This window comes from Ptychodera flava, chromosome 19 (genome assembly GCF_041260155.1).
Source record: "Ptychodera flava strain L36383 chromosome 19, AS_Pfla_20210202, whole genome shotgun sequence".
Taxonomy (NCBI): domain Eukaryota; kingdom Metazoa; phylum Hemichordata; class Enteropneusta; family Ptychoderidae; genus Ptychodera; species Ptychodera flava.
This window is the reverse complement of record NC_091946.1, coordinates 14,663,378-14,951,735: the sequence shown is the minus strand read 5'-3', so window position 1 is coordinate 14,951,735 and position 288,358 is coordinate 14,663,378. Positions and strand designations below refer to the sequence as shown.

Here is a 288,358-nt window from a genome sequence, read left to right as displayed (position 1 = left end):
TTAACATAACCTGGCTATTGAGGTGTCGTTGGAAAGGTAATTTTTCTTCTCTGATATGACATATTGTAATATACAATATCTTCTTGAGTATTCAGGAAATAAGACCAAAACTTACCCACTCCCCTAAGTTTACACCCGTGGCCACTTTAGTGTTGATTAAGCCTGTCTGGTACAAGCAGAAATTCTGTTTGTATAAACGAAACAAAGTGGTGATCGGTGTAATAAATGTAAGGTTCACTATCGGCACCCCACTGTTAGGATTGAGATAACGTTCTACTAAAATGTCTCGCCTGCCCAATTCAAATCGATCACAACACTGCACTGTAGACAAGCTGTAAGTCTGCACTCCGACAATGAACATCAATAACAACGGTCGCGAATATCATAGGGGCAAAACCTTCAGTGAGGACGTAGCAAGCTTGATTGTTCAAAATATAAGAGATTGTGGTGGCAAGCCGGCACCTAGCGAGGTACCATTAGGAGCTTAAAAAGAAACAAGCAAGCGTTTTAAGATAAGCGTGGGGGAGCCAGAAAAGTTTGGAAGAGATGTATATGTATCAGGACAAGTTCCCTTCAACCGGGATGAGAAAAGTGTCGTTCATGGTTACACACATGAGAATACATGTACATGTAAAATGCTACCCCGACTGTACTTTACTCTTACCTTTTCTCTCGTACCAAGTGAAATTGGAGTTTTATTCACGGTTTTTAGGAAAGAAACATGGCTTAGTACAAGTGAATGTTAATTCGAAAGTGTTGCATTCAAGACGGGCGATGTCTGTAATTTAATCGCTAACATTTTCAAAGTGGCATTTTCTCAATTCCCGCGTCTGAACAAAGTCTGAACACGACACTTGCGATGCACGCTATAATATCGTTGGTATTCATTCAATGCAATATTGAAATCGACACAAAATGTGTGATGGTCTCAAACACTGACTACATTTTAAACACATTAATTTTAGTAGATACTGAGTACTGATAGGGCAATTGCTGTTGTCAACATCATTTGTATACAGTGTATTTTACAATCACTCCCTAATTTCAGGCTAATCGGCGTGTCCATGGGGTACTGATAGAAGGATCATTATCACCACTGATACAGGGTAAAGTAACCGTTTTATCACCCTTCTTCAGACAGAATTTCTGCTTGTACCAGACAGGATTGATCAACACTAAAGTGGCCACGGGTGTATTTTGCAAATTACTATCACTGCTAATCTCAAATTCTACAAAACTTTTACCTAGACATACTACAAAAGGCAATGACTTGTATGAAATCTGTTTTATTTGCTACAGAGACATGTTACAAATATTAGATAGACTTTTAACAGACAAAATATTGGGAATGAATGGTTGTTGCTGACATGTTTTGAAGGGTACTGTAAAGTCTCAGTCTTGCCCGCTCGTATGTGTTTTTGTTAAATACGTCATCTTGTAAGTCATCTGCTGAGCTTACTTTTTACACTAACCTATCTTATAGGCTATCATTGGAAAGAAAATTTATTTTGCCTTAAAGTGACATATTGTAATATGAAATATCGTTAATAGTTTTCATGAAATAGGACCAGACTTACCCCATATCCCAAATTCGCAAACTGCAAAGTTTTCGAACAGATGTAGTTTGCAAATAAAACTAAGGGCTGGGGTAAGTTTTTTGCCATTTCATTACAACTTCAGATAATAATGCACTTTATCATATGCTAAAATAAAGAGTGATAAAAGCTTTGTAATGATACCCTACAATCTACGTTACGGATAAAATAAAGGTTGGCAGATAAATTTCATGGAAACTTGTCTAATAAAATTTCACGGGTTTCAGCAACATATATCCTGCTATCCTTCAAACTATGATGCTAACAGCTATTAAATCACAATAATTATCCTGTTATTGGTATCTTTCATAGTTGGAAATGTCTCTGTAACAAATAAAAAGGTTTCATACAAAGTTTGTCTTTTTTATAGAATTTATCGAAATTAAATGCTAGGTTTGACAGTAATTTGTGACAGAAAAATTTGGGATATGGGGTAGGTTCGGTCCTATTTCATGAAAACTATAGAAGATATTGTATATTACAATATGTCATTTTAAAGCCAAATCAATTGTTTTTCCGATGGCAGCCCATTATATATGCTATGGTAAAAAGTAAGCTCAGCAGAAAACTTAAAAGACGACACATTTAACAAAAACATATGCGAGTCGGTAATACTCTGACTTCACGGTACCCTTCAAAACATGCCAGTAACAGTCATTCAATACCAATATTTTGTCTCTTAAAAGTCTAACTCATATTTTTGAAATGTCCCTGTACCAAATAAAATATATTTTATACAAAGAATTGCCTTTTGTAATGTGTCTAGGTAAATAATTGGTAGAATTTGAGATGAGTTTTGATGGTAATTTGCGACATAAAACGTTGGAGTATGGGGTAAGTTTTGATCTTATTTCATGAAAACTATAGAAGATATTGTATGTTGCTACATATTATTTTAAAGAAGAGTAAATTAACTTTCTAATGGTACCCCGTTGGCCTCGTTATGTTCAAAATAAGCTCAGCAGAAGACTTACAAGAAGACAGGTTTAACAAAAACGAATGCGAGTAAGTAATACTGTTATTTTTTGGTACCCTTCAGAATATGACTGTAACAGCTACAGGATCCCAATATTGTTTCTGTTAAAAGTTTATTCCAAGTTTCTAACATGTACCTGTAGCAAATAACACAAAGTTAATACACAGTATTGCCTTTTGTATTATGTAGAGGTAAATAATTTGTGGAATTTAGATTAGTTTTGACAGTAATTTGTGACATAAAACTTTGGGGTATGGGATAAATTATGGCCCTATTTCATGAAAACTATAGAAGATATTGCATATTGCTATATATCATTTTCAAGAAGAATAAATTATCTTTCTAATGATACCCCATTATCTAGGTCATGTTAAACAGTAAGCTCAGCAGATGACGTACAAGAAGACAGGTTTGACAAAAATCCACGTGGGTCACAAAATCGTGATTTTGTGGTACCCTTCAAACATGACCGTAACAGCTATTGAGTCCCTATATTTTGTCTGTTAAAATTCCATTTCTTATTCTAGGGATCCCAAGGCTTCTGAAAATTACAGGTTTGTTATCCTGTTGGGTGAGGGGTGAGGTGCACGTAGACGGCCCCTCTAGCCTCGGCCTAATAGATTGTTAGTAATGCTTGCTGTATATAAAGTAAGACAAGGAGGCATAGACAATTTTCTAAGTAGGCCTTAACAAATTATTTTATAGAAAAATATTTGAAAATTAAATTATAACAATAGACAGTCGTCAATAATCTATTTACTTGAAGAAGAAAATGGCAATATGACTATGTGTGCACGTTTTCGAGTATTCTTTTTAAGGCTGTGCATTAGTTCATTGCATAACAATAAAATGCCCATTCACGATATACAAATGTAGCAAAACTTGCTATTTAAGTGACTAGAGACAATAATGCATGGTAAATACCCAATTTTGACATTTATTTTCTTCTTCAGCACATTGCAATTAGTAAATAACATCCATAAATGTGTTTGATGTGCTTCATAAAGGAGGAAACAATAGTTATTGTATTTTCTTCCGGTTAAAAATACTTAATTACCAGAAAAAAAAAACGATTTAAAGTTATCCAATTCTATGACGTCATATTTTTTCACTAAAACTTTATGCATTTTAGAAAGACCAGTATCTAAGCTTTCTTAAACTATAAGGTATATGGCATTTCAAGCCAGTTTACTTCATCAAGGAAAGAATGTTATACCCCTACCCCTAGCTTTTGCACACCCCATACAGATACACGCAATTCAAAATTGACTCAAGAGAAGTAGTTTATAGTTAAATATCTAATGTTAACACTTTTTTCCTTGTTTAATATGTGGGAATAACTTATTCAAACACAAAAAGCTGTCAAAATTTTGCTTAATAACAAGTAAATCACAATTGTTACATGGTATTTTAGGTAAAAAATTTCAAAATTGTCAAAAAAATTCATTTTAAAGTCGTCCTATTCTATGTACACAAATTAATTTTGCTAAAGTTGGTGTTTCTCATAAAGAGCAGAATCTCAGCTTTCCAAAAATGTATGATTTGTGCTATTTCATGCTAGTTTACTCAATGTAGGGGAGGATATAGTGCTCCCTACCCCTACCCATTTCTCGCCATTTTTTGCGGTACATGCAAATCAAAAACCAGCCCAGATAGGTAGTGCTTCCCAAAATATCCAATGTTAACATTTTTTTTCTTGTTCAGCAGGTCCTAAAAAACAAAAAAAAGTACCCAAGTAGCAGGGATGTGGGGGGGGGGGGGTGCACGGAGGGCCCCTCCAGCCCACGACTACTACATCATTGAGTTCCTGAAGAAACTGGTCCGAAAACAACCAAAATTTTTATACAAAACATTCCGGAACTTCCTTTTTCACGTACACAAATACACTATCAGTATATTGGCCATTATTATATACACATATCCATATCGCTTCATGCTAGTGACGTCTATCATGCATATCTTGACGTTTACCGTGAAATATCTTGGTGGTATTTCACGTTAAGGCCAGGAAGAAAAAATAAATTGTTCATCGGAATCGCCGCTTCTACTTTGGCGTATTTGGAAATTTTTTTTTTTTTGATCGCGGCAAATTCTTACTTCCGCATTACAAATGTTTTTAGTACTGCCGCTGGTGGCGCCCTACACTTTGTCGGGTTTTCGCAGGCATGGGATTTTGAATGAGACTTCCAACGTAGTTGACCGCCAACACGTTGTTGTGACGTCTGAATTTAGCGAATCACGACGCAAAGTGGGTCGATTTGGCCAGAAATTTCCTCATTTTGTAAAGGTTAGTACATGTCACATCGTGAGTATTAATTTGATCGCCAACATTCGACGTGATGGCCAACAGTTAGTTCCAAAGACGCTATTCAGTGTTTGTCCTGATATTACGTTTGGCGATTTATTCAACAAGATCGTGACAGCAGATGGACGGTGCGTCCGATTGAATGAAAATTGCATCGAAAGTATAAAAATTTACGGCAATGACAAAACACATGGTTGCGTCGATGTTAAAGTACGATCTGAAAGATGACTATATAACTTCACTCCGATCACAGTACAGTGTTGTTAGACCATAGTGCAAAATGTGTAGAGACAGTGGTAAAGAGGCCAAAACATGGGGCCAAAGTAAAATGAAAAAACTCAGATGCTAGGTCCCACCAGGACAATATTAAAGGACAATACTGAATTGTTGGATTTCAGTAATTTGCTGTACATTTCAGTTTTATTCTGAGAGAATGTTGAAATTCTTGACCGCGGAGTGACGTCACTTTCACCTACCGGTATTGCTAGCGAGTGAGGTGAATTGGGATTTGACTATACAGGACAGTGAACAATGCAGAAATTATGTGACAAAGGACAGAACTTAGTGTTTATCATTGACATAATGTTGAAACTTTGAATACTGGTGTAAAGGTTGAAAAATTCACACTTCAATATTTTGTTCTCACGGCAGTGCGACGCAAAAATGACGTAAAAAACCGCAAGTTCCCGGATGTCCGCGGTCAAGAATACTCAGAATATGTTGTGCAAACACAAACTGTGAATGTAATGGCCTATGTTATTGTTGGGAAATATAGTATTGAATTCAGTTACCAGTATCAGTGTTTCTTGTCTGAGATATTTCTGGTAAAAAGGGAAACAATTATCTTGCCTTGTCTGCATCTGTGCAAAAATGCCAGAGGACCGCGTTTACCTTCGGCCTAAAAAAAAAAAAAAAAAAAATTCGCTCGCCGCTCCAGGGACTTGGTCCAAAATATCCGATGAACAAGATTTTTTTTTTTCTCTGGCCTAAATGTCACTTGTATGAAGTGCTAGGGGCATTGGTATATGATAATGGCCAAGCATATTATAATGATTAAATATAAAAGAATGACAGCCGGTTTTGATATCAAGACAGCTCTATATCGACAATCTACATTTTAAAACATTTATTTACGACTGACACTTTACAAATTCACCATGTGATATTCTCATATCCATTCGTTGAGTTGTAAATTAAATATAAAGTCTCAGCAGTAGTAATAGGTGGCACCGTAACGGGCGGATTTTGGCAGGAGGTTCAGTGAGGTTTCAGTGAGGCAAAGTGAGGTTTCAGTGAGGCAAAGTGAGGTTTCAGTGAGGCAAAGTGAGGTTTCAGTGAGGAACAGTGAGGTTTCAGTGAGGCACCAATGTTATAGACACCCCCTTGCTTGTTGGGACCCCCTAGCCCAGTCAAAATTAACAGTTCTCGAATTTTGGCAGGAGGTTCAGTGAGGTTGAGGGGGGGGGGGCTTTTGCAGGAGATGTATTGGAGAGTCGTAGGTGCCGATGTTTACCCTCCCCCCCCACAAATCTGTTGTGTTGGACCCCCTAGCCCAGTCAAAATTAATAGTTAACGATTGTTTGGCAGGAGGTTCAGTGAGGTTCGCGGGGCTTTGGCAGGAGGTGTATTGAAGAACCACAGGTGTCGGCGTTTTGCCCCCCCCCCCCCACACACACACACACACAACTATTTATTTTGGACCCCTTTGCCCAGTCAAAATTTGTAGTTTGTGAATTTTGGCAGGAGGTTCAGTGAGGTTCTGTGAGGTTCTGTGGATTTCGGCCGATATCACCTGCAGTGAGGAGCTGCAGGCTCTAATATTTTGACCCCTAACTCATTTGAAATCAGTGGTATGGCTCCAATTTTTTAGATTCATCTCTTTTGTCCCTTACTTGGTGACTTGGAGTGGTGAGGTAGATATTGACACGCTAAGTCTGCGAAAATTTTTCATATGGCTGAGATATTGAAGGACACATTGATTGGCTGGTTTAAATATTGCAAAGCATCATGGGATGATTAACAGTCTTCCTCTGATTGGCGTATTTAAATCTAAGATATTTGATTGGTCCATTTGAAGTTATGCAAATGAGGAAACTCTTTAAAAGAGATCAGGGCCACTCAGGGCCTCATTCGAGCTCTGACCTTTTGCAAGTGCAGACGCATACAGCTATGGCAACCTGTGACCTTACACCGAGCCAGTGTCAGCAAGGATGGCGCAAATGTTATTCAGCGAGGGTCGAGAAGCCCTATTACTTCAATATCAAAACCAATGAAAGCCGATGGTCAATGCCTGGTGTCCCAGAAGGTTTTGATGGGCCTGCAGTCAGTTCCCCTGGCAACCACAGTCCCACTCTTCCTGAGCCTGCCCAAGAACCACCATCAACACCCCTTCTGTTCGATTCTTAAAGTACAGATGTGACAGATAGCCAGCCGCAACTGTACTCCCAAGTGCACTCCAGACCCATCACCAGCGATGTCAACACTTAAACAGGTGAGAAGGAGTTTCGATTTCAACTTTCTTCAATGGACACACCTGCTAGGCTTGTTAGTGTAAAGATGTACAAGGGAAGTGCCGATGTTGGAATTCGTGAGTTCTTTAAGCAGGAGAAGACTGGACAGTTAATACCAACCAAGAAAGGTATTACATTAAGACTGGATGAATGGTGTCAGTTAAAGTGTATCATAGGGAGAGTTGATGATGCTGTCCAGATGCTGACCTGTAGTTAATTCATTCTATTCCAGAGTTCACTCCACCCCCATCCCCAACGACCTGGATAGGAAAGTGGCACGCAAGTTGGTGAAATACATCTATGCGAAATTTATCTCACAGGAAGTTGATAAACTTGTGAGTGAAAACTGTGAGGGATGTCAACATGACTATCTGTCCCAGAGGGAACACGAGTGTCTACATTATGGTTGCACACCCACTGGACAGAGGGAAGTGATTTCCAAATACTGTGGAGCTGCTGCTGAATGGATCGACATGGCTGCAGTGGAAAGATCTGTCCAGGAAGTTGTAGAGATCTGTAACCTCCAAATGGACTTTGGATTGATTGACCTTGACGAATTCTTCTTGTATGAACCATTGAAGGCATTGTTGTCCACCAGACCCAAGACCACGCGTTCTGGTAGCTGTCCCAGAAAGATGTGATCTTTGTTGAAGGCCATTGTACCTCCAGAAATGGACAGAACTTTCATCACACAAAGATGTATTGGATACTTGGATGGCCCCTGCTTTAAAGCTTCTGCATGGCCCAGCTGTACCGATGGACTGAGTTTTATTTTTCTGACCAGTAATGTAGCTTCAGTGACCACTGCTTTGAAGTTTGGATTTTCTGCAGAGCTCACAAGAGAGAAGGCATTCTTGCTTCTGTTGAGTTTGAGACATAATTCAACACCATTCATTAGATACTTGGGCTGAAAAAAGAGATCCGAATGGATGGGTCCAACCATATCGACAACTTGACTGCCAGATGTGAAGGCATATCTGCTTTTCAGTCCCTTGTTCGCTTCTCCACCTTCTTTAGTGGGTCCACTTCGTCCATTTGCAAGAGATAGTCCTTGAAGAATAGGGCAGCACCAATATGTGTGTCTTTGGCCTCCTTCCCATAATTTAACAACGTCTCCATCATTGCTCGGTAGGGGTAAGTAGGGGAAGGGTTGGATACCACTGAGTGCATCACCTGCAATATTCAGTCCTGTTTTTAACACCTGTCTTCCTAGGACTTTGGCACCTTGTTTCAGCAGCGGTGTGGCTGCATGGAAAAGACCTCCCAACAGACCACCTAAGCCATATCCTCGCTGCACAGCTGCTCCCTGGAACGATGCTCCATTTCCCACCTGATCCACATAAAACTTCCTGTATGTGGCTGGGTTGCTTTCATAGATTTTACGTCTATAAGGTACGGAGGCTACAACAGTGTAGGGCGTCGCTTTCTGAAGGCTAGTGTCACAATCACTTTCCCACTCTGGAATGGTACTCTCTGACCAGTGCCGTCTCTTATGTAGACCTCTACTGCATCAAATTCGCGATTTCTTAGGGGAAGAAAGTATGGAGTGTGAAAGGTGTGGTTGATCATCTGTCCATGGATCCCTTCCACATTTTCTATTCTCAACAGTGGTGCAAAGGTGTCTCCAACCAACTGGTCGTCCACCAGATCGCAATATACATAGAGAGAAGAGAGTTTTCGAACACTGAACATGAAGGGGGCATCACTCTTGTGCTGTAATATGGTATTTGGATAAAATCCCATGATTTCAGCCAGACCTGGAAGAAAGTGGAGGCTGGTGCCCTCACTCACATCAGCGGTTACTTTCCTGGACACTGTGTCGAAAGTCAATAGGACATTGTCAGGTAAACCTCACTCTCTCAGAGTAGTCAGTACACTTCCAAAATCATCATAGTAACCTGCAGGTATTTTGACAAGTGTTGATCATCATACACAAGGAAGTTTCTGCCCTCGATCACGTTGTACCAAGAGAAAGGGTAGTGTATTTCCATCAAGGCCACTTCCCAATTACCCTGGAGGGAAATGTGCTTTGGTAATTTCACAGTGTAGCCTGTCACTTTATTGTCTGGGAAAATGTCCATGGATGCATTGCTAGGTAATGTCATGAAAAAGGGGTGTTCAGCCATGGTGACTGTTACTTTCCAAGTGTGGTGCTTGGCCAGAGTATGTCCTTGTTATACCTTTGCTAAATCTGTCACCCAGCTGTTAAACTTGGCAGACCAACCATACCACTTGACCAAGTATTCTTTCTTTCCCCTTCTCTTTCTCGTCTTGAGTATTTTTTCCACCCTAAAGACATCGTCATCTTTCTTAACCACTCTTTGCAGTTCTTGCTCATATAATGTCCCTTCTAACACTTCACCATCGTAATTTTTCAACTTGTACAAGGGTGGTCGATCATGGATCCGTCCTGATATGGTGAAGACTTCTTCAGACCAATTTGGAAGGTAGCCCTTCTTGAACATTCGTCTGGCTTTGCTGATTCTCACTTGCTCACCAATGTCGTATTTTAATTTGATTGCTTTGGAGTCAAAATCACTCTACAGTGTGTCCCACACCTCTTTTTCATTGGTCATGTTCACAGAAGCAGGTTTTCTCTTGATGCTACGGTGCCAGGTGTTGTTGTAGGAGTGGATCAATTGAGGAAGTATGGATATGTAGTTCAGGGTGTTGGTTCTGGTGAAGTATTTCCACATTTTAGTCTTCAGGGTGCGGTTGAAACGCTCTACCACTGATGCTTTTGTTTCATTTCCAGTGGTGAAGCAATGGACGCCTTCATTCTTCAGTAGTTTTTGAAATATGTGGTTGACAAACTCTTTATCTTGGTCTGTTTGCAGTTTCTCTGGTTTTCGTCCACTTTTAAAAATCTGTTGGAAGGCTGACACTAAGGTTGTTCCACGTTTATCTTTCAAGGGAATGGCCCAGGCATACTTGGACAGGATGTCAATACATGTTAGGATGTATCAGTATCCTCTGTTGTATTTTGCCAGTGAACTCAAATCAGCCAGATCAGCTTGCCACTGCTGATCTATACCCCCAACAATTACTCTAGCCTTTGGAAACCTCCACCGCACAGGCTTATGCAGTGTGTAAGTGTCTTGATGTTGCATCGATTCCCTCACTTGCTGACGGGTTATTTTCGCCCCCTTTTCTTTTGCAGCACGGTAAACAGCATCGATTCCTCCAAAACTTGTGGAATGACCTGGATCGTAAAATACCTCGCTGAGACGTTGATCCAACTCCGTCGATTTGGTCGCATGTTTCATGTTTGATGACGATGGACCCAGAACATCAGGCACACAGACACCTAACGCGTTTGAGAACAGCATTTACAGATAGAGAAGGGGGACAACACTCCATGACCACAACCTCCTGTAAAATGATCAGCAGCAGAATGGGCCTTGCTGTTTTAAAAGTCGACCCAACTCTTTGGACGATGCCGGGGTCTTCTTGTTGTTGAAATAACAGGAGGCACCTTCTTCTTTTTGGCAGATGGCTGTTCAGTAAACATTTCCAATCCATCATCACTGTGGTCCATGTGAAGTAATCTTTTGGATTTCTTCAAAGACTGGATCCAGTTCCACCTGTCTCTGTTTCCTACCAGATCTTGTGGAACATTCATGGTGGACAATACCTGTGCAAACTGTTGCCATCCCCTAGGAGTGAAAGTTTTCCTTCGACGTAAAACATCATTGACAAGATCTACCATGTGGGTACCTGGCACAGGACTACCATCGTATATCAGTTCCCCTTTCTCGTTTCAGTCTATTTGATCGTTCTGTTTCATTTTCTCCAGGAGAAGTTTGGCTTTTTTCTTCATAGATTTTGGTAAACTTTCGATGACATCCAACTCTACCCCATCTGCTGGCTTTTCATCATCAACCCTTTCCCCTTCTGCGCTCAGGTTTAATGAAGATATGGAAGAGGAAGTTGCAGCCGAAGCATCAGTTTTCATCTCAGATGGAACGATGCTGATTTTCACAGGTTCCTTCCTTTTGCCGACAAAAGCCCTGTACTGCTGAAGAGTCTGTTGGTATAGCTTAGCTTTTTCATCATCAGCTATATCTGTTCTTTCCAAGATCTGTTGCATCTCCCGGTCTAACGAGGACAATCCCTTGGTGACAGGATGTGTTGTCTGATTCTGCTGTTGTTGTATTGTATCGAGTAATTCCTGTGGCATAAGTGCCATCTTCGTGGCGTGTTCCATGGGCATGATGGCTGTGTCACTTAAACAGAAGACTTCCGAGCACGGAGAGGACAGGTCCTAAAACAGCAGAGAGGAATCCTCCTTTTTGGACCAGTATTTTCTTCTTCTTGGATGTTTTAACCTTTCTATCTGTCAGTGTGCGAAGTTGATGTTTGTATTTGCTCAGTTTCTTCTTTTGACTCGCTGTTAGTGGAACACTCCCCCTCAGGATATTCAAACAACACTCGCAAAGACAGCTAACGAGTTTGTTACTGGCTCCTTCAATAACTCCCCTCTGTTGCTTAGGGTTGCATCTGGCTAACACAGACAGAAAGTGGGCATGTTTTGTCATTCGCTGAGACATGATGAATGATGACATTTCTCTTAGTCATATCTGTTTTATGTTTTTCTGACATAAACGAAGGTAGTCTCTCCGGGGAAAACGTTGGACCGCAGACGAATGACTTTGGGTGCATTGGGTTTCAGGTCAATAAGAAGATATCCATAGGGTTCTCGGGTAGCATCGAGAAAGGTTTCCTGAATAAAACGTGTGTTTCCAGGATACATTTGTTTGGCCAGTTGTGTGACTTGTGATGTGAATTTAAACTCATGGTTTGGGTCTCTCTACCTTGATGAAATAAATTTTGCAAGCTGAGCATCACAGACAGATTGCGATGGTGAGAACCCTTGGTGAAAAGATTGGTAATCCAGTTTCAGACATCAGATCATCAAGAATCAATAAATTGGATCGATGAGGGGAGAACATTCTGTCCAAGTCTTCAGGAATGCCTTCGACAAAGTGAATGCCTGGAATATTTGCAGTGAGTTCTGCATAGGCAGATTGGTATTCACCGTAACACCAGACAATGTTTTCTGGAGAAGGAAAAATCATGGCTTCCCGTTCCTTGAGCAGTCGTTTCACAAACTCTGTTTTGCCTGATTGTGTTGGTCCACATATGAGAGCAGTGAATGGATGTTGAAGTCTGACATCCATGCTTGAATGGGTTGATGTTGTTCGGACAAAATATGAATTATTCGAATCAGCTGGCACATCAACTGATGGGAATCAGATTGCCTGGCTACCTTCAACAATCTGCGTCTTTCCACTTTGTCTTCGATGTTATGCACTTGTGTGAGATGGTTTGCCAATCTGACAAGGTGCTTTGCATGACAGCCAGGGTAAGGACAGTTCTTTCGAATTCGGGGCATGGCACATCAAGTCAGCCTGTCAGCTCTTCAGTGTGACTGCTTAAGTATTCCTTTTCAGTCAATTTCACTGTTTGAATCAACTTTATGGTGACATGAGACGGGCTTCCTTTTGAAAAATTTATCATAGATTATGTACGGTAACACACATAAATACAGGAAGAACATTGGATGTGAAAAGTCCCGATTATTGATGATCAACTCCAACAGTGTTTGCAGAATGAGACCCATCACATCAAATGAATGTCAGACTGAAAACATCAAAAGTTATACAGGAAAGTAATGTCATCAGATGATCTCATTTCTTGACAGCAGGAGGGCAAAAGGGGGGCCCGTTGGGCAAAGGGGCTTTTAAAAGTTTCTTGCGGGGACATATCAAATGAAAGGGTGAACCATTCATTGGTGAGGAGAACTCCTTTAAGGTGGCCCCCAGGGCAGCAGGGCCCACTTTTTGGCCTTTGGGGCAAAGGGGCCACACATACACACTGACTCATTTGACCAACACATACATACACAAACACTTGCAAATAAATTCAGACCAGCCTCTGGTTCATTGCAAATTAGCAAGTTGACTTTGGTTTAATACATCAAACTTTTAACAAGATTTCGAACAGCACTTGCTTTCAATTCAAAGGAAATTAATTCAATATCTCATGAGAATATCCAAGGCCGTCACACTGCTTCTTTTTTTTTATATAATTAAACGCTGCTTTTTTTTAAAATCAGTTTTAAACGAATGTAAAATGACTTGTTTTTTGTTTTTTTGTTTTTTGTTTTGTTTTTTTTTTTTGTGAGATGAAAACAAACAAAGTTGTCACATGACTGTATTTGTCACAAAACAGATTGATTCTAACTTTAACAACACGTTTTGAATTCCAAACAGTCAGTCACTATTACATTACAGATCCAATGGAATGGTGGATATACCATCTTCAAGAACTTTTCTCTTGATGTAAAGGTAGGTGAATCCAAATTTAAACTGCTGATAGGTGTACATGTAAATGCTTTCCAGACGAAATCCTCTGTTGACTACTAGATCTCAAAATATCAAAGTACACATCTTTGGTGATGTTGTTAGTTTTCTTGCTAACTCCCTTGCTCAAAAATTTATCCTTCTCCCCTCAAAAACAGTAATATGATTTACTGTTGAGGGCGATGATGCCTTCACCTTGCCACTCTACCTTGAAGAGGCCGGATGTTCTCTTGTCATGTTGAAAATGGGTTGGTCGGGGAAACCACATGTGGCATTTGGCTTCATACTCGGTCTGCAGTTCAGTCTTGACCAAACTGTCAAGTGTGTCTGGGATGGCTATGTATGCAGAGTCTGTGTCCATTTCAACATATTGCCAGTCACTCCTGTCGAAATACTTGTTCATGAAGTCATAGTAAAACTGTAGCATGCGTAGCTTGGCATACTGGTAGACGAATATTCCTATTTGCATGGGTTGGTCTATTGTGATCGTTTGTTTTTAGCAAGATACTTTGTAGGTGTCATCGGAGAAGTCGATGATTCTTCTGAAAAGGGGTGAATTGACAAGCCGGTTCGCTTCGACGATACCACAGATTTTCACATCGAGATGTTTGTCCTGGTTCATCAAAGTTTTCCCATATGCACTGTTGCCGAGGAGTTTCATCGTATCGCCAAGAACCGACTTTGAGGCGTCAGCGTCTCCTTGTCGGCGGGCCTCTGATACAGCTTCGCCAAACTCTTTGAAACAGGACTTTGGCGTATACTCGATGACTTGGTGTATTCGTTTCACAACAAGTCCATGCTCCAGGTACCATTTCAGAAGGGGCGAAATGAGAAGAAGGTGCTCACCATGTACGCTACCAATCAGTGACCGACGAGGGGACCTGAGCTGATCTTTTTCTGTCGCGAATGAAAACATGTGTGCACCTATGTCTGATCTTGAGACATTCACGTTCTTAAAGATTGGACACATTTCAGAAAAGTGTTCTTTGAGATTAGGTGGTACTTCGATATTGCACTCAATCATTCCAAAGAAATCTCCACTGCGGACGGCGTCCAGGATGTCATTTTCTTGCAGGAAGAAAGACCTGTCAAAATATCTAACCTGTCTTCTCCGACGAAAGGACTTTAGTTCAACATCATTACGTCTCATGTCAAGGTACTGGCATTCCCAGAGGGTTACTAGATTGAACCCCATGTCTCTGATGTATTTTGAGTTGTTCACAGTGTCCCTATAGAGTTCACGCATTGGCTTTCCTCGCACCTCATTGATTTATTTTCCTCTGTTTACGATACAATCATGGCCATGCCAGGAACAACCTTGGAATTGGTAGACAGTGTTGGAGTTTTCACAAAACCCATCAACGGGGAGCTGACGACTGCCAAGACGTCGTTCTCTTGCATTACCCCTATGCTGAATATGGATGTTTTCTTTGCTAGCAACAAAGTCCAGCCACTCCACTGCCATGGGTTCTGACCATTTTTGCTTAAAGTTTTCACTGGCCTTTCTTCGGACATAAAAACCCATAGGCATGTCTTGCATCAGTGCCCAAAGGTATAGGGCATTGGCATCATAGCCTACTATCTTCTTGCAGTTTTTGCCATCACGAATGGTGGTTTTGTCTGCCTCTTGGTAACGGTGGAAAATAATGCTTGGACCACCGATGATGTTGGATTTGAATGTGTCGTATAAGTCTCGATCTTGCTCGCTGATAAGAGAGAAGTTGACGTCGGCCGGAAGCTGTCCAAAGAGGTATCGCATAGTCACACCGGGTAACGAAACTGCATCTTTGAAAGGATCAACTGCTTTATCTCTGTAGAAGGCAACCATGTTGTCAATGGCTTGGAGAAAGGTTTTTACGTCATTGTTGTTATACCATATGAGGAAGTCTCTGAACTTGTCATTTGGCGTGTTTCCCAGATCTGCTGACAAAATGCATAGTCTTCCATGCTAATGTTGGTCGCCTTTAAGCTGCTATAAAAAGCCGAGTGTGGTGGAAGTGACCTTTGTTTCAGCTTTTCGAGCGAATCCATCCATTCGTACGGAAAGAATCCCTTCTCTTCACCTGCATTGTATGCTTTCAAGAACTGAGCATAACTGCAGCCATGGGAGATGTAGTTTGCAACATCAAGAAACCGGAGTCTGACTGTCTCTAGCACCAGATAATCAGCAGACCTCTTTATGACGAACTTAAGCTTCATCTTGCTGTAACAGTTCTGGCCAAAGGAAAGGTTTTGCTACGTTCAGGTCATAACGTCCCGAATTGAAGCCAAGAACAGGCAGCTGTTTCAAGTACCTCATCAAATGACTCCACAGCTTTATCAGAGGATGTTTGTCATCATCATCTGCAATGCCCTCGTCTTCCATCTTCTCCTTTAACTCGTTTACAACGGATGCAAATCTATCCTCCATCATATGGAAGCAGTGACGACTGATGGTGTTCAGGTAGCTGAGCATGTCGGATACCAATTGCTGAGGGTCTCCTTCAGAAATAAAACAGCGCGGTTCGTCAAACGATGGTACATTGCAGCATATGCTGACACTCAACAATTCGTGTTTTGCTTCTAGGCGCAGTTTTTCACCATGGCATGAACTTAAGTTGTCCTTGTTGAGGTAACACTCAAAATCAAACGTTGCCCTGTAAGGGTAGAAGCACAAATCTTCTGGCACAGCAATTCCCATCATTGAGAGCGAATCAAAAATGGTAGGTGCGATTTGAAAAGTGCCTCCAGGGAACTTGTGTCTTGTTTCAGATGTACAGGATTTCTCGTGTTTGTGAAGATTTCTTAAGCAGTCATATAATTTGTCACAGGAGGAACACTTGAAGGATTCAGCATATTGGTAGAAATCACGAATGTACGAAAAGTGACCATGGTGGTGGTTGATGTACATGGTGTGGCCATATTTTCTCTTGGATTGGACAAGTTGTTTGACAATTCTCTTTGAGCGGGGAGACTCCTCTTCCTCCATAGAGAGTTCGCAAACTTCGATATTAATAGCGAACATATTTTCTAATTTTGAAACGTCGTCAAAGGACACACCTTCAAATTTCTCACCAACTGAACGTCCCTGCTGCTGGAGAAACTGCTTTAGGTAGTTGACTGTCGCCACTTCTAGATTGGTTTCTTCGTAACCCTTGGCTAGTGCGAGGCAACAAAGGAAACACAGATTGTCATCATAGGGTCAGTTGGTATGCAGGTTGTTAACCAGTGCCACAACACTGTGACATGCCGTCAGTGCAACAGGTAAGTTGCCGATGTCCTGGCACCCGATGCTGTGTTTTGACATTTTCACAACATAGATGGTAACATTGGTAATAAGTTCAATAACCCATTTAGTGTCCGGTCTGCGGTGTTTGATGTCTTCCATGACGTCGAAATCGCGAAGGCGATCCAACAGGTCGGCCAAATCATCTTGGGTTCGAATCAAGGCAGGGTTGTCTAAGAGATGGTTGTTCTGAGATGGATAGAAGCAAAGCAAAGTTGACTTTATATTGGGTGGATTGGCGTCGATGGACCAAGTTTAGGAAACTCCTCAAGTCATCTAATTGGAAACCTCTTGTCTGTCTAAAATTGTAAACATCTAGCAGGGGATTTCCTTCTCGATGCCTTGACCTGATATGGGACCAGTTTTCCCTGTATGTTGGAGTAAGATCTGACTGATCATCTTCTCCAAAAATGGGCTCTATGGGATCAACAGGCAATTGTTGTTCCATGTCGCTGCCTGACGCTGAGGTATGTCCACTCCCACCACCGCCCATCTGAACTGGTATTGGTGCATTTTCTTCATCTGACGATGACGATGAAGACCATGACGAGGTTGACGATGCAGGAGATGAACTTTAGGGTGCATGATCACGATGGCTGTGTGCCTTTAATGCCTGAAAAGACTTGAAAGCGTAACGACATCGCGCAAACTTGTATGTTACGGATCTGCATACTTTCTTGTGGATTTTGCTATGGTTGATGTGATGAGACTTCCTGACGAAGGTCATGTCGCATACGTCACACTTGTACTTTGCCTTTGCTGTGCCGTGAGCGGCCTTCATGTGTTGTAGCATGTTGTCTTTCTGTGTAAAAGGACGGTCGCAAGTCGGGCAGGGAAAACGCTTTTGTTTAGTGGAAGAACCGCTTGTACCCTTGGAAGTACTGGCGTGTGCATTTGAACGATGAACACTGGATTCGTGCCGCACCAGGTTGTCCTTCCGATTGAAAGACCGGTCACAGTATGAGCATGAGTAACGATGCTTTTCACCATGAACACTGGCAATGTGACGACGCAAAGTGCCTTGAAAAGAAAAATGCTGTTTGCAGTGGTCGCAACATAGCTCACTTTTAGCATTACTCACCGAGGGTACCGGTGTAGTTGTGAGTGGACGGTTTGTGATTTCTTGTAGGGCCTCTAAATACTCTTGGGATGGCTGTTGATGTGTGGAGAGCAGAGGTGGTGCTACAGAGCCAGTTGCAATCCTGAAATTGAAAAAAAGGGAAAAATATGATTCTGTTTCTTATATTTGAACAACATTATATTAATAATAATAATAATAATAATAATAATAATAATAATAATAATAATAATTATTATTATTATTATTATTATTATTATTATTATTATTATTGTATTATTATTATTATTATTATTATTATTATTATTATTATTACAAGTTTAGGGGCTATAAGTATTATACAGAAATCTAATAACAATTCATTGAAGCTGTGGGAATTCTGAAAAAAAGGAAAACGGTGTTATTTTAATTTCGTCAATAGGGGTGACTTCTAATTGTTGTACGTATATCCTCTCCGCCCAGTTAGATAGGTGTTTCTTTTGACATCACTACCCTTATGAATATTCATATACTTGCAAAAACCAACAGTCGTTGTCTCTGGCAGTGCGTGCTCACAGCTGCTGAGCTGCACAGCGTAGCCTTTCGGATCGCAGACCCCTCATGGCAGTCGTGGGCGCCCACAAACAAGGCACAGCGACTGTGGAGAGTCTATGCCAGTGGAATGTTAAATGTATCTTCAGCATGGCATTTGTAGTTGTTGCGAAAACCATAAACCCTCTCCCTGTGCTGACGTTGTTGGGTTTTATTTTGTTCATGTGCATTTACTGTAAGCGATCGAGGAAGTTTTGGGATGGAAATAGAGCAAAAGCATGAGTTTTTCCGCGAAATCTGTGCTGTGAATATAACTTCACGCATGCGCACTCGTTTGCGCGTGAATGTGTCGTCTGTACACTACGTCTCGTGCTATTTTGTCGTTGAGCTTTGCATGTTGACAGAAACTGGAATTACTGCAGAGAATACTTTTCAGGAGATCACAAGTGAGTCCCTAAGGTAACAAGTAGGACGTTTAGGAAATCCTTTCAGAAAGTTCACGCGGCCTGTGGCCATTTTGTGGAGTATAAGCTTATACGTTACGAACCTGGACTGGAGGCGTGGAGCGACGGTATACCGTAAATATTGCCAGATAATATGCGATGGAATTTTGCGTTTCACGTCGTTCAATCATTCAGATGGAAATGCCGGCCTTCTCCAAACTTTGAAAAAATCAGGGTGACAGACTTTGGCTAACTCTTGTATAACAATGACGTAATTTAATGAGAAGACCTTTGTATTCGAGCTCGGCAACATTTTTTAAATGAGAACTCTGATCATGACGGATTCACTGAAACAGTGAGTATTCAACAACTTTTTCCTATGTCCATGTAGCACTTGTGCAAAAAATAAGCGAGTCCACAGGCCTTTGGCGAATCAATAAATGCGTTTTTTCACCAAGCTGAAAGGTTGAAAGATGCGTCCGTCACTTTGGGACGAGCTAGATAAATGCTGTCAAACCCAGCTGGGCGTAGAAATTTGCCATAGTATGACTTTGTTCTAGAGACGACCGGCCGTGCGGTGGAACTTTGCAACAAAGTTTCCATATCTGAACGGACGTACTTGAATGACAGGCACAGGAAACGATGGCTAATAAAAATGCATTGTCGTTGCATTTTGATAATAATGTATCAATCACAATGACACGGACATTATGCCTCCTCCCAACAGAAGGGCCAAGGTCTATTTTTAGCCCTGCTACAGTATATCTCAGTGCCGTAAATGCCATGTTGTCACGGCGACTTTTAAAATTTGCATACAACTTTGAGATTGAAACGGGTTGTTTATAGGTCACAAAACTTTTGAGTCCCACTGTCGTCCATTACACCTGTTTCCTTGGGCATTAAAGGTGTGCAAGTATACACTTCAAAAGACTAGAAAATTCACTTCATGGGCAGAACCTTGTAAAAAAGCCCTTTCTTATCTGGTTAACAAAAAAAGATACCCCTGATCTAAAATATGCATGGGCTACCAGCCAGTGTCACCGGCCTACCACATTCAGAACATGGTTGCCCAAGTGGAATACCAGGGAAAAAAAGTTTATTTCGAGCCCTGGGCAATATTAAACATGAAACATTTAACTTGTAATATTGCCCCTTGTCTTGGCCTGCTGGGTTTTAAAAAATGTTTAAAGGTATACAAGGACCATGTTCAAATTTAGCCATTGCTACAATGGAAAGGGGAGATCTAGCTAATCATTAGAATCATAGAGTTTATGGGGTCACGCCAGGTCACACAAAAAATAATGCACCACTACATGGCCATAATTTTACTTTAGTTAAAGAATCAGAAATACTTTGTCTTCATTATTCTTCCTAGAATGAGGCAAAGAAATTAAAATAAATTATTATAAAATGAACATAATTATACGTCGTTAATTATAAATCCATAAAATAAATAAGTACCAGTGAATTATGTTTTAAATAAAACGAAAAAAACTGTTACTGCTTCTGATAAATAATGGTACATTGGGTAATAAGGGGAATTGGGTTCATAAAATTAATTTGAGATACAAGTAGAATTAATTTTAGCACATGAAATTAATTTGAAGGCATAAAATTAATTCGATTAATGCATTATAAGTTGGTACTATACTCTATAACACTTATTTTGGGATGACTGCATGAAACAAAATTAAAAGTGCTTGAAAAATTTTTTCTGGTCTATATAAAATTAATTCAAACACACTAAAATAAACGGAAAACAATTTTGACAAGAATGGCCTCAATGTACATTATCTTTATTATTCTTCCTAGAATGAAGGCAAAGAAATTACAATTATTATTATTATAGAACAAACGTTAAAAGTTGTTACTTAGAAATCCATCAAATAAATAAAAAACAGTGAATTATGTTTTAACATAGACCCACTCAAGGGTCTATTGTTTTAAATAAAAAAAGTTGTGGTTCCCAAATAGGTTACCATGGCAACATAAAACAAAAATGAACATTGAGTTCATGCTGTGATAAATACACTTAGGAGAGCATTTGCACAGTTACTAGGATTACTTTTAATGCTCAGCTCAGCTAGGCGACTGATGCCGTATGTTGTGGGTTCGAATCCGATTGAAAACTATCCGTATTTTCTATCCTGGGTCGGTAACACTGCTGGTGGACAGAATTGTCCCCGAGGTTATCGTTCGCCCAGTTAAAGCGATGAAATTCGTTTCTTCGCTTCGATAAAGTGTGTATGTGCGATGTATGATAGTGAGCATGCGTGCGTGAGTGCTTCACGAACTCTACAACGTGTTGAAAGGTCTCAGTCAGAAAAATGTAACAACTTAGCCGGCTATTGAACCACTCTTTTTGGGAGTGGAGATTTAGCCGACTGGTTCTGTCTCAGGCCTCTCAGCTAGGCGACTGATGCCGTATGTTGTGGGTTCGAATCCGATTGAAAACTATCCGTATTTTAATGGAATTTTGAGAAAAAATGAAATTTTAAAACTCAAATAGGCTACTATGGAAACACAGGAGAGGTAAAAATAGATATCATATTTTGTCTTTCTAACCTAAAATAAGCCTTTGGTATAATATTTCTGTTGATTTAATGGAATTTTTACACTGGATATTTGGTCTTTCTAACCCAAAATATCCTTTTGATATAACACATTTTGTTGATTACTGGATTTTAGGTGGAATCTTTGAAACACCCGTAATTTTTACTCCTGAATGGTTGCCATGGAAACATCTCACATTAAAATGAGTGTGATTTTTTTGGGTGTGCTAACCAGAAAAACCCTTATTATCAATTTTTTACATCAATCGATAGTTCTTTAATAGGAATTAGGGAAAAAGTAACATTTTCAATCCAAAATTGGTTACCATGGCAACTCGAAACATTAAAATAAGTCTGTTTTTTTGTGTTGTCTGACTCGAACTCCCCCACTAGATAATTTTCATAACAATCAAAGTAACTTTTCATGGGATATTAGAAAAACTGGAATTTTCAACCCCTAAAATGGTTACCATGGAAACATGGGGCAGTAAAATCGATATCATATTTGGTCTTTTCGACCCAAAATACCCCTATGGTGAAGTTTTCATGGAAATTGAACCTATTATTATTCGCATTATTATTTCTATATAATACTTATATTAATTATTATTATTACAAGTTTAGGGGCTATAAGTATTATATAGAAATCTAATAATAGTTCATTGAGGTTGTGTGGGAATTCTGATAAAGAGGTGTTATATATTTTAATTTTGTCAATAGGGGTGACTTCCCATTGATGTACGTGCAGCGCAGTTTTCTTCCATCAAAAGTCACGACTATGAAAAAGATTTCCAATATAAATTAACTCCCTCTCTCTCTCTCTCTCTCTCTCTCTCTCTCTCTCCTATGAAAAAGATTTCCAATAGGCCTATAAATTAACACTCACTCTCTCTCTCTCTCTCTCTCTCTCTCTCTCTCTCTCTGCAGTGAAATAGCGTTGATCGCGATCTCGGGTTTGTTACTAAATATAGCTGCACGCGCGCGACTTTCGGACAAATATGCTGAAATTCGGACAAATTTTGTCGTTGTATGCGCGGCTGTTGTTGCAGCTTTTAGTCTCAGTCATCAATTCATACGAATAAGTGTGACGCTAAATAGCTATTCTAACACTTGCAGGTTTTATTCTCGTCGTTTATGCGGAAAATGCGGACAAATGTTTATTTATGCATATTAATGTGAGAGAACAGTGACGTCATTTGCGATCAGCGCTATTGCTATGCTGCGACCACCAAACGAATATTTTCCATACATTAGGAATAACATTAAAAGTTCATTATATAAATCTAACCAGTGTAGACTGGCAGAGACCCGGCGATTCGCGTTCTTCTCTGTTGGAACACGCGCGCGCCCTTCAGAGGGACGACGCGATTCCCAGAGCATGCGCAATTGAGATTGCGTGGCATGACATTAGAACGTCTCCGATCTCATGCTATTGTGTCGTTAGCTTTAAAAATGATGGAATGTCAACAGAAACTGGAATTACTGCAGAGAATACTTTTCAGGATATCACATGTGAGTGTCTAAGTTACCAAGTAGGACGTTTAGGAAATCCTTTCAGAAACTTCACGCCGCCTGTGGCCATTTTGTGGAGTATAAGCTTATAAGCTTACGTAACTGCAGCGTAAACAGTATTTCTACTGTACATATTGCCGGCACATATGCGATGGAAATGTTGCATTTCACGTCTTTCAATAATTCAGATGGAAATGCCGCCCTCAACTCAAAACTTTGAAAAAAACATGGTGACAGACTTTGGAAGGCTAACTCATCAATTATCGCAGGATATGAGGCACGATTCATTTATGCAAATGAGATTTTGGGTAGCGAAGGGTAGCGGAGGTAGCGGATCATAATTTCAAAGTTTCATCTATTTGTATCTTCTTAGTAATTGTTTAAAAGTATAGTACTTGCTTAATGTCAAACAATTACACCTAACTATCAACCTTTAACGTGTCAATTAAGCCCAACACGGCACGCACTATATTCTGAACTCGGATGGTTATGTCTGCCGTGTGTGCGTAACTAGTGCGAACAGCTTCAGCCAGCTGGACCGACTGTACAGCCACGGTCGTGGAGGGTCGTGGTACAGCACATCTACCGAACACTAACTACGTTCCCGGTTTTTGTTCAAGTTAAGAAAGATAGTGGTAAGTGCCTACTGCTTTGTATTCCTATAAGACACTGTGCGGCTGTTATGAAGCTAATAACGTTAACCCTTTCCCGATTTTTGTCGCGGGTAACTTGTGAGCTGCAGTGGCTTCTACGAGTCACTCGACCCACGCTCGACCCCTGACCGTTTCGACCCCTTCCATGCCTTCGGTATGAATGAAACTTGTATCATTATCATCTCGAAAGTACGTCCTCAGATTTTTCGATGCTCATAGCACTTTTGAAAGACTTTAGTGGAACCTTGTAACGTCGGGAACGCACCCGAATGGCTCGACAGATACATTGTGTGCGGTGGGACGCCGTATAACGCCGGGAACACACAGCATGGTATTCAGGGCACAGTTACGTGTGGTTCATTACACAGCGGCCGCGGTTATGCATACCACGGCCTCCGTGTAATTCTGATGCAGGGCCAGGCCGGCATACCATGGCCGCCGTGTAATTCTGATGCAGGGCCAGGCCGGGCCGAATAAAAAGAGGTCAGTCAGTTGCGAGCTGGGCCAGTAGGAGTATGGTTATATGATGAGACTACAGTATTCTTCTATTTTCTAGGTCTCGCTAAGCAATGTCATTCATGAGCGCGATGTTTGCAAACTTCCTTCCGCCATGGAGGTTATCTCGCTTCAACGCTAACTACACGATGACATCGGCCGGGATGTGGTACATCGTATTTTGCTTTCCATTAAAATACCTTTGAACCTACGATTTACTACCGTCAAACCATAGCATAAAACGTTATTCATCCAACGATCAATGATTAAGTCATTGTTACTGCCAATTTATACCTCTCGATCGTACTCCCTACCCGCGATCTGTTGAAAGGGTGAGGTCGACCAATGTGTTTTTCAGAGTTAAACGTCAGACGTTCTCGTTGTTTACTGAATGTTCAACAAAATAACATAAAAAAAACTAAATTGGCATGCGTATGGCATGAGTTGGTCGGCGCGGGCACTGGCCGAGCTCGCAACTGGCAGACCTCTCAGGTTACCGGCCGGTGTACTTGCTGTGTGTTCCCGGCCTTGTATGGCCTCCCCATATAACTCTGGGAACACACAGCATTGTACGTAGGGCTAGTAGGCCGGGTCCATCAAAGTCGCCAAAAACTATGAACAGTCTGCGCGCTGCACTTGGTCGTAAAAGTGTCTCCGCATTTTGTGTATCGAAACAGCTAAATTGTTTGTTTCAGAAGCCAATTTTCCCAGGAAAGATACATGATCTATTCAGTAAAACGTCATGAAACAAGAAAGATGTGACAAGGTAGAGGTGAGCACAACAAGAGAGTGTGAAATATTGGGGTCGAAACGGACAGGGGTCGAGGTGACTTAGTCCGAGTCCTACTGCAAACGGTGCACGTCTGGGCCATGTCCAACATGCGCTTCCACCGGAAATCTGGAGATTTTTGGAGACAGAGCTCACTCTTCTTTTGTTCAGTTGTCGCTTGATTCTTCGCTATTCGTTCAGCCCTTTACCCAGTGAATATAAACCTTTACCATTGGCATCACATTGCCTTTGACTGTGCATTCGAATCCAGCTTAGAATACCTGGGTCAGTCCAAACATTCAATAATTGTTGTATTTTTAAGTATCTTAAATTAAGGAATGCTCTTTCCCCTATATATTTCCTCTTTGTCTACATATAATATATTTGAAGTTTTTCTATGGGCCTGGGTGAAAGAGATTTTATATCATCAAGTGAAGTAAGAATACGTAGATTATATGTTAATATTATAGTATTCTTGGGAGTTTGAAACTAAATCTTGGCTAATAAATATAAAGTTCACGAGCAATAATTATTGTTTATCGAGCATATCCTTTGGAAAAAAAAATAATCAGAAAGTCAGCCATGCTGAAGGGGTAAGCCTGATTTATGTTTCACATTCCATAATCATGTACCAAGTTCCCAGGTCTTATGGTTTGCGATTCACTCAGAATTTAATTCAGACGTGTGGCTGACTTTGCTGAGAATAAATCGACATGGAAGCATGAACAATCTTTATTTCCTGGCATGCTGTACTATCAAAACATTTTCAAGATTTCAGTGTTTTAATTCCCAATGGTCAGGGGTACCTAAGAAAGTGTAGCTTTTGAATGAAAATGATAGCTTTGACACCGTGCCGGATAGCTTGGGTAGGGAAACGATAGTTGCTGGAATGAAATCCACAAGTTTGGTCATCAAAAACAATAGCTTTTAACACATTTTCATGTTGAGGGCGTAAATCAAGATGGCCGACGGCAATGGCGGTGGAAGTGGCGGTAAGTATTTTACCCGTTTTCTCAACAAAATCACTAAATTCTGTCGTGTAAGATGCCGCGTTCAGTGAGGTTCATGTTCGATTACACTTCTGTAAAGTTTCTGCCCCCAGTTTACAAAATTTGCAGAGAAATCACCGTTCCCGTTTTCGAAGTGAACAGGCTATCAGGACTTCCTATTCTAATACATGTACATGGATTTTGTATATGATAGTGTAAAGACGTAATCGTTAGTGTTGGCAATGTCCGTTTTTAACTTTTACAGAGTTGTTAAAGGCTCACCAATATTTCAAACTTTCAAAGATGAAAATTTCTTTTCTGTACCTTCCATTTGCACGAACACTTTCTTCATATATATGCAGCATAAATGACCCCACTTTGGAGTTGAATATTTGGGATTTGGAAATCATTCTCATGAAATTTGCCACATGCCCACCCCCTGTTGCTGGACAAAGAAGAACCTTTGATATGTAACACGTATTCTCTACCTACTACAGAGCATGCCAAGCAACCAAGAAAGAGAAAATCAAACCTTTTCCTTTCTCTGGACAGACGCAAAAAGAAAAAGAAATTGGATGACGTTTTTGGTAAGCTCATATAGCATTATAAGTTAGAGTGTTATAAGGGTGGAACTACACTGAAGTAGATTTTGTTGTAATAAAAAGTGTGCAAGATGTAAATGCTGAGATACTGGCTGTTTATGTTCCATCAAGAGACCAAAAATGGTACAGGTAAAGACTAGACTCTCTACTTGACATAGCCAATGGTTTCTGTCCTCTTATCCCTTGATGAATTAGATTTAATCTAATTCATCAAGGGATAAGAGGACAGAAACCATAACGTTAGAAATCCCATATCTTTTAAATGTGTGACAAAGTGATACTTGCTATATATCCAGTCATATTTTGATTTGTATTCTCATAGTCTTGGTTTGTTCAAGAATATGACATTAAGTTGTCTGACCTTAAAATACTACACTTTACCAATCAGCATATTAACTTTCATATGTTTACTATTTGTAACTTTTCAGAGCAACAACTGGCTGAACTACCAGAGGTCCATATGCCATTATGCCACAGTACACCTGTAAAATGTAATGATGTAAGAAAATGTATCAAAAGTGGAGAGTCACATGCTACTTCAGCTGGAAATCTTAGTGGGATAGAGATAAATTCTGAAGAGGCCAACCTTGAGCACAGTTTGATTTGTACATCTTGTCAGATCAAAATCAGGAAGCCAGACGTTTTGCAGACTTGTGGTGATGATACAATTTATGGGATACTTTGTTCTCAATGTGGAACTGTGAACAGAATTGGATATGGATCCAGAAGTTCATGTCATCATTCTATACTAGTTGCATATGAAATGTGTGACATTTGTGGTTCTTTCAAGGAAAACAATAGTGTCAGAGATGTTAGCCATACACATTCCCATCTCTCTGGTGGTGAAATGTGTGAAAAGTGTGGCTGTGGTATTCCTGACTTTACCTTCACAAGTTGTGAAAATATCCAATCACATAATGATGATACAAGTCATACACATTCCAATCTCTCCCATGGTGAAATATGTGATAAATGTGGCTTTGGTGTTTCAAAGTGTAAGTTCTCATATTGCGAAAATGTCTCATTACATAATGATGTTAACCACAAGCTTAAGGACACAGAAGAAATGACTGTCGTGAGTTCACTGCACACCAAACATACATGTACTGCTCGTGAGGATGAAGTTGTGCACCTTTCTCAAAATAATAAGAGATCAGATGTGGACTATGCTCATTACAGGAAGACGGGCTTTTGCAAAGAGAAATCTACAGAAAGTTGTATTGACAGCAATGACTCTGTAGATGACTTGGTGAAATCTTGCTTGAATATACTCAATGAGTCGAAGGGGACAATCTACTCCTTGAGCTTCTATCCGCAATAAGTAATGGTTCATTTAAACCAGGGAGTTTAACTTATTACATTTTCTTGGACACAGTGAAGGCTCTTAATTCAACTTCTCTAACAGAAATGCGGTTCAATTTCACAAGTAAGATTTTCTGGAAGACGTTTATCAATAAGTTTGGTGCAGCTCCACTTCGCTTTCTATGTGGATGGAAACATGCGGGATCAATTTTACTCAATAGACAAGAAAAAGGCAGCTTTCCTGGAGAGGAAGCAGATATCATCCTTGCAATTCCGAATGAAGATGTCCTGAAATCATTCGATCCTTATAATGGTGAGTGGCCTAGAAGTATTCCTCCAGGAATTTGTACCAATATCATCAACAAACTTGCTGTTGCACATGAAGATACCAGTATCTGTATTTCCCTTGATGGGAAAAAGGTGGTTCCAGGTCTTACAGGTGACAAGGGGGACATAAATCTTCTTGGTAAAGAGAGTGAAATTGGTTGTTTGTCACCTGCAGTTCAAAAACAACAACACCAACAGGAAGTGCAATCTGTAGAAACCATAAAGAAGTTGTCTGCTGATACAGAATCAACCGCTAACAAAGTAAACACAAGTATAATTTTGGAACATTTACGGTCATTGCTGACAATGCTGTCAAAGAAGAAAGCCGACACAAGAGATACTCTTGAAAAGAAGAACTATGCTTTAGAAAAGCTCAAAGCTCGTGCAGCAGTTGACCAAACATCAACAAAATACCAATATCCAATAAGTTTAGTGATGGCCAATATACTGGAATTAAAAGAATCAAATGCCATTGGTGACAGGCTTCGAGACAGTATTGCTGAAATGTGTGCTGCACTGTTCTCTGATAGGAATACATGGACAACAATGGCAACTATTCCTATAGATCACTGTGGGAGGTACCATGCCCTGCATGATATCGATCTCTTTCTTGGTTGTGGTGAAGAACCCCTCGAGAAGTTTGCTGAATATGTTATTGACCAAGGACTCCCATTTATAAAACAGAGATCGTCACTATGGTTTCAGGCACGTAAACAAGTAAGGGTTACTGCAAGCACACTATACAATGCTGTAGGCTGCGCAGGATTGAAAGGTCAAAGAGAACATTATCAGCAAGCTGTTCTTGGTTTTGAAAGGCCACCTCCTGATACATCTGTCCAAGAAGCAATGGACTGGGGCACAAAACATGAAGTATGTTCATTGGCTACTTTGGCATCCAAGGTCTTACCTGCACTTTATCCAGAATGTTGTCTTGTAGAAGTTGTTGCCTTTCCGATACGAGTTGGAAATGTTGATATGATTATATCACCTGATGGATTTATTCATAATAACCTGAACCATAATGACATCGCAGCTGTGGAGTGTAAGTGCCCAAAGAGTGGAAGAGTGCCAAATTCCATACCATCACGCTACTACCTACAAGTGCAAGCGCATATAAGGTGCAAGCCAGGCATTCAGTGGTGTCTGTTTCGTGTATGGACAGAGCAAACAACAAAGGTATTCAGGGTAGAAAAAGATGATGAAATCTGGTCATTTGTTCAGCAGGAATTAAACCATATTTATGGAGGTGATGTAACACGGTGTCCCACTAAACTTTCTATCACAGCAAGAGAAATCAGGAAGATGATAAAAAAAAATAGCCAGGAATATTGCAGCGTTATTGCTGAATTGTCGTCTGTGCATTCTTGTTGCTTTAAAGACAATGCTGTGACCATATCAGAAGAGAATCTGAACCCATACACAACAGATGTGATTCATGGTAACTTTGTCACATGCTCCACCCCCAAGATGCAAGACCTGCCACTGCTAAAACTTGAAGATACTCTTGATGAAGTAGTCTGTTATCTAAAGAAACACTACCTACTGTCACGGAAGAAAGCAACAGAAGTGATTGCTTTTGTCGCATGCAATACTGACAGATTGTGGTCTTCAGCACTGACCCACGGCACACCAATTTGTTATTTCCTCAAGGGGTACAGCTTGCCTACAAGTGTCGTTAGAAGTATTTTGGAAGATGTCTTGAATTATTGTCACAGCCAAGGTATTCACTGCCCAGTGCAGAGTTTCGATGGGCAGTACCTACCTCTGTTGCAGACCAGTAACAATGGGAACCCACAAACTATTCTAGAGTTACAAAAGGCGTTTTGGAAGGAAGTCTGTCGCAAGACAAAAATCGAAATTGTCTCTGAAATGAAGAGTATTAATACCATAACAAATATTGAGGATGTCTTTGAGAAGACAGCTGGAGTAATAAGAGTTTCGCAAGGTAATAAACTTCCACAGACAGCCTTTGCATGTTTGAAGTTACATGTAACTCAGAGCCATGACCACAAACTATCAGTACACCCTGTACCAGTGGAAGAGGTTGGTAGTACAGATGTTCAGCAAATAATGGAAGAAATTCCAGAGTGTGTGATTTCACTAGGAGACAACAATGACTTGGAAATGGGGAGTGAGACGAATCAACAACAAGAAGAATATGTACAGAATGAAAATGACCAAGGTTCTGCTCAAGGTGAAGCAGCTGTCCAAGAAGGTATTGAAGGTGATGTCAACAACAGTGAGCTGGCTTCAGATATACAAAGTGCCCAAAATTTACCATCTTCACATAGTATGGGGAGTGATACAGAAGAAGATTCTTTGTTGAGTGAAACTGATGCTCACAATATTCTGACACTGTTAAAAGATCAGACATTGAAATGGAGTTGCAAAGATGTTGATGATTTGAAACAACAAATACAAAACTGTCAAAGTCTTTGCAAGATGACGATTCCAGAACTTAAAGTAGTTCTGAAATACTTGAAAGATCACAAGCACCAAAGTGTTACTATGACAGGTCGCAAAGAATGTTTGGTGGGTAGTCTGAAGAATGTCCTGCATCTTCCTGGTGATATAGATACTCTAACAGGTTCAAAGTCACCACCCAGTCTTTCTGTTCAGTGTGTAAGGATTCTCTGCAGCAAAATGTACCCAAAGCAAGCTCTCTGTGTCTCGTATGCCAATTGGAAATTTCCAGAAAAAGTAGAAAATTGGAAAAATGAATCCAGGATCAAACACAGTATGCTAATTCCTGAAATAGATGAAAGAATGCCAATAAATTGGTTCTATATACCAGAATATTCAACAGACAGAGATGATCTCCTTGTCAGGAAGATTGACCCCCATCACTTGTTAACCAGGCATAGGTCTGCTCTATGTAAAAGGAACATTGGCGATGCTGAAAGAAAACATTTTCTGGAAGTAGCAGCTGACAATACCACTTCTCTCAAACTAGGCATGCTACAAGAAAGTTTGGATATGCAGTGTACTGATTTTTCTCTCATTACTTTTTCTGAGGAAGTTCAGACTCAATTGGAACATAAAGGCTACAGTGCTTCTGCCAGATGGTGCAAGCTTGTTCGAGAATGGTTTCACTCAATGGATGAACCAGGAATCCCTGCAGTAGAAAAATTCAAAATGAAAATGAGGTTGGTGTAAAACCATTGTACATTTGTATTATTTTGTCAGAAAAAATAATTTTCTTGCCATCCGCTGATAGCAAGTTTTTCAGTAAAAATTAAGTTTAAATGACTATTTATTGAGATATTTGTTTTCATGTTTTTGTTTGTTTTTTATTGTTTGTTTACTGGTAGATACAGGGAAACTCTGCTGTCTATGGTTGACATGTATTCCTTTCCACCTCCTGGAATGTTTGTGAAGGACTATCCTAAGGCACTCTGGGAATCTACCATTGCCAGTATTGATGCTGAGCTGATATTGTGTGGGCTAGTTAAAAGGCGGACATACAATCAACGTGCTGTAAGCAGTCAGCTGTGTGAGAGTCTGTTTGGAAGTCTGGCATCACTTTCAAGTTCAAGAAATGGTGTCCCGAACTGCGTTGACTTGGAGACCAGTTTTGCTAAGATATGTGGAGAAATGGTTGTACGTTATGACCCTTGCAGGTACAAGTTTACATAAATGCTGTCATCATGTTAGGTGTAACTATTTTGTATGATAACACAAATGATTTGTCAACTATATGATGCATACTGATTCATTTAAACCTATCCTTATGCCAAGAAAAACTTTATATTTTTAACCAAGATAACAGCATGAGCATATTGTCCAAAACTTTACATTTGTTGACTCGACCTTGACATGTGTACATTTTATTTACTTAAATAGGAGTACCCTTTGATATGTTACAAATCATGTTTAATTATATTTTCTCTTTCAGAGGTTTTCCAGTGAGATTGTCATCAGCCTCCATTTATCCCCAGCAGGAACTAGAGATTGCCTCTTCTCCAAATACTCAGCCAATGGACCCACCAACGTACATTTCAGAGATAACACTTATGGTAATGCTACAGTTCATTGAAAGCCCATCTCCAGGGCATACTGCAATGCTTATACAGGTCTTGTTCATAATAGCTATACATGTACATACATGGGTGCAATGGGCTTGTGTCACACTTCAAGGAAACCCCACTACAGAATAGTGGAGACTGCACTCTACATGATAATGATATGTTATCTATATTTTGGTCAAGCCTCTTGTGTCACCTTTACACTTTCTGAAAAAAAATCTGTTGTAACCCAGTACCTCCATCCTTTTTAATTTTTGCAAATGAACACCTATGTGTCATGCCTTGTGCTCATGACACATGGGTGAGGGAACTTGTACTAGAATGTTATTAATTTTAACAAGCTGCACTATGTCCCTTCCCCAGGTAGACTTTGACTAGTGCGTAAGTTCTGTCAAGCTGTGTGTTTACTTAATGCTCTGTTTGCAAGTTGAGGTTATTTTTGTTTCCATGCCAGCTTTGCATGTATTTCCCTACAAGTACATTTGTACTATCTATTTTTCTATCCAGGTGTTCAGACTATAAAAAGGGACAGGGGTGTGTTTCATGTTACCTGTGACTCTGATAGTTACCAAATTTTCAAATCTTGTCCAAAATGTGGTTCAACACTTTATGGAAAGGATGTTTTAAATTATAAAGCCACTTTCAAATCATTAAGATGTCAGTTTATTTGGTTTTTCTCGTGTCCATTTTCTAGGATCATCCATTTGACAAGCCGGATAGACGACGCACAGCCAGACGCAGATTGAAGGGACTAACGAAGCTACATGAACCAGGCAAAGGGGTCACTGGAGTCAGAGGATTCCATAAGGTCAATGAAGGAAGGCTCAGTGGACTTGTAAGACTTGGGAAGAGTGCAAAGACAAACTTGTGAACTGCAAATTCCCAGTCAACTGTGATGATGTCAGCATTTCTGTATGGAAAAATAATGCACTTAAAAATGCTGAATTATTATATAAAAATGAAAATTTATTAAATATATGATGAATTTCCAAAATGAAATAGAAAATACATGTACATAATGATCATCAACTGTAAGAGCTTGAGCTTGTTCATGAAAACGTTCACTGACAACCTGGTTTCCATTCCCTTCCAAAATTCAAAGTGCAATATAATGAGGAAACTCCTAACATGCAGCTTTTTTGCCCTCTGCTTAAAAAAATCATATGATTAATGATTGAAGAAAAATATGTCTATCCTTTCCAAGCATCCCCTGTAGTCTGTGTAAAGTCATGTCATTGACAAGCTGGAACTAGAACTCTGAAAGCTTTTCCTTGTTGAAGGCTACAAAGAGGATGCACTAACAAAACAATTAAACAAGTGTGTAACAACAGTAAAGGAGGGTACAACAAGCATATCCCAGCCTTTTTACTATCTACTAAAAGCATGTAACAGCAATATATACTAGTGTGCATATATAAAAAACTTGTGATGCAATTTCCTTTTTTTACTCAATTATTACATGCATCATAGTCTCTCTGCTCTTTGTGGTTTTGTAAGTTTTCCTTTAATATTTTGACAAAATAAAATGGCTGCTATTGGTTGACAGTGGATGAGAATAACTTTGCATTTGACCCAGCCTCTATATATTTCTGTATTTATTTTCTTGTAAAGTTTGGTTAGCTGGTTTTTAAAAACTATTAGCTGTAACTTTTGGCTAGTTTTTCAGTATCTTTGTTTTGTGTATCTGCAGCAGTTTTTTGTTCGACTCCCTGAAGCATGATGAAATGTCCAGTATTTAGCTCATCAGACACAGCCCATATAAGTGAGCATTGTTATTGTTGAAAACTGATTTCAAGTCTGGACTAGAATTCATTTGTCAACAATAACCATGGTCATTACACATATACAGAGTATATAGCCAAGCAGATATTGGATATTCAAGCATGCTGTGGGGAAGTAGAACAAAAAACTACAGCTTATACACAGAACTAAAAATACAGGGGAAAAATGCCAAGAGCTACAGTGAATGTCCATTGTGTGATGACAAAACTCAAAATTTGAATAACTTTGGAATAACAACACTGAATGCTATGAGAACTGGCCCGTATTTATTGTCACCGTTATCAGTTTCCAAAATTTAATCCTGCGGGGTACGTCATGCATCTATTGGAAACAAAGATTGTGGAGCTGTGGGAAGGTCTGCTATTGACATGCAATTACATGTAACATGTTTGATAACTTCACACATCAACATGACATATAACTTTGCACCCAACACTTAGTTGTCGTCCCATATATGTGCAGTCTCAGCCAGACTACAGCAAGGATATTTTCGAGATTCATGTTTTTCTAATAAATCTCTCCTCTTAAAACCTTTACCACAAACAGGACACAAAAAAGGTGCTGAATCACTATGTTTGAAAAGCATATGACTCTTTAAGTCACCTTTACGTGAAGCTTTGTAGTTACACAATGTACACTGAAATGGTTTCTCATCTGAATGAGTCTTTAAGTGAGCTTTGTATCCACTTTTAAGTCCGAATGTCTTTCCACAAGTGCATGTGTACTTGGCCTCATGACAACCTTTTTTGTGTTGCTTAAGGGACAACTTTGAGTTGAAGTTCTTTAAGCACTGATCACATGCATGAACTTCATGCATATGAGAGGCTTCATGCCATTTCAAGCCCAAAAATGTCTTTGGTTGAAAACCGCAAATGTTGCATGTCTTTATGCCCTTGTTTGTATGGCTACAGCCATGTTCAACAAGTTGTCTTCTCTCGGAAAAACCTTTGCCACAATGACACTTGTAAGGATATTGCCCAGTGTGATTTCTGGAGTGTTTTCTCAGTCCACTCTTGGACTTGTAAACCTTGTCACATACATGGCATTTGTATTCACAGGGTTTCCTTGTTCCTTCCTGCTTGTGAGTCAACACCTCTGACAAAGCCTGGTCACCACTGGAGCCATTCCCTTCATAAACACATTCAGTATCTGTTCCAGTTGCAACTGCTGCATCATTTGAAACTTCACCAGTCGCCACACTCCCTTGGTCTGAATCATTATCTTCTGTCTAGGGACTTCTTAGTGTTGGCCCACCAGCTTCAATATTTTCCAGAAGTGTCATAGCACCTAAAACCATGAGAAAGCAAAGAAAATCATTAATCATGATTCTAGGCAGTAGTTTTAGTATTATAACTCTGGCCAGAGAATTTCCTAATGAAGCAGTTAATGTAAATGTAATCCCAAAGGGGCATCTCCAGCAATATGGCCAGACAAATAAATTGTGGGGTACCAGATGGAATTTTACATGAAATTTGGCCAAGGGGTGGGGTAATCACCCCACTTAGAGTATCCCATCTGTTTACCCATGGTATGCTAGGCACAGAGGAATGTGGGAGTTAATTAACAATCTGCAGTATTTCATGTAGACAGGGTGATGGAGTGACCCCCCCTTGACATGTTGGCAAGCAGGACAAGCACCCTGTGAAATTATGTCAGTCACACCTTGGACATAAAAATAGAACACATGAACTTGTGGAATACCCCCAAATATTATGATAAAAGAGACAATTCCCCTGTTGATGCCATCCTGGATGAAATATTGGTTCTCATGTTTTGGGAGGGGATTTTCGTTTTCTCCTGCACAAGGTGATTGGGTATGTGACAAATTTCATGAGAATGATTTCAGAATTACAGTCCCTCTATCCGAATTGCCTATTTATCTTATCTGAAGCCTACTTTGAAATCTTGGTAAGTTTTAACTCTGTAAAACGGACATTTCCAACACTAACGATTACGTCTTTACACTATCAAAATCCATGTACATGTATTAGAATAGGAGGAAGTCATGATAGTCTTCACTTCGAAAATGGAAACTGTGATTTCTCTGCAAATTTTGTAAACTGGGGGCAGAAACTTTACAGAAGTGTAATCGAACATGAACCTCACTGAACGCGGCATCTTACACGACAGAATTTAGTGATTTGTTGAGAAAACGGGTAAAATACTTACCGCCACTTCCACCGCCGTTGCCGTCGGCCATCTTGATTTACGCCCTCAACATGAAAATGTGTTCAAAGCTATCGGTTTAGATGACTAAACTTGCGGATTTCATTCCAGCAACTATCGTTTCCCTACCCAAGCTATCCGGCACGGTGTCAAAGCTATCATTTTCATTCCAAAGCTACACTTTCTTAGGTACCCCTGATGGTATGTTTTAATTCCCAATAACAATCAAAAGCTATGTTTCTTGTACCAAACTCAACTGAGGGAGACTTCAGTAATTATGAGCAGGTGGGTCGGGGGGTTAATTGGTATGCATGAGATTGCCAAAGGAGACCCTCCCATCCCTTTTTTTCTCAAATTCTGCCCCCCCAAAGTCTGTATTCACAAATCAAATGAAACCGTCCTTTTCTTAACATCAAGACGGCAAATTCTCTGACATATTGGGGAATAGCAATTCTGTTTACATATTAATATAATAAATCTTGTAAATCGTAACATCAATGGTCTCCACGATTGGATTGAAAAATTGTGCCGCCTCATTTCCATATTTTAGCATAACATTAGCATACTATCTGCCTAAAATTTGAGTACCTGTCACAACTTTCCTAAACATGTCACTCTACTCAGTAGACATGATGATCACATTATGAATAGACTCTCAAAAAGCAATTGAGAATAACAACTTTGTAACTACATGAAACTTCACTGTGTATCAAGTGAAGTTACAATGTAGCATGATTCATGAAGCTGGTCAGTTTTCTAGAAAAAAAATTTTCTTTGAAATTGAAACACTTTGTAAGAGTATTGACTATGATAAATACCAAACGTTTTAATCTTTCAAAAACTACCGCAAAAATACAGAGTTGAAAGAAAGTCACATTCCAAAGTGGCCTTATTTTGTTACATATATGTTTTGTAAGTGGGTAATTCCAACACTCAGCTAGCTGCCACATTTAATGGGCCTGTGGAGAACTCTGATTATGAAATACAATTTTATACTCTTTTAATGGGGTCCAGTGAGTTGCTGTAAGTTTGATGAAATTTTAAAAATTGCAGTCTGTGCTATTTAAAGGGGAAATTTACCAAGGCTGATTTTCACATGTGTGCTAGCTTCTAGGTTGCTATAATATGGGAAAGCCATTTTTGCCATTTATAACTCCCATTATTTTTTACAAAAACGGGTAAAATTAGTCGCAGAAGTTGCAGTTTAGGGCTTCATCAATTTGATTTATTTTGAATCATGGGGGGAAAAGTGCCAAGGTTGTAGAAGTGGTGATCAAGACTCAGAGTCATTAGCTTTCATTTTGAACTCACTGCGGTGTGTATGTGATTTGTTCTTTTAAAGCTATAGGAGTTGGGTGAAGATGTTGTCATGGATACCTGTCCTAGGACACTACCATGGATCCCAGTCCTGAGATCGCTGTCCAAAGGATGTTGATCATAAAAGTGATATTGTAAGTTCTGAATAATTTTCCTATGCAGTATAAATATATGCCAGATAGATTCAGATAGTATCATGCATCTAGAAGTCATGTTATCATGGTACAAATACTTCGCAACAGTATGTGTGTACAAATAGGAATAAATAAGACCATTTTATGCATTTGTTGTTGTTACTTCCTTGTTTTGTCGGAGTTGAGCAAAGGCACTTCTGCAGTTGTGGACTCAAATAACCAATGGCTCATTTGCATATCAACCAATCCGATCACTTCAAAAAAAGATAAACAAGATGTCATCAACATCAAACACTCACATGATGAACTACATGTATACTGTACATAAATTTCATTCCAAAGTATCCCTTTGTTTACTTTTCAATCGTTTAGGCCAAAAACGGAGTTGGTTTCTCATCATCGAACTTATTAATATAGACCAACTGCGTCAACCTCCCTCCTAAAATATCAGGGGCTGTGCCATATTCATGTAGCTAAAACTATCAATTGCCAAGAAAATTGCAAACATGATAGCCTGTGCATGTTTTGTAAATAAACTTTTTCCTGGTGCCTTGGGATTCATCAACTGTCTCAGAATGCTGCACATGCTCTTGTTCTTGCATCTTGCAAATTTCTTAGGGGCATGGTGCTCACAGAACATGAAATTGATGAACTGGAAGATCAGGCTTCATTACAGTCTAGAGTGTTTTAACTGAAGGAAATTTGGCATTGTAAATAGATCACGTCTCCCATACAAAGTCATTTGAAAATATGAGAATGAAAGTTACCTTGTTTTTTAAAAGCTTGTCATTTTTAGCCTTCTTTCTCGACAATCATGATTTGGGAATATTCTCTTTGTTAATTTTTTTACAGATAGTAAAACTTGTGAAGCAAAACATTTCCTATACAGTGCATTTTAATATATCCTTGAATATTTGAAGGTCTCTGAAGACAGAGATACTGTACACATGATTTTTAGACTAAAGCTCTTACAACAGATAAAGCCAAGTGGTTGAAAATACATATACTTTTGGCTCAATACTGCTTTTTACTGACTGTGCAGGAGGGAAAGTGATACTGTCTGGCAGGTACTCCCAAATCATGATTGAGTAGTGCTCATAAGTTATCTCTTCTTCTGCAATGTCAAATACAGACATTCTGCATTTCTAAGATGGATATTCAGTTACATGACTTCAGGTAAAAATATTTAGTTTTGCTAAATGATTTATACATGACGTATGCCTTTTTTTTGCTTAGCTTCAAGGGAAAAGATGCAAAGGAAAAGAAAGCACCATGTTCTTCTGGAAATGAGAAAGAGAAGCCATATAAAACTGGTCAGTGAATTTTTAATGATATACTGACGCCTTGCCAGTGTACTGAGTGGTTGTAAGGACAACACAGTACATGTACATGTGCTTGCCTGTTAAGTTGTGAGTTACCTGAAATTAAATAACTTCCTTTAATTCTTAAATTAAGGGGAAATTATTTTAGTAACTTTCAGTCATTAGGGCCTACAGCCAGTCAGTATGTTTCTAGATATAGACCTCATTTATGCACACTAGAGGGATGAATTATCATTGATAGGGTTTCTTTGTTCCTCTCACTCATGGCAGCTTAGAATGTGGAACTGACGTGAAGTAATGATGATATTAAACTGTGGAATTTTATTCTCCTTCCCAAGTTTTCTGCAGTAATACCTCTTCTTGACCTTTATCCTGTCCTTTCTTCCCTTTTAAGTGAGGTATAAACTGCTTTTGTGAAAAGATCTCCACCATCTCTGAGTCTGATCCTGTCACATCCGGGTTCCATTAGATATGTGTATGAATAGGTTGTATATATTCATATCATCAAAACCAGATACTGTGGTATCCAGGGAAATTCATTGAAACCTTTTTTGTATTGATAATTTTTAAAAACAAACTATACAATCTGAGTTGACTGCAACCTATCTATTCAGCATAACTCTCAGACACTCTGTTTGTTCCCTCGGAACAGTAGCTGTAAGTTTTGATGATTTTGTAATTAATTTTGTTCTTAATTGTACCAACTGCACTGTCTTTTTCTATTGAGAAAAGCATGTTGCATGTCCAGTGTTTAACTTGTGAAGACAGCATATATCATATATGAAATTGTGATTGTTAGCAAATTAATTTTAGTCCACACCAAAATTTACAGTGCACTTTGATTAGGTGAAAACTTGACATTTCAAGGGAGAAGAAAAGATAGTTTAGTTGGTACAAAAACATTTTTTTTTAAATTAGAAAAGTAACAGGTGTACTGTCCCTTTAATTAAACTTAAATTAAGACTGTCTAATGATGTGTGTTTTTGTGATGTCTATACAAATGTGTAGTATATGTATTACAGCTAATCAAACCAGTCTCAAAGTGGCCTTTTAGTCAGGATGTAGTGGATGCTAAATGTAGCTTTTATCTATACTGTATTGCATTATTCAAGTTAAAGTCCAGAGAAACTATGTCAGTTAAGCAAGTGATTTCCCTCCATTCAACCCCCTGCTTCAAAATCTGAGACAGTACCACAGACTGCTTTGCTTTAACAAGGTATATCTGTGTGATTGTTTGCTTTGAATGGGATCTTTAAAATCGGTTCCTTTGGAAGACTTTGCCATGGATTTTACTTTTTGGGAGGGCTTTGGAAGGAATTATCATGGGGTGAATATTAGACAATGTGAGGGGTTATACTCAAGTGTAGGCTATCATTGAACAACACTAATTTTGATGCCTGGCAGTATCTTGACTCCATGTAATCCTCTTTCTAACAGGCTCCATAGACAAAGCATAGAAATAAATACCACTTGGGAGAAAGAGGATTAAACAAACTGACATCCTGAACATGAAAAGAGTTTCAAACAATGATCAAAGTTCAGTGTCCTCATGTCTCTAATTTTTAAATTGTTCAATTTCTCATTTCTTACCTTTCCATAGGAAGGAAGCATGCTCCATTCATGGATGAAAAGTACCACCGATTGAGGCTGAGGAAGAAGCCATTGACAGGCACTTTTTGTCACAGTAACAAAGTCTGAAGCTGAAAAATACCATGTGCAGGAAAAAGTTTTGTACAACAGGGACTGGAAATAACCGAAATGCCATGTTAAAAGCTGAGCCATAGCACTAGGAAAGCAAACATTTACAAGAGACTACAGTTTCACTATCACTATAGACTGGTATGATTAGTCCAATCCCCATGTGGATTGCATCTTCATATAAATGATACATACATGTACAAAGGAGTAAAATTGATGGATGATGTAATTCTTACAAACTTAAATAGCTTTTTAATCCCTATAGACACAAGGACAATGTATTGGAGCATACATATATGCAATGTTACTTTCTTTCTGATATTATCAAAATTTGCCAGCCATTATTATTTTCATGTCTGGAGCTATTACTTTGGCATGTGTGAACTGTGGAAAGTGCACCATGACCCACGTATGCCCAGTGATTGTCTTCAAATGTGATAAGATTTGAAATGTCAATGTGTTGGCCTGCTATCTGTTTAATTTTTTATCATACAAAGGGCAATACAGAAAAACAGCAATACTTTGTTGGTGATTTTGAGTCTTCTCACTGAATTGCAAGCACAAACATTGAGAATTTCAAATATTATTTCATTCAAACATATTCCTTTTTATCACATGCAAGAGGTCTCTATATATTTCAATTAAAGCACCTATTTACCAATTTTAACTGTATCATCTTTCGTGAGTTCTTTTTCAGGGGGTGTCAAGTTACATAATGTTAGTTGCATTATGGGTTAACAAGTTCAACATCACCTTAGAGTTTGACGATGTTGAGTATTGTGACTTTGATGGAAAAATGCCTTTACAGATATTTTCTTTGCATGTGTGTTTCATCTTTCATGTAGTGAGAATCAGCGCTATACAATATCTTCCTTTCACACTAATTTTGCTCCTGAAGCACAACACTTCTTACAGACTGCTTCATAAGGGGAGAACCATTTGATTTGGGGGGGGGGGTATGGGAGCAAATTTTTTTTCCTGTCACAGTGACAGCAATTTTTTTTTTCTACTGTAAGAGCTGCATCAATTTTTTTTTCAAATGGAGTAGCAATGCAATTTTTTTTTCTTTGTCATCAAGTTTGTGATGCGTTGTATATAAGGGAGCTGTCATTATTTACGGCCTGAAACTCAGAAATTTCAAGTGACACCCCCCCTGTCAACCATGATGAATTTGAGTAACTCCCCTCTCTAACTCTGAAATTTTGACTGATCCCCCCCCCCACTTAGAAAAGTTAAATACATGTATTTGTAAAATTTACAAAATACAGCAATGTAACAGTAAAGACCTTTGAAATCCTGATGTACTCTGCTAGACTATCATCAGTTATCTCATGATGGTTCAAAAAAGGTGAACCCATCAAAATGATATTGCAAGTCACAATAAAATAAAGATATGAAAGCTCACGCAGTATCTAACCATATAGTATATTGTTTAATTTGGATGGATATTATGACAGGGTTTTCACTAGGATATCTGACCGGGCAGAATTTGAAAGTACAGGGGGAACACGTGAGAGGCTTAGGGGGAAAGTGTCACAGGGGCTTTCCCCTATCTTGCATGGAAAGTTTAAGATATTGATGTGTGCAATGGTGCAGTTTGGTGCGATCTGAGAGGTGTTTTTTAATTTTTTTTACTAAGTGAAACTGTTAGAACACCCCAAGGGGGAAAGCACGAGAGGGGGTTTCCCCCTCTCGTATTGGAAATTTTGGGAAATTGATGTGTTTAATGGTGCAATCTGAGAGGAGTTTCAGGTTATTTTGCATTTGGTAAAACTGTTTGAAAATGACATTGAACACTGCAATATTTTTTTTACATTTTATGCATGATCAGTGTTTGTGTCACAATATTCAACAACCAAACAATGACAATACAATTTGTGAAAAACAGTTCTGTTTGCCAGAGACTGAAGATAAATAAATATACAGGAACGGAAAATTTGTGACGTTCTTGTGTCATTTCTCCAGCTGCCAGCTTCTAATGAAAAGCATGAGTATGGTATGTTTAACTGTCAAAATGGTCATTGAACTGAGGTAAATGAAAACATGTTTCTGTGATAATAAAGGATGAATTCACAACAGTTCAGTTTTGTCCTAGATCCTGTGAAAATTTTGAGAAATTGATGTGCGCCACGGTGCAGTGTAGTGCAATCCGATAGGTATTTTAAATTTGTCTTTTACCAGTAACACTGTTAGAAGAGCCAGGGGGGGGGGGGGAGAGCACGAGAGGGGGTGCCCCCTCTCGCATTGAAAATTTTGAGAAATGGATGTGTTCAATGGTGCAATCTGAGATGTGTTTCAATTTATTTCGCCAAAATAAATTGATTAACCCCGTCCCCTTCTTCCTCTCCACATTTTGAGTAACGCCACCTGAAGTTTTCAATTTTTTTAGTGACCGGAGCTCTCCCTTTATTTCATTACATTTGTTGTTCCTCAATTTTTCATTGTCAACTTGTACATCTTCCTAATATATTTATATTTAGAGAATACTATATTGATTTTAACACTAGTTTATTGACTCCTGTCTTGTGTTTTAAAATTTTCACAATTTACAGAATTCAAAAAGTCCCCTTTAGATAGTGCCTATGCCATTGAGATATTGCATCAGAAATCCTGAAATATGATTTCTTGGGAAGGAAAACATTGAGTGTACTGAGGTGTAAGTAGACCTATGTAGTGCATGCTTATATCATAAGTGCTGAGAAAAAAACATAAGAATTGCTTGTGGTAAAAACATTTGCGCCGCCTATGGCGGCGCGCCGGCAAAGAATACATGAGAATAGGGTTTCCAAATTTTGCTAATTTCTGGTGCATTGTGACAATTTTTTTTTTCACTATTGTCTGTTATGACAATTTTTTTTTTCTCAGGCCATGGCAGGATCAATTTTGTTTTTCTTCTATATCACCTGGCGACAATTTTTTTTATCTCAAAATCCTCCATACCCCCCCCCCCCAGAAATCAAATGGTGTTCCCCTAAGTGAGATTTTAGCCTGCTGTCAATGACACCGAGCTTTATTCAGATAAGTGGATTGTCCTCAGTCCTCCATCCTCTGTGTTCTATCAACATTCATCTTCCTTTCAGGAACTGCTATTTCAGTTGCAGGTTCTTAGGGAAAACTGAAATTCAAATTTTGCATATTTGTATTTTCCAGCAATTTTGTTGGGTTTTTTTGTCAAAAAATCTTCGACTCTGAAATCGTTTGTCCTATTGGTCTGAAATTTGGTATGTGGTTTGCTAGAGGGAACCAGAGTTTGTTCGAACAATTGCGGAACAATTCCCATTTTTGGTCAAAAAATCTCTAAAAAGAGTTTGTTGCACAAGTTTGAAATTTGATGTGCAGGTTGCTAGGGGTGACATGTCAGGTTTGTCAAATTGCAGTGATTTTGCATATTTGTATTTTAGGTCAGTTTGTCCTGTTTGTGGTCAAAAAATCTTCGCTGACTACCAACTTTGAGCCAAAGGGATTTTTTGAGTGACAAAATATTAGAAACATGTTTCAAGCCAAATGATATTCGAGAGTAGGCAGCTCCAAGATTTCAATTTTTCTGGAAATTTTGTTCTGTTTATCACCTACTCTTGGCTAAAGTATGTCAAAATGTCTGTATTCATCTATTTAACACAGCCTGTATGTATATTGTCAACATTGGTACTGTGAAAAACTGAATTTCAGTTCAGGCTATTCATAGATAAGATATCCAGACTGTTTAGAAAGCTGAAAGCACTTCAGCATAATTAGTGGCAAGCAGGTGCAGTTGACACTCACCACACAATAAATATCAAAATTATCATGAGTGAGCAATTATACCTCTACTATTATAAATCTTCCTGTAAATCTTCTTATGTCACGTCACATTCTTATTTCAATAATGAAATACTTTTCATTGAAATTATACCCTGTAGGTGCAAATTAATGTTTTTACTTTTTGTTGTTTAAAAATAGTTTGCTTGATGGTTGTTTGCTAATGAGAGACAGATGTCTACAAATACACCCTATATACAGCTTAGTTATCCATGTGAGTTAAGCAAACTATGGTGACATCACTGACGAACATCTAGACTGCTTTCGTTATTACAAGTAAATCAGTTGCATAGAAAGATGGTATTTGCACATTTTCCATTGCAGTGTATGGCTGCGTTCACAAAAATGAGGGGAGTCGAAAACTCTTGGGGTAGTAGAGGGGGGACTTGAAAATTTTGCTCTGCCTGAAGGGGGATATGAAAATATTTTGCTTCCCTTTTTTACAATTCCAAGGTTTGGTGGGTAATTCAATGAAAATTGAATAACAATTCAATGTCATCCAATTGTTCTAATGTTAGCAATAATTAAACAAGATCTAGAAGCATTTTGTCGCATTTCACTATTTTTGTCTTGAAAAGATGTACACTTTACATGTATGTATTTTCATTAAAAAAACAAACAAGTAGGCCAATTAGTATCGGAGCACTGCTGCACCTGTTAGCACCTGTTGATAATGTTTTCAATATTTCTATGCAATATATCAAATACAGTTCTTGCTGTCTCCCTACAGCATGCTGAAACACACATATTCAGTTTGTCATCAAAGCCTGCATATGTGAATATTTGGTGGTAATTGAATTATAGACTCCAGAGTAAAGTCATATGTCTGTGATACAAATGCAGGATACATATTCACAGACTGTGTTCGCAAGCTGAATACTGGACAGTTCGAACTGCAATATTCTGTATGAAAAAGAGCAAGAATGCAGTTGTATAAACTGAACAAAATTATTGTCAAAATTATCAAAGTTAATACTGCTCCTGCCCTTCTTCTGCTCCCCATGGGCAGTGTTAGTGTCACTGCATACCAGCAGTGACAGAGATAGCTCTGACAATGAAATAGCTGAAGGAGAGTTTGGGTCATGTGACGCTCATGGCAGGGAAACATACTTTTTCATAAGATCAGGCCAGAAAGCAGCACATGGAAGAGCAGGAGACTTGAAAGTTATCAGGGAGTTTTGAGTTCTGGCATATGAGAATAATCAAATATTAAAGAAAAAAGATGGGGGTTACCATGCTAAATTTTCTAAATTTTCACATTCTCATAGTAAAATAATAACACACAAATTAAAGTAAAACTTTGTTCAGTAAAGACTAATTTAAATGATAAATGTGACTAAATGGTTTGATTTTACCAAATTTACCATTGTTACACCAAACATGTCAGATATTTAAACGTTTATTTGATAGAATATTTTTACCTTACAGTATTGTCAATTTCGTAAAACGTTTAAGCATATAATGTATGCAGGAATTCACAATTTGCATACTCTCTCATGATCGTCATTTTGTATGTTCTTCAGCAGGTGCCATTGGCATGGCCAGAGTTGGATTTAGCTAAAGTTGACTTGGACTGATAAATCAAAAAAGTCCACTGATGTGTTTAAATATTAATTAATTTGAGAACTTGCCTTAGGAATATGGCTCTACAAATTGCTAATAACAAGCAGTGTTGTACATCTGTGAGCAGAACTGCCAAATACATGGGTTTTTTTCTTTGGATGCATACCTAATAAATATGCGGCTCTACGAAAATTTGGGGGGGGGGGTGGATCTGAAAAATTAAAATTTCAATCGCGATTCCTCCAGCCCCCACTAACCGTTATATGTGAACCCAGCCTAAGGATAGTCAGTACATGAGCTTATGTCGCAGCGATGTCTGTGTGTCTATTTATCCATCTGTTGGCCGTATATCTCAAAAACGGCTCATTAGATTACAATCAAATCTGGTACATAGATTTAGTTAGCAAGACTGATTAGTTTTTGGTGGGTTTGGCTTACATACTTTTTGCTAATTTGCATAATTAATGATTAAAACAACTGATATACATTGAGAATGACTGCACACAATTTGATTAGATTTGCTACAAATGTTGATCACACCAGGATATATCAGCTGTGAAAGATAGTAAGGGGTTACATGAAAGATTATTGCCAATTTGCATATTTAATGAATTGTCCTAACCTCACCTACGTTTGTTCAAATCATGGTGAACTTTGCATATTTGTATTTTGGGGGCATTTTTTGGTGTTTTTGGTAAAAAATCTTCTCTGTAACCACTTGTCCGATTGCTTTGAATTTAATATTCAGTTTACTTAGGGTGACTTCAGTCAGATTTGTTCAAATCGTGGTGAAATTTGCATATTTGTATTTTAAGGCAATTTTTGTCATTTTGGTAAAAAAATCTTTAAAAATCTCCTTCTACAAAACTATAAGTCAGATAGCTTTGATGTTTGGTACATATGTCCCTTTGGATGATCTATTTCAGATTTGTTCAAATTGTGCAGAAATATGAAATTTGCATTTTTAAGGCAATTTTTGCCATTTTTGTTCAAAAAATGTATTTCTCAAAAAGTAATGGTCTTATACTTTTGAAATTTGGTATACAGGTTTCTATAGATGAACTAAGTGATATGTATTGAATTTCTGATGAAATTTGTAATTTCGTATTTCGGGGGCAATTTTTGCCATTTTTGGTCTAAAAATGTGTATTTCCAAAACTACTCATCTGATAGCTTTGAAATTTGGTATACAGGCTCCTGTAGATGAACTCAATAATATTTATTGAAATTATGATGAAATCTGCAATCTTTCTTTTTGGGGGCAATTGTTGCCATTTTTTGTCAGAAAATTTTATTCTCAAAAAACTACTCATCAGATAGCTTTGGTTGACATGTTCCTAGGGATGATCTGATGTGATATATTCAAAGTATGATGACATTTTCAATTGTGCATTTTAGCAGCTATTTTATCCACTTTTTCTGGCCACTAAAATGAGCTATCAAAGATTTCCACCTTCTTCATCAACATGTGTCAAAAATAGTTATTCTCTACATAAACACAGTGGAACTATATCGGCCGCTAGGTCGCTTGTCTAATTAGGGATATATATCTTGATTGACTAGACCAAAGTTGATTAAACTTACTTCATACGCTGAAAACACTATGATTCAACAATATTCAAAGTCATTAAGCATTTTTACTTCAGGCAATACCTAATTTGCATGTTTAATGAACTTTCCAAATTGGGGATATTTATCTGAATTGACCCCCAAAGTTTACAAAACTTGCTATCTACATTAAAGATACTGTGATACAACATTATTGCAAGATGTTAAACATTTTTAAATCAGCCAATTCCTAATTTGCATATTTAATGAACTTTCTTAATTAAGGATCTATATCTTTATTGATTCAACCAAAGTTGATGAAACTTGCTATGTACATTGAAGATACTATGATAAGAGAATATTAAAAGTCATTTAGCAATTTTACTTCAACCAATTCCGAATTTGCACACTTAATGAACTTTCCTAATTAGGGATAGTTACCAGGATTACTTGATCAAAGTAGGTTATACATGCTATGTACATTGATAATACCAGGTTAAAACAATATTGAACGTCATTTCGCATTTTTATGTCATCTAATTTGCATATCTAACGAGCTTTCACAGTTTGGCATACAGAACATAAAGGACTTGACCAAAGGCAATTACACTTGCCATATAAAGTGATGATACAATGAGAGAAGTCCAAGAAAGTATTTTTTATTTCAGCTAGATCCGGACTAGAATACATAACAATGGTCATTTCACATATACAAGCCGTGTTGGCAACCAGGACACCGAGCATTGGTCATGATGATCGGATTATAGTAAAATTCTGTAGTTGATACATTGAAACAGATTAGTGAAAAATTAGTAAAAAGTTACAGCTAATGTCCCTTTAAGGTAAATTTTGTCAATTTTCGTAAAAAAAAAATGTTTCACCAAAATCACTTGTCTGACAGCTTTTATATTTGGTATACAGGTTCGAAGGGATGGGCGAAATGTAAGATATTCAAATTATAACGTAATCTACAATTTTGCAGTTTTGGCGCACTTTTTGTCATTTTTGGTCAAAAAGTGTTTCCCAAAAAGTACTTGTCTGATAGCTTTGATATTCGGTGTACAATTTTTTACCGGGAATATTGTTGCATGTCACAAAGGATTTTAAAGGTTATTTAAATTTTCAGTAACATGATACTTGAGTAAGCACTTGATACAACATAAGCGCAGTTGGCTTGGTAAATATCTAAGCTTTCGAATATTAAATGATTCATATGCGTTTCTAGGTAATTATTTATCAGAGATTCTTAGTGTGAAAGGGGGCCGTTTCCTCTCAGAGACCCTGAAACACTGAAATACCTCATTGCTCATGTACTTGTCTCTTCTTGTCATGTGTTACAGCTCGCTTTTTTATCGTGGCATGATCTTTAAGTTTAGAACTGCGTCTTAAAGTAATTCAACGCTTAGTGTTTCTCGTCCTTAATCATGCACTACAATTTGTTTCGTCGGGGCGTCATCTGTGGTGATTTTTTATGTCTGTGTAATAACGTGATCCGTTATATCACTGTAGCAGTGATTTCGTCAGTCACAGTCGCAATATCATTTTTGTCAGTCTGTCCTCTCGGTCATGGTGATTTCGAAGACGTCAGTGTATTTGGCTTGACCACTCGGCAGATCTCATTCGCGGCTTACAGATCCACCTTGGAATATTACAAAGGGTTTTGATTATACTCGAGGTTTATTCGAATAGAATAAGAATGGGGACAGATATTTGATGTATAACTTTTGCACCGTGTTACACGAGGCACAACTCTGGTTGCGTGGAAAATAGTGAGACCTTCCCCAATCTTTTGCATGAAAAATAGTGGCCTTGCCCTAAATTAATGACCACTACCGTCTCTATTTTAATGCCGGTACATATACAAATAAAGTGTTAATTATGATTTTCTGACAATTATTATTAATTCAATAGTGCTCTCCGTCCCGGGCCATAGTGAAGGAAAAGAAACTGCACAAAATAATGTCTGATATGCAGCCGATTAAATTATGGTCCGGGAGGGGTTGCATTATATATCTTTATAGTTTTGACAGAAATGTCCGACAGTTATATCGATTAAATCCCGTCCTGGCCTATGCCTATCAGTCAGTAAATCACCAAATAATGACATAGTAACATGCACAGAGTGATTTTTTAAATAATTACAAAGTAACTTGGACATTTTGGGTTTGCCAAAGTTGTTATGAACATGTGACCCGAAGTGACTAACGTGTGAATGACGACGTACTTTATTTAGGTGAAACACTTGATTCAGTTAACCAAGCGTACAATAAACCTTAGAAACAATACAAATTACAGCGACGAGTCAGTGTAGGTACAGCGACACTGGAGGTTAGTATAAATTCATCAATCCAAAGCACGTGCTGTATCTCGCCCCGGAAAATATAAGTGTTTTATAAGCATCTCTGTGTATTCGAAAAATTTGCCTATTTCCCGAAATTCAAGAGGGGGCGGGGCAGCTGTCCCCCTTCGTCCCAACCCCTTGGAGGCTACGGCCATGTAGTTTTGTTTAGTAACCTCTCTGCTGCCACAGAAGAATGATAAATCACACTTTGGTAGTGATAATATCTCCGAAAATAAAACTAGGGACTTACATGGAAAGAGCCTAGATTCATCTTTGAAAAGAAACATGACCATGTCATAAAGTTATCGGAGATCAAAACCTCATTCAGGAGTTTCAGCTTGCAACTGCACTGAGAAATAAGGTCAGATACTCAGCTTTCTTACAATATTGTGTGTTCGTATATCGGGGAGTGGTATTCCGGCAAAGTTCAATATAGCGTAATACAGGTTTAACCATGCTATGTAAAGAGTGCTGCTCTACCTGTGGAAAGTGACTTTAAATATCAATTTCTGCAGTTTAAATTGCACTTTGACTTTGAAAAATTACAGCGCTGTATTGCTCAAGCATTGCATAGATGGCCTAATTTTGTAGATACTTAGATTGTGTTTTGTGCATTTTTATTCCAAAGGTATATGATATAAGCCATAAAGCTTTTCCTCCTTTTCCCTGAAAAAGTTTTTTCGACAGGGCACTGCCTTGGCAACGACCCTAAGTAGGTATGACCATGACCTTCGATGACCTATATTGCGATAGCAATTAACTTACCAGCTTCAAATACCAACAAATACATATACCTTAAGTGTCATGCATTTTCGGAAATGTCAGATTTTAGCTATTGCAGTGTCATGGCAACAGGACCAACACTCATACCCACCGCCAGATTAATGACAAACAAGCACATTATGATAACCGAATATCCTAGCTAACTGGAAAACATAGTGACGGGAAATGCCTAGGGGAAGATGGTATTTGGGAGACAATAGACTGTGATGGCCCATTGACTATATTGGTTATACCAAAAGGCGATCACACACCATGCTTGGTATGACAACATTTCTGCGAAGCTTTTAGTCAATGCTGCCGAACATATTGCAGCTCCACTTTGTCATATTTTCAATCTTTCTTTTGCAAATGTAAATTTTCAGATGCTCTTAAAGTTGCTAGAGTAGTACCCATCTTTGAAAAGATCCAAAAGAGATTCCTGCAAAATATTGCCCTATTCAGCGTTACTCTTATTAGCAAAATTCTGGACAAGACTGTCAATAATCGGCTTGTAAATTATTTTAACAATCATGACTGTTTTATAAGCATCAGTATGGTTTTCGTAAGAACCATAGTGCAGAGTTGTCTCTTATAAATTTACTGAGGCACCTGACATCACAAATTGAACAGGAAAATGGTACAATAAGAATCTTCCCAGATTTTTCGAAGGCTTTTGATACCATTGGCAACGAAATCCTCTTAGCAATGCTCCTATATTATGGTGTGAGAGGAAATCCTTTTCTATCAGAGATATCAACATGTGTCTGTAGATTGTATTAATTCAGTTCAATTACCTGTCGCATGTGGAGACAGGGATCAATACTTGGTCCTACACTGTGTGTGAAAAATCAACCTCTAGTTCAGATTCACCAAGCATCATTTGTCGGGGGTAATTATTAATAAGCACCTTACATGGAAACAAAACATTTCAAAGGTAAACGCGATGATAAGAAAGAAGGCCGGAATATTATTTAAATTAAGACACGCTTCTAGTATTCAAGTATTCTCATTTTGCACTATATATCATTATTCAACCCGTGTAACATATGGCTTAGAAGTATGGAGGAATACATTTTCATCGTATCTAAATCCAATTTATATCGCTCAGAAAATGTGTATGCGCAGTATAATATTCTCTGAATTTAGAGAGCCATCTTCACCTTTGTTCTAAAATCTACGTATTCAGGATGTTCATAAGCTCTGGAAGTTGCTAAATCTGTACTTTTATGTTTGATTTGCTCCATAAAAATGTTCCTTACTACTTATCATATTATTTTCATATTATCAAGAGTGTTCGCGTTTACATGCACAAAAAATGCGTATTCACGCATTGGAATTGACTCTCTCTCTACGCATTTCTTTCATTGTTATGCGTTTTCTATTCGCAAACGAAAACAGTAAAATGTTTCCGAAAGCACTCCCCGTGACTGAGCTCTTGTGAGAACCAGAGGATATTAGTGCCCGCTTGTCATTAAATTTTTTGCAACGTTTCTGTCAATCACTCATTTGTGTGGAAAGTTTCGGATTCTCTGGGCGTTTTCTGAAACATCGGCATCGTAGTTAAAAGGCACGTTATCATATCAACTGTGTCTATGAACTACGTATACGTTGATAATTTTCAGGCGAGCGATAGTTTCTGAAACTTATGACGCAAAGTGAGTGACAGACAGAAATGTTGCAACAAATTAAATGCCAACCGTTCATGATGATCGCGTCTCGCCGTCCCCATATTTGAGCAAAGAGTCCGTGAAAAAATGATTCAGAGGATCAATCGAAAGACACTTCTGGGCAACCCAACATGGAGAACACGGAGAAGCGCAGTGAAATTGAACCCATGTCGGAATACACGATGTATTGTCCTGTTGTCGCCGATACAACAACAGGGGATCAGCGCCAAAGTGAAGCCGTGAGCCGTGATGATAATGCACCGGTTACGAAAAAAATTCCATCCACAACCACGCGCAGGCTACCAAGAGCAGTGCAAGACTGAATATCCATAGTTACGTTTTGATGTATAAATATAAATGTATAAATTTCGAACACTGCTAGCGCCTGGATTAGCTGCTCTAACCTTTGGGTTGCCCGATGTGTTCTGACGGCCGCATGTATACCCTTCGCTGTTACGTTGCAGCATGTTTGAAACACAGCCCAGTTGTTCAAGTTGTTCGTTGAACTTGTTTACATTAAAATAATGTTACATGTACATCGTACAATCCGAATTGGTAGTGTAGATTTATTGAACGGCTCATCGTATTTTGTAGTCAGTTTTTTTCCATCCATCGAGTGCGGAAGTGAAATTACGCATGCATACAGCCATTACGCAATTTTAGCAGACTATTAAATGCGTATGCCGAACGCAAGGAGGAAAAAGTTACCGCGAACACCATAGACCATTGCTACGATACCCCCCCCGTCCCCTACGACACCCCCACCACCACCAAAGGTGGACATGAATGTATACATCTGCAGGTCAATCTTCAATATCTTACACAGGTGCAAAACTATAGAACACATTGTTGAATTTTGTCAAAAAATCAAACTTCTAGGTGTAAGTTCACAAAAGCCATCTTTATGAGAATGTCTTGCTCTATGTTAATGTTCTTAAGTGCGAAGATAAAACGAATTCTAGCTGTAATCATCTAACTTTGTGGGATTTTTTACTGTCACAGTTACCATCTTCTCTTCACAAAATTACACGTACATCAATACATGTATCAATACAATGTACATATGAGTTAACAGGCTAGGCTCGGCTAGCACAAGACTATATTCGTAGCTTCTTAATGATGTCAATGTATTCTGCGGAATTTGAATTGTATTATATTTCTTGAATATTAAATATGGCAATAAAATAATGATGACAATGATGACAATGATGACGATGATGATGATGATGATGATGATGATGATGATGATTGACTTGTCGCCTGAAAAACCAACGTGTCGGTTTTCCACGCGGCGTCGCCTGACCTCATCGGACGACGCGACGATATCATACAAACGAGGCAACTCCACGGGCAACTCTAATTGCCTACCGCGTTGCTCGTCGCGTTGCCTACCGAGGTGCCTCGTGTAACTCGACCATGCGACTGTTTTAGGTAGCCGTCATTATTTACGGTCTGGCGGGGGTCGGGGTGGGGTGGGTTGCAGTAATTTCATCAGAAACTCCGAAATTTCGAGTACCCCTTGCCAACCATGATGAATTTGAGTAACCCCCTCTCTAACTCAGAAATTTTGACTGACCCCCCCCTCTTAGAAGAGCTAAATAGCAATACACGCATTTGTAAAATTTACAAAAATACAGCGATAGTAAAGACCTTTCAAATCCTGATGTACCCTGCTTTATTATTATCGGTTATCTAATGACGGTTGAAAAAGGTGAAACAAACTAAATGAAATTCGAAGTGACAACGAAATATAGATATTAAAGCTCACGCTATAACCAGTATCTAACCACATAGTACTGTTTAATTTGGATGGGTATCATGACTGGGTTTTCACTTCGATATGTGACTGGGCAGAGTTTGAAAGTAACAGGGGAATAACATGCGCGAGGCTGAGGGGGAAGTGTTAGAGGGGATATTCACTATCTTGCGTGGAAAATTTTGAGAAATTGGTTTGTGCAATGGTGCTGCCTGGTGCAATCTGAAAGCCTCAAAGGTGTTTTTTAATTTGTTTTTTACTAGTAAAACTGTTAGAACACCCTAAGGGGAGAGCACGGGAGGGGGTGTCCCCCTCTCGCATCGAAAATTTTGAGAAATTGATGGGTACAACCATGGTGCAATTTGAGGTGTTTCAATTTATTTTGCTTCAAAAATTGAGTAACCCCCTTCTTCCTCTCCACATTTTGAGCAACCCCCTTGAAGTTTTCAATTTTTTGAGTTACTCCCTCACATGCTTACGATCCCCAGGCCGTAAATAATGACGGCTCCCTTAGGTATACTAGTCCCAGATCGGCCTGAAAGTTCTTTAAAAGATTCCCTGGTGCATTGCGCACAGTGAACGTTCATAATTCTAATAAACTCAATTAAAGGTTTCACCCTGACAAATATTTTCGTGGCCGAATTATGAAATACAACATTCATTTTGAGTTTCATTGATATATGCCAGTCTTGTACGCCAATACGTTGTACAACATAAAATCTCATAATTTGGTTGTCTACTGTACATATACCTACAGAGTTTGACACGATCAAGGAAATGCTCTATGGGATGACCGGGAATAGGCGTAGATCTCTTGCGTGGATCGCTCCGGATCACTGTTGTTACTACCAAGAGTATAATCAATATTTTGGTCAAGAGCACCAGCCTGAGGGCATGTGTTGTTAACTTTATTGCACCGAAAATTTGAAATCATCACAAAATCCAGTATTTGTACTGTGCGTATGTGCGCTACCAATTGCGTTCGGACGGCTTGCTGGCAAGAGGGCAATAGCAATTCAAACCACGTTATATCACACTTTTTTGGAATGTCACGTTGCGGAGTTTCACTGATCCAATCACGAGATCAGTACTGTAGTTGAGGTGTAATATTATTATAGCTTTGTCAATACCAGTGAATTTTGTGACCTCATACCCTCAGATACTTACAGATAATGTATCCAATTATCCATCATTGCTACCAAAGATGTTTTGTACATCTTCAAAGTCAGTGACATCTCAAAAACTATAAAATATTATTACACCTCACTCATTCAGCGTGCACTGCCATTGGTTAAATACGACTCACGTGACATGTAAAAGAACGTGATGATGCCCTCTGCGAACGTGATGATGCATGCCCTCTGCGAACTTGATGATGCCCCCTGCATTTGATATTACATGGATAACGTCAGTTTACTTACTGGGCAACCTTTCTGCGCGTAACAAATTGTCGTTCGCTTGTAGGCCTACTTGCAGTCGGCAGCTATGGCTGCGAAACGTCATGCAGAGCTGTCACCGGCACAGTTAGACGATATTTTGATGCAAGTAAACATCAAACGAACGAAAATAGCAACACGGAATGCAATTTCTGTGTTCAGCGACTATGCAAGCAACAAATTTGGATACGCCACCGATGAGATCGGCAAACTTTCAGCGGCAACCTGAGACTTGGCACTGACAACATTTTACGCTGAGGTCCGGGCTCATGCAGAAAGGCGAACTGTACTCGAAGAAGTTTGTTCGGTGTAATAAAAATAATAACACATGAGAGCTAGGGCAAGATCACGATTTTTTGCCTACCCAAGGGATGGTGGTCATGATCGAAATATTGATGATGCGCTCGGGCATCATCAATATTTCGATCATGACCACCATCCCTTGGGCAGGCAATAAATCGTGATCTTGCCCTCGCTCTCATGTGTTATTATTTAAATAGCATTAATATATCCCCGTCCTCCCACAATTGACTCATCAAGCAAACTTTGCGCTCCGTAATGTACTCGGCTCCGCCTTGTTGTGCAAATTTTGCTTTCGTCCATTATAAGCTGGGAGGGGTACATTATTGCTTAGGTAAATAGACGATCTGCTATATTGTTTTAAAAAAATAATAAATGACAATACAAACCATCCATTCACATTTAGCTTATCTTTTCAATGTTTTGCCACAAAGTGGACACTGTAAAGAAAAATTCTGTAAGTTTACGTTGCCGCAGGAAGGACAATTCAAAACTGGTGTCACACTTTTATTCAAAACAGCTCTGAAATGTAATATATGCGCAATAAATTCTATAGGAGTCGGCATGCCGTCGCAATGAACGGAATGTAAAGTGCTGTGTCTATTATGGGTTACCATTTGTGATAAGTCTTAAGCTAATGTAGGAACTAGTGTCGGCTCCCCGCCCGCACCATGTGTTGTAATGGATACCGCTTATGGTCACATTCATGATGGAAAATATGTTGGCCAAATGTGCTATACCCTTACTCTATCCTAGACTACCTTGGATCCTTAGGGCTACTGTTTTACACAAAATTTCCACGGACAAAATGTCGGCTACACGTCGGCTACCCTCCGCTACTTTGTGTCTTATGGGCTATCGAATCTGTCTCCTCAAAACAATATTTTTTATCAGTGGAAGTAATGTTTGAAACTTGTCCGCTACCCTCCGCTACCTGGTGTTCTATGCGCTACCGATTTTGAGCACATTCTGGATGGGAAAAGTGTCCGCTACCCTCCGCTACCTTGTGTTCTATGGGCTACCGATTTTGAACATATTGTGGATGGCAAAAAATATCCGCTACCCTCCGCTACCTTGTCTCCTATGGGCTACCAATTTTGAGCACATACTGGCAGGAAAAAACGTCGGCTACCCATCCGCTACCCTCCGCTACCTTGTCTCCTATGGGCTACCGATTTTGACTCCTCCAAACAATCTTTTAGTGAAAATAAAGTCTAAAACTTGTCTGCTACCCGTCGCTACCCTCCGCTACCTGGTGTTCTATGGGCTACCGATTTTGTGCATATTGTGGATGGGAAAAAATGTCCGCTACCCTCCGCTACCTTGTCTCCTATGCGCTACCAATTTTGAGCACATACTGGCAGGAAAAAACGTCGGCTACCCATCCGCTACCCTCCGCTACCTTGTCTCCTATGGGCTACTGATTTTGACTCCACCAAACAATCTTTTAGTGAAAATAAAGTCTAAAACTTGTCCGCTACCTATCGCTACCCTCCGCTACCTGGTGTTCTATGGGCTACCGATTTTGAACATATTGTGGATGGCAAAAAATATCCGCTACCCTCCGCTACCTTGTCTCCTATGCGCTACCAATTTTGAGCACATTCTGGCAGGAAAAAACGTCGGCTACCCATCCGCTACCCTCCGCTACCTTGTCTCCTATGGGCTACCGATTTTGACTCCTCCAAACAATCTTTTAGTGAAAATAAAGTCTAAAACTTGTCCGCTACCTGTCGCTACCCTCCGCTACCTGGTGTTCTATGGGCTACCGATTTTGTGCATATTGTGGATGGGAAAAAATGTCCGCTACCCTCCGCTACCTGGTCTCCTATGCGCTACCAATTTTGAGCACATACTGGCAGGAAAAAACGTCGGCTACCCATCCGCTACCCTCCGCTACCTTGTCTCCTATGGGCTACTGATTTTGACTCCACCAAACAATCTTTTAGTGAAAATAAAGTCTAAAACTTGTCCGCTACCCGTCGCTACCCTCCGCTACCTTGTGTTCTATGGGCTACCGATTTTGAACATATTGTGGATGGCAAAAAATATCCGCTACCCTCCGCTACCTTGTCTCCTATGCGCTACCAATTTTGAGCACATTCTGGCAGGAAAAAACGTCGGCTACCCATCCGCTACCCTCCGCTACCTTGTCTCCTATGGGCTACCGATTTTGACTCCTCCAAATAATCTTGTAGTGAAAATAAAGTCTAAAACTTGTCCGCTACCCGTCGCTACCCTCCGCTACCTGGTGTTCTATGGGCTACCGATTTTGTGCATATTCTGGATGGGAAAAATGTCCGCTGCCTCATAATGCTAAAAAAATCTGTAAATGTAATTATATTCTTTTTAAAATTTTGGGCAAAGTTGCGGTCGTTTATGAAAAATTCAAAAAACAGATTAAAGATTTCATACTTGTACTAATTTGAAATCTCCGGTTTAACCAAAAGCATCCCTTTATTTCATGCATCGTAACCGACACCAATTTATTTGATTACAAATGCTGCACATTTCTCTTTAATGGTTTTATAGACAATTTGAAAGTAGGTACTCATTTATAAATAAGTTCCGGCTTTCCATAATGTCAAGTGTAAGATTGAGAAAAAAGTCCGGCTTTTCTATTACATAATACAATCGTTAAAACTTGTACCAGCGCACTAATACAATACGGCTTGTTATCTATTTATTTCAAGATTATTTGGTTTCCGCTACCCCCGATACCGATCGATACGTAGCGGAGACCTCGGCGAAAAAAAAATTGTGCCCCGAATCCTGCATTGTATATAACTCATTACAATGACGTAATTTTATGGGAAGGCATTTGTATTCGAGCACGGCTACAGTACAGTTTTTGATTCGAGAACTAACTCTCATCATGTCGGATTCACTGAAACAGTTAGTTGTATGCTCAACAATCCAGAGGCTGAGTCGAACTTTTTCCTATGTCCATGTAGAACTTGTGCAAAAATAAGCGAATCCACAGGCCTTTGGCGAATAAATAAATGCGTTTTTCACCAAGCTGAAAGGTGGAAAGATTTATTATTTTGTAGCACGTCAGTAGTTTAATATGACTAACGCCTTTCACAATAATACTGGCTATTCCATTGAGCATCGTGCTACAGGTCAAAATCTCATTCCTCAGGTTGATATACATATGTAGAGATTATTATAGAAACTATTACATAACTATTTACATTTCTTTATCACTTTTTGCGTTTTTGCGGTTTCCTGTTTTTTGTTAGCCGATTAGCCGGCACACGCCAAAACGACTAGTCTTTGCGGTTTTCTATAATTTTGGCACGCGCCAAAACGATTAGTCTATTGCGCTCGTATGGGCACGTTTAGGGATGGACCATTAGACCTTGGGAGGGGGGGTGGTCACAATGAAATTGTGAAAATTTTTTTTTTACTATTGTAAATTTCTGAAATTTTTTTTTTCCAATTGAGATTAGATGTGCAAATTTTTTTTTTCAGAGTAAATTTTCAGATTTATATTTTTTTTTCGTTCGTCGCTGTCTGAAGATAAAGAGGGCAAACATGTGGTGCCAAGCACCACAAGCCGCCACGCAAGCGGTCACTGGAAAGAGGTCAGGAGAGGGGTGTCCCCCTGCTGCTGTTGGAGCTTTTGAAAAATAGAGATTAAAATGGTGTTATTTGGTGGCACTTGGGGAGTATTTTTGCGGGGGGTGGTCAGGAGGGGGTGTCCCCCTCCTGCCGTTGGAGCTTTCGAAAAATAGAGATAAAAATGGTGTTATTTGGTGGCACTTGGGGAGTATTTTGCCGGGGGAGGTCAGGAGGGGGTGTCCCCCTCCTGCCGTTGGAGCTTTTGAAAAATAGAGATTAAAATGGCGTTATTTGGTGGCACTTGGGGAGTATTTTTGCGGGGGGTGGTCAGGAGGAGGTGTCCCCCTCCTGCCGTTGGAGCTTTCGAAAAATAGAGATAAAAATGGTGTTATTTGGTGGCACTTGGGGAGTATTTTGCCGGGGGAGGTCAGGAGGGGGGTGTCCCCCCTCCTGCTGTTGGAGCTTTTGAAAAATAGAGATTAAAATGGTGTTATTTGGTGGCACTTGGGGAGTATTTTTGCGGGGGGAGGTCAGGAGGGGGATACCCCCTCCTGCCGTTGGAGCTTTTGAAAAATAGAGATTAAAATGGTGTTATTTGGTGGCACTTTGGGAGCATTTTTTTCGGATTTCACATCTTCCTCTGAAACATGGTCTTCTTGCTCCTCAGTAGCTTCGTATACTTTTGAAAATTGACTATTTCGGTTTCCTGGCTTCCCTTACTACTGCGTGGTGAAATGCCTACATTCACCCCACCAAACATCATGCATATCTCATGATTTACAATTGATTTTGACAAGCGGAGAAGCTAAAATAAGCTAAATAATATAGTGAAATTTGCATATTTGTGTTTTTAGAGCAATTGTTGCCCTTTTTTGATCAAAACATCTATTTCTCTGTAGCAGCATGTCCAAATTGATTGGATGTGTATAGATGTGTTGAATTTCAATATATGTCTTTTTGGGCAATTTATGCCATTCATGGTCAAAAAATCTGTATTCTCTGAAAGGGCTTGTCCAATTTCTTTGAAATTTGCTACACAAAAACGATTAACCATGCAGATTTATTCAGTATTTGCTATCGAAACTTTCAAAGTTCAACCCTTTTATGTGTTTTTGTGTTGGGATTTGTTGGATAGATGGCATTCTACGTAGTGTATTGTTGAATGTTAAAACATGTGTTGCTGTTGTTATTTGAGGCTGTTTTTTGAGAAAAAAGAATTGAAAATGCCTTTTTAAAAGCAAAATAATACATAATGACTTGATATCTTGTTTTATCATTATTGACGTGTTTCTATTTGTTCACCCATTCTTGCATTCATCATTGTAATAAAATGCTGTGAAAAAAATGAAACTGATATGGCCTGCATCTGTTTACCTTGATCTTAAAAGGCAAATACAACTTTCTGTCTTGACAACCATACCATAGTTTCAATGTTTTACCTAGTGTACCTGCTTGGTTTGTACGCAGGAAACAAGTAGAAAACAGGCTCTATAATTTCATAATTTTCAAGTGATCAGAATACAAAAGTCCTGAAAAGATAAGATAATCACAACTTCCAGTATAAGGGATACAGTCACTCTAAATGTATAAATTAAAATTAAAAATGTGCCGGGAGGATGTATTAAAAATACAGAAAGTTTCTTACTGTCGGTAAAATCTAAAAAAAATTCAAAATTTTAAAGACTTTTGCAGATTTTTTTTTACGCCTTTATCTTCTTATTTATTTATTTTTTATTTTGCAAACTAGTTTGAAGATTTTTTTTTCCTAACTTTCTGCTCTGAAATTTTTTTTTTTCTGTTTTTGACCACCCCCCCCTCCCAAGATCTAATGGTCCGTCCCTTAGTCTCACTGTTTACCACCGGTTGGTTAGCAACCACAGTTTAATTGACAGCCGATTCTTTATATTTAGGGTAAATTGTTGCAATAAGTGTTTCCTACGACGTTCGCACAAGTGAGAGCCCTATACTATGTCAAGTAGGGCAGTATTAAACGTGATATCTTGTAAAATTTCCCCCTTATCTTGGCCTGCTGGGTTTTTAAAAAGTGTTTAAAGGTATACAGGCACCATGTTCAAATTAAGCCGTTGCTACCATGGAAAGGGATCTAGCTAGTCATAGAGTTTATGGGGTCACGCCAGGTCACACTTAAATAATGCACCACTACATGGTCATAATTTTACTATAGTTAAACAATCAGAAATAATTTGTCTTCATTACTCTTCATGGAATGGGACAAAGAAATTATTAATTGTCAATCCATAAAATAAATAAGTACCAGTGAATCTTGAGTGCTAAGGGGAATTGGGTTCACAAAATTAATTTGAGATACTAGTAGAATTAATTTTATCACATAAAATTAATTTGAAGGCATAAACTTAATTCGATGAATGCGAAGTTAGTAATATACTACATTACACTTATTTGAGATGACTGCATGAAACAAAATTAAAAATGCTTGAAAAATTATTTCTGGTCTATATAAAATTAATGTTAACACACTAAAATTAACGGAAAACATAATTTTGACCAGAATGGCCCCAATATACATTATCTTTATCATTACACACCTGCGTCTGCAATCTTTGGAGTTTTCTTCGTACAGTAAATTTCGGTATCAGAGGACGCAGAGTCCAATACCTTTGCCCCGGAGTACAATAACTTTTGGTGTTATTGGACGCTATTTGACCTTTGACCTCAAAACACCATTACGTCAATGCGGGGAAATACTTCTAAATATTGGGTACTTCACAACGTTAGTAGTGGTAATCAAAAGCCTGTGAATTCGGGTGAAATTATGCTGCCGGCCTACAATTTCTCACACGTACACTGCGCTGCGCGGGTTTGAAATTTCGTGCTGTGCGCTTAGTGGACGCGCTTAACGCGTTCTCAGTTTGCTCGCGATCGCTCAGTGCAGTGTGGGATGGTCATCCCCAAAAAAGCTTTAATTTTGATTTTTTCGAGGTAAAATTGGATTAAAAAAGGTGTATAATAATGAGGTTATTCCCAAAATACCGGGATTTATGTCCGAGTACATTTTTAATAGAAATAAGGGAAAAAGGAACATTTTCAATGCCAAAATAGTTACCATGGCAACTCGAAACATTAAAATAAGTCTGTTCTTTGTGTTCTCTGACCCGAATTCCCCCACTAGATAATTTTCATATCAATCAAAGTAACTTTTCATGGGATATTAGAAAAATTGATATTTTCAACCCCTAAAATGGTTACCATGGAAACATGGGGCAGTGAAATCGATATCATATTTGGTCTTTTCGACCCAAAATACCCTACTTGTGAAATTTTCACGGAAATTGAACCTATTATTATTCGCGTTATTATTTTTATTCGCGTTATTATTATTATTATTTCTATATAATACTTACATTAATTATTATTATTATTATTATTATTATCATTATTATCATTATAAGTAAAGATACTTAGTGTGGAGTAACCAACAGTTGTTAAAAAAAAGAACACTTACTTCTGTCATTTAGTAGGAGAACAGTCACTTTCATTTAGTAATTGATCAATTGCTGTCTGTGATTGAACAGCGGCTCTGTTTAACGGAGGGAAAAAGAGAAAATGATAGTTGTACATGACTACAACTCAACGGAGAAAGTCAGGTAATTTAATATCATCGCACACGTAAATAAGAAAGGTATACCTGCATATCTGAGGTGAGTGAGCTTCATATCTAGGTGTCGATGACTCGGAGGAGACGTTCGGGTGGCTAAAAGGAAATAAAATAAACACAATGAGTGAGGTAATTGCCAGCTTTATGCAGTTATATCTCACACCATTCACTGCACTTTGAAAATAAGTTGTTTCTATGTTATATACTCTAATTACAATGTTTGATATCAATACTATCTACTTGCTTTATTGCATGTAAGCCTACAGGTGAAGCCGGAGGACATACGTCTTCAGCAGACCTCTGTGACTGACTGTCCATCTCATTGCTTTCATCACACACCAACACCTATACAGTGAAACAGATCATTCGATCAGAGCGTCATTAGTCCAAACTGATCATACAGTTGTCTGTAACGGTCGGAAAACGATGCATTAACCCTCAATTAAGCCTTACACGTGCACACAAATGATTTAATATAATACCAGCTGCTCTCGATCATGAATAACCTAGTTGAAACATTGTAACAATTAATGGTTGACCCCTAAGCTAACTGTCAGGTCACACCGCACACTGAGATATCGTGCGATCGATACATGCGATCGCCTTATGACGGTTCAACTTGTTTGCATAAACTGTACAGATTTCAAGCTATTTCATCGTAATTCCGAATGACATCATCTTCATGGATTTTGTAGTTGTGTCGCTCGAACATTACAAGTCGAAATAGAACGAATGAACTAGAGCATCAGTGGGCGAACGCGGCATGCAATGCATTTATTAGGTGCATGCACAGAGTAATATCATAGACAGAGTGGCAACAGCTATTGTTTAAGGCGTGAAGCGGTTACGTAAGCAATCCATGTTTGCCTCGCCTCACGAAGCTCTTGGCTCTCTTTTCCGAAGAGTGCCGACCATGCATCCTTCGGTAATTTTCGGATTTTCACCAATTGTTAAGCGAAAATATGTTCGACAAAGCTTGTGTTGTTGTTGTCGTGTGGTGCTGATCGGAATTGATGTGCTGGCGAAAACGGGAGTGTTTTGAGCTTCAGGAAAGTGGGTTTTACCGTTTTAAAAATTCCTCTCATATTTTTATGAATGTATAATGAGTGTGTTTGAACCAAATTTGAAAGTCTTTTATCGATACTGTCTGGTTTTACTCAATGGTTTACGGTCAGTCATACCGTCTTTTACACGTGCGTCAAGAAAGGACATGTTTATGAAACTGCTGGCGTGTTATGTTTTGATTGGCGTGAGGCAGTGTTTCTGGCCTGAGAGCTCACAAAGTAACTATGGTTGCTACGCGACTGGCAGTACGATGCCATCTCGTCGTATGTTTCGCATAATCTCGTGTAATTATCAACCACAAACCAAGCCTCCAAAAAGTTTAACACCTTTTAAGCTCATTTTAATATGAAAAGCCAATAGTCTACCGAGACGACCATGGAACAAAAGGCATGCAAGTGTTGCCACTCTGTTTATGTTACTCTGTGGTGCATGCAATGCACTGTGCAATGCAACCGCGGCCGCACAAGCGTAAGCAGTTGAAACACGAAAACATTGCGTACGTTCAGTATTTATCCTTTACTATCATTTTAAAGCATGCCAACTGACTCTAAACACTGTTCCGTCTTTATATAAATTATATAAATCTGAAGAATTGAAGGGTATGTGTTTAAAATGTATCGAAAAAGTGTTAATGATCGCACAGCTTCCGCGAACTCAGTGCGCTGACGACAATCACAGCCCGGCGCGGGAGTTGCAGTAGCCTCCACAGTGAACACGAAAATAGCGTACGCACAAGAGAATATGTATAAAACTCACAGAATATTTTCAGTTGTAATATTTACATATAGCATTGACGAACACACTGAATTTAGCCAAATGATAAAAACAAGCTATTGTATTTTGCAATAAAAAATACTTAAAGGAAATGATCACAGGATGGCAGTGTCGGTACGGCAATGTATATGCCTACGTGTATACATAGCAGAGTTTACTGAACAACAAATCTCCGTAAACTTTCACTTTTGATGATGAATACTTACAGTGTTATCACTTGGTGACTGTGGTCCATGCTGTCTCTCCAAATCGTCAATTACTTCCCACTGACTTGCAGTGAATTCGGGAGAATCATCCCATTCCATGTTACCTCGAGCGAAAGTAACAGACGCGAGACACGAACAGGTAGCAAAGGCGAAAGAAGCAGTTGAAGCCGTCGATAGTTGGCGCACATCACAACAAGTTAGAGCTGGAGGACATGCTCAGAGCTGACCAGGACGGGTGACTATCGCTACCGATCCTGTACCTCACTGCCATTTTTTTGTTTTGAGAGGAGAGGGCCAAGACTAGGCCTTTTATAGATGTTAAGCACGATGCATACGGCCAATCACAGCCAAGTATTTAGGTTGCCAAGTTTAACTGGGTTAGGGGGTCCAAAACATTAGCGCCTGCGGCTCCTCACTGCATCTCATGCCAGCAGAAAATCCAGGAACCTCGCCGAACTTCACTGAACCTCCAGCCAAAATTCACAAACTGTCAATTTTGACTGAGCTAGGGGTCCCAAACAAATAGAAGTGTGGAGGGGAGGGGTTCCCGTTAATTTTGACTTGGCTAGGGGGTCCCAGCAAGCAAGGGGTGTCTATAACATTGGTGCCTCACTGAAACCTCACTGTGCCTCACTGAAACCTCACTTTGCCTCACTGAAACCTCACTTTGCCTCACTGAAACCTCACGTTGCCTCACTGAAACCTCACTGAAACCTCACTGTGCCTCACTGTGCCTCACTGTGCCTCACTGAACCTCACTGAAACTCCTGCCAAAATCCGCCCGTTACGGTGCCACCTATTACTACTCTCAGCACAATGTCAGTTGCTTACATTAAATCACTTTTGGAAACATGATGTACGAACATTTGTATAAGATACGGAAATAAACCTTGGTGATCGAGATATCTCCTTAACAAGCTATCAACATCTTGGGGATAAACCGCAGTCAGGGTGTTTATTACTGAAATATACCTGAGGTAGAACTAATTGTTGAGGCGCGTTAATGACTAAGACTTAGACAAGAGAGACTGTGTAGAGACTACGTCAATTACAGAGAGCGGCTTAACCAAACAGCAGCCAAACAGTTGAAGATGATGATAATGATGATGTTGGCTGTGATGATGATAATGATATTGACATGCCATGATGGCATGATTTTAATATGCAGACTGTCGTCAATCTATAATGACATTGATAGCGATAGAGACATGTACACCGCACAACTGATATGTGCCCAATTACACTGACCAGGTAGAGTGTGGTGAACAGATCCCTTGTACATTTTTTACACCCACCTTTTCTTTTTATTGAGCCTTCTCTGTCTATTTTTTGTTGTTGACATTTGCTCATGCGTTTAGGATCTGCTTGTCCCATTGCTATAGAAGTCGATATGCATGTTTTCAAAGATGACCTCCAGTACCTACCTTTCAGACCTTATTTGCTTTTTTCATTCTTGTTTTTCCTGGTTTAAATATTTCTCGAATAGACCAATTCAAACTGAATGTGAGCACACTGTCCTTGGCGGTATTTTTTACAAAATACTACCTGCTTTATTTTTTAATACTGTTCAGTGTTTATATATTGAATAAAATTTGTTTACAGTTAAAATCCATACTTGTCCCATGTCACTTTTTCCCCACCTTCCAGCTACAAATAACAGGTGGCTATTCTTTAACATTTGAAGTGCCGGCACAATCAACAACTTCTCCTCTATGTCAGTATGTAGAGCTAACCCATTCAAACTCCCAGATGGCCCAGAGTATATGTGCCAGTGAAAACTCTTCTTATAGGTTTGAGATTGTCTGTCTTTAAGATGGTCTGTATGTATATGATATGATTGTGTGGGTGTGTGTACTGACAAACTCCAAACCCACAGCACCTACCCATTCAGTATTTCATGTGCCAGTTGTGATTAAGTGCCATTGACGCTATTTTTGATGCTGTATTTTGTTTGATGCGAGGTTTGTGAGTTAAGTGTTTTACTGACTAGCCGAATCGCTTCGTTGTGAATTGTCTTTGTGTACATTGACACCACGTCGAGTGTTAAGACAAATGCCTGTTGAGGGACATTTGTCTTTTCTATTTCTTGTATGAAATTTGTTGTATCTTTTATATATGTTGGTTGTTGCTGAACTTGTTGTTTTATGAAGTAATCCAGGAATTCTGTAATTCTGTAAGTGGGACTCAGTGGAGCAGCCACTGATTATTGATCTGCCTGCAAATTTTGAGTTTTCAGGCGGCGGTTTGTGAATTGTAGGCAATGAGTACCACTGCGGAGTATGGGCATTTATGTTTTTGGATCAGGATACTTATAAATATCATGGTCGATGGGTTTGTTCTCGTACATTTAGTTTAGTAGTTTGTGCACTTTTGTTTAATGTTTGTTCTGTGTTGTAACCATCCAGTTGTGTATGATACTGAGTGTTGCATAATTGCCTTTCCCATTCGTAATCTTTTGCGTTGACAATGACCATGCCCCAAACCTTGTCGAACGGTTTTATGGTCGATGATACGGTCAGTATACAAGCCCTCGCGTACTCCCTAAGCAAAACTCTGTAACTAAGTAAGTACGCAACTTGATACAGGCCCCCGTATACTTCCCCTTTTCTAACTCTGTAACTGCCAGTATAAACTTCATACAGGCCTCCGCGTAGTTCCCATAGCCTAACCCTGTAACTAAGTAAGTACACAACTTGATACATGCCCCGCGTAGTTCCCCTGGCCTAAATCTGTAACTATTAGTACGCAACTTGATACAGCCCCCGCGTAGTTTCCCCAGTTGTCTCTACCATAACTCTGTATATAAGTATGTACGTAACTTTATATAGGCCCCCGTGTAGTTCCTCCAGGCCAACTCTGTACCTATCTTAGTACGCAACTTCGTAGAGGCCCCTACGTAGTTCACCAAGCCTAACCCTGTAACTAAGTAAGTACGCAACTTTGTACAGGCCCCTGCATAGTTCCCCCAGCCTACCTCTGTAACTAAGTAAGTAAGCAACTTCATACAGCCCCCCGCATAGTTCTCTCTGCCTTACTCTTTAACTAAGTAAGTACGCAACTTGATACATGCCCCTGCGCAGTTCCCCAAGCCGTCTAAAGCCTAACTCTGTAACTAAGTAAGTACGAAACTTGATACGGGCCCCTGCGTAGTTCACCCAGCCTAAATCTGTAACTAAGTAAGTACATAACTTAAGACAGGCGTACGCAACTTGATACATGCCCCTGCGTAGTTCCCCCAGCCTAACTCTGTAACTAAGTAGTACTAACTTGATACAGGCCCCCGTGTAGTTCCTCCATGCCAACTCTGTAACTAAGTAAGTACACAACTTGATACAGGTACCGGCATAGCTCCCCTTACCGTCTCCAGCCTAACTCTGTAACTAAGTAAGTACGCAACTTGATACAGGCCCCCGCGCAATCCCCTAGCCTAACTCTGTAACTATGTAAGTACACAACTTGATCCAGGCCCCTGCGTAGTTCCCAGAGCCTAACTCTGTAACTAAGTAAGTATGCAACTTGGTACAGGCCCCTGCGTACTTCCCATAGCCTAACTCTGTAACTAAGTAAGTACGCAACTTCATACAGGCCCCCGTGTAGTTCCCCCAGCCTAACTCTGTAACTAAGTAAGTACGCAACTTCATACAGGCCCCCGCGTAGTTCCCAAAGGTTAACTCTGTAACTAAGTAAGTACGCAACTTGGTACAGGCCCCCGCGTACTTCCCCCAGCCTAACTCTGTAACTAAGTAAGTTCGCAACTTCATACAGGCCCCGCGTAGTTCCCCCAGCCTAACTCTGTAACTAAGTAAGTACGCAGGCCCCCGCGTAGTTCCCCAATTGCATATTTTTCGTGTGCCCCTATATTCGTGTCGGCTAACAGTCTAACCCCCCCCCATATTGCCCTGAAGTCATTAGCATAATTTTCGTGTACCCCTATATTGGTGTCGGCTACATGGACTATCTACCCCGAACTCGGACTCTAAACTTGGCAATACTGCATTGAAATAATACTTTCTTGGGTAACTATATAAACCTATCTTCGATGTAGAGATTCGTACTAAGTCTTTGTGGTGACATGTTTTGGCACCTTGGCCTAATTATAAGAATTAATTCAAGTGTTCAACGTCGTCTTCTACAAAACTGCTGTCACAAAGTGTTAGGAAATCACGATGACTAAGAAGGACACAGTGCAGGCTGACGACAGTAATGTCCCACATTCGATGAATCGAACACAACAGACGAGTATAGTTCTAAGCTCCGGTATTATTATTACAGTATTTATTGTCGAGTTGAAACATATAAAATATTATCTGAAAGATTGATAAATTTCGTCAAACAGAAATAGCGCTGACATGATGTAGACAAGTCCGGTGTGTTCGTAAAGGCGCATTACTTCCTGGTTTGTTTACGTGCAATTTGCAAACTTATACGATAGCAGAGGATAATGGGGCGGGGGTGCCATTTCACTCGCACTTCCCGATTTAAGACCTGCAAGACTTGGATGAAATATTTAAGTTGTACTAAAATCAACTTTGGTGCTCTTTCTCAAATATACCCCGACCATTGCACATAGAAGCGGAAGATTCAGTAAGCACCACTCGCTTGTGACTAACATATAACACAAACCTCTTGATTCAATGTTTTTGAGACATACACATGCACCATTTTATAGATATGTGAATTACAGTGACAAGCAAAACAGTGTGTTTTGCAAATATGATATATATTATATACATAGTGAAGTACACTATCCATTGCATGTTGATGGTACATATTTCTTCATAATTGTCTTGAACAAGGTCAGCATGTCAGATAACTTTATGCACTTCTGTCTTCCACATTGCAGAAATTTACCCAACATGCATCTATTGGGTGTATGTACACCAAAGTACACTCAGAAATTCTCACTGACTTTTCATGATTGCATGATGAGTCAACAGGCTGTGTCTTATTTAAATATGGTATTCCTATGTACACACAGACAATACACTAACCAGTAATACCAATAAAATTCGAAGCAAGAAGTATGAATGAATGAACATTTAAAAATTCTTGATTCAAAAGGGATATCATCTCCCATCCTTCTCTGTGTTCATGTTGTTCAAGCACATACAAAAACACAAATGGTGGACATACTGACTGTTAAGATGCCCTTGAATTAGTTTAGTGTGTGTGTGTATTTTTCAAGATTTGGCAAAAAATTACATGACAAACCATTTAGGTATGTCATCTATAATATCACTGATGTGTAGCCTGAATGCTGAAATGCCAGGCTTGTGTTTGCAACACATGAGAAAAGCCTTCCAGAAATTACTGTTGTCAGGAAGTAAAATAATTAAATATGTATTAGCAGTGACATCATCAGGTGGACAGTGACTGACATCAATTGTTGTATGATATAAATGTGTTTGTTAATTCATTGTAATTAGCCATATCCCCTGGGTAGTGTCAAAAGTCCAGTAAAGGATAAAAGCAATTCAAGTTTTGACCCAAACCACCTCATTTCTTGTGATATGCTGTGTATCAGAGTTTTTTATTACCAAGCATTTTTACTTCTCTATGACATTGTTATAGAAACTTTTATCAAAAGCCCCTTCTCAATCCCTAGTTCTTTCATTAGGTCGTGTTAACAGTGGCTGTTTACATGGTGTCAGTCAATTACCGTACTTCCCTTTGAAAATTTTATAAATTTTGTTAATTTTTACACAGAGCATGTAAACAACAGCTGCAGCTTTAAAAACATCAGAAGTACTCAATCATTGATACTGTACAATTATACACTCTAATGATACCATACATGTACGGAATGTCTAGGCCTGGAACAAACAATTTAAAAGTAGGCTTGTTGATAATGTTTCTGATGAATGCAGCAGAGCTTTGTGTCATTAGTAAGTTCCCCTAAACTTGGAACTTAAGGATTATATGGAATCCAGACCTCTATGCACCTGCATCAACGGACATACATACATACATACATACATGCATGCATGCATGCATGCATGTATGTATGTATGTATGTCCGTTTGTGAGGCGTCCGTCCACTCAAATATCTTGAGAACTGCAGTACTTACTGATTTGATATTTGTAGTACATGAAAAATATGATTTTGAGAAACTTTTTTTTTTTAATTTTTTGATATTGTTGAAGATGGGCAAATTAATGCCAAAAAAGGTGTGTTTGGTAAAAAATCTTCTCCTTCAAAACAGCTGATCAGACAGCTTTGTTATTTGGTATACAGGTCTCTAGGGATAACCCAACTTTGATTTGTTCAAATGGTGATGAAATATGCAAATGTGTATTTTAAAGGAATTTTTTTGTCATTTTTGGTCAAAATTTGACTTGCATTGTATGTAATTCTTGTACTGTATAAACCCTATCAATTCACCGGAATTATCAGAAAGTTCAACTTTTTTTGACAGTTCATAGTGAAATGCTTACCATCTTGGAGGATTAAAACATGTAAAGGCAACTTTCCTGAATCCCAACTTTGATATATTCTGAACCACCATTTATGTTATCTAAAAGAAATTGCTCATAATGGTTTGTAATGATAGGGTGGTCAAATAAATAGAGATAGAGAAAGTTCTAATTTCCATTTATGGTTGACTTGGTAAGGATAAAATAAGATTACTTTTTGAGGAAAAAAATAGAGTGGTCAGTTAAAAGAGTGGTCAAAGTGATGGGGTTTTTATGGTAAAGCTGGGCTGTAAGATTCCTCATGTGCTATTTATAGCAATTATGCAATCTGTGTAAACAGTGCAATGAAAGTGTAACATGATTCCTTATAATGCTTTTGATGACCTTGAACTTCTTAAGTTTCAAACATATGTCGCTTCAGTGTGCTTTCTCTGAGTAAGTACAGTCTCAACTTATTCAACAGAACTTACTTACAATGTTAATTTGAAAGTTAAAATGTGCTTGATTAATAGGATGAAAATACTGATATTGAAAGATAACCAGCTCAAGATTCTTTATAACCTGACAGATATGCTGTTTTTTATGACGTAAATCTTGATTGAAGCAAGTCTTGTTTACTTTAATTAGAATGTAATTAACTCTCGTTTATTTGCTATATAGACTAATATAGTCTGATGAAATATGCAAATCTGTATTTTTACGGAATTTTTTTCCATTTTTGGTCAGGCCATCCTGAAATGAGCTATCAAAGATATCCACCTTCTTCATCAATACATGTGTCACAAAAGGTTATTCTCTACATAACACAGCAGAGCTCTGTCAACTGTTGTGTCGCTTGTTTTTTCAAAACCGCCGGTCAGACAGCTTTAATATTTGGTTTACATGTCCCTAGGATGACCTTAGAAAGATAATTTCATACAGTCAGGAAATACTTAATTTTGTATCCATGTCTATAGTAGCTTCAGGGACTTTGGCCCTATGTTTAACAAAGACTTGAACATCTGAAGGCCCCTGAAATCATTGATACTGTACACATGATTTTTACTGACTAAATCTTCTATAGCAGATGCATGCAAAGTCGGTGAAATGTGTATAGATTTGTCTCAATGCTGTGTTTTACAGAATTGGCAGATGATAACTGACACTGCCTGGCAGGATAAGAGTTAATACAGTGATCATCTACATATATTATCAAATAATTGTTACCCTATGTCTGTGTAAAAACACCAAACATGTTTGTAAAGGTACAGATATGTTGACACTCCTGTCTAATGACACACTGTGGACAATATTTTGCTTTGATATGAATAAAACACATAAAAGTATTGTGCGCTAAATTATCATTGATAGCACTAGAAAAGTTTCACTAGCTGTGTATGGTTACATGTGTAGTATGAGTCATTCTATTGTTATTGTCAAACCTGTATGCAAACAGCTAACACCCTTAACAGTGATAGACTCTATAGAACCTTGCTATATTCTATTTAAAGAATAACAAACCGTTACTATAAATAGAATCGTAAAACTCTTTGATAAAAGTGTCTTCCTTTCTTCGATGTCATTTCTTTAATGTATGTCTCTTGACACTGACTTCTCATTTTGGAAGACCCAAATATTTTCTTGCATTTGTGACAATTTTCTGTATTTATTTTTCCTATAATGCTTAAAGTTAAAAGTTTGTACTGTGGTACTGTTTGCAGTTGTTACAGCGTTACTTCAACCAGAATAGCATCAAGCTATGCAGACTATAAAGTGTGTTGTTGTTGGTGACCACGACGCTGATAAAACATGTCTTCTGATTTCATACACAACAAATAAATTTCCATCAGAATATGTGCCAACGGTAAGTCATTACATGTTTAATTTTACATTACTGTAAATTGTTTACTGCCTACATGTCTGTTATATCAACCATTCGTTGCATGTATCAGAGTTAGTGAATATTAAGAGATGTTGAAAATTTCTCTTTGTGTATGAGAAATAAGTTTAGTATGTGTGCCTTGTGGGGTGTTCTTTGTGAATATGTCGTCATGGGGTTTCACTTTCAAGTGTTGTAATGGGTCGCAATATACTTCATTATCTATGCTTTCATTAATCCCAGTTCTGTATCCGCTCACCAGAGACTTTATCTGTTTTCTCATACTGCAATGCTTTTCCTTAATGTCTTTGGTGAGCTTTGATCACTCCCGTCATGAATCTTGGGTGAAATTCTCAGATCATAGCTTCTAATTTTCTATACAAACAACTTCACTCATAAAGCTTTTGGATAAACAAATATCTAAAATACACGTCTTCATATTATTGCAAATAAGTGATAATTGTCCATGAGTGCAGCAAAGGGAATGGAATAATGAGCAGCAAAGGGAATGGAATTATGAATATGAGGCCTTATTGATTTGCTTCCATATCTTACATTGGCTGTTCCTCTACTAATTTTCACCTTATAAACAATTGTAGTTTTTCTTGATCATTTTGAAGTAAGACTTTTAGCTCCCATATATGCATATGTATATATGCAAATGGCAGGTATTCGTATAAGGTGGAAAAATGTTGCCTGTATGTATGTATGTATGTATGTATGTATGTATGTATGTATGTATGTATGTATGTATGTATGTATGTATGTATGTATGTATGTATGTATGTATGTATGTATGTCCGTCAACATCAAAAACTCCTAAACCGTAGCACCTACTGTCTTAGTATTTGGTGTACAGGTGCACCTAGGGGTGGAGATGTGAATTTGTTCAAATGATAATGTCAGTGCCAAAAATATGCAAATGAGGGGAAAAAAGATAAAAATCCTGCAGATGGCTAAAACTCAGTAAGCTTTGGTCAGATTTGGTTGAAACTTGGTATGCAGATTTCTTTGGGTATTCTAAATTATTTGTGCAAAAATTGGGATGAAATTTGCAAGTTTGTATTTTTAGGGTATTTTTTCCGTTTTTAGTAAAAAAAATTTGTTCTTTGAAATCGCTCGTCTGATTGCTATGAAACTTAATATTCATGTTCCTCAGGATGACCTCAGTCATGCTTGTACAAATTTTATTGATATTGTCACATTTGTAATTTTGGGGCAATTTTCCCAATTTTTGATAAAAAAATTTTTATCCAAAAACTACTGATTTGATAGCTTTGATATTTGGTATACAGGTATCTAGAATTAATCTCAATATAATGTATTGAAGGTATGTTGAAACTGACAATTGTTTTTTTTTGGGGGGGAGGAATTTTTGCCTTTTTCGGTCAAAAAATTCTTCTCCTAAAACTTCTGATCTGGTAGCTTTGATATAGTGTACAGGTTCCTAGGGTTTATGTTAATTAGATATATTCAAAATTAGGATGAAATCTGCGATTTTGTATTTTGGGGGGCAATTTTTCTCATTTTTGGTCAAAAAATTTGTTTCTCAAAATTTACCAGTCTGATTGCTTTGATGTTTAGTAAACCGGTTCTTAGGGTTTTTGTTAATAAGATATAGTGAAATTAAGTTGAAATCCGGAATTTTGAATTTTTGGGGCAACTTTGTGCGAAACTGTCAGTTTTACTGGGATATCTTTCATTTTGTATTTTTAAGATTTTTTTTGGTAATTTTATACCTACTGGAACTAAGAGTATATAATGTGGTAATTGTTAAGCATTTGATATGGTAAACTGTATTTGGTGGTGAAATGCGGTAAAAAAATTCTGGCAGATTTTGAAACAATTCCAAACAAATGCCAATAAAAAATTCAGCCAGAGAAGGTTTGACAAAAAGAAAAGGTGGGAGAGTGGGAAAAAAAGAATGGACAATGGATCGGATAAGAAAGATAATGTACCTCATCGATCTTCCAGACACCGTCACTTATCAAATGGTCCACCCCAATGTATTTTTGTGCGCAATTAACCATGCAGTGTATTTTAGTTTAAGATGTCAAGTTAGGTAAGGATTTGAAATGAATAGTCAAGTTCACCACAGTTTAACTTTAACTCTTGTGTCATCATCCTTGTGTAATTGGTTAAGTTTGTAAGTTGTTCCAGATGTGGATGCACCAGCTGTTCTGGAAGAAAACAATGTTTACTTTTCCCTGTAGGGTTTCTGAGTTGATGATTGTATGTTGAAATTTCTCCATGTATCTGGTGTATAGGCAAAGTGTAAACATTGGTTGCATGTTATGTATTTCAGTCTATGTCAAATATTGTAAATGGAAAATCAAGAACAGTTTACTGTAGGCTTGTAAAAGATAACATATTTGTCAATACATATACTGCCTGCAGATTTATTGTCTTAAAGATTATCACAGAAGTAGAAAATGAAAAGAAACTAATCAAATTGCTGTAACATATTCACTCTCAGTGCCTGTATAGGCCTATACCTAACTATTTTATAATTACATTCAGCTGTTGTTACATCTTTATCACTCTCCATGGGCCAAGGCACACTTGGGGGTCAATGTCATCACTCTGTGCCAGTCTGTGTATGTCAGTCTGTCTGTCTGTATATGTTTGTCTGTGTTTCATAAAATTGTTGACTTGTTTTGATAACTATATGGGAGCAAACAGTGATGTTGTCACTATTTTCAGGTTCTCCTGTAGTTGACACAAAAATTGGGTTCTATTGACGTCCTTCCTTACACCCCTATCAGATAGGGCTCTTCAAAAACCCATGCTTAAGCAGCTGTACCTTGCAATACAGAGACCTATAAAAGAAATACTTTTACAAACTGAGAGGCATGGTCAATAATAGTCTACACTGTTCAACCATCGTGGCATTATGACATATTTCTCACAATGCTATATCTGATTTCCCAATCAGTGCATTTGGTGGTATTCTTTTAAGTGACATGATCTATCACTGATATTGCAAACAATCTATTGTTCATCAGCTTATGTTTAGCTGTTTGTTATGTGAAATTAGAAATGAAGTTAAAATTCTTTCTTACCTATTTACACCGTTATTTGTGCCTTGTTGTCAACCTGTCTTTTTAACTACTGTGGCACTCCTGATTTATAATGTGCCAAAAGTTATAATGAGCTGAAAGCTAAGAGATATACCAGTAGGTATATAGTTATTTTGTTTTGTAATCAGTAAATATCATTATCATATTATTACTCTGATTATTTTCTAATGGTGATGAAATCTTGTCATTGTACTTAGGTGTTTGACACTTATGCGGTGACATCAATGATTGGTGGAGAACCATACACATTGGGTATATTCTCTATAAACGGTAAGCTATTTAATGCCTGTAATGTTGATTATGTCCCGCCAGTTTCAGAAATACCTCTTTTTGAACTAGGTGCTTTGTAAATTTCTGTTCAAGCACTTGCTCAAAAGCACAACGTCCATCCAATATCCTGGACAATGTGTCGTTTACTTTTGTTATTCAGGCGTTGAATTCTTAAAGTTTGCAGTAGGTGTAATTCTAGATTCCATCAACCATATTACTTGGTTTTTCCCAAACGCACTGTAAGCAATGCTGATTTTTGATCTAATTACTGTGTATTTGGGATGTACAGGTTAAGAAGAGACTCATGTCAGAAATAGTGCTATTGGTAGTTTCACATCAGGTTTTTTTTTTACTTTATTCAAATTTCCATGATGCAATCAAAATCTTGCTGGGAAATTACATATCTGTATGTTCATTGTCATCTCAGACTTGTAGTGAAGTTTTGGCTGCATTCAATGTATTGGGAATAATATTGCTTTGGAGGTTCATTTGAATCTGTTTTTATGTCAATGACATCTCAAAAAATAGTAAATACAGTTTCAGCATTTCAAAATTGTACATCAGTATGGAGATTATGCATTTAATTGACGATTTATCAAATGTAATAAAACTTGTGAAAATAGTTGGATTATCAAGTAAGTTCATAGAAAATTGGGCATACTTTCAATGAAATTCGGTCTGGTTCTCATGACCAGTTTGGAGAGATCGGCATAATTTTGTTAGTTTCTTCTTATTATAAGGGGAATATCTCTGCCATATTGTGCACACATTGATTACCATCAGAATTCTATTGCCCAAACTGGTGATAAGTTGTCATGTAGTTTTGACAACATCCCATAAATGGAAAAACTCACAAAATTTTAGAGAATTGCTGTAGACGTAATTAATTTGAAAGATGAAGGATGAAGGCCTTTATGATATACAATTGTTGTGGATGTTATTTGTATCAGGTCAAGAAGATATGGACAGATTACGACCCTCTAGCTATCCACAGACAGATGTCTTCCTTGTGTGTTTTTCTGTTGTTTCACCATCATCTTTTGAAAATGTCAAAGAAAAGGTAAGATTGTTTTGACAGATGATGTTCAGCCATCATGACCTGTAAAGAATCATGTGATGTGTACCTGTGATATTTACCCTATGCAAGTGTTACTTTGAATATTGTTCACCGGATTTGCATAGCATCTGACTGTATGATAAATTTGAATAATCATGATGGGCACTTTGACATATGAAAAGAGGGGTTAAATGGTCATACAGAGAAAACGTGTTGATCATATGCGTTCCTCGACAAAAACGGAACATTTTGTCAGTTTATTTTCCACTCAAGTTTAGTCGCTATATATTCACAGACATCATATCCAAAATTCAATGACAATCAACGCCTGAAACATGACAAAATTATGGGACTCTGGGACCAAATACAGCACATCCAATCAGTAGCGTTGCTTATTTATATTTGCATAGATTTATGATAATCCGGCTTTTATAGGAGAAGTTCCTGTTTAAAGGCGGAGCCTCCCTTTAAAAGGGCACCAACCTATGGCGGCGTTCACTGTGTAAGTGGACACCAAACAGGCAATATGAGGGCACACGCTCCAGAAAATGCCACTTTTTAGTTTTTTCCGACCTGCAAAAACGCTGACAGACTGCCAAGCGGTCAGCACGAAGCTGCTGCCGATCGAACTCTGTGGTTATATTCAAATTCTAACGTGACTAGAAGAAGTTTTTTAAGGAAAAATCGAATGTGGTGCTGGGGAATATATGACCGTTTGCAATTTGAACCGGCCGTCAATCAAACGATTATATAAGCTCTATTTGCATGATTAGCAAAAGGCGACAAAAGATTGAAATCAGTTTGTGTAATTAATGTAATAGAAATCAAACATCGTACTGGCCATGTGTTTGACTGGGAGGAGAACTCCACTAATGCGAAAACCTGGGACTGAAAAGTGCGGTTTTAAAGTGATTGTAATCATGTATGATGCGAATGTTAAACTGATCCATTGCCCTACAAAGGTTAATTTTATACAGCCTTTGGTTTGAGCTGTGACATCTCCAAAAGTCTAAAACTGTATATGTATTTTGTTATTTGAAAAACTCCATATTGACACTTGACAGGCAATAAACAGTGACACAAAATCAAATGTAACTTATTAAGATTACTTAAGATGCAAGTTCAAAGATAGTGCATAGTTTCAGTTATTGTGAACTGTAACTTTGGAGATATCATGAACTCTGTTAAACAAAACATTTGACAAACTCCAACTTTGTAGAAAAAGGATAAAACAGAGCTGTAGACAGTGAAGACCCTAAGCTTGTGAAAGAAGTGGGTACTGTAACGTCATCAGCATATATTTCTTATTGTAATCATGTCACCAACTTGCTGTTTCTGGTACTTGTGTACGTACAACATCTTACAATGCTGTGACCAATGGAGTCTAGACTTTTCAAATGGAAATTAACAAAAATGATGTACAAATACAGCAACTTTGTCCTTTGACTTCAAATATTTTAAGATCATAAATCATTGATAGGACTTTAAAACTCATATGAATTTTTCTTTGTCCTGTGCACAGTGGATACCTGAAATAACTCATCACTGTCCCAAAACACCGTTTCTGCTGGTTGGAACACAAGTTGATCTGCGTGATGATGCACCCACAGTTGAAAAGCTGGCAAAGAATAAACAGAAACCAATCTCTCCGGAGCAAGCAGAGAAACTAGCCAAAGAATTAAAAGCTGTCAAATATGTTGAATGTTCAGCACTTACACAGGTAAGCAGGCATAAAAGAGGAAAAATCTTCCCCATTATCTTTTAAATAATGGTGAAATGTATTTAGATCCGGGCTGTGTCAGTAGAGATTGTATATTTCAGAATTTATTCATGGCGTCATCTCATCTACTTGGACTTTAAAACATCCGTAAAAAAATGGGACATATTTTTGCAGAAGTACAGTTCTTCAACATTTTGTCCACAAGCTTCCAATGAATGTGTGAGTTTCTAATGTGAACAGACTCGGGAGCAAACTATTGTTGGCAGATATAAACCAAACCTTTAGGCTGTGTTTATGTCATGTGGTCACATGCATGTACTTGCCACCCAAAACAGTGTTACCCCTTCACTGCCACATTATGGTAGAGTCTTATTGTTTTCTATTAGTGAATAGGACCTCAGTACTAGGAAATGAGATGTGTAAGAGTTACAAGATATATTAATCAGAAGTAGACCATATGGGTTGGCAACCAGCTTTAATCTGTCTCGTTTTTCCCATACTACAGAAAGGACTAAAGAATGTTTTTGATGAAGCAATTCTAGCAGCGCTGGAGCCCCAAGAACAACCCAAGAAAAAGAAATGTCTGATATTGTAAATGGAAACTCTGGATAGTGCCTCAGTAGCAGTTATTTTGTGGCAGTGCAAGATTGGTTTATGCATGATGTCGTTTCTCATGTATCAACCTGGTAACAGATGTAACTTTGCTATAGTGTTACTCTATCCAAAAACAAAAACTTCTAAGTTATATTTGCAGTTCACCTTTTGACAAGTGTCTTGACCCTGCAGAATATACAACAATGTTATGAATTTTACCAGTTGACCCTGGTATCAAAATATATCAAAATCATTATTTTGCATATAGTCAGTTTATACTCTAATCAAGCCCTTTTCTCTTATTTTATAAGTCTTGTAAGTCCATTTGACAAGTGTCTTGACCCTGTTTTCTGTCAGTTCACCTTTTGACAAGTGTCTTGACCCTCCGTCAGTTCACCTTTTGACTAGTATATTTGGAAAATGACTGCAAAGTGACTGCAGCCATGGAAGAGTCTCGGTCTGTGCACGTTATAAACAGGGAAGTCAGCTTATTTCAAACTGAGTTAAAAAAGCCATACTTAGATAGAGTCTGTGTTTGAAGTGTCCCAGGTTGATGTAGTGATCTCTCTTTGTGACTGTGATTTGCGCAGTACTTGAAAAGCATTCTATGAGTTTCAGTCTCCAGGGATACAAACATTCTGCAGGTGCTCCACAAGTTTTGTACGTAGCTGTACCAAGATACAGTGTATCGTGCTGACTTGTCTGGCGTCATTAATTTTCCACTGTGTTTTATTTTTGAAAATCAGAAAGGGATGCTTAGAGGTAGATAATCAGTTAATAATTACGTAGAATTCAATGTCTTGTAGTGTAACCACACACGTTGCGCAGTATTTAAAATAGAGAGAGATGTCAATTACTGACTTGTACTTAGTTTTTATGAATGAACAATCAAATGTTGGATTTCCATATTTGTCCTACCTTTTCATTCCTAGAACCAGGGAGGTCAACAGTCAGCTTTCATAACATGAAGAAATTTACAGTCTTTTGGGTTATTAAAGAAAACTTTTGCTAATTTTTTCAAATAGCATATACTCCAATGTATCTAAGGTAACTTGGAAAAAGCTGCTTAAAAAATGGTGTTCTTTTGGGTGTAGTCTTCAGTTTAGTATTTTCTCTTGTACATATCTGTTTGTTTTGGTTAAAGATATAAGCTTCTGGAACTCGCACAAGTGTATGAAGTAATGTGTGCCTTTTAATTGCTTCCAGCAGCACTCATCTAGATCAGCTAGATGGTTGTGTCTTTCCAGTTAAAAAAGGCATTTTATATCCGGTACTCAATTTTACCGTTGACTAATTTGAACTATGGTTGTGTATTTGAAAAATGAAAAAGGCACATTCAAAAATGTTGTGAAAAGATACTTGCATTACAATTGATAGGGATGAAGGTTGTAGCTTGTTAACTAGTTACCATGGGAACTGATAACACTTGCTGATTGAGCGGTTAGTGAAATGTAATAACCAGATATGAACTGAAAATGCTCACGTGTTTAATTATATGTTGCAGTTACGTGTAAATTTGAACCTTTGCCACATGTTTGCAACTTCATCGAAAGTGTTATGATCAACATAATGAATAATATTCACCACAGATTAATTTTAAATCCAAGTATATATCCCCAATCAGGAAAGTTCATTAAAATATGCAAATTAGGAATTGACTGTAATGTTCTCAATAAATATGCAAATTATGAATTGGCTGAAGTACAAATGTTAAATGACTTTCAATAATGTTGTATCATAGTATCTTTCATGTACAAAGCAATTCGTTGACTTTGGTCTAGTCAAGACAGATAAATATCTTTGATTAGGAAAATTCATTAAATTTGCAAATACGGAATCGGCTTAAGTAAAAATGCTTAGTGACTTTTAATGCTGTATCATAGTATCTTTGGAAGAGTTACGTAAGCAGAAACGTAGCAGCATGTTCAATATCTGAGCTCCGCTATTTTCGACGAATTTTCGATGGGCGACTGGTACTACAGCCTAGAGAAGTTTGCAAGCAATTTTAGTAAGGTACATAGACGTGAATTTTGAAAAAATGGGAACGGATTTGGAAACATTTAGACGTAGAATTGGATGTTTTGCTGGTGGCAATCCATTGAGGCAAAACAAACTGCAAAAGATGGCGACTCCGCGCATACCAATGAGGCATATGGCACTTGCTGTCAAGTTATGCGTGTTTGGTTTACTGGTCCTTTCTGGTAACATTCCCGGTCCACCAAAGTTGAGAAGTGCCGATTCAGAAGCAATAACCAAAGAAGATATTACTGCTTTACATGAAAAATTAGACACCATAATAGCTGACACGAAAGCCATGAACAGTAACTTCGCACTACTTCAAACCAGGATTGACAACGTTGAAGAAGATATCAATGATATCAAAGAGCAAATGAAAGAAGAGTCGGAGAAATTGAATGAAAGTTAAAATCTGAAATAGATTGTTTGAAAAGAAAGTCAAGTGTTTCTGTTGAGTCAGATTCACAAGCAAGTCCTACGACCTGGTTGAAAACAACGCTTGACGAAATGAAAAAGTCAATTAACGAAATAAGGAAGGAGAAAGATGATCAAGAAAACAGAAGTCGGCTAAACAATTCGGTGTTTTTTTGTGTGTCACAGAATGGGGACAGTGAAACGTGGACCGAATCAGAAGAAAAAGTAAAGCAAATTATCAATGATAATCTTGGGATGGAAGACATCGTGGAGTTCGAACGCGTGCATAGAATTCCAAACGCACCATCTGTTCGCGGGTCAAAACCTGTCGTTGCCATGTTCAGAAATTACAAAGACAAGGAAAAGGCTCTTCGTAAGGCTTACAAGTTGAAGCACACGAGCATTTCTATCAGTGAAGACTATACAAAAAGAATACGTGACATACGTGGCAAGCTATCAGATCTCCGCCGTTCTCTTGTCAAAGCTAATAAAGACGTTAAAGCTTATCTGCAATATGACAAACTTGTCTTAAAGGAAGCGCACTGTAAACGCGTGTTTCGTGTCAACGAAGAGTCTGGGCAGATATCGGAACGTACGTACAACTTTCGAGGTGGAAGCACTGAATAGGGATGTGGTCAAGGCCCATACTGTAAAGATGTCAGGTCACTTTCTCTGTTGGTATGGAACATCAGAGGACTTAAAAGGAATATTGGTAATCCAGAATTTTCTTCCTTGTGTGCGAAATATGATATTGTTTGCTTACTAGAGACATTTTGTGTAAAAGACGATAAAGTAAATTTTCTTTCTGATTATAATGTATTCTTATATCCTGCTGTCAAACGCTCAAAAAAGGGCGTCCCAGCGGCGGTGTTGCGGTTTATGTCAAAAAGTGGATTTTCATCAAAATTATGTTGTAAAACTGACATTTTAGAAAATTGTGTTTTCCTACAGTTTGAAAATTCCTTGTTTTCTTCTGATAAAAATGTTACTTTTTTGTTGTTGCTACTTACGTCCTGACAACTCTTCAGAAGAGATAGTTAAATTAGATGATTATCTGGTTAATGTGTGTGACGGTAATAATATTATTTTGGCAGGAGATTTCAACGCCAGAACAGGTAGACTTTACGATTATATAACCGACGATTCAGTAACACACATTCCGGTATGTGAAAATGTAAATTATGTCCCACGTGTCTTTGACAGTCCACGTCGGTCAAAGGATGACGTCGTTACACCTGCTGGCAAAGTATTGATTGATTTATGTAAAGGAATGGACATACATTTTTTGAATGGCAGGGCTGACAGTGATAGTGTTGGGAATTTTACTTGTGCAACAGCCTTGGGAGCCAGCGTTGTGGATTACATGATCATGTCTGCCGATTTATTTAAGTGTGTGAACGACTTTGACATTATACCTCGTACTGAATCTGACCATTTTGCATTATCTTGTAATTTACTGTCAAGTACCACGCATGACATTGTCTCTACAACAAGTGGTGATGACCAATGCGCAAAGCTTGTTCGTTACCGTTGGTCAGAAAATAGCAAATCTAGGTATTTAGAAAATGTCACTTCTGTTGAAACATCAAATTCTTTCAAAGATTCTATTGCCAGCTTAGCTGATGTAAATACAGCGATTCGTAAATTTACCAGTGCACTACAGTTTGCAGGTGAAGGTATGAAAGTTTCAGATTGTAACAGAAATAGTCGTAAAATACAAGGTTGGTTTGACGATTCATGTTATTTCAAAAAAAGAGTTATGTACGATAAGTTGAAAGACTTTCGGAAAACAAGCTCATATTCTTCACTTAAAGAGTATTTGACAGCAAAGAAAGTTTTTAAAGCGACTTGTAGAGTTAAAAAAACAAACTATCAAGATGCCATTAAGGGAAAACTGTTACAAGCTTTCAAGGAGGGTGGTTCTTCAGACATATGGCAGATTTTGAAGACATGTATGAACCGTAAAAGCCATACTTCAAATGTCATCAGTTTAAATGAATGGTATGAGTATTTTAAAAACCTTTATGTACAATGTAGTGACACTGATGTAAGTGACCAGTCTTTTCGTGAAACTGTAGAAGATGCTATAAGTAATATAGTTTCATCGCCTTCTCAAATGCAAGCCGAGGACGGAGAACTAAATAAATGTATTGCAGAAGATGAAATACTGTTAAGTTTAAAAAGATTAAAATCTGCTAAATCTCCAGGAGTTGACGGAATCCCGGGTGAATTTTTCCAATTTTCATCCGCTGTTATTACTCCTTTCCTTCTCATTTTATTTAATAGTATCTTTGATTCAGGAATTTTTCCTGAGGACTGGGCTATAGGTGTCATTATCCCTCTTTTCAAAAATGGGAATAAAAATGTAGTTAACAATTACAGAGGAATCTCACTGCTAAATGTTTTTGGAAAAATTTTTACATCAATTTTAAACGAAAGACTATCTATCTGGGCAGAGTCCAATAACATAAGGTCTGACTGTCAGGCAGGCTTTCGTAAGAACCACAGCACTGTCGATAACATTTTTGTTCTACATGCGATTACCCAAAAATACCTTGGTAGACCTGGTGGAAAATTTTACTGCCTTTTTGTAGATTTTTCAAAGGCTTTTGATAGAGTGAATCATTCCTTGCTATTGTATTAATTGTCACTTCTTGGTGTATCAGGTAAAATGTTTTATATCTTACATTCTATGTATTCAAATGTCAAGTCTTGTGTTAAATCAGGGTCTTATGTATCACAATATTTTGATTGTCCTGTAGGGGTTAGGCAAGGCTGTATGCTGAGCCCAATACTTTTTACCTTTTTTATTGAAGAACTGAACGACATGCTAGTAAGATCTGGTAATTTGGGGATTCAGTTAACACAAGACATTTATAATTTATTTGTTCTGTTATTTGCTGACGATGTTGCCATTTTTGCAGACAGTGTTGTAAATCTACAAAAGTTAATTGATGTTTTAAGTATTTTCTGTAAAAAATGGGAAATGAAAGTAAACATTGATAAGACCAAAGTTATGGTTTTCCGCAGAGGTGGCCATAGAGCACGTTCTGAAAAGTGGTTTTTAAACGGTCAAATGCTAGATGTTGTAAGTTATTATAAGTATATGGGATTGTTACTTTCATCTAGAAATACTTGGGGAAAAGCAGTATCGACACTTGCTGACCAAGCCAACAAAGCGTTAACTGCATTATATGCTTCTTCCAAAAAGTTGAATGGTTTTCCTTTTAAAATTCATTTTCAGTTATTTGATTCAATGATTCTCCCCATTTTAATGTATGGGTCAGAAATATGGGGTATCAATATTATGACAAAGCTGAGAAGGTACAACGTAAATGGTGTAGGATATTTTTGGGTCTGCCTTCCAGTGCAACAAATGAAGCTGTCCTTGGAGAATGTGGTAGATTACCAATTTTTGTCAGAACTATGCAACGCTGTGTGAAATTTTGGCTTAAGTTAACTGAACTGCCACCAACGAGGTTGCCACGCCAAGCTTACGTCATGCTTTTTAATTTAAATTCTCTTGGCAAGCAGAACTGGGCAACTTCAATTAAACATATTTTGTATTCATACGGTTTTGCTTACGTATGGCTAGCCCAGGAAGTGGGTAGCAAGGAAAGGTTTTTGCATGATTTTTTTACTAGAGTCCAAGATGTTGCTAAACAGCAATGGTGGGCAAATTTGAATAGAAAACAAAAAAAATGCGTTCATATACTTGTTTTAAGAGTGCTTTAGAACCTGAAAAATATTTGTTTATGAATTGTAATTTCAAATTACGCCAAATCTTTGCATGTTTACGTTGTGCGTGTCTGCCATTAAACGTTGAAGAAGGCAGACGAAGTGGTACTCAATGTAGTGTCAGATTTTGTAAAATTTGTAAATCAAACAAGGTTGAAGATGAATATCATTTTTTATTTGAATGCCCTGCTTACACAGATTTACGAATAAGATATCTTCCCAGTGACTTTATTATACATCCTAATCTTTGTAAATTCTATCGCTTATTACGCACATCTGATAAAGAATTATTACGTCAGTTATACACATATATTTATAAGGCTTTTCATTTACGTAAGGAAGTGATATGTTATGTAAATTAATCTTGTTTTGTTCCTGGCATATTTGCGGGGTTTTTTTTCCATAATTATTTGAAAATGTTCATTTGTAATTATTTCATCTGGAATGTAACTCCTTTGTATAGGGGCCGGAGGCCTAGAAATACAATAAATCTATCATATAGTATCTTTAATGTACATAGCAAGTTTTGTCAAATTTGGTCTAGTCAATACAGATAAATATCCCTAATTAGGAAAGTTCATTATATATGCAAATTAAGAATTGGCTGAAGTAAACGATGACTTTTAATAACGTTGTTTTATAGTATCTTCAATATATTTTGCAAGATTCATCAACTTCGGTTGAATCAATTCAGATATATATCCCTAATAAGTGAAGTTCATTAAATATGCAAATAAGGAATTGTCTGACGTAAAGCTGCTAAATGATTTTCAATAATGTTATATCATAGTATCTCCAATGTACATAGCAAGTTTCATCAATTTTGGTCAAGTCCATTCAGATTTATATATCTAATTAGGAAAGTTTATTAAATATGCAAATAAGTATTTGGCTGAAGTAAAACTGCTTAATGGCTTTCAAAAATGTTATTTCATAGTATCTTCAATGTACACAGCAAGTTTCATCAATTTTGGCAAAGTCCATTGAGATTTATGCATCTAATTAAGAAAGTTTATTAAATATGCAAATAAGTATTTGGCTGAAGTAAAACTGCTTCATGATTTTCAATAATGTTATTTCATAGTATCTTCAATGTACATAGCACGTTTCATCAATTTTGGTCAAGTCTATTCAGATTTATATATCTAATTAGGAAGTTTATTAATATGCAATAAGTATTTGGCTGAAGTAAAACTGCTTAATGACTTTCAACAATGTTATATCATAGTATCTTCAATGTACATAGCAAGTTTCATTAATTTTGGTCAAGTCCATTCAGATTTATATATCTAATTAGGAAAGTTTATTAAATATGCAAATAAGTATTTGGCTGAAGTAAAACTGCTTCATGATTTTCAATAATGTTATTTCATAGTATCTTCAATGTACATAGCACGTTTCATCAATTTTGGCAAAGTCCATTCAGATTTATATATCTAATTAGGAAAGTTTATTAAATGTGCAAATAAGTATTTGGCTGAAGTAAAAATGCTTAATGGCTTTCAACAATGTTATTTCATAGTATCTTCAATGTACATAGCAAGTTTCATCAATTTTGGCAAAGTCCATTCAGATGTATATATCTAATTAAGAAAGTTTATTAAATATGCAAATAAGTATTTGGCTGAAGTAAAACTGCTTAATGATTTTCAATAATGTTATTTCATAGTATCTTCAATGTACATAGCACGTTTCATCAATTTTGGCAAAGTCCATTCAGATTTATATATCTAAATAGGAAAGTTTATTAAATATGCAAATAAGTATTTGGCTGAAGTAAAACTGCTTAATGACTTTCAACAATGTTATATTATAGTATCTTCAATGTACATAGCAAGTTTCATTAATTTTGGTCGTCCATTCAGATTTATATATCTAATTAGGAAAGTTTATTAAATATGCAAATAAGTATTTGGCTCAAGTAAAACTACTTAATGATTTTCAATAATGTTATTTCATAGTATCTTCAATGTACATAGCACGTTTCATCAATTTTGGTCAAGTCCTTCTCAGATTTATATATCTAATTAGGAAAGTTTATTAAATATGCAAATAAGTATTTGGCTGAAGTAAAACTGCTTAATGACTTTCAACAATGTTATATCATAGTATCTTCAATGTACATAGCAAGTTTCATTAATTTTGGTCAAGTCCATTCAGATTTATATATCTAATTAGGAAAGTTTATTAAATATGCAAATAAGTATTTGGCTGAAGCAAAACTGCTTAATGGCTTTCAACAATGTTATTTCATAGTATCTTCAATGTACACAGCAAGTTTCATCAATTTTGGCAAAGTCCATTGAGATTTATGCATCTAATTAAGAAAGTTTATTAAATATGCAAATAAGTATTTGGCTGAAGTAAAACTGCTTCATGATTTTCAATAATGTTATTTCATAGTATCTTCAATGTACATAGCACGTTTCATCAATTTTGGCAAAGTCCATTCAGATTTATATATCTAATTAGGAAAGTTTATTAAATATGCAAATAAATATTTGGCTGAAGTAAAACTGCTTAATGACTTTCAACAATGTTATATCATAGTATCTTCAATGTACATAGCACGTTTCATTAATTTTGGTCAAGTCCATTCAGATTTATATATCTAATTGGGAAAGTTTATTAAATGTGCCAATAAGTATTTAGCTGAAGTAAAACTGCTTAATGGCTTTCAACAATGTTATTTTATAGTATCTTCAATGTACACAGCAAGTTTCATCAATTTTGGCAAAGTCCATTGAGATTTATGCATCTAATTAAGAAAGTTTATTAAATATGCAAATAAGTATTTGGCTGAAGTAAAACTGCTTCATGATTTTCAATAATGTTATTTCATAATATCTTCAATGTACATAGCACGTTTCACCAATTTTGGCAAAGTCCATTCAGATTTATATATCTAATTAGGAAAGTTTATTAAATATGCAAATAAGTATTTGGCTGAAGTAAAACTGCTCAATGACTTTCAACAATGTTATATCATAGTATCTTCAATGTACATAGCAAGTTTCATCAATTTTGGTCAAGTCCATTCAGATTTATATATCTAATTAGGAAAGTTTATTAAATATGCAAATAAATATTTGGCTGAAGTAAAAATGCTTAATGGCTTTCAACAATGTTATTTCATAGTATCTTCAATGTACATAGCAAGTTTCATCAATTTTGGCAAAGTCCATTCAGATGTATATATCTAATTAAGAAAGTTTATTAAATATGCAAATAAGTATTTGGCTGAAGTAAAACTGCTTAATGATTTTTAATAATGTAGCACGTTTCATCAATTTTGGCAAAGTCCATTCAGATTTATATATCTAATTAGGAAAGTTTATTAAATATGCAAATAAATATTTGGCTGAAGTAAAACTGCTTAATGACTTTCAACAATGTTATATCATAGTATCTTCAATGTACATAGCAAGTTTCATTAATTTTGGTCGTCCATTCAGATTTATCTATCTAATTAGGAAAGTTTATTAAATATGCAAATAAGTATTTGGCTGAAGTAAAACTGCTTAATGACTTTCAACAATGTTATATCATAGTATCTTCAATGTACATAGCACGTTTCATTAATTTTGGTCAAGTCCATTCAGATTTATATATCTAATTGGGAAAGTTTATTAAATGTGCAAATAAGTATTTGGCTGAAGTAAAACTGCTTAATGACTTTTAATGCTGTATCATAGTATCTTTAATGTACATAGCAAGTTTTGTCAAATTTGGTAAAGTCCATCAGATTTATATATCTAATTAGGAAAGTTTATTAAATGTGCAAATAAGTATTTGGCTGAAGTAAAAATGCTTAATGGCTTTCAACAATGTTATTTCATAGTATCTTCAATGTACATAGCAAGTTTCATCAATTTTGGCAAAGTCCATTCAGATGTATATATCTAATTAAGAAAGTTTATTAAATATGCAAATAAGTATTTGGCTGAAGTAAAACTGCTTAATGATTTTCAATAATGTTATTTCATAGTATCTTCAATGTACATAGCACGTTTCATCAATTTTGGCAAAGTCCATTCAGATTTATATCTAAATAGGAAAGTTTATTAAATATGCAAATAAGTATTTGGCTGAAGTAAAACTGCTTAATGACTTTCAACAATGTTATATTATAGTATCTTCAATGTACATAGCAAGTTTCATTAATTTTGGTCGTCCATTCAGATTTATACATCTAATTAGGAAAGTTTATTAAATATGCAAATAAGTATTTGGCTGAAGTAAAACTACTTAATGATTTTCAATAATGTTATTTCATAGTATCTTCAATGTACATAGCACGTTTCATCAATTTTGGTCAAGTCCATTCAGATTTATATATCTAATTAGGAAAGTTTATTAAATATGCAAATAAGTATTTGGCTGAAGTAAAACTGCTTAATGACTTTCAACAATGTTATATCATAGTATCTTCAATGTACATAGCAAGTTTCATTAATTTTGGTCAAGTCCATTCAGATTTATATATCTAATTAGGAAAGTTTATTAAATATGCAAATAAGTATTTGGCTGAAGCAAAACTGCTTAATGGCTTTCAACAATGTTATATCATAGTATCTTCAATGTACATAGCAAGTTTCATCAATTTTGGTCAAGTCCATTCAGATTTATATATCTAATTAGGAAAGTTTATTAAATATGCAAATAAGTATTTGGCTGAAGTAAAACTGCTTCATGATTTTCAATAATGTTATTTCATAGTATCTTCAATGTACATAGCACGTTTCATCAATTTTGGCAAAGTCCATTCAGATTTATATATCTAATTAGGAAAGTTTATTAAATATGCAAATAAATATTTGGCTGAAGTAAAACTGCTTAATGACTTTCAACAATGTTATATCATAGTATCTTCAATGTACATAGCACGTTTCATTAATTTTGGTCAAGTCCATTCAGATTTATATATCTAATTAGGAAAGTTTATTAAATGTGCCAATAAGTATTTGGCTGAAGTAAAACTGCTTAATGGCTTTCAACAATGTTATTTCATAGTATCTTCAATGTACACAGCAAGTTTCATCAATTTTGGCAAAGTCCATTGAGATTTATGCATCTAATTAAGAAAGTTTATTAAATATGCAAATAAGTATTTGGCTGAAGTAAAACTGCTTCATGATTTTCAATAATGTTATTTCATAATATCTTCAATGTACATAGCACGTTTCACCAATTTGGCAAGTCCATTCAGATTTATATATCTAATTAGGAAAGTTTATTAAATATGCAAATAAGTATTTGGCTGAAGTAAAACTGCTTAATGACTTTCAACAATGTTATATTATAGTATCTTCAATGTACATAGCAAGTTTCATCAATTTTGGTCAAGTCCATTCAGATTTATATATCTAATTAGGAAAGTTTATTAAATATGCAAATAAATATTTGGCTGAAGTAAAAATGCTTAATGGCTTTCAACAATGTTATTTCATAGTATCTTCAATGTACATAGCAAGTTTCATCAATTTTGGCAAAGTCCATTCAGATGTATATATCTAATTAAGAAAGTTTATTAAATATGCAAATAAGTATTTGGCTGAAGTAAAACTGCTTAATGATTTTTAATAATGTTATTTCATAGTATCTTCAATGTACATAGCACGTTTCATCAATTTTGGCAAAGTCCATTCAGATTTATATATCTAATTAGGAAAGTTTATTAAATATGCAAATAAGTATTTGGCTGAAGTAAAACTGCTTAATGACTTTCAACAATGTTATATCATAGTATCTTCAATGTACATAGCAAGTTTCATTAATTTTGGTCGTCCATTCAGATTTATATATCTAATTAGGAAAGTTTATTAAATATGCAAATAAGTATTTGGCTGAAGTAAAACTACTTAATGATTTTCAATAATGTTATTTCATAGTATCTTCAATGTACATAGCACGTTTCATCAATTTTGGTCAAGTCTATTCAGATTTATATATCTAATTAGGAAAGTTTATTAAATGTGCAAATAAGTATTTGGCTGAAGTAAAACTGCTTAATGACTTTCAAAAATGTTATATCATAGCATCTGTAATGTACATAGCAAATTTCATCAATTTTGGTCAAGTCAATTCAAATAAATATACCTAATTCCAAAAGTTCATTAAATATGCAAATTAAGAGTTTGATGAAGTAAGAATGCTTAATGACTTTCAATCATGTTAAATCATAGTATCTTAAATGTACATACCAAGTTTTGTCAATTTTGATCAAGTCAAACCAGATATATCCCTAATTATGAAAGTTCATTATATATGCAAATTATCCATTATCTTTTATGTCACCCCTTAATATCTTTCACAGTGATGGGTTTTTCAACATGTCAAAGTGACGTTTGAACACTAACTGTTACATTGGTATTTATGATTGGATGTACCATTTTATCCATAATCCATACCTATAAGGTCAAAGCCACGCCTTAAAAATGTTTAAAGGCACATTATAAGACAATTCAACGAACATTGGAAAGAGGAACACAGCGGACCCAAGACATTTAGATTATGGCAGAAGCGTATCTTGGGCGATGGCAACTGTCAGCTTATCTACCGAAAAATAAAGTCTATATAGTACCAGCGAACTCTGAACGTCTCGTGTAGTCAGTACTTTGAAGATTCCCAGTACTTCTCAGCATGTCAAGGCGAGTAAACGAGATACACAATAAACGCATATAGGCCTAGAATCAAAATAGTCGCAGACCCGGCGTGAGGAGAAATAAATTGAATGCAAGTTAATCTAGTACCGTCCGGTATCGATATTAGAATCCCGCAATTGCCAAAATTTATCGAGTAAATATCGCGCATTTCTCAGACCCGGGCTTTCGAGATATTTTAAGAGTGTAGTACTGTATTATTGATATTAGAGTCCCGAAATCACTAACATTTGGCTTGTTAAGACCGGCTATTTTAGCCTTACTCATGAGCGTGTCGATATATGATCCACATTGTGTAGTGTCGTCGTGTATCGTTATTAGTGTCCGAAACCCCTTAAAAACTATCTAGCTCGAATGTGCAGAGCATGACTTGGCATCTTTAATAGTTTTTAACATTTTCAGCTCAATATGTTCACATCCGTGGGCTAATGTCACAGCGATGTGACTGTCGGGCCCGACATTTTTACGAAGGGGTTGACCATTTGATGTCCTGGGGGTCTGGAAGATGTTCGAGAAAAAAAATTCCCAGCAGATACAAGGGGAAAAAAATTCTGCCTTAGATGAGTTATGAAAAAAAAAACTGGCAAGCTAATGTGGAAGGAAAAATCTATCACAGTATCAGCAAGAACCTTTCGTGATGTAACTTTTTCATTTCCATGCACCCTTCTTGTCTTTCCAAAAGCCTCTTAAAATTAATTTTCAGTTACATTTTGCTTTTCGAATTGTTCACCGATTTTAGATAAGTGAAGACACTCTGTAGATACATGCATATCATCTCTTGTATGTTGACCAATAAATAATATTGTACGCTGGTATGATTGCGACATGGACAGATTGCACTGACAACTCAAATGACAGAATTTCAGAAGATATTAGAACAAAACTATCATCGTCAAGTGTTATAATCCGTGGCAAATTTCTTCAAACCAAGAAACCAATTTGCATGTTCAAAAAAGAAAATCAAAATGTAACTAATTTTCAATTTTCAAATGGTTTCATCATCTTGATTATAAACTTTTAGGCCTATTTTATAAATTTAAAATCTTTGGGCTGAGATTGAATATAGGAAACGGGTATGTATACTATATATGTAAAGGTGTCAGGGCTCGAAATTAGCGGTAGTTTCGCGTCCATAGACTACCAACTTTCCCCGGGGGCTACCAAAATCCATGAAATGCACGGCTCAAAATTAACGTTTTCCCCTGGTAGTCCACTTGGGTTACCATTTTCTGAAGTTGGTAACCAAATGACAATGGCTGGTAGCCCATGCTTATTTTAGTTCAGGGATATTGTTTTTCATTAACCAGACAAGAAAGAGCAATTTTGCAAGATTCTGCCCATGAAGTGAATTTCTAGTCATTTATCATTGGCTGCATAATACTTCCGTTTTCTGTTTAGCATTTTTGGACATGCAAACAGGGATATCAAGGATAGCTGTACTGATCACTATGTAACACCCCCCCCCCCCAAAAAAAAAAAAGCCATGACGCGCAGGTTCTGAAATGATGCACGCGGTGACCAGCTGGCAGAAACGATCTTTATTATTTTGGCCTAATGGACAACAGTGATACTCAAAAGCTTGGTAATCTATTGACAACTTGTTTCATTCTCAGAGTTGTATGAAAATTTTGATAGTCATCATGACAACGACCACGACTTTCTCAGCACGTCGAGACTAGATATACTGTAGCAGTGCTAAAATAGACCATGGGCTTTCTGTAGGGAGAAGACATATTGTCTGTGATTGATACATTATGATCAAATTGCAATGAAAATGCGTTTTCATTGACCATCACTTCCAGTGCCTGTCATTCAAGTACGTCAGTTCAGATATTGGACATTGCACGCCAAATACTGACTGAATTTTATGTCCCTGCCTTTGGTTGTCCGTATGGGCTACCATTTCATGGATTTTGGTTGCCCCAGGGAAAAGTTGGTAGTCTGCGGACGCGGGACTACCGCTAATTTCGAGCCCTGAAATGGTAGCCCATAGTGGACTACCAGGCGAAAACGTTTATTTCGAGCCGTTGGTGTGTATACTGAGGATGGAACTTTGCGCCCATCCAAATTCTCTCTGACAAACTCAATTTCCCACAATGCACATTCATTTCCTATTTCATTTGGGGCGTTGCCCAGTATCTTTTCATTACTATGGCGGAAATAACTGTTTCGAATTTGCACTGTGACCAAATATACATGGGGAGGGCCTGGATATGATAATTCGCGCAAGATCCTTTCGGGGATACTTTTAAAATTAGCGGGAATGAGGCAGTTTCTTTGGCCTAGGAGACCGGTGGATTTATTGGGTATCCCTAATTTTTTTACTTTGGTGAAGGGGTCACCTATTTCGAAATGCTCAAAAGGGGGTCAGTGTTTTTTATATATGACGCGGGCTCATACTTGGCTAAAATGCATCAAATGCATCGTGCTAGCCATGAATTTCATCATTCAATTTCATACCCTGTTTTTGACTTTGGTGATAGGGGTCACCATGTTTTGAAATGCCCAATTGGGCGGGGGGGGGGGGGTAGTGTGTTTTTGAATTTCGACACGGCTCATACTTGCATAAAATGCATTGTGCCTGCCACAAATTTCATTATTCGGTCGCGTAACTTTAATGATAATAAGACATATTTTTCAGATCCCCGTCCTAGTGCAAAACGTATCAGACATACATACATCTGAGATATCGGTATGTTTAAATTTTTTCGGCGTGCCATTCGGGCGCATTTCTTTAAAGTATCAAATAATACTTTTCAGCATGCCCTTCGGCTGCATGACTTTCATATATCAGATATTATGTATATCAGAGATATCTGGATGTTTAATATTTTTCGGCGCCCCTTTCGGGCGCAGTAAATTAACATATAAGGTAAGATAAGATAAGATAAGATAAGATAAGATAAGATAAGATAAGATAAGATAAGATAAGATAAGATAAGATAAGATAAGATACGATAGGATAGGATAGGATAGGATAGGATAGGATAGGATAGGATAAGATAAGATAAGATAAGATAAGATAAGATAAGATAAGATAAGATAAGATAAGATAAGATAAGATAAGATAAAATAAGATAAGATAAGATAAAACTTTATTAAATCCCTAAAAGGGCAATTTGAATGCCTGCTTGACGAACGATACAAAAAAAAATTCAGAAGTCAAAAAGCACAAAAAACACAATGCCATGAAAGCGAAAACAAAGACAAAATGAACATGGCTGTTAATTTCCACTATTAAAATTTTCGTTAAAAAGACTGATAGCTTGTGGAATAAATGATTTTGCGTATCGCTTGGTACGGGCTACCGGTGGCCTAAGTCTGCCACTTCTAACAATGCGTTTATCGACCAAGTCGTGATGTAAAGGATGAGTCTCATCGGTCAGAGTTAGGGTTACTTTCTTATCAAGTCGGTCATGGTAGATAAGGTCAACTTGTCGCTGTGAATTTCCGATGATTGTTTCCACCTTCTTTATGATTTTGACAAGCCAAGCTTTCTCTTGCTTTGAGATGTTACGACCCCAACAGTTTAATACAATAACTTACTGCTGATAACGGCATTGTAAAAAGCAGATAAGATCTCTTTCCTGACATTAAAAGACCTTAATTTTCGAAGACAATACATACGGGAATTGAGCTTTTTCAACATTGCTTCAACATGAAAACGCCAGCATAATATACCATCAATAGTGATACCCAAGTACTCATAAGTCACAACTCTGCAAACATTTTCACCTTTTATAACAACTGGGTCAGGCAGCGACGATATGCTAATAGCGGAGGTGAAGGCATAACTCGTTTCATTGTAGCCGATTTCATTAGTATCTTGTGATGTTGTGTCACCATTTTTTTCACATCGGAGCCCAATGGGTTGTAGTCAGTGACGTATGTCAATCGGGATTCCGCTATTTTTGTTTTGTATTGCAGTAAACGCTTACGATCTAGTTTATTGACTTTGTTTATAATTGGTTGAATGTCCTCTTGTTTGTATCCGATAACATTAGAGGGCGCCATAAAAACTGCTGATCACGACGACTGGAAGAAAAATGCTATCATTCACCCAGTTTCCGTTTTCAGTTTAGACTGAAACTTTGCAAACAGCTTTATGAAGATCCCTAGGTGCCGCTCAGGTGATTTTTGCTCATCTTTTTCATACGTTGGCAGAAAACCCGATCAATTTCAGTTTATGTTGAAGAGCTCTGCCTACGAACTTTTCATGGCCTTTGTTTGCTTCACTCACTACCATCGCATTCAATTGTGAAGTCCAGCTTCCATCACATACTTCTCAGTAATATATTCAGTGTTAACCATGCCTGGTAAATGTAGTGAGTGTGGATCCAATAAAAATGTGACCTCCACACCTGACGAATCGCCATTATGCAGGAAATGCAGAGCAACGCGAAAGGAGGTCTCATCACCAGTTGATGATTCGAGTGTAGAGGAGCAGCTCCAGAAAATCGCCTCGCAAGTCAAATGTTTACCAAAGCTCTCAGAAACCATGCATGAAGTCAAGGCATCTCAAGATAACGTCACCAAGTCGCTGGAATACTTCAATTCCATGTTTGAAGAAATGCGTACCCGTATAGATGTTATCGAACGTGAGAACAAAGAACTGAAAGCAGAAAACAGCTGCTGCTGAAGAGACTAACCCAGGTAGAAAGAGAGCAGGAAGAACAGAACCAGTATAGTCGACGAGAAAATATTGAGATACATGGTATTCCGGAGATGGCAAACGAAAAGACGGACGAAATAGCAGTAAAAGTGATAAAGATAGTCAATGCGGACATAAAAGCTGACGACATTGAAGTGACACACAGAATAGGGAATCCTTCGAAGACAAACAGACCAATTATCGTCAAATTTAGCGGCAGAAAGAAACGTGACACGGTCTATCGGGACAGAAAGAAGATCCACTCAACTAAAACAGACGCGCTCGGATACAAGAACAGTAACTTTATTTATATCAATGAGAATTTAACGCCGTTCAAACGCAACCTGATGGGGAAAGCTAACGAAAAACGAAAGTCACTGAAGTACAGATTCCTGTGGACATTTAACGGACGAATATATGTGCGGAAGCAAGAAGGATCGTCTCCTGTTGTCATCAATAATGAAGACGACTTGCAGAAAATTGTGTAGTGAACATTATTTATGAATTGCCTTCTTTTTCCTTCTGTACCCCTGTATCTGCCACATTCGAAACCAGTCCAGTTCATAACAGTAAGCTTTTCTATTTTAATGATCTTTGACCGTGACGAAAATGATGCAGATGATATATTCGCAATTAATAATTATGCTTTAGAACCCTCCGCCTTAAATGATAAAATTCAGCTCTACATTCGGCCGCTCCTTTTCTGTATCGCATGTAAATGCTCGATCTCTTGGTAATAGCATAGATGATGTACGTCTGTTGTATAATCACTGTATTTCTGGTACGTTCGATGTTATTGGTGTGTCAGAAACTTGGAGAATTGATAACCCAAGTTTATTTCATATGCCAAATTATTCTCTTGAGCTTAAGTGTAGAAACACAGGTCGGGGCGGTGGAGTAGGTGCGTATGTGCACTCCTCCCTCGATTATAAATTGTTGAATTACAATGTAATGCATTCGGAATCAGTATGGCTTGAAATCTGTGGTACTAAAAATCGTATCATTGTTGGTGTACTGTATCGCAAACCAGGTACTAATATTGAGGAATTTGAAAACAGCCTTTCTGATGTTCTTTGTACTGTTAAATTAGACAAAAAGTATTGTATCCTTATGGGCGATTTTAATCTCGATGTTACAAATCAGACCACAATGTTAGAAGCTTCATATCTAGAATGCAATGTTTTTCACCTTGAGCAGTTAATTTCACTACCTACTCGGCTTACAAGTACATCTAGGTCAACAATTGACCACATCTATACAAATATTAGCTCTTGTCAGATAAATGCTGGTACAATTATTGCAGATATCTCAGACCATCTCCCAGTATTCTGTATTTTTGATAATTTTCACATTCATTCACCAATTGTAAAGTCATTTTATAAGAGAGATTTCAGGCGTTATAATCGTGACAGTTTTGTTCTGACCTACGTAATGTTGACTGGGATAGCGTTTTAACACCAGTGATAGCAGTGTCGACATTTCTTTTGATTTGTTTAACAATCTTTTTACTCAGGTATGCGATCGCCATGCTCCCTTGAAAGTCAGAACTGTTAAAACAAAAAAGAAAAATAATCCTTGGATCACTAAGGCTATAAAGAAATCTATTAACACCAAGCGTAAATTGTACGCCCAAGTTATCTCCAGTCACCATGATCCCAGGGCAGTTTCTCGTTTTAAATCGTACAGAAATATTCTCACAAGCGTTCTAAGGAATGCAAAAAAGAATTACTATGCTAATTTATTCAGCGTAAATAATGGTAACAATATGTGGAGTGTTGTTAATGAATTGCTTGGTAAGAAAACCAGCCCTGATAAAATACCAGACCGCCTACAGGTTGAGGTAAATGGTGTTGAACACATTTTGACTGACCCAGCTGATATTGTACGGGGTTTTAACCACTTTTTGTAAATGTTGGTGAAAATTTGGCAAAAAATATTCCACATTCTGCAAACGATTTTAGGAATTACCTAAGTAAGCCAATGACACACTCTTTTTTTCTCAAACCAGTAACACAGTATGAGGTTCACCAACTTTAGTAAATTTAGATGGCAAAAAAGCGAGTGGATGGGACAATTTGCCCCCGAGACTTCTCATTGATGCAGCCATTGTCATTTCAAAACCTCTGGCCCATATTATAAATGATTCCTTTTCAACAGGTGTGTTCCCCACCGCTTTGAAAATTGCCAAAGTTACGCCCATCTTTAAAAAGGGAGAACGAGAACTTGTTGGGAATTACAGACCAGTGTCTATTCTATCATTGTTCAGTAAGTCATCGAAAAAGTAGTTAACAAGCAGCTTACCTCATACCTTAATAAGTTTAACATACTGTACAAACATCAGTATGGTTTTAGAAAGAAGCACAGCACAAAGTTATCTTTGATTAACTAGTAAATTATTTGTTGCATGAAATTGACAAAGGAAATTCTACTTTTGGGGTATTTATCGACTTTAGTAAAACTTTCGACACCATAAACCATGAACTTTGTTGTCAAAACTTGAGCATTATGGGTTTAGGGGCCCCTGCCTACATGGATACAAAGTTATTTATCAAACCGTTCTCAATTTGTTCAATTAAATGACAATGTATAAGAGAAATTTAGCATTCATGATGGTGTACCCCAAGGATCAGTGTTGGGTCCGACTTTATTTTTAATATATATAAATGATCTTCCAAATTCTTGTCCTTTTTTGATTTCCGTTTATTTGCTGATGACTCCAATCTTTTCCATACTTACTCTGGTTCAGATTTTATAGACCTTACTGCTGTATCATCTTACTTAAACGATATACAATTGTGGTGTGATTCCAACAAACTGACAATAAATAGGAGTAAGACAAATTTTATTATATTTAGAGGCCGACGTAAGAAACTGAATGTCTCGGGTTCTGTTTACATCCGTGACGAGCAAATCAGAGAGGTTGATGTTGCCCCTTTTGTGGGTATTTTGTTGGATAAGCATCTCTCTTGGTCTGAACATATTGATAAGATAAATAAGATTATTCGGAAGAAATGTGGAATTTTGTACAGACTCAGATCCATTTACCTTTACACATTTTGTTACTTTTGTACAATGCATTTATACTTCCCCACATCAGCTACGGCCTAGAAGTCTGGGGAAGTACGTACTCTACACGCTTAAACTGTATCTTAGCAGCCCAGAAAATGATTGTTCGCACGATGATGTTCAAATCAACCACAGACCACTCAGCTCCTGTTTCACTCAACTTAATATTCTTGATGTTTTTAAACTCCATAAATTCCTTCTAGGTACCTTCGTGTACAGCTTGATTCACAAGCATTCACCACATATATTATCAGATTACTTCAGTGTCAGTTGCCATGACTATAATACTAGAAATTGTCAACTTCAAAACCTACGTCCATATCATGCAATGACAAATTCAGGCCAGTTTGCTGTTTCTTTTTCTGGAGCAAGAGTTTGGAATGACATACCTTTCCATATAAAGTCCACAAACTCTCTCCATAACTTCAAACACACTTTTAGACAATATTTGATCAATCAGTAACAGATTTCACTTTTGCCATGTAGTAATTTAGTGATCTTCTACGATATTGTAATTATTTCAGCACTTTTCTTTTATTTACTTAAAGAACTATTTGTTATTGTTATCATGAGCCCCCTTTGCTAACTGTTTTTTTCAGACAAGCTACCATGACGGGGTTTGGGCTAGACTAGCTGTAAGCTATTTCCCGACTCCCCATTTACCCTCTACATTGTTATTTTCTCCCTCTCGAGTTCATGTGTCATGTAATTGACTTTTTCAAATCGGGTAAATAAACCATTATTATTATTATTATTATTAATTTGATCATGAGAGAATGTAGTTGATGTTCAGACCACTCATCTACCGAGCAAATACGGCGAATGCGTATTACCTGACTATAAGGTACTGATCGGAAAATATGTCTCGGGTGGCAGGAATGTGGAGATAGGTATGTTCCAGAGTCCGTTGGTTTAATGTATAGATTGGTTTCTATTCTGTCACCATGGCGTATGACGCGTACGTCCAAGAACGCTCGTTCCTCCTTGCTGAACTCTACGTCGAATTTAATTGATGGAGGGATAGTGTTAACAATCTGTATGAACTGTTCAATCGTCTCTCTGCTCTGATACCATAATTCAATTAAATCATCCACGAATCTCTTGTGCCATAGGGGATCATATAAAGGGAGTTTGAGGAGAAATGTCTTCCTGAACCATGCCATGAAAATATATATATATATATATATATATATATATATATATATATATATATATATATATATAGATATATATAATTATTATTATTAAACTTTATTGTCCCTAAAAAAATGGGAAACTTGTCTTGCAATGGCACAGACAAACAATATTAAAAATACGGTGATAAAAAGGATAATACACATCAAAAACGAAAATCTTGTTACAATAAGTGTTGAAGTGGACTTAAGACATTCTCTGATTAAGAAGTCGAATGGCAGAGGGTACATAACTAAGTCGAGCACTACGTGTTCTTAAAGCTAACGTTTTATACCTGCGACCTGACGGGAGCTCCTCAAAATGCTGAGCCAATAGATGGGAAGGATCCCCGATGATTTTAAGAGCTTTGACAAAAGCTCTGTTCTCATACAGTGATTTCATGCTTTACATTCACGGCCACAGATTTTGGAACAGGTGTTAACAATGGTTTGTAGTTTGTTCAATTATATATATATATATATATATATATATATATATATATATATATATATATATATATATATATATATATATATATATATATATTTTTTGGGTATATTTCAAACATTCATTATATATATATATTTATATATATATATACAACTGAGTTGATCAGAAAAATCTAAAAAATTACATTTCCACTACAAATTTGTTTCGTATAGGCGTCAGAGCCGCCTACACTCATCGGGTGGTTGTGATCGACTGAAACGTTTGGGCTGTTGATTGCATATGTTGTAAGGAGGGGAACAATTTCTTTTGTAATATTGGCACCTGTTTGTTGCAAAAGGGTGCATAATTAGTGACTGCACAGGAGAAATTTTCTCCTGTGTCTGCAGGTCGATACTAACTCGTTTCTATTGTTGAGGGAGCACATTTCTGGATATCTGAGGAATATGAATTTCTCGTGGAGGCACAGATTGCATTTTTTGTCGCCTAACAACATATGCAATCAGCAGCCCAAACGTTTCAGTCGATCACAACCACCCGATGAGTGTAGGCGGCTCTGAAGCCTATATGAAACAAATTTGTAGTGGAAATGTAATTTTTTAGATTACCCTGATCAACTCAGTTGTGTTTTAGCTCTACTCTAGTATTGAGCACTCCAGCTGATCTTGAACGAAAGAAGTATATATATATATATATATATATATATATATATATATATATATATATATATATATATATATATATATATATATATATATATATTAAACATTCATTATACATATATATATATATATGTATATATATTTATATATATTTATATATATACAATTGAGTTGATCAGGATAATCTAAAAAATTACAAGTCGCAATTCTACTACAAATTTGTTTCTTATAGGCTTCATATATACTGAACACTGGATTATTGAACACTGGATTATTCAATTTATGTTCCACTTTTTATTTTACATTTGTCGCGCGCAGGGGGGTCACCCTTTTTTTGAAAGTTGGAATGGAGGGTCATCCTGTTTTCTAAAGATGGAATAGGTGGACCGGTCCCTTTCTCTGTACAAGTCCGTTGATGTATGACAAACAGATTGATTTTGCAACATCACTGAATTACAAAATTTCTGTGAAGGAAGAATGCCCCCCCCCCCCCACACACACACACACACACACACACACACACACACGAACAAAAAAAAATTGCCAGAATTCACAAGGGAAAAAAATCCCGTGGAACATGTAGAAAAAAACACTAATGCCCTCCAATCTTTCAGACCCCCAAGGATAACAAATGGTCCACCCCTAAATGCTGCGAGTAACAGGGAAAGGTCACTGATTTTCATGCACGGATGAGGGGATGTTCACTAATTTTTGTGCAAGAAATCTTGATGGGCCACTATTTTTGATGTAGCGGTGTTTCGAAAAACACCCCCACATCCACGCCCCGTAGTTTCTGTCCCTTATTTGTCGCTGACGGCCAGTATAATTAAAATTGACCGACACTTCTACTCATCAGATTTGGTCGTAGGTTTTAAAGACTATTTCACCTTTGGTGAACATTGCTAGCATTAACAGAAACATGATTAACAAGCATGGCCATGGAAACCACACATCCTTCAAGCGACATCATGTCCGATATTTTCCCGATGTATGAAACGTGCTTTTCCGAGCATCGAATAATAAATACCTCCAGCCTATGGGTAACCGACCATTGCCGAATAATGCCAGAGCAACCGAGTTGTATTTTGAGTATGGCGTTTGCTCTAGTGTGTTCTTCCGAACTAAATAAAATAGTACCATTATCTCGCTAAATTCTCAGGTAACCCCAACACGACCAGAGTTGAAAAGTTGTCCATTGCCTTAATTCACCTTAGGTCGACATTCCTAATACATTATTTCTTCATCAACTGTGATAGCAAAACATTTGCTACGAACACGTCCACTTTACACAGGCATATCCTTCCATGGCGAGCAATCAAGTACGCTTTTCTTGGCTTTATTTTGACGATAAATCAAAGAAACCGAATGTACAAATGTTACAGAATGCTTTACAGAATATAAACGAACACCTCTGAAGCATTAAACTTTCTATTCAGTTTTAGCGTTAATTTAGCTTCGCTTCACTTCGCTACACTTGTTCTTATTTGCATAAAACTTCCCACCTCGCTTCTTGAATTAGATGGGTGATCAAGTCGTAAACATGGTTTCGTCTGAAGAAATGTGATTATAAATGTGAGATATGGAGGCGAAGCATTGGTTAGACTATGATGTTGTGCTATACCAGCGATTATGAATCACATATAAATGAAATTCCACTGGAAACAGTTGAAAGCGTGACATGTAAACGTCACGCAGTTCAGGCTGTATAGTGTTATTTGATTTTATGGGGTCATGTGTCAGGCGAGGACAAAGGTTAGCCAGACGTCTTTCGCGAAGGCGGCCATTACTACATTCCGGAAAACGAAGAGATCTCTGAAGTATCGTTGACACCTGTGACTTGGCAATCTTGTCCTATGGTGGTGATGCTTCAAAAACGTCATCGGTGTTGAAATTGTCGTTTAAAAATCGCCCACTTTCATGCGACGGAAGTTTTATATGCTGGAGCACCAAGTGCAGCTATACCTGGTTACTTAATGTGGCTGCATTATGTTACATGTAACTCAGTAACTTCAAAAAAACAGCGGTGTAGCAGCAAAGTGATTTCTCCATTTCGCTGCTGTGCTCTCGGTTGAAGTGTGGGGAAACGCAGTGTACCCGGGAGTGTACGTCGGTGGACTGGAGTTGACGGTATACGAGTAAAGACCCTACAGGTGAGGATCAAAGTATCGCAGCCCGGTGCTTTAAACGGACCTATACAAGAAAGGACAATGAAGTTGAACAAGTGACCTTTCCGGATCCACATAATCCCCGCCAGAAATCAGTTGTCATTTTAAAGACACCGATGAATGTGTTAGTGCATGGCGTTTAGCGATGAGATTGCTGTTGACATTTTTGACAGCATATTCTAAATCCAGTAATATATAGTACTTCAATAGGCTCAAAGTCTAACTTTGCCACCATAGCGTATCCACAACATATATTTTGAGCAAACGCCAATACTGTGAGTACACATGTGATTGTCGAGCTTTGCAGGCTTTGTGTAAACCGAAACCATATTTACAAATTACAGACTAAACCAGGAATTTGGCAGCAATAATCGGAAAAAAGAACTCAACAAATGCACGTGGCAACAACATAAACATTGTAAAGGGGCACAGGTTCCACAAGTATAATCAACATTTTTTTCGCTTAACCTACATACATTACATATTCTGAGCAACTAGGCTTCTGATTGTTTCACTTGTGGCGTGTGCCTTTTTTGGTCCTGCAGTGAAATAAATCAAAACGACCACAAACAAAAGATTAATTGCTTCAGAAATAAAAATATTGAAACAAATAGGCCAATGTTGACCATATTGGAATATAATATGAAACGCACTGGTGTAAAAGTGTATGCTGAACAATTTTAAATTTGTGCTGAGGGCACAATGAATAGTAATGGACACAGTCAGCGTTAGTATTAATGCAAGAGACCTACAGATTGGTAGGAATGAATTGGTAAGACATGACTAGAGACCCCTAGGATAAGCCCCTTTGGTTCGTATTCAAAGGTGTGTCTTGTCTAATATTCGCTCCTGCAACGCTTAATAATTAAAAGCAAAACACCACCTGACAGATAGAATATCTACTATGACGAAATGTTCATTAAACAAGGTGACATTCAGCCAATTTCCAGCTCACATTTGGTATATGTATATAAACCAAAGAGAGCTTATATGATAGGCCGGCGACATCTGTATGTATGTATGCATGTATGTAAATTATGTGTGTATGTGTGTGTGTGTGTCCACATAAAAAACTACAAAACCGCAGCACCTACCATGTAAGTATTTAGTGTACAGGTACACCCAGGGGTGGAGATGTGACTTTGTTCGAATGAACATGCCATTGCCGAAATATGCAAATGAGGGAGGAAGGGAAAATCCAGCAAATTACTTAAACTCTGTAACCAAAGGTCAGATTTGTTTGAAACTTGGTATGCAGCTTATTTATGGTGACTTTAATTGAATTTGTTCAAATTGCGGTGAAATTTTGATAGGTGTATTTTTAGGGCAATTTTTTCACCATTTTGGTCATAAAATCTTCTTCTCTGAAAGCACTCGTCCCATTGCCTTGAAACTTTGTGTGCATGATTCTAGAGTTGGCTTCTGTAAGATTGTTTGAAATATTGGTGAAATATTTACTTTTGTAATTTGGAGCAAGTTTTCCTATTTTTGGTCAAAAAAAGTATTTTCTCCCAAATTTCTCGTTGGATTGCCTTAAAACTCTGTACTCTTGATCCCAGGTTTGTTTTCTGGCAGATTTATTAAAGTTGTGGTGAAATTTTCATATTTGTAATTATGCGAAAAATTTTCTCATTTTTGGTCACAAAATCATTTATCTGAATTAATTATTATTGTTGCTTTGAAAGTTGGTATGCATGTACCTATAGGCAACCTTAGATGAGTGTCTTCATATTGTGGTGAGATTTTCATAGTTGTATTTTTGGGGATATTTTCCCCATCTTTGGTCAAACATCATTTTCTCTGTCTCTGAAACCATTCGTCCGATTGCTTTGAAACTTGGTATGCATGTTCTTAGGAGTGAACTTTGTTAAGAATACTCACTCTGGCCTGCTACATCGAACACAATGTGAACCAAGTGTCATTGACACTGTGTTTGACTTCTGCTTTAGGCATATCTCAATATTGGCAATTGATATATTTGTATAATAACAGCATTTCGTCATGTTGTGTTGTATTTGTGCTAGATTTAACTGATTTGTGTTGAGGCGTGTCTGAGCAGTGATTCCGGACATTATAATGACCATGAAAAGGCTCCTTGTAAACCACATTGGAAATGTGTATAAAAATAGAGACATGGTTCTATCTTGTAGCCGTACAGGGTAGCATCACGAGGCAAATACAAATAATAGTATAGAAATAACGGGCGACGCGCAGACCATTAATGTTTATTTATGGGCTGGGGCGAGAAGAAGCCAAAAATTAACGGGCGAGGCTTGCCGGGCCCGTTAATTTTGGCTTTTCTCGAGCCCGCGCCCATAAATAAACGTTAATGGTCAAGGCGAGGTCTGTTGTTTCCATTATATTATCAACGAACCCAAGAAAACCATCAAAATTTGCGAAAAATTCCCAAGCGAACGACAACTGGGCCCCAAAACTGGGCAATACGCAACGCATTGTCACGCGCGCTGTAAAAAATTGGCAAATCCGGAGATGTTTTCAGAAAAAGTATCTCAACTTGGCTCACAAGTGCTCCATTTTATTTTGTTATTGATAATGATTTACGTTTCAGCTGTAAAGTTAAGATACTTTGAGTTGTTAATCTTAGTATTCATATTCACGGGCATGTAAACAAACCATTACTGTGTATTTGTGGTCTGTCACATGGTTCCGCTCGACCAATCAAAATGCGATGGGCAGGGCATGGTAATATAATGGCAGTTCACTTGCCTGCGAACTTTTAACGAATTCAATTCTACCATTTCCAATGAGTTATTCAGTATGTGACGACTTTGTGACAAAATATCCACCGGCCCTTTGACGATGTCGGATTTTGACAGCAAATAGGCTTGCTCAAAGTCTGTGGGCATATAAATATCAAAACAGAATAAATTGAAGGAATAAACTTTAACAGACTGTCGCGTAAGGGGCAGGCTGTTGCATACATGTAGATCATCGGGTGAATGCCTTTGCTTGGCAAGCCAGTAACTGCTGCTGAGAAAAGCCAAGCGACTGGGGTCAGTCTGTAGCAAATTAAATTTACATGCCTACGTACACCATAATACAATATCGTTGATTTGGAGTAATGACTCAGTACAAGAGGATTGGTAGAGCCAAACCCCACCGTACCTTTTAACTGCATCTATGGGGACTTTCATGCCAAAATACACAAATACAATATAACTTGTCCAATGTAACATAAGCTGTCTCATGTGAAGAATCTGCACAATCGCGTGTTGCTGCAAAACAACAATAATACCAAAAGCATAAACCTTATTGAATGCCCCATGACTGTCAAAAGATTCTATATCCTCCTTGGTTATCAAGCTGATAAGGTAAAAGACTGTTACTGAATTAAATAGGAATCTTGTTAACAAAAAGGGCAATACTATGTAATAATGCTGCAGGTATTTCTGCTTCCTGTAGACCAGTAGTCCTGTTTATGTGCGCTGGCAGATGATGGTCTTGTACCACTGTATTTAAAGTCCTCTGGTGCTTCTCCAGGTCAGCTGGCAGTGTCAAATTCACCTTGAAATGGAGACAATGGCCGGGAGTAGTCTCAGCAGCTACAGTGATGATTCGTCGTCTTCGTCAGATGGCGTTGATAGCTTACATCCATTCAACGAATTGGTATTGGATATCTCTAGAAGTATTGATGATGGTAAGCTAAGTGTCGGTTATTGTTTGACCATAATTAAGTAGAAACACACATGCGTGTAGCTGGGGTCCGGTGGCAGAAGCACATTGGACTGTTATTTTGCATGACAGGAACAGAGAGAACTACATTAATCTTTTTCGAGGGGTGCTTCAAAGGGATTTAGTCAAACGTCTAAGGGGCTCGTAATATCTTAAAATAGCTGTTTAATTCATTCGTGCGTGCATCCCTGATTATTGCATAATGCATTGTTGTGGAGGATTGAAACTATGTATACTGCTAAGCATTTGAAACAAACCGTGATTTTGTGGTAAAGAAATTGTATTACATTAACCAGCAATGCAAATCATAGTCTTAAAAAGTTTAATTACATGTCTTTTATTTGGCGACAAATGTATAGGCAAGAGTAGCATCAGTCACAAATGCCGTGAATTTGCACGAAATGTACCATGGAACCTGGTAAACGGACTATTAGAGAAAGAGGCGAGAAACAAAGAAAGGCAAATACAAAGGACAAAGCGAAGACAAAACAGGATCCCATCTCTACTTCTAGGTTCAATAAAATTGTCTGTGAGTTGTTAGTATGAGGTACAGAATGACGAAGGAGTAAGATTATCAAAATATTTTGAAATCAATATAAGTTTGAGTAAGGATCATTGTTATATCTATGTTGGGTCATTTTCCATTCTATCACTCTTCATCTCTTTTTGAATTAACAGCGATGGAGTGGTAGAAATCTTGTTTACTCCTTACTTACGGATAAATTTATTTCAATTACACATTTTGTTCTGTAATCTGAAACCTACTAGCTGATTTGCCGATACTTGGTAATTAAAGGCTACCGCAGTGCCTTCCTTTCGCTTAAGACGAATGATCAGACCAGCCTTGCGAAATGAATACAGCATTTATCAACATTTATACGAATACAAGAGCAGGAATTTAAAGCAGTATAGCTTGCTTTAGTCGAAGAAAGTATTTTGATTAACTATTTTAAGAGCAATGTCACCCGGCGTTAATGGAGTAAAACTGGTGCGATACATGCAAACTTTGCCATAACATATATACCGAGTTCTCCAAAACCACGTGATGATGAGTTCGAAACCCGAGCATAACGTTTGTTAATATGCTTTGTAATGCAATAACAAAAGTGCAACATTTAGCTTCTGCCTTCTTTCGCTTCCACGATAAACCTAGATGTTGCAATAGTCACTAATTTTGAATGAGAGAGAGAGAGAGAGAGAGAGAGAGAGAGAGAGAGAGAGAGAGAGAAAATTCACAGGTGTTAGTGAGGGAAAAATTACACTGACTTTAACACAAACCAGTGTCTCCTCATTAACAAAACATGATGTCTGTGATTAGATACTTTTGATCAGGTCAAAATACTGTGCTGGAGAGTTGTTCCTGACCAGAAGCTGGAAAAATTGAAAAAGCCTCACGAATTGATAATTGAACTGTACAATATGGGAAAGATAACGGATACTAATGTCCGATATCTCATTAATATATTCAAGAAATTAAATCTACCTCCTCTTGTCGAAAAACTGCGGAATTATCAAAAGCGCAACCAAGGTAAGTCATTATCCCAGATGGCTCCTTTGAAGTCAGATAGAATTTCGACAGTTACCCAAGACTATTCTATAGAGTTGTTGAGAATAAATGAATGAATGAAAATGAAAATGAAGTTGATATTTAAAACTGCGAGGCAGACCTTATTGAAGCGGCTGACTCTTCCCTTTCAGAGTATTTAAGATGAATCACCTACAGGGTTTGTGACACTGAGAAGTTTAAAGACATAACTGCACGTTTCAAAAGATGCATAGACTTATCCACCTAACCGTTAAGGTTGTGATGGTCGAATGCGTCATTATGGCAACCAGTTTGCGGTTTTCAACAGAATTTTAGGAGACGATCGTGATAAAAATTGTTTGAAAGACTCCAAGTTTGTGAGAGGAATATTCATTGAACGTTATTAAAAGTAAACTGGAAGATACGTCGATCGAGGGTGAATCAAAGGCAAGAAGCGCCCTGAGGACAAAAACTTGTCATCCTGTGGTCATGTAGGAGATAGTCGCCGTTGCCTGAAATATTAAGAGTTAGAGTCTTCTTTACAGCCATTCGTTCATTTGATATTTCAGATACAAGTCATTCACTTCAAAGCAGGAGAAGTAAAAGTTTACCAGACATTGAGAAGCTTCTCGGAAGAGGTTATTTTGGTAAGTGTAGCACTAGTGGGTATTTGATTATAGCTTGGAATGAGTTTGGTAGTTAATTAAAAATTATGGAAGTAAAACGTTGAGTGGTCCACGATTGTATAGTATTACTAACAAATAAACCTAAAATTGAAATATACAATCAAATGCGAGGAGAACCAGGATGCGAGAGCTTGCATCTAAACATTCATTTAAAACCTAGAACGTGTTATATTGTCCTATACTGTTTTTCATTAACAACTCAGCGTTTAATACGATAGATGAACTGCTATACAATAACAGCGAATCCTATAAGTCACAAGGAACGCCATTTATCTTAATACTCATTCGATCTTTTCTCGTCGGTCAACATGAAATTGGACTAAGTTTACAATGTAGCCGAATGGGCACACGATCTTGTCGAGAGACAATCGTCGGGTGAGTCTGTCAGTTTTCAAAAAATTGTCAGCACATAAGTTACTTGCCGCAACGGTACAGTTGTTTTCATCGACTGAGCAAAATAACTGCAAAAGTCTGAGACAACCTCTGCCATTCTAGAGGCTACAGCACTTCAAAGTAACAGGTAAAGTTCTCAAAACTAGTAAAAAGTACAGCGACAGACTCGGGTCGATTTAGTGTCCTCGTGAACGACCATGAACGAGGTACCGTGATCCTTGTTCTTGTGCGTTCAGTTGTTGAATATAGTGATCGATCTGTTATATAAATGTGTCGAAATTTACAAGTTCATGTCAATGAACCATTTCGGGGCCGCGGTATAGAAAGCTTTTTGACGTCGAGGGGTCAGAGGTTAATATAATGTGAATCGTTCCATTTTTTCGAGACACTTCTAGCCCAACAAAGGCCCAAGGGAGCAGTAGACTATTCAAACATTGGTAGCCATCGTCTTGTTAGAAATTATCCTCTTCGACAAACGTTCTTGCCATCGACGACATCATTTTTTAATTTTACAAACGCAGATTGATGCACTAAACGTCTTTGGAGTATGTTACCTGCCTGCCTCGGAGTTAATTGGTCAAGGACTGACACATGATTGCAAGTTCAATTCGCGTTGGCCATCAAGTGATTGATCATGACGTGTCACAGACTGCTTTTAATCAAGGCGGCTTTGATATAGACTTGACCCATAAGTTTGATTTGTTTGATCTTTTTATTTGTAACATACGGCATATTTTCGAAAATACGCATTTGGCGATGTAGAGACCATAGACAATCTGACCTTACATAAAGTACTCTGCACGCTTTGAAGCACTCTCAACGTGAGAAACATATGTCTTGCGTGAAAGGCGTAATTGTCACGTACTCTATTACGCATTTGAACTTATAATTCGACTGGTAAAAGTATTTCGGTAGTGTTGATTTCCTATTAAATTCGACAATTATCAACTTTCCAGAAGTTAATATACCGTTGCAGATTATAACCGTAATAAATAGAGCCAAAGCACTGAAAGTTGTAGTACAAGTAATATCATGCATAAAGCATCCATTCTAACTTTCATTACATGGTTACTCCCACAATGATTCCATAGAGTGACGATCATAGCCTTGATATAAAATGAAAAGTTGGAAGTTGAGGTATTATTCATAGAAAGCTGATCGAGTCAAACGTACTACAACTCTTGCCAATGATGGTGAAAAGGGAAACGGAGTGAAATAAAACATTTAAACCACGCCGGGTACGCCGAAAACTAGGGTACTATTCCTTCTCAGACAATTGTCTAAAACACGGTGGAACTAAATCGGGATAATTTGATGGTGAAGTAATGTAGATTTAATCTGCAAATGTAACCTCATCTACTTTTCTTTTTAGGTTACACACTTGTTTTTACGAGTAATTAGTAATATTGCAACATTCAGCTATAGGGCACATAATACTTTTGAGAAATTTGAAAAGTATGAAGATCCAATTATCCCAAATTAGTTCCAAGCCTGTTCTAACGTCTATTGCAACCACATGCCAGGGCTAAAAGTTACATGTGTCACGACAAGGTTAGAAAATGCTAACGCGAATGCATGGCTGCAAAGTTTGAAGTGGCGAATAAATCGGCAAGAGACCTCTTTCATGCAAATTACTCCGAATGTGTATTGATTACATGGTATATTAAAGCAACAACTACTCTTTCACACATATCATTGGCTTCGAAACCAGCGAATGGAAATGTAACTCTTCTCTACGTTGATTTATAAGCGTACGAAATGCTGACTACTCTCGGTTTTAATGTCTCGAAGTTATGATGACGGGAATCGTGTTTTGATGTGAAAACCTTTGGTCACATTTCTCATTAATGGCTTATTGCTATATATGCAAAGCAAATCAGCTGTGCAACTTTTATTCCCTGTATGGTTCTGAAGAGGCTAGGCAGTGGCGATGTTGCGGCGATACAGAGGTGACTGATCCGGCAAACTGTGAACACATATGGAGCTGATGAATGGGCGACACGACCGATGCGACAGCGATAATGAAACAGAAAAGACCGTACAGACATACCAATCAATACATCACAATGTCGCTGTCAGAAGCAGAGCAATTGATTTTGTTCGTGATAGTAGTGAGGAAATATTATTCTGAGATTTGACGGAAGTTTACCATTGCTCGAAATATCCACGATGATAAACTAAAAACTCAGAGCAAGATTTTCCTTTCTAAGCTATTCTTGCACGCATGTTTACAATGAGACTCAATGACAGTTGAAAAAATTTTGACGGACTCCAAACCGTCTTCGTTTTAATATAAACATATCAATCTAGGTTTTTTGCATATGATGGAGATGATTGTCATCTTCCGCACTCTGGAATAAATCAAGTCTTTTTAAAATTTTGAGCTTCTGACATGCCCTGACAAAACTGACATTATTGTTGTAGAGATATTACGAATTTGCCTAAAGTACATATATTTTTGCCCTTTGAAGCTTACAGCATTTCTAATTCTATAAAAGGCCACACATATCACTATGGCCCGCGAAAAACTTTAATCACGTACTAGTATTCTTTTCACTGAACACGGCTTATGCTATGTAACTAAGATTTCTGTATGGCAAGTCCGCCAGCTTGAAAAGTATCTCCATCAACAGTATTCTGAGAGTCAGTTATGCCTTTCTCTTTCGCCATCATCATGCCCTGCCCATTTTTGTGAAAGAACTGAACTATCTTTGGAAGCTGTTGGCCCTAGACCTAGACCAATCATGTCTATCGCTGCCACGGCTACATTTTATGTTAGGTTCTTTTGGAACTGTGCTCGAGAAAATCTTTTGTTGCAACATCTACACTAGCTGCCGGCCTCTGCTAGTTTAAGACTCCGATCCTATTGAGTGATTATTGTCCTTGATTCCCAACCTTTGTCTTTATTAATAATTTCAGAAGCCATTGAATACAAAACCGTTAATCCAGCCATGATCACTCCATCATAACGTGTGTTATACCACTGTCTTTGTATCTACTTTTGTACATGAAGACTAAAAAATATAAGTATTTCATGGCATATTTTGCATGCTGCCCGACTTCCGTTAGAGGTTCCCGAAGTGGCAGCGGTCAGGCTCACCGGCAAACATGCCCTTCGAATGATATAAACCAACTGCTGTTAAACTGACACCTATTGCACCGAGAATTACATCATAATTATTATAGCAGTGACTAATTATTATAGCAGTGACTGCTGTATACTTGTGTCAGCGGCTCCGCCATCGGTTGCCGTTTGGCAAGTTGCTTCCCTAATTATTTCTGATAATTCCATTCGGCTAACTTATTCCTTGATGTTTTCCTACCTCGGTCGGCTGTGAAACTTAGGATGATCCTATACCTACACAGGAAAACAAAGCATTGCAATAAACCTATCAGTGTTGTTTAACAACGATCCTGCTTGGTACGGTAGAAAGTACAGTTTGGGACTGGCAATGAGTTGTGTTATTGCCTGGTTTGTCAAAACACGGCAGATTTCTCCTCATTCACAAGAGAGTGTTTTTTGGACAGTAGAGAGCCTTCCGCGTCGAAGGGTTGGTCAACATTGGAAAGATAGAGATGTAAATGAAAAAGGAGTCTTAGTAACCTTTCCTATCTTTCGCGACGTTGACCAGCCCATAAAATCCCTGATAAGTCCAAGGATTAGCAGAATTAATTGTGTTGACTAATCAATTACAAGATGTGTGTATATGAAAGATAAACGTCCTTGTAATGGGATGTAAAATAAATAAAGAGTCAAGAGGCTCGGTTATATAGTCATTTATTTCATTTACTACGATCAGTCAGAGCATGAAGAAAGGGAGAGGAACTAATAGAGAAAACTGAGAAAAACTCAATAATAAGCTTATTAATAGTGTCTTGGTCGCCTGTGATTTAGCTTTGGCTTTCTCCGATGTAATGACGATGTCACGTTTAATTTCGCCATAAAAATAAAGAAAATCCCTCAATTTAGCCATAAAAGATTTAAAAAATATAATTTTCCTGAAATATTCAGTAATAATAAGGGAGCGTTCAGTTATTATGGCCGGGGGTGGGCCGGCAAATTCTTCCTACGCATCGGTCAAAATAAGTGAACCCCTGCCCATTGCACCAAAAACTGATGACCCCCCTCCTTTGAAGATGACAAAAATTTAATGCCCCCCCCCCCATCGCTTGAGTAAAGCTACACACACAAACACCTCTGGGGGCATGTTTATATATATATATATATATATATATATATATATATATATATATATATATATATATATATATATATATATATATATATATATATATATATATATATATATATATATATATATATATATATATACACTAAGCAATGAGGAGTAAAGTGCCTTGCTCAGCATTTTGCTAAAGTGTCGGACGCACCACCGTCAGACCTTGTTTTCTAGTCTTTTTGTTCCTTTTCCGTTCGACTACTTCTGCGTGAGCCATGATGTAAACGTTTAATTTGCACTTTGTAATTTTAAATCCTTCTACATGACAGCCTTTTCATATAGATAATTTTAACCAAATTACGTAGGTAATACATCGCCATTTAGCTAAAAGTTCAATATTTTTTGCCGTTAACAGGCATGTAATGAAGACATATTTTTATTGGTTATGAGGCCCTTGCAAAAGGAGACATCTACCCTCCTCCAAGCAAATGAGCAGCCGCTCTTGCATTCAAAACTCATGTAAATTTTATACAAAGTTGGAAAAAGTCATGTAAGGAGATTTAAAAGGGTAGAATCCCAAACGCATAAGTTTTCAAATCGCTGGAAGGGATGAAAATGAACAAAAAATATACGAAAATTCACTGCTTCGAGCAAAGCGTAACTATACTTCTCGATCTTGCTGATATTTTGTCAATGGACTCCAAGACGATCTGTTTTAACTAGAAAATGATTTTCATTTCTCTCTACATAATATCATGTGCAGATTGGGAGTGGGGCGCGATATCCGCCAACAATTGCATGAAATTCACCATATTTAGGTGGCGTAGCAAGAAACACAGCGTAGTTCGCTCAAAATCACTTTTTTGCAAAGGTCATTAAATTTGTGAACCTAAGATTTATTGGTTAAGTTCGTTCCTTTTTTCGCTTGTCAACCAGTCGTAAGTTAAGTTGTGGGAGAAAAAGGCGTAAATTTAGGCGTAAATTTAGGCAAATTTACGCAAATAAACTCACTTCCTGGCTTCACTTTTCTCCCAAGTTATAGATCTCAAAACACTCAGCTCCACTCTAGCTGGGTTTGTCAAATGTAGAGAAATAGTCGCAATCATACCAATCCATAATCCAATGACAGTAGGTCGGAATTCGCAAGACAATAGTTGTAAACATAGACACAAAACAGCACAGAACAGACAGTAAATAGACGGTACACAAACAAAGTCATATTCATGAAAGAAAGATATATGGACCTCTGGCCAGAAGACCAAGAAGTGATGTCAGGTGTTTCGAAAATAGTAAGCGCATCCTGCCCCACATGTGGCACCCGCCATATATCAATCTATAAGTCAGATAGGTAGTGGTCACTAACTAAGGGCCACTGTCACCGATGCCATCAGTGATCATTTGTCGAAGAGAGATATTGTATTTATCTACCAGCTTGCGATACCTGCCAAAAAACTTTACATTATTATTTTCAATACTATATAACAGAACGACTATTTTGTTAGGCAATAGAGTTCTTGCATTTTGAATCAGAAGCAATTAACTGTAGCTTATAATGATTTTAATCACTTTTGAGTGTCAGTCTTTCAAACCCTGCCATTTTAGAATGAGGATAGATAATGCAAACTAAAATAATCATTTTCTTTCTACATAGACTCTTGTTTCGAGTCAAGTTTTGACTTAAATTAATGTTTAACATCAATACCAAAATTGAGGTTTTCTACCCCAAATATATACCTTCCCTCCTTCAAGTACCACTCTAATCTTAAATTCTGAATCTCTTCTTTTAAAAGTATATAGTATAGGAAGTTTTCTTGTTACCTCCAATGAGAAACATTCCTTCGACAAACCTGTGTTGGTTAGGTGCAACTCCACATTAAAAAGTAATTAGTGAGAAGAAATTAACTTAGCTACTCGAAAAACTCCATTTGAATTATCCATACCATTAGCATATCAGATTTCTATAAACAACAGGAGTTTCAAGCTGCAACTTGAAATTTTTGACCGCAGTGTACTTTGTTCCTCGTTACGAACAATATATATGTGACTTCCAAAATATGAAACACAAAGCAAGCGAATTCAGCGTCAGGTACATGGCTGCGAAAACCTAGAAGGGAAGTATAATTATTATAAGATACGTTCAGAATTGAAATCGTTACGACAGAATAAGTCACATCTTTTAACACAGGAACGGGAGTATGAGTCGCGTATTTCAATGTCACTCCTCTTCCAAGAATTCTGTTTCAGTTGATAGATTAATCATCATCCTATTATAATAAACCACAATTTTATAATACTCCATAAGATATATTGAATTTCAAAGTTTGTTGAACTGCGTGTGGATATATTCTTTTTTATCTGTTATACTTCTTTAAGTGTGAAGAACAGTTTAACCAGTTTCATGAGTAATCAAGTTAAGTTGAGTTCACTTGAGACAGACTCGACTTGCTGCTTTGCAACTATTTTTTGTTTCTTCTTTTCGCCTTGTTTGTCTGCTATCGAAAATTAAGTTTGCATTAGTATGTGCTGATCATGATACTCGGGAAATAAAACACTATTCATCAGTAGTAGTAGAAGCAGCAGCAGCAGTAGCAGTAGTTTGTCAAATATCTTTATTTCACACAGGTCCCTACATTCTAAAACTGTAAAATGAAATGTTTACATTGCCAGGAACCAAAGGAAATAAAAGATACAAATTAAAGAAAATCACTATAAAGTGATGGTCGCCATTGTACAGAAAACGTCATGAATGACAAAAGTAAATGTCAACAAGAAAGACGTAGTAGTAGTAGTAGTAGTAGTAGTAGTAGTAGTAGTAGTAGTAGTAGTAGTAGTAGTAGTAGTAGTAGTAGTAGTAGTAGTAGTAGTAGTAGTATGTTGGTATAAAATTGGGCTAAACGATTGTATGTTACTTCAAGCCAGAAATATTGCATCAGTTTACCAGCTGCAGAGCAATTTCCGTAGCAGTTGAAAAAAAATAAGTGCCATTTATCCCTTTTCAGAACTAACGGCGAACCTAGATCTTTCTCCTGAGCAGTGTTTGGAGTACCGCAGTGCTACAATGATGTTGCTGACTGAGGTTCAATCTATTCTGGCGAAAAACTGCAAGGACCAACGGCAGCGCCTGGACGAAGTGTTCCAGGCACATCAAGTCTACATTAAACAAATCATAAATTCGTCCATCGTAGTGGTATTAGTATGCAAGAGCTACTCGGCTTTAATCTCCTTTAAGGAAGGGGTGACGTCTGGTAACCTTGGAATTATCCTGACTGATATCCTTGTGACGGATGAGATAAGATCAATACTGGAGGGAAGTGTTATTGATCCACATATAGTGATCAATGTTGATCAGTCATGTTTTGAGAAGGCAGAGCGGTTTTTCAAAAGTGAGTGAATCTTTATTACAATCTTCAGTACAGAAGTCGCCATCTTTGGCTTCATCTTTCTCGTTCCAGTTTTGTCGCATAATACGTTTACAAGTACCTTGCATTCTAGGTAGAAATGATGGTCGAGAAAAATCTTGCTACAATCTTCTGAAGTTCTGAAATTTGAACCAGCTATAGACTGAAAATGCTCAAGTGTTTCAGTATATACTGCAGTTGTCTGTAACTTCATTGAATGTGTTATGATCAACATCGTGAACAATATCCACCACACTAATTCCAAATGTCATTCAGTATACAAATATGCATATTGCTAAAATAAAAATACTTTGACAATTGTCATTGTATTATCACTTTACAATCTAAAATGATGTTAAAACGCTTGAATTTCCATGTCATTTTCGACACTTATGACAGTGTAATACACTTTTTTCAGCCTTTAATGGGTCTTGTTCAAAGAAAACTCGGGATATTTTGAGATCGCTTTATTATACGTTCGCAGCTATGATGCTGTACAGCGGTTTGCTTTGAAGCATTGGCATTACGCAAAGTAGCATATTGTCAAAATTAAAGCCGCAATTTTCAGTCCCAGCAGGTACTCGCATTACTGGAGTTCTCTTCCAAATCAAACACTTGGCCAGAACGATGTTTGATTTCTATAACATTGATTACACAAACTGATCTCAACCTTTTGTCACCTTTTGCTACTCCTGCAAACAGAGTTTATACAAGTGTTTGGTAGACGATCGGTTCAAATCGCCAACGGTCATTGATTCCCCACCACCAACGCTCGAATTTCCTAAAAAATCGTCTTCCAGTCGCGTTAGAATTTGAATAAAACCACAGAGTTCGATCGGCAGCAGCTTCGCACTGACCGCTTGGCAGTCTGTTTGCGTTTTTGCGGCCGGAAAAAACTAAAAAGTGGCATTTTCTGGAACATGTGCCTGCGTATTGCCTGTTTGGTGTCCACTTACACAATGAACCCTGCCATAGCTTCTCACCTTTTTAAAGGGAGGATCCGCCTTTAAGATGTCGCCAACACTGTCGAGTGTAATTATCTGCTGAGCAATAATTCAAGTCGATCACAGTGAAATCAACTCTGCCAAAGTTAAAACATTGTCTTTCAGCAGGCTACTTGTAGTCAAAACAACAACACCTGAAAGCAAGTGACAAGACTTGGACAGTGCTTAGACATATATGGTGGTGTTGTTTAGACTACGTCTGACCTCCTGCTAAACAATGTTTCAAATTTTGCCGAGTTGATTTTTTATGATCGACTCATGTTACCGCTTAGCTGTTAATTGCACCCGACAGTGTTGGCAACACCTCGATTTGGACGATACGTCTAACTAGTTCGTGTAATGCCAAAGCTTCCAAGCAAACCACTCTAATGACATTCAATACTGTTTAATCATTTCTCTTCATTATACATGCTTCAATAATTTTGTCAATTTTGATTTATATCAACATTTGTACCAAACCTCATCCAATTCTTTGCAAACGCTCTCAATGTATATCGGCTTTTTCTAAAATCATTGCTTATGCAAATGAGCATGAAATATGCAAGTCACCCCACCAAAGCTAATTTCTTCTTGCCATTTCTCAAACGGAATCAATACCAGATTTGACTGGGATCCAGTAAGCCGTTTTTGAGGTATTACGCTCACAGACAAACAGACAGACAGACATTAGCTGCGACATTAGCTCACATATGTGAACATGTGAGCTTAGATGTATGAAATGATTGGTCGTCATGTAAAGTATACTGAAATGACGCGCTTTTTCTGCACAGCTATGCAAGATAAAATCTCACTCGCAGCAAGGGTGAGACAAGTCGAGAAGAGTGAAAAGCACTGCGTATCTGTGGCTCCATTGAATCTAATGGTCCGAAAATCATCATCCATGAAATCGTTGTCGAGATTTAGAGAATTAGTGAAAGTTGTTCAAAAGATATGCGCTGAAAGACGGCAGCTGGCGAAGAAAGTATCCGATCAGTCATTGACACTCGATGTGCTACACTCCTCGTATGATAGAGTAACAGCGCAGGCCGTAAAGATTGGGGACTGTTTACTTGAGTTATCAATATCGGGTCGACATAGTGAGAGCATGATGCGTTTGAGTCAACAGGTGAGTTCACTCCCTATTTCTAATGAATTGAGAAACAGATAAACCTGCCGACAAAATATAACAAGGAGTAAAAGAGAAATAATGTTTTGTTTATTACGGACATATACTTGCGATTTCTATAAAACAAAATTCAACTTTTTGGACTTCAAGTAGGAGGGGCATACATGCAAATGTTTTAGATGTCACTCTGAATATCTCGAGTTGTATATTTAGAGTGACTATGAAACGTATTACTAGTGCTTTTTGCCAATGTTTAGAGGTTTTAACATCAGCAAATCTTTCATACAAGATTGTACAAATAATGATGATTCTCTTTAATGACATTATTGACGAGCTCAAATAGAATATCCAAACAGTCTTAGATCTCCTCTCTTTTCTAGGTTGGGTGGTCATGTTTGTCTTGTTCAAAGAACAACACGCCAATGCGCGAAATGTGTGTCCAGTGTGGAACGCCACGTCCACAGACTTACAGCAGGCCTGTCGACCACGTGTACTTGGCTTCACTCGAGAAGCGTTTAGATGCGATGCGAAGTGACCTATTACTGGAAAAGGATGGTACAGCCAAAGCGTTTGAAAGAATTGGAGGTCATTATCTTTCACCGTCAGATATGCCTGTTAAAGAAGAGTCAAGTGTTGCTCATTATCTTTCACCGTCAGATATGCCTGTTAAAGAAGAGTCAAGTGTTGCACATTTGAGACACGGAATTGGCGAGGTAACGACAGATTTGGTAAGTTCCTCTAACTGGCAACTATTTTCATAGATTAAAAGCATGTAGCAAAAGGCGTATATGTGAGGATATTGCACTTTACCGGTATTTTCTGAAAGAACCTATTATCGTACCAGATTCGTAACAGCGGCTCTTAGAGAGAGACAGAGAGACAGAGACAGAGAGACAGACAGAGACAGACAGACAGACAGACAGACAGACAGACAGATTGACAGACAGATTGACAGACAGACAGACAGACAGACAGACAGACAGACAGACAGACAGACAGACAGACGGAAAGAGACAGACAGTCAGAGACAGAGATATATATTTTTGAGTTGAAGAACCATTCCTAAACTTGTGTCACAAACACTATAGAATAATTGTTCCTTTTAGCGTATATAACATGTATACAGTTCCTAAAATGTTATGAGGCCTAGGGAAGCTTTCTTTGCATGTGCCGTGTAGGTTAAGCAAGATAAATTTACTAACAGCTGTCTGTAAAGCCAGCCTCAGACTACCATTCAACTGGTGTTTATTGAGAGTGTAACGTATCAGAAGAGCTGTCCTGTGTGCTCTGTTATGTATTCTATAAGCCTCAAATAGTTCCTCAAATAGTTTTTAACTCGGTAGACAACTCTTTGTAACCTTTCAGGTGTTTCGTCAGTAAATTAATTTATTTAAGGTTGACAGGACTCGTGCATGCAATTTTTATTTGTTTTTGTCAATGAAAGATAATTTGGTACAACGGAAAAATAGGTCACTAGACAGTTTTCTGGCAAAGAGCTGGCAACGAGAACATTTTTGCAGTTGTAGGGAGAGAACAGAGGGGACGTTTTCGGCGAGGAAATGGTGTTGAACTTTCTGCCACCTTACTGCAAGAGGGACAGCGAATCACATTTCAATCCCTATCGGTATCAAACAGAATGTTGATATGCAGCGAAAAATGTCTGGCTATCTTCTTCTCATGTGTCTGGTTCATTCTGTCACTGCATGGCCGTGATCTTACACATGTAACAGTTGGAACTGATCACAAGTCATAGGTCACAATTTTCTAGATACCAATCGATAAAACACCAAACCAAAATCAAAATATTAATTAGGAATTTAATTTCAAAATTATCATGGATGCCGCCGAAAAATATGCAAGACAGTGGGCTGCAGTTGAGGAAGTTGATGTGGAATGCCTCTCTGACTGGCTGAGCAAAGTCAGAGATAAATTAAAATCACATATTTCACATCAGCGTTTTCACTCTAAAGGTGTAAATACTTCCTCAGTATTAAATGAACCGTCTATCAAAGCATGCCTCGATGCTTTATACAACGAATATGTTATAGTTCCTGCAGACAAAGCTTCAAGCAACATTATCTTTGTCTGTAGAAATTATTATATCCAGTGTATAATAGATGAATTAAATCTTCATTCAGATAAGAGTAATACAGCCTATACTCTTTCCTCCCTTTCTGATGAAGAAATTTTTTCAAACCTTTCATCTGTGCTCAAAGAATTTGGCATTTCTTTGAAAGAGAAGGACAAAACACTGCCCATGTTGTATTGGATACCTAAACTGCACAAGAACCCTTACAAATAACGCTTTATTGCAGGATCAAGCAAATGCACTACTAAACATCTGTCACAATTATTGACTTTAATTTTAACAACCATCAAAAATGGTCTTTTTCGATATTGTGACAAAGTGTATGAAACGAGTGGGTTGAATCAAATGTGGATACCAAAAAAAAATTCAAAGGACTTGTTGCTTGATTTAAGATTCAAGAAAAACAAGTGGAGGTCAATCCGAACATTTGACTTCCACACTATACACCACAATGCCCCACAATAAACTTAAAACAAGGCTGCCATCTCTTGTTAAACAAGCTTTCCTGCATAAAAATGGCAGTAGAAGGTACCAATACGTTATCATCAAACATAGGTCAGGTTATTTTAGTAACAACACGGATGCCCAGCACAGATATACAGATGAAGAAATTATTAACATGCTTAATTTCTTAATCAACAACATATTTGTTAAGTTTGGTGGTATGACCTTCCAACAATCTATCGGCATACCAATGGGTACAAATTGTGCACCACTTCTTGCTGACTTATTTCTGTATTCATATGAAGCAAAGTTCCTACAATCTCTCTACAAAGCAGGGTCTAAAAAACTTGCAAGGCGTTTTAACAACACGCACAGATATATTGATGATCTGATTAGTCTAGACAATCCAGACATATCAAATTACTTACATCATATCTACCCTGATGAGTTGGAAATCAAAGAAACAACTGAGAGTAAGAACTCAGCTTCATATCTTGATCTGTTCATGCAAGTGGGTACTAATGGGCAAAACACTAAGCTGTATGACAAAGGGGATGATTTCGATTTTGAAATCATAAATTATCCCAACTTATCAAGTAATATTCCATCTCCACCTGCTTATGGTGTGTATGTGTCACAGACTCGTGAGGACTTTCAAAAAGTTCTGCGGTCGATATGATGACATTGTGGCCAAATATGACACCTCGGTCACTCAAATGATTAGCGACAGCATTCCTGGCTTTGACTTAATACAGTGATTCATGTACTCTATCAGTTCATACAAAATTTAGACAATTTTGGGACCAATCCTGACGGGTGTAGCATACTAGCAGGGTACGCTTACCCAATCCGGACACCTGGTACCACCACTAAATATCAGTGGTTCAGGATGGTCCTACTTAAATTTGTAAATCTCAAATGTCCCATGGATCTGGTAATGTATTACCTTGAATGAAAGTGATTTTTGGACCAATTTAATGTCATATTGCTATACTGAGAAGGTGCTGATTGGGAGTTGAATGCTATAATCCAGCAGAAAATTGTCCAAATGCTACATATTTATTCACGATTGCGGGCCAGGCTGATGAGCAGCCAGAATGGGCCCGTTTACGTGTGCACTTCATATAAGACAAGGGATAAACAAAGTGTTGAACAGACGCTTGTAAGCAGATTGTGATATGCAACTTGACTTCACTGTACATCTTCTCAAGGGCTATTAAACATTACTTACATTTTCCCGTCTAGTATTTACTGTGTAATTTTAGTTCATTTTGTGCAATTCAAAACAAAAGGTCTTCGACCAATTCGAATAATCTCTATTTATAAGATTTTACAAGATAAATTTGGTCATTTCAGGAGAAATCCCGCATGCTTATAATTTTAGTATTCTGTGTCAGTCTTTGTCCCGTACATTGCACAAATAATCTATTGCTAGAAACACAAAGCTAACCTTTTAGGGTCCCACAACCATAGATTGTAGTTTGTGCAACAGCCTGAAAACAACTAAAACGTTCTACTTTTAGTTTAGAGGCAATAGACACATTAGCAGAATCAATATCTAAATGTTTCAACAATGAAATTTACCAGTATCAATGACATCGGTCCTCACTGACATCATACTAATTATCATAACTCTGCAACGGCACAATTTGTTACAACGACGTAAGAAATGACGATGTAGAGCTTCATCAATTAGTTTAAGGATCTCTTTTTGTCAAGCGTGTTTGTACTTTTTTATTTCATTAATTGTTGCTCATGTCTTATGCTTCTCTTTGAAAATAGAACCCAGAGCAAGTCCTATCCAGTTCGGAAATGGCTGATGCTGGATACTTTCACGGAAGGAGTACAATATCTCCAGAAACATGGTTGCAATTGTGTGAAATTCTAGATGTGAACAGAGATGGGATAAGGGATTGGAAGGGCTTTGCCGATCATCTAGGTCTAACCGTATTACAACAACACAATCTTGAACGAAAAGGCAGTCCAACTAGTCGGTTGCTCAGTTTTTTCTGTGTTAAATCGATTCGTTTGGGCAAAATGTCACTCCTTAAGGAACTACAGAACATTTTCGATAAAATTGGAAATGACGCGGCCAGTGTTATTATAAGAGAAGAAATTAAAAAGCAGGAGGCTAGAAATACAGAAGATGATGGCGACAAACCTTCTGAGTTAGAATTTTCTTTGGCTAAGAGGACAGATAAAGGTCACATTGTGAAGGTCCATGACACAAGTGTGTCAGAAAGACCTAGTCATGCAAACTAGCGTGTTTTCTTGCAGAAGCACTCGTGCTTTGTCATTACAACAGGACGATTGTTACGCTCAGCAAGCTTGATACGGAAAGAAAATGGTTTTCAACACTAGGATGCACTTATTCTTAGATAATCTGACAGCGTCATTCAAACATGCTAGCTGCTGTAATTGATATATTTAGTTTTCAAATTTAAGGTTCCAAGACAAGAAATTTGACCTTTTTAATCTAACAATTCTCTAACGGTTAATAAGCTCAGAACCCCTGTAAAGTATACATTTTCTGAAAGCCTAGATATACGGAAACATTTTGGTAACCACAGTGTCTCCATTGTTTACATAACTATCACGTGACACGGTAATTTGCATAACCTGTCAACAAACGGTTTTCCCTTTGTTTTGTCTCAATACTTCAAAATATCTGACTCAAACTTGCTGGAATGCAAGCTGTCACAACGCTTTTCCAAAGTGTGTCTCAGATTTTTTACATCTTGCTTAGCTTTTTTGGAGCACAATTTTAAAGAAATCAACTATGCTTAAATTCACTGCTCTGGAAGTTTTTCTGACATAAAAACTGTTGTAGAAGGTTTAAAAACATTCTGAGACACATTTTTGAAGACCCTTCAGAAAGCTTGCACTCACACAAATTTCAGCCACATATCTCAAAGCATTGAAACAAAACATAGGGAAAACCGATTTTTGAAAGGTTATGCAAATTACCTGTCACGTGATAGTTATGTAAATAATGGTGACACTATGGTAACCAAACTGTTCCCCTATATGTAGGTTTTCCGAAAATATACAATTTACGGGGGTTCTGAGCTAATTAAACACTAGAGAATTGTTGGTTTAAAATGGTCAATTTCTTGTCTTGGAACGTTAAGACCAATGTCGAAATGACAATTCAGAGAAGAGGAACGCTTTTTCAATGGACTGCCATGCTAGATGAAGCTACTAGAAAGTCGCAAATATAAGTTCCAAGATTTAAAGCTTGAAACACATGCAGTGCTTCATAACCAATGCAGACAGACCCACAGTGTCTCCGTCTGCGGCGCAAATGTTAATGAATCAGTTAGAATCATAGAGGACTCATGAAATGACTGTAGTCGTTAGACTCTCTCCAAAAGATATGCTGATGAATGCGCACCTGTTTGTAATTCGCGAATAAACAACGTGATGACCCAGCCAATTACGACAAGGGAGATTACAGCGACTTAAAACAAATCAAAACATTCCCTTGAAGGTGTGGTGGCAACAATATCAACGTCAAAAGGCTATTAGCTCAGAAAGATAGGAAGTTTGAAGATATGAAATTCGAAACTACAGTTGGATGAAATATCCCATTATCATATACCCATGCCCATATGCCTCATCCTAGTGACGTTTACCGTAGAATATCGGCCAAGATATTTCACGATAAACGTCATCGGTGTATTGCATTGTCCCCTAACTACATTTGCAATTTAATAGTAAACAACGTAAGCAAACAAAATGGCTGCCGCTCTTTGCCTGCAAAGCGATGTCGCAGACGTAAAATTTTGAAGGGTCTTGAGGAACACGGATATTTCGGGTTGCTAAATACGGACATAACATGTTGAATCTTGTAATGTTTTCCCATGGTTTTTAGTCCCCACAGACACCGTCCGGGGGGACTTATAGGTTTGGTCATGTCCGTGCGTCCGTCCGTGCGTGCGTCCGTCCGTCCGTCCGTTCACGCAGATATCTCAGAGACGCCTGGAGCGATTTCGTTCAAACTTGGTACAAGGATAGTACCATACCTCATACAGATGCACGTCGATTTGTTTTACAATGCGATCACATTTGGCCGTGGTAGAGGACTTTTTAATTTTCACCTCCATAGACTCCCATGTATAAGGCAGACCATAGACTCCCATGTATAAGGCAGACCATAGACTCCCATGTATAAGGCAGACTATAGACTCCCATGTATAAGGCAGTCCATAGACTCCCATGTATAAGGCAGTCCATAGACTCCCATGTATAAGGAAGTCCATAGACTCCCATGTATAAGGCTGTCCATAGACTCCCATGTATAAGGCACTACATAGACTCCCATGTATAAGGCCAAGAAAAATAAAAATTTAGTTTCTCATCGTATTCATATTGCAAAAAGGATGCAGTGACACAGTTTTTAGTCCCCACAGATAAAGTCCAGGGGGCTCATAGATTGGGTCATGTCAGTCCGTGAGTCCATCCACGTGAGTCCATCCGTTCACGCAGATATCTCAGACACTTTGACAAACTGTCATGTGACCTTAGTGACCTTTGACCTCAAATATACATATTTGTGCATAACTCAGTAACCACAAGTGCTACACTCTTCATATTTTGTATGATGGGACACCTTATGACGCCACATATTGTACCTCATTAATTATGCACATATCTAATTTTGAGCGAGCCAATAGAGCTAGAGGTCTGATTTTTGGTATATAGGGATAACTTGGCAATTCAAATTTTTTGACAAAATGTCACGTGACCTTGGTGACCTTTGACCTCAAATATACATATTTGTCCATAACTCAGTAACCACAAGTGCTACACCCTTCATATATGGTATGATGGGACACCTTATGACGCCACATATTGTTCCTCATTAATTATGTGCATATCTAATTTTGAGCGAGCCAATAGAGCTAGAGGTCTGATTTTTGGTATGTAGGGATAACTTAGCAATGCCATTTTTTTTGACAAAATGTCACGTGACCTCGGTGACCTTTGACCCCAAATATACACATTTGTCCATAACTCAGGAACCACAAGTGCTACACTCTTCATATTTGGTATGATGGGACACCTTATGACGCCACATATTGTACCTCATTAATTATGTGCATATCTAATTTTGAGCAAGCCAATAGAGGTAAATGTATGATTTTTAGTATATAGGGATAGACTATAGGATAGAAATTTTTTGACAAAATGTCATGTGACCTCGATAACCTTTTACCTAAAATACACGATTATGTCAATAAATAAGTAACCACAAGTACTATGTCCTTTATATTTAGTAGGATGGGAGACCTTATGACAACACATGCTTTACCTCGTTAATTATGCCCATATATAATTGTGGGCAAGCCAATAGAGCTAGAGGTCTGAATTTTGGCATATATGGATTAATTAGCAATACAATGGTTTTTTTTTTCAAAATGTCACGTGACCTTGATGACCTTTGACCTTGAATATGCATATATATGCATAACTCAGTAACCACAAGTTCTTTACGCTTCAATTTTGATAGGATAATAGACCTTAAGATGTCACATCTTGTACCTCATTTATTATGCACATATGTATTTCTTGGCTGGCCAATACAGCTAGAGGTTTGATCTTTTTTCCCGATTTAGAACCATAACTTAGACATGCCTCTTGTTTCAAATTGGGAACAATGACATAGACCTATGTGTACATAGATCTGAACATATACACTTTAGTGATACTTCTTAATGACCTCATTTCCCTGCCCCCTCGAGACTAATATTCCTATTACAAGTGGGGACTATGTCATTGTCAATGACTTGTTCTGTTAAAGTTTTTGTATTTTTAGATAAGCTGTAACAAACATTCCGCCATTCGCACGGCACTGTCTACCTCCAGACAGGTAGCGAGCGCGTGGTGTGACAGCGATGTCGCGCGCGACAGCTGTTGACATGGCAACTCTAAGGATAAACAAAGAAAATGACGGCCCTTCTCCGTTCTCTACGGCATCGAGTGTGATAGAAATCAGGAGAGATTTAAAGCAAAGGACAGTATTTGATCGGTTACCATTGTACCTGAAAAAGTTCCCCCTGCACGGTGATTTTTGAATCCTGGTGTATTTCTCCATCGAGTTTATTGAGATATGGAGGACTTGCAGCAGTGTCGCGCGTAATGTTGACTTCTTGGTAAGCTAATTTTTGAATGAAGCCTGTTCACAGAAATACTTCGATATTTATGCGCAAGGTGTAATAATTTTAAGTAAAGCGTCGAAATTCAAGTTTTTTGTAAGTATTAGTATATAAGTTCTTGGCATTGGTATATGATAAATCGGTTATTTTCCAATATCGACTGTTCCTGCGTCGTATAACCATTCTTGTCGTTTGTGCTGCATCAGACACTCGACTTCGTCTCGTGTCTGACGTAGTACAAATAAGTCAAGTAATAAGTCAAGTTTATTTCAGTACTTATGGCCACCGGCCAAAATGTACAAAAATATAAGTAATATAGTACATGGGTCACTGGGAAAAAGTAACGTACGGTAACACCTGATCATGGAAACTAATTACAAAATAGACGACAAGATTAAGTAGAATTGACATTACTCATATAGTCGTCTCTATGCTTCATTGCAAAAAATATATATCTACTGAGTTGTCTTAGAGTTTTTAAATTATCTGCTGACATCAACAAAGTAAACTTATATAAAACAGGAGGGTTGTAATAATAGCGTGATATAAACTTTGTCCTCAGATCTTGATACCTGGGACATACAAGTAAAAAATGGAATTCATCTTCCACTTAGTTCATGGAACACAAATCGCATGTTCTGTCTAAACGTGGGGTTTTGTTCCATCGTCCTGTTTCTATTTTATCCTGCGTCGTATAACCATTCTTGTCGTTTGTGCTGCATCAGACACTCGACTTCGTCTCGTGTCTGACGTAGTACAAATGATACACATGCTGATACGACACAGGAACAGGCAATATAGGGTATTATATCATACCGGTATATTGTGGCGCAAATACGGGGATCTGATTGGTCGAGACGCGAAAAGAACCGTGGTATATTGGCGATATACCACGACTGGCACACGCGCGAGCTCTCCGCTTGAGCAAAAATCCGTTTTTTGACGTCCAACGCCAGAATTTGAATATACTGTTATGATATAATAGCAATAAATCACACCCAACGAATGTATACCACGAGATTTTGACCAGTTCACTCCATATATGCACGAGCTTTATTGTGATTTATTGCTTGGAATAACCTCCAAGTGCCACACAGGAAAAATAGTTTTTCTCAAAACTCTTTCCTTAGACACTAAGAAGATAAGAAAAGATATCATCCTCCATAGGATGCCACCCGTACAGGTTTTATCTTGGTATTGTGTTCCTTGATGACAGTCTGCAATGATTGATGTAATGACCTATACATTTAAAGAACAATAAGGCAGAATGAGGAAATATATTTACTGTGGAACATACTCAAAACACTAAATGGGCAGTAAATTTACAGACATAGTAAGAATCAGACCATTTTTCTCATAATTCCATTTTGAAAGTTGAATAATTTTCTTTCACGAATTATACTAAATGATTCAGAACAGAAAACAAACTTTCTAATAGATGATGTGATAGTACTAGTGTTTCTTTTCTCTACTGACAGTATGGAGATAGTGTTCATTTTACGCATGACAATTTTTATGTTTACTTTGTGACTGACAAGGCTTATATACTTTTATGCCTTTATGCGTAACCATGCTTTATGGAGAGGGATCTTTAAGAGTCATCACCTATCTCATTTTTTCTAAACAACATTCAGAGAAATTTGCTCCTCGACAGTGATATTAATTATCTATTGAAATAGGAGTTGCACCAGTCTTTGAAATTTTAAAAATCCATATCAGATTTATCACCAAAGTTTTGTACGTATTTTTTGCTTGTTGATTTAAAAGCATTACTTTGTAATTCGTTGTTTTTCTGATCTCCTGATTTTTCGCTGTTGTTGTAAATAAAGCTTATATTTGCTCGAGCTGAAATAACGATGACGATGATGATGATGATGATGATGATGATGATGATGATGATGGTGATGATGATGATGATGATGATGATGATGACGATGATGATGACGATAAAAATGGTAATTAGGGGCCCAAGCCTACCGGCTGGGCCCCTATTGGTTTTATAGGAGTTCAACTTTCTTCTTCTTCTACTTCTTCTTCTTCTTCCGCTCTTTTTTTGTCGACCTAAAACTCAATCACCGCTTACCGCAAACTTCTGAAACTTGCAGGGCTAATAGGTACCTATGAGATCTCGTGCACCTGGGTATAGAAATTTCGAATAGTCGCGCGACCTGGCGGCCATATTGGATTTGCAAAAAATACCAATTTAATTTTAAAAATCTTCTTCTCCAGAACCAACGTACAGATTTAGCTGAAATTTTACTCATGTCATCCCTAGGAGGATCTCTTTCAAGTTTGCGAAAGGCGTTTCGATCGGTCACGTGATTTGGCGGCCATCTTGGATTTTACGAAAATCACAATTTAATCATTAAAAATCTTCTTCTCCAGAACCAAAACACCGATATAACTCAAATTTTACTCATGTTATCCCCAGGAGGATCTCTTTCAAATATGCGAAAGACATTTGGATTGGTCACATGATTTGGCCGCCATATCGGATTTTCGAAAAATACCAATTTCATCTTCAAAAATCTTCTTCTCCAGAACTAACAGACCGATTTAACTGAAATTTGACTCATATCATCCTTTGAGTGATCTGTTTGAAGTTTGCGAAAGTCATGTGGATCGGTCACATGATTTGGCCGCCATCTTAGATTTTACGAAAATCGCAATTCAATCATTAAAAATCTTCTTGTCGAGAACAAACACACCGATTTAACTGAAATTTTACTCATGTCATCCTTAGAGTGATCTCTTTTAAGTTTGCGAAAGACATTTGGATTGGTCACATGATTTGGCCGCCATATTGGATTTTCAAAAAATACCAATTTAATCTTCAAAAATCTTCTTCTCCAGAACTAACACCAAAATCTTTTCGCAAACTTTATAGGCCATACTACTAGATGCTATATAATAAATTTCAAGGAAATTAACCAGGCAGTTTTTGAGAAGAAGATTTTTAAAGTATTATTTTTCTGATTTTTCAATGACCTTTGACCTCCCCTATACCTCTGCAGCTAAGCTATACAAATGGCTTATTCTGGCCTATGTAAGAGTCATATCTAATACTGGGCAATCTAATAGAGCAAGAGGTCAGATTTTTGGTATATAGGGATAACTACGAAAAAGAATTTTTTTAACAAAATGTCACATGACTTCGATGACCTTTGACCTCAAATATACATATATGTCCATAACTCAGTAACCACAAGTGCTACATCCTTCATATTTGGTATGATCGGAGACCATATGGTGCCATATCCGGTACCTCATTAAATATGCACATATCAAATTTTGGGCAAGCCAATGGTGCTAGAGTTCTGATTTTTGGTAAATGGGGATAAGTATGGGATACAATTTTTTTTGACAAAATGTCACATGACCTCAATGACCTTTGACCTCAAATATACATATATGTCCATAACTTAGGAACCACAAGTACTACATCCTAAATATTTGGTATGATGGGAGACCTTATGGTGCCATATCCCGTACCTCATTAAAAATGCACATATCTAATTCTGGGCAAGCCAATAGAGCTAGATGTCTGATTTTTGGTATATAGGCATAACTTAGCAATACAATTTTTTTGACAAAATGTCATGTGACCTCGATGACCTTTGACCTTAAATATATATATATATGTTCATAACAAAGTAACCACAAGTGCTACACCCTTCATATTTGGTATGATGGGAGACCATATGGTGCCATATCCGGTACCTCATTAAATATTCACATATCTAATTCTGGGAAAGCCAATAGAGCTAGATGTCTGATTTTTGGTATATAGGCATAACTTAGCAACACAATTTTTTTGACAAAATGTCATGTGACCTCGATGACCTTTGACCTTAAATATACGTATATGTTCATAACTAAGTAACCACAAGTGCTACACCCTTCATATTTGGTATGATGGGAGACCATATGGTGCCATATCCGGTACCTCATTAAATATGCACATATCTAATTCTGGGCAAGCCAATAGACCTAGATGTCTGATTTTTGGTATATAGGCATAACTTACCAATACAATTTTTTTTCACAAAGTGTCATGTGACCTCGATGACCTTTGACCTTAAATATACGTATATGTTCATAAATAAGTAACCACAAGTGCTACACCCTTCATATTTGGTAGGATGGGAGACCATATGGTGCCTTATCCGGTACCTCATTAAATATGCACATATCTAATTTTGGGCAAGCCAATAGAGCTAGAGGCCTGATTTTTGGAATATGGGGATAAGTATGGGATACAATTTTTTTCACAAAATGTCACATGACCTCAATAACCTTTGACCTCAAATATACATATATGTCCATAATTGAGTAACCACAAGTGCTACACCCTTCATATTTGGTAGGATTGCAGACCTTATGACGCCACATCATGCACGTCATTAAATATGCACATATCTAATTCTGGGCAAGCAAATAGAGCTAGAGGCCTTATTTTTGGTATATGGGGATAAGTATGGGATAGAAATTTTTTGACAAAGTGTCACGTGACCTCGATGACCTTTGACCTCAAATATACATATATGTCCATAACTCAGTAACTACAAGTGCTACATCCTTCATATTTGGTATGATGGGAGACCATATGGTGCAATATCCGGTACCTCATTAAATATGCACATATCTAATTCATGGTTTGGCCGCCATCTTGTATTTTGTGGAAATCGTACTTTAATCTTCAAAACTGTTCTTTTTCAAAACTAAACCACCGATTGAGCTGAAATTTTACTCATGTCATCCTTAGAGTGATCTCTTTCATGCTTGCATAAGACATTTGGATTTGTCAAGCGGTTCTGCCGTCATATTGGATTTTGCGTAAAATTTACGTTTGCTAGAAAACCAACAGTAACTATGAAATCATGTTCAATTTCCTTCTTAACAAGATGCAAAAGATTTTACCAAGCTCAAATTTTGTACATATTATGATCAGTTGAAGAACTTCAAAACAATGTTAACCGCTTGGGCCCCGCAAACGCTGCTTGCAGCTTTAATTATTTTTATAATCACTTATCAGAAATTGGTTATTTCGATCTGTAGCCCGAATAGGGCAATTTAGTTTGTCTTCTGTTGCAGTGACATCTGCAGAAGTTCACAGGTATATGTATTATCATATGTAAAGTCTACGAATCAACCTTTAATGAAAATTTGGCTCAGCTAGCGCCGTAGACATGATCTGAATTGTGTTCTGTGCCGTCAGAGAGTTCTGCTCAGGAAGTTGTAGCCAATTGTCGACTCTAGAAACATTCATGTTGTCATGACCTTTATACTTTAATGGGTGCAGCCAACGAACAATGCACTTTTAAATGGATCCTTACTATGATGAAATGTATTGTGCATGACAAGTAATGTGAACTGATTTATTTAACGTCCAGAGGGTAATTAATTAGCTGCTCATAATTTGCCCTCCAACAGAAAATTTTTCGACTTACCCTCCCGAACTCAAACTTCATTTTTACCCATTCCCCCCTTATTTTTCCGTTTCCCCTCCCCACTGTGAATTTTTGAAGCACCCGTGCCCTGTGGCGAAAAAAACTTGCCGATTTCCCCTGTCCCCTCAAAAAGTTTTTCGCCAAGCCCTGTCCCCAGGAAAATCAACGGATATCCGCCCTGCCCTACAAAAAAAACTAAAATTTGCTCCCCTGCCACCTAAAAACATGTCCCCTGCCCGAGCAAAATTAAAATTTCCCCTGCCCTCAAAAATTGCTCCTGGAATAGCTTTTCCGATGAATAGCTCTGTTGGCTGCACATGCTTAAGCGTGTCTACGTCGTCACAAATGTATCCGACTTTTATTCTTTGTTTAATGTCATATAGTTGATGATCTGTTGCCAAAAGCCTAGTGGCTAATCTGGCCTATTTGGGTTCTAGTTAATGATCTGTTGCCAAAAGCATAATGGCTTATCTGGCCTATTAGGGTTCCTGGACTTGAGGCTCGTGTAGAAAAAGACACTGATCCTGAACAATGAGGTTCCAGCTAAATGAACACTTCTGTATTGATTTTGGACTCCCGTTATTGAACCTTTTGATCACTTTAGTTGTCTAGATTCTTCTCGTTATACAAATTGCATACTTGGTATGCTCATTGACCTTTGTTTGACCTTCATCCCTTCAAGACAAGAAATAGCTTTGTTTGATTGGGATTACGAGAAATACAAAATTTGACTGCGATCCCGAAACAAAATAGTTCATAACCCGACTATCAGAAGAAGCATCCTGTTTGTTGCATGCATGACTGCTTTTGGTGAATTCATTTCATTGGATCCGCAAAAAATGAAACTTTATCTGAGCTTATAGAGCTGATAGTAAAGAAAAGCTAAACATTGGTGTGTAACGGTCTTTGTCTCCCCCTCGTAAGTACTGAACAGAGGGAAATTATTATCAATTACAAACACAATGGGAACAAATTTTGGAGAATAGGATATAAGTAATTTGGTTTAATCACCAAATTACAGCTCATCTGCTTTTCTTATCTTGCAATTCTCTTATTTTAAGGTATGCGTATGTCAGCCTTATGTATTTACAAAAAGGTTATGAGACTAATTTTCAGTGACCCGTTTCAATCGACAAAAAACTTGATTTATGTAAAGAAATCTGAAGAAGAGTCATCGCAACTCCTTTATCTGAACTAAGTGTCGCGGCATTATCGTGAGGTCAATCCGGTAGAAACTTACTGGCAATCGCGTTCACTCCATACATGCGTAAATCTACTTCCCAGCGTGTCCTCACTCCAGAGTGAAGATGACGGCGTCTGATCGTATCGTGGAATCTGAGTCAAAACATTTGAAATTAAAGTAGCATTGATGCTTTAATATCTCGCTGAAATGATTTTTTTAATTTTACACAACCATTATGTTGAACCAAATCTACTCTAATAGTTACTCAGTGAAAGTCTTCAAAGTTAGGATTTTCTTGCTTTCAGTGAATTTATGAACCTTTTTCTAACATTTCGGGCACTGCTAGGTAACGTGCGCGCTAATTTAGTTTTTGTAATGATCGGCAAAGAACTTGGTGGACCCCGTAGATACCCTTCCATGTTATTCAAAAACATAATATTTGCGGGAAAAGCACAGTGATTTTGTCACTATATTCTGACAAATCAGAATATAGTGATGTTTATTGAATGCTTTCTATCTGCCAATGAAAGAGCCTTAGACTGAATACAGACTGAAATCATTACAGACCTACATCGCAATTAGCAACAGAAGAAGGCGCGCAGGCATCACAATATCAATATATTTAATAAACTTTAGTGTACTAAGTTATTTGTGGAGAAGTTTAGATGCATGTCCTGTTCTTTTTATTCTACCTTTTATGAAGATCTAGGACAAGAGTATCTCCCTCCTTAGTTACTTCCTGAGTGTAAAATCATTTGTAGACCAATATGGATTATATATAAGTATATTATGGTACCTATCGGATATGAGCTTGATCTGATTCCCGTGTCTGATCTGTGAGAGTACAATTGATATACAATCCAAAGCGCCCTGAATCAGCTTTTACCCCCACGACATCCTTTAAGAAGCAGGTCGTTCGACCGTTGTACGGTGTAATGTACATGGTACGTTGGTCCAGGGTTAATAACCTTATGCCATCTTGATAGCTTAAAATGCGTCCACTATCAATACTGTACATGCTTTTGAGCAGTTATTTCGTAATTACTATAATTCTACTCAAAGGCTTCGTTTGGTACAAAAGGGTACCGATTGCCTCATTCCCTATTTTACAATCAAGATTACAACGGGTTACTCTACACAGCCCGGATATACTGGATTTTTTATACTGGATTACCCAATAATGAAGACAGTTGAGCTTCGAACAGCTGCCCTCTCTCAGGGACAATTTCTTCCCCGAACAAATGCCTTCGATAATGTCGATATTCTGTCCTAAATTGTCGCTGACGACGTCGAAAACTGTAGTGCAGTAACTATTTTCTGAAACGGTCGCTACCGATGTCGAGTCTCTGATTCTGTCAGTGTAGATCTCGAAAATAACATCACAAATATGCTATAAGCTTAAGGATAGTGAGCCTCGTGCGAGACTTTGAAAACAACAATCAACATGCTTAACTTTTTCGGGAGAATAGCCGACATCATCATTTAGAATATACCATTTGTAAATGTTGTTAAATATGGATGCATCCAGGTTCGTCTTAAATGAATTTGAAAACTATAGATGAAGTGCTCTCTAATTATCAAACGTAAAGAAACTGATACCATTGTCATATCAAATGTTCATTTTGACATTTGGGCAAAAGTGTTAACGTCAATAATTGTTTTGTGAATCACAATGAGTAAAAATATGTAAATGAATAATTTATTTTGTAGTATAAAAACCTGAAAAAATAAAATAACTACTTACATACGTTTGAATATGAAAATGTCTCTTTTTTCACGAAAGTTTACCTGTTGTCAAGGTGCAACTGACCGACGAGGGCAGTTGTCCATTGACTTCTTGCCATTAGTTTGACATACATCACTGTTGACACCCTGAAAAGTTTTATTTGGTTGTCTCTTTTTCAGTTGATATTTCAGTGTTGTACTCATTTGAATGAAATATTCCTTGATAGTTTATGCATTTAAAATAGCTATCACATATCCAATGGAACAAATGAAGGCGCAGCAAGTGTCTCTAATAATTGAGAATCATGACAAATACAGTTCACAGTGTAAACGAGTACAATATATGCCCTTGGTTAAGAATATATGCCTTTCATACCACCGGTAGTTCACAGTTCATACGTGAGAACGCCGCCATAGTCTTGTATCTGAAAAGTCATGACATTATTTCAGATGAAAGTCGTGTTAACGGATTGTTGTTTTGAAACGTCATAATAAATTGTACAAAAATATGAATTAGAGTTAGACATGTTACGTTCAAAATGTAATATGACAAAACAGACCCTGGAGAAAAACGTCTTTCTCGAAGATCTATGGACAAAAGACGAAATTCCAGGTCGGCATCAGGTATCTATGGGGTGAAAGTTCACGTGAGGTCAAAAAGAGAAACAGTCAGCTTTCACATTTTAATAAGTAGGCCGCCATTACAACACCGCATAAAACGTTGTGGATTCGTTTGAACACGATCCCCCGTGCTTTAAAGTACCTCTGCCAGACGTTCGACTTAGCCAGATTCTTCAGTTATGATGTCAACGACAACTCATGGGCGTCATTGGCACTGAATTTAACATGTACCTTGGGACAATTTCCGACAAGTAAGTTCTGTAGTACCACTCCTCGATTAGCCTAAGGTGTGACGTCGCCATAACTAAATATGTGCAGATAGTTTTAAGTACTTGCACTGAATGACGTAGAAACATCAAGAAGCGGTGTAAGACCACGGTGACTTCACACCTCCTGCTATTAAGTACTTACGTCGCATTTTGGGCAAAGGTGCGGGATATTGCCGTGTTGTGGACTGGCCCACACATATTATACCGAAACTTGGCAGGTAAGTCAAAAGACGACGGATATGCCTTGTGTAACGAATGACAATGAACACTGCATTGATATGAACTGAACTGAATTGAAGTAGTTTGCATTAGAGCGCCCTCTACATTAACCTTGAAAGACAAGATCATTATCATGTTCTCTTGAGACAATAGAACGAGTGCCCGCCTAAACACCGGCCTCAACATCGAAGGTACTTTGATGCCAAAATAACCCATGAATTCACCCTCCGACCCAGGAATAGAGGTGCGTATTGAAATAGTAATTGATTTTAGTATTGATTGATTTATAGTTGAGTTTGTAGTTGTAGAACTTTCCGAGTTTTCTTGACTTTAATAGTTGTAGAGAGTTTCTTACATAGATTATGTTAATGTTTGTCCTACAGTTTTTACGTTAACAATGTCGATGAATAAAACTGAATATTGGTAATCTGAAGAACTGTGTTGAGCCAATATATACCCGCAACAGTCAAAACTCTACCCTGTGGAATCATCGATATTCAACGAATGATGGCATCTGCAAAAAGATATCCACCCCTATACAGTAGGTATGGACGTCAGATTAAGCTGACTGCAAGAGCCCTGGCAAATGCCACGAAGAAGATTTCCAAGGACTTTGACCACTCATACAAACGCCTCTATGATGTAATGCAAGACACGTATGGCCTGGTCATGACAGGTGAGGATACTACACGTGTTAAAGAAAACTATGATAAGTGGCTACCACTGCTAGACAGATACTACCAGTCTGAATCAGAATTTCTTGCAATGCTGGATGAACAAGAACTGAAAGAGCTTGAGACACAGTTGCATGTGAGACAGGGAGACATTGAAACTTTCCAGTCTTTTGTCACTGACATGTTGAAGACTGCACAAGTCAAACAAGAGCCAGATAACGCTGAACACGTTACGCCAGTGAAACAGATGAGTGCGCATTCCACGCATTCCAGCAACAGTGTTGAGAGATTGCGAGGTGTTGACATAAGGAAGTCAGACTTAGCAGACAGCGTTGCACTACCCAAAGACAAAGAACAGCTGGGCATACAGATGAAAGAGATTGAACTTCAAATAAAGACAGCAATGTTAGAGTTTGAAGGAATGAAGGCGGACTTGAGAAAGGAAATCAAGAAGGCTAAAAGAAGAAATACTGGACTTCCAGTATACAGTGATGATGAAATAGACCGTCAAAGTGGGTGCAGCTCAAAGTACTCTGATTCTGTTTCCTCCCGTGAGACTGTCCTATACTCTAGCCGAGACAGTGTAAACCCAAAACACACTGAGCCAAAGACTACAGAGAGTAAACCTATGATGTCACCAAGTCGCCATGGAGACAGAGAGGAGTTTTCCTTTACCGCAAAGGAATTAAACAAGCTCTTGAACAATCAAAGTGATGAACTCCCAAGAAAGGAGCCAAGCGTCTTCAGTGGTTCTGTGTATGATTACCCAATGTGGAAAAAATCATTTGACGCATTGATCGAGAGGAAGGTATCTGTAGCTGCCGATAGACTGTATTATCTAGGCAGGTACACTTCCGGTGAAACAAAGGAAGCTATCAAGTGTTTGCTTTTACAAGACACATATGAAGCATAAGAAGCTACCAGCTGATCGCTATGGCAACAAAATGGCCGTTGCAGAGATGTATAGGAAGAAGATCCATGACTGGCCCCAATAAAGAATAGAGATGGTCCAGAGCTGCGGAAATTTGCTGACTACCTGCAACAATGCCAGTAAGCAATGTCAACGATGCGATACCTGAAGGTTTTGCATGATCCTGAGGAGCACGAGAAAATACTGCGAAAACTCCCAAGACATATAGTCGATAGATGGGACCGCTACTTTTACAAGCAGACGAAGGGTTCCGATGTTGATCTGCATGATGATGATGGAGACAACCCGTACGGAAGTTACCCATCATTCTCCAAGCTTTGTGACTTCTTGAAGGAAGAGGCTGAAATTGTTTGCGGTCCAAAAAACTGCAGGACAGAAGACAGTACCAGGACGACAGCTGAGAAGCCAACGAAGAGTAAACAAAACGCTGCCAGAATCTTCAAAACTGGCACAGAAGAGAGCAAACAGCGCCCTCAACCGAAGCAGAGTTCAACTTCTTCCAAGAACACTAACACTAGTAACAAACCTTGTGTTGTTTGCAAAGGACAACATAACATCGAGTCTTGTGACGATTACCTGAAGATGACCTAAAATGACAGACAAGCTTTAGTGATGTTGAAAGGCCTGTGTATGACCTGCCTGAGATGGGGACACAGACGACGCGAATGTCGAAGTAAGAAGGTATGCGGTACTTGTGGACAAGGCCACCATACCACACTACATGATGATCCCTCCAGTGAGAAGAATCCAGACACCAACCAAGCTTCCCAGAAAACAGAGGTGAAACAAGAAACCGCCGTTTCACACTGAGTAGAGGTCAACAAAGATTATACCGGTACATGTTTCCATTCACTCATTGTGCCTGTATACCTACATCACAAGAAGACACCGGCTACACAAACACTCGTGTACGCCCTGCTCGATCCACAATCTGACTCCTGTTTCATAACAGAAGACGCCCTGAGCAAGATGAAGGTGAAAGGTCGTGAAGTACAATTGAAACTATCCACCATGTCGGATGATAACTTAGTGGTCTCGTGCAAGAAAATCGACGATTTAGTCATCAAGGATCTGGACGCCACAACCGAACTAAACCTGCCCAGTGTTTACACAAGGAATGTCATTCCAGCCAGCCACGACCAGATTCCAAAGCCAGAGACACTGAGACAATGGCCACACCTACATGAAGTTGCCGTGAAATGTTATACTTGGCGAAGACGACGCTCCCTATGCAGTCAAGACTATTCTTGGATGGGGTGTTATCGGCATCGTGAACAAGTCAATGAACTACAACGACGTACGTGCATGCAGACTTGTCAATACAGAAGAAAGAAGGTATCACTTTGCCTTCAGAACACAGACGAAAGAACTCAGTCCAGCCCAGGTGAAGCAAATGTTCGAGCTCGACTTCAGCGAAGGGAAGATTGATGAAAAGGTATCGATTCAAGACAGATGATTCCTGACAAAGGTACGTGAAGGAATCCGCCAAAGAGATGACGGACACTTTGAAATTCCCCTTCCATTCAAACAAGATGAAGTTAAGTTACCAGATAACAGACCTTTAGCTGATAAACGCTTGGCTAGATTGAAGAACAGACTGATGACGGATAAGTAGTATAAGTCCGATTATATTACCTTCATGAGTGACATCATAGACAAAGGGTATGCAGAAAAGGTACCCACCGATGACGAGCCCCAGACAGACGGTCGACGATGGTACATTCCACATCACGGCGTGTATCACCCGAAGAAGCCAGGTAAAATACGAGTGGTATTTGACTGCAGCGCCGAATATCACAGAGAGACACTGAACAGCCACCTGCTTCAAGGACCAGATCTGACAAACGAGTTGATCGGAGTTTTGTGTCGCTTCAGACAAGAACCGATAGCATTCACTTGCGACATTGAAGCGATGTTCCACCAAGTTGGAGTTGATGTTAAACACCGTGATTACCTGAGATTTCTTTGGTACGAGAACGGCAACCTTGATAACGAGCCCACCGAATATAGAATGACAGTGCACCTGTTTGGAGCAACGTCCTCACCAGGCTGTGTAAACTTCGCCCTCAAGACGACAGCTGACCTTATGAAAAGGATTACGGTAAAGATGCCGCCGACTTCGTAAGAAGAGACTTCTACGTCGACGATGGGTTGAAGTCAGTCCGAGAGCCATCCGAGGCAATTAACCTGATTGAGAGCAGCTGACAACTGTGTGAGAGAGGCGGCTTCAATTTGCACTAGTACATATCGAACAACAGGGAAGTCATCGATAGTATTCTCCCAGCACAACGAGCTAAGGACATACAAACCATTGACCTTCGTTGCCAGAATCTACCGATCGAGCGCACACTGGGTGTGCAATGGTGTGTCCAGTCCGACACTTTCCCGTTTTTGAGTCCAGCTGAAGGACAAACCACTGACGAGACGAGGCATCTTATCGACAGTGAGTTCGGTTTATGATCCCCTCGGACTTGTATCCCCACTTATCCTCGGAGGCAGACACATACTGCAAGAACTATGCAAAGACGGTGCCAACTGGGATGATCCAATACCAAAAAACACCATGATTAAGTGGGAAAGATGGAGAAGAGACTACTTCTTCCTTCAAGTTTGAAGATACCAAGATGTTACAAGCCTAACAACTTCGGTAAATTGAAGAAAGCAGAACTACACCATTTCTCTGATGCCAGCCATTACGGGTACGGCCAATGTAGTTACCTGCGACTCATCGATGATGAAGACAGAGTTTCAAGTTCTCTCGTCATGGGAAAATCCAGAGTGGTTCCAACCAAACCAATGACAGTTCCACGATTGGAGCTTACAGCAGCTGTTATTTCAGCCAGAGTTGGCGCCTTTGTGAGAGACAACCTACAATATGAAGATGTCAGCCACACATACTACACCGATAGTAATGCAGTATTAGGCTTCATCAACAATGAAGCAAAGCGTTTCCACATCTTTGTAGCAAATCGAGTTCAACTGATCCGAAAACATTCGTCCCCAGACCAGTGGAGACACGTCGATACCAAGAGAAATCCAGCAGACCTGGCTTCAAGAGGTATGACTGCAGACGAGCTACTTACTAGTACTCTATGGTGGAAAGGACCGGCTTTCCTGACTGATATTGATCTGCAGCAGACATCCCAAGAAATACCTGAACTCGATACCAACGGTCCTGAAGTGAAGAAAGAAGCAACAGTCCTCGCTTCACAAACAAACGAAGATTATGCCGACGTACTGACAAGGTTAGAGTACTTTTCCAGTTGGCATAGAGCCAAGAGAGCGATAGCAGCGTGTATGCAGTTCAGAGAGAAACTACAGAAGCGCAGCGTAAAGAAACCGAAGAAATGTGAAGATAAGGAGACCCTGAAGAAAATGATTGAAAGCGACTATATACCAGTCGACGTTGAAGCAATGCGCAAGGCAGAGCAATTCATCATAAAATTGGTGCAAAAGAAAACTCTCGCCCAAGAGATCCTGACCCTCCCACCAAAGAGAAAGGAAGAGGACGAAGCAAAGAATCCTCGATCTCCCGTGAAGAAGACGAGCCCCCTCTACCGCCTTGATCCATATCTTGACAAGGATGGAATTGTTCGAGTTGGCGGTAGAATTCGACGAGCAAATCTTCCACGAGAAATAACCCACCCTGTGTTGCTGCCAAAACAAGAACACATCACGAAGTTAGTGATTTCTCATTACCATGAGAAGATAGGCATCCAGGATGCGGTATGACAATGAATGAGATACGTTCGTCCGGGTATTGGATAACTGCGTCCATGGCCGCCGTAAGCTCCCACATATGGAAATGTGTAAGATGCAGAAAGCTGCGGAGACCTACCCAACTACAGCGAATGTCAGACCTACCAAAAGACAGGCTAGAACCAGCCCCACCATTCACCTACAGCGCAGTGGACTATTTCGGTCCATTCTACGTGAAAGAAAAACGAAAGGAAAAGAAAAGATATGGCGTGCTATTCACCTTGCGAACACATTGAACACCGATTCATTTCTCAATGCATACCGTCGTTTTGTTTGTCGACGAGGTCCAGTCCGACAGTTGCGATCCAACCAAGGAACGAACTTTGTTGGTGCCAAGGGAGAATTAGCCGCCGCACTAGCAGAGATGGATAAAGATAAGATCAGACAAGAGTTACTGAAGGATAACTGCGATTGGATAAAATTCGAAATGAACATTCCCTACTCCAGTCATATGGGAGGAGTGTGGGAAAGAATGATAAGATCAGCGAGGAACGCCCTGACAAGTCTAATGGTAAACCACGCTTATCGACTTGACGACGAGTTACTGAGAACCTTCCTCGTAGAAGCAGAAGCGATAGTCAACAGTCGCCCACTGACCTACAACGATGTGAGTTCAGCCGACTCATTAGAACCCCTATCTCCAAGTCAATTACTGACACTGAAGCCAAAGGTGGTTTTACCTCCCCCAGGCAATTTCGAGAAAGCAGATATGTATTGCCATCGTCGTTGGAGACGTGTGCAGTATCTTGCCGACGAATTTTGGAGAAGATGGAAAACAGAATTCCTACCAACCCAGCAACAGCGAAAGAAGTGGGTTGCTACCACACCAAATCTCCAGAAGGATGATATTGTCTTGGTGGTTGATGAGAAAACACCCCGATGCCAGTGGCCAATAGCACGTGTTGTGGAAACCTTTCCAGGAGAAGACGGTCTTGTGAGAAAAGTTCGACTGCGCGTTGGACAATCAACATATGATAGACCAATCCACAAACTTGTGCTACTGATGAACCGAGGCAGCCCCATTGAGGAGTCTTGATTTGATTTGATTTGATTTGAATTTATCTGAATCTATTACTCGATAGTATAGTGAAACTTTGATAGATGTAGTAAAAAAAAATTGACACACTTTACCTTTTGCTTTTCCTTATTAGTTAGGGACCATTTTGATAAGTTTAGGTAAATTGCTTCCAATTTAGGGGAGCCATGTGACGAATGACACTGAACACTGCATTGATATGAACTGAACTGAATTGAAGTAGTTTGCATTAGAGCGCCCTCTACATTAACCTTGAAAGACAGGATCATTATCATGTTCTCTTGAGACAATAGAACGAGTGCCCGCCTAAACACCGGCCTCAACATCGATGGTACTTTGATGCCAAAATAACCCATGAATTCACCCTCCGACCAGGAATAGAGGTGCGTATTGAAATAGTAATTGATTTTAGTATTGATTGATTTATAGTTGAGTTTGTAGTTGTAGAACTTTCCGAGTTTTCTTGACTTTAATAGTTGTAGAGAGTTTCTTACATAGATTATGTTAATTTTTGTCCTACAGTTTTTACGTTAACAATGTCGATGAATAAAACTGAATATTGGTAATCTGAAGAACTGTGTTGAGCCAATATATACCCGCAACACCTTGCAAATCAAACATTCACCAAAATACATTATTGTCAAGTATCACTGTTAATACACTTAGAACTATCAAATTGGTAAGCAACTGTGTTAAATACCTTAAATACAAAGAATTTAAGCAATTTAATTATTGATTTACTCGTGTTTAGTTCCATAGGCTCTAACTCATTGGCTCAAAGTCAAATCTATGACTATCCTATCACAGCTTATGTACTGATGTGATTGAAAAGTGATTGTTTTGAAGTGCCAGCAAACTTATTGCCAATGCAGCGATTTAGGCATTCTGTCTGATATTTAGTTTTTGGAGTATTTTCAGTTTTTTCTCAGCCAACACGTACTACATAATTTGGATAAACTTGAATTAGCTCAGTTGTCGAAGTTGTGTGATGACATTCCAATATGGCAAATGCAGAATAGAATTGGTATCATCGTGCGAACATATTCAATTGACAGACTAAGGCTGCCTTTATAGGAAAATAATACATAATATTTCAAGTAAGGAAAGGACAGGCAGCTACTCTGCTAACACATCCTTTCTCAAATATTGACCAGATAGCCACAGTTTCTGAACTGTTTAAAAGTGACTGAAGAAACTATCCGCGAGCGAATTGAGATCACTACTGTGGTTCTTCAACCAAACATTGGCGCGCAGAAATAGGTTTTTACATACCTCGTTGTATATGGCTGATGAAATAAAAACATTGAAATAGATCGGCAATGTTGTGACTATACAGTGTTGTATCAACAATGAAATTGATATACAATGATTTGTATGGCGCAACGTTTTGAATTTGTGCTAGCTTTGCATGATAAAGGTTCATCAGGTTCGTTTGAGTGATGCCCCAGGGCAAGGTTCGACTGCTTGCATGAAATCATCCGTAAACACTGAATTTACCTGCTTATGCATACATGTATCCTACCACACTCTCAATGACATTTTGCCAAATTTAATCCAAGCAAGTCATGGTATCTATCTTAAGATTTCTAGGGAACAAGAAAAATGTGATTTTGGATATAGACATCCATCAATCATATTAGATCGTATTATTGAACATGTTATTTGGAATATTCTCCTCCTGCATTCAGAAGACAGCAAATTAATCCATTTCTACCCATCTTAAACGTATGTCCAAAAAATGTTTATCTTACCAATTTTGAAAGGTAATGGTAGATATACATAATTTAGTAATTGCTCTGGAATTAGTATGCACTTACAGGTTACATGGTATCACTGTTCTTAGCTTGAAACAATGATGATGTCTAGTAGGCATCTTGGACTAGGGAGCAACAGTGATGATTCATGAGATTCAGAGATGGATGGGGATGAGAGCTTACATGCCTTTAATGGTGTTGAACATCTCAAGAAGCATTGATAAAGGTGAGTAAAGTGTAAGCGACGGTGTCCATGGGAAGCATGTGCGATCATAGTGTAAGGTCATATGGGGAGTTACATTTTACGTAGCAGGAGCAGAGAGAACAACATTCAGGTGCCTGTATGCTAAAAGGTACAAGAGGCTTTAATCAACAGCTACAATGTATTTAGAAGAGCTTTTGTGATCAAAATATCGCTGCTTAGTGTGGAAATGTACGTGTGTGCTGTTAAGTAGGATTAAGGTCACCCTGAATATATGGAAAAACAGTAGCAAACGAATACAGAAAATTCCAGAGAGAGACAGGCAGATAGAGCGACAGAGAAACAGAGAGGTACAAACAGAAAGAGAAAATCAGAGACAGACAGACAACTAGAGACAAATTAGGACAGAAAGAGGAATATACCGATACCATTTGGTAGGCAGCAATTTTTGTGATAATAGTTTCATGAATGTTAAATACACAAAATGATTTACTTGTCCTCATTACTAAACATCTTGTTCATCATATGATACTTTTCGAGTGATGAAAATACTTTGCCGGGGCGTTGTCTCTATCAAGACGCTTAAGACAATGGAAAATCCTGATGAACTAATATTTGAACTACACGATATGAAAAATATCGGACACCAACGTCAGGTAGCTCGAGAAAATGTTCAAAAAATAATGAAACGGCACCTTGTCAAGAAAGTACGGCGTTATCAGGAGCGTCATCGAGGTAATTTAAGTATAGGCTTTGCTGAAGTACAACAGAATTAATTGTGTTCATCATGGAGAGATTTCAAAAATCTAGCGGGAATGAAAACTTTGAGTTCGGTAGTCGGTCATTAAGAACTTGTTGAAACGTTTACCAAATTTAGAGTACTTTGATAAGATGAATTCTCGAAACGTTTACATATACAGGCGCACTCCATATTTCAAACGATACGTACAGAACTGTCTTGTAAATCAGCTCTGGTTGTAAACATATTTATGGCGGGTAATAGTTTCTTTAGAAATCTTCTATTAGTACATCTTTATTCTAACCAGTGTTCTTTGCACTTCATCAGGCTCGAGCCCTTCATTTCAAGGTAGGCGATGTCGAAGTCTGTCAGACCTTGAGGAGCTTTTCAGCAGAGAATAATTTGGTAGGTAATTTTGGTCAGGACTTGATAAGCTTAATTTTCCTGTTTACACATAGGGCATTTTTCGAGCAAATCATTGTCGCTTTGTACTGTTCTAAACCATCTTGACGTGATGGCCACAAGTATATTCCTACGTTGGCCTGCATAAATATCAAATATCTTCAAACTTTAATTAAAACCATGATGAGACCTGTGGAACCGATGTGTTAATTTAAGCGCATTCTTGTCGCACAAGCGGGTGGTATTGAAAGTTGTCGATGTGAATCATGGGAAGTGTGAGGAATATAATACTGATGGTAAACGGACCTTGAACAGGAGTGATATAAAGCTTCCTTTAGGAGGAAAATGTTTCACTGATAAAATATACCATTGGAATCTCGTCTTATTTCTTCATGGACGACTTTTTAGCAATCCTTTTGAAATCATAAGAAAACCGGCGCTCACCGCATAGTTCCACCCGATAGTTCTATTAGATTGCGCAGACTGAAAGACTCCGCTGTGTTCAGCGGCCGATCACTTCATTGTTATTGTTGTTTTTTGTTTGTGTTCTTATGAAAACGTGCTAGTTTTGTTTGCAGAGCATGTGCATCTCCCAAAGTCCTCACTTTTCGCAGTTTCTACACATGGCTGCAATGTTTTTCGCAGTTGTCTTTGCAGAGTTTTTTCTTTAATTTTTTTGACGGCCATCCTACCAAATCCAGTAGTAACCAATGTAGGAACCACGGAAATGTAGTCACCAATTCAATAACCACATTGTTTATTCTCAATACAATATACAGATATTGACCACTGATCAATGTGTTGCCGTTACAGTGTATGTAAGTTTTCTTCATAAAGTGCTTTATTCCTTTTTAAAGTTCGCATCCTATTCTCTCTTTTTACAGAACTGGTAGCGAAGGTAGAATTGTCGCCCGTACAGTGTCTGATGTACTTAAGTGGAAAAGAGGCCCTTCTATCTGAAGTTTATAACATACTACGGTCAAACTGTAGAGATAAACGACAGCTATTGAATGAAGCGCTGACGGCCCACCAGGTCTACATCAAAGAAGTCATAAAATCGTCTGTCTTGGTGGTATTTGTGTGCAAGAGTTGGTCGGCTTTAATCTGCTTCAAGAAAGGGATGACGTCTGGTAACATTGGCAAAACCTTGACCGATATGCCTGTGACAGATAAGATAAGATCACTACTGAAGGGGAGTGGTTTTTATCCACAGATTGTGATCAGTGTTGACCGGTCATGTTTTGAAAAGGCAGAACAGTATTTTAAAGGTAAGTAGATATCACTTCCTATTATGTGTCGTTGGCGTGCTCAAATCAGAGGTATTGGCTAGAGTCATTTATAGCACTGTGCATTCACATTTCTGACTTTTCGTTTGGCATAGATATTTTGTTCTTCGTGAAGCAATATATTTGTAGAACAGGTTTCTAGTTCTGAATGACAACAGTCCCTCAATAGTCACGGACTATTCTGTAGACATAACAATGTAATCTGTCAGAGATTTTCGATAGCCATATGTCATTTGCCTTATTTTCAATCCATGCTGCCTGAGAAGCTCCCTGAGCGACGGGATTAGATATTTAGATGATAAACATAATATAGTGATACAACTGACGGAAGCAACAATATTTACAGTCAGCTATAATGTGTTGCAGCTTCATCAGGAATTAATGTTAATGCTTTTAAAAAGAAGTCTCGAAAACAGAGGTGAAAGGTAACAGTATGAACGTACTTGCACACCGATTGGGACTAATTTGGGACGATGGATGGTGAACTAATATCGGTTTAATCCGCGACTGTAAGCTCATCTGCGTTTCTTTTTTAAGTTATACGCTTGTTTTTATGAGTTATCTGTAAAATTGCAACATTCAGCTAATACTTTTGAGAAATTTGAAAAAATATGGATCCAATTATCCAAAATTAGTTCTAATCCTCTTTTGCAAAAGAAGGAAAACAAGGACAGAAATAAGACAGAAGAATTTACTAAATATATCGTCAATAAATCAATTGGCTAATGCAGATTACACTATATTTTGTGGTTCTTCTGTACAGACATGCAAGACCAAGCGACATTTGCAGCGGAGATAAAAGAAATACAGAGAATCGGACAGCTTGACGCTTCTTTGGCTCCACTAAATCTCATGGTGCGAAAACTACCGTCAATGAAATCGCTGAAAAGATTTAGAGCATTGGTGGGAGTTTTTCGAAAGGAATGTGCTGAGAAAAGCCAACTGCGCGGGCAAGTTGCTATTCTGAAACATGAAATGCATAAGCTATACTCATCTATTGAAAAGATAAAATCGCGAGCTGGAAAGATCGCCGACTACTTGCTTGAGATATCAATGCCGGGGCAATATCGTGACAGCCTGATGCGCGTGAATCAACGGGTAGGTGGGCACAGACTTCTGCTGGAGAACGTACCAGGTTGTCGTCCTTCTATGAGTGATTATGGAAAACTATGCTGAATGCCTACCAGTTGGCTAGTAATGAAACTGGCAATCGCCGAAAAGAATATGAAACAACAAAGTTCAAAGAACATCGGCGTTTTGTATGTCATAATCGCGCTGGTGACTGTTAAATTAAGTTCAATGTCTCCTACTCGAAGGAAAAGGGCGTGTGCCTTCGTTTGAATGTGACACTGAAGAATAATATTTCAAGTGGTTTTAGTGTGTAACTAGAGGTTATCCTGAAAGGTTTACGATGTTTGTAAGAAGGTAGATTCTAGAAGTGATATTTATTTTGAGTTTTGGTGAGAATGCGGTGCATGAATGGAATATGTTAACGTCTGACGGTCTTACGAATATTTTCAAGGTGGGGTGGTCATGCCTGTCGTGTAGTCATAGTAACACGCCGATGCGTACAATGTGTGTCATGTGTGTCGGACCTCGCCCGAAGACTTACAGGAGGCCTATCAATTACTTTGATTTACTCGAGCAGTGTTTAGATGAGATAAATGGTGATTTACTCGAACGAGGTAATGGTGCGGTACGAAATATAAAGTCATGGGAAGGCCGTTCTGTTTTGCCGTTCTGTACAGCTGTGAAAGACGAGTCAACTCTTCTGGATTTGACGCAAGAGGGCGTTGTAGAGTAGGCACTATTCGCAACAGGTGGACTAGAGGCTCAGCCGATGAGCAAATTCGGCGAACGTCTTGTACGTCTTTCACAATACACATCGCTGCAAGAACAGACTGTAATCGACGGCAAATACGTCGGGGTACGTTTTCAGTTTCGGGCACTTTTCATACATTCACAACGTCATAGTTCATGTAGTTAGATAAGTTTACTCCTCAAATAGCAGAAGATGCTCGTGCAGGAAGACATCACAGTTTACTTATACTTTTTCATTCAGGATTCATTTCTCGAAAATGTGACAATGTCAAATGATTGGAATTATCTGTACGCCTCAACACACTACGTCATCAATATTGCGAAAGTAATTTAACACCGTAACGTTTTCAACATTAGACAACTGAAGACACAGATTAGTTATTATATATTCCACAATGATAAAAGTAAGATAAACTTCGGAATCTTTTGAAAATATTGCACGTAATTTTCTCGTCTATCAATAGCTACACAGAGGATCTGTACAATCGTTTGCAAGAAAGATAGACAAAGGTACGTATATGATTAGTGTATGATTAATGTATTTATTTAGATCATTTCCATTCGTAGCAGGTTATGCCTTGATCTGAAAACAAATTAAAGAGGAAAGTCTTTCATATGAAATGTGAACGTATTAATACAATTTTTGATAGTCTACGATTAATTATCTACTATTTACCAAAATAAGATGGCCGCTTTTCGGTAATTTCGTTGATATCAAATTGCAGATACCTTCGATGTTTATATTGAGTATTCTGATAAAACTGACTTTGCATATGAAAACTATGTAGCAGAAAGCAGTGTTAAGGTTTTCTTTTCGCAAATATATGCTAAAAGGTACGTGAATCAGGCAAGGCTTATGGATCTTAGTTTATGCAGAACAAATTTCTATTGAAAGAAATACTCTGTCCAAATTACTTCGCAATCAGATGATTAGAATGTGCCTTGGAGCAGATATTTAAATTTTGTATTTACATTACTTTTCTAGAGTGTTGCTTGTGTGTTCTTATTATTTTAAAGCCTGTGCAACTGAATAAATTAAGATTCACCGTAACGTTTTTTTGAAAATTTAATTATTTTTCACATAGTAAACAAAGGGTATGGCGGCCGTTTTGATAATCAAAATATCAGTACATTTTATGTAGCCTAAGCCTTATTTCTCGCATCCAAAGCACTGAATTATATCAAGATCTTCATGATGCCCGGATCCAATACCGGGACTGCAGTATTAGTAGTAAATTGATCCTCTTCATACGAAGAGGCGCGCGAAGCCAACTGAATTGCTGTCTGCGTTTTTTCACTGATGTGTGTACTTCACTATATATGCTCGACAACAAGAGCTTGCTAAAGGGAACTCATTCAAGCTCGGCAATTTGTGTTCACTTCCCAATTATAGACGAAACATGCTATATTCGTAAAACTACACACAAGCTGAATAAAATAGTTGTCCTGTATCCTAGTTTTTATAAGCATGTGTCGGGTTTTTTTGCCCTACAAGAAGTAATTTCAGTACTCATATGTGAAGATGTTCAAATGAAACTTTATTATGATATGAAGGTCATTCGTTTAATAGGTCATTTTTATCACAAGGGTCCTTATTGATATTACCTAAAATTTACGATGTGGAAACGTCTCTTGGGTAAGCCTGAATAAGCTTAACGATACATAATGATTCATACAAATGACTGGCAGAATAAGCGAAGTCAGGATGGCCGAGCGGTCTAAGGCGCCAGACTCAAGCTCGAACACCTTCCCATCCCAATAATGGGTTCTCTAATGGCGGAGCGTTCTGGTCTCCAAATGGAGGCGTGGGTTCGAATCCCACTCCTGACACTCTTTTTGGAAAATGGCAACAGAAAGATCTTTTTGAGATTTTAAATTCCTCTACATGACTGGCATTGTGTGACGGTTTTTCCTATCAAAGATGTAACGATCTTGCTTTGCGTTTTCAAGGCCCACATTCAAAGGTGTATGTACATTAGGTATTTGTCGTGTATGTATAATACACAAAAAACAAATATCAATTATCGATAAGAGATTTTTTTATTTCCAAGAAATACTCAATGTAATATAATCATCCTTCAAAATGATTGACATGTACTGAGGGTAGTGGGTGAACAGAGTAAGAGACAGCAAAGAGACAAAGGACAAACAGAGACATGCAGATACATATAGTCAATGAGATAAACTGACTCACATTTATACAGCCAAAGACGCCATATTAAACTCTGAATTCCACAAAGAACAGTTGTCAAAGTTGACATTCGAAAGTTACGAATGAGACAAATGACATCATGGTAAAATACACATTAAAAAAAACATAACCGAAACAGCAGATTTTAAATAAATGACAAACATATTAAACGTTTAGGCTTCTGCGTGTTGCCAAATGAATTACAAAATGGAGGAAATACCAAAAGCATTCGTTCCGACATTGTCGCCCTTTTTGACAAAAATAATAAGATATAGCTATAGTGCGTCACGTTTCTATAAAAATACACTAAAGATAGTTTTTGATTGATTGTGCTCATACTATGTTCTGTTTCCATTTCACGGCTGGAGTCGTCATAAAATGAAATTCACGATTCCTTGATCGTCAACTCTTCCAGCAACCAATAGGTGGTGACGACGCCCTTTCCCTGAAAAAGATTAATTTACAAAAAAGTAGTTACGAAAATAAAGACAACATCGAGGATGTTTGACAGTGGGCACGAAACAACAACTAATAGATCATCTACATGTAACAGACAAAACCCGTAATGAAAAAATACCCGAAATAAAATATGCAAATGAAAAATCTGAAATTTTGATCATACATCCCCTGTATTCAAGAAATGAACTCACGTGTAATGACAACACAACGTAGAACAAATCGATCAAATAAAAGATTGCCGGACCAAAAATTACAGTTCTTTTCTCAAGTCAGGTCTGAGTTAAAAAAAATAAAACATAAATGTGACATTTTATTTGGTTGAATTTTGTCTCGCATGATCGACCGCCTACACACTCAAAGTTAGCAGTTCGGGCAAAAAAAGAGCTGACGAAGGTAATTTTTACTGCAGTAAACTAAGTAATCAAACCAAATGTAATTGGACTTAAGTGTAAAAAAATAAATGGGGTCTTAAGGCATATCTCTTTAATTTCAAAACATATTCTGTTAATAACGACTTCCCTAACTTTTTATCACGCCTTTGGTATCTGCTTGTTGCGATTTCATGTTCATTGTCGATTTACGCAACTTCTCTAAGCCAGACCATTCATGTGAATTTGGATACTATATAAATCATCAAATTATTATTAATCATTATAATAGATAAAAGAATAACGTAATCACCTTCATTTCTATTTCTCCACGAACATCTAACCTGAATCCTCCGATTGCGTCAAGAATTGCAGCTGTTTTATTGCTGACATGTATCTTCAGAGCTGTGTGGCAATGACACAATAAATAATGTATAAATTTCCACGATTTGCGTAGACAGTTATTTGTCCGAACAAGTGAAGAACTTATGATTTCTAAAATTCCTAAACTGCATACTTTAAAACGAATCAAGTATGTAGTATTCATGATACTATAGTCACTAGTCTATTTTCAAGGACATTTTATGATACTCATCACCATTTAGGACACAGAGAAACAACGGTTTTTGACACTTTGAAGCCCGTAATTGTAATCGTTTAGAAGTTCAACGTTTCTCTAAGCTGCTGGGCTAATGCATGGATAAACGCATATATGATACAGGCAATTTCACCGAAGTAGCAACTGATATTTTAAGATATTATGATTTTTGGAAATTGTTTACCGCTCATTGACTTGTACCGAGCATTTGCATTCTTTTTCTGCCTCTGGATTATGTAAAGTGAAATCATATCTTATTTAATGTTTATAATATGTTCATTCGCAGACTGTATGTTGCCCGAATCCAAAGGTAGCTCAGGCTGCAACGAGTAAAACAGTTGACTTTGAGTGTCTTGTCATATCGCAGAATACGCAGAAATATCTTAGTTTTTTTTTTTCCTTTGGTTAGCAAAATATATCAGGTTTGACATCAAAAACATTTAATTGCAGTAATCGAAGAGATAAAGACAAGAGTTGAACAGACATAGCAAGGTAAAGCTGAGTATGCGGTAACTCATCAAGAACGCTGTGTACATAGTAACACCTGGAGGGGCAGTCTGAAAAAGCGCCATCAACGTGTGCACTGCGCAATTTCAACTAAAAGGTCTTTTTAAGTGGGATTGTTTTTTTGTAAACACACCTAATCCACTCGATTCCATTCTGGAAGCCGTGTTGACAGTGTCGCCAAACAGACAGTAGCGTGGCATTTTCAGTCCCACCACTCCCGCTACAACCGGTCCTGCAAGGGTAGGAAATGTTTTTTGTTAGAAAAGAAAATAATTCCACTTTCAATTTTTTATTTCACGTGACACGAAAACAATAAACTCTTTGAAATGTTCTTATCACGGTGACTGCCGTTGTGTGATTTCTTTGACCAAATGATTGGGAGTTCTCTGCCGCGTTAGCTGGCGAAGATTACTGATTGCATGTTAACTCATAGACAGTAGAGAGGAAGACTGTGTATTGTTACCTGACTCAAACTTAAAAAGCTGTAGAAAACGGTGTGCTACTACAAAATTTTCAAGCTGTGTGACCGGTCATGGTCTTTGTACAAATTCAGGTCCACAACATTTTGCAAATACGAAGTTTGACTTCACAAATTACTTAAATGTTCGAGCAAGGGACCATGTCACAATCGAATACGGATCAGAGTAGTTATCAATCAACCCTTACCGAAAGCGGCATCGAAAACCGAATAGCATAGTTATTTAGACTGGTACACTATCCTCTTTCTTTCTGAATTTTCTAAGATGGGAAAAATCACTCGTCAAATCATTCAAATCTATAAACATAAAATCTAAGTATGCCCATCTTTTATTCAACATTATTATGTCACACTTTACCTGAATGAATTCCAATTCGGAGTTTCAGCCTGTCGCTCGGTCGATGACGTATCTCAAACGTGTACACAGCTTTCAGCATCGTCAGAGACATTCTGGCGATTTCTCGAGCATGAAGGTTACCATTTTTGATCGGTAGACCAGACACCACCATGTACGCGTCTCCAATCGTCTCGACCTGAAAAAGTAACGTTCGAACAACATTCCTGGAAATATATTGAAAATGTTTCTCATAGAGACAAATGCGAACATTATGCACACATACAGAGCTCTTACCTTGTACACGTCAAAATTATCGATGATAGCGTCGAAACACGTGTAAAGATCATTCAACAGATCCACGACTTGTAGAGGTGTGCTGGCCGCAGATAGGGCTGTGAATCCAACGATATCACTGAAGAAAATTGTCACACTGTCAAACGCCTCGGCTGCCACCGCGTTGCCGCGTTTCAGTTGCTCGGCAACTGGTCTATAAAAAAAATTTAAATCAGAAACTAAAATTAGTCGTTAAGCATCTCATCAAGTTCTTGAAATTATTACATGTAAGTCTTCGGAGAGAGAATAGAGAACATTAGCATGGTTTTAGAAAATAACGGACGAAAACTTTAGGTAGAATAAGAATGCGCCTCGTAGACAGTAATTTGACCACTCAATTCTCTAGTACCTTGCTACTTGTGTAGACCATTCTGAAACCTGCTACATCGAGTTTTCGCTGCCTTGTTATTGTGGAAATTCCCCATTGAGTTCAAGCAGCACTTTCCTGAAAATGACGACGAAAACTTGTTCTATATCGACGGCATTTGAACCGGCGAAAACGAAATTGCGCCAAAATAAATCTGACTTACCTCGGCAAGAGCTGTTCCAATAACAATTCTGATTTCTTCTTCTCCTCGACCAGTTGTTTCGTTCTTTCTGCGACAACGCCCTCAAGGTTTGTAGCATACTGTTCCATTCTAGACAGCAGGTTATCGAGAATGCTGCCGCTGTTGCTGTAATACCGACAAAATATTTTCTAAACAGTATAAGCTGCTTAAGTTATTTTGAAACTCCTTGTTATTTTTTTCAATTTGAATGAAACTTTGCAAACGTTTAAATGCAAAGTGTTATCAAGGGCAATTATTTGCTTCAAGATATTGTTAGATTTATACCCGGGTATAAAACTGACAACATGTATGCATTTATAGATGTTTGGTAATTGATAACACTTTGCAACCTATCCCATATGTTTCTGTCTCTTGTTTTTCATCAGTTTTAACTGTTAAGGGTGTTAATGTAGGATACCTTGCTTGCGAAGCTTGTGGATTATGTGTATATTTAAAAGAATCGGAGTATGTCGTCGGTAATTTTCTATTGAGGAAACATCCATTGGACAATCGAAGGTTAGGCTGTAAAATCAGCTCCAGTTAAAAGTGACCCTCCCCTTTTGACAGTTTTCGAAAATATGACCCTCCACCCAATTCCCCCGGCCCATCCCACCTGTAATTACCGAAGGCTCCCTTACTCAGCATTCTCAGGAAGTTCGCGACCAATAAAGTTAGTCAACTCAGTTTACGTAGGAAATCAACAATAAAACTAACTACAAATCATACATACCCTTGTTTCCTGTTTATATCACGTACCAGGAGCTTTATCTTTGTAAAGTCGGGTCTGTCGTACGGATTTTCTGACCAGCATTCCTCTATCAGGTGTTTGACGTTATCCGGGATATTGCTCGTGGATAATTCTGGACGAAAAGGAGGCTGTCCGGAGTTTTTCAAGAGTTTGATGATATCTGCGTGAAGTGACGGTATGTGATTTTTCACAAACGAGGAAAACGTTCTCTTACAGGATTGAACATTGCCCATTGTACATCAAAGGGAGTATATGACTTAACGCGATCGTTTTGCCGAGCATGATGAAAGATATAGGCGCTCATCACTTTCATGCTCATATTACGTTAACCCTTTGAGTGCTGTAATTTTTCCCTCAAAAGCAATTTTGGTGCGACATTTTACCAATTTATATAAATTTTTCTGTAAGTTTTTTGATAATTTTGGACCAAATGGACATCACATTTCATTTCTTCCAGAATTCTATCAAAATTTCGCAAAATATCTGAAAAAATTTACTAGGGTGTAAAGGTGACAAAATTGACTTTGGCGCTCAAAGGGTTAATATTCATAACAGATGGATCTATCAGAATCATTGTTACACACTCATGCAATGTTCATGTCTGCATTGATGTCAACTCACGTCACAGAAATACAAAAAGTAGCTGAGCTGATCCTAATCAAAAAATAATTATTTATACAATAAATGACTTTAAGAAATATTGATCGACAGATACTTTTTCCGTCTTTGAACAAAACCTACAGGAGGATGTTTGTGCACTATTCAACATTGCTATGAGTTCTGATAATTGTCCTATTAGTATGATTTAATTTTTTACGCGTTATCAAGAACACAATGTAAAATATTAACAATGAAGTTTAAGCTGCAACTTTTAATTAACTGCGTCATTGAAATCTCGCGAACGTAATCCTGAGGAATCTCAAAGAATTCATTTTGTAAATCAACATCTTGCATCATAGTACTAGTTTAGCCAAAAAGTTTTATTACTAATTAGACTTTAGCGAGGAGTAAACAAGTAGACGAGTTTCCAACCTTCTGGTTGCATGTTTTCCTGTAGCCAAGTCTCGTATGGTCCCTGTCGTGTCGCTATTTCGTTCAAAATAATCCCAAAACTGTACACATCGCCTTTCTGGCTTCCTCGCGCGACAATTCCCTTCCGCAGCAGTTCAGGTGCTCTCCAAAATAGATCTGCCATACATAGAAAAAAGAGACAGCAAAATATTACCTCCTTCATGACGTCATGTGTTTTTGCTGCGTAGAGTCACAGTTAGGGTTTGTAAATAATTTTTCTCAAATCAAATTCTTGATCTCGTAAGCTAGTCGTGTTCTGATTTCTTTCTGTAAGCATAGTGTAGAATGGAATGGAACAAAGGCTTCCATTTGCTGTTTTCATTTCCCTATGTCATGCTACATGGTTGCTTCGCTTGCAAAAGACACAGTATATACAAGAATAGTCGTCATTGTTACGAATAACATCGCATCAGTCGTCAATCTTGCTCGGTCTGCTTTGAAACCTAAATCTATTTGGTTGAAAACCATTAAAATTGTAATTTAAGTCACAAATATAAGCGGAACTGATTAATCAACTTGTGGAGACCTCCAGTATCATATATCTTTTATTTATTTTTTTTATTTTTTATTTATTTGGCTTTATTTAATGAGGGTAGCCTGGTAAACTCTAGAGAGAGTTTATCTCCCCCAGGGCCCTCGACATTACAACAAATATATACAAAACCACAAAAACAATTTTCAAGAATGAAAATACAAATAACCACATATAACAACTGCCACATTTAACAGGAAAAGCAAGAAAAAATTAAAATTCTGCCCAATATTGTTTTAAAAAATTTCTTTTAAAAGAGACAAGTGTCTCAGAAGATTTGACTTCTGTTTTCAACTTATTCCATTCCATAGCTCCCTGTACTGAAAAGTCAGTATTAATGTGTTATGCAAACCTACTTATGATTCAACCAACTCACTGTAATAATCGGCAAGTTGAGCGCCATCTACGTCCACTTTGTCGCGCCAGTCCATCACACCGAAATCTGTCACTTTCAGTACGAAACGACTGTCAACGACGCAGTTCGACGATTTCAGGTTGCCATGGTACTTGATGAACGAATTGTGTATGAAGTGCATCCCCTGAGAATGACAGAATGCCATGCGATGAAGAAAACTAGAGCGATCCGATCATACAGTTTGGCTTGATTTTACTTGAGGAACCTTCCGACTGAAACAATAGTTACCACGAATAAACAAATCCTTATTCGCTATCAAGACTTGAATTCATCGTAACAATATGGAAATGCGCATACATACTATTGATGGAAATCAATGAATATGTGGGAGAAATGGGACATTTACCATGAAAACAATTGCAGTACATCTTTGACGCAAATAGAACTAGAATGCGATATTGTAAAGATGAGTGCCCAATACATGGCGAAGTAACCGTTTTACCTTGATAGGTGAATCCGTTCCATGTTCCCTAATAAGACCAAATGTTGCGTGAATATGGCCGACTTTGTCTCTTTAACTGTGCTATACACAGTTATACACAGTTAAAGGGACAAAGTCGGCCATTTTTCATGAATTTATTTGATGTAAGGTACTACTTATATTGCTTGACATGTGAAAGATACTGAATGAATGGGTGACCATGAACATATTCGACCTCGGTTTTAGACAAATTAAATGAAACCATCGCGAAAATGAATTAATGGTCATGACCATTAATTCATTTTCGCGATGGTTTCATGTATCGTGCTGAATACCGGGATCGAATATATGCATGGTCACCCATTATTCAGTATCTTTCAACATGTCAACCAATATAAGTAGTATCTTGCATCAAACAAAATTCATGAAAAATGGCCGACTTTGTCCCTTTAATGTCTTAAACTTATTTTCAAACGATTGTTCGTTATTCCTTACCTTCACGATGTCAAAGGTCAACGAGTAACGGAACATCCAATCCAATGTGATGGAATCATTTCCGAGAATATCCTAAAAAGAAAGACACATTCTCGATAATTACAAACGTGAAAATTTTACAAGTTCTGTCAAAAATAATATTTTTTACGTTTCAACTTACCTGTAGACTTCCTTTGGAGCAGTACTCAACGACAAAACACGGCGTAGGTGGATCGATGCAGGCACCAATAAAACGTACCAGGTTGGCATGACTGACCTCTCGAAGCTACAATAAAAAAACATTACAAGCAGAGAGTTAACGTTTGTTATTGCTCAATCTTTACCATCGACTCGGACACTGTCGGTGACGTTGCAGTGAGTCAAGACAGTATATTGTGCACTTGTCAGTAGCGTTTGGTATTTTGTTCACAATTATCCAGTTGAACTATGAAGATAATTGCACAGCTAGTGTTCTAAAGTGTGACAAATGTGGTTCTCGACTTACGTACATAGGACATATACATAGATACACACATACAGATAGATAGATAGATAGATAGATAGATAGATAGATAGATAGATAGATAGATAGACAATATACATATACATACATACATACATACATACATACATACATACATACATACATACATACATACAGACAGACAGACAGACAGACAGACAGACAGACAGACAGACATGTAACACATACACATCATTATTATAATCAGTAAATAAGATTTAAAGAGCAAATGCAACCGTACTTACTTTGTTTAGTTCTATCAAAACGGAGTGAGAAAGGTTAATTTTCTGAGCGTCGATTGGTGCGATTGCACACCTCATGCCCTTACGAAAAGGAAAACAGGGGAAGAAAAAAGAAATGAAATGAGTGTCTTGTGTGTCCATTGATATTTTCCCTCCTAAAAAGTCGAGCTACAATCGATAGATGGATTCTATCCCCTTTACTCTGCATCTGCGAAATTCTCTGGGGGCTCTTATCGATCTGTCATAGCAAATACTATAATCCTGAAGATTGTCACATATACTATAGCATTGAACTCAGACCTTCTAATTCGTTCGCGCCTATTGGTCGTTTTATGGCTCCAGATGTAATATTAATTTCAGTTTCAAATTGTGCAAAACTATGGTGCTGTCTCTTGGATATTCCCTTTAACTTTGTGTCAATGGTAATTACATAAAGCGACAAAGTAGCTAGGTTTTTACCTGAAAGTGATCAAATTACTACTTAGTGGCGGCCCCTAGATAATAGAGACATTGCGATGCCCAGTGTCCTACCGAGAGCACTCAGATTAATTAATGAAATATGATGGAAATAATGTGCAAATGACGTATACCTTGTAAACAGCTACTGTTGTAAAGGCATGGTCCTCATTTAACTCGGTCTTTAACGATGGATGGGAGATCTAGAATTGATAACATTGGAACTAATTTGGGATAATTGGATCTTTTGATTGTTGAAAATTATCAAAAGTGGTACGTGCCATATAGGTGAAAGTAGATATATTACAAATTACTAATAAACATAAGTGAGTTGCAAAAAGGAAAGATAGATGAGCTTACATTTGCTGATTAAACCAACATATATCCAATTACCTTAAATTAGTTCAGATTCTCTTTAAGACATCAATTAGGTGGCAATCCCTTTGCCATGCAAAATATACAGACAATCAATACCAATTGAAAGTCTTGTAACCTTGTATTCTATTGGTCAACTCACCATCGATGTTCCACTCACTGCTGACCTCTGCTCGAAGATAAGCTCATCCGGGGCAATCTTCCATAACATTTGGGTTAGTTTCTGCTGTGACTTAAATCGGCTTTATTATGTCAGAAGAAAGAGGTGTTACAGTCAAGTCGGCCGATGAAAATTTGCATGTTGATGAAGCAGGTGTATAGACCGTGTTTACGTCACAGACATGATTAAGCATTGGTGGCGAACATGTTTGTTTTGTGGCCACTCGAATGACAATCTGTGATTGGCTAATATTGGTAGAGGTAACAATGTTCTTTAAGCGTGGGGAACGGTGATCATATGCCTCGAACTTCCTTGTGTATTACTTTGAGAAGAAAGCGAACCCACGCAGTAATTTTCGTGCACAAGCCCAAATCTACCTTGACTTCATTTTGCTTCAGCGTGAACACTATTGAATGAAGTACTTTACGGTAATTATGCACGTTGCTCTGAAACTTCACATGAACATTTCAAACAAAGCAGAATTCTATAGGCAGCTACTGTGACGTAGGCTCTGCCATGCTCTAACAATATCTTGTCCAAAAAGGTGTCTAATAGCAAAGAAATTCTAATTGTCAAAGAAGTTAAGTTAATGATCAGATCGTTACTTGTTAAAGTAAACTCAAAACAACACGAAAGCACAGAGTAACATAGATAGAGTAGCAACACTTGCATGCCTTTTGTTCCATGGTCGTCTCGGTAGACTATTGGCTTTTCATATTAAAATGAGCTCCAAAGGTGTTTAACTTTTTTGAGGCTTTGTTTGTGGTTGATGATTACACGAGATTATGCGAAAAATACGACGAGATGGCATCGTACTGCCAGTCGCGTAGCAACCATAGTTACTTTGTGAGCTCTCGGGCCAGAAACACTGCTTCACGCCAATCAAAACATAACACGGCAGCAGTTTCATAAACATGTCATTCCTTGGCGCACGTGTAAAAGAGGGTACGACTGACCGTAAACCATTGAGTAAAACCAGACAGTATCGATAAAAGACTTTCAAATTTGGTTCAAACACACTCATTATATATTCATAAAAATATGAGAGGAATTTTTAAAACGGTAAAACTCGTTTTCCTGAAGCTCAAAACACTCCCGTTTTTGCCAGCACGTCAATTCTGCTCAGCACCACACGACAACAACAACACAAACTTTGCCGAACATACTTTCGCTTAACAATTGGCGAAATTCCGAAAATTACCGAAGGATTCATGGTCGGCACTCTTCGGAAAAGAGAGACGAGAGCAACCTGAGGCGAGGCGAACATGGATGGGTAACGTAACCGCTTCACGCCTTAAACAATACCCGTTGCCACTCTATCTATCTTTCTCTATGACGAAAGTAAACAATTCGTTTGCATGCGTCATTCAATGATTACGTAGTCGAATCATTATTTAAAACTTACCGATAAAATACAGCCGACACGACTGCTAGTGTCGCCAAAATAACACAAATTACAGATACCAATACCACTACTACGTCATTCGCGGCTGGTAAATAATTCGGAAAAAAACAATCAAATAATTATAGAATGTAAAATTATACATAGCGAAAGAGAAAGCTGTACGAACAAGACATCAGAGTTATATATGCCATCTTCATCAAGTTTACCTTTGTTTAGATACAACATGCACACTCATCTGCAAGGATAGAGAACAGCAGACACACACCAAAATTAATCTCATTTGCACTGCCCTAAGGGGTCAGAGTGCAGGCGTGCAAGGTTCCAAAGAATTATTCGTCTCGTTCGGCATTAATTTAGCCGCATAAGCATGTTTGTTGACCTATACTAATAAGGTTTATTAAACGTTTTCAAGAAACAATTCGAAAGTTTCAAAACTACAAACACGTGTTTATAACTGGACTACAAGCATGTTTATATCGAGCGGAAAATACTATGATCAATACTAAACCACAATGACGTTACCTCGATCGAGGCAGAGTTCCCCTTCGTATCCACACAGAGGAGTGTCTAAAGGAGGCCCTTCTGCAATTCCCGGCCACTGAATTTTCACTCCCGGAATAAATTTAAGTTGCCTGTCATGACCGTGATATTCTGCTACAGTTATCATCTAGGAAGGTGAGGTCAATTAGGGAGAGGTAGAGAGACAGAGAGAGACAGAGAGATATATTAAAAAAAAATAAACAAAAGAAATGTGCAGGTAGATCATTAATGAAATGAATACAAAAAATGAAAGGTAGGATTCTGTAACAAACCTGATCTGGTCGCATTTTACGTTAAAAGGTAGGAAATGTAGAATACTAAATAGAAATGTTGGTTGTATTAGAATTCAATATTTGCTAGTGTCTTTCTGTGCACAGTACGCAGCCAATGTCTTTTCATAGAGTTTACATAACGAGTATTTGCAATTGTTTGCTGTGAAAACAAACGTAGAAATATCTAATATTAGCTTTACTTTCTTTTGGTTTCGCAACAAGAATACAAATCTGATTCATCTTTTGCCGAGAGGGAAATGAAAAAATCTATAATACACGCTAATTTTGCCTCAGTTTGAGATAATGTCGCATTGAATATACCAAATTGACATCTTAAGGTATATTACAGATGGTTTGTGACATATTTCACCATCGAAATGTAACATTATTGTCCCTTAACTATTTGTCTTTGTAGAAAAAAAAACGACGGTAGCGCTTAAGAAACATGTCGCGTCCGCGAAATTATAAAGTTTAAGGATATTCTTTTTTTGCAAGGCTTCATAATTTGTTACTTACCTCAAAGTCTTTGTCATCCGGGAAGTGAACGTCGATCAGCATAAAATCTGTATCCCTGTCACCGTTATCGTCTATTGTCATATTAACGACACCTGAGAGTGACCAAAATTCCCGTAAGTTAACCCACAGACAAATAGAAGACTAGCAACGGGTATTGTTCAAGGTGTAAAGCAGTTACGTAACCCCTCTATGTACGCCTCGCCTCAGGTAGTTCTCGGCTCTCATTTCCGGAGAGTGCCGACCATGCACCCTTCCGAAGTTTCCGGATTTTCGCCAATTTTTAAGTGAAAGTATGTTCGGCAAAGTTCGCGTTGTTATTTGTTGTTGTATGGTGCTGAGAGGAATTGGCGTTCTGGCGAAAACGGGAAAGATTTGAGCTTCGGGAGGTTCGTTTTACCATTTTACAAATTCCTCTTACATTTTTATGAATATATAATGAGTGTGTTGGAACCAAATTTGAAAGTCTGTTATCGATACTGTCAGATTTTACTCAATGGTTTACGGTCAGTCATATCGTCTTTTGTAAGTTCGTCATGGGAAGAAGTGTTTATGAAACTTCTGGCGTGTTATATTTTGATTGGCATGAAGCAGTGTTTCTGCCCTGAGAGTAAACAAAGTAAGTATGGTTGCTATGCGACAGGCAGCATGATACTATCTCGTCTTGCTTTTCGCATAATCTTCGTGTAATTATCAACCATGAACGAAGTCTCCAAAGAGGCTAACACCTGTGAAGCTCATTTTAATATGAAAAGGCCATAGTTTATCGAGACGACCATAAAACAAAAGGCGTGCCTAGTCTTGCTAGTCTGTCTTTCTATTTGTCCGGGGTTAAACTGTGTTCAAGCAAGGTTTTCCTTTTGCTCTTTCTGTGGTGTGTTATGGGGGACTGATTTTGTATTAGGTAATGTGCTCTGTTACCCATCCTATATAGACCCATTAACGGTTTCTTTTAAACTTTTACCAACTTGAGACGGAAACCTAGTTATTGAAATTTACTCATGATATTGAATTTGCGGAAGCTTAAAGAGACACAGAGGCTATAAATGACCATGAATGTGACTCTAGACTCGGCTTTAGAATCTAAATAAACTTAGTTGCATTAATTTGCTCGGTTGTCCAGCAAGGAAAGAACCAATGTAAACTCATCACCCAAAGATCTGTCACATGAAAGGTGATTTATATTATTTATAACCAAAAATGTCCAAACACCCTATTTTAGCTTGATATACCACTAATCGGCGGTTCAAGATGGATCAATTTTGTTTCTTGGACTTTGTAATTTATATGCCTTGAATGACAATGATTATTGTACACCTGTGTCTGTAACCTAAGGAGTTTTCTCGTAAAGAAAGTTTCAGTTTCATTATCTCAAAATATGATAGTGTCTCTACTTCGGGCACCAGACACTAGTGAGTATATTCGAAACTGTGATTACCAAGTAAATACAGCATTGCTTGTTCTGAATTCTATGTGAGATTGATGGAACGGGGAATAAATTACTGAACCCAAGCCAACTTGATCTCTTGTCGTGATGTCAAAACATCATCTTTTGGAGCAAGACATTTGAAGATTGTGTTATGTTTTTCCTTGTGGAGATACTTGTTATTCTTTTTTATTTCATGAAAAGATTTGTTCGACCGAAAGTTGTTTATTGCACTATTTGGGGCTCAGTTAATTATAGGAAGACGTTACTACGTCGCGCGGGGTGGCAGACATATCAGGCAGATTAATTCTTACATTATAGTAACATTACATCAAATATTGATACTGCTATCGAGGACTGGGTAAGAGACGAAAATCAAGTTCCGTTAAAGTGTTTCGCCATCTCTGTTACCCATCGCTTCCTAAAAGCATTCACATACATTAACTGAGCAATAAGTGGTAACTTGTAGTCTTTTGTAATTCAAATTAATACTAATTTTCTTAAGCATGTTATCGAAATAAAGCTTAAATGAAATTTTACTGTCATGTATCTAGATCAAACACGTAGATTATTTAGATAAGCAACTTCTTTGAATGTGAAGTATTTTTGTTTTATGAACTAAGGACGATTTCATCCGAGGGAAATGGAAGAACGACAAAAATTTAAGATACGGTTTTCTCACCTGGTAGGTATTTACGGCCGTACAGTCTCTTGGCTATGGTGTATCCATCGTGGGCACTGCCATTCTCTCGCAGAGTCTCGTCCAATGAAAACGCGTACAGGTAAACCGCGTCATACAACAATGCACCCAGCTGTGGCACCTACGGCAATGCAAGAAATTTTGAACAACTGCAATGTAAATACTCATGAAACTGTTCATGTTGTCATAGGTCAAAATTGCTCAAAATTGAACTAGATTCCCACTACATATTGGCGTCTTATTAACGTTAACTAGCAACTTCATTTGTTGGACGCCATAAGTTGACGACGAACGGCCACGTAACGCCACCCAATCTATAATATAGTAAAATGTTCAAAAACAACGCAGCATTTCAAGAATGATTTGGAGATTTTACACTCGCGAAACAATAAATATGGAATTTGCGCTAGTTCTTGCCTGTACTTTTCAAACGTTACATTCATTTCCTTAGAGGTTCCGTCCTCTTTATGCCGTTCTGTTGCTTGGTGTTTCAGAAAAAAATTAGTCCGTGTACTCTAAATTTTCGACATCGTTTGCTCATATAAAGCAACGTTATCAACAATACACAACAAAGAATAATGGCACGATTTCCATTGATTCTCATTAAAGGGACAAAGTCGGCATTTCTCATGAATTTTGTCTGATACGAGATACTACTTAAGCTTATATTATTTGACATGTTGAAAGATACTAAATGAATGGGTGACAATGCATATATTCGACCCCGGTTTTAGACACGATAAATGAAGCCATGAAAATGAATTAATGGTCATGACCATTAATTCGTTTTCGCGATGTTTTCATTTAATTTGTCTAAAATCAGGGTCGAATATATATGCATGGTCACCCATTCATTCAGTATTTTTCAACATCTCAAACCATATAAGTAGTATCTCGTATCAAACAAATTCATGAAAAGTGGCCGACTTTTTCCATTTAATTTTTCAGATGATTTTATTTATGAAGTCAAGTACTATATATTTCTCTAGGATTAAAGCTATTAAGATCATGAGAAACCGTGCCAATAGGTTCTGATCGGTCTTTGCTGGAAGTAAAACGTCAACATCACTAGTTGTGTAGGAATTATCTCAGAAGGCAGGATAGGCAGTTGGAGAAAACCCTTAGCAACGTATAATTAGGTATGCATAAAAACATGCTTATGAACCTTAATAGTAAATATTTCATGAACAGGCTGGTCAAAACCTGCCGACTACGCTTGGCATATATCTTTCGTTCTATATGTGTGGTGCATACGATATCAACCAACTTGAATGATGTAATTTTTGCACACTTACATTAGGCAGGTAGTAGGTTCGATTAAACTTGTCAAAATAGCGTTCCAATACGTCTCTGTTGAAGTCCCTGTACACGTCTGTGTGTGGAATGAGTTTGGCCAGAAATAGGAGACCCTGAGAAGTCAAGGACCATCAAACAATATCAGTGTTCAACATATTATTGTGTATGTAGTTGTATATGAGTATCACAGGGTATCACGAGCAATATTCGTCTAGATGTTATGGATATGGTCAATAAATGTCATGTATACAACGCTTACCCGTGTCTAGTGTGTGACTATTACTATCTCTGTATACTCAGTGTGACAGGTTTCAGACAGGATAGTGAATTTGGCCCAAAGCCGTTTCATAAATGACAAGCACTAAGAAATATACACAGACAGACAGACCGACCGTCAAACATACATACAGACAGTCATACATACACACATACATACATACATACATACATACATACATACATACATACATACATACATACATACATACATACATACATACATACATACATACATACATACATTCATACATACATACTCACCGAAAATGCTTCTTTAGCCATTTGATCTTCAGTTTCATTTTCTCCCTTTCTCCAGGAATAGGAATCGAATCCTGTGTCAACGTCAAACATCAAACTGACAAATGCAAATTCACCGCCAACTAGTCCAAGTTTATGAACCATTACCATTGTTTGACGTACTGAGTCTGAACTCACACAAAACACGATAACTGTGAAATGACATCAAAAGATCAAGGTAAAAATGGACCAAGAGACATAGGTTTTACGATCGTGTTTCTTACAACAATAAAATTCACCATGTAACGGGAGATCTAGCCCATAGTGTACTCAATCGATTGATATATGTATATCGGAGGACTAGAGGCGGCGTGCCGACCACTCACGTTATTCATGGTCAACCGTGAGACTCAGAAAAATGTTAAACAATAATGGGAGAGGTAATGGCGATTTCGTCACTGTTAATTGGCGGATTATTCAATTAGAGGCTACGTGGTTGGTCCGTTTGAAGGTTTAATGACGTTTTTATCATCATCAACGACATGATTACAGCAATCGTTTCCTGACAATCCGCCAACTTCGTTACTTCCCAGCAATGTTATTGGCGAGGTAAGACCCAGTATAGATTTTAGCAATGTCAATAACAGATAAGCTTATCGCTGACCACTTTTCAATCAATCCGTTATAAAAGGTGTAATTCGCGTGCCTGGAAAGGTTCGATGTGCAGGTTGACTGACAGTTGCATGTCTTATGTAGGTGCAGGAAATGTGAGTAAATGCGGAAAGTGGGGAGGAATGTATTACAATGGACATTGACAAAGATTTTGTTCGTGTCGCCACGGATAGAGGGACTGTGGTTTTGCAAAAATTACGGTGTTGTTCAACAATTGTTTTTGCGCTTGATAACATTAAAGGACAACAAGCATAAACATTACCAAGGACAAGAACATCTAAGTATCCACCAATCCTATGTGCCATGAAAAGACCGATAACCACCAAATTTCAAATGACATAGCTTAGGTTATGTATTTTCTTCAAAACTTCTCTCAGCTTACGTCGTTAAAGATGTGATAACGCCTTTTGGCAGGAGAATATGTCCTGACATTGTGTCTCCTACATTTTAGAGTTCAGACATTGCAGCTGATAATGCAACCGTGTGGGGACATGTACTGTTTATTTAGAATGTTTTCATCACCTTCGAACAGAATTGAGCAAGATTTAAACTTGGCGATAAAATATTGGAAATCCGTTCGGAATCGATGTGACCTATCGGCGTATCTGATACAGAATTTTCAGCAAAAGATTAAGGGTTCGGTTATTCAATAATTCGAGAAAATCGCTTATTTCTATCGACATGCAGAACGTATTTGCCTGAGTGAACGATTGACGCTCATTTCATGCAAAAGAACGGGCCAGCTGTAGAAATAGACGGTTACAAAATATGCATATTTTTGTCTATTGTCGGTAATCATGACAGCCGAGAAATCATTCACTCGAGGTCACGGAACAGAACGTAAAACTTTCAAAAAGTAAACAACTTGCTCAGAACTGAGAAAAAATTCAATGCAATGGTTGAAATTAAACTGAATATCTTTGTTGAATTTTTTAAGTTGTTAGAGTTCTTTATACAGAGGTTATTATCTACAACAAAACGTTCAAAGGTAGGGAAATATGATTGACAGACATTCATCAAAAGTCAATGCTAAACGAAATACATGTGTACGTGTATTTAGATCAAGTTAGGGGTATTTGAAAAACTACGTAATTTAAAACAGGGTCAGTGATATTATACGCATACGCATATCATTATACCCGATAATTATCTTTTTGAAAGTTGGAACATAATGTTCATAAACAAGTTTACTTATTTGATCACTAAATATTGGACGATGTTTCAAGTATTTATATAAAAGGTACATTTCACTAATATTGGTGTGGGCATTTTTAGTGTAAAAAACAGAACAGTTGAAATCTCATGGGGTTTCGTCAACAATAACGTCAGTCGCAAGAACTGAGATTTTCTTGAGGAATTGCTATCAACAATAGCAGGTAGACTGAGGTCCTTGTTCCTCGAACAGAAATATAACTTTGATAATAGTGATTTTGACAGTCTTTGCAGTGAAACACTGTACCAAAAGGCTACTTTAAATGGGTAGGCAAAGTACACGGCAAAGTATGTGAAAGTAGAACGTTTGAACTCATATTAACTCTTACACCACTGTTCACATTAAAATATTTTTCACACCTTTTACTAGTGGGGTGCAGAAGACATAAGTACCACTTTTTGAAAAGTGAAGAAAATGTGAATATTTATCATAGTTTTAGCATGACTTTCCAAGGGTTACATGGGTGTAAGATGTTGGGAAAAGGAACCCATATATAAGTGGATGGTGTTAACGGTCCGTGCCTAATGACGGCCAAGTAAAATTCTAATATTTCCTGAAATCGACGAATTCGGTTTTAGGCATAATTTCAATTTTTTGGGTTAGTTCTAATTCAGATATTGCATGTTTTTGTTCTCACCATTCAGAATTCGACAAGATTTTCGAATTTAGTTTTGTCGTTATAATCTCGAATCTCAAATTCGTTTTTTAAATTCAGAAATCAAAATCGGGAAAACAGAAACGAACAACGTTAAATTTTACAAGGGTGCTAGGGAGTCTCGTGACAGATTGTCACATTTGGATAGCAACAGTGTAGCGAAGATCAGAGAAAAGCTATCCTATTACTGTATTATACTAGGCCTATCTGTCGTGTTTTAATGGCAATAATCTTCATTATCACATGAACTGGCCCGAATCCGCCACCTGTGTGACATAGAACAGGACGGATAAGAAATCCGAATTACCCCTGTCCTACGTCAACAACCGGAACTTTTTTCCTGCACTTTCATCATGTTCATGAACAGACCAGTCTGTCGCGATCGATGCCGTGATCTGCGTGAGTTAATGCGATAAATTCAAGGAAAAAACAAGGAAGGCATGTCCAACGAAATTTCGAGTCTCTAAAGCTATTGTAGCTATTCCAAAGAATAGAATGGAGGTGCCGTCGCGGCTAGTGCTCCAACTCGGACGGACGGCTCAACGTCACCGTGACACGTTGAACCCGTTCTGGCTATAGACACGATGATCGTGTCGATAGGCGTAGCTCTGCATGGCAGGGCTGTGTGTTTTCGGCGTTATAGTACGGCCTCCCACGGTGGGAGATCGTATAACGCCGGTAAACACACAGCTCTGCCATGCAGAGCTACGATAGGCGCTACCCGTTGAACCTGGTGTGGCAATAAGCCCGAAAGCTGCGCCTCAACGTAAGTTCAACTGAATAAATAGTATCGTATGATCTTCGGAAAGCGACATAGAACGCAAAAAACATCAAATCATTCCACGAACAACAGTAAATTTCCTTCATCACATGAAAATTCCGTAAATTCGGAGACATCAGCAGGCAGGTATAGCTGTAGCCTGAAGTCTCTAGTGCACATCGTGCAGGGTATGGATGTATTATCGAAAGCTGACACGGACAATAGAACAGTGTTTCTGTCAAGTGACAAAATTGGGGGTATCTACGGGCGAGATATGTGTCACTGCAAACATCAAAGTTCGTAAGACATAAACATTGACAACTGGGATCTGGATTGACAAGTTGACACCGGCGGAGACTGGTACCGGTGTGATCACAGGGGACTCGTGCTTGTTGTTTATTTGTGTCTGTTTGTTTGTGTGTATGTGTTTGTGTTTGTTTATTTGTTATTTTAATAAAATAACAGCGAAAAGCTGTTTTGTTAATATTTGTCAACAAAGAGCAGTTTATTTGTTTGTTTGTTTATTTATTTATTTATTTGTTTGTTTGTTTGTTTGTTTGTTTGTTGATACGTATTTCCGATGGTTAGGGTTAGGGTTAGGCTTAAGTTAGGGTTAGGCTTAGGCTTAGGCTTAGGGTTAGGCTTAAGTTAGGGTTAGGGTTAGGGTAAGGGTTAGGCTTAAGTTAGGGTTAGGGTTAGGGTGAGACTTAGTCACTCCCTGTCTCAATATATAGAGGGAGTGAATAAGTCTAACCCTAACCCTAACTTAAGCCTAACCCTAAGCCTAAGCCTAAGCCTAACCCTAACTTAAGCCTAACCCTAACCCTAACCATCGGAAATACGTATTAACAAACAAACAAACAAACAAAATAAAAATAAACAAACAAACAAACAAATAAATAAACTGCTCTTTATTGACAAATATTAACAAAACAGCTTTTCGCTGTTATTTTATTAAAAATAACAAATAAACAAACACAAACACATACACACAAACAAACAGACACAAATAAACAACAAGCACGAGTCCCCTGTGGTGTGATGGTCCTTCGTGGCCACATATATATTTGGGTCACAGTAATCAGTGGGTGCCATGCCATCGAACTGAATTTTTCGGGCTCGCCAAGATCGTGATATTTGGAAAGCCACGACACCTCCAAGAATAAGAACTACCGTTTCGATCTTGTTGTTGCCTTCCCTTCATAAATATATTTGAAAATATTATTCTAAATAACTCTGGTTATGTTAGTACGGCTTCCGGGCGCTAGCGCGGTGACGCCCCCTTTGCCAGCCCACGGCAGACTTCCTTTGGCGTCGGGACCAAATTCGTATGTTTGATTGGTTGGTTGGTTAAGATGGCATTCGGTGTATCAAAATTTCGACTTGATCTGATTTATGAATGAAACTACCGGGTAATATTTGCATATCTCCAGGGCGATTGGCCGTTTACTCATTAATTGAAAGTAATCCCGGGAAATAAAACCGAGATCGCGACAATATTTTTGCAATCCTCGACTATAACTTGTGATCCATCCACATCAAACGAAAAGTAAGAAGACTGTTCATGTGATAAATATATAATCCGATATATATATATATATATATATATATATATATATATATATATATATATACATATATATATATATATATATATATATATATATATATATATATATATATATATATATATATATATATATATATATATATATATATATATATATATATATGTGTGTGTGTGTGTGTGATATGAAAGTCGCGCGCACAAAGGGCGTGCTAAAAAGTATGTCTGATAAGTTACTCGCCCCACGGATGCGCCGAAAAATGCAACTGAATGATGAAATTCCTGATTGGCACGATGCATTTTAGGTAAGTATGAGTCCGTTTAAGGTTATGCCGGGACAGTATCGAAAAATACTGAGATGGTAAGGGGAACTTGAAATTGTATCGGCATCCGTCTTAGAATGCACAAAAAGCACCATTTTGTCTAACAATTAAATAAATTCGACAGAAGCAACCGGGACAGCCCCCTCCAATATCCACTCCTACTCACACACTATGTGTACCCCTTTCACCTATTACAGAACGAGAGATGCCGGATAATCAAAACCCCAACCTACTCATGTCACGTTTATCATATACATTTGTAATAGACCAGAAGCTCGCCCAAGCAGTTGAAGGTGTCTGTAATATTGTGCACTTTTCAATACAGACGATAGGAAATAAGTCACCCCAATATTAGGGACGTTGCTTCAATTTTTGGCATTTTTTCAGTATTTCAAAGTTATGGAGGGAATGGACTTCGGGAATAGCGCACTATCGCTGAAATTTCCCGTTTAGTTGGTTGTCGGGCTGCCAATTAATCCAGTCAATCTACGAGATTTTGGAATAAATAGACAGCTGATCTCGGCGGGAGAAGTGCCTTGTAGTGTCGACTACCTTCAGAAAACTCCATAATCGGGAACGATGTAGTCGTCTGCAAACCTTTCCTTTGTTAGGAGTCCAAACGTTACAAGAGAAGGTCACAAGGGCAAGAGAAGTTCCGGTCGGGAAACCTGTTGCCATGACAACTCGGCAGACAGACCATGTAACATTTGTAGCGTTTTGCTTTAATCTTCGCTACACTGTAGGTACCAAGTACCGAGAGACTCCCTAGCATCCAAAAGAAAGTTACGATTGTTCGTTTCTGTTTTCTCGATTCTGGTTTCTGAATTTTCAAAAACGAAGTTTGTAATTCGAGACCGACACTGCAGAATCAAATTTGAAAATCGTTCTAAATTCTTAATAATAAGTACAAAACACAAATCGTTCTAAATTCTTAATAATAAGTACAAAAACACAATGTCTAAATGAAAACTAACCCCAAAATTGAAATTACGCCTAAAATCGAATTCGCGGATTTCAGGAAATATTAGATTTTTATTTGGCCGTCATTAGCCACGGACCGTTAACACAACGTAATTGCATCCCGCAATATTAACACCTGTACCTTTATAAACAGAGTAGTAAACATGGGCCAAAGGTAGCCATTTACTCCTCATACTTGCGAGCAAACGTTGTTTGAATTGAAACATTTGTCAATATCCAAAAATTAGCTACTTTCACCGATATAAAACAGGGGTCTAATTTTCGGCAAATGTGGTCATTGAGTCCTCATACTTTGGCCTGGACAAATGTTGTTTGAATGGACACATTTGTCAGTATCCTAAAAGTAGCTTCTTTCACCAATATATAACAGGGTTTCTAAATTTTGGCAAATGTGGTCATTGAGTCCTCATACTTTGACCTGAGCAAATGTTGTCTGAATTGACACATTTGTCAGTACTCTAAAAGTAGCTTCTTTCACCGATATAAAACAAGACTTTAAATGTTGAAAAATGTAAATTCGTGATGTTGACATTCTTGCACTGATATGTTTGAAGATACATATCAAACTGAAATTTGTGTGGTCAAAATGAAACTTAACGACTCACTTCTAGAAACCTTGGCCGCTTCTTTCAGTGCAACTTCGAGATCTCGGTCCAGGTGAGATTCGCGCACGACTTTGTACAGCGACACGGTGATATTGGCTCTTTCGGCGGCCAGTTTGATTCCATCGGCGTATACTGGCATGTTTCCGTCGCCGGAAATTATGCTGAACCTGCCCCAAGTGAAAGCGTCGCAGATCGCTCTGAAGAAGCCGCCCTGTTTGTACTGCGACCCGTAGGTCCGTATCAAGGTGGGGAATTCGTCTTTGTCCATCATCTCGTTGCCGGAGCAGATGGGCGAGAAGGTCGGTATATTGTAGTAAGCGGCAAGTCTAGCGGTGTGACGGCAGACGCTGGTACAGTAAGGTCCGATGAATGCCGAGTAGTTCCGATGTCGGAGCAGATCCACCACGGTGCCAAGGGTGTGTGTCGGGTTGCATCCTGAGTTGAGAAGTTCGTAAGTGAGATTATAACCTTGGAGCATGTTTGGATCTGAATTGATTTTTTCTAAGGCCAGGTCCAGGATCACCGGCACCACACTGGTATCACTGATCCACAACATCACAAGTAAAGTCATCTCCTCGCCGTCTGTCCGCCAGTGAAACGGATGCGTTGTCATCAACAGGAACGCTAGTGCCCCCGCCAGACGCCTCATCCCCGCGCCAAGTAGTTTTGGCATCGTGTACAATTGTGAAAGTGTTCTTCTATCCAAGTAAACGTCGATGTCAAGAAACACACTTGACGTGGTTAGTAATTTTGTTCGGAGATGAGGATTAGCCGAGTATTTTTATACGTCTTCCGACTCGAGTTGGTACCGTGGGTTGAATTGTGAGTCTGGATTCGATGGAAATATGACAGTAGTACTGTTAAGTATCACGTGATAGTACGGCGTATGATCCAGTGTTTCGGCTCAGTGATATCGCCAGATGGTATTGACAAGAAAGCCTCAACTTTTGTCGAATTCTGCATCCCTTTCAATGGTATCGTCTAGCACCAATGAATATCGTGACGTCATCGACCTAGATTCTAGACTTTGTCTTGCAAACTTTACTCTCGTTCATTATGAACCGATGGGAAGTCTTATAATTAATTTTGATCACTGAAATGGTGGTTTGATTTCGATATCAATGAATATTGAAGTGACACCAGAGTTTCAGTTTGAGTTACAGAAGCTAAAGCATCTTGGTAGTGTTATCTTTGGTGAAAGCAGCACGACAGACAACGCTACTATTGACAGAGATGTTGCAATCAAACCTTTATGATAATTTGTTAATAATCATTACACTTTTACATATAATGTAATAATGATTAAATCTTAAGTGGCTTTTACTAATATATAACGTCATATCGCAAACATACAGCACAATATTACTGAACGTTTTATTACAATTCAGATAGAATTCACCAACGATCAGATATTCGAACAGTCATGTTTTACTTCATTCCTCGTTTACTGCTCGCGTGCACTCACTGTAAACATTGTGGAGCAACGATTTTTACTGTCGTTTATTTTTTTTGTTTTTGTTTGTTATTTTTTAAAGTTATTGTTCCTTATAGAATTAACATAGCGATAGTAATACCATAGCGATTTTGAAGTGCAAATATCGGTAAATTTGAGATAATTTGTTTCTTAAGTGTCCAAACATGCATTGTGGCGTCTTAATTTCATTCTTGATTTTGAAAAAGAATGGTTTAAATTTTCCTTGAACAAAGTTGAGCAAAAGTGGAAGTCTTTAGCTTTCGAGTGACTCGCGTATTACTTAAACCAGCGTTTCTCTTTGTGTTCTGAGCCTAAAGACAAATACAGCTTCGCGCAGATTTTGGGTATGAGTGAAAACTTCTTGATATAACATGGTTATGCACGAGTAAGATGTTTGGCTTTGTTAAAAACGAGATGCTAGCGTGTTTCAAGTGTTTGCTGTCGCGTATTTCTCTGTTTGCTTTCTTTGCTCACGCAGCATTCATCTGCTTGAAAAGCACGGACATACTGCATCAAAGTAACTCGAACCACTAGGTGATGTTTTCTCTTTACTGCTTTCTAAGTTAAGCCTGTACTTGTATGAAATCATAGAGCAACACATCCGGATATGACGTTATGTACATTGAATTTAAACAGGCAAACTACGGTTTAGATTACGAAGCAAACGTGCCTTAAGTTTTATATTGTTCACTATCATTTTGAAATGTTTAGTGTTCACTAAGAAATCCATAAATCAAAAGAGATTTGTTTGTGTGCGGCAATTATTATAAACGTTTAAACATTGTCTGACTACATGACTAGCTTTCAATTCAATGTTGCGTCCAGGTTGACTATTAATCATTCTAGGCTGAGTGCGTCATGTTCAGTTGACTTTCTGTTTTGATACTGTATTTCGGGATTCGCATAACCGCGAATCTTTTGCATAACTGACTCTTTACCAAACTACCCTCATTTACAGACCACGTGCTTACAATTGGGTCAGATATATATGTTTGAAAAGAAATGTTGCCATTGATAACCATGAACATGTGTGCTATCAGCACCTCACAAATTAAATCCATCTGATTGATGAAGATGCGCACAGTTCGTGAAAAATGATTTTTTTTTATAATTACGCACCGTATTTACAAACGCTGCAGCAACTCAATTATCCAATGTTTAGTAGATAGCTCAAGATTGATCTTATCGGTAACGCAAAGCAGGTGCTATTATAGTTTGCCACTTGAAAATGTTCAAGTGCCACTGGATTCGATTCGTGGAATTCACAGACACTGTCAATAAATCATTTACTTGTAAGTGAATGCAATTTTACAAAATCACATGAAGACTAAAGGCAAAGAATGTACAAAAACTATTATTTATTTCCGCTGTTCCGATACATTCTCGAGATTTGCTTCAATACTTTCCTCAAAACATGAAATTTGTGATATCTTTGTAACAAGCTACATAAATGTTCAGTTTAAAAATGAACCGCTCTTTCAGATGTCATAGACTCGGATCATGAACTATATATATATATATATATATATATATATATTATATATATATATATATATATATATATATATATATATATATATATATATATATATAATGATCTTGTCCTATTTTAAATGTTTTCACCGTTCATGATCCGATTCTTTGACAACCTTCTGAAATACTGTTTGATTTTTCCAACGTATTCTAAGATTCTCAGTATTGCACACCGAACAAAAACATTTCATAGAATGCCATTATGTCAAAACATATAACGCAACATCGTGTCATATTTATCTGCCAAAGAATTACTATGGATCATTGTGTAAAATAGTTGAACATGTAAGTGTAGGTGGACCAATTTATCAGCTGTTTGAACATCAGTGCAAGTACATTATGAAATGACTTGTGTTTACGGACGAGTTATAAAAGAGTAATTTTCTATGAAAATGTCACCATGACATATTCAGCGTATGTCAACACGGAGTCTCCTTCGTAACTTTTTACTTTATTGAAGGCAAAGGCTTTCACAGATGCAGCTGATTTCGTGTATACGCAGAACTGGGAACATGTTTATCTATAGTGCCATTAAAACACGTTAAACAAGTTCACAAAATAGGCTTTGTGTGATCGCCTAACCGCAGCTGTAGTTGTCACAAAGGTTTTACATTTCATTCTGCGTTATTGCGATTTTTTCTTATTAGCACCTTCCCAAGGTTTGACACCAAAGGGACGAGTTCATCTCTTTGGTTTTTGTATTGTGCCGGCAAACTCAGCACTGGTTTTCACTGAAATTGTACAAATTTGGACAATAAAGCGGGTGCAATAGTAGCGAATGTTTATCACTACTGTGACTAGTTTGTTTGTATGTGGGCATGAAAGTCTATTTGATAAGCCTGGAGGAAAGTTCATGTACATCAAAACATACATTAATGTCTTTGAATTTGACTGGAATGTATACCAGCGCGTCTAACAGGAATCGCATAAGATACAACCTTGGCAAGGTCTAGGGTTGAGGTTAGTTTTTAGCATTGACTTACAAATGACACGCCACTCAGAAATTTAAAACCAAAGGTCGGACGATAGGGAGGGGAGGGCACGTAAAGTAGTCTTCCCGTTTACTATTAAGATCTTCAAGTATTGTTGTTTATGTTGTTGTTTTTGCTGCTGCTGCTACAGTAGTTGTTGTTGTTGTTGTTGTTGTTGTTGTTGTTGTTGTTGTTGTCTTTGTGCATATAAACTGAAAGAAAGGGCACTTATAGTGTTTTGCTTTGACGCACTGGCATTACGCGAACTAGACATATTGTCTAAAATGAGGTCTTGCCAACACTGTCAGGTGCAATTAACAGCTAAGCGGTAACATGAGTCAATCATAAAAAAATCAACTCTGCCAAAGTTGAAACATTGTCTAGCAGACGTAGTCTAAACAACACCACAACAAATGTCCAAGCACTGTCCAAGTCTTATCACTTGCTTTCAGGTGTAGTCGTTTTGACTACATCTGACCTGCTGTAAGACAATGTTTCAACTTTGGCAGAGTTGATTTCTCTATGGTAGACTGGAATTATTTCTCAGCTGATAATTACACATGGCAGTGTTAGCAACATCTCAATTTAGACAACATGTCTACTTCGCGTAATGCCAATGCTTCAAAGCAAACCATTGTATCAGCTGAACAGTAATTCCAGTCGATCACAGAGAAATCAACTATCATATGCCAAAGTTGAAACATTGTCTTGCAGGAGGTCAGATGTAGTCAAAACAACTACACCTGAAAGTAAGTGATATGACTTGGGCAGTGCGTGGACGTATGTGGTGGTGTTGTTTTGACTACGTCTGACCTCCTGCTAGACAATGTTTCGACTTTTGCAGAGTTGATTCCTTTATGATCGACTGATGTTACTGCTTAGCTGATAATTACATATGACAGAGTTGGCAACACCTCGATTTAGACAATATTTCTAGTTCGTCTAATGCCAATGCTTCAACGCAAACCACTGTAAATGCTTGAAAATTATCCGAATCATAGTTCTCTCTGTACCGACAGATTATAGCAACATCGTCAAATGGGGCAACTTGTACTCTACCTGAACACTCTCCCATACATACACAACTGATGCAACTGCCTCGAACGATAAAGCTGCCTAACCTCTATCCACGTTCTTAAGAAATATCAATTTTAATATTGACAAACGCGTGATTTCCCATGTTTGCTGTTCGGTACGTCTGCAAGGTACGTTCCGCTTTGCTGGGTTATGTCATGATTTGAATTCAAATTGAACCAATCGGATAGCCTGTGGCAGCTAGCCACCGTGACGTCCTCTAGTACAGGATACTTTATCGTTTAAAAATTGAAGGATCCATAACTGTTGATAAGGCCGTTGTCGATCCCTTAATTGGTTTTGTTTGGATTAAAACACGGCGTATTATTGCATGACGTGACAGCTAGTGTCATTAGCCGGTCATCGATTCGGCAATTGAGTTGTTTGTAAGAGAAAGTACTTCAACAACCGCTGAAGATCACTGATATCCGATAATGTCGCACACTCAGTGTGATGCTTATCAATGAATATAAACCAACTTGAAATAATACTTGTTGAAAATTATACATGCTGACTTGAATTTTAGTGCGGTTAAAGACTCCAGCTTGGCACGTTTTTGTAGACGCCATAGGGAAAGAAGTGACATATATTTGCCACATCGTAATCGTGAAAAGAAAGTGTTTTGCAGTTTGAATGGTCGAGGCTATGTCCTATGGCGTGAATGATAATATTGACTTTTTAAGGATTTCGACTATATCGTATGTGATATGCTCAAGGAATCCAATAATGAACTTGTCAAATAGAGTGTATAGCTATGGAATGTAGAGTTTCAGTTTTAATCGATTACAATAACACGTGTACGCGATTTTCCTGAAGTTGAAAGACTGTTCTTAACTATTTTTTTATAAAACCAACAATCATACATATTAAAAACCTTGTATTGTCCTAACAGCATTTCACAACTGACAAAATCGAGCAATACACACAACAGACCGTTTTCAAAAGTAGAAAACCTACGAAGGAGAACAACATCACCTTGTCAAGAAAGAAGCCACATGCATGTCTGATATCAAGTAGTCATTTTCGACATGGCTTGTCATTGAAGGTAGTTAGCGCCTCGTCAGTGAAAGATTTAAACTTTTGCTCGAACTCTAATCAATGAAATTCTTAGCCATCCTAATCCGTGGCACATTTCGGCCAACAAACCATTTTGCACCTTCTGAAAAGAAAATCGAAATGGAGACTATCAGTTAATTTTCAATTTTCAAATGGTTTAATCATCTTCATTAACTTTTAGGCCTATTTTTAAATTTCCTTGGTCTGAGATTTATATGTAGGAAATAGGTATATGCTGCTGTGAGGATGGCACTTGGCGGCTATTCAAATTTCCCTCTAAAAACTTTATTTCCCACAATGTATACTTCCGTTTTCCCTTCATTTTCCTATTTTATTTTGGGCATGACAGCTGATAGTATCTAATATCTTTGGCCTAGGAATTAATGCATCAAATTGTGACAGTTATTTGCGCGGGCAACTTGTTGTAATGGATAGAGTAACGAACAACTGTGTTGCCGCCGGAAAGGAAAGTCCGATACAATCAGTTTTACCTGACCTGCTAAAGTTTTGCGCGCTTCCGTTCACGTCGCAAACTTGTACGTCGTAAAAATTGTGACAGCCATCAGCCCAAACAGAGTGCAGCATCAACATTTAATTTTATCTCAGCTGTCAATCTTTGTACTAAATGATGTTCTCCGCATAATGATCTAAGTGCCCCGTCCTAGTTTATAACCGTGTGCCGGCCCACTTTATGGATTGCATTCACTACAACCCGATCAAAATCTTGACCTTGAAGGTTTTTGATATCATGTTTGAGAAAGTCTCGTCGTACACTTCGTTCAGAGATACCACTTGCCCTGGGCAAAACATTTTGGAGATGAACACGTATTTCGCGGTGACTTCTTCCTTTATCAATCATTTCTTGAATTTCTTGCGGCTGAACGCACCAACTTAAATTCATTGCCTGAAGTACACGTACTCTACCCACAAAAGAACAGGGTTTGCTTCTCTTCCAGTATAACTATGTCGGTCATGAGACGATGATATTCACGCTAATTTTTAAAATTATCTTGTGCAATTATCGTTGCCGAAGCCCCCAAGTACATTTATTACACCTCAATGTCAATTCAATATATTTATTTCCACCATAGTATCAAAAATTCCGAAGACACTGCTCCAAGCCCCAAATGAAATGGGAAGATTGGATATTTAGTGGGAAATAGAGTTTGTCAGAGGCGCAATTTGAATGGCCGCAAAGTGCCATCCCCACTGCAGTATTCACCTGTTTTTTATATTTCAATCTCAGACCAAGGATTTTAGATTTAAAAATAGGCCTAAAAATTAATAACCAAGATGATAAACCATTTGAAAATTGAAAATTAGTTCCATTTCGATTTTGTTTTTGAAGGTGCGAATTGTTTAGTTTTTGGGGGGTTTTTTGGTCTGTTTTTTTTTGGGTTTTTTTTGGTTTTTTTTGGTTTTTTGGAGGGGGGTTGGCCGAAATGTGCCTCGGATTCATTCTCTTATACCAAATCAAGAATAACAATCAGGGGTCAGCGTGCAAAGTCTTTGCTAGAGAACAAATAATCTAACATACCAATATTTGAAATTCAAAATGACCGCTATCCCCGTATATCTCTACGAGGAAAGATAAAATTTTTTTTGAATTTCGAAAAACTGAAGCTGTAAAAATGTTTCTTACTTCAAGAGCTTTAAAATGAACCCCCACAAGAGGTAGATCAGAAACTAATTGTAAAAGTTTGAGAGTCCGAATATCTGTCACTAAGGCGCATTCTACCATAAAGGCGAACATATCAGGTTTGTTAATTTGCGACAAACACTGAATACTGTCTGACTTCGAGACTTCGTCTTCTTAGAAACGCACGGTCACTTTGGGAAATACTCCACCAAGAAATACCATAATATTGCCAGTAAGTAATCGGCAATCTAAAGGGAAACAGAAATGATGGTTGAAGTTTTGATAAAATACCAACAGCTATATACCTCGGTGTACACACTGTCACAACATTACTAGTTTATTTCAAGCAAGCAATCCTTTGATTAAAAAACCGAAGCAAACGATTGAAAAATTGTTTTATTCATAGAATCAACATTTATTATACAGAATATTTCTTTTATGATAAGCTATGCAGGTTTTAACATAAATGATTTATGATAAGCTATGCAAATTTTAACATAATATGCAGATTTACAAAGCGTTGTAAATTTTCAACTAAATGTATAGGTTTACTGACTCAAAACTTTTCCGAATATCAAGCACTGTTGCCAATACACCCTGTGGGAAAATGCTGCAACTGTAGACTTGCTTGGTTTGTTAGCTTGTTGTCGAAGTCTTCATTGCTTGTTAACATGCAGCAAACGTACAAGAGACTTTAAGACATTTTACAAGAAACTGTGGTTTTCTTTTTCAGTTTGAACTTTGGGATCGCCTGTAAACTAACACAAAATCTAGCTCAATTTACGAATTGATGTCCTGCGTGCACTTGGACGCTTTTTTTGTTCTTTTTCTCGAAACCATTTAACTGCCTCCAAAGTTTATATTGATTTATATCTTTTTCCATTTTTTTCGAGAAGGAAACTTTAAGCATATGACATGTGAAAAGAAGTGCGAAGAATGAGAACTCCTATTAGAATTACGTAAACGATGCAGGCACATTTGCATAGTGGTGAACGATGATGTGCAAGAAAAAATAATGAACATTCTCAGTGTTTCAATGGATTTGTTACATGGTTAATAATTATCGAATTTGAGTACTGGCATTGACGTTCAAGTTGTACCACTTCTACGGCGTGCAAAAGCACAGACGAGTGTAATTTATCCAATATTTACAACCATTGACTGAGTAATCGCTATTTTCCAAATCTTCGATTTACAATATCATATCGCGGGTCGTGTTCGCCGACATTATGCTTGACATATATACAGCGCACTTTTATTTGTGACGTAGACCGCATTTGAATGTGACGTACGTGTACATTTTCTCGTGACGTAACGATTGTTACTGGATATGTGACGTTCCAACAAACACAAGCGAGTGCAACATACTAGTATTTAATCGAGCTTCGATTTATGAAAATTAAACTTAATTTTTTTATGATGTATGTGTTGCCCATGTGTCGGGGAAAACGTCATAAATCGTCATTTTTAGAATGAACAAGTTATAAAAAGCATTGTTCAAAATATACAGACAAATTTCTTGCAGATTTCGAACACGTACCAAAGTCAATGAATAAATGAATGTACGCATTTTGACTCGGAACACTAGATATATTAAGGGAATTTTTACAGATACAGTTATTTATAACCATGAAATGTTCTCTAAAATTACAGCTTATTTATATAAAAAATTACAGGGCTGGACGTGATGATTTTGTATTCTACAATAATAATTTTACTCCATATGATGTATATTATGCGATAGTTTCAATATTTTCATCGATAATTACATCCTTCTTACTCGTCTTGTCTTCAACCGGCGATTCTCCCTTGAGCCAGTATGTCGTCACCAAACCTTTACCCTGGCACGAAAAACAAAAGTTGCTGATTATAGTGCTGGTATATCTAAATAGTAAATCGCACTACAGTATGTTACACGTACATATCACTCTTGAAAGGATTTAGATAGGCCAGTCTTTGCCTTGTGTAAGAATTCTAGGACGTATACTTCTCTGAGGAGCAGCAGTTATTGAATATGCCCCCATGACTATTACACTGCTATCTTCGCTGCATGCATACGATGTACAAGTGACTCTTTACGCTCAACAAGGCTATTTACCACTCCGTCTGTAACTTGGAGTAGCGTTTCTAAGACGAAGCTTACATCTATACCCGGATACTACATCCAATCACGTTTATACCTTCCAGAACTTCTATCGGAAGAAATGTTTCTTAAAAGTAATGATCACAGTAAGCACGATATTTTCAGGGAGTATTTGTCCGTATCCATTGAGATAGAGAGTGCTTGTTGCCAACATTGAGTTTATCTATATTAACCAAGATAGGGAGTACTCGTGTTCATTTTTATTATTTCATGGTGAATGAGAGTTTTCCAGGCATAAAATAATGACTTTACCTTCATCGAGATTTCTCCACGAAGCTCCAATATAAAACCTCCAATTGCATTTAAAGTGTTGCAAGTCGATGCACTAATGTGTATTTTCAGAGCTAAAAGAGAAGGGGGAAAGGTTTCAATTAATGTGGCAGGCTTTTAAGATGTAGCATTTGAAGGGATTCGTAAAAGATATGTTCCCATGTCAACACCTTAACACTTCTTTCATCTGACGACGATGTTTTTTTTCCAAGAGAGTATGGAGTCTGATTAAGTGGTATTTTCGCGAACAAACAAAGTAACTTATGAGGTCAGACATTTCGTTGCCACTTATTTCAAAAACATTATCATCAACTGCCTTGTACATGAATAACAGGATCCTACAGAGATCGCGTGCGGGTAGAATCCTTTTGGGAGGAAAGTCTCAGACACAATTAATTTCTTTGAGCGGTATACTTTACATAATGTACACATATAGATACAAACAGATAGACAGACATAGATAGAGATAGAGATACTAAATACATACATACATACATACATACATACATACATACATACATACATACATACATACATACATACATACATACATACATACATACATACATACATACATACATACATACATACATACATACATACATACATACATACATACATACATACATACATACATACATACGTGTGTACACGTACGTACAGTTCTCTCTAATCAAAATCAGCCAGCATAGTTTTCCTTTGAAACGTAGTCAAAGTGTTCTCAGACTAAGTCTAAGATACGTCGGTATTCTGCGATGTTATTGCCGTCAATAATTTCCGGTGTGAAATTAACGGTGTAGTAAGCAATGCGCAAACGACTTAATATTAAAAAATGTATGTCGTTAAATGCAGATGTCATCATTATCCGACGTTTGGCAACCATAAAGTGTAATATAGAATATACATTTTATTCTAGTTTTACACTAGCATGTAAATCTGGTGAGTGAGAAAGCCATGAAAAGCCAGAATTTCGATGATCCAAAATACATATTCAAGAATTGCATGTTTCTGTTCACCATATTCACCTTCCCCATTTGACTCCATCCTCGAAGCCGTGTTGACGGTGTCTCCAAACAGACAGTAGCGTGGCATTTTCAGTCCCACCACTCCAGCCACGACCGAACCTGTTAAAATGGCGGGGAGATTCGGAAATTACTTTTACGGTTACAGGTATGCAGTGACGATCAGCGGGTCCAAGGGTTAGAATATTGATAGAAGAAAAGTGATAACTTGAGTAATCGTTTGTAATCGTAAATATTGAAGTTTTTGTAGAAGATATTGAAGTTTGTGTCGTAAATATTGAACTTCTGCATGTCGTAACTTAGGGAGCGACCATTCTCATTTTAAAGATAAACGTATTTCTTCATCAATGTTGATGTAATAAACTTGAGTAGGTCCGACCAGCAGGTGAGGACAATGGTCGTCTGAAATCGAGTTCAAGGTGACTGCGTGCAGGTCGTGTAAATCTATATCTGAAGTTAACCTATAATCTTGATTCTGTACATACAAGGGAAAACAAGCTAACACCTGCAAGATTTTTGCGAATAAAATCTCACGCAAGGAGAAGATACCAATCCTGTCTATCGCTTTCAAGCCACAGTGACTTGAATTTGCGCAGTATCACATACATCAGACAAGTCTATAACGCGTAAAGATACATGCTGTTCAGTTCGATTATGAATACATTTACGTATCGAATGACACACGAACGGCCTAATTGGTATTCCAAGAAAATCACTCGTAAGCGCATTCACTGGCAATTTCATCTGTGATACAGATATGTCAATGCGCCTTTCTCTTGACCTATTTTTATTTCCGCATGTGAGCTGAGGCTTGATGTGTGTTTTTTTCAAAAGTCCACATAATAATTTAAGGTGAAAATCTTCGAAACCAAATGTATTCCTACACAATTCCCTCCTTCTTGCATTTATATTGCAAAATTCCATACTAAAAACATTGGTATACGAAGAAAATTGATATTTTGAATAAGCATTGTAAAATAAAATACAGAAAAAAGATATCTTCTTAGTCATCTATTTTCAAGTTGAACAAAAAACCAAAAACATAAATCTCACTTTTAATGCATCGACATTACCTTGGATTAAATATGGGATAAACACGGAAAGTACATGTAACACCCTAAAGTAACAATGATGTCAAAATCTAATTGAAATCCTGGTTTGCTACAGTCAACAGCAAGTATTTAATATATACCTGTATGAATTCCTATCCGAAGCTTTAACTTTTCTTCCGGTCTGTGTCTTATTTTAAAAGTCTCCACGCTTTCCAGCAAGCGTAGGGCCATTCTTGAGATTTCCCGTGCGTGTAGGTTGCCATTGGTGATGGGCAGGCCCGAGACGACCATATAGGCATCTCCTATCGTCTCGACCTTCAAGAAACGACGTTAAGATAGTTCGTCACGGGGCTTTGAATGTGATAGATACGTGTAATTAGTCTCGCCGCTGGCGGCGAAAACGTAGGCGATATCAAAAGGGTACGGGCGATGAAAGAAATAGCTCGAGATAAATACTCCACAATCAAGTAAGACCTGAGGTAGGTAATTGTCTGAGGTGCAAGCTACGGTTGACGGTATTGAAAATGCAATACACTGAGTAGGAGGTCGACCCTTAATAAGGCAACGCTAATAACAGCAGAAAAATTGTATGATGATTGCTTATGTACGGTTAGATGGTTGACATGTATGACGCCATGGTAGGCAAATAGACATTTCAAATAAATGAAGGAGCGTTCATTCAATACACTGAATAGAAAAACAATCATCCATAATTGTTGAACATTTCTAGGGTTTCCTAAATGAACATATTCAAAGTGTATTTCCATCACATTTCAAAAATTGCCCCTCTGAATTTGAAGAATCCTTTCTTTTGCATCACTCGTGTTCCTGAATCAGTTCTTTTGTCATTTGCATTTGCACTAGCCGTTGGCCACGATTGATTAAAAGTCCTACTTAAATATCGTACCATTCGAGTCATATGATTCGTGACCAGGGTCCGATGACGCATAGCATAGATTGTGTAAAGCGTCAAACGAAATTTCGTATTGTCGTATACTGTATTTTGTTGACCTAATTTCTTATCGAAATATTAAAGTTCGGAAGATAACATCTCGATAGGTAGATGGTGGATTATGAGAGAGTGAGAGAGACAGAGACAGAGACAGAGACAGACAGACAGACAGATAGATAGATAGAGAGACAGAGAGACAGAGACAAGGACACAAAGAGAGACAGACAGACAAACAGACAAACCGTTGGTCGGACTGAGGGGCGATGATAAGGACAGAGGAAAAGTAAAGAGGCCGAAAACAAATGGACAGAAATAATAAAAACAATACGAACAGATAAACAACTAAGTCAAAAAGAAGCGATCGATGATGATACACTTTGCACAGATATAGAGTCACCATTGACAAAATAGGTTGTCTAGTGAAAACAAGATAATTTAGTGTCGTATTTTGATTCAAACCTGCCCACCTTGTACACGTCAAAATGATCAATAATTGCGTCAAAGCAGGTGTATAGGTCATTGAGCAAATCGACCACTTGCAAGGGAGTACTGGCCGCCGATAGTGACGTAAAACCAACGATATCACTGAAGAAAATGGTAACGCTATCGAAGGCTTCTGCGTCCACAGATTTGCCTTGTTTCAGTTGCTCTGCTACAGATCTAGAAAGACAAAATAATTTCAAATTGATAAAATGAATATATTTATACAAAGAATAGGTTTGATTTTCACCGTCAATCGACATCGGCTGGTGTTGTCAACAGATATCAAAATACCTTCAGAGTATATCTGGGCAGGTGAGACACGTGACATTTTGCCCAGCGCCCTCACAAGTTTACTGTGGTTGCCCTGTTGTCGATCATACCGATCCTGATCAATTTGAGGTCGGTAATTAAATTGAATAAAGAGGTCAAATCTGAAAGTTTTTTGCGAAGATTTTTATTGGTTTCAAAGAATGCTACTTTTAAATAAGCTTACCCTTGCATATTTCAATTGTCGAGTTGTGATTTTATAGAACATTATCAGAAGACTGCATGTATTTGAATTTCTGTCGGGTTACATCATCGATCAGCTACGGACTGGATGGGGAAACTTACATTAGTGGTCTCAAAATAAACTCTTTTTGGCACGCGTATTCTCATGACGCAGTATTAGTGAAGCCTTCTACGGCGATACCACCAAGTCAAGGCAAGTTTCCAAACACAAGGGTAGCCTTCAGTTAGAGTGCCATCGGCCGATAAGACAAATTTGCTGTAGGACTCGTGGTTTCTCAGGAAATGTACAATTGGCATTGATCTGAAACCTTTAATGACCCACAGAATTTAACAGTCGTGCTGTAGAACACACAATTGGTATTCTTGGCACGATTTGAACTACTTTGGCATCATTGCAATGTGCACATGATGCGATCATTCAAATATAGGGCAAATCGTATTTCTGTTGAAATTCAAATCACTTCATTTTAAATATTAAAAGCCCTTTACACGAATGGATCATCCAAATTATTTATATTTCTCTCTTTTTATTTTATCGGTGCAAGATTAAAGGAGTTTATGGACATACTTTGGGAGCAACTGTTGTAGCAGCTGTTCAGATTTTCTCTGCTCTTCGACGAGTTGAGCTGTTCTCTGAGCAACGATTCCTTCCAGATTATTTGCATACTGCTCCATCCGGGTCAGTAAATTGTCCAATATATTCTCACTGTTTCTGTGTTTAAAAAACAGTAAAAGGTGAATTTTGGCATAGCTCGTGTGTTTTGAAGACAAAAGCTTGCAGGTAACTATAGAAATCTGAACGTTTCGTTCTCGAGACTCTGGCCTTACGCACGTGCAAAGGTGTAAGAACTGAGTGTTGTCGTTGTAGCGCCCGCAACGGTGATAACGTTCGTTTTAAAATACAAGCTTGTACTGAGACCTTTGATAGACTTTGTTCAGGTCATCCTTTTCTATGGACTTTGCCCGGGCAAATATGCATGCCTAGCACTTAAATATGATTTATATGATTGTCAACATTACAGGTGCTTGTTTATTTAGTTTACCTACATGTTTGTTTGTTTGTTTGTTTAATAAGCGACATACCCTCGCTCTGCGTTCATTTTCCTGACATGCGTCTTGAGCTTGGAGAAGTCTGGCCGCTCGCTGGGTTCTTCACTCCAACAGTGTTGCATCAGCTGAATGACGTCATCGGGTGCATCCGACGGGTTGACTCTTGGACGGTAGGGTATACTTCTTTGTTCCATCACGCGTCGAATGATATCTGAAACATTCATACGGATGCTCTTTCAATCTCAACAATCATTCTGTCAGTCGAATCGATCGGAAATTTAAACGTCGAAAATGGGTCTCTGAGAATGATGATTTGTTTATTAAGCGCCCTTAATTCTATCACGTTTACCCTTCAAAGAAAGTGGTCCCAAATCGTTCTATTCTTTTCGGAATACAATTTCCCGTCATCCCTCGGGACAAATATTTCACAGAAAACACGTACCTTTTTACGTGCTTGTAGAATACCGAGGATTTTCAATACTATGAAAGAGGGCGCTGCCAGTCGAAGAAAGCTACCCTGGAATACTAACCTTGAGGAGACAGGTTCTCGTCTATTAACTCGTGATCATATGGACCAGTCCTAGTGATGACCTCCTGCAGTATAATGCCAAAACCGTAAACATCGCCCTTCTGCGTGCCCCTCGGTGGCATTTTGCCGATCAACAGCTCAGGCGATCGCCACAATAAATCTGTGCATAAACAGACACGAATTGATAGGTTTACAATGAGAACAGGAAAAAGGACATATGGAAATGAGTTGTCCAGAAGTATCGGCAATGCTATACTAAGAATTTCTCAAGATGAAGTATGCTTATTACTGTATACCAAGACTCGTAGTCTATTTGAGTTAAAGGTTTGCATTTCAAACCCAGGCACTCATCAATGGTCATAAAATGCGCCCTTTGCATTGTATATTGGATAAACACCAGGGTGTGTTTTTAGAATGATGTTGTAGAGGAGTAGTACTGACCATATATAGACATCGTATTTTTACCAAAAAAAGCACCAAAATTTCACAATCATATTTTCTTTTTAGAACACATTAACAAAACTAGACTTATATGTCTTTAACTATCTAATATTGGCAGACAATGGGTGTTTGGTTCTGTAGCTGCACAAGCCAGATGTAGAGTGAAATTCAGGAAATAAGGGGATCACGCAGCCCTACTCTTTAAGCAACCATAACTGAAACATGTTGTTTGGGCAAATAAACCGTTTTTCATTTATATATATTATATATATATATATATATATATATATATATATATATATATATATATATATATATATATATATATATATATATATATATATATATATATATATATATATACACACACACACACGGTTGCTTTATTTGTAATTATGCTCTTTACTGTGTTTAACTTGAAAGCGTTTGTCGTCAATGCTGATTGAGTTGGTGGCGGGGCATCTTTGCCCATCAACTGCTAAACACAATTGTCTGTATAATGCATACTAAACGGATTCTGCGGAAACATGACTGGAGCGAAACTAAGAAGGATTACATGCAAACGTAAGGCCGAAAGAGAAAAAGTTGTGTTTCTCATTCTCGTGCCCATTGCCGTGTCAGCCCTTTTTCATGTTTGCTCGTAAAACCTATATGTACAAAATGATAGTGTGTTACGCATGGCAAAAAATGAAACATTTATTATTTGTGGGATCGCATGCACACATTGTGCAGTTCCATTGAGTTACGTTATTCACTTAATTACTTCATTATGCCGGATGCCAGCATTACCGTTGCATGTAGACATGTTTGTTTGCCTTTGTCATGTAGGGTGCCCGATCTTGTGAACTCAAAAATCAATAATAAAATAAAATAAAATAAAAATAAGACACATAAAACATTTTAAAAACCTGTTACCACATCATTTTCTAAGATACATAGGATGAGAAATAAACTGATTATATTTTTGCAGAAACGTCAGTAAACCATAATGATTGCATGTTTGAAAACTTACTGTAGAAATCCGAATGTGTGGATGCATCAGATACTTGCAGAATGTGGTCTCTCCACTCGTTTAGACCAAAGTCAGTCACCTTTAACACAAAACGACTATCTACCAGACAATTCGATGACTTCAGGTTTCCCGTGCTCTTCAGGAAGGATCCTTGGATGAAGTCCATGCCCTGAAAGAGCAGATTAATCACTCATCGTTATCTGAGATCAGTCGGACGATAGCCCGAACAGCGCCTTCAGCCGGTCGTTTTGTCTCATTTATCGTGTAGGTGTACATGTAACTGTGTATACAGCATTTTCTACAATCTTTCATAAAACACAGTTGCATGTAGTCTCTTTACCTTCAAAAAAGTTGAATGAGCGCGAGTTGAGGATAAGAGAGGTTAACTCGGTTGCCGCAGCTATCCTCCCTCAATCGATAAGTCTCCATGAAGCAAAGGGGCTGATTAAGATATCGTTAATAGCAGATTGAAAAGAGAGCAGCTGCCATGAGTAAGGCTTTTCCGTTTGCTCTTTTTTATGTTACAAACCTTTTTTAATTTACACGGTGGTCGTTTCATTATCAATACCACCTCGGAGGAACATTTTTTGATGAAAGAAACTGGCGAAAACGGCCATGTGTTCTTAAACACATTATAGGTAAGATGACCACAAAGGGTTCCGTCTTAGCTCGAATGCGGCAAGAACAGAATAGCGCCCTCTGGGCAGACATGCTTATGGTGGCTGTAAACTTTATGCTAAAGCCGCAATACACTGAACGGCTGCACCGAAGTGCCGTTAGTTTTTGTTTCAGACAATTATTACAGTGTTGCTATTAATATTTTCACACTTTTCTTTCGTGACGTAAATCATGGTGACTATGAAATATCATTTGAAAGACAGGTAAACAACCACACCTGCTGTATTTTATGTCATCGAAGCATCCGACCATTCCCTGCACTCCCGAGTGACTCATCACAGAAGAATGGTTCTTGACTCTGGTCATTTTATGTAAGTGTATTTTTGACACAGTACAACTGTTATTCTAACCCTGTCGCCCACATTTGCCTCTCTAGGGTCAACATTGGCATGTGAAACGATAGGAAATGTTACAGGTCACACAGCTAACATATGCTCGAAATATTTTGTGGCGTTAAAGTCCTATGTCCCTAATATATCAACGAAAAATATGCTTCGGAAAGGGTGAAGGTCAGTATTATCCTGCCATCAGATCAAAAACTGATGAAGCATTGTCAAGATTGCTTTCATATCGTTACTGAGATTTCGTCTGATGTCAGCCCTCAGAAAAAAGGCGAGGGTAGCCTACATAAAAGGCGAAGTCCCAGCACATCTCTAAATCTGTAATATCTCTAAATATACAAGATTGCAATCAATAAGATGGCATTCTTCATTGCTCTACGTTGCAGATAAGATAGTAATCCGTTGTTAGTGCACGGATCATCAAAGTGTTGATTGTCCGAAGAAAGGTACTTATACAAATCTTGAAACGAAGGAACACTTTCAAATTAAAAAGTGAACGATTAAAATTGTCGTCTGCTTACCTTAACGATGTCAAAAATAAGAGAGTACCGAAACATCCAATCCAACTTTATTGATTCATTTTCAAGGATGTCCTGTTTTGATAAAGAGGATTCTAATAACTCAAATTGTAATAGGAATGCAAAACTAGAGGCACATTCTATGTCGCCGAAACAAAGGACTACGAAAGTGGAAATTTTTCAAGGCGTAACAAATGATCTATAATTTGTGACCATACCGGTCGCTAAAACGCACTTTCGATACGATTAGTGGTTTTCTTGTTCCCTGTTATCAGTTTTAATGATTTAGGAAAGTCAGTAAAATATTCGAAAGTAAATATTCTCCGCTTTTTAGTATATTCAGCTAATGAGCCTTAATTATAATTTACTGTGGTCTCTCAACCGCATACCACTGATGGCAATTGTTCAAGATTTCCCTTCATAACACCTGTTATTTGTCGAGAAACAATATTTATCACTCTCCATGAAAATGTAATTATCTTTCTATCATACGGAACATGGCCCTTTTTAAAAGCGCAGTGAGGATAAGTTTAATCGGCTGAACGGTTTAGTTCAAAGCGAGTCTCACCTGTAAGCTCCCCTTGGGACAATATTCCAACACTATGCTTGCCATGGACGGATCTACGCATGCGCCAACAAACCTTGTCAAGTTCGGGTGATTAATTTCACGAAGCTGTTGGAAGGAGTATACGTAATTAGTTATATTCTAACAAGCATCTAATGTGCCTTGCATAACTCCAGTAAATATCAAGTGACCTCCGAATACTCAGCGATAGACTTTTGAAATTTAAAACAATCAATTTGAGAAATTTTCTTTCAGAATAGCTCGTCTGTAAAAATCGCCTGTTTGGACTAAGTGATTTCCCCACACGCACCATTAGACATTTAAATTGCAAGCGATTGGAAGACTATGTACTTAAGTAAACTTAAAATGACTCAATTGTTGTGTACAGCGACGAGGTTTTGGTTTAGTAAGGCGAAAAAAGCCCGGCATAAAACAGCTTCCGTTTAACAACCTGTTTCGCGGATCACTTACGTTTTTCAACTCGATCAAAGTCTTCTGGTTTATGACCATTTTCTGGTAGTCGACGGACTTGAGAGCTTGTCTGGATCCCTGTCGATTGGATGAACACACAAAAGCTTTACAAATCGAGTGTAAATTATCAAAAGACTGCTACTGCATCGATACTTTTTCACAATAATTACCATGAGCGATCATGCAGATTGTAAAGTCTAAATCACAGGAAACGATTATATCATGATTATCTTTTCGAATATATACATTTTTGCACACACTCTCTCTCTCTCTCTCTCTCTCTCTCTCTCTCTCTCTCTCTCTCTCTCTCAAATGGTAATTTAATAAGTCGCTGTTCGTAAAGCTGTACGAGAATCGATTTTGACGCACCTGTTCAAAAGACTCTTCAATTTTTATATCAAAGTAAGCGATGTTTTCGTTTTTGATGATAAATAGTCAAATAAATATTGTACATGAAACAGAAGTATTCGGTATGGGCATAACTGAGCAAATAAAGTTGAAGAAACAAATAAATGATATAAAAAAATGATGGTATGAATCATGTTACCTTAACATTTGCCACTTTAATAAAAAGCTGTTCATCCCTTATCTCCCCTTTCGCAGTGCCCAGTGATATCTGCATGGAAATTATTACATTAGTGATGTCAATTTCTGTCTATAATTCATGCTGAAAATTCTCTAGGAAAACTTTTCATGATCCCAAACATTTTCGATGAAATAACATAAGCTTACGTAGAGACGCTCAGAGTTTAGACAAATTTATGCGTAGGTTGGTGATATCAAAAGTGCATTACTAGACATGCAAATATTCTCTCTGCCATTAGTCCCAAGGAAATGCTGAGCGCTTCTTAAATACGAGACGATGACATCTCAAGTATAATTGACCAACTCCGGCGTAAAAATTGACAATTGTATAAGAAGCTGTGCGGGGCAACCCCTGCCGTAATTAGCTAGTGCGTGTCTTTGTGGCGCGTCCTGCCGACTCGTTAGGGAGCTCTCCCACGGCATTGCTCGGCAGTTGTGGCGTGCAAGAATGTCTTTTACATGGATTCAATAGATATAATCGGCTTAAGTTGCTGATATTACGATATGTATTATTGGAGGTAAACGTGGGGAAAAATAATCTGCGTCATTGTTACCAGAAAAATATAAGTATGTTGACAATTATACATATTTTTCTTCCAAGAAGGATCATGGAAAATGTAGGTATTCATCGGAGTTTTTTGATTAAGGTTGTGGCACTCACCATGGAGCTTGCGCTCAGGGCGCCCTTTTGTTCCAATATAATATCATCCACGCTAATCTTCCACAGCATTTCAGCAATTTCTTTTTGTAGCTTGAATCGCCTAGCATTGAACAAATTGCAAAAGTTTGGCTTTTTGAAAATCTGATTCCGAAAATTGCTACGATTTTCTATGAGAATTATTTTATTTCATTTTGCTGATCTCAAGTGTATTAATCCAAACGTTTTCGCTCGTGCACGGAAAACATATAACGGTATTTCCGATCGTATCTCCGATTGTGACATCCGAATGGATTATCAAAGCCTTTGGACAAACGCAGCGATGCTTAAATCATATCTGAGATCACTTTTTTCGAACTGAACTGAATAAATACCACCTCCCTCCTTCCTTCTAAAGCGAGGATAATAAGTTCCAAGTTATAATATTTTGTATAAATATTGAGTCTGATATTTTTTCAGTGCAGCAACAGTCTCAGTTAGTGACGTCATAGAGCGTCGTACAAGGGACCGAACGTGATCGGATGAAAGAATAAACTGTTTGAGAAAATAGTGTTGCACCAGCATGAGGACTAATCAGAACTGCTGGAGCCCAACGTTACTTCGTCAGTGTGATTGTACGAATAATTTACGTATGATTGAACGTAACGTTGTGCGATTAGTCTAATATAGATTTAACCATCAATCAAAACTAGTACCGATGTCGAATATTGAATTTTTACATCATTAAACCTCTCGTGATACGTGTACAGTATCAAATAATGCTTGCACGAAGGTTAATCTTTCAAATTCAATGGATGGCAGGGAAAAGTTTAGTAGAGTACTTAAAGCAATAGACGCATCGAAACTTACAATTTTAAAGTTTTGTTCAACTTGATACTTAAAAGAAACTTTAAACTATTCCCTTCCATAATTAAGAATTTTAAATGAAAAACAGATATCACTGTACAAAGATTGGGATGAAAGAATCAAATATATAGGTGTTCCTAATCCAAGTGGCTGCTTATCGATTGTTAACTCTATGGGAAAATAAATTGTCGATTTTCAAATATATACGAGACATTGAAAATTTCATTTACTCCAGAGGTTCACGGTACATATGGCGTTAGGAGTAACGTTGAAAAGTTTCAAAATGGATACACAGAAGCAGACGACTAAAAAAGCATCTACAGTTTGAGCTTTCGTAAAGCTGTTATATACCGAGGTGCATTCTACCTTAATCGTTACTTCTGATATCGGTCCTCAATTTGTTAGCGAAAGCAATCGAATCGCCAAGAAAACTACTCACCGATATAGCACGCCAGCAACGAGGAAAAGTATTACCAGAAATATGCAAATGATGATCGCCATTATCGCGAGTGGACTCAGGGGTTCTGAAAATAAGGCAAATAAGAACAGATGCAGTAGTAATTGAAGAAGAATCCACTCGTGTCATCAGTGATGATTCGGCTTTTCAGAATTTTCCCAGATTTTTGCTATTGGGATTAAGACATATAGATTTTTCCAAAAAGTAGGCCACTCCAGTGTCATGTCATCTCGCCATGCATGGCTTAAACAATATTGATCTCTTTCGGGAAAAGGGGTCATCTCCACGACCTGTCATCTGAAATTGCTCACATCAATGCAATTTCCGATCAGCTACTATTTTAATGGTGACACACGAATCTATTTTTGTGTTCGAGACTTTTAAAACGAGCTACTTTGTGTACCCAACACTTCAGATCTCAATATTCCTCGAAATACGCAATTCAGCGTTAGTGTAAAGTGAATTGCACATATGCGCCTTGTGCAATCGATAAACTATACTCTCTCACACGTCTATCTCGACAGGACGTCAAACATGGAAGTTTGCAGCGTATCTTACCCTTGTCGAAGCATAGTTCACCCTCGAAGCCACAAATTGGCGTATCGAGGGGCGGTCCATCTGCACCGGCCGGCCAGGCTATAGGCACCCCGAAGACGGGCTCGTACACTTTCCGTTTACCGAAGTACTTGCCAACGGTCACCAGCTGCGGAAGAGAATAGCATAACATTTCATTTTCTTACCGAGTGAATTGAAACAACCTGGAAAGATGGAATTCAATGTGAGTGATACGGACATTGCTGTCATAGGAGTAAAAGTTTACTGATAATTTTGGATATTTTCTTATGCTATTCATAAAAGCCTTCATGAACTGTTCTGAAAAATATTTTGATAGTCCTGTCCACTATAGAGTCTGCACCTATCGTTTTCGTGTAGCCATCATTGTAACATGCAAAAAGACACTCACACACCACACACAACGAGTACACAATGGTGAAGGATGAGCAGGCAATTATGGTAGAATGCGCCTAGGGGACAGATATTCGGACTCTCAAACTTTTTAACAATACTTGTGTTTGCCTACCATTTGTGGGGGCCCATTCTGAAGCTTATGGAGTAAATAAAGTTTTAACCATCTTAAAATCAGAAATTCAATTTTTCCCACAGATTTAACACAGGGGTGTGACCATTTTAAATTTCAAGTATCGGAAAATTCTGACCCTGAATTTTTTTCTGACTTGATTTTGAAAGGCAGTGATTTAAATTTTCCTTGCGGAATGTTTGAGCGAAAGTCTAAGTCTTTCAATGTCAAGGCACGTGCTATATTCCCTGTGTTTACCTCAAACTCGCCAGCTTCATTATACTGCATGTCAAGGAGCATATAGTCGGAATCCATATCACCATTATCGTCTATAGTCATCTGCAGAACGCCTGAAAGCAAAATTATATTACATAAATAAAACTGCAGGTAAACAAGAGTATGGCGGTAAAAGAGTATAGTGGTTCATGCCAAAAAGTGCAAAAAATAAGAACCTACGGGCAGATTTGGTAATTGAGTCATACAATGATTGATCAAATATGCATTATCTTTGATGTGAGTGGCAGTTGCTAATGGCTTTTTACTGTAATTTTTGAGATGAAGGTAATGCCCCTACATTACCGCTATATCGTGCGATGGAATGTGTCCACTTTCGTATCTGAGCACAAAAACTCCCGTGTATCAAAGCTGGAACTCAGTCACAATAATAGGGTAAATAGCAGTTCAACCCGTTTATATAAACTGTTATTTTAAAGATGGCGACTGATTAGATGGTTTTGAAATAACCGTGTAGTTTGTCTATTACTGTATTCAAAAGTTCAAATAAACGATGTCTTCCTCGGTAATCACATCTATCCGAAATAAATGTTTCCTGTTTGAACGAATCATCAAATAATTGAAAGGGGTCGCTCTATCTCCCCATGCGTCAGTCTCCACTGTTTAAACATCATTCTAGTCGACGCGCGCGCATAACGAAGTATATCGCATGACTTTCCCGCTCTCTGAAATAAGTCACGCCTACGCTATATTGACAAACGTATTGCCATTGACTTTCAACTTTCTTGAAGTTTATTGACAGACGTTCACGTTCGTTGACTCTTTGGCTGAATTATATTGCCCAAGGCACACGGTAAGCTAAGCCATTGTAGTAAAAGAACTTCGTATTTGACGGAAACGTCGATAGAAAATGGCGGCCATAGTTCACAAGTCTGAAAGTAAGCAACCAGTCCTCAACACGTTCTCCTCGTCAGTGAATGGATGACGAACACAAATGAAGTTCTATATTTAATATTCAGATGCCCTATGGGTCATTATTTCTTTGTATTGAAGATTCCCACAAAAAACACCACATGTTTTACTAATATATCCTAAGAACTATCTTACTGTCTACCTCTCTTATTTGGATGTATTAATCGGAAAGATATTTCTATCTCTATATCTTCAGAGAGCATTTTCATTTCCCTAATAACCAAAAGTGTCGCTGAACATCACTTGTTAAACTTAGGATATGAGTCGCTAATGGTACTTCACAAATTTTTTATGCGTCTTTTGAAAGGGTTGACATTTTGTGAGTTTTTTTGTCGAAGGGTAGAGAGTCTTTCTAAATTCCATGATTTTGAATTATTAAATGGAATTAATTTTTACAACACCTCGGAATTACATACGATCTCTATATCATCATCATTTAGAACAAATTATAAATATCATCTATCGGTGGCATGGTGTACCGTAAAATACCTTGAACGTATTGGATAGTATTATATGATATCACATCCCATAATAATATCCATAATTTGAAATCATATCATACCATCACATCACATCATATTACATCACATCACACCACACCACATCACATCACATCACACCACACCACATGTACACACCACATCACATCACATCATACCACAGCACATCGCATCTCATCACAGCACATCACATATTCATGAGATAACATAGCATGGCAAAGCATGGGACGCATTCATCGACTGTATTGCCGCATGCTGTGCTATTCACCGTCACCATTTAATGTAATATAAGCTTATTTGACTCTGATGTCAAAATGCCATGTTCAATCTAAATTCACATATGTGATTACTCATACCAACTATACAACTCACGAACTTATTGTGACACATCCGATGGAAATTAAAAACCGTAAAACAAATTTTCAGATGTTATTCAGCAAGTTTACGCAGTGTAGAATATTTTATTGCCTATGAATTCATCTCCCGGTTTATTACTTAAAGTCCTGCTTTCCTTTGGAATAGAAAAAAAGGTATTGCCTTATCAAAGCAACTCTAAGGGGACGGGTTTGTCGGCATGGTTGTGGTGAATTACTAGGGATGGATTTTCAAGGGTGATCTCAGTTAGAGAAGTATGAATCTTGCATTGGGAAGGTCGAAGCATGACATCAGGAAAGCGAATCCAACGACAAAATGAGTAAACACAACATGGTTTATCGGGCTCAGAGCCAAGGAGTTGAACCCAGGTGTAATGAGAACGAATTCTGTGAGTGATCACAATTAATCCAAGGGGCTACGGAAACGAATCTGGGTTTTAAAAATCTCAGAATGAATCCCGATCAGGTGTACATAGAACGAATCCTGGGGTAAGGATGTTGGTGCTCAGACAGGAGACAAACTCAAGGGTAGGGAGGGGAGAACTCTGTCGGCCCGGGGGTAGGGTAACAAGACGAATCGTAAAGCAAGAAAGACCACGCAAGGGTAAGGAGGGCAAACACAAGGCCAAGGGAACAATATCGTGAATAAGATCTACCACTGTAACTCGCTGGATATCTGGCGGTCACCATGGAAACGATGTGACTGCATATATGCCCACCTGTTTCCTCAGAATACGCGATTCAGACTTAGAATTTTTATAACACGATGCATTTATGTAAGTTGCCACTGTCGTTTTAAGCAATAGTTGGGTTAAATCTGTAGTGCCTCCATCATCAGAGAAGGAAAAATGCAGCTCAAGATATGCTGACGACATCGAAAGAAGCCATCGTGTTAGCACATCAAATGCTAGCGAAAACATAGAACCCGTTTTTTTTAAGTTAATTATACCTCCGTCTCGACAGCACAAAGTAACAACAATAATCTGTCGTTCTACTTAAGCATCGATTCGTGAGTCAGATTTTTAATCTAAACATTTCCTGATTCATCGACATGGCTACTGCCAAATACGGCACTGTTAGTTTAATTGAGATCAATGTCCTTTCTATGTTTTTTGCCTTAATTCAATTAATTCTATCTTTATTAGATCAACGACGAGCTGTTGTAAAAAGTAAATCCCTTAATGTGATCACTTATTTAGCAAATGTATTGTGCACATACTGAGTCTTTAACGCAATGACATTTTTTATCGCTTGTGAAAATAACGATTCAACTCGGATCTTACCGGGAAGTTCATTTCGACTGTACATGCGGTGAGCTATGGTAAATCCATCGTAGGGGTTCCCGTTCTCCGCGAGAGTCTCGTTTAGGGCGACTGCATACAGAATGATGGAATCGTGTACCATGGCAGCCAGCAGGGTTACCTATAAGCAAGAAATTGCACTTATTTTTCACAATTTTTCCACAAAATATACAGAACTTTAACGACAGAAAGAAACCGCGTTTTACAGGAGTCCCTTGCTCAGTACCAAGCACAGCAGTACTTGTCTCGTGTTTTGTTTGTCACAATAAAAAATATGATGCAATTCTGTATAGTACTATCTATAACAACGATACAATACTCACTAAATTCTCAAAATTCACTCATTTGATTTGTGATTTTGCATATATTCTATGCAAAATCACAAATCGAATGAGTTAATTTTGATGTAGCGCATACTTTCATAGTTCAAATAGTATTACAAGGACGTGGGTCAAATTCTTGACTAGTGAAAGGTTATTTTCTGACTATCTATTATCATTCTAAACAAATTTGTATTTATCTTTTGTAAAATAATATTGTAATAAGAAGTCAATAAATGAAAAATCAATACAACCCTCTCATCCATCTCATCCATGAGCTTGATGTTGTGAATCCAAGAAACTAACCGTGAGTGTAGTTTTCATGTTCATCAGCAATGACAGCTGTGAGCATTACCACAATGAATGCCTGCACCCTTTCGCTTTTCATTTATCTAGTATCATCTTAAAATTATCAAATCATGATCTCTTCAACGGCTTAAGAAAAATTTAAATCCAGTCTGCGTTCTAGATTATGCATTGGAGTACGAGAGTTAAACTTGAACGTCACTTTGCAATGAGCCATTGATGACATCATTTTCACTGTCATCGATAACCTAGTCTAACCTTGAATTCACAACATTTAAAATATTTTGTCTCTTATCATGTTCTATTTATTTTATTACGGTCTTTACTCAACATACAAGACTACTTTTTCACCTTAGTTTTACTAGCTATCCCTTGTCTACAATTCATTTTGTTAGTGACATTTTCTTATTTATTGATTCAACAGCGAATTTCATTTTATTTTGACACTGGACTTATGTCAATTGGTGTTGTCATACTAAGCTGTCCACGCCTTGTTTAGATTTTAATAGTAATTTCTAATATTTCAATGTGTATTGTATATGATGGGTGAATAAATATTTTTGGTGGAATGTATTTTTCTCTCAAAATATTTCGTATTCTGTCTGGTAGGTATTCAGTCGACTGAAGGAAATTCTCGTGGTAATTGTAACAAATTATACAGTTATCTTTTCGAACTTTCTGTGTCAGCGCTTCAAACCATTTTGCTAACAAGTTGACATCTTATCACAGAAAGGAAATACAGCGATTAAAGGCATCACTGTGCACCAGGATATTATCGCTAGAATCCGAGCAGGAACAAAATTGCTGCTCCCGATTGCTCACGGCGCGCTCAGCTGTACTAAGCTGAAGCGGAACGCCACTCTTTAATTTTTCAATATAGCGGCTGCTACCTGCGGTCATAGGTAAAAACTTCGATACCAACACTATGAAGCCATGCTTCAGGGCTAAAAGAAGCTAGCGATAAAAGATTTTCCAGCCGATCCTGTCCATCAACTCAAGGACGTCCCTATATTTTCAGCCGTAGACAAATTGGTTTAAGACTTATCTTAGGTGACATACTTTATCTCTTGAACTGTAACTTAATAAAAAAAGAACCAGGACATTCGATGAATTGGAGGGGATCTTGCTCTCTCTTTTTTCAGTGTCAAATGTACCGAAGATAGACAATAACTCATTTCTTAATCAACGATCGAACAAAGCGTAAGAGAAATAATTATTAGCTATACGTTCTCGTGCATTGAACGGACATATTTCTTGCCAAAAGTGCCCCAGTTGTTTTGTATGTATACCTATCTCCTTTACACTTAGCAGTAAAGTCATAGATTTTTTCAGTGAGGTTGAAATCCCTGAGACAATTTGTTTCCTGTTTAATCTTCAAAAAATATTCCTCTTTAAACTAAGTTTTAATACTCACACTGAAAAGTCTAATTTCGAAGATTATCGATTATATGGATTATTTGGGTAATAGTAAATCTACGTGAATTTCACTTTATTTTGCAAATTTTTTGCGACAGTAAATTTATTTATGTCAGTCATAGCGCATTGATACTGGCTATAAGATTCCTTTAATCTCCATGCGGTTAGGCATTGAATATCCCCTATGTTATACAGACAGAGTCTATGCTATTGTTGAGCGAGCTGGTCGTCACGGTCTTGGTTATAGTAAGCTCAAAATTGCGATTGAAGGGCACTACTCCATAACGTATTTTGTCAACTGCGAGCACTCTCTTCAGTGCTTCTGTCTTACTGCAGAGTAGAATTGTTAACATACTTCACAGGGCGTTTTCATTCTTGACTCGAAAATCACAGAAATGAAAAGAACCGTTCAGTCCCGGTAAATAAAGCTGCAATGAATATCCTTTTATTCTTTACGGCAGAATAGTGTGGTTTAAATGATACTGATAGTTTAAAATCAATGTCAACTTTTCAATTGTGTGTATGACACAACGATCGTTGAGAAGAGTTACACTTCATCGTCGCAATGTAGTTTTTATTTGAAGTCCTCCCGATAAAATGAGCTGAGTGTGTACCGTGTTTGCTCTGTAAACTGCGCGATAAGAGCAAAGTGTTTGATAAGAGAGCGAAAACGTGCAAAAGTGGTCAACCACGGTATCTGATCGTGAATTCATGCAGAAAGCTAACTTATTTACGCATAAACTCAACGTGCACCGATGGCAGTTTGAGTATCAGCCGTCAATCCATCTATGAACACATATAACCACGGGCTAGTAATTTCCAATCACCACAATTTTTTTTCATCCAACGCTCAGTTTCTGACTAAATTTATTCATGTATGCAAAGTATATTGATCAATGTTGATTAAGTATGCAGATCAATTGATAACAGTACATGTACATTATCATTGAAGAATACTCAATGGCCTAACATCGTGCACTACATAAACTTCTTTTAAGTTGTATCATTTATGATCTTACCTTCTCGTCATCAGCGTACACATAACCAAATTCGGCGGCCGATCTTTCCTTGACTTCCTGTGAAAAGGTTTGAAACTCCTCGGTATCCGGTTCGTAGAGTCCTAGAAATAATAGCGCCTGCGAAGAAAACGAAAACTTTGAAAAAAGACTGGGTTTTATCTCCACAGGCTTTCAGGAGTAGATTCATGTCGCCGTTAGATTATACATTTGTTAGAATGTGCCTCCCGCTCTTCTTTAAGTGTATGTCATTGGGTCAATCTCTGACACGACCTAGCAGTTATGGTATAAAACAGAGGAAACGGCATTTGAACTTTACGTTTTATACCTGTCGCAAAATAATCGTAGAAGGTTAAGTTTTGGTTTCCTCACTCTACATCCATCAGAGTATCTATGTCACTATATGTCAACTTAGTATTCAATTACATCAATAAAAATTATTTAAATTTAAATACCGTGTTCTACAATTTCAAATACACCGACATACACTTATTTTCTCATCTCTACATACATCAATATACACGTGTGACCATATTAACGTGTCTGGTATGAGCGTCAACTCATCCACTGATACTCACAAGAGTGTTACAATAAACTCGCAAGCTTATGTTTGCCTTTCTTTAATTCAGTGCAAATAAACTTTGGTAGTTGGTTCTGGATACATTCTGTTTATGGCTTTTATCATTTTAGTTCGCTGTAAGGATGCGTTATTTTTGTAGATGTGGGGAAAAAGGTATGGATTCGGGTGCAAAAAAGTAGGTAGGTTGGGGTTAGTAGAAAATAAATTTTTTGGTCCAGATGAAAGCATGGCTACCTGTGTTCTTGCTACCTTAGAAGCAGATATCAGCCATACATTGGGTTCAGTATGTGATATGTGCTCATGCATAAGCAACAAGGTTCACTCCTTCCGTTGTATTATTCAAGGTCATTCCTCATTACCTCATATGCCTCCTTGGCTTGGGCGTTCTCTTCTGGGTCAGTTCCCTGGTCCCAGGAGAAGTCTCCATGGGCCTGGACGTCTTGGAACAGATAGATACACACAAAGGCATACTCCCCGTTGATAAGTCCCATACGATTGGCTATAATCATAAACTGGCGAACCAACTCTCCAGGCATTCCAAGCACGATGACTGTAATAGAGAAAAGGCAAAAGTGAACACTAATTAGCAAGTTAAATTTTAAAGAGTAATTGTTTTTCACTTGCTATGAATCTATGAATCGTGCATATATCTTCAAAAAGAAATTCAAAGAAGTTATTTCATCTGTAAAGTTCTAATACAGTAACTTTACATTTCTTTTCCGCTTACTAAAAAGATGCCAAAGCCTTTTTTGTTATTTGTTACATAGTTGTCATTAATTCAAGAATTACTTATTTTAATTTTGCCCCAGCATTTTGCTAATGTTAATTGGGCTAGAAAGAGATTATGGAAACCTCAATGCAGAGCGTAATTATCCATATGATCTTGAAACGCAAATCTTCAGTAACGCTTATATTCGTCAACTACTTGGTAAGTACCTACAGGACTTAATAACCAACCAAGTAACTAACTTACTAGCCTATGGTATGTTTACAAACTAGCAAAACTGACTGATTATGTATAACTAACTCACTAGTAAACTGTGACTATCAAACTAACTCACTGGCTACTGACAGGCCGACGGACAAATCAATTTTCACAGGAAAAGGCTACCTACAAGCTTACAACTTGGCGTTTACATTACACAATTTTGTAATTTGCGATAACGCATATTTGTAAGGAAACAAATAGGTCTCAAATCAGCGATAATTGTGATTTTGTAACCTGTCAGCGGACGATATACGGTGCGCGCTTGAAACGAAGTCCAAAATCTATTCACAAAATGGAATGTAGCATTTCCATTATCGAAGCTGCGAGCATGTCAAACGCACTTTCCTCCGCTTAGAAGTAAGTAGCATGTAATAATCTCGCTAGCGTCTAAGCCAATCCACGTCCACTTAAGCCTGCATACTCAATCGATGTACAATTTACAAGTCAGAGATATTTGTACCACCAACGGTCTCAAGATTCTTCAGAGGCACTTTTGTTGTGTGATGTTCAACTTTTCTTTTCTTGTAACCGCTTATTCACTTCATCTTGCGGTAAAGCTGGCGACACAGAAGATAATTGTCTGCGGTTGTCCGGACGTTAATTTCTTTTTCCGTATGGTGACAGTACGTGTGTAACACTTAAGTGAGCTCTCAAATACGTTCCTACACTGGATATGGTTCGACATGTTTTATCCATCAGAATAATTACTTAGAATGAACACAAATTGTACCGGTACTTGAACAACAAGGAGAATTCGTATTTATTTAACATTGAAAGGTGAAAAATCTCCTTCTTTGCTTGATTTGAACTTCAGAATTCTCTGTGTAATAAAGATAATCACTCTAAATTGCATCGCGGACACGATATTCTACTGAACTAAGCATTTCCTTAACCCTTGTACCCTGACCCCCTGGTACTCTATGACGTCTTCAAACATTACAATACTCCAATCTAAAGGTGCCGTTCGCTGTTTAATTCGCGGAAATGCCATCAGATCCTATTACAAAACACTATGACAGCGGTCGTTAAACATCATGATGTCAAAGGTATATACTTACTCCCGGCCAACTCTTCGTCGAAATCGTTAAGAAGCAGGTTCTTGGTGTTTGGAAGGAAGGTACATGTACTACAAAACATTGAATTTGTTTCAGAAAATTCATAACAATCTTTTCCTAAACTCCTGTGATCATACAACTAGTCTCGATACATGTCGTTTGTCCCGAAAAAATTGTTGATTGCTGGTATATGGTCAAAACAATTCCATCACCTATCGGTGATTCTAGTGTATATTTGCTTTAAACTGGGTGAAATTTCCAGTTTTGAAAGAACTCATTGACATTTCTTGGCATTGACTTCCTTTAATGTTTATAGAGAACACGTTGATCCGCGGAACCATCATGAAATGATACACTGTCAGATACAACCTAAGAACATGAAGCGAAAGACTCTATGATGCAATATAAAACCAGGATTTCAGTTTGGGACGGAATATTATATTTTTCACACTACAAGCATTCTGGTGCACTATTGACTTTCGCCATGTTGTTGGGTTGGTGTGGAAAATGTGAATGCATTATTGGGTTCGTTGCACCTACAGAACTGGGATGAAAATTAAGTTTACCATATATAGAGAAGAAAGAGCAATCTCGACGGGGTGGTGATTCAATGTGGGGTTAATCAACAGGAAATGTATTTTACAGGAAATGGCAAGGCATTGAGAGCGAAAGAAAGCTGCTTACAAAGTAGAAAACAATCCACTAGCAGGGATATACGATCCCATGCGTATCTGAAAGTCAAACCTCACAAATGTAAAAAACAACGTAAGAGTCACGGTCACGAAACGTAAGGCCGTTCACCTGTTGAAACGACACTGAGCAGTAGGTGATAAATTAAGTTCAATTGAAGCATTAAATTTGTCCTCTGATTGGAGTTAACAAACCGCGTAATGAGATATCCCGGTATACGGCTGTCTTGGCTATTGGTTCCTATGTGTTGTCGACAGGAGCAATGTCGAACTTGACAAGTTTAAGAATGAGTCATCGAACTTGCTCACGCACAGATTCCATAACATATAAAAATTAAGATTCATTAGCGAAACACAGTTTTGCCGAGTAGGGGGGAGTCTGATCCGTTTCTCCTTTTTTAACGCTCGAATTTACATGATCAGACCCCTATTGTTCTAGGGAACAGTGGAGTAACTACTCCATTATTCAATTACTGGTAGAGTAACGGTGAAAGCCGTAATTTTAAAACTGCAATGTTGGAGCTGTGAGCTGATTTCGGTGTGGCGAGTCAAGGACAAGAAACAACACATTTTCCCATTGGTCAGAGAAAATGTGTCGATAACTAAACTTGAACGCTCGAACGGTACCGACCTTACATTCAAACGCATTTCAACGGGCATAAACGTGTTTAACTCAATTTTAGAAGAGTTGTGGCAAAGGTCTGACAAAACAGCATCCGAGACAGCAGCTAGGAAGTAACTTGGCGTTGAGAAGTAAATATTACAGGTGCACAGGTCATGCACACCTTTCCGTGTAAGCCAATCAGTGTACCGTGCTGCTCGTGACTTCCTGAATTCATTCATTTAAATTTCTAAGCATCAACTATTAATGCCCTTTCGAAGCGAAACGCTTACAAAAAGACAGAATCGTGCCTCATGAGCCGTCGCCTTGGCTACAATCTACACAATAACGTACAATCAAGTCATCGGTTAAAGTAAAGCATATTATCAAATCACCAGTCGAATGAAACATCAGATTAATTGACGACCCCAGAGAGTCACGCGCCACAATTGTATCACGATTAGAGTTCACAATTGTATCGCAGCCCAAGAATGACGTATACTGAATTCAGGCCAAGGCAACATAATCTACTGTTTTTCGCAAAAAAGGTTCCTATCGTCCTATCAGGATAAGCTTAATGGACATAGACAGCTATTAAGAAAAATTAATATACATTTACACCAGCTTGGAAACACGGTATTATAGGATCTTGCATCATTGTTATGAATACAATGTAACGTTAACTGCTTACTTTTAGATTGAATAACAGGGTACTACTACAACAGACACATACACTTGTTAAGGAGATAGGAAAAGCAACCAATAATGAAAAAGCCGTGCCCTGTCTTTCCCAGCATGGCGTGAAGTAACCATGAGATACTTGGAGAAGACCGTAGATCACCATCTGAACAAATGAGGTCATAGCTCCAAATGTGTACTGTCGGCGATGATACAGGTTCCGTCCCCTCAAGACCAATAAAAATCAGGTAGCAATTTTGTCTGATCCAGCATGTAAACTTACTTCAGTATTTATACTCTGTCAATTGTTCTCAACATAGAGGTATCATCACATAAGCGGGAATATGTCTGTTTTCAGCTTTAGCTCGATCCTTGTACTATGTAACGTCCCCCGGCACGTACACAAAATGACAGATACATGATGATACAATACATAAAATGCAATTTACTTTACATATCCAACAATGTTAGCAATTAGGATGTTGACCCGAGAATAAAGATATCATTTACACGTAATTGAAAATCAACAAAACACACAGTAAAGGAAACGAGCAAGCACACTATTCATAATGTCACACAATTTGGTGTTTATTATCCGAGATATTTTACAGGCCACACAGAGGGAAAGATAAACATGGCTCCGCCACCGGCGGGTGCTGTCCGGCGATCACATAGAGTGCCGCCAGACAGCGGAAGTTACAGTTCGTGCATTTATGAATCTGAGCGTTTGCGCTAATGTCCCGTCATAGACAATAAGCCATAACAATGGTGATGAGTGTGGCAACGTTTATGAGGCAGAGCAATCAAAACATTGTACTATGTGCCGTCTATTAAGACGGCCATGACGCTCCTTTTGAATCATTATTTTTCTCAATTATGTCTTGTTTAAAAAGTCAGCTATAGGGTAGTACGTGCCTTGAAATAAAATACTTAAACTTTGTTTAAACTTTCCGTGAGGGAACGTTTATAATACCCATTTCCTTCAGTAATCAAGGATAAAATCAGGGGTCACCTGGTAAATTTCATTACCAGAGAAACAAATTACAAAATGTTTTCCGACACTCGAAATTCAATGGGCGCTATCACTGTCTTAACTCGAAGCAGAAAAAATATATTTTCGATTTTCGCAGAAATAACCCAATGAAAACTTCATTTATTCCCTGAGCTTCGAAATGAGCCCCTATGATGGCACAAGTGGTAGACCTAAAACAAGAATCGTAAGGATTTAAGAGTACCGATATCTGTCCCCAAGACGCACCTTCCCTTAAAAGACTAGACCCGGTAGTCTAATGGACCACGGTTCAAAGTTTTACGCGTGCACAAACGCGCACAGAAATACGCCATTTCCAAACGCGCTCATACAAATTGGTGTGTCTGTACCGGTATCACGTGATCTTTTGGGCGTACTGAGTCTGCTGAATACATCGCGTCCATTTTATTCCTGAGTAGAACAATTGTTCGACATTTTCAAGCATGTCGACAGAAAGGTTGGCAAAAAATAAAGTTCAACTGCATAAAGAGACTCAACACACTATGACAGCAATATCTGCTATCTGCTAAAATACAAACAAATGAGATTACTCATATACAGCTCATAACACCTTGGTCTTAGTACAAATTATCTTGAATGTATTTTGACATCTTAGCGTGATTGGCACGATCATATTAATTCAATTTATCTGAAAGCTAATAAAATCCATGGTTTTCTTCGCAGAAACCTCCACATGGCTCCCGCTTCATAAAGCAAAAACCTACAAAGCTCTTGTTAGACCTACGTTGGAATACGCACCCACTGTGCATGGGATTCATATACAGATAGATTGTACAAAGACGAGGTGCTGGATATGTCTTTAAGGTAGTATATGCACCTCGAAAGTGAAAGACTTAAACTTTTGTTCCAGCTTTCCTCAATGAAGATTTCGATCGTTTTCTTACTAAATAAAAAATAAAAATCAGGAGTCACCCAACAAAATTTGGTACTGGAGATAAAAATTACCTGAGGTTTCCCGATTTTTGAAATTCAAAAAGGCCCTTTTCCTGTGTAAATTATCTAGGCAAATATAAAATTTTCGATTTTCAAAAAACTAAGACGGTGAAAGGTCTCCTTACGCCAAGAGCTTTAAAATGAACCCTCACATGTTTTGAGAGTCCGAATATCTATCCCCGAGGCGAGTTCTACCTTTAATACCAAACTAAATCCAATGTTAATGAAATGTTTAAAAAACTAGACTGGAAACCGTTAGAACAGCGCAGAAAAGACGCAAGGCTAACTATTCTCTGTAAAGTTATTACACTATTATTACACCTCACTCATTCAGCGTGCGCTGCCATTGGTTAAAAACGACTCATGTGACATGTAAAAGAACGTGATGATGCCCTCTGCAAACGTGATGATGCCCTCTGCATTTGATATTACATGGATGACGTCATTTTACTTACTGCGCATCCTTTCTGCGCACAACAAATTGTCGTTCGCTTGTACTTGCAGTCGGCAACTATGGCTGCGAAACCATGCGTCATGCTGAGTTGTCACCGGCACAGTTAGATAATATTTTGATGCAATTGCAAGTAAACAGCAAACGAATGAAAATGGTAACAAGGAATGCAATTTCTGTGTTCAGCGACTATGCAAGCAACAAATTTGGATACGCCACCGAGGAGATCGGCAAACTTTCAGCGGCAACCCTAGACTCGGCACTGACAACATTTTACGCTGAGGTCCGGACTCAGAAGGCGAACTGTACTCGAAGGAGTCTTTGTGTTTTTGTGTCTTTGCATGTTTGCTTGTTCGATGTAATTAAAATAATAATTTAACTAGTAGCACTTGTGACAAATTTCTGAAATTTCCGTACAGCTTCACTAAACTGTGAACACATATTGCACTGTAAATCGTATCAGGTTCCCATGTTAAAGACAGGTTAGAGGAAAGGATCTTTTTCCCGCGAATTATTAAGGACTGGAATAATTTAACCCCAGAAATCGTGACAGGTGAAACACTTGACAACTACAGAGCAAAAGTGACAAATTATTTTGACCGAACCGTCCTTTTCATATATCTATACAATAAAACTGTGTAGGCCTAAAGTCTAGTAGCGCACAACTAGCGAAATCTTCAATTTGATGATGGTGCCTTGGATCATAGATGACTTTCATCAGGTCATTGATAGAAACTTGAAAACGTAAGTTCACAATTGATTTTAAGAGTCACTTCTTCCTCCTTAAACCTTTGACAAGATTGAGTCAAAAAGGAACCAAAAAAGGACATCAGGCGACGTGCCACCTGCTATACCGTCTTTGTTCGCTTATTGGCTTCTCGGCTATGCTTACTAATGAATTGACGAGGTTTTACATTAAAACCGGGAATGACCTATTTTCTGAGGTTACCCCAGTGTCTCTGGCTTGAGAAAAATACTGACGGTGTAAGCTTTGAACAAGTGCAAGGTCTTTCGACTAACCAATGTTGTAACTCGCATCGATCCAAGTCTCTGAATTCGCCTTCAGGCAGTATAAATCGAAATCCAAGTAAAACAGTTTTCGTTGACAATCTACACAGTGGATAAAAAGCTTGTTAGTCTAAACTCCTTTTCTTATGCGCTAAACATTTAATACATGCTGTACAAACACACCTTATCAACGCACAGATGAAAGGGAAAGGTTCAAATAGAGGAAGTCGAAGTGTCAATATCACGAGATGTGTTGTATTCTGCTCACGTAGTGTAATGTTGAGAGATGGGCAGTCATTATATGAAAATGAAACAGCCATGCAAATATCAACAATCTGTGTATTCGCTTCACCACAGAGGGGTGAGAGAGAGAGAGAGAGAGAGAGAGAGAGAGAGAGAGAGAGAGAGAGAGAGAGAGAGAGAGAGAGAGAGAGACCGTATACGTCACTGATTACATGCATCTGTCACAGAGCGAAAGGCAATGGCAATTCAGGACTTCTACGTGGCTCCTCGCGGTAAATACATGTACTACTATGCCCATATGCACATCGGATTTGCAAAGAGGAGAGTGTGCAGCTCACTCAACGTATAACACGACCTACAGATGTTTCTGGCTGACTTATTTTTAGCGCTAGTGAGAAGTGTCCTTTCTCACAGTGTGTGCTTGGAATTGTGAATTAGTCAGAGACTCGTCGCGGGTACTTTTAATAATCTTATTCCACCAGCAATTACTTTCATTAGAACTGTCTAACGTATCCTATTCTGACCTAACGCCTTTGGACTTGATTATCCGCGTCCAGGCCACGTATTACGGTATATATTTCGTGGCTTTGATTGTCAGATTAACCAAGGTTATCGAAGAGACAGCCTCGTATATGAGATTACGTTGGCTTAAGGGGTAGAGACCGACTGCTTTAGGGAAATATTCAAACAGACGTTACCTTACAATCCAATAAATCAAATTAAAAGGCGCTTACTTGTACATTTTTATATACCGTTACAGTGATATGACATACATACATGTATGTATGTCTGTAGATAGGTAGGCAAGCAGGCAGGTATGTAGGTAGGTAGGTAGGCAGGCAGGCAGGTAGGTAGCTAGGTAGGTAGATAGGTAGAGGTAGGTAAGTAGGTAGGTGAGTAGAGGTAGGTAGGTAGGTACGTAAGTAGGTAGAGAGAGAGGTAAGTAGGTAGGTAGGTAGGTAGGTAGAGAGAGAGGTAAGTAGGTAGGTAGGTAGGTAGAGATAGGTAGGTAGGCAAGTAGGTTGGTAGATATGTATATCTATCTATCTATCTATCTATCTATCTATCTATCTATCTATCTATCTATCTATCTATCTATCTATCTATCTTTCTAGATCTAGTATCTATCTTAAGTTTGTATCTTAAGCCTGTGTGTATCTTTGTATGCTTTACCAATAGTGCAGTCAATTCTTACCACCTGTCATTAACCACGCTCTTTCATTGAAGGATTTCGAACGTCATTACAGTCTTTATCAGCGACGTTGTCAGAGGTGAATTGTACTGATAACGAAACGACTGATTGGTTGGTTGGTTGGTTGGTTGGTTGGTTGCGATCAATCGATTGCTGTCCGGATTTCGTCTTCTAATAATCAAAGTCACTGTCCTCCTGGCTCTGAAGTTTCACTCCCTGAAAGGTGGCATCATAATATGACAGCGAAGTCTGCACCACACGTTCAGCCATCTCGAGAACGAATCTTGGCTCAACCTTACTCAGGTTAACCTTAAGGTGTTTTGTCGCCATGGTGCGGATTGTTTATTTCTTAATACATTTGCGAATATTTTTATCGACGTAGTCATGGTTCAACGTTACCTAATGGCAATAATCAATTCTTCCTTTTAACAGCGTACAATAGTCCAGGCAGTTAGTCCCTTCCTTAAGACCATTTAGCCATGCCAAACCTATTCAAACAAATACTACATGCTTACATGACTGATTGTCGCACTATTAAGGTCTTATACAAATTGCATTTGCCACCTGTCTTCCAGAAGCAATTTTGTCGCGGGTAGCCCGCAAATTATTATCTTAACGGAGTTCAGAAAGTCAGCGCCACGCACAGATATAGGGCAATATAAGGTAATATAAACTGACAATATGTTTATAAAAATCGCACGGATGTCGTAATCAGATTTGAAATACTGCACAGTGAAAGGTAATTGAGGCACAAACTGTAAGGACTCTCAATTGTCAATACATTTTTCCATTCAGCGAATGGGGCTTATAGCCGTCATGCATGGGACACGAATATCGCATGAGCGCTCAATTTCCTAGCGAAACATTGAACACACGTCACTACACTTTGATACGTAAACGGATACCTTTGAAATGCGTCGTTGCCAAGTTCTGTGTCATACAATGTTGAAAATCATCAGCCTTCTTGTATAATTACACAATAAGTCTAAATGTGAAGTCAAACGTTTGCAGATATTAAATTTCAAGTTTAAAATGTTCTTATTACTTTACTTTAGCATTAAAGATGACAATTACTATAATAATCAATGTATCACCGATAAGATAAAGTGTGATATTGAACATTTAACACGATGTTTCAGCAAATTCAAGCTCATCCGCTTTTCTTTTTTGCTATACACTTGTTTTAATGGGTAATTTGTATTGTTACAACTTTAAGCTATAGGGCACATAACAATTTTGATAAATTTGAACTATTATAAGATCCAATTGTGTTACTTTGAAACATCATTTTCAGAAATATCCATTGACATCCTTTATTCCATCTTTATATTTTTCAAATTTTTGAAGTGTTAGCTGCCCTGCAGCTGAATGTGCAATACTACAAATTACTTTAAAGTGCTTTGCTTAAATAGAAAAGCAGATGAGCTTACATTCGCAGATTAAATCGACATGAATTCATCATCCAATTATATATCCCAAATAAGTTCCGATCGTGTTATACATATTATTTTAATATGTGCCTCATTTATTATTCATTATAATAATATAGTTGTCTTCTCATATGGCTACAGAGACCTATTCCCCTGAGCATGTTGAAGCTGCGATCAGTAAGTAGTAAGACGAGCATTCGACAAGGGCGTGGTACGTCAATGTGTGGAATTAGTTGACCGGTTTCATAATGGTAAAGGTCCCGGATTGAGCTAACGAACACTGAATGATTCTGCTAGTCCAGTGTTAAAAAGTTTGAATGTGCGCCGTGACCGCATTAACTCCGTAAAGATAGTTCCATTACCGTAACTTGTCACTTGAACAACACTTCCAACGCTATTTTCTGGGCTAGGAAATGTGAGTGTCTCGTCTGCAAAACTTGTAGATATAAAACTGACATAAAATTGAAGGTAACGTACATGCAACTGTCGAGCTCGAGTGATTTTCCATGTAGGTTCTAGCGATGACAAAAAGCAAAACAATAAGGCAGCGTCTAACAAGGAGTATTTATGACGAATCCTTCCTTTCATCGTGACCATGATCCATGTTCACATTCATAAAATAAACTTCCATTGAGGAAGAAAATAGCCATAACTTAAGTGTACGCTCAACTTTTGTTTAAATTGCTAACCGTGACGACAATATGTGCAATCATCGAAAATGCGTGAATAAGAATTGAAATTTTTGATATCAAGTTCCCTAAAATGGAAGATAAATACGAACTAAAATAATAATCTGTAATTATTTTTCATATTTTCATATAATCCAATTGTTAGGAAGTTATTAAGTAGCAACTATCGAAAGTGTGTAGCATCCTTAATTTTAAAAGGAAAATAGCTTTCACCACAAAATACAAGGTCAGATTTTCCTCCTCTTCTTTAGCCTTGCCAAGTCAATTAAATGCGCCTTGAGCAATATAACAATTTATTTGCTATATTATTTCCAGTACAGAATGACTTCATTTGTCAACAATAAAATAGGATATCGCATTCATTTACCAGCTGCATTGATGAGTTGCGTATCCGGTTTTTCGACATAAATTTTGGAATAGATTAAGAAACCACAAACATATTGTCAAATTTATCAAAATTACAACTAACGAAGCATTGATGTATTTCATGTTTATGCCTGATAGACCGACTATACACATATATGTGCACTTAATAACCCTATACCGTGGAGTTAAAAGTAGTCCAGGCATGCACAGAGTTCTCTGGAGCAGAAGGTGAGAATTTGTTCCTCAAACTTGTCAATTATTGACAACAACACAAGGAAGGTTCTGCCTTTTGCCGCAGGGACTTGCCACACTGACGCGCAAAGATGATAATTTGCCCTGACAGGCGTTGGATGGTTCTGAACTCAAACCTGTGTTTAATCAAGCAAATGATCTGATGGCCTATCCGCGAGCGAGCGTGTTCGGTTCCGATTGGGAGGACGCTAAGCTATGCCGCTAAGGTGAACATGGTCGCTGCTACTCATAAGGATAAAGTTTGAGGCAAAACAATTCAATGTAGATTTTCAAGCCTTACTGTAATCGGTAATATTTTTCTAATAAGTGTATAGTTTCAAATTTGACACCAACCAAACCAATGACAGAATTCTGGACCAGGTCATTTTCCAAACTTAAACGTTACTAATTACGCTTAGCTCTATGCAGTGAGATTCATGATCATATTAGACGTTTACGAGTGAAGTTTTCCGTTGCCTTTAAGTTAATTTTAGTCCGCTGTGCAATTACATTAAAATACTTCAGGTTTCCCCCACGTAATTTTTTTTTTCATTTTGAATCAAGCCACAAAGTGATCACGTTTTACGTTTCATAGAGTCACGCTGTCACAGTTGGGTTTTCTTCTCAACGTTCGCAAGTTTTATAATTGTGCCGATTACTCAATATCGGTTTATCTGCATGTATATTCTTCTCTATGTACAAATAATGAAGATAATGTTTTCTTATGCATGGTCTCTCTCTCTCTGTCTCTCTTTCTCTGTCTCTCTCTGTCTCTCTCTCTTCATATCATTGCCCTGCCCCTTAGATATACCACACTCTTACCGTAATAAATCCATGCCTTTTTTCAAAGCTTACGAAAGGTTTACCTAGCGATATTAAATTTGTGCTTCTTACAAAGATTCCATGTCCTCCAATGGATTTGATACTTTTACCACGCATGCGCCCGCCTAATGATTCTCTAATCCGCAATTTTCCATTTGGTGTCCCTTTTGTGTATTTCATAATCGCAATTTCGTTGTAAGCATCGTCTTGCCCGGATCACGTGACGCCATTCTTTTCCCGTTCACAGAAAAAGCAAGCAAGCCGTTGGATAGATCTTTCTGCAATCATGGAAAGTACAAAAGAGGGGCATGGGTGCGCCTCTCGTGTTTTCAACACTCAGCAAATTATTCCTCGTTGTGGTTGCATTAGATGTAATGGATAATGTTGCTCGGGCGGCAAGCCTAATTTTTTTATAGGAAAATCAAAGTGATGACAAATGGTGTGTATAGAAGCCGACATTTTTTCTACTGCACAGAGTGCGTCCATTGAAATCCGCGCGGCGGTAATTGGCGCATTCCAATCTGGTGTCTCAGAGGGAACGCGGAAATTGCAATGTCGGTAACACAAAGGCAACGAGAATTGACGTCGAAAATCTCGAGAAGTCAACATCCGTGAAACATTTCTCATAAATAAATAAAAGGGACATCCGAGGGAATAATATTCTCGCAAGCTGATGCATATGGACGTCTTTCTCGCCGGGCCGTGTTACATTGAAATTTAAGAACAGTTTTTGGTCTCCAGTGAATTCCTCAACGTTAAATGAACTCACGTACGTCTTTCAGAGAAGAAAAGAAACTAATAATTCTGTGCGTCGGGTACGCAAGATGTTAAGAGAATACCCTTGATATAAGACCGTGGACGGAAGTAGGTACATTAATCCTTGGAAGTAAGGCCTTTGCGGGCTTCTGAACAAGAAATGACTCGGTTTCAAAAGACAAAAATACCGGAATCGCGCATCGATTCGCGTTTGGAGTGAAATAACCGTGAAGGCTTTTGCGGCAGAATTAGGCTTTGATCGATAGAAACTTGAATTCTGTCGGTCGGAGATACTAAAGATTTTTCATACAAAGCGTGGTTTTTCGGTATTAATTTACTGAAAAGTAATCAATTATACACACACTGGTTTGCGTGAATGAGCCTGTTCCATTGTACTTTTATTTACCATGATAGTGTCTTAAAGATTTTAAAACTGCGAGTGTATATAAGAAGCATTGCATTACGTGTTGTCGTGTCACAAACATGGGTCTTTCTCCGGGTTTTAGGTGCAATGCAAATGGACATCAATGCCAATGTGCAGGCACGTTTGCAAGAATGTCTTTCAAACCTAATAAACAATGTTTTGTGTGTGTTCGGTCTCTTTGGCCCAAATGGTCGAATCGCTGATTCATAGCGTATATTGTGTCAGTTTGACCCGAACGTATCGTAATTTCTGTAAGATCTGACGTTACGCTGACACAGATTATAGCCTAGGATTAATTCTCCAAATCTCCTTTATCTCCTACACGCCAAGAATTTCTGGTCAGTTTGTTCCATGATACCTTTAAAACGAACTGAACAGACTGCATTATTGCTCATTACAGCTTTTTAAATGGCTGTACTGTCTAACATTGTAATTTCGCCACCGGTCTCTAATGCCTGAACAACATATTTTAATGCGGCAGGTTTTTATACAATAAAATGTCTTCATAGAAACCCTTTTCGCGAACCCTTTTCTCGCCATTTCTGCAATGTTACGGCCACTGAACTTTAATCAGCCCTTGTCTTCCCCTGATACTGAGAGTTAACCTTCGCAATCGTAATATTCCGAGTCCTGTCCCCACCATTGACAAACTGTTTGAATCACGGTGACGAACCTTGCAAGTCAGGTGCCGATTCGTCACTTATAACACGGTTACTGTGGGGTAGAGTAACCGTGCTTGTAAAGCAACGCGATGAATAGAACACAAAATATTTATTCTGACATTCTAATCCACTTTTCTGTCCGTGGAATACATTTAGGCTGTGTGTTTTCCTATTTTCAAACTTGTTCCGCGAGAATGCTATTGAATTAACGAGGTAAAGTACAGACCATCATCTCGTGTGACTTCACTAAGGGTCTGAGACCTAGAAAATACCTGTTAAGTGTATAGATCGGAGGCGCATGTATAAGGAAGCAGAACTATTGCTCGCCCGGTCAGAGAAGAGCTATTTTCAAATGTAAGATTCTCTCTATAATTATCCATCGAGGTCTGCGGAAGGTGTTGGCCTTCAGTGACCTCAGCGCGTGAAAAAAATGTCGCTCATGTCACTTTCAGTTTTATGCAGTTGATCTATACGACAAGGGCAGTATTTATTCAAACTTTATTGCATTGATACCGCTGTCTGACAACTTTATCAAAGTGTACTGTTTCAGATCCAGACACAATATTAACGTGGAGATCGACTGTCAAATGAAAGCTTAGCTTAGCACATCCTTTACACTGGCGTTAGTTGTGTCTTTAAAGGTTTTAAAAGCTCTGGATCTGTAAGTTAAAAAGTCTTAAGTCTTGAAGTCCACGCGACTTAAAAGCATTCCATGCCAGAAAATGCCAAGACATTTTGACCGGTTGACCTCGCTGTTAATTTATGCAGGAAATTACAATAACAATGCTTGGTCGAATGACGCAGTGCCTTGAGGGTGGGATCGCCAGTGGTATATGGGGAGGAGTACCTTCCCGATGGTGATAAGTGGTGCAGATTACCGTCGCCTAGGTGACTGGCGTATACGCGTGCCAAAAGACACCTATGGTTGATTTCCTGTTGACCAGTCGGTGGCAGAGTTGCAAATACCTGGACTGAACCATTTGGTTTTTTGTGGTGTCGGTGGTACTTTGACATATAAGTAAAGATGCACATATATTGAGTTTATTGTCTTGTTTATGAGCGGCCAGTATTTCCAACAGCATAAATTATGTGCATTTGCCCTTGAAGAAATAAATAATTTTCGAATAAAACATCGCGAATGTAACTACATTCCTTAAGCTCGACGTACACTTAAGTGCCCCAAAGAACCATGAAATCGCCCGACTTTCGATTGAAGAGATGAGTTTTGCCAAACCGCGTATACAGAAAAAGTGGCAGATGACTTTATTCTTAGAATCATAGACAGTATAGCGAGATGTAAAAAATGTGAAACAGGCTCCCCACCTAACTATCCTAATGTTTTTGTGTCGAGTTTGTGTTTGATTCGTTTCGAAAATGTGTTCCTACATTCTTATCCGATTGTTTGTGTTAATGAAATGTTTGTTTCGCTTTGGATATTTGTAGAGAAGTTTGGATTAGTGTGTACGGTAATGTTTTGTTTGTGTGGGGAAAGCTTATGGCGAGACGCAGCCGGACCTATGTTGTTACAAAAGTTGATAGAGTCGCCCTTTGACGCTTGCGTTTCGAAACCCGAGTGTGGTTTCTCATCAGTCGCAGTGTAGATTCTTTCCTTAGTTTGTGTTTGTGAAAATTTATTTTAATGCATTTTAGTGGTCTTGCTTTCCGATTAGCGAGGAAGTATATTAATTTTGGTCACGTTGTGAGTCCGTTTGGTGGTTCGGTTGTTTGTTCTATATTTCTTTACTTCGGTAAATTTTGTTTTGACTGGTGTGTCTTTAGATTTTTGCGGAGGTTTGTGAATTTTTAGGCAATAAGTTCCACTGCGGGGTACGGATTTTATGTTTATTGGATCAAGATACTTACAAGTATCCTGGTTGATGTGCTTGTTCTCGTACATTTTAATTAATAGTTCGTTTACTTTGTTTACTGTTTGTTCTGGCTTGTTGTGTATAATACAGAGTGTTACGTAATTGCCTTTCGCATTCGAGTACGTAATCGTTTGTGTTGACAATAACGAAAAACCGACCCTTGTCGAAGGGTTATTTTCCCAAAATTTGTCCATTGTTTGCAGCTGGTTTATCGCGATTCTTTTGGCACGCGACATGTTTTGTTTCCTTGTTTGAAAGGGTATCTCTAGAAGTGCGAGTTTAGAAGCTTCAGATAGCTTTCAAGTTTTTGGTTTTTTTTGTTGTTCGTGGAGTCCAATTTGACTTTTCTTTGAATTGGTGTTGCGATTGTTTGTGTCTCACGATGTAGCGTAGTCACATTATACGACTTTATTTGTTGAAATCCTGAGGTGGTTTTATTCTTTTTGGTTTTGTTGGTGTCCGAATGAATTTTAAGGCTTTTGCCTAGTACTATTTTTCGGAGTTTCATAGTTTGAGCGATGATAGGTTGTTGTTGAATTTCATGTTGTTGTCGGCTTTTCTTTAGAAATAGCTGATTTATTTCCACGGCCATGTTTTCTGTTACGTGATTGTTTATTTTGTATTTAATGTTGTGTTTCAGTTGTTTGTTATGTGTACGATTTTTGTTATTTCTTTTAAGTGTTTGTGTGTTCTATGTCATTTTATCGTATTTTTTGGTAGTTCTCTTTTTGGAGTATTTGGTGGCCCTGAAAAGGGCCGCTTGGTATGGGTTTTTGTTAGCGCTTGGCGCGTTTGTTTTGGCGATGAGCCTAGCTTTTTTATGCTTCTTTTCGCCGATTCGATGTGCTTGGTGAGTAGGTGTTTGCCGCCTTCTTGTCACTGTGTGTGCGTACATGGACAGTCTGCATAGCCCTTGAATGTGGTCTCGATTTTGATCAAACTTACAATTTAGGAGTATATATCAAAACTGATAAATGATTTATGTGATTACTGTAGCTATAGATAGGCTACATTCAGGACGGGCAGCGACGGGCAGTAATTAGTAGGCAAAACAGGTGTTTTTCACCGTGGGCAGAACTCGGTGCAATGATACTGAACATTAATAGTAAGCCTGTCACCTTGAAGGTAATGCTGTAGGTGAAACAAGGACTTCAAACGCACGATGATACAAACAACACCACCAGTGAAACGTACACACAGAAATACACGCGCGTACGCGTTCCTACGTTGTGCTTACCCAGGCCACGCGATTAAAATATGACTGATACTGCTGGATAGTGTTAATTGGGTCGGTAAACAGTCAATTAATAGTTTAATTGACTACCTGGGTGATTGGCAGGTCGTGTCCAACGACGCATATGCAAAGCAGGCCAAAAGACAAAAGCCCCCAAAGTTATTGACAGCTGGCCAGGGGTCACCATGAATACGTAATGAAGCTTCACTACGCAGAAACTGCGTAGTCAAGCCCTTCTTAACCGGTCAAACCCTCTTGGCATTTTCCCTCATATATCAACTATACTTGATATTCTGGGACTTTATCTCACATTAGCAAGTATGCGAAAGTAGTGGATGAAATGCATTCTTTTTCATAGCAAAGCTTACACAGACACCAGCAATGATGTCTTTATAAACAGATCTACTGTAACATACTAACAGACCTGGGAAACATACAACAGCTTGTAAAAGTTTTGTCAACTTACTGCAAACGATAAATTAGAAAATATTCATTCATTTTTCTAACGAGCAAATACTTCTTTGTCAGTGCCACCTTCGCAGAATCTGAAATGACGGGTTAGTACTACTATAAACGCACAAAAAATCGTTGGTATTGTCTACTTTGGGATCAAATAGCGCGTCTAACGTTACGACACAGAGTAACATAACCAGAGTGGCAACGCTTGCATGCCTTTTGTTCCATGGTCGTCTCGGACTATTGGCTTTTCATATTAAAATGAGCTTCAAAGGTGTTCAACTTTTTGGAGGCCTAGGCTTTGTTTGGGTGATAATTACACGAGATTAAGCGAAACATACGACGAGATGGCATCGTACTGCCAGTCGCGTAGCAACCATAGTTACTTTGTGAGCTCTCAGCCAGAAACACTGCTTCACGCCAATCAAAACATAACACGCCAGCAGTTTCATAAACATGTCCTTTCCTGACGCACGTGTAAAAGACGGTATGACTGACCGTAAACCATTGAGTAAAACCAGACAGTATTGATAAAAGACTTTCAAATTTTGTTCAAACACACTTATTATATATTCATAAAAATATGAGAGGAATTTATAAAACGTTAAAACCCACTTTCCTGAAGCTCAAAACACTCCCGTTTTCCGCCAGCACATCAATTCCGATCAGCACCACACGACAACAACAACACAAACTTTGTCGAACATACTTTCGCTTAACAATTGGTGAAAATCCGAAAATTACCGAAGGGTGCATGGTCGGCACTATTCGGAAAAGAGAGCTAAGAGCTTCATGAGGCGAGCAAACATGGATTGCTTACGTAACCGCTTCACGCCTTAAACAATAGCCGTTGCCACTCTGTGTAGTTACTCTGTGGTTACGATTATCGCGTCCGTACTTCGACCTTCTTTTAATACGCTCCTTGAAACACAACATTTCTGCTGTAAACATACAACATTTTTTCCACACCAAAGAATGAAAATCGGAAATAACCGTGATTAGTTTGAATAAGAATAAAAGATATTCCTTAAATTTACCGATAATTGCGATTCCAAATATTATATTATAACAACAAAAAAAGACAAGAAGGGGAAACTTCATTCGCTCCACAGGATTCGAAGTCTTCACAGACCGCAATCCAAACTTGACAAGTATTTTAGTGAACAGAAACCTAATGCTGGGCCACACTCTATCTAAAGCAATTGAATTTATGTTCACGTTCGCCTGAGTTTCTTTCAGTTTATCAGCGATTGACGCTTACTGTGTTTTTGTTTCCGAGTCAAGGGTTTCCGATAAGTTCATTCCGGGTGAATTCCCTTCACACAAATATCTGTAACTGGTTGACGTGCAATAAACCCATCTAGGTATTAATCGTACATTTGAGGTATATCAAAGTATAACCTTCAGGTCTTCGAGTCACTTTTTTACATTTAAGATTCATAGATGCAAACAAAATTATTTATGTAGCTTATGAGCAAGAAGACTTTAAAACAATAATAGGTGGAATTTCATTCAATTTTCGTATGAACACGATACGAACCAATTTGGGATAATTGGATAGTGAAGAAATGTTGGTTTAATCTGCAAGTATAAGCTCATCTGCTTTTTTTCTTGCAATTTACTTGTTTTAATAAGTAATTTGTAATATTGAAACTTCAGCTATAGGGTTCCTAACACTTTTGAAAATTTTTAACAATATGAAGATCCAATTCTCCCAAATTAGTTCCAATCGTGATTATGGAGAAAGTTTCCTTTCAGCTCATATATTTCTTTGTGTTTGTGTACTCATTGGACCTGATATAAAATCAATATGTTTGAGGAGATGATACGAGTCTGGCTTGTCCATGATTTACCTGTATCATAAGGCAAATTTGAAAAACAATTGATGATCGTCATTACTTGTCCAACAATCGGACTATTGAAAATGCAGAACAAAAACTTCGATTGACTTAAATATCTGGGCTAAAAGGTAAAAAATAATACACCAACAAGTATAAACGAAAGTTTGATTTCCCTGTAAATGATATTAATGAATTGTTATTAATTCAAAAAGAAATGAAAATACTGGAAAAAAAAACAATTATCTAGAAGGATGTTGAGTAATCATATATATTTTATATTGATATCTATCTAATTATTTTTGCAGTGAATATTACATAAACGTACAAACATCTGTCAAATTATGAATTCACTGTTATGTCTGTATGCTTTGATTACTCATTGTATTCTGTGGAGACAAATGAGGATTAGTTGGAAAGGTTCCACAGTATACATCACACTGGTGTGAACAATATCATATATTAACGCTATCCGTAAGGTTTTAATGGTACGAGCTGGTACCCGAAACTAGTACGGGTTACCAAAAGAAATACTTCATGAATTCAATAATAGTAAGGTGACGGATAAACCCCCGGTTGAATGAAAACAATTTATGTCGTGCGGAAGCATAGGGTTATGTCATTGACACAAATAAAAGTCTATAATTAAACGGTTAAGGAGTTCAATCTTCTCTCAAACTGTATACGTGGTTTCCATCAATCCTACAACTATATACTTTCATGTTTGTTTTATTCTGTCTGCGTGAGTTGCCTACATCTTCAACCTGACACTTTAAGGCCATTTATGTAGAAAGGCATTATTCCCGGTCCTAATGTATTCCGAAAGTAATAGCCTTACGAATCGATGAAATAAACATACAAATTTACAAAATCTAAATTTCATATTAAGGATTCATGCACTTTCTAACAAAATGACTTCAAAACTTCATTTTTGGTGATAGTCCAATTTCTTGTAGATGTGTCAATCTTTGTTCAGAGCCCCTATATTAACTTTCAAAACGATTAATAACGTCCAGCTTTACAGATTTTCATTATCAGTACCCAATCTACCTTATCAGGCAATACACATCTGCATTTACACAAAACCGGAGATGCGCCCCATGACGTCCGAACCTAATCATCTTTTGTTTCTCAAAAATCACCATAAACGTAAGAGTTACGGGGCACCGTGTTGATTAATTACCGAGAGCATGGTTATTTGCACGGCTATACACTGGCATGTTCACGCGCAGCCCGTAAAGGTAGAAGGTGCCTCGGAGGCAGATATTCGGACTCTCAAACTTTAAAAAAATTATTTTCTATTATACCACTTGTGGGGGTTCATTTTAAAGCTCTCGGTGTGAGAAAACCTTTCACCGGCTTAGTATTTCGAAATTAGAAAATTTATATTTTTCTCCATCGAGTTAACACAGGGTTGGCGGCTATATTGAATTTTAAATATCGGAGAATACTGGGTTATTCGTTTCTCTAGTACCAAAATTTGAACGGTGACTCGAGATTTATCTTCTTGATTTTGAAAGAGAATGGTTGGAAGATTCCTTAAGGAAAATTTGAGCAAAAGTTTAAGTCTCTCAAGTTCGAGGCAAATGTACGTATTCTTTAGTAAGTATAGTGGTTGCAACTCGACTGCGGGCAGATCGATATGAGAGACCGAGAAAATGTAAAGTTAATCAAGACTTTGATTAAGTCTTTGTAGACTCGATCAACGATCCTTCTTTGTGACGTAAGAGATCCTGCTGGTCGTTCGAGGCCGCTATTCACTCAAAGTCGAGTTTTAATCAAAATGCGGCCCACTGTATACGGATCTTTGGCTACGGACAGAGATATACTTATTGAATAATCTCTACGTGCCGACATGTGGTACTATAGATGGTGTATTCTCGAAAAGGTCGTTCGTCGTAAATCCATACGTATAACTTTCTTTCAAAGAGTACAAAATTGATTTTCCCACAAGTGGAATTAATATAAGGTCAACCCTCCTGGTATTTAACAATCAAAATTACAAAAGCCGGTCATGCTCGATATTGGAAACGACCAGTGAGATAAAGCGGCAAACGATGAAATATACTACTTACTTCGCGACACGCTGACTGCCTCTTCAAGAATTTTTTCCAAGTTTTCACTGTGTAAATCGCCATGGAAATAATAGGAAACGGTAAAATTGGCTTCCTCTACGGCGAGCTTGATCCCCTCTGAAGTTATCTCCCACGTCGTGAAGTCGTCGCGAATGATCGAGATCAGATCCCATCCGAGAGTATCGCAGATAGACTTAAAGAAGGCGCCCATTTTGTACATTGGTCCGAATGTCCGAATCAAGGTCTTGAACTCGTCTTTGTTCTGCATCTCGTTGGAGGAGCAGATGCCACTGAACGTGGGCAGGTTGTAGAAGACCGCAAGCCGGGCGGTCAGTCGGCAGGCGAGCGAGCACAGGGGCCCGATGAATCCGGTGTAGTTGTGCACTTTCATCATCTCCACAACGGTGCCCAAGGTGTTGATTGGGTTACACACGGTGTCATACAGGTCATAGGTCAGAGTGTGTCCGGCCAGGAGGCTGGTGTCGTTGTTCACCTTGTCCAAGGCGTTGAGGGCCGCCGGGCCCGTCTTCGTAATGTGATACGGCAGAACTTGTATTGACGGCATCATGAGCAAAACGCGAAACTCATCGGTTCGCAGTCGCGGCGAGAACAACACAACGAGAAACAGCGGTGCAATTTTGGCCAGACCCAACATTTTGGCTCACCGTTAACACCAGCAGGAGCTTCACGGATACAATAGTTCGGGGTCCATCTCAACACTCGCACGCGATGCTTTCCACTGAAGAATGATCGTACCTGGTGGTAAATATCATGTGCAAATAATTCTAATGAGCAAAATGATCAAGGCAGAGAATTATAATCATTTATTCTGTTGCCATGGCAACGTGCGCATTCAGAATCGAATTAGAATTCAACTTTGAAATCGATGCATTTGTATCGATTTCTCTGGTAATGAGATCGTTAAAACCTACAGATGTTTGAAATATGTTTCACATTTCGGTAATCATTGGATTTTCCTTTCATTATATCAGTAAGGATCATTTCCCCGGCTTAGGTCGATATCTTTCTTGTATGGCATTGATTTATCCGTGTAAAACTGTAAACAGAGAACTTTTTGTGTTTTATGATCTTTTTTGGTATTTCTGTGACAATAAAAATCGAAAAGATAGGGAAAATATGTGACAATACCTGTAATTAGAATGGTATTAGTAACATGTCGATCTTTACGTATGTAGTTCGGCACAAACTGCGAGTGCATTCTACCGGGGATGACGTCACCGGTAAAGGTACTAAAACGTCGATCGGTGGATTAGCTTCAAACACCAAGTGGCGTAATCGGTTGATAAGCATTTTTACAAATTCTTTATACACAATTTATCTTATATAGTTCTCCGCTTTTTGTGCTGGCAGAAGTCATACGGCTGTGTTTTAGTGCCATAGATTGCGTAAAAAGTTAAGTGTTCACTGAAGTTACAGTATCACGAGCTATCTTAAGTGACCGCCGCTTTTGTTGTTGCTTTGTGTTGTTGTTTTTGACTGCTCACTTTAGAGCTCGATTGGCTACAGCTTTTGATGGCATTGGTTTTCTTTTTTGTGTGAGCCGAATGCCGAAGTATCTCGTGTTCAACTATCATCAGAGTCTCTACATGTGTCAAATGACCAATGAACAACAACAGTGGATATTGTACGCAATGGGTTGTGTAGCTAAGGCTACCACCGAGTAGTTCAACATACTTTAGAAAGAAGAAGAGCAAGAAATTGTAGTTTGTTTTACGGAACAAAATTAATGAAAATGTTATCAAAAGTTACAAGTATTGTCCCTTATTGTACAGCTATTGTCCGATATCTTGCATATCTTGACGGTATCTTTAAAAGTCTTTCCAGATGGTTATGTAATCAATTGGAGGAGGCTTTGATTGTAATTCACCGCCTCTCCACGGTCGTACGCATTTTACTTCAGCTACTGTATTTGAATAATCGGGGAGGTTAATATGGAAATGCATGCTGAACGACAATGAGGACAGCCGAAGCTATCGACTGGTGTTCGGATATAGGTTACATCCATATTTAAATGTATGTTACAGAGAATCCGGTGTGACTCAAATTGCGTATGAAGTGTACGCTGTAGGATCTATAAATCTATATTCTGCATCAACATCAGAGAGTTGCGCTATGTTTGCAGACACGCAGCACCGAAAGTACAGGTACACCTGCGTAAGACATCAAACTCCACTGAGTGTTACCAATCTGTTAAGTGCATTTTCCATACAGCATCTCAAAACTTAACCACACATGGCGCAGAGTCAATACTATTAAAATATAACATTTCACAACCATGACGAGTGCACGGCTTCCCTCGTGGCATTTATTTAAGTTGACCCTGACAGTGCAGTGTACAAATTTGTGTTTCAAGTCATGGGTGAAAAACTTTCTTGCACGTCCATCATGGCCATAATTTAATTGGCGTGGGAGCTCCTCTGGAAATTCGATTATAATCCGGCGGCTTACTTTCGATATCCTTCGGCTCTATATTATTATTATTTTGAGGCCTCAAAAATAAGAGGTCTTGCAAGTGCACCTTGACAAGTGTGACGTCACAGAAGCGTGTCGTCGTAGAGCAAGGCGCCCGCCTCCGACGGTTCGATATCAAGGTAGATGAACATGAAACGGAGTGGAATATCTTACATCGCGTCGACAGGTTTCTAAGGCGATATGCTTCGAGGGGATATTTCGGTATACAATGGGAGAAGGAGAAAGCTGGAAAACATCGAAATAACTGACTTCATTGAACTTTGAACAAACAAAGTCGTCACTGACAGCCATCCTGTGTTTTTCATCTATTACTGATACTTTATTGGGTTTCAAACAGAAATTTGAAACCTGTCTGACGAAAGCATGACGGTGACAACTTTCTGTTTCTGTCGTCTCAGGGTCAAGGTACGGATTTTCAGATAGTTCCAAACACCAATTACTATGTAATATAAACCAATTATATACATAAAGATTACCCATGTACCTCGTTGAGATACAGGTTACGGTCATGTCCTTCACTGAACCCAATCACTCACGTCATTTCCCGCTTCTGTTTATTCGACGTTTTGTGCTGACAGTCTTATGCTGTGGGAAATATCGTTGCCCAGTGCCCGGCTTTGGCTATTACATGCAATCCAAAACCCTTCCGCGCAAGTCTTGGATGGTTAGCATCTCGGATAACATAAGTTAACAGCTTCGCAATGCTGATCCTGATGCAGGTTAAAGAATATGTCACAATTTTTTTTGTCACAGCAAAACTGATTATCCTGTATGTGCGTGTCAGCATGTAACTTAGCCGTTGATGTGGCACAATTTAAATTTGTTTATCACATCGGCACCATCTTGAGATAATCACGGATGCCGTAAAATGATCATCTGCATACGGCTATCTGCCAAGTGTCAGATCAAATATTTGAAATTGGCAACGGTTGTGATTGTATACATTGTATCGTTCACATGGGAGATGTGGGTTAAACGCCGCTGTTCATTGCTGGTTGAATCGCAGGTCGACCGGTGTTAAATAACTGATGTTAAGCCTCCTGTATGCGAACGAACAATTCAATACCTATATATATATATATATATATATATATATATATATATATATATATATATATATATATATATATATATATATATATATATATATATATATATATATATATATATATATAGATAGATAGATAGATAGATAGATGAGAGAGAGAGAGAGAGATAGATAGATAGATAGATAGATAGATAGATAGATAGATAGATAGATAGATAGATAGATAGATAGATAGATATGCAGGGGATCATTTTACGGCATCCATGATTATCTCAAGATAGTGCCGATGTGATATATATATATATATAATATATATATATATATATATATATATATATATATATATATATATATATATATATATATATATATATATATATATATATATATATTTAAGTACCAATTCAATATATTTAAGTACCAATATGATTTAAGTACCAATTCAATTACGGGATTATGTAAAAGAAATACCAGTTATCAGACAGATAACATGCACATCTAATTTTTTCAAAAGTATTGGTGTATGTCCCATAGGTACAGTGATTTTAGTATACTGTAAAATAGTCTCCGATTCAGATATCTCTTAGACTGCCACGAGAAAAACGTCAGTGAACTTGGTGGTGATTCTTCAAACATGCGATCTTAGTTAAAACGACAGAACATGTGTTGTTACGTATTTCCTTAGTTGCTTGTAAGCGACAGTACAACGCGACAAAATTTTGAACTGACTGTCTAAACGTTGCTAGCTAGTTTAAAAATAACGATAGTTTATTAAAGTCAAAATGTGGCTTTACCCCGACGCAGCGGCCGTTTGGAATCTGTAAAACATTTCCACCTTGACGTCGTACAATATAACCACAAAGGTAAAAACTGTACTCCTTTTCTAATTAACACGATTGGAACTAATTTGGGAAAATTGGATGAGAGTAATTATTACGAAAATATAACGAAATCGAAATTTTTACAGCTGAAATTTTACAAAATGATAGAATAGTGTAAATTTGAAATATTGTTCTCATCGGACAAAACAACGAAAACACAACGATTATTGCATACCTCTTTCATCGGATTCATTTTTATGAAAATAAGTTCATTTTTGTGTAAATGTACTGAAGAAACGAGGCAAAATGCTTAAAATTTCTCTAATTGACGAATTTTGAGTCAGGGCACTTTTGAAATGCCCCTGACTTTTTCATGAATTTAAGGCTTCATAAACATAAATTGAGTCAGGGCACATTTTAAAAGACCCTGACTGACTTAACTGTAAATCAATCGAAAAGCTTCATTTTGGTCGAGGAAAAATGACAAACTGACATTATTACTAGTGTTTCAGTAATGAAGAAACTACAGACAAACTCTCATATTTTCATCCAAATGTGAATATTGTTCATATGTTTTGAACAAAATTGCATTAGATACTATCATGCACTGATTCTTACTCATAAGATTTCAACAGCATCGCAAATTGTGTATAAAATTTTAAAGATGGTAAGCAAATATGGTGTAAAATTAGAGAAATTTCTAAAATTCTTGAGAAATTCTGCCAATCCAATTATCCCAATTTAGTTCCAATCGTGTTAATTAGAGATATTCAAAAATGTCGTCAAACTCGGTCTATTATCAGACTATCTGTTATACGATTCTAGTCTTTAGAGTACACAATAATTATTTCAATACGCCGAGATCATTTGAAGTTAAAATTTAGCGCTGCAAGTAACATAAGTATCGACATAACTCTCCAAAAATTCCGAAGCGTATTGTTAAACTTCAGGCTATACAGCGAACATCGTTCGCCCGAGTCTAATGTGTAACAGCAATCTAGCCATCAATTTGATCTGAATTTTCAGCTAACCAAAGGAATGTGGCATATGACGTAGGATTGTTGCTCAATGGAATTTACGAGGTGTTTTCAGTTTGCTTAGGAAATCGCTAGGCAGACTCGATAAATCAAACAAGTATGCCGATAAGCCCCAAACGGTTAAAAATAGCTGATCCTATGCCAAATGATAAAAATATTAATAATATGACTTTTTTCTAAAAATTAGATATACTGACGCGTAAATTATGAAAGCATGCAATCAAATTTTTCTTAACGTTAACGTTTTTGCATACGGTGTGTGCGCTCCTCGATGCGTGCTTGGTTGCCATGGTCCTTTGTTGGATAAGATACAATTTTATGACCTTCGAAAATAGAAAATAAACCTTTTGAATCACACTGTAAGTGTCATTATTGATATTTAAGAGAATACATTTAACAGTTAAGACTTACAAACAAAGATATACAAAGACAATGGCCAGCATATCACGATTCTCGATTGTGACACACAGACAGTCATGCTGACAAGGAATGCGTTATTTAGTATATGTATGCCTGCTGATGATATGTATGTTAAGCCTCTTACCTTACTCTTTGCTGAAGTACAGAATGTTATGAAATGCAATGCGAAATTTACTGCACTTCCTTCGTCGAGTCACAGCGTATCATTTAAAGAGAATAGCGCTGGTCCACTTAGCTTACACGAGTCGCGTCGACACAAGAAGACACTGTTACACAAAGAAACGCGTCGGGCCGTGTATACTCGTATTCCATCACATGCATGGGGGTCACACGTCGAGGTTCTGCATCGCATGACATGCAAGGACCCCACAACGCGACTTGTCGAGAAATTGTTTGAGATTAAGTTTGTCTGCAGTCGATACAGCCACGAGCAATACTCGCCCTGGTTGCTCGGCTGCGATATCGATTATACAGGGTTCCAACTTTCGTAACAACGTGGAAAGCGCGCTATACAACGAACATCGTTCGCTGAGTCTAATGTGTAACAGTAATATGGTTCACTTCGGGTCAAGTTAGGTCGACTCGCGTTACTTTTCTCAGTATTTGTTCTTGCATACGCTGTTTACTCAACTCATCGTCGTTATGAACGTGTTTACATTGAAAAGTACAAGCAAGTACATCTCGAGTTAATCAAAGAGGAATAAGGCTCATCAAATATTGTTTCCGGTTACACGACTTATCTTATTTGCAAACACCCGAACCTAATTGTCTTTTGCTAATTTTACGCAATTTTTTTGCAAAATTTGCTGTTTTTGATGGGTTAAACCCAATCGAATGGAATGAAAGAAGTTTCCGACCGACCGACCGACCCTATTTTTGAAAATATGTTAACATTCACAAAATAAGTTTGTTCGACCTAAACGAGGAAGACAGCGAGCGTAAACCGCGGCGGTAATAAAGTGATGCCACTTATCAAAACGACGCGTCATTTAAAGTTCTGGCATTTTAGGGTTGTAAAATTTCAGAGATACATTATGTAATTTAAGAACCCTTTTGGGGATTTCAGTAATCTGTTGCAAAAATGAACAATGAACACCCAGTATAAACAAAACCGAAGGTAAGCTTTCGAAGAATCGGTGGAATTGGTACGGAATTACATTTCTCTGCTGGTAAACCGTATAAATGGATTTAAGCTTTCAGATAGCACATCAAAACATCGCCAGCAAAATCTTCTTATTTTGTTTTACGAAAGAGGTTTTCGCTGGCACATTAGTATACACCACACGTAGCTTTAAGACATGAAACTTATCACAGTTGGGGCTTCTTGGACCAATTATCGTGGAGACGAGAGGCACTCTTCGATGTTTATAACAAGCTCCTGTGACGTAATTACAAAGCTGCGCATGCGTATTATTGATATCAAGCAAATCGTTCGTTTCACACTTGAGCCCAACATGCAGGTTTCACGTTATGGTTGGAAAGTACTTGAAATTGTGTCCAGCTGTTCAATAAATCTCTATATGCATTTACAAGGTTGTCAAATATTGTTTTCGGATTTATACAAACTCCTAACGTCGACTTGGCTGGCTACCTTTGGAATGCATTCATCGGAGAGAGATGATCTCTTGTGGGTACCAAAATGCATTTCACTCAAGTTTATCTCCATTTCAAACATCAATGTCAAACAGCTGTTAGAAGTGTTGCCTTCAACGTATGAATTTGACATCCCTCGCTTGGATGCGTCACCGAACCTTTTATTTCTTTAAAAATAAAATACCGTGTCTGCCTGAAAAATACTCGTCATCAGGTCGGTTTTATCTCACTCTTTTAATGTTCTGTAATAATTAAGGTTGTAACTTTTTTAAAAAGCACGTTAAAACTGAAAGAGTCAGTGATTTATATCCGCTGTGCATGCAAGTTGTGTTAATGAGACATTTACATGACATACTGCCACCTACGGTGTGCCGTAATGGCCATTATTTCAAGAAAATTATCTTTAATTGGGGCAGCTGTCACTTTGAGGGTACATATAGGATACTTCATCGGTGACATTCGTCGAACCGTCTCATATTTTTAGAATACATATGAAACATGCCGCGTGGGTCATCATCCGTGCCACGAGTATAGCCTGTAAATTTTGTGTGGACTGATACAAAAAAAAACTTATGGAATGAAAAGGTTCATTAGCATGCCATCGCGCAAGTTCAAAACTATTAACAGCCAGATGTGAGTCTTCTCCAACCAGCTGTCTTGCCCTCTGAGATAATTCCCACACAGTAAATACCACTGGTATTTTCATGCTGTGTTTTTCTACAGTACCTCCAGCAAAGACCGTCAAAAATCTTCCGGCAGTATTTTTAATGTCCGTAGAAAGTAACAATACGAAAAAGTATGGGTTGCGTCAATACGTATTTTGTGAGCGGTAGGCCAGACACGCTTTCATTGAAACAGCTATTACCTTGATTTTTCACTGTTGAAACATTCGTCGGATTATTTCAGGCTGTTCATCATATCTCCAAGGACATCATCAATGAGAAACTGGCAATGCGAAAGTGTATCGATCAGAGTTGTCTACTCGTTATTACTCGTCGGCTCAGACTTGAAGTTTAAGTGTAACCCTCCGACCGACTTACAGAGAACTATGCTTTGAGTACCTGTCGCTCATTGGATGAATCGATTTTGTATGAACATGAACAAAATACCCTGCACACCACTATCCATCTAATTACACAAAGTGGAAGTGCCATCTCATGACTGGTTTTCTCAAGAGAACTTGAACAGAGAGGTTGCATTAATCTGTTTGTAATCCCAATTTAATAAAAGACGCTTAAGATCACACTAACGCATGAAATTAGTACGCGTTAACCGAGCGCATATTCCATACGGTAATATTTCATTAATTTGAAGATCCTAAAATTCATTCTGAATTTCCTCCTCGGGTCACGCATCTTATATTATGCGCGAAGTAAAGTTCGCGCCTCGCGCTTGAACACTGCAATCTGTCAGCGCTTGCCCCAAGCCACTCAGATGTAGCCAAACTGACCCAGGGACGCAGTGCGATATGCGAATACGTATAGCTGGCACGAGGCCTGCTAGAAACCTGTAGTATCGGCAGGCACAGCGACTGTTTAAAGTCTAACAGTAAGGCTGCTCGGCGAGATTGCCCACTTTTCCGAGCAAAATGCAAAGAAAGTGGAAATATACTCTTCCAAACCTGATTCATGGATCTGGTAATTATGAAATTCACCAATCGATACACTTGGCTCTCTATATTATCTGAGAGGCGATTCCACAGGAAGAGCGACCAATGGAGCGTATTGCTCGATGGAAATCAATTAAAACTTGAATCGAAGCGTAGCTGTAGGGTTCAATCACAACCACAATCACCTGTTTCCCTGACAATGAGTGACATTATATTTTTCCGGGAGTACTCATCATGTTCATGGCCGACCTGCCTTAATCTTTGCAAGCGGTAAAGATAGCAATTTTCTACCGCTTTGTCACAGACGTCACTGCTCACGGTTGCAATTAGTCTGAAAATTGTTGTGTCATCATGGAGTATAAGTAACACATTTCATCATAATTTTATATTGTATACATTGATATATACCTATCTCACCTACCTACGTACATAGCTACACTCATACTTACATGCAAACATACATACATACTATAAATATATATATATATATATATATATATATATATATATATATATATATATATATATATATATATATATATATATATATATATATATATATATATATTATATATGAGATGAAGTATTGACACACGCATAGTGATCTGGTCGTTTCTGTGTATTGCATTTAATGTTAACTCAACGTTTCGTCCTAAAAGTAGGACTTCATCAGGTGGCGCAGATGGATCACTTTCAATATATATATATATATATATATATATATATATATATATAATATATATATATATATATATATATATATATATATATATATATATATATATATATATATATATATGCACATACTATGTGCATATTATGTAAGTACTGTTTAAGTTTGTACATTGGTACGTGTATTCATAGTATTAGGTACGTATACGTATTACTGTCATAACTGTAACTGTCAATGGATCGGGAGAAAAACAGCTAATAGAGACACATTTGCAGACGCACGCCAGATCTTTTTCAAAATTTACATGTAAACCGTTTTTAAATGAGGCACATGAATTGGGTACCTAACGCATGTACATATTTTCTCAGTATTTAATGAACAAGTTGTACGTGTCACACATTGCATTGATACCTATCTTCTCTTCAGTATCCTTGCTTCATTCAATTTTTTCTTTAATCTGCATTCAATCTACACAAAATCCCTGATAGCATCTCATCTCTCGTTATTAAATGTCCGGCTGGCCCACATCGCACGTCTATACACATTAGTAAACTTGCGAGTCGGATTTCCTAGAAGAATGGGCTTCCCCGATAAATCTTAATGGATCGCTTCCCAGTATGTCAATCTGAAAAGCGGATATCTCCCTGGATGCATAGGCATTTGTTTAAATGAAATGAACGGAATATATTTAGAACTGTGGGTGGAAATATGTAAAAAGGGAATGTGTCAAATTTTTTACCATACAGTGCCAGGAAACGTACTGGCCTTGATTACTTTTCGTTTACAGTATGTATAACAAGTGTAGCTAAATCAGAAACATATATATTTGATGGGCATATTTAGACCAATATATTCATTATTTTACTTGGTTACAAAATATGGTTACTTTAAGTTTCACTGGCACAGGGGTCCATCACTTTCCATTTTCGGTACATACTCCAATCATTGTATCCAGTTTGCTTTGTAGATGTTGACTTTTTGGATAACATTTTCTTCTCTCTTGACAATGTAGAAAAGTCGATAACGTATTATCAGGTTTAAAAGTGATGGTTGTCGGACACGTACTGCTTTGAGTGTTATCGATTGTACAGTCACTTTATCAAAAGCCAAAGTTGAAAACATGACATTGATCTTGGTATACGACCCTGATGACATCTATGCGAGGATATCTCATCTTAACAGGGTTGTAATTTTTATATTCAGGGGTCCATTGAAGGCAGCTGTGCACGCTAAAGTTTATCAAATGCGAACCGAAATGAATTATAGCGACGTCTGTGGACTGTAATGATTTTAGGATCTTTCGATAATTTATGGAAGTGAACTTTCTACCAGTGTTACAATTTCAATGTGACAGCTTGGCGCACGTTCGTTGAATTATAGGATATGATGACGACTTCAAAGAGACACTTTTTGAACGAAAGGTCATGTGTGGAAGACAGACAGACAGACAGACAGGCAAACAAACAGACAGTATCTTGCGACAACAGTTGAATGTAATGCTTTTACGAATATCCTACCACGGAGAAAGTAATGTTTGCCAAATAATCGGTTTACAAACTTTGAAATGAGATTATTTGACTGCATCACAATTTCAACTACAAATTGCATTTGACATCTCCATGAACACGGTTGAATGCGTCCGGTAACGATTCATTTCAAATCCTCAGGGATCCTTCAATACTATTTTTTATAGTGCACACACATTGTGTAATAAAATAATGAATGGAAGCTGTTGGAAACTTTTATTTATAGCTGTCCCGACAGTTTTCAATAAAATTTGTCGCGTGTACATCGTTAAAAAGTAATTTAGGTGCCGATTACATTCAAAAGTTCAGACCTGAAACTGGGTGGAAAACTATTATGATAATATATCTTTGTTCGCATGGACATATCAAGCGTTACAAAAGGTGTTTTGAAAGTGAGAATTCCTGATGCAAAATTTGAGAGATTTAGTCATATTTGTGACCGCTGACGAGAATGAGGAAATATTTAACAACAACCGTACGCCTCGTTATTAGCTTTTCGTTGTAACGAACAACCTATTGCTGGCGGCATGATACTTTCGAAATTTGCACAAAGGATGACGCTGTGGTGGTCGATATACCCCGAAAATGAGTCTGGTGTGAAGTCATGAACAAATGCGATATGTTCATGAACAAATGTGTTGACTGTACTTCGAGAAAGATGAACTTTTCGCAACGTGAATATCAAAACAATTTGACCACGATATAGCGACGTCTTATAGGTTTGGATGCAAAACGTTAATGACGTGCAGAATAAGTAACTTGATTTCATTGAATTCGAATTGATTAAGGCGTCACGGTCTTGACCGAATGCCGGAAATTCATCTAATTGTGGATCTGCGCAGCTGTTTGCGCCTGTCTATCACTAAATCACTGTTTCACCTATTGATGAAATGATTTAAGAGTATTGGTATGGCATTCTGATACCGACCTTCGTCTTCAATGGGTGTGATATTTATTAAAGGCCCGCGCTACTTTTGGTGAATCGGGCTTGGCATACAATGGTGACCTTGAGGATATGCTCATCATACTTGAATCCCTTGAATTGTTTAGAAAAGGCATATAAAGAAACCTTCATCATTAATTTTACTCTCTGAAGTTTGATCGACAGATGACAAATCCAAAGATTCATTTTCTCCTAAGAATGAACAATAAAACATAGGGTGAAGCATTTGGAGAAGCGAGCATACTAGCAACACGCTAATCGTTCGTGATTTTATGGTACACTTGAAGATCTTCATTTAAGCAATAATCAGTGTTTGTCTGGGGTGCCTTTCACTTGAAGATCTTCATTTAAGCAATAATCAGTGTTTGTCTGGGCTGCCTTTCATGATGACGAAATACAAATAGACCGCCTTGGATAGCTGAATCGTCCGGCAGCTTTTTGCACGGACCTACTGTTGTTACGTATAACACGTTTATTTGTGAGTCTATGACCATAAGCATTGATTTCATCCCTGAAAGGAACAACAAGTTGACTTTGTTTATGCGATTGTGTTCCTAAAAAATAAACAATAAAAGTATCAATGTGTTTGAATACATATTTGATGTTTAATTGAAAATACATGCTGAAAACCGTTTCTCTTAATTAGGCGATCTTTCCAGTGTACTATTGAAAACGGCTGTTGAATTATATTTCCCTGCGTTTGTCTCGAAGGCATGCGTTGCATCTATTAAACAGTCTGTGCAGTCAATCGATCTCGAGTTGTCTAGCTATTTGAATCGTAACGAACACCCCGATTGATCATGTCTGAGGGGAAAATACGAGTGTTTGAATTTTCACCACGAAAGCCTATACAAGTAAACTTAGTACAAGAAAAGGAGAGTGAAACACCGATATTGCACAACGCTCGGCATTGTAGCCCACGGCCTAAGGTCATCCTAATTGGTCCGATCAGGCAAAGACACGCACACTCTCAACAGCAAATCGTAGTATTTCTTCTTCGCAACGAAAATTGCCCATTGAAATCAATAGAACCGCGGGGGCTTTAAGGCATAGGTTGTAACAAGTGGATCGTATTTTATCCAAAACAGTGATTTATAACTACAGGTGAGGTAAACCTGAATGTAAGATGTCTTCATACTTTGATGAGTGTACTGATCTGTGAAGAAGTCTTTATGGCTGCAATGAATAATAAATAACATACCTCTTTCTTCTTCGCGAAAGGTGTGTTCGGGTTCTGCAAGTGATCAACCTCCGGGTCCAACAGACTGTTGCCTTAAAATTGCTTGTGTCTCTTTCAGAGAGAAAGCAAATCTGTTTTAGCGACAGTCGCCGCAACCAGCTCCATGTCACATGTCTTATGCACTCGGTTATATTCATAGTCGACAAATATGCCATTCCATTTGACGAATTTACATACTCATTCCGAGAAAGTGCATCTCAAATTGATAAAATTAACATGTTTAATGTTTAAATTAGAGTTCAAGGTTACGTGGCACACAGTTTAATGCCTGTGGATTCGCTAAACTCAATTTAACTCAATACTTCTTATTAAGTATTCAGGGATAAACGTTTTCTTGGGCTTCGTGTTCCGTTAAGGTTCAAAGTAAGATGTATTCATTGACACGTGCATGCATTTGAAATGAAGGCCACCAATTCATTTGTATATTTGATATGCACAATATGCGCCGGATATGTTGGCGTGTAACAGATTTTCCTTGTACTTATTCGCATTTCCTACATTTCAATTTGAATTCTTTCCGACAAGGGAAACCGCCTCCATTACTTCGGAGCTTGGCGTTTTTGGCGCCGAGAGTTTGGAGTAAGTTACGTTCTGTAACTATTCTGCACTGTATGATGTCTTTATTTTGTTTATTCATATGCAAAATTACTGAAATGCTCGCAATGTATATTGAGGTGATGTGTGCAAGCATATTTAGCGTATTTGGACCGAGTATCCCGGTTATAGCATGTAGCTTTTTTAGGGGTCCGTGAAACTTCGGATTGTTATAATTGTTCATGCCATCCCTAAATTTCTCCGTCAATAGTTTTTTAGGAAGGGTTGTATAATAACTACGTAGCTCTAATTGGCGAGCGAACTGAAATATTTACATATGATCTTTGCATAAATATAGTATTCATGAATGTTCTCATACAATTTTGAACATTAGAACAAGTAGCATGCAGCGGCAACTCGCAACAGTTACTTTTGATTATGTTTTATTACCGATAAACTGTCACGAACACGCATGCGCAAAATCTTCATAATGCAACACTTTAGGCATCTAGAGGTAACTGTTCCTCAGGAACAGATATTCGGATTTTAAAGTTTGTACGGTACTTTACTTGTCTGCTGCTTCTTTCAACTCATTTTGAAGCTTGTTGAGCAAATGATGTGTCCACGATCTTGTTTTATTGAAAAGCAAAAATGTATTTTAATACGGGGATAACGGGGCCATTTTGAATTATTTCAAATATCGGTAAATTACAAGTAATCTGTTTCTTTTGTATCAGAATTTGCGCGGTGACCCCTGATTTGTTTATCATGGACAAGTATGGTCTTAAAATTTCAATGAGCAAAGTCTGAACACAAGTGTAGAACTTTTCGTTTCAAGTAGCGAACGTCCTCAATAAAGGGTATATTTATGTACATAATTGCGATCATGATTACTGCATAGCGAATTCACTGATGAGCAATTTAGTGCCCCGTGGAGTCTGCCTATATAGGTACTAGTACAAGACATTAACATTGTCAGAACGAGTTCGCAAATAAATAGAGCAACGATCTGGATACGTGCAATTTGGTCCAAACAATATGACCCAAGGGTGATGAACCTAATATCTGTATCTGTAGCGGCCATAACTATCTACCCCGTGAACGAGAGATTGAAAGTGACATCTTTCGATTGAAATACTGCTGTGCTTAATATGCCAATCAGTGTAACAATATAGAGAAGAATATCCACGTTCAATATTTAAGGTAAATGTGATCGCGTCTCTGGGTAATTTACAACTGACGAATGCAAGTTGAACTTGTTAGTGCTGAAACTATTACCTTTGTGGATTTACTTAAGATATTGCGAGTGATTTTCATAGGAGCAATCATGCCTTCTGTGAAATTTTCATTTCAATAAATGCGTTGGAGTATTTAAATGCACTTATTGGGTGTCCTTGACCCGAGTATTAACTGTATATTAGATTATAGAGTTATTTGATTATTATATCAAAACAAAAAATGATGTTGCTCAAGTTTATATTGCAAGCCGTCTATCCTATACGTAAATGTAGATCCATTATTCATCTCATGGTTAGCTGTGTACCGCTTCTAGAAAGTAGGAACTAGAGTTGAACTGCTATAAACACCTCAAAGTCACGGACACTAAACACAACAACACGTGTAGAAATTACAGTCAATTTGTAACGTTCATGATTGCGAAGGATGGACATATCACAACTACTGCTTATGAGGTAGACTGACTGTTTTATATCAGCAGACCACACAAAAATAGCATTATTGAAGTATAATAGGCTTACAACTGATGCGCTACCAAAATGCCTTATTTGGCATCCTCAATTTCAATGTTGAAAGGTTTAGTTCAGGCATATACCAGCGCGTTTCATGGTCATCTGTTCGTGGCAAATTAAGTTTTCAAATCCTATTAGACCAAATAACATTGTAATCCATACGTTGTCGTCTCTATTCACCATCTTATTCAGCCTTGATGTCTACCACGACCTGAAAAGAACGTGAGTTTTGAGATATTGTTAACAAGGACGAGACGCCAGACATCCTGACCTGTTTTCCAGTGATAATATTGGCGACAATGTTTGGACTCATCGACTCAAAGGCCCACTTCGTAAATCAAGGCAATATTAAGGGATATGACTTCTTTTTATGTCCGTTCTAATGAATAGATGACATGATAATACTAATGAATAGACGGTAGCCAATATATGCTAAAGGATGTCGGTGTTCATAGTTAAAAGAACATTATGTATCGAGACGGCGGGAAGAGATCATCGGCAGTCGAATAAATCGAAAACTAATGACAGCATGGAGCTTTGATTGCAATTTGTAATTTCAATATGTTTTTACAATAAGCTGAATGTCATTTGACCCAGAGAACCGATAACCTTAACCGTTCTCTCGGTGCAACATTTTCGAGACATGAGACACCTAAAAAGTCCACAGTTGACGTATTGTGACTCCAGCTGTTCGAATCGACAGTGTTACAAAAGCGACTCGAGATTGCATTCCAGTTTCCGCTATCTTTCCGCAATATTTGGCCAAAACAAATTACTCCATGCAGGGAGCTGCCATGCGCTGACTTTCAGGTTTAATATTTTAATTTACATCACCTGGGTAGGGCATAGACGGCAAAGCAGCCTGGTATTTGTATGAAACGTTTGTGAACTCCATGGAAACATACTGAATGATGACCCATTACTTGATTTAATAAGGGATATGGTAAATTTCGTTAGATGTATACCTACGGCTACATATTAATAGCTTTTTATAACTATTGCAATACTCAACCATCCAGGTAACCACTGCTTCTCTCCCATTCAAAGAGGAATTCCCTGATAATGCATTCGTTTTTCTGTGTCAATATTAATTACCATAATTTGCTGACAAAGTGTGTAATAATAGTCAGGAGCGGCCCGCTATGCCTGTTGGATGACAGGGACAACCGCGCGTGGAAGATTGCGCTATTGAAAGGAAAAGTCAATATTTTTCATGAGAGTATCGCGGGCGTAGTGAACCTCAGAAATAATGAGTTACTACCGGTTTTTCGTGGAGAGGGGTAATCATGTACCTCGCGAAGTCAGTTTGAAAGAGGAAAATTTGAATTATTTCCAAGATACAATTTTTATAATAGAATCAAAGTGCAAAGACACAATACTACTTACATTTTGAGATGAAAGGTTGAGGATTTCCGAACTGCCTGAAGTACAAAAATACTGCAGTTTTCTGTGCCATACCCATGATAATCATATAATTTGCATCATATAATTTGCAGATGTTCAAAGAAATCTTAGTATTTGGGGAAAATTTATCCCAGTTAGCATCATCACCAAGAGGACTTCGTCATATTTTGAGTCATTTAGAAACCCCATATAGGGCGCCATGAAGGGGTGAATACAGTGTGTAAAAGATGAGCAAAGTTCTCATGGCGACCATTTTGAAATTCAAACATCGGTAAATTGTTGGTAACTTGTTTCTCTAGTACCAAAATTTGTACGTTGACCACGATTTTTATTCTTGATTTTGAAAGACAATTGTTGAAAGATTCCTTGAGGAAAGTCTGAGCAAAAGTTTGGCTTTCACTTTCGAGGTGCATACTACCTTAAGTGTGGATGTTATTATTAAAGTGGAACACGAAGTTCGAGCCTTTTCGTTATTTTGCTCAACAGTAAGACAAATGTCTCCGGTACATGTATTATGTACTTGCAGACAGCATTGGTAAGCAAGCTCGTCTCTAGCCAATTAATATTATTTAGGGATTGTAAATTCCAATATAAATAAAAATGAGCAGTGGCGATTTCTCCTTAATAGAGGACCAACTGCGGAAACTTTTGATTATTTTTCATTAAATTTTCAACCACAGTTCTTTTTGCGGCATGTTATTAGCACATTAGCTCATATCATATCATACTCATATCGTAGCACATAAGTACATGTAAAGTCTACATTATTAAACAATATCAGTGCATATACACTCACAAATGATGTTTATTTGACAAGCTGCATACCTGGCGTTTTCATATGCTTTGGGGCGTGGGACTATAACTTGTAACTAAAATAGAAAACAGCGAAAGATCCATCTAAGGTTACAGTTATTTACACATCAACAGTTGAAACCGACAGCAACATGTGATCTCACATTGGTATGTTATAGACATCCCGAGGAGACACGAAGCGCTTCACCCAACCAATCGTCCAGACTCGATCATGTCATCTCATTCTATGATAGGAGATGTGAATGGCATATTATACACCATTATGTTGATTAAAATCACAGATTTTATCATCGGGGAGGGGTGAATGCCCAGAGATGAATAAAGTTTCTCGTTGCTTACACGATTCACGATATCTACCGTCTTTTCTCTATAGGATGAACCAACATAGAGTGACCTTGAGTCCGAGCAGAGGTAAAAATCACAGCTGGTACAAGAGAACGTGAAGACTTACTCAAAACCGAAACTAAAGAAATAACGTGAAAAAATAATTGGAGAAGTTGATAATCTAATTGACAATCATAAAAATCTGCCCGTTTCCGGAACATAATATGTTCAGTGATCGCTGCAGCTTTTGTCCACTGAACGGAACTAAAGAAAATAACGACACCGCTACTGTAATTTAATCATAGAAATACTACCTATCTAGTCCTTTCCTTTACAAAAACACTGAATAATTATGGTGTAATATCACACTTCAGACATAAAGACTACCGTTAAAGGCGCTCGGAATAATAAGAAATTCAACACTGATGGCTCACTGTTGGGATTGGCAAAACAGCAACAGAACAATCTCCTTTCAGTCGTTAAACAAACTAGGTCACCCTACTCTCTCCACCGCTATCTTATCTCGTTATCACCGTACAACTGTATCACCCTTTGTTCTATTTTCAAATCATGATTTCATCTTTCCGTCACAAAATTATTCATGTAGATTCATCTAGTTCTATTTCTACTTGTCTGCGCATTCGTCCCCCTGTGTATCTGTTTTTGATTTGTCTGTCTCTCTGTCCGTCTTCCTGTATGTATGTATGTATGTATGTATGTATGTATGTATGTATGTATGTATGTATGTATGTATGTATGTATGTATGTATGTATGTATGTATGTATGTATGTGTGTGTGTGTGTGTGTGTGTGTGTGTATGTATGTATGTATGTATGTATGTATGTATGTACGTACGTACGTACGTACGTACGTACGTACGTACGTATGTATGTATGTATGTATGTATGTATGTATGTATGTATGTATGTATGTATGTATGTATGTATGTATGTATGTGTGTGTGTATGTGTGTATGTATGTATGTATGTATGTATGTATGTATGTATGTATGTATGTATGTATGTATGTATGTATGTATGTATGTATGTATGTATGTATGTATGTATGTATGTGTGTATGTATGGGTGTGCGGGTCTACGTATGTGTGTGTGTGCATTGTATGTGTGTATATGTACGGTTGTATGTGTTTGCAAGAAGATAAGAATGGTAACAAACGTACACTTTTCAGTCTAACATATCCTAGATGGCGCTATTGCTCCAAGGATCTTGGAAAAGTTGCTAATGACATTTAGCAAGAAAACGGAACTGTAGGATATCGGGCAGATAAAGGTGCTGCCACGTTTGTCTTGCATTGATTGCATTGATTGCATTTTATTGGCGCATTAAAACCTACTTTGTTTGTACCATAGAAACACCATGACCATTTTCAGGCAAGTTCTTCATATTTTTCACTGAAACTTACAATATGTTGTCTTCGGGGGTCTTTTATATAGGAACTTCGACCGGTAATAAGCTAAAATTACTCACACATGTTAGATGAAAGGCGAAATGTTTGATCGCACGTAATCAGTTCGGTAAACTGCTAGTTTTATTTCATTCGTTAAAATATACAACAGAACTATTGATTTTTTTCCCAGTTCATCAAATGGCGCGAAAGGTTCGTTTCATTTTCTGCGACCATATTCAGTCTTTTAAATTATGTTTTCTCTGAGTGTCGACGTGGACGTCTTTAGGTAACAGGATTTAGATTTAGTCATCGGCTGATTGCATATTGCATGTAAAGATTTTCTGACGCCCTCACTGTGCATACGAACGATACGTTTCTCAATGAAATGGCAACAAGAGACGTGAAAAGATCACATATTATTTGCGAGAACAACTCTTACATTACGTGACTGTTCTCGAAATTCTGAGATGTAATACTGGCAGAGTTCTTACGAGCATAGACCCTCGAGTCAGAATTAAAAAACAAGTATACCCCCTAGCTGAGCGGGTTGAAAGTTCATGCTTTTAATCATATTCAAAAGCCTGTTAAATATCATTTCAAGAGTGTGCTCAGTTAATATTTCACCTGCTTTCATTCAATGATTAAAAAGGCTAAGTATAAATTCTAAAACAGGCTTGTCCAGCGGACGACTGAACAACGGTAGAAACAAGATTACAGAGCAGAATGATAATTTATGTGAATTTGAGAGTGACAAAACATTGCCTATACGTACTATGGATATCGGCATATATCTATGGATACTATGGTTACATGAGCATACCTATGGCCACCTGCACATATTTATGTATACCTGCGCATACGTAAGGATACCTACACAAATTATGGCATACTACACATACTTATGGCTACCTGCACATACGTATTGATACCCACATATACCTAGATACCGGCATATGCTTACGAATACCTGCACGTACCAATGACTACCTGCACATACTTATGGCTACCTGTAGATACCTACGGATACCTGCAAATACCTGAGGCTACTTACACATACATACGGATACCTGCACATACCTATACCTAAGGCTACCGGACCTGCACATACCTATTTCTACATGCACATACTTGTGGTTACCTACACATACTTATGGCTACCTGCACGTACACACGTATGGACACCTGTACTTTTTAAACTCTGCTAAACTACCTTTAACTAATTATCAATCGTCTTTGAAGTTACAAGAGTTAGAAAGAAATTGACAAACAGAAATTTAAACAGCTCATGGCAATATCGGTGATAACCTTATATAACGTATACTTTTAGACTCTGACGCGTGACGATAAGAGGAAAAGAACCAGTAATGTGTACGTTGATGTAACTGAATTAAACCTGTATCGCTAGTATCGTCAAGGAAATAGCAAAGGGCAGTGTGCTAATATTCGTAGGCTTTAAATAGTTTCTGATGACAGTTCTTCTCGTAATAACCAGTAAGTCATGACGGAACCTTTTCCCTGTAAAGAACATTACAAAATAAAGTGTCATGAATACAAGAGTTATGAGGTGCAATTTCTTATGATTCACAGTCTTCTTGAGAAACATAAACATCATTCTTTCCTCTATTGTAGGACTATTATAATGTGTTTAATACGCCAATAGAGACTAAATGTTGAAATAATGCAATTTTCATTTTTAGATAGTATGTTATAGTGACAGTAAAATAGTCATTTTGCTGATTATCATTCGATACAATATCACATCTTGTTATCTGGTATTGTATCACATAGTATATGTCACACCTTGTGCACATCCAAACATATCATATCGTACCTCATCATATCATGTCATGTCATATTATGTATTGCCATTTAATGTCACATCAGCTCACATAACATCATATCTTATCCCTTTTGTCACGCCACACCCCATCACGCCATGTTGTGTCAAATAACATATCATGTCATGACACGTCACGTAACATAATACCATATTATATCTTATCTTATCTCGTCTCATCTCGTCTCCTTACATCACACGGTGACCGTACCATATCACATCAAGTCTCATCACTTCACGTCATGTGACGCAACTTAACATCTTATAATATTATATCATATTATATCATATTATATCACATCATGTATTGCATAATATCATACTATATCAGTTAGTCATTTCACGTCATGTCACATCACGTTACGTCACATGATATAACATTATATCATATCCCTTTACGTCACATCACACTAGATCACATCATATCATATCAAATGACATATCATGTCACGTTATGTGATATCATACCATATCACATCACAACTCATCATATCAAATCATATCATATCATATCATATCATATCATATCATATCATATCATATCATATCATATCATATCATATCATATCATATCATATCATATCATATCATATCATATCATATCATATCATATCATATCATATCATATCATATCATATCATATCATATCATATCGTATCATATCGTATCATATCATATGCAATGCCCTGTCGTGTCATGAAACACTACCATCTCGTTACATCACGTCATGTCATATTATGTCATAGGAAGCATTACAGTCACAGTATAGGCTTAGACTAACCTTTAGTTCAATTTTTCCACGAGCCTCCACAAGGAATCCCCCTACCTCCGTGAGAATGTCCATAGTCTCTGTACTCACGTGTATCTTTAGTGCTGGGACAAACAAATGTGAATGAATAAAGTTACTAAAATTATCGTCTTTTCTGCACCGTATCAAGCGTAGGGGGAAATATAAATTTTGTTTGAATCCCATTCCCTTCAAAGAATAAAAATATACGGAAAAGTCTAAGTACAATATCGGTGATGAAGTGCAATGCATGACAGCAACAAGCAGACCTCTTTATGTGCCCTATGTGCCCTATTACACTGTCGTGCACAAGAAAACTATAACTTTTCGCATTGTGTAATTGAGAAAATTTGAATCATTTGCCGAACGAGGACGAGGAATGGGCACGATAAAAGTCAATATTCTGCGTTGAGTCGATAAAACGACTGTGTTTATATGAAAACTACAGTAATAATTAATACTAACCTACTCCATTGGATTCCATTCTGGAAGCGGTGTTTACAGTGTCGCCAAACAGACAGTAGCGTGGCATTTTCAGTCCCACCACACCTGCTACAACCGGACCTAAAGCCGGAGGGACACGAATAGCAATCCTTTCATGTTGACAATAGCGTATTTTTGTTTATGCAATAAACAGTTTATCCTGTCTTCAGAACGATTTGTGTATGATGCGCCAGGTTTTGAATGACAAAAAATACTTTTGTGTATGATTACTGCGCAACCTATCTCTACATAATTAAGGTTTTAGGGGATGGGAACGATATTTCGTCACCAAGTTGCATATTTACATTTAACATACGTCACCCTGAGCCTCTATAGAACATACTTAAGTACCTGAATGAATTCCAATCCGAAGTTTCAGTCTGTCGTTCGGCCGATGACGTATTTCAAAAGTGTATACTGTTTTCAATAGCCTCAACGCCATTCGCGCAATTTCACGAGCGTGTAGATTGCCATTTCTGATTGGTAGACCAGACACAACCATGTACGCATCTCCGATTGTCTCGACCTAAAACAAAAGACACAAAATGTACGGTATAGTTGGGTAATGCAGATTAGTAAATGTGTTCACAAAGCAATCGGCTACTGCACTCGTATGAATTTATTATATCTGTCCGTTGAGGTCGCACTTTAGGGATGATTTCTATGAGAGCGCTTCAGGTGCCAGTTGAACTGTCCGCAAGAAGAAAGCTAGAACAAGACAAGGATATTAAAGGCGTCTGATTGCTCTGACTTGTTTGCTGTATTGAACGTGAAACAGTGAGAACGAAAAGTACACGTACGCCATGTTTGGTGACAATGTTTTCGTGCTCAGTATACTTGTTCACATTTCCAAAAATAATTACCGAAAGTAACACATTTTTTTCATTTGATTTTAACTTCTTACCTTGTACACATCAAAGTTGTCGATGATGGCATCAAAACAAGTGTAGAGATCGTTCAAGAGAGCCACAACTTGTAGAGGTGTGCTGGCCGCCGACAGGGCAGTGAAACCAACAATATCACTGAAGAAAATTGTGACACTGTCAAACGCCTCAGCGTCCACTGCCTTTCCAAGTTTCAACTGTTCAGCAACTGGTCTGTGAAAATGAGAGACAGATACATGCATGCTGTTGATCGTCAGTCTCTGACCAATAATCATTCACTGATGCGGAACTATTTATCATAAAACGATCACCTTGGTAACAGCTGTTCCAGCAGATGTTCAGATTTCTTCTTCTCTTCAACCAGTTGTCTGGTTCTCTCAGCGACAATGCCCTCTAGATTGGTGGCGTATTGCTCCATTCGGGCCAGCAGATTATCCAAAATGTTGGTAGAGTTTCTGGGTCATCACGAAGATAAAGTGTAAGATATAGACTAATAGCATGTTCAATTTAATTGTATCACCGAAATTCTCAGAGAACCAGGCGTCCATATGTTTGTCAAACGAGAGGCCTTTCGAACGAAATGTACCGTTTACAGGTATATGTTGTTTTCATGGTTGCATGGCAATGGGCTTGATCAGTCAATTTATTTATTTATTTATTTATTTATTTATTTATTTATTTATTTTATCTATCTATCTATCTACTTAGCTATTCATCCATTATTTCATTCATTCATTCATTCATTCATCAAAATTGACATCTACTGAAGTATATCATCTTTCCTAAACGTCAATCATCAATGTAAGATTGTTCTCTTCTATAAACAGTCACCAGTGAACACCAAATCAAGATTCAGAATTCAAAAGTTCTTGCTGACGGCTCAATATCTATGCTGTTATACATTTTTTGTCATTGACCCTGAACATCGCATATTTCGCGTTCAATGTGTATTGACTCACCCTCTTTTTGAGTTCATTGTGCGAACAACGTCCCTTATCTTGACGAAGTCTGGTCTGTCATCGGGGTTTTCAGACCAACACTGCTTGGTGAGATCAATGATGTCATCTGGACCGTCTGCAGCCGATATTGGTGGACGGAAACAAGGTTGCTCGCCCCCTTTTACTCGTGCAATTATATCTGATGGATTAAGGTAAAAGGCCGACGAATTCGGACGCGCACACACTTTAGAACGTTTCTGCGCAGATTTAACTCCAGGCTGTCGCAAATGGGTTACTTTGTAGCGCATGTATTTAACATCACCTGTCATTGTTGTAATTGCGCTTTTACCTAATTTTTTGACCAGTCTCTTAGAAATACATGTGATCTATAACCTTGTCATATTTTGACCCCCTAGGAAGCTGGTTTTTATTCAATATGAGCGAAAAAATTAACATTTCTCTCCATTTACATGGCGCATATTACCCATTCACCTGGGGATATTAGAGAGGTTAAGATTTCATCCGCAGCGAGAACGTAACGTAGAGTGGCGATGCGTTCCGTACGCGTAACGTTCTGCACTGATTCGGATTAAGACTTGACCGGCCCTGTCGCTTTGCTTTCCACTTGCTTTCCACGGCAGCAGTAACTGGCTAGCCGAGCAAGGTTCACATGTCTGTATTCACCTAACGATCTACAAACACTATGAGAAATATTTTTGAAAAATGAGATTTGCTTATTTTTCATGTTTTCCCATACAAAACAGAAGAAATAGAGGTAGTCAAAATATTTTCAATATTTACCTCTCAAAATTCTAAAAAATCTCCCAGGCTACCAAAATAACCTAAATGATTTCTTTTCCTCTGATGAAAATCAGAGTTTGCAAAAGAACACAGGTTACCCTTTTTTTTTTATAGATAATTTGTACACTTGCAAGGAGAGAATTTATACGTAGACTTGAATTGCTGGGGCAGAGAATAAGCACCCCTGGAACCTGTTTGACAGAGAATTAGAACCCCTACACTTGGTGAGGCAGAGAATTGGTACCCCTGGATTCTTAATAAGTGGGACAGGGATTTCATGTCCGACACTTGCTGGAGAAGAGCATTAGTACCCCTGAAACTTACACGGGCAGAGAATTAGTACCCATACAACTGCTGGAGCAAAGAATTACTACCCCTGGAACTTACAGGGGCAGAGAATTAGTACCCCTGGAACTGTTGAAGCAGAGAATTAGTGCCCGACACTTGCTGGAGCAGGGAATTAGTACCCCTGGAACTTGCTTGAGCAGAAAATTAGTACCCCTACACTTGCTGGAGCAGAGAATTAGTACCACTGGAGCAGAGAATTAGGGAACTGCTGGAACAGAGAATTTAGTACCCCTGGTAAAGCTGGGGCAGAGAATTAGTACCCCTGGTAAAGCTGGAGCAGAGAATTAGTACCCCTGGTAAAGCTGGAGCAGAGAATTAGTACCCCTGGTAAAGCTGGAGCAGAGAATTAGTACCCCTGGTAAAGCTGGAGCAGAGAATTAGTACCCCTGGTAAAGCTGGAGCAGAGAATTAGTACCCGTGGTAAAGCTGGAGCAGAGAATTAGTACCCGTGGTAAAGCTGGAGCAGAGAATTAGTACCCCTTGAACTTGCATGAGCAGAGAATTTTGTCCCTACACCTGCTGGAGCAGAGAATTCATACCCCTGGAACCACAGGCTACCCAGACAGTATTAATAAGCTTATTATTGAGTTTTTGTCACTGTTTTCTCTATCATTTACTCTCCTTTTCTTCATCCTCTGACTGATCAGAGAAAATGAAATAAATGGTTATGACCTAACCTAGCCTCTGTGACTCTTCATTTTACACCCCATTACAAGGAGGTATATCTCTCGTACACACATGTTGTAATTAATTAGTTAACACAACTAATTATGCTAATCCGGGTAGCACTGCTACACTAGCTGAAGCAGTGAATTTGTACCTGTTGAACTTGCTCGGGCAGAGTAATATGTAGACTAACTGAATCGCTGGACCCTTTTTGCTTAATTAATTTTATCAAATTGTGACACTTTACTAGGCCAGTATGTGGAGTTTAGTTACCAAGTGACTAGTGTACCTCACAATCTGCCTGTATTGTTACATACGAGCCACAGTCAGTGCATAAATCTTTTTGGGATTTGGGAGAAGTCAATGAGATCATAACTTTGGTTGGAGTTGCAGCATTTGACATTTCTACATGGACACAACTTTTCTGGTCACAAAAAGTCATGCTTGAAACTCTGTCTACTGTGTAACTAATTGTATAATCATGACCTGGTGTCTTCATGAATAATTCAAAGCAACCAGAAGCCTGCAAGCTTCACAAGTCTATGGACCTATGGGATCTCATGGCTTACGCATTCACTCCACACATGCTATATCAACACATAACAAATTTTGCTGAAAAGAATGCTCATTTTGTTATGAAATAATTTGGCCTGAATTAAGAATTACAAGGAATGTCAGGGAAGTTTGCAATCCAACATGTGTTGCATTTATTTTTATTGTACAGTGTCAAACTTTTCTATAACAGCCATTAAGGGGACTTTCCTAGAGTGGCCTTTACAGACAGGTTAATTAATGTACATGTCAATTGCACAGGGAATGAAGCAAAGTAGTCATTATAGACACGTTTTCACTATATACAGGTGGCCACTAACACAGGTTTGACTGTACAATACGTTGATGATATATTAAGACATTTGGAGTTAATTAGGACAACACTCATACAGTAGCAGACACAAGCCAAAATGTCTTTTACATCAGACATATGGCATGGAAAATGAATCCAGTTGGAGATGTCAGTGTCTATGAAGTACTGAAACAAGTTTTAATCTATAAAAATATTAAAGTTACACGCCTGAAGGGCACGCTGAAAAATATCTGAATAAACTTATGAGCCCAAAGGTGGCGCAGAAGAAAGCAACTGAATATGAAATTCATGGCTTGTAGGACGCATTTTCAGGCAAGTATGAGTCTGTGTCGAAATTCAAAAACACACTGACCCTCCCCTATTGGACATTTCAAAAACATGGTGACCCCATATCACAAAAATAAAAAAATATTGTCAATGACACTATCCTCCCATTTTGCAGCGATACTAACTACTAGTACACACACGACATTGCATTCTTACAGGTTGACTAAGAAAATTCCATTGCAAGTCCAAATTAATCTTATACCCCGGCAATATGAAATGCTCCATCTCATAATGACTATTATACATCTGACAGAAAACAACCCTAGGATCAAGATTATCATGTTTTAAAGCAATCCAACAAATACTTTGGGAGAAAATGATTTTGTGACAAAAAATGGGAAAATTGCCCCTAAAATACAAATATGAAAATTTCACCACAATTTGAACAAATGTGACTAAGGCCAACCCTAGGATCATATATACAAGTTTTCAAGGCAATGGGATGAGCGCTTTAAGAAGAGATTTTTTGACCAAAAACGGGAAAATCAACCAAAAGATACAACTTTGAAAATTTCACTACATTTTGAAGAAATGTAACTTAAGTCACTATAAAGAGCATGCATACCAAGTTTCAACCACAATCTGGCCAGTGGTTACAAAGTTTTAGCAATTTGCAGGATTTTTCCTTTTTTCCCCCTTCATTTGCATATTTTTGACTTTGACATGTTTATTTCAACAAACTCACATCCGCACCCCTTGATGCACCTGTCCACCAAATACTAAGATGCTGGGTGCTGCGATTTAGGAGTTTTTAATGTTGTCAAACATACATCCGCACATAATAACTAACATACATACATACATACATACCGGTACATACATACAGACATACAGACAGACCATAGACCCTCCAAAAAACGCGGGTCTATGGACAGACAGACAAACAGATAGACATGCATACATTTTTACAGCTTTTAACTTCCAACAGCCGACCAACTTGTCAATATTAGCTTGATCAACTTGATACTACTGCTTATTATAATATAAATGAGAGTTAATTACATTCTAATTAAAGTAAACAAGACTTGCTTATCAACATTTACGTCATAAAAAACAGCATATCTGTCAGGTTATAAAGAATCTTCAGCTGGTTATCTTTATCAGTATTTCATCCTATTAACCAAGCACACTTTAACTTTCAAATTAACATTGCAAGTAAGTCCTGTTGAATAAGTTGAGCCTGTAGGTACTCCGAGAAAGCGCACAGAAGAGACAAATGTTTGCAACTTAAGAAGTTCAAGGTCATCAAAAGCATTATAAGGAATCATGTAACACTTTCATTGCACTGTTTACACAGATTGCATAATTGCTATAAATAGCACAGGAGGAATCTTACAGTCAAGCTTTACCATAAAAACCCTATCACTTTGACCACTCTTTTAATTGATCACTCTATTCTTTTCCTCAAAAAGTAATTTTATTTTATCCTTACCAAGTCAACCATAAATGGAAATTGTAACTTTCTCTATCTCTATTTATTTGACCAACCTATCATGACAAACTATTATGAGCCATTTCTTTTAGATAACATACAGAGCACAATATATGACAGTTCAGAATATGTCAAAGTTGGGATTCAGGAAAGTTGCCTTTTCATGTTTTAATCCTCCAAGATGGTAAGCATTTCACCATGAACTGTAAAAAAAGTTGAACATTCTAATAATTCTACACTAAAATTATTTTGGCTTTGTTGATATCCTCATTAATTCAATTATTTAAAATCATATTGATTATTTTTTTCTGGGTGAATTGATAGGGTTTATACAGTACAAGAGTTACATACAATGTAAGTCAAATTCAGTTAAAACATCAATTACTGTCTAACATTGCATCATTCCTATAAATAGCACCTCAGCCTGGAACAGCACAATCATAATCTGCTCATTCACACAGGCAGTACTTGACTTTGAATGAATGACCTACTACATTTCACTTATGTACCAAATTTGAAAGCATGACAAAAAGTACCACAAAATTTGCAAATTTCAGCTTGAGTTCACAGAGTCATCTTCAAGTCACTCCTAGGAACCTGCACACCCAATTAGAAAGTAATGGCATACATAGTTTCAAAGATTTTTTTAACCAAAAATGGCAAAAATTGCCCATAAATACAAATATGCAAATTGTGCCATAATTTTGATGAATTCTGTTTTGAGTTTTCACAAGGTACCTGCACACCTAATTTTAAAGCGATCCAACCATTGGTTTAAGAAGAAAAGATTTTTTACTAAAATGGCAAAAAAAGAAAAAAAAAAATCATTAAAAATAGAAAGCATCAAATATTGACATCAAATCTATATGTTTAAATGAGTTTGGCCCAAGGTACCTAAAACCCAAATATGACAATGATCAGATGAGTAGTTCCTGAGTTATTGATTTTTGACCATTTTTACTTTTCTTCTACCTCATTAGTATATCTATGGGCCTAAAAAGTTCATTTTAACAACGGCACATCTACATTATATATGGCATCACTACACCAAAAAATAGCTCAATACGTGCAGCTGTTTTTGAGTTTTTGCGTTGGACGGACAGACAGACAGACAGACATCCATACATACATACATACATACTTACAGACAGACATCTCACATACAGACTTTTTTCAACCATATAACCTCCCATTGCCATATATGTATGGCAAATGGGAGGTAAAAAAACAGGGTGACCCCCATGAATCCACCACCCCCAGGCCGAAGAAACTGACCAGTCCCTCAACACCTTGTTTATTAACACCTTGAATGTGCACTTTCAAAAGTTCACCACGGCACATAAGGCATGAAAAAGGTGTAAAATTTTGCATTCAACATTCCTTGAACTAATCAAAGTCTTCCTCTGGCACATCACCTACATTCCAATGGAGAAGCTTTGTAGCTTGAGAATAGACCGTTTCCAATTCAGCGCCATCCATTTCCACACATATGCTCGGTCTTCCGGAGTTTACTGCGGTTGTGAACACAGCACCTTAAAAATATAAAAATAAAACCATTAAATAAAAATAGTGACAATGAATGTCACTGTGAGCTCATATATACGGACCTACATACATTCAGACGACAGACGCCGTGTTACACTATAAGCTCACATTGGTATGTAATACCAGAATGTGAGCTAAAAATTCAATTTGTGCAGTCAACACTAATAGGAAATTTTGGCCTCATAATCAAATACTCATTGTGACGGAGCACATCTTGGTAAACTATAATGTAAACAATGTATGCAGATTTGCTATGATGTACACATTTTCCACGAAGGCATGTGTAGAAAAGTATGCAGTGAACAAGTCATCAGTCGATGACTGAGTCCCCACAGGTTCAATGTTGTTTAAATGTTTGGAACTTATTATTATTTTTCACAAAAATTTGACAAAAACAGGGCTCATTTTATATCATATTATATCATTTTAAGCTCATTTACATAATTTTGGCAATGACAACTTCATTTGGACAAAATCCCATCTACAGCCCAGGATGCATCTACACACCAAATACCAAGCTGATTTGTCCTGGAGTTTTCAAATTTTTGCAGTGGACGGACGGACGGACATACATACATATATACATACATACATATGGATGACGGATGCCGTTGTACTATAAGCTCACATTGGTATACCAAATGTGAGCTAAAAATGGAACTCTATATGGGATTTTTGTTTCTAATTAATTTTGTTATACAACTTACAATGTATTTTATAGATGACTAGATATATGACAGACTTCTACATATATTTGCTTGACTAGCATTAACAAAAATATCGCAAACCTTGGTTGCAGATATTTGATCAAATTCCAACAAAGTCATCCAAGGGAACAGTGTACAACATTTTGATATTATGCAAAAAACAAATTATGCATGTTTTGCCTTATCATAAAATGTACAGGTATGTGCACAGACTATCACAAAATAATGAAAAGTAAATGCAGTCTAGCAGCTCATGTTATGTGAAAGGCTGCAACACCAAACTTGTGGGGACTGTGTCATGGACTGATGACCTGTTGTTTAGGGTTTGATCTTTCAAACTGTTCATTTTAAATGCAAATTACTGTGTCATCACAGATGACTTAATTAAAATATGATCCAAAATGGCTGCCAGACAACTATTTTATTGTTATTTTCATATTTGACACCATTTCTAAGACATGCCAGAATTGATATGGTTCAGTGAGCAAAAAGACCATATACATAACATTACATTTACAAGGATTTTATTTTTTATGATGATAATGTATGAAATGGGTGGCAGTATTGTTACATTTTTGTCATGTTGAGAGTCAAACTTTGACATACTGAACTATTTTCATCCAGAACTTACAAGACCAATGTACTAACATGAAAGTTCATCTGTGTTGGTAAATATCAGCTAAAGAGTTAAACTTTCGATCACAACATATGAAGTTTCTTGTCGTGAAATTTTCAGTTGTAACTAAAACCTTCATCAGCAAAGACTAATGTACTTTCAAATTGACAATTTATACAATCAAGTTAATTCTTGATGTCATCTGATTCAAAACACTGCCAGTGAACTTTGACGTTGGCAAAATTTACAATTACATGGACAAAGTCATTTTTTTAGCTCATATTTGGTTTTGTATATAAAAACCAAAAAGAGCTTATATGATGAGTCGGTGGCGTCTGTATGTCTGTATATTTGTGGGTATGTATGTGCGGATGTATGTCCGTCACACACAAAGGCTCCCATACCGCCAGAGCTACCATCTCAGTATTTGATGTACAGGTAGATTGAGGGGTTGAGATGTGAATTTGTTAAAATGAACACATCGGTGTCAAAAATGTGCAAATGAGGTAAGAAAAAGTGAAATCCTGCAAATGTGCAGGAGTGATGGTATGCCAGTAAGAAACAGGCCAACTTCATTGATCTTGAGTCATTTCCTGTCATTGTTTATGAACTGTTACATATTAACAGACCTGCTGAAACCATAGACAGTAGAGGGGGAAGACCGACTATACTCAAACTAAGAGGGACTAACTGTTTCTGCTATGCATGTTGCTAAAGTTGACCTTCAGTACCTAAAGTTTCAGACCTTATTCACTTTTGTCATACTTGTTTTTCTGGTTTAAATATTTCTTGTTGTTTTTCTGGTTGTACTGTGCAGAAATCATTGTCAAAACATCAACGTAGAATTTTCCTCCACTTAACAGATAGAAACAACATTTATTGTTGATCATTGGTAACCCATACTGGTATATACCAATTCTGATCAAATTTGAGCGACACCGTATAATTGCGGTATTTTTTTTCAAAAGTAATAATAACAAAGAACCAAAGATTTCAATAACATCGGACTAAAGTGGACTGTGTTATTGTAGATTAGTTGTTCAACATTAATTTTGACCTGAGAAATAAGCAGTCCTGAAAAAAAAATCTGAAATGATATGATATGATATTCCTATCATACCTGTATTTAAATTGCTGTCATACTTTAATTGCATGTTATCACTTCATTTTATCTTGTACAAAGATTAGGTACATCAGTCCAGCACAATAATGTGATAAAACATCTATCACATGGGCATCTTTTGTGGTCTAAAATGGTAAAAATTTGTTGGTGTATTTTTATCAGTTCTTTAACAACTTGTGTATATAAATATTTTAAATATTACCAACACAGAATAAAGTAACATTTCACAACAGATATTTCCTATGTGATTTGTTCAAGAACTTTTTATCTTCAGGAATATGCCTGCTCCTTCTCTATTTTGTGCTCTGGTCATAATATAATATTATAATTCCATTATAAATTGTCATGCTGTGACTTGCATAGTGTACGTGTATGTTTCACAAAACCTTTGCTACATTGTATTGCCCTTTTCTATTATAGACTTCTGCAGCATAACTGAAGGCCAAGCAGATTGACCCCTGACAAAATTCAGGGCTGGGAAATAGTACCCCCAGTTAAGTTCCTGGGGCATAGAAAAAGTACCCCCAGTTAAGTTCCTGGGGCATAGAAAAAGTACCCCCAGTTAAGTTCCTGGGGCATAGAAAAAGTACCCCCAGTTAAGTTCCTGGGGCATAGAAAAAGTACCCCCAGTTAAGTTCCTGGGGCATAGAAAAAGTACCCCCAGTTAAGTTCCTGGGGCATAGAAAAAGTACCCCCAGTTAAGTTCCTGGGGCATAGAAAAAGTACCCCCAGTTAAGTTCTAGGGGCATAGAAAAAGTACCCCCAGTTAAGTTCTAGGGGCACAGAAAAAGTACCCCCAGTTAAGTTCCTGGGGCATAGAAAAAGTACCCCCAGTTAAGTTCCTGGGGCATAGAAAAAGTACCCCCAGTTAAGTTCCTGGGGCACATAAATAGTACCCTGACAAAATTCAGGGCAGGGAAATAGTACCCCCATTTGAGTTCCAGGGGTATAGAAAAAATACCTCCGACTAATTTCAGCACATGGGCTTATCAGAGGTCCAGGGCATAGAATTACTACCCCTGACAAGTTTAGAGAAATTTCTCCTAGAAAATCAATGCAATGTTGGTACTCTGAATAGCATTTGATTTTTCTACCAGAGAAACTACAACTTTAGCATGAAATACTTTCTTTTTCAAGCCAACATCATTTTCTTGACCTTTTTCATTGGAAATAACAAATGATTGCCAACCGTGCATATAGTTCACAATTTTGCAAGAGAGAAAAATCAAGATCTAACTATGCAGCTGATGTTAACAAATCTACACTGTAAATGTTTATGTATCAAAAACGCCGATTAATGTGGAGTTGGCTGCACAGTTCAAACTTTTGCAGTGAAAAAACAAAGAAAATGAGTGGTTTTCCTTTGATTTTCATTTATTTTGCTTCAAAATTTGTGAAAACAGCAAATCTCATTTTTCAAAATATTTCTCATAGTGTTTACAGTCTACTGAAGTCTACTGAAGTTTATACAAACAATGTCATGTCGCGCTTTTTTGATTTTACAGGCATATAAAGCAAGTCCAGATTAAGACGTATGCGTGCCGACTCACACACCCGACTCACACAGTCGCATTGTCTAAAGGATTTTGCTCTGATATCAGGTTAATAGAACACAGAAATAAAAACCTGAAATCCCTACTGAAATTTTACTTTGTGTTTGAAAAACCGTGTAAAGCCACGGAGGTAAAACAAATGACAATGTTAATTTCAGTCTAGACTGAACGTTATCGGCAGTGCAGTGTAACGACGTCTGCCACGCGTGTGCCGTTGTCTGCGAGTCACTGCAGGAGGTACTTTTTCCTTTTTGTTACAACTGAAATATCTCAAAATCAGACGGCGATCGATAAAACCAAGAGCAACAATACAAAACGAAAGGAATGTCAGTTTTGAATATCAAGTCTATGGCGAAGCAAGCGTGAAAATCGCTCTCGGAAAAGGTGTACGAGAAAAGTGGCCGTTTCACGTAGAAAACGACTGCCGAACGACAAGAGAACGTGTGACATCATCAGAACATGATGAGAGCGCGCAGAAAATGATGACGTATCCGTTCCCGTTCCGTTCCCGTATGGAATCTTAACCTCTCTATTGTAAAAAGTAGCGTGGTGACACCCTTTTATTAAAAGTGTAAACTAAATGGTATTATGTCAGGATTTTATTTGCCAAGTTTGGTCAAAATGACACCATTCAAACGACAGGAAGAAAGTTTCGAAAATTATGTAGTGATATAATTTCGATATCGTCATTTTGTAATCGATACTTATGTAAAATTTCTGTAAAAACATCATGAAAACTTACATTCGATAGATATGGATCTTAAGTCTTGGTATTTATTAAAATTAACTCATTTGCTAAGCTTTTTATAATTGTTTGCTTTAGTTTAAGTGAATTATATCATTTTTATTTATTTCTAACGACGCCATTTTAACGTCCGTTTCCATGGAAACGAGCGTGGTGACCCCCATTTTTTATTTTATTTTTGCACTTGCACAACTTCCAAGAATATTTGTGCAAAGTTTCAAGAAAATGACACCACAACTTAATTTTGACGTAATTCGTAGTACTTCACCTTAGGAAAAGACAGAATTTAGAGGGAAGCAATATGGCCCAATTTGTAGGCTACAAGACACGGTCTAAGGATGGTGTGTCCTTTAGCAACGCACTTTGTCCCTCGTTGCTTCATTGGGTGGTGGTTAATGGGTGCCTCATCATGTAATTGTGTAAAAATATGTACTTATTTGCAACTTTGCTTTGTTAACTGTCGTGTCGGTGGACAGAAAACGTAATGTTTAACAAAAGCAATTTCGAACGAAATCTGAGAAAACTTGCGATGTAAATTTGTGAATTTCTGAATTTAGTATAGTTTGTTGTAGTGGACTTTATGCAATTAACCTGCTTGTGTTAAATGGCTTGGGTCAATTGCTTAACTTTTTAATGATTAGCGATCTGGTATGATTGTTAACTTTTTATGTGATATGCTTCCGAGTCCCGAAAGAACGTAAAGAAAATTAAAAATTAACATGATAAAAAGAATGTACATTATACATTCACACACAACTGATTGCAAAGTGATACATACCTTCAGGCAACATGTTTGTCTGCAGCCAATATTCATAAGGTCCTTTTCTCGTCGTCATCTCGTGTAGTATCATACCAAAACTATACACATCACCCTTCTGTGAGCCTTGTCTCGGTAACTCGTCACGGAGAAGCTCAGGTGCCTTCCAAAACATGTCTGAGATCAAAACAGTGATGAAATCGGAAAAGCACATTTTCGACCACTTGCAAATAAAATTAATGATTTTTGTTGCTGTGAAATCAAATTGTTCGTACAAGACAACGCAGATTCAAGCGTTGGCATTTCTTTTTTTTTAAATACGTGACTTTCGGACACCTTAGGCATATCTGCAATTTACTGCAATCATACTCTGCCCTTCAAAATGATGATTATTAACTGTTCCTGTTTATGATTGTTTTAAAAACTGTCATACGAGGTGGATAATAAGCAAAGGTTAGCTGTTAATTTTTTGCATGATATGAAGTGGTACATCTTTTTATTAATTACAACAGTAAAGTAAATCTTAAATGAACAAGAGAAAAACTAATACATCTAAAGAAGCAAAAATACAGTATCGCCAAAACATAACAGTAGAGCTCCACATGATACCTTGTTTTGAATTGTTTATCAAAATTGATTATTCACATATCAAACCATTCTCGACGATACATATGTAACTTCAAGCAAAGATAAAACAGATTAAACGTTCTGTACGTATGAGATGAACACTTGTAAGGTGTGATTGAAAAAGTACACAAAGACGTAGGAATAGGACCTCTTTAACATTTGCTGTATTGGTTGTTTGTTTTATGAATGTCAACATCACGTTTCGCTTTTTAGCCACACCTAATCAACATTATATGTCTCGATGTGGATGCCCAATTAAAAATCGAATCCAATAAGTGCATCAGGGGACAATGTCGGTCCTGTTAACGTTGTATCATTCTCGGTTCTCCATGGTTACCCGCGCCGACTACACCGATTTCTCGAACTTCTTGCAGTTTAAAAGAAAATATAAAGTATCCATACCATTGTACGTGTTTATTGCAACATTAGTTACCCTGCTTGTGTTTTGTACACATTGTTCGGAGGATGTTGCGATTTTGGCGTTCTGTTATAGTCCTTTCAAATTGTAAGCTCAATCAGCGGGATGGTTATTGTTTTATCCCCATACATCTACCAGATTTCCATTACATTGTCTGACTTATTCAATTGTTCTGATGGGTTGATCACGTTTGACATTTGTGTGATTTATCAAATATTAGCATTTAACTGACAGCAATAATTTTAGTATTAAATTTTCATTCATTGATTTGAAAAAACACATGTTTTTTGGAGATATAATTTTCTGTGATTATTCTGGTAGTCAACAGTTTTATCAGTACCAGGAGAAAATCACAACTAACCGTAGAACTCCGAACGAGCAGCGCCATCTAAGTCCACCTTATCACGCCATTCACGCACGCCAAAATCGGATATCTTCACAACGAAGCGACTGTCGACAACGCAGTTAGATGATTTCAGGTTGCCATGGAATTTTATGAATGAACTGTGGATAAAGTGCATTCCCTGCCGAAAGAAATGGTGAGGATGAGAGAAAGATTTATATCAAATAAGATGAATATACTTTCAGGGAAGTTTTACCAGCAATACATCCTCGACTGTGCAAAGTAGCATGCTTTACGTAAGATTACGGCTTAAAAATGTAAGCTGACTCGATCACGTGATGCCTAGATCTATTGATGTCTATCGTCGATAACACAGAAAATCCCTCGAGTTAATACATCATTATGTCAGTATCTGACGAATAATGATCATCATCGTACATATTGACGAGGATGATGATCGATTTCGGCAGAAATATCAGCCAAGCCAACGTCAGCCCTGACGCCTCATCCAGACAGTAAAACGTTTCCTAAATTCACATGTTGTATTTGACAGTCATCCTGGGAGATGGAACAATATCTGTGTAATCGTAATCTGTACCTATCGAAATGATGTAATAAAACCTTACCTTGACGATGTCAAAGGTCATTGAATAGCGGAACATCCAGTCAAGTTTTATGGAGTCATTGCCCAAAATATCCTGCAACATATGCATGTACAACAATGTCACGTTCAACAATGTCATATAAAATAATTGGCAACATATCAAAATTAAGTCCTAGTCATATGTGCTCTGCTAATTGTGCATTAAGCACTGTTTCTTCCCTGTCGAGACATTTCTCACTATATATATATATATATATATATATATATATATATATATATATATATATATATATATATATATATATTGTGTGTATATGTGTTTGTGTGTCTGTGTACATTGACGTATCTCACCTCTAAAGTTCCTTTCGTGCAGTATTCCATCACAAAGCATGCCTTCCGTGGGTCAATGCAAGCTCCGGCAAACCGTGTCAAGTTTGGATGACTTACCTCACGTAGCTTAATGGCAAGACAAGAATAACAGTCATTAATAACCTGTATTGACATACATTTATTCTTTTTTTCCATTGTGCAATTATCCGCTTTTTCAACTGTTTACCGTGTAACTTGAAATAGGTCGGTACTTTCTACCATTTTAAGACATTACATAAGCATCTGACACCTTGTTTGATTCTGCAGGTCATTCACTGTTTTATTGTAAAAGTTTTCTTTTGTTTTTGCCTTGAGTGTTTTTGTGACAGAATCAGCGTTACTGACTTGTTCAAGAGCTCAACGGCCGCCAATGGCAACTGACAAATCAGCGAAAAAAACAGTATACCGTGATTTATTACTCACCTTATTCAATTCAAACATAATGTTCTGTGTGAGATTTATTCTACTAGCGTCGATTCGCGTGACGGCACATCTTGTACCCTAAAAAAATACAAAACAGAGAAAATCCAGTCGCCAGATGGAAATACGTCAGGTTACCACGTCCGATATTTTTATGGCTGATTGAGCCGAGAAACCCTGCCTACTTCTAGAAACTAGAAAATTCTGGGACGAGGTATGCCTGAGGCCTAAACCATATGGATGTACTATAAACGAACCCGTGGTATAAGTATAACAAGTGATTGCCTTTGATGCAGTGCATCTATAGTATGCTGAAATGGCGAGGTTGTTATATTTTCTTTAGATCCTGATCGTCTATTATATTAGCTTATACCGATCAAACTGCATGTTGCACCCATAGATGTTGAACATCATCACACTTACTTAACGATCAATTCATAAAGTTACACAAACAAACATGTCGATTTCGACTGAGTTTGCGAAGTTATATTGCTGACTTGCAGTGTTCTTTGTAGGTCGTTGATATATTTTCTTTTACACCTATACTTTCCAAAACATGAACCTTCAAATCTATCAAATTCAGAAAATGTGTGTCTCCGTACACTCGTTTAACTTCATTACATTTTACCACTAAATCCAATTGGGAGAATAAGGAATGGTTCGAATTTCATCTGCTGATGAAATTCTACTCACAAATTTCTGCTTCATATTTGAAAATTTGTGTCTTAATCTAATTTCTCATTCTACCGTTTGAACATCAATTCATTTTGTTGTCAGTCGAATGGAAATAAAACTACTGACATCTTTACTTAACGTCTGGGAGGTTTCTCCGCCTATGACATTCCAAAATTCAGTTTGTGTGCGAGATTGATTACGTCATCAGAGGTTATGTAAAGATCAGGAAATTCGGAAAGTTTCGCTCAGCCGTTAAGCGTTAAGACGCGTTGTTTCCGTACACTTTCCTTAAAGATTGCGAAAAACCATCAAGCTTTATTTGATGTGTCTTGCAAAACAAAAACACAAGTTTGTCTTGATCTTTTCGTCGGGACCAAGGCACGATTGCGGCGGTGCTTAAACTGTTTTTACGTGCTATCGATCTTAGCAATTACTTTCAGTGCGCATGCCTGTCAGGGATTAATCGCGAAGTAAGACAACGTACGGAAGCAAGACCCGCTTACGTGACGGGTTTCTGTAAATCGATCGCTAGACACATACTGGGCGGCTGTATGCGTGACTTTCCCTATCTCACACGGCTCAAACCGTGCTTATTGCGCCTCGCTAGAGACCCTTGATTGAAGCAATTTGACGCCCGCGCTTTCATAGACATCACGCCAGCTTCGGGAAAGCTAAAATGTTGACAAAAAATGCAACACCAACGAACTGGAAATCTACTGATTGATAGTCCAACGTGCAAATATTCCAACACACAAAATTAAGCATTTCGACAACCTCTTACCACAGTAGATGACCGATATCATTATATGCGTCCCATTTTGGTAATGATCCTCGTTATAAGAGTACACTTAGCCTCGATAATGGTTTTAAGCGAAATACACGCTGAAATTTACTTACTTTACTAAACCAACGACACGCTCATATTTCGCCCTTGGTGGAATAAGACTATAAGCGATCAGACATGAAGGTATCAGCACACAATACAGCATGAAAAAACAACAATATCAAACACTCCTTATCTGCAACGCCATAGAGTACAATGCTTTCATTCTCAAAATACCTCCATATACAAAATTGAATGTTTCCAACACGTCACAGTCTGTGTAAATCCACCTCTACTGCTGAAAAAAATGCTGATATTATTAAGACTTAGCCCCAGATTTGATTTTAGAATAAACCTTTATGAAAAAATCTTTAAAGTATTCAGAATGGGGCTACTTAATCAACACGTCTGACTTTTTGATTTTATGAACATCTTTGCACACAAAGCCTTTTGGCATTAATACAAACGACAAAGCACAGTCCTTGCTAAGGATTATCTACTTTATTAATTCCGGATTTCCAAGAACTTCAAGACAGGACTCACATCGATGGCATTCTTAATGTGTATGTTTTTGCCCTTTGAGATACTTTAAACATTTTCTACACCTCTTGAACCCGTTGATATTAACAGAAAGTTATGGCATGAACACTAGAAAAACATCATGGCGGGCACGCCGATGGAAACAACAGGGATATATGTATGCCTTCGTAAAGCTGATATGGCACATATGCTGTTTTGAATGTGAGATATTCCCAAACATTTCAACTCAGTTGCTACGGAGACAATCGACCACTACAATGGCGTATAGAAACCATGGCTCAACAGCTGCTAGCGAAGTACATGCAACATCGAGAGAAAGGCCTTATTGTTGCTTTGTAACAGACGCCAAATCCTTTCCAGCCCTTTTGTCATGAACTGATGAAAACAGCGGATAGTGGAAGTTTGTAAAAGAGCGCTACAGTACGCTGCATCAGGTGAGTGCTTTCTCCAGTGCTTCCCTGCAGGGGTAGTTTGTGCCCGAAAAAGCAGTCTCTCTATGTTCTCCTTTATTGGTTTTACTTCTCACAATCTCGTCGTTTAACTTTACCATCGAGTCCTGCTATCGATTATGTATGTAGTTACAAAGGTTTCACTTTGGTTTGCAATATTTTCCAGCCTTATTGACTTACTGACTGTTTGTGCAAACTTTGAGTGCTAGGATCATTTTCGAATAAAAAACCCAAAATTTGTATTTATAGGACCACATGTCTCAAGAGTAAGTTTCATCATCGCGTATTACAAATAACAAAATCCTCAGCAACTGCCATTTTAATCTTACCATATCGCCCAAAAGTCCTGTCCACCTAAACGCTCCATTAGTTTTAAACTGTCAGTGTATTGTACAGTATTTTATTCCATTTTTACCATACTGGGTCTTGTTCTATTCCTAAAAAGCCAAACTTATCAACAATGTCTGCAGACGTGTTTTGTCCAATATTGACCGATAAAATTTAGTCCGGATTCAAATTTTTGCGAAATTCATTTATCCAAAATAATATTGCATATTGTATACAATTGTTGTATTGGTGAGGCTAATACTTTTTATGTAGGTGTGCTTCAAGAGTAAGTTAAAGAAAATGTAATTCAAAACATTTTATTTTCTCAAAAGTTACAGTATTATCTCTTAAAGGTATAGTGTCACCTGTTCCAATTTTGTCACAGTTACCATGGAAAGAGAAAATCTAACCAATCACAGATTTTAAAACAGCTCCCTCACATGGGCATTTTGAATACCAAGGAACGCCCCTTTGACCATATATGGGCATATTTAAATTACAGGTGACTGTATACCTTTAAGGTAGAATGCACCTGGGGAACAGATATTCGGACTCCAAAACGTTCAATACATTTTGGCCTACAACTTGTGAGGGCTCGTCTGAAGCTTATGGAGTATATAAAATTTTCATTTGCTTATTTTTGTGAAAATCGCGAATTTGATTCCTCCCAAAGAGAGTTAACACACGAATGGTGGCTATTTGAATTTCAAATATCGGTAAATATCGGGTAATTTGTTTCTCTTGTACCAAAATTTACACGGTGACCCCTGGTTTTTATTGTTTGCCATGATAGGGAATTTACCCAGAACAGGTCTAAAGTTTCTGTACGGAAAGTCGGAGTACAACTTTAAAGTCTTCAAGTTTGAAACGAGAACTTGCTTCAGAACAAGATTGTGCTTATGTAATTGCATTCAGCACATTCATGAAGTAAAGTACAAGCTCTCAGAGATCCAGGTCGATTTTTAAGGTATTTGGACGCATGGGCTAGCCCGTGGTTATTTAGAATTAAAACGAAATGAAATTTTTTGCTAGTTCATCAGATGAACGGAAAATGTTTTGCTAGTTTCATCATATGAACGGAAAAAAATAAATATATCATGCCTCGTCGTCCCGATTCAGTTGGCTTCGAGCATCCACTGTCGTAAATTAAACCACGGTAAGTAATATTCTGGCTTATCAGAGATATTTTAAGGTAAGGGAGACTTCAGGAAATAGAGATTTCACAGCCGTAACTTCTTTATATCGAAAATTATAGTTTATATTTAACGATAAGTCCTCCCACCGTAAATTTTGTCAATGAAACGTTATAGACTATTCACTCGGTATGCATCACAGTACCCTAGCTGCAACACGATCACCATATATTCGATCGAGCACTGGAAATTTGTTGCAAGTAAAAGGGTAATGAAAGAATAAAGGCGTAAACAAAAGGCAAATAATATAAAACAGCCATTATTCAATCACAATTAAGTTCAGCAAAATGAATGAGCTCTGATCACGTGACAAATTACCTTGTATATTGCCACTTGAGCAGATACTTGGTCTTCGGCGCAAAATTCACCTCGCAACGATGGGTAGGACACCTGAGAAAAATGTTCGACCATTACAAAGGGATAAACGTAATAGTCGAATATTCGTTGCGGTTGTAGGATAAATTTTACACTGCCATGATGATGATGATGATGATGATGATGATGATGATGATGACAATGATGGCTGATTATAATCATTTTTATCACATGAATATTTTTTCAATGAAATGAAAAAGCCTGATGGTTCATAGGCAATCATGCCAAGATGGGCCGTTAGATTTTGTCCAGCCTGAAACCGTGACTCAAAATCTATATTTAGAACGACTAATTGGTGTGCCATTATGCTAATATTTCACCTTTATTAATACCTTGATATAAGTCTTCTCTGAGCAGTTGTCTTGCTTCCGAGAAAATCATTAAATTTCTGGCATTGTGGTACTGCTATTTTTTTTAACTTCGAGCATAGACAGAACAAAATCTAGCATTAGCTTGTCTCATAAAATATTATGTGTAGGATGAATCGTGTAGTGGGAAGTCCTGCAAAGTTACAGCCCGAACGAACGATGATATTCCCGTACTTTCCAGTCACGATCGTTTGGTAAGGAAAGGTTTTCACCCAGCCGGGATAGTGGAGAGTATTATTGAAAAGGTAATCTATCTATAAAACTTGAGTAATAATTCTGTATGTTCGCTGAGAAGGCGACGCTGTTGAGAAACAGAGTGAGGATGACGTGCAGCAGGTCTGATATTTATTGTTTACTCTTACCATTGAAGATGCGCTGAGTTGTTGTTTGACTTCAAAGATGATTTCGCTGGGATCAATCTTCCATAGCATCTGTGTTATCTCTTTCTGTAGCTTAAAGCGACTGAAATCAAACATATTTAGGAAATCTTTCCTCCAACTTGCCACGGGATAGTATCCCTGAAGCCCAGGGGTAATATTTGTTGTGTACTATATACTTTTGAGAATCACGTTTCTCATTAAATTTTGAAGAAACCTTGATAGGCGACGGTTTATTGCCGACAGAAATCTGCAATGAGTCTACGGTCAGCGACCTTCTATATCGAGGTCGAAACACAGCAATACATACTTTGGCTGTGAAGGAGATTTTGGTCATATAGCCTGGTGGATTAACTAACCAATCGCCAGAGGGCGCATGCCGAGATCTCAACACCTACCGGCCTCTGGCTCACAACGAAACATATGTTAAGTTGACAAAAATCTTATGATTCTTTCATGTTATATACTGTATGTCGAATAAAACAAGAAGAACGCATTTTGTAGACATTTTTTAGAGCATTTAATTTAGTGAACAATTTTCCAGGGATACATTTTACATTTATGTCAGATTGCACCATTAATCAATTAAACTTATGGTTAATACGCAGCCGTTCAACTACACGGGATCTGAAAGACATGCAGGGTTCAACGTTCCCGACTGAAAGGTCGCACTTCATCAGAAGAAAGTGGCGCTACTCGGAAGTAGTATTTCACGACATCGCTGTATTTCTAACTCCGAATCCTCATAGATTGGCGGAATCCCATGTGTCCTCAATCCGGAATTCTCATTTTTAGAGAGAATGTGATTCCGATTTCAAAGTCACCCTTGGCAACGTAACGTGCACACGGTCCTCACTGCTCAATCGTTTACCATGGTAACACCAGACAAGGATTTTACAACTTGAAGTAAGACGGCTTTTAGTTAACTAGCGTAAACACGCACCAGAGAATCTTCCCTTTGACCGGATTCGGTTGACAGAGCGATATCCGAGGTACGTGTACATGGATATGCAAAATTTGCATATTTAAACAATTGCAACTCATTCATAAACTTTGCAATAACGAATAACACCTATTGGACTCTAAGCGTCGGATACATGTATCACTAACTAGGCATAATATCACAGAGGTTAAAGATTTAAATTGACGTGGACTTACCGATAGAGTACTGAAGAAACAATTACCAGAATGGTCAGAATGACACATATGAACAAAACTAGTATTATCAGTACTTTTGAAACGCCTTGAGAAAAAAAAACATAAAAAGCAAAGCCATATAAACAAAACACAACAAGTACACTTGTAAGCATCGACGATAACGTAAACTTATATGTGACATTGTTAATCATGTCAACTAGTGTTATTTTAATTTTTAGCGACAGAGAGTAAAATCGGAAGAAGCACTCATTTAACAGAGGGACCAACGAACACATGAGGCAACTGTCTTCGATTTAGTATAAAATGGGTGCCGATCACATCAGTGGGTGGCGAATGTCACCTCGTCACTATCATCCGTATCACTTGTTGAGGTAAGAACGTGTAATTGGTAAAATTTAGAGTATTGACATGTCTGTTGATTAATCTTTAAATTGTTAACACCGTTACAAAATTATTCGTTTGTGTTAAAATCACCCTTATTAATATATATAGGGATCAACATCCTTGTTATCAAATATGTGACTTTTTATTTAAAGCAAGGAAGAGACAAAGTGATGAATTAGAGATAATTTCCACATGAGCACAAAGTTGACCTCGAGTTTGTCTGAAAGTGGGTTTGATTACAATAATTTAAGCGGGCAATTAGATTGTAAGTAGTTTCACGGGAATTTTTAGGAGATCATGTCATCGAAGGAGACACACTCTTTCTCTTACCTTCATCAAGACAGAGCTCCCCTTCGAATCCACACGGAGGGGTGTCTAACGGCGGTCCGTCTGCACCTTCCGGCCAATGTATTTCCACATCCGGAACGAAGTCGAGAATCTTCCGCCGACCGTAATACTCTCCGACCGTTACAAGCTGAGAGCGTTTTCGTGATTAATTAAAGTAATGCTTTTCGGTGTTAAGGGAGCGTTCGGTTATTATGGCCGGGGGTGGGCCGGCAAAATCCAGGGGGTCACCTCAAATTTGAAAACTGCAAAGGGGGGTCATGTATTTTTCAAACAGCTCAGAGGGGGGGGGGGTCACTTAATTTTCATAAGTATCCGTCCCGTCAAAAAGCAGTTTCAGTGTTCAGAAATATTCTGGGAGATAAAAATGATTCGTTGCATGATTTAATTCTCTGAAGTTATTCACCTGTAAATCTGAACAAAAGTATAATTATCTGTCACATGAACATCTTGACTTGACCAACTCTGAGGCTTGTCTTATTGTAAATCAAGCTCACTGCACTGAGGGCGATGAACAATTCCTATTACTTACATATTAGAGATATAACAAGTTTTGTCAAGGAAATTATTTAACAGTTACCTGTACTGAGACTACTAGTACCATGAAAAGTTAAATAATACTTTTAGGTGAAATTCCAATATCATCATTGTTGTCCACATCTGAACTTTTAAATACCCTATTTGAATCAAGTACATTTGTATCAATTATCAAACACCTATAAAAGCACAAATTAATTTAGTTTAGCATTGTAAAAAAATTATTCTTAGTTTTCTCATAGACTCCAATGTATAGTGAATCAACATTTCGGTGAAATTCCAAAATCCAATTTCTTGCACACATATCAACCATTTAACCATCCTAGGCTAACTAAGTACTTGAAAATGAATTATCAAATGTCTATAAATACACAGATTTTGATAGTTTTGTATTGGAAAAAAATATTTATTTTCCTCATAGACTCCAATGTACAGTGAATCTACATTTTGGTATAATTCCAAAATGCAATTTCTGGCGAACACATCCATTTGTTACCACCCTAATCTAATCAAGTACATTGATATCAGTAATCGAGAGTACATAAATACATGGGTTTACCTTTTTGTATTGGAAAAAATTATTCATACTTTCCTCATAGACTCCCATGTATAGTGGATGAACATTTTCAGTGAAGTTCCATAATCAGATTTCTTGTACACATAATATGCACCTTAACCATCATATTCTAATCAAGTAAAATTATGTTAATTATTGAACATCAGTATATGCACAAGTATACAAAGTTTTTCATGGAAAAAAAATTATTCACAATTTTATCATTGACTCCCATGTATAGTGGATGAACATTTTTGGTGAAATTCTAAGGTCAAACGTTTTGTCCACATGCCAGTTGTAACAACCCTATTTCATTAAGTACATTTATGTAGATTATCAAATATCTATAAATGCACAGATATAGTTTTGCATTGAAAAAGTAACATAGATTTCTCATACATGTATGAGAAAATATATGTATACCATGTATGATGAATCAACATTATCAACAGCTGATTTTTAATTAAATCCAAATATCAAAATTTTGTACACACACGCTTGCGCAAAAATATTGCGATCCACCAGTAATTTCTGTCCAACCCCTTTGAGGGGTAATTTCAAAATTATGTGGCAAATCAGAAGGGGAAATCTGAGCATTAACACCTTTTGAGTTTTGTAAGGAAGGTCATTTGAAAAAATATAAGCTCTTTTTTGGGGGGATTCTATTGCTCCATACCCCGACGCATTTGTGTGTGCAGCTTTACTCAAGCAATGTGAGGGGAGGGGTCATGAAATTTTTGCCATCTTGAAAGGGGGGTCATCAATTTTTTGGTACAATGGGTAGGGGGGTTAACTTATTTTGACTGATGCGCAGGAAGAATTTGCCGGCCCACCCGGCTATAATAACTGAACGCTCCCTAAGAACGCACCTAGGGTGAGTGGCCAACCCAAAACCCTCCATGACTAAAATTACAGAATCATTTGGTGCCGTAAAAAGGATATGAATATTGTCCTTTCCGATAAAGATACAATAGATAAAGCCACTGAATACTAATATCTAACAGCCAGTTAAATGATCTAATAACCCGGTAATATTTTGATTCATAACTGTATTGGTTAGTTTATGTGTATCCCTCTACATAACCTTTGATCGATTTTAACCTTATAATTTGAGTTCTAATAGGCTTTATTAGGTCACTTGATATGTTTCTTGACTTTACTCAGGGACTGGCAATCAGAAGAGGGGAGGCAGTCAAAATAGGAGAAGTAACCTGTAAAGCAACTGTTGCAAAAAAAGTGTGACATCGCTGCTTCGAATTCCAAAAGTAAATTATTGATTATCGATTGATATGAGTGTCGGTCGAAATAAAAACATGAAATCATTGCAAAAACTTGTGAATGCCATGCAATTTTTAAAAAAATCAAATCTGAAGCTTTGACCGCGAGTACAACTCACATCGGCATTCTGATCTCCCCCCCTGAGAGCCAATGGCGCATCCCTAAAAGCTGTCTTGCCATCCTATGGATGACGTCACAAAAGGTTAAAACTCGTGTCGGCAGATTTGAAAATTCTTACCACCCACCTCCTCATCGGCATCATCCGGGAACCGAACATCCATCAGAACGAAGTCCGAATCAATATCACCATTGTTATCCATTGTCATATCCAGAACACCTACGTAAAATATGGTTGAAATTCCCTTGTATACAAATTTCATTTTCACTAGTTTCAAAAATCACAGAATTTACAGCAAGCAACGTGATAGACATACAAGTAAGGAGTAAAGTATTGATAGGAGCTTAGGGTAATAAGAAGCGAAAAAAACTGGATTATATTGAGCAGAGGAAAATGAAATCATCGACTGTAGAAAACCCAAGGAAAAGGTGGTCAAATATAAATACGAAGTGCATGACCTTGTTATTGAGATTACAATTTTCTTCTTGCGTTGGAAATCTGAAAATAATCCTGTATCAGGACAATGAAAACATTAATTTTGTATGATTACAACTATGAAATAAGCGAAATCAAGCTGCAAATGTTTCAAAGCTTATTAGTCATAGATAAAGGCGAGTTCAAGGTTTTTCTGTTTTTTTCATGAAACGTTAAATGTGAAATTTAGTATTTATGTTTAGATACATCTGAGCTTGCTAATCCTTTCCAGTGGGTAGCACGCTTGGAGCCGGCAATAAAAATAAGTTTTCCGACAATACTTCTCCGTTGACAAAAGTTCTAATGCCATACAAGTTAATGAAATGTTTGGAACCGCTTGATCCTACATACCAAAGAAGACAACCGGCGCTTTTCGTTGATGAAAAATTCATTTTACAAAGCTTTGACATGCGAAACATTCGTGAATTCCCAGTTGAGCAAGAAAAGGCATCTAAGCTATCGTCCGCAAATTCTTACCTGGCAAATGGTCACGACCGTACAGTCTCTTGGTTATGGTGTATCCATCGTAGGCACTGCCGTTCTCTCTCAGAGTCTCGTCCAATGAAAACGCGTACAGGTAAACAGCGTCATAAAACAATGGTGCGACAAGGTGGACCTAAAGTTAGACAATTCACAGAAGATGTGGGCGGTGATAAGTCTAATCTGTGAGAGATTATCAGAATGAAAGAAAATTGGGAAACAGTATTTGAGCTCAAAAGAACACGTCGATGGCCATGTTGAAGAGGAATTTGACTCAAATTTTTCCCTATTTTTAGAGCGAGTTGAACACGCCTGCAATCAACACCACTTTTGACTTACAGGTAGAACTTTATAATGGTAATTTAATTATGGGCTTCTATGCATATTTAGTGCGAAGGTATTCACACAGGATAGGTTATGTTACCAAATATTATGTTATCAAATACACGTTGCGTCGTTGGCTGGATGTTAAGCATTTTTTACTGTTATTACTATATTGAACGATTATACAAATAATTAAATTGCTACGTGTGCTTGTTTTATGAATAAATATCAACCTATCTATCTATCTATCTATCTATCTATCTATCTATCTATCTATCTATCCTCCTTGATATGATAAATATAATGATCTCCTAGACTTTCTTTGAAAATAGCCTTCAAAATGACGGATGATGAGATAGATAGATAGATAGATAGATAGATAGATAGATAGATAGATAGATAGATAGATAGATAGATAGATAGATAGATAGATAGATAGATAGATAGATAGATAGATAGATACTAGATAGATAGATAGATAAATAGATAGATAGATAGATAGATAGATAGATAAATAGATAGATAGATAGATAGAGAGATAGAGAGAGAGAGAAAGAGAGACAGAGAGAGAGAGAGATGAAAAAGATGGATTTTACAGACCGAGACACAGACACAAAGGCATATCGGATTCTATGTTAATATTTCAACATGTAAACTTTTATTTGAATGTGAGTTGGTTCTCGATGCAAAGCACAACGTTAAAGTAAATTCAAAGATGAGTGTTGCTTTATTGCTCAGTTGGTCAAATGATAGGCAATTATTCGTGTGCTTTGAATACTGTTGTAAAAAGTCTATGTAGAACCTTTATTCACTGTCAGCAGGTGGCAGAAAAAACACCCCATTTATTGCTTAATTGCCATCAGCGAATACCAACTCTACATGTCTTGAAATACAAGTTTTCTAAATTTAATTGGCTTCTCCGAATGTAAATCTCTCATGAAAAAGTTAAGATTCATGCTGTTCCCTTTTTAGTGGGTAGAAATCTATATGATTAGCCCCTTTGCGGTACATTTTTTCTAATTACTGAACTTGTGTTACGATGAGAAGGCTAACAAACTGTTCCATGAGGCCCCCGTTTTTGTCTGGTACACGAATGTTCTGCATAGCTCTAGGTTGGTTACTTCACTTTCGACTGTCTAAAGAAACACGTTCAAAACTTTCCTTTGTAGAAGTCTACATAAATGTGAATGACGATACCAATCTCTCCACAGGAGAAAAAATAAGCACGATGGCCAAAATTTGAATACTTACCACTACATCGGCAGCTTCCAAGCCCGCTGATTTGTCGGCAACTCGTTTTCTTATTTCGTCGGTAAGATTTCGAAACTCCTCTGTGTTCGGTTCGCGTTTGTACAGAATGAAAAGAGCCTGGTAGAAATACATGAACGGAATAATTCGTAAATTGTCCACGCGATACTTGACTGTTTTGAAAGCTTTTCAAATTTCATGCACCGTGTACTGCGGCATTTTGTAATACGACGCATTTTGTAACAACTTACGCAAAATGTAATAAGGGTATCAGCATTTTGTAATAAAATGCTCTACGCATTTTGTAATAAGGGTATCAGCATTTTGTAATAAAATATTGTTTACGCGATTTGTAATAAGGGTATCAGCGTTTTGTAATAAAACGCGTTTTGTAACATAAGTTAACGCATTTTGTAATAATTATAAACATCCGCTGATATTGCATGTCTTTTAAATTGCTTTGTGGTTTCTGAATACGTAAAATGTAATAGCATATAATGATGTCGATATTATATCTCACTACCGAGGCTATGTTATCATAATAACGCAATATATGAGGGTCTGAGTTGATAGTCAAAATGCAATTGAAGACAGAATGAGATTTATTGTATGCGATTTATAATTTAGAAAACAAACCGAGAAAGTTTTAGTAGGTTTTACATACAGTACTGTACTTTGAAAAGACAATATACTGCAAACCGTTCTGCATTTTTTTCTCTTCAATGTTACTGTTGGTGGATGGAAAGAAAAAGGCTTGGAGATGACATGCAGAGCTCAGAATATGATAAAAGACAGCGACACCATCAACATTGACAGTGTTGTGTTCTAAGACCTAATTTTATTATACTAATGATGTACATGCCACAAAACCACACCTTATCCAGAAATGGTTCCCTTGTGACATTTTGAGGGTTTTGGTCTGATTTTTAGGGCGTTGCTACATTATTTTTACTTTTTTTACTAAAGATAAACAATAAATATTGTTTTTGGTTACAATAAAATTGTGTATTCTTATGTTTTTGCATGTATATTGGATGAAGTTTGCAAAACTCGAATAATCAAATTCTGAGTTTTGCAAAATGATTGTAATGTTAGTGTACACTGTGATTTGAACGAAGCTTTTATTGAGTTCATAAAAATGATGTTACAAACATTTTCCTGGAACCATCAGTTGTAGACAACAGAATCTAGTATACATTTAGACATAATTGAGAAATGGGAAGTGATAAATTCTTTAGAATGTCGTCAGAAAGAGAAGCAATATGTGAAAATCATTGTAAATTTAGAATACTGGTGGCCATTCTGAATATTTAATGAGGTCATGTGACCAGTATTCGCATATTTTTTTTTTTTTTGGGGGGGGGGCAATTGTAATACTACAATTCAAAAAATATCTTGTAATTGTGGACAAAGTTTGATAAATTCAATAGTCAGAAGATATAAAATAGGATACCTTGACCTGTCTGACCCCTATTCAAGGGCGCTGTGTGTAATTCTTGACTTATGAGTGAAGACAAGAAAATCTGTGTAAGGTTTATCAAATCTGTGTAAAGTTTATCATAATGTATAAAGTTTACATCAAAGTCCATGGTAATGGGACTACAAAATGTGATTTAGCATTGGGATATGATAAAATATCGATTATCTTTAACTGGAAAACTGGAAAACATGTAAAGATAATGATAAATTTATATTGTTCGCGGCCATTTTGAATTCCTAATTAGGTCACATGACCAATATTAGCATATTTTGGGACAAGTGTGTCATTGTCATTCAAAATATACATACTTACTGTGGGAAATATTTCATAATATTAGGTGCTGGATGTTATGTTACATTATGCTTTGACAGACCTTACACTTATACAGAGCCTTTGTTTACATTAATTACACTTAGCAGGTCAAAATGATACAAAATATCAGTGTTTTTTCAAAATTTTTGTCACAATTTCATTTCAGTCCATGCTGACGTGATAGAAAACAGGTTTGGTGATGAAAAATGATGAATTAATGAGGAATTCCCATGAAAATAAAGAAATATGTTAAAAAAATACAATATTTTATATATTGGCGGCCATTTTGAATACTTAATGAGGTCACGTGACTATAATTTGCATATTTTTGGGACAAAGTATTTTATGGTGATTCCAAAAATATAATGGTATGGGGACAGTCTTTGTTAATTTAAGAAGTCAGACGTCATGCTAGATGGTACTTCCAAATGTCAACTCCACCCCAGGGCCTTAGGCCAAAAAAAAAAAAGGAATGTTTCTGGTCAGGCCTTTCTTTCAAAAATGGTGCGGCGACGCGGATTTTTTTTTTTTTTTTTTTCCTTTTTTCTCCTCCTCAAGGGAGGGAGGAGGGTCAGCTAAAGCGCCAAAGCGTAGCGGGTAATTTGCATAATCATTTGCATATCATTATTTTATATTTGCATATGGATATAAGCTTGCACATGCATCCACACATACATATACACTCACAACAAAATGCAATGGTAACACACAAGTGTGCAGTTTGAACATCATGGAAACTCTTTATTACACTTAAATAAATCATCACAGTATTGTAATTACAATTGCAATTAAAACAGAAGATTCAGATTGAAACTTTGAGAGCAAGAAATGGTTCGTCTGATTAGAGTTTCATTAATACATATATTGCTCATAAATTGTCAAACTTGCCAAAAAAAAGGAAAATTCACAAGTTTAAGCTTTACACAATTCAAATATAATTGAGTTTTATATCATTTTTGAACGACAAACACCGCGAATAATTTTTCATCACGGGGATAGATTTCAACCAGCGGCCCCCCCCCCCCCCCCATAACTTCTACTGCCACTGGACATCGTCGTTCGATTCATACATACAGTATACATACAGTATTCAGTATACATACAGGTTCGTATTTTAAAAATACCACCAAGATGATCACAAGACATGAACTTAGTACGACTAGAATCCCTCGAAAATCAGGGTAAAATATTTCAGAGGACGTGTCAGAGTGGCACCACACGCGACGCCAGTATCAATGTCAACACGTTATAAACCCGTCGACCAACATGGCCGCCGCCATATTGAAATTTATGCAATGTGAACTCGATCGCGATCGTGATCGTACTAGGACAAAACTCATCGTTGTATCATGGTTGTACAATCATAATCAACCTCACCAGTTAACTCTTGTTTCTTTTGCAATCCATTTCGTTGATCAAAGCATGGGAATGTGATCAAAGGACCTGCTAGTGCTACACCGCCTACCTCTGTGAACACTTGTCCGCGATGTATACTGAGTATTAAGGTCTTTGTTGGTCATAATAGTCGTTCTGGAATGAAAATTTGTGAACAACCCAGCCGATTCTTCTATTGTTTTAAGGTTCCCCTCAACACTTACGGACAACTTATCTGATGCATACCATACTTCACACCTAATAGAAATGTGCTTTTTACTAGCAGTTCTTTAACAATATAAAGTCTACTTCTACTGCTTCCAATAGTATTTGTGATAATTTGGCGGCCATTTTGTTTATGCTAATTATCTAAAATTGCTCAATACTGACAGAGATCCAGTAACTATTTTTTTCACTTTGTGTTATCTTGACTAGCAAAATCCGGTTTAAAAAAAACTTAAAGGCCCAATAGCTGTATCTTTTAGCATTATTTTTGTGATTTTACTTCCAAACTAAAACAAGTTCAAGGGAATGTACTCATCGAGGGATGTTTATGCAAGTGGAATAATTTGTCCAGAGGGACTGCATGTGCAATTTTGAGCACGATAAATAATAAATGTTTGCCCAAACATAAAATGGCGCCCTAAACAAATAAAGCAAAAAGCATATAGTCATTGGAATCTTCGCAGAAACAACAGAGTAGTAAAATGTAATGCATAGTGCTGAATGTTTTCCACTGGGACATCATATGCTTGGTTTTCTTTGCAATATTACCAGTTTTTGAAAATGGCGGGAAATCAAAATGACGGTTAAAATTTGAATTTTGTTGTCCAATTTTTCAGTAGTAAAGGACTATAAAGAAACCACAGAAAATAGAAAGCCTTTTCAGGTCAACAATTTTCAAGAGTTACAGCTACAGGGGCTTTAAGACCCTAACACAAGGTTCAGGACAAAAAGTGGATTTGGCTGCCGGACTACTTCCACCAGGTTGAAAGTTGCAGCGAGCGCTAATGTGTAGACAATGTGTAGACAATGCATGCATCAGCTGATAGCTATGCAGAGCGTGTGAACTAAAGGATGGCGGGACTATTTGAAAGCGTAACGGGGAGAATCAAAGCGTACGGGGAGAGGCGAAAGTTTAGCGCGGCGGGACCGCTATGGTCTGGGGAGAACACTGAGTTTTACAGTTTTATCAATATAGTAACATTTAAATTGTTCATGCAGTCACTGATCATGTGCCCCAAAGAATTTTCTCTTTCTCTTCAGCCGTTTTGGTTTGGTGTTATAGTAATCAGTATGTAGTTTGCCACAGCCGCCGGCCACAAACCGGGGAAAAAAAGGGTGACGCGCTGTTGTTCAAGTGACGCGCGCGCTGACCAGAAACATTTCTTCTTCTTTTTTTTGGCCTTAGGGTGCAAAGGGTTAAAGTGGAAAATAAATGTACGAAAGGTTGCAGTATTCTAAGCAACTTCTATACGTATGATATGTGTTTCTCTAAAGTTGATTGTCGATAATTTACGGTAATAAGAAGGGAGGGGCACGTTAATATGTCAATGCTGACAGCTGATATTTATCAAAATATACTGATAAACACTGACGTGAAGCAGTCAATTAAAATACTGAATGATAATTTATTTTAATCATCCCATAGACAAGGACAAAATGAAGCTCTATCGACAGACCAGCCATTTATTCTATCTGTGTATCTACCTGTTGATTGCTGGTTGTCTGCAATACATCAGAAAGAATGTCGTTATCCTCTATTTAATAAATCAACTGACTGTGTATATCAATGATTCTCTCAAATATATAATAATAAACTAGTCAAAATCTAGTAGTTACCTGCCTCAGATGATCAGTTGGTAAAAATACTGATTGACAGCTATCTAAAATTAAGTCTTTCTAATTTGAAATGGAAGTCAGGGAGCGATCAATTTTTGTACTTACATAACGAGTAAACACACACTTTTTAATACCATTCCAAAGTCAATAAAATATCTGTTAATGCTTTAAAACTGGGGAAAGTTTTTAAAATTATTACAAAATGCGTTAACTGTTATTACAAAGTGCGAATTATTACAAAATGCTGATACCCTTGTTACATTTTGCGTAGATAATTTTTTATTACAAAATGCTGATACCCTTGTTACAAAACGCGTAGACTGGTTTATTACAAAATACTGCAGACGTTATTACAAAATGCGTCAGTTATTACAAAATGCTGATACCCTTATTACATTTTGCGTAAGTTATTACAAACACGTCCAGTATTACAAAATGCCGCAGCACCACACCGCAAGAAAACAGGAGACAGCCTACCTGGTATGCTTTCTTGGCCATTTCGTCTTCTGTTTTGTTTTGTCCACTCCTCCAAGAGTACGTTGACAGTCCCCCGTGTCCGTCTGAAGCCGGGCGAAGAAAGCGTACTCTCCGTTCACGATGCCCATCTTATAAGCCATGACCATCAACGAACGTGCCCAAGGACCATTCGTAGAAAAGACGATTACTGTAGAAGATGGAAAAGGAGTATCATACAATTCTTGTTAATAAGTTGTTTGTAATTGAGACATCAAGCGTGAAGTTTAAGTTTGCTAATTCTTGCACCAATTTATTTTGGGGTATTAAGCGATAGTAAAAAAAATTACAGAGTATTGTCCTAAAAGAAAACACTTGTATGAAAGCCCGTACGGAATATCTTGTAAAGCAAATAAAAATAATATCTCGTGAGCATTAGAAACTTTCTCATGAGTACGAGATAGTTTCTCATTAGTACTTCTCGTGAGCAGATACATACATACATACATACATACGTCCTTCCGTCCGTCCTCCAACCAACCAATCAGACAGACAGACAGACAGACAGACAGGCACATACATACATACATACATACATACATACATACATACATACATACATACATACATACATGCATGCATGCATGCATGCATACATACATACATACATACATACATACATACATACATACATACATACATACATACATACATACATACATACATACATACATACATGTATACATACATACATACATACGTACGTACGTACGTGCGTGCGTGCGTGCGTGCGTGCGTGCGTGCGTGCGTGCGTGCGTACGTACATACATACATACATACATACATACATACATACATACATACATACATACATACATACATACATACATACATACATACATACATACATACATACATACATACATACATACATACATACATACATACATATGGACTGTCGATAGTAGCTTTCATTTCAGCCTGTGACTTAACCGTATAAGGCAGTAAAAGTGACTATAGAGTGCATTACTTCTTGAGACTTTCGCTGCTTCTTTGAGTGCGTCTTCAAAGTTCTGGTAAGATTCGCCTACGGAGGCGTAGGATGCAACAGTTATGTTTGCCTGCTCGGCTGCCAGCTTGATGCCGTCTGCGAAGACGGTCAGATACGAATTGGAAGAGATGATGCTTATTCTCCGCCACTTGAAAGCCTCGCACACTGACTTGAAGACGTCGCCGAGTTTGTACTGCGAACCGTAGGTTCGAATCAAAGTGGTGAACTGTCCCTTGTCCAACATCTCGTTGCCGGTGCAGATGCCTGTAAACGTGGGTATGTTGTAGAAAGCAGCAAGTCTAGCCACGTGGCGACAGACACTGGACACCCTGGTCTATGAACGCCGAGTAATTCCGAAGCTTCAACATTTCGACCACTCTCCCGAGTGAATAGGTTGGCTTGCACGACGTGTCTAAAACGTCGTAGGTGAAATTGTGCCCCTCCAAGAGAGCTGTGTCCGCATTCACCCTTTCAATCGCTATTTCAACTGCGGGTAACAGAGTCACCCTCCTCTGGACAGGAAATAAGACTAGGAGGTGAAACGTTTCCCCCGGACAATGGGATGAATCGCCTGCAGCATTACGAGCAGTAAAAACGTCCTGGCGAGCACTTCCATGCCTGCGTCTGACAACCCGTGATTTCGCAGAAGTTGAAGGTGTACTTGAGAGTGGTATATCATGAAATGGCGAAGCAGTCAGACAACAATGCATGTATTTGTATAAATTACGTGGATATTTTCAGCGTCTGCGCGGACTCAGGTTTGAAGCTTGTCCATTGGACATTACATCTTTACCAAAGAACACGCAGTATGATTATCCTCTGACAATCAGAGGGAAAGATTGCAAAATTGTATAAAAAAAGACATGTATTTTATCGATTTATCTGCTTTGCCATATTTTTGCTTTGTTCACTTCAGATTCCGTGTCATTACGATGTAGCTAATGTTATACTTCTGCTTGTCTGTGTAAATTATTTCTCAGAGAAATCAGAAATCAAAGTTAAATGTATATGTACATGGATGTACGAAGCCGTTTAATTCTTAATGAGCGTGGTTTACGAAATGAACGCTAGTAAGCTTGGTGAGTGACTTAAGAGCCGGTGAAATATTTGAATCACAGCAACTGTCCCTATATGAGCGAAATTCGTGAAAACGTTAATCGAATATGCAAAATTATTATTTTTTATTTTTTTATTTTAATTTATTAAGATTTATCAACAGTACACCGCAAAAAGGTCTACATAGGATTGGATGACCGAAACAGTTACAAATCACTTATACAAAGTCAGTACCAACGACACACGACACAATGAGCAAAACGAAAAAAAAACTGATGTAAAATACACAACAAATTAAAGTAAAAATACAAAAATGAAAACTGTGGAAAAAAAACATATCTATGTAAGTCTGCATTGACTACAAAAGCAGGAGATTGTCCCTGTGTGATTGTTTTGAGGATCAATTGAACTATAAAATATGTCTTAATACCATTTTTATTGCCCTGTTAAATGAAGTGTTGAATTAATAGTCCGTTTAATGGCCTGGGTAAATTATTCCATGTGGCTGTGCGATTAAAACAGAGGTAGCAGTAAAACATGCACGTGCTATGAACACTTATCCATCATCCAACATATCAAAGCCTGATTAGAGGATTAATTATCCAATAATCGTTTACGGCCAATGAATCGAGGATTTTTGTATTTCAATATACACTTTCAATGTGCCAATGTCATGACCCCGATTTAGACTCTAATTTCCGGCCCATTTGTCTGAGTGTAATTCCGCTTGTTTGGTTTAAACTACCGTATCCGCTGATCGCATTCCCATGATTCCTTGCTACTGAATTTCCAATGCCATTCACCCAAGGTACACCACGCCTCACACAATCACCTTTTTTTGCAAAAATAGGACGTTATACTGCTTGTGTAGACGAGAATGAAAGTCTACGGAGCAAATGAAATTGTCTCAGTTCGTTTTCCGGCAAATAAAAACGATGATTTTCCACTATAGAATAAAACACAGAACTGTGGCCACTTTGAATTATAAAATATTCAAAAGTAAGTTTTGCAAGTCTATTCTTTGATCTAAAACGCTGGGATTAAAACACAAATTTGTGTCTGATTTGAATACAAATATAGAACAATCTGGAGCTAAGTAAAAACTTTAATTTATGACTTTTCTGGAACGTTCAGAAATAACACGCAATGTCAGCAATGTGTATTTTATAGGGTAAAAACATCAACAAAAGTGGGACGGTCAGGCGTACTTTTACAAATGT

General features: G+C 37.8%; 12 protein-coding genes and 1 non-coding gene across 14 annotated transcripts in view; 10 read left to right on the top strand and 3 right to left on the bottom strand.

Moving 5' to 3' along the window:
- The window catches only part of LOC139118663 (cell division control protein 42 homolog), a 103,971-nt gene extending 17,177 nt beyond the window's left edge, over positions 1-86,794 (top strand). The window contains exons 6-10 of one of the 2 annotated variants that reach the window (XM_070682079.1): positions 73,245-73,387; positions 76,680-76,752; positions 77,703-77,812; positions 79,332-79,529; positions 80,035-86,794. In XM_070682079.1, coding sequence (XP_070538180.1) covers positions 73,283-73,387; positions 76,680-76,752; positions 77,703-77,812; positions 79,332-79,529; positions 80,035-80,124 — 576 coding nt within the window. In that variant the 5' untranslated portion in view covers positions 73,245-73,282 and the 3' untranslated portion in view covers positions 80,125-86,794. Of the gene's footprint in view, positions 1-73,221; positions 73,388-76,679; positions 76,753-77,702; positions 77,813-79,331; positions 79,530-80,034 lie in introns of those variants that run through there. The other variant, XM_070682080.1, reaches the window with a different exon arrangement.
- Positions 26,006-31,425, top strand: LOC139118050 (uncharacterized). The gene is made up of 2 exons (XM_070681346.1): positions 26,006-26,625; positions 27,069-31,425. The coding sequence occupies exon 2, from the start codon at positions 28,048-28,050 to the stop codon at positions 31,423-31,425; it is 3,378 nt and encodes a 1,125-aa protein (XP_070537447.1). The 5' UTR covers positions 26,006-26,625; positions 27,069-28,047.
- On the top strand, positions 31,592-33,853 carry LOC139118661 (uncharacterized). The gene is made up of 3 exons (XM_070682078.1): positions 31,592-31,889; positions 32,165-32,285; positions 32,989-33,853. The coding sequence occupies exons 1-3, from the start codon at positions 31,603-31,605 to the stop codon at positions 33,163-33,165; spliced, it is 585 nt and encodes a 194-aa protein (XP_070538179.1). The 5' UTR covers positions 31,592-31,602; the 3' UTR covers positions 33,166-33,853.
- LOC139118049 (uncharacterized) lies at positions 82,647-83,180 on the top strand. The gene has a single exon (XM_070681345.1). The coding sequence runs from the start codon at positions 82,647-82,649 to the stop codon at positions 83,178-83,180; it is 534 nt and encodes a 177-aa protein (XP_070537446.1).
- Positions 86,795-105,829: 19,035 nt separating the features above from the next.
- Positions 105,830-121,144, top strand: LOC139118048 (uncharacterized). The gene is made up of 6 exons (XM_070681344.1): positions 105,830-105,889; positions 108,619-108,775; positions 110,129-110,338; positions 110,905-110,982; positions 118,595-118,978; positions 120,768-121,144. Exons 1-6 carry the CDS (start codon positions 105,830-105,832, stop codon positions 121,142-121,144), a joined length of 1,266 nt encoding a protein of 421 aa, XP_070537445.1.
- Positions 121,145-139,415: 18,271 nt separating this feature from the next.
- LOC139118660 (uncharacterized) lies at positions 139,416-141,982 on the top strand. The gene is made up of 2 exons (XM_070682077.1): positions 139,416-139,504; positions 139,644-141,982. The coding sequence occupies exon 2, from the start codon at positions 139,765-139,767 to the stop codon at positions 140,845-140,847; it is 1,083 nt and encodes a 360-aa protein (XP_070538178.1). The 5' UTR covers positions 139,416-139,504; positions 139,644-139,764; the 3' UTR covers positions 140,848-141,982.
- A 522-nt stretch (positions 141,983-142,504) lies between these two features.
- LOC139118047 (uncharacterized) lies at positions 142,505-142,990 on the top strand. Its single transcript, XM_070681343.1, has one exon. It carries the CDS (start codon positions 142,505-142,507, stop codon positions 142,988-142,990), a length of 486 nt encoding a protein of 161 aa, XP_070537444.1.
- Positions 142,991-143,445: 455 nt separating this feature from the next.
- Positions 143,446-144,597, top strand: LOC139118046 (uncharacterized). Its single transcript, XM_070681342.1, has one exon. It carries the CDS (start codon positions 143,446-143,448, stop codon positions 144,595-144,597), a length of 1,152 nt encoding a protein of 383 aa, XP_070537443.1.
- Positions 144,598-144,670: 73 nt separating this feature from the next.
- LOC139118045 (uncharacterized) lies at positions 144,671-145,660 on the top strand. The gene has a single exon (XM_070681340.1). It carries the CDS (start codon positions 144,671-144,673, stop codon positions 145,658-145,660), a length of 990 nt encoding a protein of 329 aa, XP_070537441.1.
- A 7,903-nt stretch (positions 145,661-153,563) lies between these two features.
- On the top strand, positions 153,564-153,694 carry Trnal-caa (transfer RNA leucine (anticodon CAA)). The gene is made up of 2 exons: positions 153,564-153,601; positions 153,649-153,694. It is a non-coding gene; the product is annotated as a tRNA-Leu (tRNA).
- Positions 153,695-153,889: 195 nt separating this feature from the next.
- LOC139118044 (atrial natriuretic peptide receptor 1-like) lies at positions 153,890-177,217 on the bottom strand. Its single transcript, XM_070681339.1, has 21 exons — positions 176,545-177,217; positions 169,793-169,980; positions 169,252-169,365; positions 167,939-168,077; positions 165,834-165,925; positions 165,028-165,172; positions 164,506-164,590; positions 163,083-163,182; positions 162,700-162,768; positions 162,113-162,190; positions 161,526-161,630; positions 161,366-161,437; positions 160,411-160,573; positions 159,464-159,619; positions 158,414-158,591; positions 157,666-157,809; positions 157,097-157,289; positions 156,824-156,998; positions 156,121-156,219; positions 155,196-155,287; positions 153,890-154,500 (listed from the first exon to the last, which is right to left on the bottom strand). Exons 1-21 carry the CDS (start codon positions 177,215-177,217, stop codon positions 154,441-154,443), a joined length of 3,120 nt encoding a protein of 1,039 aa, XP_070537440.1. The 3' UTR covers positions 153,890-154,440.
- A 7,452-nt stretch (positions 177,218-184,669) lies between these two features.
- Positions 184,670-229,486, bottom strand: LOC139118659 (atrial natriuretic peptide receptor 1-like). The gene is made up of 21 exons (XM_070682076.1): positions 228,712-229,486; positions 207,331-207,521; positions 206,395-206,511; positions 203,316-203,454; positions 200,211-200,302; positions 199,433-199,577; positions 198,857-198,941; positions 197,575-197,674; positions 196,876-196,944; positions 196,329-196,406; positions 195,861-195,965; positions 195,296-195,367; positions 193,756-193,924; positions 192,304-192,462; positions 191,807-191,984; positions 191,292-191,435; positions 190,198-190,390; positions 188,919-189,093; positions 187,730-187,828; positions 186,687-186,778; positions 184,670-186,132 (listed from the first exon to the last, which is right to left on the bottom strand). Exons 1-21 carry the CDS (start codon positions 229,364-229,366, stop codon positions 186,025-186,027), a joined length of 3,165 nt encoding a protein of 1,054 aa, XP_070538177.1. The 5' UTR covers positions 229,367-229,486; the 3' UTR covers positions 184,670-186,024.
- Positions 229,487-249,755: 20,269 nt separating this feature from the next.
- On the bottom strand, positions 249,756-286,326 carry LOC139118043 (atrial natriuretic peptide receptor 1-like). The gene is made up of 20 exons (XM_070681338.1): positions 286,062-286,326; positions 285,056-285,138; positions 279,574-279,690; positions 277,996-278,134; positions 277,172-277,263; positions 274,541-274,685; positions 273,827-273,836; positions 272,654-272,753; positions 267,545-267,622; positions 267,104-267,208; positions 266,775-266,846; positions 266,167-266,329; positions 264,782-264,937; positions 253,297-253,474; positions 252,649-252,792; positions 252,358-252,550; positions 251,805-251,979; positions 251,436-251,534; positions 250,965-251,056; positions 249,756-249,861 (listed from the first exon to the last, which is right to left on the bottom strand). The coding sequence occupies exons 1-20, from the start codon at positions 286,324-286,326 to the stop codon at positions 249,799-249,801; spliced, it is 2,469 nt and encodes an 822-aa protein (XP_070537439.1). The 3' UTR covers positions 249,756-249,798.
- Between the last annotated feature and the right edge of the window lie 2,032 nt (positions 286,327-288,358).

Bases quoted from the DNA above. Each gene is read 5' to 3' on its own strand.
- LOC139118050 (XM_070681346.1), top strand. From the start codon at position 28,048: ATGCGGTTCAATTTCACAAGTAAGATTTTCTGGAAGACGTTTATCAAT.
- LOC139118661 (XM_070682078.1), top strand. From the start codon at position 31,603: ATGGTTGACATGTATTCCTTTCCACCTCCTGGAATGTTTGTGAAGGAC. The intron at 31,890-32,164 runs GTACAAGTTTAC...TTTCTCTTTCAG, and splicing joins GTACGTTATGACCCTTGCAG to AGGTTTTCCAGTGAGATTGT. The intron at 32,286-32,988 runs GTAATGCTACAG...TCCATTTTCTAG, and splicing joins TTTCAGAGATAACACTTATG to GATCATCCATTTGACAAGCC.
- LOC139118049 (XM_070681345.1), top strand. From the start codon at position 82,647: ATGAAAAAGTCAATTAACGAAATAAGGAAGGAGAAAGATGATCAAGAA.
- LOC139118048 (XM_070681344.1), top strand. From the start codon at position 105,830: ATGGACACAGTCAGCGTTAGTATTAATGCAAGAGACCTACAGATTGGT. The intron at 110,339-110,904 runs GTAAGTCATTAT...TTGATATTTCAG, and splicing joins TTATCAAAAGCGCAACCAAG to ATACAAGTCATTCACTTCAA. The intron at 110,983-118,594 runs GTAAGTGTAGCA...ATCCCTTTTCAG, and splicing joins TCTCGGAAGAGGTTATTTTG to AACTAACGGCGAACCTAGAT.
- LOC139118660 (XM_070682077.1), top strand. From the start codon at position 139,765: ATGATGGCATCTGCAAAAAGATATCCACCCCTATACAGTAGGTATGGA.
- LOC139118047 (XM_070681343.1), top strand. From the start codon at position 142,505: ATGAGTGACATCATAGACAAAGGGTATGCAGAAAAGGTACCCACCGAT.
- LOC139118046 (XM_070681342.1), top strand. From the start codon at position 143,446: ATGGAGAAGAGACTACTTCTTCCTTCAAGTTTGAAGATACCAAGATGT.
- LOC139118045 (XM_070681340.1), top strand. From the start codon at position 144,671: ATGTGTAAGATGCAGAAAGCTGCGGAGACCTACCCAACTACAGCGAAT.
- LOC139118044 (XM_070681339.1), bottom strand. From the start codon at position 177,217: ATGCCAAAACTACTTGGCGCGGGGATGAGGCGTCTGGCGGGGGCACTA. The intron at 163,183-164,505 runs GTAAGTTTTAAA...GACATAATAAAG, and splicing joins GTGTCGGCTGTATTTTATCG to CCGATTTAAGTCACAGCAGA. The intron at 156,220-156,823 runs GTAAAGTGTGAC...CTACCCTTGCAG, and splicing joins CCGAATTGGAATTCATTCAG to GACCGGTTGTAGCGGGAGTG.
- LOC139118659 (XM_070682076.1), bottom strand. From the start codon at position 229,366: ATGTTGGGTCTGGCCAAAATTGCACCGCTGTTTCTCGTTGTGTTGTTC. The intron at 196,945-197,574 runs GTGAGTGCCACA...ATTTCCATGCAG, and splicing joins CCCTGAGCGCAAGCTCCATG to ATATCACTGGGCACTGCGAA. The intron at 187,829-188,918 runs GTATATATTAAA...CCATTTTAACAG, and splicing joins TCGGATAGGAATTCATACAG to GTTCGGTCGTGGCTGGAGTG.
- LOC139118043 (XM_070681338.1), bottom strand. From the start codon at position 286,326: ATGTTGGACAAGGGACAGTTCACCACTTTGATTCGAACCTACGGTTCG. The intron at 285,139-286,061 runs GTAATGCACTCT...GCCCGGCTTCAG, and splicing joins AGCAGCGAAAGTCTCAAGAA to ACGGACACGGGGGACTGTCA. The intron at 277,264-277,995 runs GTAAGAATTTGC...TATTTTACGTAG, and splicing joins CGGTCGTGACCATTTGCCAG to GTGTTCTGGATATGACAATG.